This window comes from Lagenorhynchus albirostris, chromosome 9, assembly GCF_949774975.1.
Source record: "Lagenorhynchus albirostris chromosome 9, mLagAlb1.1, whole genome shotgun sequence".
NCBI lineage: Eukaryota > Metazoa > Chordata > Mammalia > Artiodactyla > Delphinidae > Lagenorhynchus > Lagenorhynchus albirostris.
Genome location: NC_083103.1, coordinates 47229068 through 47484826, shown reverse-complemented (window position 1 = coordinate 47484826; position 255759 = coordinate 47229068). Strand labels below are relative to the sequence as shown.

At 47.8% G+C, this 255759-nt stretch overlaps 4 protein-coding genes across 23 annotated transcripts in view; 2 read left to right on the top strand and 2 right to left on the bottom strand.

Moving 5' to 3' along the window:
- Positions 1-15647: 15647 nt before the first annotated feature.
- OLFML1 (olfactomedin like 1) lies at positions 15648-42714 on the top strand. Its single transcript, XM_060159778.1, has 3 exons — positions 15648-16882; positions 19101-19389; positions 40939-42714. Exons 1-3 carry the CDS (start codon positions 16757-16759, stop codon positions 41727-41729), a joined length of 1206 nt encoding a protein of 401 aa, XP_060015761.1. The 5' UTR covers positions 15648-16756; the 3' UTR covers positions 41730-42714.
- A 3022-nt stretch (positions 42715-45736) lies between these two features.
- On the top strand, positions 45737-204622 carry PPFIBP2 (PPFIA binding protein 2). 20 transcript variants are annotated; one of them, XM_060159765.1, is made up of 30 exons: positions 45737-45891; positions 79064-79161; positions 96392-96606; positions 128770-128862; positions 132735-132848; positions 144805-144936; positions 153237-153419; positions 156659-156751; positions 161568-161679; positions 164313-164374; positions 165475-165550; positions 166555-166658; positions 168542-168609; positions 170171-170228; positions 171143-171184; positions 175069-175207; positions 176361-176393; positions 176823-176964; positions 177637-177765; positions 184722-184872; positions 185155-185266; positions 185475-185563; positions 185876-185998; positions 187203-187328; positions 187979-188167; positions 189127-189303; positions 191463-191528; positions 192681-195541; positions 195654-195838; positions 202190-204622. In XM_060159765.1, exons 2-28 carry the CDS (start codon positions 79098-79100, stop codon positions 192747-192749), a joined length of 2961 nt encoding a protein of 986 aa, XP_060015748.1. In that variant the 5' UTR covers positions 45737-45891; positions 79064-79097; the 3' UTR covers positions 192750-195541; positions 195654-195838; positions 202190-204622. The 20 variants fall into 20 exon arrangements, with proteins under 20 accessions (XP_060015748.1, XP_060015749.1, XP_060015739.1 ...); XM_060159766.1 differs by lacking the exon at positions 45737-45891 and adding an exon at positions 64585-64604; XM_060159756.1 differs by lacking the exon at positions 45737-45891 and having other exon boundaries at positions 192681-193461; positions 193832-195541.
- Positions 202564-219166, bottom strand: LOC132526493 (NADH-cytochrome b5 reductase 2). The gene is given in 11 exon segments (XM_060160846.1): positions 202564-202848; positions 202851-202865; positions 203748-203847; positions 204977-205062; positions 205766-205849; positions 206468-206597; positions 206873-206979; positions 209720-209792; positions 210043-210123; positions 213926-213980; positions 219126-219166. Coding segments are annotated over 11 exon segments (927 nt in total). The 3' UTR covers positions 202564-202693.
- A 24846-nt stretch (positions 219167-244012) lies between these two features.
- Positions 244013-255759, bottom strand: part of OVCH2 (ovochymase 2) — a 17758-nt gene continuing 6011 nt past the window's right edge. The window contains 13 exon segments of the mRNA XM_060160845.1: positions 244013-244068; positions 244457-244537; positions 245773-245904; positions 246427-246520; positions 249384-249462; positions 249464-249512; positions 249887-250027; positions 250969-251075; positions 251077-251091; positions 251217-251307; positions 254124-254334; positions 254975-255126; positions 255353-255448. Of these exon segments, the coding sequence (XP_060016828.1) occupies positions 244013-244068; positions 244457-244537; positions 245773-245904; positions 246427-246520; positions 249384-249462; positions 249464-249512; positions 249887-250027; positions 250969-251075; positions 251077-251091; positions 251217-251307; positions 254124-254334; positions 254975-255126; positions 255353-255448 (1304 nt within the window).

Genomic DNA, 255759 nt, shown 5'->3' with positions numbered 1-255759 from the left:
AAAGCACTACAAAACTTAGTGGTTTAAATGGCAAGTTATCTCTCACGATTCTATGGGTTGGTGGTGTTTAGGTGATTGCTCTCTCTTGGAGTCTTACGGTTGCTATCAGATGGCAGCTTGAGGCTGGTATCATCTGAATATGGAACTGGGCAGGATATCTATGATGGACTCTTTGCATATACATCTGGCTCCTCTATTCGGATGACCAGAACAGCGGGAGGCTGATTGGGCGTCTCTCTACACATAGTCTCTCCACATGGTTAGCTTGTGCTTCCTCACAACATGGAGGTCTCAAGGCAGTCAGACTGCTTTCATAGTGGCTGGCTTCCCCCAGAGCTAACGTTGCAAGAGGTCCCAGTAGATGCTGCAAGGCTCTTCTAAATAACCTCAGAAGTAACAGAGTCATTCCCACCACAGACTGTTGGTCAAATGCAAGTCACAGGGCCAGCCTAGATTCAAGGGGAAGGGATTACACAAGAATGGAATACCAGAAAGTGTGGCTCATCTCATTGGGGCCACTTTGGAGATAGTGGGGATGGGAGTGGAGGGGGAGGTGTCACTGACTCAGAAGGCTTCCTGGATAGCTGTCACTTTAAAATCACATGCAATACTTAACATGCATGAGGGTGGAGTGAGGGGGGAATAATAAGGGGCAGAGGAGAAGGGCAAGGGTTATTCATGAACACTTAAATAGAGCATAAGCTGAAGAAAAGTGAATAGTTATGATCAAAACGGAACTTACAGTGTCACAAGAAACCCTGGAGGAAAATTATCATTCTAGTGACTGCTCAAAAGCTTGAGTTGAGTGCTTTTTACCCCCCTTATCTTTACTGCCAAAGTAAAAGTGCAAACAAGACATTCCCATGCTTGGGGACATACTTAGAAATGAAAATTCAAAGTAAGCAGAGGTTGTTTGTCCCTTTTCTGAAGACTTCGCTTCAGAAAGAATCACTGTAGTTAATTAAAAGAGAGATTTTATCAAATCTAGTTTAAGCATAGCTCTGCCAGTTGTCCCTTGGCATGAGGTCCTGGCATGGCTAGTGTTGCCATGGTGCTTCCTCCAGTCTGCCCCTCCCTCTCTTGCAGCAGTCCTGCCATATGGAATAGTCAGGGTCGGTCCACTGCTCTTCCCTCCACGCTGGCCTCCTCCAAATGCAGCCACCTTGCTAGAACTTTCAAAGCAAAGTTATAGAAAGTGATTTAATGAACTGAGAAAAGGACATAACCATGGATGCGCACATGGCCAAAAACAGTGTCTGCAGCCTGTATGTGGATCCTGAGAATTCTACAGGCCATGTGGCTGCCCATGGCCACCCATTTCACTGATGGCCACTGAGGGGTATTGAGAGTGTCCAGCCTGGGGGCGCCTTGGAATGGCCAGAGAGGATGGCCTCGCCTGTTTCTTTACTGTCCTGTTCTAGATCCCTGTGAAGAATCTCTCTCACACGTAGGATTCCTGAGCTGCTTGCTGACATGGAGCACAACCAGAGGCTGAGAGCGGCCAGTGAGACCTCTCTGAGGCTTGGGTTTTCTCACCGATGGGGTCTTCTGACTCTTCCCCCTCCAATCCTCTCTCAGGGCCAAAAAGAGGCCATAACCCTTCAATGTCCTTTAACAACCACCTGTGGGCACTTTCCGAACCACAGACCCAGTGACACCTGCCACAAAGGCGCTGCCTAGCACCTTACCTTCTCAGCCAGAGAGAAGTCATAGGCAGTGTTCAGAGAAACCCAGTGTGTCTCTGAGATGCCCGTTCCGTATGAGTGGAGCCCTTCCATTGTAGCACAAGCTATTCTACCTTCTCTCCAACTTCATATCACATAGGCTGACCTTCATGGAAGAAGTGAAATAGTAAAGCTCAGGAAAAGATAATAATCAGAAAAGTTGTCCCAGCAGTTAAGGAAATCCCGGAGAAGACCTGTAGGAGAACTCTGAGAAAAATAGGAAAAAGGAGGGTTGGCTGTTATTCTGGGAACTGTGGAAGACGAGCCCTGGTCCTCACCGCTAAGCCCAGATGTGAGGTACAGGAAGCTCTGGTCAGTGCCACGGACCTGCCTCCAGTGTTGATGATGTCAGATATAAAGCTCCCTTTGCTCAGTCTCCCAGGAGAACAGATCGAGGCTCTCCAGTGACTGTGGCGGAACCCACTTCTTCCTTCTTCCACTCAAGAGGCTTACATGTAGCTTGCTGCCTGGGCTCCCTGGGCATATGGGCTGCAAAGTTAAACCAGTAGTATGATCACTTCTGTCCCCTCGCTCCCTGGTGTCTTCTCACTGTGTCCAGGAGCTCCGGGCATGGGAAGGACTAAGAATCAAGATTGAAGATGCCCCCCAAGGCCTCAGAGGATCGAGAGCCAGCCCTGAAGTCCCGTAACTTTGGCTAAGTCTCAGTGGCATCAGGGTCCCCCATCTCATCCACAGGCCAGCTGATGATTCTCATGTACCTCCTCCTGGTAGGGAAGAGGAGAACAGGCCAAAGGGACCCGGGCCACAGAGGCTGTCCCCTTAACTCATTGCTACTGCCTCTCCAAACTCCATCATAAGGTAGATTTCCCTGGGAAATGGATAAGCATTGCCAGACAGTTTTTTTTTTAAGTATATTTATCAATATGAAGATTATTGATGATAACACCACATCTTATAGTTTACTATGCATGGTATCATTTTTTTAATCCATTTTCTTTATTTTTTGAAAATTCAACTTGTAATTCCAAGTGGTAAAGGTAGTTTAAAAGAAAAAAGTTAATATCTTCTTGGCTTGATACTAAATTTATTGTAGTTATTATTCCAATAACTATCCATTGCATTAAAGCTATTTCCAAACCAGCATTTGACATAGTAATACTGATGGTTTTTCCTATCAAGTAAACATCATCTTCAGGACACTGACTTTTTCACAATTTAGATAAAATCCTTTCTGCATGGCAGCAGTATCCAGATTTGACTCTTCAAGTTAAGACAATTTCTCTAATTCACCAAACTCAAAGCTTTCAGGTAATAATAAAATCATTTCTTCAAATACCTAAAGATATTTGTATCCACGGCCTCAGAGATGAACTTATGGACTATAGAAACTGGTGAATAAGTCTTCCAGAAACAAGTTTTACCTTCATCTCAAAAAAGTAATGATTCTTTAAATATATATTTTTCCTCAAGAAATTTTGTAACTAAATTTTTTTAAGTCTAAAATAGAGTTTTCCAACGATCCTTACCTTAAAAGTGCACTAGAAAGTACAAGATAAGGACTCAATAAAGAAAAGCATCGCCATAAACTGTACCTTTCTTAAAGGCAAACAAATGTGCTGTCCCTGCCTGTGTGTCTACAAACTCAGATGGCAACCCTGCTGAGGGCTCCTTGGGCCTGTTGGATCCAGAAAGGCTTACAGACTTTCTTACACAAGCAGCATTGTGTCCCAACATGATGGTCAGTATTTTAAAATTGTGTTTTCTGCATAGAAGGAGTGAATATATGAATGTTTTATTGAGAATAAGACCCAGGCAGTCCTGAGCTAAGTAAGCCCCCTGGAGAGAATAAGGTGTCTTGCCTTACTATATAAAATGAAAGAGGAACACTGAATACTCTTTTCCAAATCAGAACTCCTGGGGTTGAAAATACTTCAACCAAAGTAAATATTTTTCTCCTATATATAGATAGATAGATTTTATTTTGTTCTCTGCAAAGTTGTGTCACACTATCTTGAACAGCACTAACAGATTTTGCAATAACTGGATTTGTTTGAGGAAAATTAACAAGAGGGCATTTAAACTTTGCCTCCGGGTGTTTTCCACACTTGAAATCCACAGGAAGCTGCTTGCCTGATCCCGGCCCTGACCAGCGCCGTTAACCCCTGCTGGCCCTTTCACAGCTACTCCCTGGCCTGCTGACACGCCCCGGAGCACCCACTTAGCAGGGGCTTCTGGGTCAACAGAATGCCACTTGGTTTTGATTCTCCCCACTCTGAAACGTGTTTCTTTTTTTCCCAAAAAATTCAGAGCAAAGGAGAATGAATCCATGTCACCAAACAGAATAATAACAAGGACAACCAATGTGTGTGCTTGCAGGGGAGTGGGGGGGAAACTCTAGAGCCAGCCCAAATGCTGTATTCTTCATTTTTTTTCCCTACGTTTTAAAGTTTATTGATCTTGAACTTTTAGGGGACATAAAGATGGAATTTCAAAAAACATAAACAATGATCTCAAAGGAAATCCAAGGGGTTATATCCGTGACTTGAAAGAGTCCCATAAACCCAGAAAAGTTTAGTAAATTATTCAAACACTTATTCTGTCTGGTAGACCAAATATTGACATTTGGTTGAATGGCTCCATTATGTCAATGTTCGCAGCCCATGTAAAAGTAGCTGTTGGCAGGTGCCTTCTTAAAGGACTGTTCCTATGCGTGAAGCCTCAGTGGGACCTACTATCCCTCAGAGGGGCCCTTTCTGGCTTGGAAGAGCAGACTCAGGAAACCCCAGTGCAGTCTTCAGGTCTTCTGATGCTTCCATATGGAGGGGAAGTCCTTGTGGAGAAAGGCATTTATGTAAATGAAGGAAGGGGACTTCCCTGGTGGTCCAGTGGTTAAGTATCCGCCTTCCAATGCAGGGGACGGGGGCTCGATCCCTGGTCAGGGAACTAAGATCCCACACGCTGCGGGGCAACTAAGCCTGCGTGCTCTGGAGCCCGTGCACCACAACTAGAGAGCCCATGTGCTGCAACTACTGAGCCCATCCGCCACAGAGAGAAGCCCCGTGCGCCGCAACAATAGATCCTGCATGCCACAATGAAGATCCCGTGTGCCGCAACTAAGACCCGATGCAGCCAAATAAATAAATAAATATTTTTTTAAAGCTAAAAACTTTTTAAACTTTTCTTCATGAGGGAAGAACTCATGACCTTTGACTCCAGCGGACAAGGTAAAATCACTAGTTTGGAAAAGGCAGATTTCAGGCTTGAGGCTGTAATTATACAGGGGTTAAGGACTGGGAAGGAAGATTAACTAAAATTTACCCACGACTTGAAACTATTCTAGTGCATGATCGCACTGCTTTGGGTTCTAATCATAAAACATCTGCCTCGTTCTGGTAGACAGAAGCAGTGACAGAGACCAGCTGGCCCTAGAAGATGCAGAAGGAACTCAAACCAGTCCAAGTGCTGGTTGGAGACAGCCCTGCCCGCGGAGGGGCTGAGCATCTGCTCTTGCCACTGACCAACCCTGGAACCTCCAGCCCTCATCTTCCTGCTGTTCTCCCAGCCCTCAGGGGCCCTGCCCAAATCTTGTCAGTCGCTGGTACAAACAGATCGCACACATACCCGAGGGAGAACAGCGGTGCACCTGTGGTTGTACTCGGCTCCCACTCTTCTGGGCTTCAGAGGACTTCCTGGAAGAAGCAATCCCCAAAGGGCTCAAGCTCACAACAGAAACATGGCCACAAAGAAGCCTCGAATTTCCTGCCCTGCCCCAGCCTCTCACTGATCTTTACTTCATGGTGCTTGGTGTCCCCAGGCCACTGTACAGAGGCACACACAAGCACAAATGCAATTACTGTACAGGCGCAGCTCAGAAGAGGCTGGTGTGGGGCTTCATGTCCCTCCTAGGCAGGGGGAAATGACTGAGGAGAGCTGGGAGACCTGAGTTTGTGCATTTCTTTGCAGCAAGGAGCTCTCTGGGTCTTCCTGTGACCCTCAGTCATGGCAGCTCTCCCCTCTCATTTTATGCAAGATTCTACATCCATAAGGCAAGATTCTGCCTTTCCCTGCAGCCAGGAAAGGTGTCACTAGGGGTGACACCCACCCCTCCAGGGCCATGATATGTAGGTTCAAGAAAGGATCAAGTTAGAGACGACAGCATCACGTGCAGGGTTTGTCAGGGCTGTCATTTCTGCCACTCACATGTAGGGTTTTTAACTGGATTGCCAGCCTGAAGAAGGCTGAGCAAAGACGCAGCAGGACGCAGCGGAGAGTCACAGGCTGGGCTGGGGCCCAAGACCCCGCTCCTGCCTCTGAAGCGGCTCCCAGCTGCTTCTCACATGAAGAGTGTTGGCCCGTGCCTTCTGTGCTCCTTCCACCTCTGGGGTCTGCCTGTCCCTGGGTCTAAGGGAGGGAAGAGGGCAGCAGCAAAGAGAGCTCCCTGCAAGAAGGGCTTCTGGATGCAGTAGGTGTGAGATGAAGAAAAGGGGAAAAGACAGTCTGTGCTCCGTGCATAGTCAGGGGCAGGAAAGGGGGAGGGTGTTGAGAGGCTCCTTCCTGGGCTTACTTCCTCAAGTAACAGCCTATAATCCCTTGCCTCAGGCTGTGATAGAAATCTTGATCCTGGGAAGTTCGTGGATTTGTCCACAGCTCCAGTGGCTCAGCCCTGTGCTCCTGATAACATCAAGTCAGAGGTGTCTGGGGGCACGTATCTTCCTTCTCCAAACTGCGTTAGCACACGCAGGCCAGCGCTGCCCACCCACCAGGCCCATGTGTGCACTGGCTTGGGATGTGGATTTCTAGTGCCTTATGCTCTGCTGACTGCAAGAACGTTTTTGAAAACAAAACCACTGTCCATTCTATCCGTTTAGTCAATCTGGTTGAGAATATCAGTTTATTGTGAGGAGGGAGAAAAGCCAGAGGTTTGTGGACACTTTTTGTACGTGCCCACTCAAATATTTTTTGTAGATTCCCATTCAACTCTAAAAAGGAAAAGGGCTGTGACCCTCCCACAGTTGGAAAAGCCTCTGCCCTCTAGTGGCAAGAGGCTTAAACAAATATTTGCGTTGAATATTTGATTCAATGTTTGTGCCTGGAACACTGAACTGGTACCACCCAAGCAGGTGCTCTCTGGGGACAGCACGTAACCCCTTGGTTTTACTTCCTGGGGCTCTGTTCCCAGAGGGTTAAATGTTCATAGGTCCCAGAGGCCTCACTTACTTTCGAACCTGCTCAGTAGAGAGACCAAGAGTAGGGTCACTGGGGAAGACACAGAACCTAGGTGAGACCCAGCTTTCCCACATATGCTGACAGCCCCTGGCCCTGGGGTCCACTCAGGAGGGAGCCTGTGCAGGTGACGTCATCTCCCGGCCAGCATGTCTTCTCCAGCTGCAGCCACTTCTCTTACACCACCTGAAATCACTCATCCCATCCCATCTGTGGTGCCCATTAATCAGTCCCCTCCCCCCAGCTCTCCACCCTCCACTCCCAAACCTCCCCAAGGTGAGCGAACATCAGCAAGACTTTAGAAACTTCTGGCAGACATGAAGTTACCAGGGGCTTCCCTGTTGGCTCAGTGGTTAAGAATCCGCCTGCCAATGCAGGGGGACACAGGTCCGGGAAGATCCCACATGCCGCGGAGCAACTAAGCCCATGTGCCACAACTACTGAGCCTGCGCTGTAGAGCCCATGAGCCACAGCTACTGAGCCTGCGCGCCTAGAGCCCGTGCTCCGCAACAAGAGAAGCCACCGCAAGGAGAAGCCCGCACACCGCAGTGAGGAGTAGCCCCCGCTCGCCGCAACTAGAAAAAGCCCGCGCACAGTAACGAAGACCCAACGCAGCCAAAACTAAAAATAAATAAATTTATATACAAAAAAAAAGAAATGAAGTTACCAGGTGCTGCAGGAACAGAGACTCCGAATAGGCCACCTGAGCCCAACCAGCCACACCTGCCATGTCCAGTGTTTGACTGGTGCCAGTTAGGACCGGACACTGGCCTCCAGGGAGAATCAGTTCATAGGAAACTGCCCTGTGGGTTTCAAGAGCCAAATGAAAGTCATCACAATGAGAGGTTTTGAGAGTTCCTGGGACTCTGGTGCACATAGTTTTTATGTCAAAGAGCAGAGAGAGGCTGTGACTGTCCACAACGGGATGCCAGGTAGGTAGCTGTCCACCCTGGGGCCAGGCTTCCGGTGACAGGCAGGGAACAGCGGCACTGCCAGCGACCGGAGAGGAATCTGGCTGGAAGGCATTTCTAGTAAAGCACGGGGGGTGGGGGGAGGATGCCCAGAACTGAGAAGCCTGTGCTCTGAGTGGACTTAGGCCAGGAGTGAGGCGTCGGGGGGGGGGGGGGGTGGGTAGCAAGAGGTGAATGGGGTCAAGGGAGCATCTTGGGAAATTCTCACTCCTGTCAAACTGTGAAGTTACTGATAAAAGGAGAGGCTGGTGACGCAGCAGAGGGTGTGTGGGCTAGAGGCTAACTAAAGGTGTAGCTGACAATGGTTGGACATATCACAAGCATTTACAGATGACTGTCATTTTTTGTTACCTTTACGGGGCCTTCTTGGGGGTTCTCTCCCGACTTCCCATATTCTCACACAAATCTCTACAGAGTTTGAAGTGATCCCCCAAATATCTCATTATCCACTAGAAAAATACCAACTTTCTTCAATAACCTCTTACCCCAAAAGTCTCAGAACACTCTTCCTAATGTCTAATTTAAACCCCTTCTGCAAGATGTCTGTTCCTTTTTATTACATCCTGAAATGACCCTGTGGCCACTCCTTATGGCTTCACTTCCACCCCCTTCCTTTCCATATAATCCAAAAATTTGAAAGGATGAGAGTAGCAAATTAACAAAATTAATATATGGAGGGGAAAATGACAGAACTTAAGAAAGGAAGAAGCTGTTTCAAGTCACCTAAACACCTCACGTTTATATACAAACAACCCCCATCCTCACAACTGGATTCTCTTATCCTGCTCTCTAATTGTGTGTGTGTCTGTGTGACTTGTAAATTATAAGCTCCTTGAGGGCAGGAACATGTCCTCTTATTTTCACAGCACATTGGCTTCAATAAACATACATAGCCATCACTTGGCACTCTTATTATAAACTATTCTTACCATTCTTTTTTGGCACTAAAACCAGTCTCCTGTGGATTCTAGCTCTGGTTTTCTTACATACTGAAAGGTACTAACCCTGACTTTTTTAACAATTAATTTGGTATTTCAGGCGCCTCTTCTTCATTCAGTGCCCCTCCCCTACCCCAAGTGGTCTGAATTTTCAAGGTTTGACCATCGTGGCAATGTCCTCCTGGGACAGCCACCATGGAGGCTGAAGTGTTCAGATTTATCTTTTGCTCTCTCTGGGGTGGAACAGAGGTGGAAAGGAAGATGTTTTCCTCCTTGAAATGTAGAAAACCCTCTGGGATTTTATGCTCACTATTCAGGGAGTTCTTTACAGCCTAAGCGGAAACAAGACAAGCTTCAGACCCTGAAAAGTCCTACCTGATCTCTGCCTGTCAAAACTGGCAGAGCATCCTCGGGGCAACTTTGTGACAGAGACTGGAGGGGGGTGCAGATGATATTGGGGCTGCATTCAGAGATGGAGAGAACAGAGTGAGATTTCCAAGATTAGCCTATCTGAGCAGGTCCCAAAGGACTTTGCTGAGGTCACAGGGTGGGGTTCCCCTTACCCATTGCTAAGTTCCATGAACCTGGAGGACAGATTTCAGCAGCCAAGGTCTGGAAGGGTGCTGAAGATTGAGGTCAGAATAATGAGCCCCAGTCCAGTTCTAGATGCTGTTACGGAGCAGAAGCAGGATGAGTTATTGAAACGGATCATGAGCCCACGAGATGGGGAGACACAAAGCAGCTGAGGAGTATGATTAGGAGGCAGCCTCAAATGATTTCTGGAGCCTGAGTTTAAATAATCCCAGACCGTTTCACATGCTTTGAGGGTACCGGCATGAGAATGAGCCCATTTTTTTAAAAAAATGATTGGAGGACTTCCCTGGTGGCGCAGTGGTTAAGAATCTGCCTGCCAATGCAGGGGACACGGGTTCGAGCCCTGGTCCGGGAAGATCCCACATGCCATGGAGCAACTAAGCCCGTGCGCCACAACTACTGAAGCCTGCGCTCCTGGAGCCCGTGCTCCGCAACAAGAGAAGCCACTGCAATGAGAAGCCCACGCACCGCAATGAGAAGCCCACGCACCACAACAAAGAGTAGCCCCTGCTCGCTGCAACTAGAGAAAGCCTGCGCGTGGCAACGAAGACCCAATGCAACCAAAAATAAAATAAATAAACTTAAAAATATTAAAAAAGGATTGGGCAGAGACAGAGAGGGGAAGGGAAAGAGAGAAAATATAAAAAGCAGATCCAGGAACTAAAAATCCCTAGTTGTCCTTCCCTACTAAGTACTAAGGCAAATGCCTCAACATGCCTTAATAATCTCTGAGAGATCCATTATAGCTAATCTTCATAATGTCATCTGATGTCATTAAGAAAATAATAAATGGCTGCAAATAGATTTGAAAGGTAGTTGGGAAGATTTCCATGAAAATAAGGTTAAAAAATGTTTTGAAATTTTCTGGGTGAAAAGAAAATTTGTGCTTTCTGAAAATTGGTTTATGAAGAATGTCTCATTCTCCAGCAAGGATAGAGAAGTGAGGGATCATGTCCTCAGCACTGCATGGCTTGTAAAACTGATGTATCCAAGCACTCAGTCTTCATAGGCACGTGGGCTATGGTGACCCACAGTGAAATTATCTCACATTTGTCCAGCTTTCTAGGAGATGGAAGGCACTGAGCACTTCAAAATAATATAAGATTTGTGGTCAATGCTTAAACCCATTAAGTGGGCCTCTGTAATGGAGCTGAGGTCTGCACATCATACATGTGAATTGCCAAGTGTCTTTCCGAGAGCCGGTTAGGTGGTATGTCCTGGCTGCCAGGTGGGAGTGAGCATGATTTAGACAAGGGACCAGTTCCTGAGTCAGTTGTGAGCCCAGCCCAAGAGGAAAGCCCAGCCTTTCTTTCAAGAGTTAGTCTAAGCAAGGATGTGTGTCTAAACTCTAAGAGCTGAGTGGGAGACATACGGCAAACATCAACAGAGTAGCAGAAACTGGGTCCCGAAGAGGACCTTGCTGGCCACCAGGAGGGTACCTCACTCACCCCTATGTCTTGGCCCACCTTTCACTCCAACTGTAGATCTTCATTCAGATTTAACTTCCTTGCAAAGCCTTCCCTGAGCCTGAGGAATTTATTGGGGAGGAACTGGCAGACAGTCAAGGCTTCGAAACAGGGGAATTACGTAATGAGCTTTGCCAACTGGCTCCATCCCCCTGGCTGCAGTCTGAATGTTAAAACTAGAAGGGGGTCAGAATGGAGGCTGTTGAAAACAATGCAGAATCTGGCCGTGAACCCGACTCCCCCCTCTCTCTACCTCTCATTTGGTCAGTAAACGAGTTCCGTCAATTGTACATTCTAAATATTTCTCAAAGACGTCTGCAGTGCTGATCACCAATGACAATGTATGTTTTTTTTCCCCCACACCACCATTCTTCTTTACCAGCTGGGTGTCCTACGATTTAACTCAGTGCTGACACTGTCTACCTGGAGGTAGCACCAGATCCCACAGGTTCGGGGCTCAGTCCCACAGGACTGCCTCCACTTCAGATGCCAGTCCCCAGTCCACGTTGTCATGTCACCTGTGCTTCTGACCATCTGGCTATACGTCCGTGGTTCCCACAGTCCCCTTCTTGAGTTTGATTAACTTGCTGGAGCAGCTCACAGAACTCAGAGAAGCACTTTACTTACTAGATTACTGGTATATTATAAAAGGATCTAACTCAGGAGCAGTCAGATGGAAGAGATGCATAGGGCAAGGTGTAGGGAAAGGGCGTGGAGCTTCCATACTCTCTGGGAGCACCCTCTCCTGAATCTCTATGTGTTTATCAACCAGGAAGCTCTCCGAACTCTTTCTCCTTGTGGGTTTCTCTGGAGGCTTCATTACAGAGGCATGATTGATTAAATCATTGGCCACTGGTGACTAACCTCAACTTCCAGCCCCTCTTCCCTCCCCCAGGTCAGGGGGTGGAAAGGAAAGCTTCAACCCTTTCATCACAAGGTTGGCTCCACTGGCAACCAGCCCCCATCCTTAGGTGATTTCCAAAGGCACCTCATTAACAAAACAAAAGACACTTTAATGGCTCTCATCAAAGAAAACTCCAGGAACAGTGGTGGAAGACCAAATATGTTTCTTATTATCAATCACAATACCATGACATCCATTTCTCTCTCTCTCTGCTGACACTACTTTTGTTCTGGCCCTCATGATCTCTCCACGAATCACCATAACAGCATCCTCATCTCCCACCTTGAATTTAGTCTTGTTGCCTTTACCTGGCTTCCAGAGACATCTCTCTGGAACACAGACCTATTTCTGTAACTCATTTACTTGAAACTCTAATTGTCTCTCATTCTTCCTACCATAACATCTAAAATATTTGGTGTGTTCTACAAACTTGGCAAAGTCTGGCCTCTGCTTATCCTACTGAAGTGGATGCTGCGGCATGTTGGCCAAATCTACCCTTCAGGATAAGGAGACCCATTCCCTCAGTTGTGTGGGTGTTGCCGCTAACAGCTCAGAGCTGAGTCCTTCTCCAGGCCGTGTCCTCAGCCAGAGGAAGCTGCCCAACTCAAGGTTATATACGCTCCCTTCCCAGGAACAGCCCCCACCAAGGAGTGCTTGATGCAGGGCTGCCAAGGCATCGTCCCTTTGCCTCCATTCTGGACACGTCTGAAGGTCCCGCCTAGTTCCAGAACTCCTTGTGGGATTGGTTGATGCCTCTGTTGCAACTGCATTGCAGGTGAACTTCTCTCTTTGCTCACTCATGCTCCATTCATCCCCCCACAGGTATCGTTCCAGAGAGTATACCCCCAGAAATGTCTTGCTTTTGTAGGGGAGCAAAATTTCCCACCCCAAAATCTCTTTGTCATTTGGATTATTTCGAGCTGAAAACAATCAAGGCCCAAGACTCAGGAAGAAACTTTGACTTTCCCCCTAACTGCCTAAAAGAACATAGATAGAGGACCTCTTCCCTTTGGGAAGGGAGCCATCACTATAGATAACAAAGTATGAACCAGCTGTGACAGACAGAAAGGAACCTAGCAAAGTCTGTTAAAATTTCTCTGTGTCCCTCTGTCTCTACAGGAACCAGCAAACATTTGTTTACCAGACATTTGCTTTTCCATCTCCATGTGAATTGCCTTCCTCCCCTTTGAAGTCCCAAATCACTAACCCAACAGCTTCTTTTGTCTTTAGCTGAGGATGGTATTTAAGGTGAGGGCTTCAGCCATTCTGACGAGTTACTGTTTCCCTGGGTCTCTCCAATGCACACGTGTTTTTAAATGTTTGTTTGATTTTCTCTTGTTAATCTGCCTCATGTCGATTTAATTCTTAGACCAGCCAGAAGAACCTAGAAGGATAGAGAAAAATGTTTTCCTCCCCACAAGGGGTTGGCTGAGGTCACATTTTAAAGGGCTTTCCTTTTGGCATAAAAGCAGCCAATGTTTTATCTAAAGAGACAGGGAATTAGAGGCCGCTCCAGTCACTCAAGCAGGAAACAATGCAATTAGTTGTAAAAGGTTGGAAGATTGGAGGATGACATTAAGGCAAAGAGCTATTGGCGGTGGGGTGGGGGGGCAGGAGTGGTGAATAAAAGATAAAGGGAAGAATCTGGGGAAAAAAGAGAAGAGAAGAAAAAAACAGACGTCCTGTTCAGATCCAGATGATGAATTCTAGTATCCCAGATGGAATTCTGTTGACTTGGCCTCTGCCTCCTTAAGAAGACAAGGTCTCCTCCTCACAGACTTTCCTGGAGTTAGCCAGCACCCCTCAGTAAAGTGGAGGATGCAGGGAGCAGAGAAGGCTCTAGAAATCAGGGGGTCAGTTAGCATGGAGGCACAGCAGCAAAAGGACCACCAGTAATGAAGATAGTGAATTCCAAGAGGACCTGGAAAACTGGATGAGATCAGCCTCGGTGGGCTGATTAGGCTGGACATTCGCATGTCCAGTTCTGACTGGTCCTTTAGGGAAAAACACCAACTCGGGGCTGGGCTTACAGCTCAATGACTAGTGACTTAGGTCCAACCACATTGAGGACATAGTGGTAGCTGTCAAAGGGCTTAAGTTTCCTCTCTCAGGATACCTGGACTGGAAAGCAGATGGATCAGGCACTTGCAAAGGAGAAAAGGGGTCACTGTGCTTGGTCACTAGCCTCCTTAATGAGCTAGCTTATAGCAGTGGTCAAGACCAGAGGTTAAATGTAAGGAAGGGAAAAGAACCAAGCGGATGATTTTATCCCAATAGCAGGCTAAGGGGCACCAAGCCATCTTTTTCTTTCCATTGAGTAAGGCCTGCTCTGAATAAAGATGGCCACCATTGGCCACTGCATGTCAGTCAAAGCTGTGACTATCTCCGAAAGGAGTTTAACTTTCCTTTTTGAAACTTCTGGTCACAAGAACATGAGGGTTTCCACTCATGTTCCAGTCCTGCCCCATGGCTCATCAGTCCTAATGGGTTAGGGGAACCAGCTGTGGGCTTTGCTGCCTCTGGGGTCACAAGAGTAAGAGCTTGCCAACCAAGACCAGGTGTGGGCAGTTAGAGCGGAGAGACCAGGCTTGTGCCTGTGAACCAGGTAACTGAAGAGAGTGTGGGGGGCAGAGAGGGAGCGTCTGCCAGGACTGAACTGAAGGGCTCTGAGGCCAAGCTCTTTGGAGGCCCTTCCAGAGACATGGGGGCAACAGCAGCCTTGGAAACAGCCCAAGGACATGTGCTACAATGAGGCCTCCCACTTCGTTCTCACTGAGTCTCCAATAATTCTTTAGACGCCATTAGTATTGAATGTATATTTCATTGTAAAAACAATGTAAACCTGCTATAGAAAACCAAGAAAAAGATTACCCCAAGAAAACACTGCCTCCTAAAAGTTAATTGTGAGTTTCACTTCCACTGGATCTTATCCATCTTAGTTCACCATCTCCAAGTTAGGACTTAAGGAGTTCATCAGGAAAATCAACCAGGACTTCCCTGGCGGCGCAGTGATTAAGAAATCACCTGCCAATGGAGGGGACACGGGTTCGTATCCCTGGTCTGGGAAGATCCCACATGCCACGGAGCAACTAAGCCCGTGCGCCACAGCTGCTCAGCCCGCATGCCACAACTACTGAAGCCTGCAGGACTAGAGCCTGTGCTCCTCAACAAGAGAAGCCACCGCAGTGAGAAATCCGAGCACTGCAAGGAAGAGTAGCCCCCGCTCACCGCAACTAGAGAAAGCCCGCGCGCGGCAACAAAGTGAAGACCCAATGCAGCCAAATAAATAAATAAAATTTTAAAAGAAAATCAACCAGAGCACCTTTAGCATAACACTTTATTCCAAAATGCCAGGCATGAAAAGTTTCCCAAAGAGCATTCTCACTCAGGGAAGGAGGCTGAGTGGGGCAGTATTTTTCATGAGAATTTAAGAGGAGGGATCAGCAGAAGTTCACCTAGATTGGGGAATACCGTTGCCCCTTGATATCCGCGGGGAATTCGGTCCAGGACTGCCCCATCCCCATCCCCCCGCGTCCCGAAGATACCAAAATCCTGCGATGCTCACCTTCCTTATGTAAAATGGCTTAGTACACTTAGCCCTCCACATCCGCAGATACAGAGGGCTGAATGTCATCAAAGACAGTTCTTGGAAATAGGAGGAATTGTTCTTAAGGATGAGGAGCCATTGTCTGTGATGATACCAAGAGGGTGGGAAGGAACAGTTAGGGCCTGACCTCACTTGGAAGAGAGGTAGAGAGGAACAGCTAATGGGGACAAGGACATGCAAGGGCCACACTGGAAAATTCTTTTAGTGTCTCTTGCAGGGACCAAATACAAACCCAGGTCTTCTGACTCCTGGTCAGAGATCTTTCCACTTCTCGTAGATGCCCCAACCTTCTCCACTTTGGTAGGTGATTGAGAAAGAACCGTGAGTATCCTGGACCCAACCATGGAAGGAGAGGTTGAGATAAGTAGACCTGGACAGCAAAGGCGAAAAATTGGAAGATTTTACACTTGTGTCCTAGGGATGTGATTTAGCTTCAGCTGGACTGGGGCCTGCAGGAGTTGAGTCCTATGTATTGCTGGCCTGCAGCTGCAAGTGAAGGGAATTCTGCTACGGGAGACTGAGAAAACTCAAGGACCTCCGCGCTAAGGAGTTCCATTTCCTGATGGGCTGGCTCTGGAAATGCCCCTGTATCAGTAATTGTTTGGCTCTTAATGAAACTCTTCTGAGCGTGAATCTCAGATTTTTCAGCTGCCTCCCTGGGTGGCTAGGCCTGTGGCCCATTGGACCTCTCTCCCCAAGAGGCAATGGGCCCAGTGCCCAGGCTGCTCAGAGACCAGGTATATCAGAGCTTTCATTTTTCCTTGCTGTGCCTTTAAGAACTGCAGGAATGCAAAGAGTCTGGGGGAGGGGTGGGGTCTCCCAAAGGGATTTCCGGGAAAAAGGATCCCGGGAATCTGGGCCAGAAACTAAACTGAGAGTCCAACTCTGAGAAGCTGGGGGTGGTATGTGTGTTGGGTCAGGCCTGTGATTGGACTGCAGAGTTCTCTAGGGAGGAAGAAAACAAAAGTAAAAAGGAAAGAGCTGGGGAGAGGGGAGAGGCCCACCCCGGCCCCCATCCCACTCCTATGCACACTCACCCAGGCCTGGAAGAGGGGACAGCCACTAGCCTGCAGAGGGTCCGTGTGTGTCAAAGGTGATAGCGACAGATGCTGGGCCCAGGAAGACCTCTACCCCAAGTCGGCCTGCAGGGCCTCCGGAGACTGACTTGCCAACAGCTGGACTTGATCACCAGCTTGCTAAGCAAGATCACGCATCTGAGGGAGTAACTAGCAGACTTTGCTGTCTGGCTGTTTTTGGAGAATTTTTCTCAGCAGCGGCTAGAAAGCAGGAGACCACCCCCTGGACCCTTGAGCCTTCTTCGAGAAGCAACAGCAGAAGAGATTCCCACCCTGGGTGGTTTGCAGGACCATGCTGGCTCTTAGGCGAGCTTCTGCTTTCAGCGTTCTGATCCTCACGGCCTTTCTGCCCCTGCCGCAGTTCGCCCAGGACCCGGCCATGGTGCACTACATCTATCAGCGCTTTCAAGTGTTGGAGGTAGGTGGCATCTGTGCCCCTGATCTGGGGAACCTGCCTCCCGGAAGTCACTTTATCTTACCCACGCTTCGCTGCCTACTGTGATGCATTTTTCCAGATAGTGAATGATAAATAGATTGCTAAATGTACACTTAATATTTTTCATAGTCTAGTGGTTTCTCCCAGACCTTGAGCAGGGCTTTCCGCTATCCTCTGGTATGGCAGGTTTTCCTCATCTGTAAAATGGGGACGATAATAGAATTTACCTCTTACGGCTATTCTGAAGATTTAATAAATTAATTCCTACTTAGAACATTGCCTGGCATGGTGGTAAATGTCTAAAGTATTATTCAGTTGCTCAGTTTTTAAAATAGGAAAATTAAACATTTGGTCACGTTTTCTTCATGTTTTACTATATCAGGATGATCGCAGATTTTAGTTTTCTTTATGTCTTTTCATGGTGAGCCATTAGGTCATTGCAAAAAGTCATGATATTGGTGTCCTGAGAAGCTCTTAGCTTCTTTTGCTGAACTGGACTTGGTTTTAGAAATGAGCAGATTTCAGCAACGTTAAACAGAGAGAAAAGCGTTGGGGCCTTTTTCTCCAAGTGTTGCAGCTGCCACTTCATTAAAATTTGCAAAACCCAACATTTTTGCCGCAGGGACAGACTCCCAGGGCCAAATGTAACCCTCCGCAGTAACCTCTGACACACCCTGGCCATGACATTGGCTGTTTCATACTTCATGCCTTGCTTTCGTACAAGTTAACTTTTGATAAATTATTTATCTCCTCTCAAAGACACGCTTATCTCCAATTTTCTATTTTTTCCTGAAAACTCTTCAAGTCCGAACTATTTGGTTACAGTCAGGGTAAAACAGTTCCTCAGAGCAGGCTGCACACGTTTCCTAACGTCCGGCGGACTGAGGCCAGGAAGCCATGGAGGAAATGTTCCCAGGCCAGTGGCCTCTTGCTGCTGCCTCATTTGCTCTCTCCTCAGACACCTCCTGCCCAGTCTCACCTCCTTAAATGTGCCAGAATTACTCTCAACCGTGGTCCCTCTTCATTTACCACCAACCTGCCTTGGGGGTCAGCGCCAGTCACATCCCTGCAAGCTTTCCCAATACTCGAATCTGTCTGCAGACAAGGGTGTCGAGTATAGACTGATACTTTCATAGCTATGAATGTGGACTTAAGAAGATAGGGATATGATGTATATAAGGGATATGATGTATATAGGTCTTCCCGCCCCGATCGTGGTAACCTGGGCGGGAAGTTGAGTCCCCAGGTGCTCCACCAGGCCAAGGCAGACACGTAGCAGCAAAGTGAAGCCACTGAGGGATTTGTGTCAGAGGGGTAAGGAAAAAGAGGAAAGATTTAGACAGTTTCTCTCTCCTCCCTCTTTCCCTCTCACCCTTCCTGTTTCTCTCTCCCTCTCTATTTCTGTCTCTCTCTCCCTCCTGCCTTCCCTCCCTTCCTCTCGCACACTCTCTCTCCCGCCACCTTTCTCTCTCTCTTTCATTCATCAATGAACAGTCTTATATCTGCTGTTTGGAGTATATATTAATATTGTTACAACTTTTGTGGAGAGCATTTTGGTGAACCGCCAAATGGTCTTTAAGTCTACATGCTGTTTGACCCAGCAACCCCTCCCATTTCCATCCTTCATTTACTTAGCTTTCATTCAGCAAGTATTTATTGAGTACGACTGTGTGCCAGGCCCTGTGCAGGTGCTGGGGATGGAGCTCACATCTGGAAAGGTATCCTCAGAAAATAACCAGAGAAATACACAAATATGTAAAGACAAAGATTTTGTTTGAATGGCAGAACGTTGAAAACAACATAAGTGTCCATTAAAAAGAGTCTAATGGAAACAATAATGGGATGTCAATTCAATGGAATTGTGTCATTAAAATTATGGTATAGATATATATTAATTGGTATTGAAATATGTTCACAATATATCAGCAAGCTAAAAATATGTTATAAAACATACATGTAGCGAAATCACATTAAAAATATGTTTATATATGTATGACTACATGCATGGGAAAACTTTTAAAGATTTGTACACTAAAGTGTCAATAGTTCTTTGAATTAAGGAACTGTGGGTGATTTTTATTTCCCCCCCATTTGACTATCTGTATTTTAAAAGTCTTTTTCCTGTGAACGAGAGCTGTTGATATTACTTGGGCAACTTAAATAACTGGCAGTAATTTGGGAATTTATTTTCTGACTGAAGCAAGGACTGCAGAAATGTACCCAAGCAACGAGAGAATACATTGAAGATTTCCGAGAGTTCTCGAAAAACATATCCGTTATGCTGGGACGATGTCAGACGTACACAAGTGAGTACAAGAGTGCGGTCCATAACCTGGCCCTGAGAGTCGAACGTGCCCAGCGGGAGATCGACTACCTGGAGTACCTGCGGGAGGCTGAGGTGTGCACAGAATCAGAGGACAAGATGCTGACAGAAAAGCAAGTCCAAGGAGCTGAGGAGGAGAAAAGGATCCGGACACTGCTGAATGCAAGTAAGAGAACTGCGTCTTTTATTACCCCTTCTGGGGACTTTCACGCTCGGAGACAGCTCCCACACAGGTAGGGGGTCTGACCCAGTAAGGACTGGATATGTGCTCTTGTGGGCATGTGCTGGGAGAGAAACCTTATCGCGGCACAGGTGTCCAAAGGAAAATCCATTCTCAGAAAGCAGCTTTCCCTTTCCCAGAGAGTTCCTAAAGCCCCCGTAGAAGACCAGGGCTATGGTGTTAGAAGCCAGCCTAGGAAGGGCATCTCGAGATAGACCTTGGGTTGATAGAGGTGTGTGGTCCCCTGCCACGAAGAGTGGCAGGTTGGTGGATTCTCCCAGTGCTCTGGGAGTAGGGAGAGGCTGCAAATGTGCCCAGAAACATCGTGAAATTGGACAAGGCAACAGCCAACCCTCAGGGCCAGGAACTACAGTGAATTATTATTGTGTATTCTGTTGGGATGATGATATGTTCAAGGTATTTGTCTCCAATCTTGGGATCCATCAGAATCACTTCCAGGCCATTAAGAATAATGGTTAGAAGCTCAAATGATAATAGCAAGTATCAAGCAACAGAAACATAAATGAGAAGGAGAATTTCCATTTCATTAAAACAATGAGGGAGACAAGTCCCCCACCTCAGAGGCTGTATTCTGACATGGTTTCATTGCAAATAGGAAAACTTTATTTATATGCTAATTATGCCTGCCCCAAATGTAAGAAATTTCATCTGGTAAATAAGACATAAGCTGAATGCCGTTATTGGGCTAAGGGTTTCACATATCTTTTCTTTTTCTTTCTTTTTTTTTTAAAATTTATTTATCTTTGGCTGCATTGGGTCCTCATTGCTGCGCAGGCTTTCTCTAATTGCGGCAAGCGGCGGGTGTGGGGTGGGGGGCCACCACTCATTGCGGAGCGCGGGCTTCTCATTGTAGTGGCATCTCCCTTTGCGGAGCACGGGCTCTGGGCATGTGGGCCCCAGTATTCGTGGCATGCGGGCTCCAGAGCGCAGGCTCAGTAGTTGTGGTGCACAGGCCCACTTGCTCGGCGACATGTGGGACCTTCCCGGAGCAGGGATCGAACCCATATCCCCTGCATTGGCAGGTGGATTCCCAACAACTGTGCCACCAGAGAAGCCCCTCATATATCTTTTCAATGTAATCCTTGTAAAAACTCCATGGGTCTTCCAAAATCAGGTGACATTTGATCTGACTTTTGAACAAAGAAGTTAGAGAACGATGAGCAGAGGGCGCGTTAAGTGAGGGTGCAGCAGGTCAAAGGCAAGTAACACTTCCACGTGTAGATCCGCAGTGATGGCTGAATGGAAGCTGCGTGGGGCAGGTGAGTGCAGGGAAGCAAGGCTGAAGGGTTCAGTAGCACCCAGATAATGAAAGACCTTGTGTGCTAGGCTAAGGGGGTTGAACGTGACTGAAGAAACTGTTGAGCACCATTGAACGATTTTAAGCAGGGGCATGACATGCAGGAAGAGGACGAGACTAGAGAGAGAACACTAATCAGGGAAATACTGCAAAAAATTGGTCAATAAGTGATGGTGTCTGCATGAAGTGTCAGGGAGATGGAGAAGGACAGACGGATTTCAGAGTCACTGAGAATTGGAATACACGTGGCTTTGTGACAGATAATTGAATGTGAAAAATGAGTGAGGGGGTTGAGTCCACGATGCTTCCTGGGTCTTTGGCCTAGGCCATCGGGTGGCTGGTCTGAAGTACACTGCGAAAGGTAACCCAAGAGGCGTTGTGGAGCACTTACTACTGGACTGTTTTTGTTGTTTTTTTCGGAGCGCTTATTACTCTGAGATCTTCTAGTTCATTTATTTGCTCGATGCTCATTTTCTGCCTCCCCTTCTCGAGTGTCAGCTCTATGAGAGCCTGGATCCTGCCTTTCATGTTCGATGCTGCATCCCAGTGCCTAGAATTGTGTCTATGTTCAATAAATACTTGTTGGTGAATAACTAAGGGGACGAATGAATGAATGGATAGAGGGATTGTTAGCACAGACAGAGGGGTTATTAGGTTTTGGCAGAAAAGAGAAAATCTTATCTCTGAGTCAGAAGACAGAGAAGAGGGTCCCTTATCTATATTATGAAGCACTTGGTCAAGTTGGTCAAGTGAGTGGTCCTTTCTGGCCCTGTCTTGAGATGAACCTCCTCCTTCTGAGAGGGAGCAGCTGGGGGTAAGCATGGGACGAGGGACTGGGGAAAAGGGCAAGGATGAGCCAGTGGAAAAGGAACAGCTCCCTAAAAAGCTGATGGGGAGGATTGGGTGATAAATGTAGCCTGAGCTAGAATGTGCTCTCCCCAGGGGTGAGGGAGGACCCCAAGCCTGGACGATGGTGCTGGCTTGGATCTCTGAGACACTCTAAGCCCCTCAGGCCTTGAGGTTGCCCACTTCCACTCCAGCTAGAGCTCAGCAGAGGTCCTGAGTCTGGACTTTCTGCTATTTCAACCCTTGTCCTCTGCCTCATCTCTCAGACCCTGGAGGCCTAAAATATTCCCTCTCCCAGCTCCATGGTGAGTGAAAACTCTTTCGACTTTTCAGAGATGGCTGCTTCCATGCCTGTTGCCTCGGGAGCCCTCTTTTTTGTTGTTGTTTTTTGTTTTTTGCGGTACGCGGGCCTCTCACTGTTGTGGCCTCTCCCGTTGCGGAGCACAGGCTCCGGACGTGCAGGCTCAGCGGCCATGGCTCACGGGCCGAGCCACTCCACGGCATCTTCCCGGACCGGGCACGAACCTGTGTCCCCTGCATCGGCAGGCGGACTCTCAACCACTGCACCACCAGGGAAGCCCGGGAGCCCTCTTTTGATGATTTGTCAGTTTATGATTCAACAAGCACCTTTTGCCTCGACTCCTGGATGGGCCCTGTGCTCACAGCAGGGACAGAGGAAGCAGTGGAACATGTCTGCATCCTGCACTGGCTTTCTTACAGCTTCTCTGGCCTCTGGTTTTGCCTCCTCCTGCCGTGTGCTGTCTCGTAGGCCTTCCCACAACACACGTGGAGGTAGAGTGTGTTCGCCGTTTGGCACCAATTATCAACAGCCACAAAAAACCCCTTCAAATCTCAGCCTTTTATATGAGGAAGACCCTTCAGAAAGTGGCCTGAGCTGATCTCCATCTCCTCCCATAATTTACCCACATGCAGGAGCAATTAAAACAGATAAACAAATATATATATATGTATATATATTTTTCTACCCACCTTTTATGTCTCAAAAATTCTGTGGATTCTCTGTAAACACTTCTGCCCACCTCCCCAGCTCTCCCCTCCCCGCCCCACCAGACAGATTGGCCCCTAATGCACCTGGAGCACCTCACTCAATCTTCCAAGGCAGCACTAACTCTCAACCACGCATATCTGTGTGTGTCTGACTCCTCAGCCTGACCGTGAATACACTGACGTCTTCATTCCTGTACTCAGAGAGCCGGGGTCAGGGCAAAACCATCTGTGATGGCAGAGACCCCTCAGAGCTTGGTTAGGGAAAGACAGACCTGCAAACAATCACAACTGCGTGATTAGTGCCCTCTGACCTATTATTTCCAGAAGTTCTGTGCCCAAGGATGGACTTTGGAATGCCAGCGTATCCCCCTTCCACGCACTGTTTTGTATTTTACATACTGTGCCCATCCCCCATGGTTTCGGCCATGTATCTTAGTAACTATGCCTGTATTAGTTATTCTAATGCTGTGTAACACATCACCGCAGCTCTAGCAGTTTAAAATAATATACATGTATTATCTTAGAGTTTCTTTGGGTTCAGGCGTCCAGGCACAGCTTAGCTGGATGCTTCGTTCAACAGTCTCGTGAGGGTACAATCAAGGTGTTGGCTGGGCTCCATTCTCACCTGGAGCTCAGGGTCCTCTTTCAAGTTCATTGATGTTGGCAGAATTCACCTTCCTGTGGTTGTAGGGCGGAGGCCTCAGCTTCCAGAAGCCGCTCCTCTTCACAGGCAGCTCGCAATGTGCCTACTGCTCCCTCGGGGCCAGGAGGAGAGCGCCTCTCTTTGGGATGTGCTCAGTCTCTCTTTTAAGATTTAGGTCAAGCCCACCCATAATCATCTTCCTTTTGATTAACTCAAAATCAACTGATTTTGGACCTTAATTATATCTCCAAAATCTCTTTAGCTTTGTCTCATGATGTAACCTAGTCAAGGAGGGCAATCATATTCACAATCATATTGAGTGAGGCTGCAGCCCTCACTCAAGGGGAGGGGAGTATGTAGGGCATGACCATGGGGGTGGGAACCTTAGAATTCTGCCCATCCCAGCCAGTGCTGTTACCTGTACCCACCTTCTTCCCACAAGGCTCCCATCTTCCTATCTTCTAACCTTGGTTGCTGGGACTGTGCTGGCTGTGAAACTTTCACTAGAATCCTGAGGCCTCAAGTCAGCATCCTCGTGTGGGCAAATATGGGATTATGGGCTAGGGAGGGTCGCCAGAGGTCACATCAAGTGTTTCATTCATACATACGTGCCATCTTAGAGAGTGTTTTCAGAAAACCTAGAGAGAGAAGATAACATAACTTCCTTGGAGAATTCAACATTGTGTCTTAGGAGATTTCCAGAAAATTCTAACATCAGTCTAAATGGTTCTCGTTTATTCTAGGAATACTTATTGGGCAACTATAAAGGGCCAGATACTGGGGATAATAAATACGGTAGAGTTGCTCTGTAATTAAGCCATTTCCTATAGAGCTGTGCTCAAGTCTTCAGCCTTTATTGAGAGATGATCCACAAATGATGTTCACGTGAGGACCGCAATTCCAGGGATGTTTGGGCTAAGGTAAAATTCTTAGAATCTTAACTCTAACACATATAGACTCTCTCTCCTCCTTTCTCTCTCTCTCTCTCTCTCTCTCTCTTTCTCTGTCTCTCATGCGCACAATTTAGAATGCAGTGACTGAAAGATATTTGAATACAATCTAACTTATATTTTAAACTCATTCCAAGTCTTTGGTACTATAACTGTTATAAGTAAAAAGAAATTTTGCATTGCACTTGGCAACTTACGGCAAAGCACCACTGGCTCAGATACCCAGATTGAGAATTTATCCAACAGTCTTTGGCAGATTCTACAAGCTGTATTCATGGGTGGATCAGAAGAGTGTTAACCTCTTCTTAACTTGTAAATAGCTTGTAAAGAAAAATTCTCAAGGCAGTCAGAATACGACATTATAGCATTATTTTACTTCCTGTTTTAGTCCCGCTCCTTTATTTGCAAGGGTGCATGCAAATTACCTCCAGTAACCCTCTCCCTGCTGAAGTAAATAACTCATATCCTTTGTTAGATCATGTTTTAGAGGAGAAAGTCTATTGCTGCAAATTCAAATGCCTCTGGGGTCCATTCAGGTATAAATGTGCGTGCCTCATACTGAAAGCCATTAAAAACCAAACAAAATAAAAACAGGGCTTCCCTGGTGGCACAGTGGTTGGGAGTCTGCCTGCCGATGCAGGGGACACGGGTTTGTGCCCCAGTCCGGGAGGATCCCACATGCCGCGGAGCGGCTGGGCCCATGAGCCATGGCCGCTGAGCCTGCGCGTCCGGAGCCTATGCTCTGCAACGGGAGAGGCCACGGCAGTGAGAGGCCCGCGTACCGCAAAAATTAAATTAAATTAAATTAAATTAAATTAAATTATAATTAAAAAAAACAAACTAGCGTAAAACCCACTAGAAGACAAATAAAGCATATTTGTGAGCCAACTCTCAAGGTCCATTAGTTTGCGATGAGTGTAACAAAACATTAAGAGATGTATAACTCTAAATTGCAACAGAGGTATCTCCCACAAAGGAGGGCATTGAGGGTACACACAGGTGTAAGCGCAGGAGGGTATGAGAGTACTTGTGCACGCACACACATACACACACAGAGAAGTTACTGCATTCGCAGAGCAGCAGTGCCAAAGGTATATGTACAGCTTATCCTATGCTGCCTCTGGGACAGTGCCATAGGTCACTGTGCTGGGTTCAGAAAGGCCAACGGACATAGGCCCGTGGTCTATGAGGATACCTCCAGGACCATCACTACAGGTATTAATAGAAGATCCCAGAGTTGTTTTAGCTGATGGCTTTGGCTCCAGGTGTAGCGAACCTCCCCATTCATTCTCTCTCTGACTCATTCATTTGTTCATTCATTCAACAAATCTCTAGCTGAATTCCATATATACGTTGGCATTGTGCCAGGCATTAGAGATGGAACATTGAATAGGGTAACATTCTTGTCCTCAAAAAGCTTACAGCCAAGTGGGGAAACCTCCAAACAAACACAGAATAACAGGTAGTGTGATGCCTGTTCTGATGGAGGGTGTCACAGAAGCACAGGCGCAGGCATTCAGTAATTAAGTAAGGTCAAGGTTGCCATGGAGATGGGGATGGGGGAGACCGTGGAATCTGGAATGTGACCCTCAAGCCAAGTTTTAATGTTGGAAAAGAACTAATTACATGGAGAACAGAGTAAAGGGCACTTCAAGCAAATGACCAGCATGCGGATGTACAAAGGCCTAATCGGGCTTAGGGTTCAGTAGACCCAGGTGTAGGGAGGAGTGGAGAGGAGATGAAAGAACCAGACAAGACCTAAGCTCCTTTGTGCTGAGCCTCTTCGCTTTCTAGCTGTGGGGAATGCAAGTAATATGAATAACCGTAGCTAATAGTTATTGAGTGCTTATTATGTACCGGGTAATCTTTAAGTATTTTCTATGTCTTGTTGGATTATATCAGCTAATTCTCACAACAAACCTATGTGACAGGTATTATAATTAACCCCCATTTTATAGATGTGGAAATCAGGGCACTGAGTGAATAAGTCATCTGTCCAAGGTCTCACTGCTAACTGACGCCGGAGGAGGGTTCAAACCAAGGCAGGCCGACTCCTACATATACTAACCTTTCCCATCGTGCTGTTTTGCGTAATAGTGGTACGCAGGGGAGTGTCCGGGCTCGGACGGAGGTTTTGAGGAAGATCATCTGGCTCCAGTGTTCAGAATGGGCTGGCAGTGGGGGAGTTTGAGTGCTCATAGCAGGGAGAACCAGGGCCAGGCCGGCCATCTGCAGGGCTGTCACAGAGGCCCTCAGGTAGCAGCCCTCGGCTCTGAGACTAAATACCTGCGCCCAGAGGCATTATTATTGTGGAACATGCATGAAGACCATGTGAGGCCTCTTAGTTGTTATTTAATGATGATTCCTACTCACAAACAGATTGCTTTAAATCATTCTTTCAAATCCTGTCCAAGAAACATCAGTTCCCCACCGCTCTCCAACCCTTGGTTTTTAATTCCCTGCCTTTTCTTCATTTATTTTTAAATAATGAACTTCCTCTGCTTTCCCCCACTATTCTCTCAGTTAACAGAAGAGTCCCACACACACTCTCCTGTGCTAGAAATCTCAGGAGCATCCCTTTGGCCCTCATCTGATAAGTTGCTCAATAGATTCTTCCTTCTGAATGTCTCTCAAGTTTATTCTTTCCATCTACACTGCTCTCTCATCATCTCCAGTCTCGATGACTGCAGAAGACTCCTAACCGATCTTCCTTTTCCAGGGTTTCATCCTGTATTGCCACCAGGGTTATCTTGATAAAATTACTGCATCAGTGCTTATCATCTTGGATGGCAGCCACAACCTACAGGGTAAAGCAAACCCCATAAAATAACATAAAGAAAGCCCTTTACAACTGACCCCAACGTAGCTTTCTTCAAATAATTTGTTTTGTTATTCTCTCTGAAAGTAATACCTGCTGATTAAATAAAAACCATGAATATTGTACATACTATATCTATTGTATTTACTGTTATTGTAAAAGTAGATAGCAAGCCATATGAACAATTTTTTTAAAGTTTTCTTTAAGTTCTTTATTTTTTTATTGAAGTATAGTTGATTTACAGTGTTTCAGGTGTACAGCAAAGTGATTCAGATATATATCTGAAAAATATATATATATACTTTTTCAGATTCTTTTCCATTATAGGTTATTATGAGATATTGAATATAGTTCCCTGTGCTATACAGTAGGTCCTTGTTGTTTATCTATTTTATATGTAGTCGTGCGTACCTGTTAATCCCAAATTCCAAATTTATTCCTCCCCCCCTTTCCCCTTTGGTAACTGTAAGTTTTGAACACAGCAACTTTTAGCATTTCTCAACTTAGTCTTGTGCCACTACTGCCAGTTCCCATTCACCTGATGCTCTATGCTGTGTTGAATCTGCTATTCTGAAAACATAAAATATACTCCATGCATGTCTGCACTATTCATGCTGTGTTCCCCAAGTCTAACACAGTGCCTGGAACAGAGTAGGGATCAGTATTTTCTGACCTTGAGGAGTAGTTTCTTGGAAAGTGGAAGCAACTGTTTGCCAGGAATTCCATTACGCCTCTTGTATCTGATATGGTATCCAATGCCCATGACAACTCTGCTAGGTAGATAGTATTAGGACTTCTTTTCAGATGATGAAACTGTGTCTCAGAGTTTCATGTAGCCCGATCTTCCTCCCACTTTCCTGCTACGCTGAAGAGTAAGCACCACCCGCTAGACACACTAGATTCATCTCAGTCTCCCTATCTGCTCATGGTTCCCTTACCCGGACCCCACAGGAGGTGTCTGCCACAAGAATGCTGCATGACAAGCCACTTTGAAAGTTAGTGGGTTAAAACAATCATTGACTATTTCTCAGGAGTCCACAGGGCAGCTGGGAGTTCTGTTGGCCTGGACCAGGCTTAGCTATTCTCGGCAGGGCTCCCTAGTGCATCTACAATTAGTGACACGTTGCCCAGGAGATGGCTGGTTGAGGATGGCCTCAGTCGCAATGGCTTTATTCTTCTCCACATGGCATCTGATCTTGCAGGAGGCAAACCTGGGCTTGTTCTTGTGGTGGAGGCAGATGTCTGAGGGAGAGGGCACAAGCACACCAAGGTCTGGTCACTTTCACCACGTTGTTTTGGCCAAAGCAAGTTCAAGTCTGGCTCTGGAGCCCATCTTTCCATAGAACCTCTAGTAGCATCCATCTGAGGCTTTTGGTGTTGCTGCTTCTGGAAAGAGGCAGCAATCAAGATGTGTTTTTAGGGACTTCCCTGGCGGTCCAGTGGTTAAGACTCTGCCTTCCAATGCAGGGGGCGTGGGCTTGATCCCTGTTCAGGGAACTGAGATCCCACATGCCGTGTGGTGTGGCAAAGAAAAAAAAAAAAAGAAAAAGATGGGATTTTAAATATGCAAATCTCTATAAGAAAGCAGTGGATGGGGCATTAGTGTGATTGATGGTTTTGAGGGGAGACCAGAGAACCAGTGAGAGGGCTGCTGCAGAGTTCAGGATGAGGTGAGCAGCTGCTATACCCACACACGTTGAGAAAGGATAGAAAGAACGGTGGGATTGATTGCACGGGAAGAATCCATGGCGACACGCAAAATGATTCTGTTTTCTAACCAGGCACATGGGAGAATGGTAATACCACACCTAGACATTGAGAACATCTCCATCCTTTTTAGTTTGGGTAAGAATATTACAGGAAAAAATTAACCCAATATGCAAAAAACAAAACCCAGCTTAGTCTTTAAATAAAAGTTAAATAAAAGCAAGAAGTTCATAATTATAAACCTGGAATGCTTAAGATGTTGCAACAGTTAGATAAATAATGCAAAACAGAGGCTGTTTGATCAGAAGTTCCCTGGAGGACTGCCCAGTTCCGTACTTCACTTTACATGAGTATTTACCCGCCTGGATCCTCTAGGACCACAGCTCTCAAACTTTTATCTCAGGAACACTTTACTTTTAAAAAATTATTCAGGACCCCAAAGAGTTTTTGTTGATGTATATCTCTTAGCATCGTCATAATTAAAGTAGAGAAATAGTAATATGTGCCGGAGGCTGTTCTAGGACAGGATGTCCAGCAGTGAATATAACACATTGGATAAAGCCCTGCCGTCACAAGGCTTACATTCTATTGAGGGAAGTCAAACAATTAATACGTTAGCAAGGAAATTTATAATATGTCAGAAAGAAGATAAATACTGTGGAAGAAAAACAAGTAAGATGAGGTTATGGAAAGCTGTCCTCTTCTGAAAGGACACATCCTGGCTATGAACTCCAACTATAGGTAATTCCAGTGGAAGCAGTGGACTCGCGCCTACTCACAGGTCTTCCCAGCTTCCACGCACTCCATGCTGTTGAGCAGCACCCAGCCATGCAAGTCAACAGCCATGTTTTCTTTCTCACACTCTGCTGCTAATCACTAATAAAGGGAAGCTGGCCGGGCTCTGTGCTGGGTGCCATGAAATACTTTTAGTGTTGGGAACCTAGAAAGACCTTTGAGGTGGATTCACTAAAGAGTTCTGTGCGACTCACCAAAACATGTGGAGCGCGTATTGTATGCCAGGCCCTGTTTAAGCACTCACCCTGGGTTCTCAGCCCATCTGCAAAGCCAAATCCTCCCGTGGCTCACTGAGTACCACTTCATATAAGCTGGTCTTCCTGCCTTCCTGCTATCCAACCCCCCAGGCATTCAGACAGTGAAATGGCACCTGCTAATGTCCACACATACTTCTTGTTATTTGATTTCCAAGTTGGCCTAGCGTGAGTTGGGGTAGCAACTGACTAATACCGCATTATCTGAATCTAATTGATTCCTGAGTTTGAACAGTAAGCGTTTGAATAGTGAGGGAGATGTGTACTGTGTCTCAGGCACTGTGGATAAAAAGACAAGGCACAGCTTCTGTCTTAAGTGCTTGCAAGGAAGCAAAGTGAATGGGCGATTCCAATTCAGCCCGAAAACTGCCCCAGAAGAGGGCTGCACAGAAAGCTTTAGGTACACAAGGAGCAACTAGCTGCTATGCAAGAGTCAGAGACTTCTGTTTTGAAGGACAAGAGATGTATCTTAAGTTAGTGAAGATGAGCTAAGGAAAAGTAGGGGCAAAGTTTAAAACTTGTGAGAGGCCATGGCAAGTTCAGTGACTAGTAACTAGTCCATTGTGGTGGGCAAATGACAAAAGAGGTCAGATGAAGGACCTTGGGTACCATGCTGACATATCAGAAATATATCCTGTGAGGGGCTTCCCTGGTGGCGCAGTGGTTGAGAATCCGCCTGCCAATGCAGGGGACACAGGTTCGATCCCTGGTCCGGGAAGATCCCACATGCCGCGGAGCAACTAAGCCCATGCGCCACAACTACTGAGCCTGTGCTCTAGAGCCTGTGAGCCACAACTGCTGAGCCCGTGTGCCACAACTACCGAAGCCCGTGCCCCTAGAGCCTGTGCTCCACAACGAGAGAAGACACTGCAATGAGAAGCCTGTGCACTGCAATGAAGAGTAGACCCTGCTCGCCGCAACTAGAGAAAGCCCGCACGCAGCAACGCAGACCCAACACAGCCAAAAATAAATAAATAAAATAAATAAATTTATTAAATAAAAAAAAAAGAAATATATCCTGTGGGCAAAAAGCATAAATGCCCCTAGTTTCCAGAACACTTAAGTCCACATTGACAGTTTTATTGTAATAGCTTGAAGCTTCATAATTGACTACTCGTCTGAGAGCTGTCATCTTTGACATCCCCACGTACCTGTCACTTCAGAGGTATTGACAAATGTTTATTAACATGAATACAATTCAGATGGTTGAAGAAATCAAGATTTATAACAGAGAATTTCAAGAAGCAGTCAAAATATGCATGGCTTTACAGAAATTCTCTTCTTTTCAGTGAATTCATCACTTTTCTTCCCAGTTAAATCTGACCTTCCTTCCCTGTTGCTGTCTCATGCATTCTATCACCCCCAACTGTTGTAGGAAAATGGGGCGTGAGAGGATGGTCACGTCTGAGGTCTTGGGCAAGTCCATGGGACAGGCCGCCAAGTGAGGTTCCTTGGCTTCACACAGGGAAGAATTCAAGAGTGAGCCATAGTAAGGTGAAAGCAGGTGTATTGAGAAATATACATTCCATAGACAGAATGTGGTCTGTCTCGGAAGGTGAGTGCAGCCCCGAAATATGGGGTGGTTAGTTTTTACAGGCTGGGTAATTTCATAGGCTAATGAATGGGGGGATTTTTCCAATTATTTTGGGGAATGGTTGGAGATTTCCAGGAATTGGGCCATCACCCACCTTTTGGTCTTTTATGGTCGGCCTCAGAACTGTCATGGTGCCTGTGGGTGTCATTTAACATATGCTAATGTAGTACAATGAGCGTATCATGGGGCTCAAGGCCTACTGGACGTTGAATCTTCTGCCATCTTGGGCCTAGTTGGGTCTAACCAGTTTTTGTTGTATCCTCAGTGTCATACTTTTAAAGGTTGTGCCCCCCCCCCTTCCCTTCTGTCTCAAAACCTTGAGTCTGGTTTATCACTCCACTCCCACAACTGAATCAGTTACCTGACCTCTCTTTTTCTGTTTTTTGAGTCTGTGCCCATTTTTTCATTCCCATCACCATTTAGATTTTTCTCGTCTGGATTGTACTTACAGACTCTCCACCTGTCTCCCTCTATCCCCTCTCCCCCACCTCTACCCCCCCGTTCATTCTCTACTAATATGCAGACCACTGTTTTTAAAACATAACTCTGATTGAGTCATTCCCCTATGGAGGGACGAGTCTCAGCAAGTCTGGAGAGTAATCCTATTAAATAAGGGGGAAAATATTTAAAAGATTCAAATAAATGATATTTATATATGAATTCACTCTGAGGCCTTGGGCCAAATTCTATCCTAATTGCTTGTCTGCAAGTCTGCCTAAGGGCTAAACCACAGATTTTCATTCTCTGGTTTGCACAATGTCAGTGTCTCTGTTAAATAATTTGCATTTTGGCTGGACTCAAAAGTTTTCAATTTGTTTCCTATCCTTCCTCAACCTTTTACTCCTGTTAATTATCTCCTCTCAAGAGAAGCACAGCAGGGAGTTTTAACTTACCCTTTTACTCAGACACTGTGAGTATATTTTCCCCAAATTCCAAAAGAGGAGGAATTTATAAAAATTACAGAATATCCACCTGAATAAACTATACGACATCCAGGCTAAACCCCTCGTTCTGCAGCTGGAAAAGCTAAGGGTTGATTGACAAGGAACTTTCAGGGAGTCACAGAGGGAGGCAGAGATGGAGCTCGGACCACTCAGGTCTCTGACTCCCAGTCCCAGGTTCTGGCTACAAAGGGATAGGAGAAGCGGGACCTCACGGGGCTGGAAATTCTGTGTTCCCCCCCGGACTGTGTTTCCCTGATCAAAACCATCTAACACTCTTGTTTTGCTATTTCTTCAAGGATTCTGCATTAGAAAAGAGGAGTAGAAGGAGAAAGAAGAATGTTTGTATTAATTTCTCCTGTATTTTAAATGAACATTGTCTCACTGATGAGACATTGAATGCCTTGTTCTTAGCCATAGTTTCTCGTAGCTGGGCTGCAAGCCTGCTAACTTTCTTCCCAGGAGGATGGGCAGCCTGAGAGCTTCCCAGTCAGGACACATATCTTAGCACCCTGTGAACAGGCCCCAGGGAGTCCATTATCCTCATCTCTCCCTCTCTAGGCACACCCAGGCTCACCCCTTCCCACCATGTGCACACATCCATCCACCATGTTCCTGGGGCTGGCTGGGGGTGTCCTGGATGGCCCTGCCTTCCAGCTCAGATGAGCTCAGAGGCCCTCTTAGCTAGATGATCTATCCAGGTAACTTATCCAAACTTTTTTTTTTTTTTAAACTTGGAAAATGGAGATTAAAATATCTACCACTTAGGCTTATTATAAGACGTAGATAAATTAATGCAAATAAGTACCTATCACAGTACCAAGCATATTATATGTATTTGTAGGTATTTATTCATTTCTTGAGATTTTGGGCTTGTTCCTCAATAGGGAACAGCTTCTGAGCTTCTCTTGTGGCCCTTGGGACCCCCACTCTTTCCCATTAAATGTATCTGTGATCACATACAAGCTTAAATCCTTGTTCATTCATCCTCTGTGATCACCAGAGTATGTGGGAAGAGCAGAGCATTCACGTGAGACAGATTCGGCTGGTGAGACTGAGAAAAGGCATACCGAGCCCTAGCAGAGACGGATCTCGGTAAGCAGGGCAGTCCACTCTTCTCTTTTCTGCACCACGGCCCATAGCCCCCAAAGCTCAGCGTGGAGGGGGATCCTTCTGTGAGCTGCTCCTGAAATGCAGATGAGGGACCTTGAGTGCCATGCTGAGATATTTGAAACTTATTCTAAGGTTCCCAGCTGGCCCAGGCTCCTCTGCCTTTCCTAGGGGTTTGGCTTCTATAACCCAGGCCAACCAGAATGAAGTTGACCCAGAGGCCACAGGGAAGCAATCCCCCAGTCTGGCAAAGCGGGTCAGTAGGGTAACATGGTGGCAAATGATGGCCGAGAGATTTCCGTAATGATGTCAAAAACTCGGCCGCTGTACACCGGTGCCGAGTCAAATCTTGGGGACAGAGTTCTGGGTGAAGTAGAAAAGAATAGGTTTATTGCTTTGCCAGGCGAAGGGGACATGGTGGACTCATGCCCTGAAAAACTGTGTCTTAACGCGAGGAGTTTTATAGCAGTGGTTCAAGGGTGGGGTTGCTGACAAGGATCAGGGTGTGTGCGGGGCCTGCACTCCTTTAATCTGGCCTCAGGTGGTCTCCCGATGAGCTTCTCAAGGTTATCAAACTGTGACCTTCTCTTGAATGAAGAATGTAACATCTTCCATTTGTTGGGGGTTTTAGTTCTGCAGAAGAGCTCAAAGATACTGTTATGTGTATCCCTTGAGGTGGAACCAGGACCCTGCCCCAGAGGCTGCACTATTGTTTCTTGACTGCTCCTCCCTTGTCTCTGAGTCCCCTCCCTTCCCTGATTAGCAGCTGTTCGAATCTGGCCTTTGGAACTCAGGGAAAGTCATGGAGGCTGGAGTCTGTTCCCTACAAACAAGAGACCGGGGACACAGAAAGACTTCCGTGCCCAGGAGCCCCACAGGGTCCTGCTCATTTCAATAGCTTGCCCCCAAGTCTGACCCTGGCCATGCTGTGGGCCAGGCAAAGCCTCTGGGAGCAACCACTGATGACATGACTGCTGAAAGGACTGATTTCCCAGGACTTGGCTCTCCCCAGCCCCACTCCTGCCCTATGTTTCCTTGGTAACAATGTTGTGCCACATCTTTAAATGAAATAATGCATTTGAAAGTATCATAAACGCTTTAAGGTGCTTTACAAATTATAATTACTTAAGACAGATCTGTGATCAGAACTCTGGATGTGCAGCACCAGTTAAACCCTAGAAAAACATCTGCTTGAATGAACCTATTTTCCTTATTAATTCAATAGATATTTATTGAACCACAGAGCTCCCAGTAAGGCAGTAGAGTACAACAGTAAACAGGAAGACAAAGGCCCTGCTTTTGTGGAGCTTATAGTCTAATGGGAGAGAAGGACAATACACTAGTAAGTAAAACAGATAACATAATTACAGAACATGGTAAGTGATATAAAGAGAATAAGAGAGATGCTGCAGTAGATCATTTTAAATGTAGATACAGCGGTCACAGGTAGTCTCTTAAGGAGATAAGATTGAAACTGAGCTTTGAAGGACGCGTAGGAGCAGACCATGGGAGGATCAAGGAAGAGAACACTCCAGGCGGAAAGAATTGCAAGTGCAAGAGTCCTGAGGCAGAAGCAAACTTGACAGCTCCCAGAACAGCAAGAAAGCCAATGTAATCAGTGCACAGTGAGGCAAGATTGTGGGGCAGGGTTGGGGAGAAAGTGGAGGATCAAGTCCCAGAGACAGGGAGGGGCCAACGAGGTAGGCGCTTTGAGCCAAATTAGGATTTTATTCCAAGAGTGGTGGGAAAAAAGGGTTAGCAGGTTGGTCGCATAATTCATGTTTTTAAACAGATCACTCCTACTGCTTTGTGGAGAACATTCTATAGCAAAGCAAGAGTAAAATCAGAGAGACAAATTAGGGACTATTGTAGTAGTCCAGGCAAAAGGTGAGGGTTCACGGCGTGCAGGGGAAGAGGAGGCAGAGGGAGTGGGAAGAGGAGGATATATAAATATACTGAGCATTTTAATTTAAGTATAACGTCATAAGTTAAAGGTAAGTTTACTACCAGAACTTGCTAGTGTGGGGAGATGGAAGGAAATGAATCAAGAATGACTTCTAGAGAAGAAATTTGATTGATGGTTCTTGCTTGAAATGGGAAGAAGAGGGAGGAAGTTTGGGGGATAAAAGCAAGAGTTCTGCTTTGGACAGGTGAAGTTTGAAGATAGCCAATGAGGAACACTGACTAGATGAATGAGTTTGGGGCTAAGTAGACATCCAGATAGGATGTCTTTCCAGGTACAAGTTTGGATTTCATCCTTATTCAGAACTTACATGCTCTTCAGAGCCATTCTCTTCAGAGAATGAAGTGAGCTGGAAAGTGATCATAGATAGAGAAATGAAAAGGTCTGAGGATAGAACACTTTAAGATGGATGGTGATAAGGAAGCAGCCATGAATTCCAAGATTAAAACAATCCTGAACAATAGGACAGACAAAAGCAGGGGTGTTCCAGAATCACGAGGAGAAGGAGTTTCAGGGAGAGGTAGCAGTCAAGTAACCAAAGCTTACTGGGAAGTTGATTAGGATGAAGACCGAGAACTGACCCTTAGATTTTACAACATGGTGGTTGTTGGTGACCTTGGCAAAAACTGATCCAGTGGAGTGGGGCAGGGGAACTTAGACTTGTGGAGAGCTGGAGCTGATTAGAGTGGCTTAAGGGATAATTGGAGGTGAGAAACCTCCTCTCTCAAGGAGTTTTGTTATAAAGTGGAATAGAAAAATGGGGCCACACTGGATTCTAGCATGATCTTACAGCCTGCTTGTTTACAGAGGGGAACGATCCAGTTGGGAGGAAGAGACTATTGAGCAGGAGAGGGCGAGATAATTTCTGGTGCTGAGTCCTTGACTCGGTGAGAGGGATGAGATCCACTGCAAAAGTAAAGAGAGCAGGAGGGACGCAGGGAGTATGGGATCGGGCGCAACTGGTTAATAGACTGGGTGGTTGGAAACTCATTCATTCAGCAAATACTGGCCTGCTGTGTGGCAGATGCTATCCTAGGGGCAAGACATACAGCAGTGAATGAAACAGATAAGGCAAAGCTCATGCCCTCGTGGAGTTTATACTCTGTTGAGGGGAGTTGAGCAATAAACATGTTAACAGATGAATTTATAATATGTCAGATAGAAGGTAAGCGCTATGGAGAACAGTGAGCTAGGGTAAAGGGGATACGGAGAGCTGGAGGACGGGCCACCATTTTTAATAGGGTGGTCAGAGAAGACCTTTATGATCAGGAGAAGACATTTGGGAGCAGACCTAAAGGCAGCGAGGGAGGAAGTCTAGTAGATATCTTCAGGAAGATGGTTCCAAGCAGAGGGAACAAAATGTGACAAATTCCTGAGGCAGGAACGTGCTTGGCATAATTTGAGGAACCGCAGGGAGACCAGTGTAGCTGCACAAAATGATCAAAGTAGGGGAGTTGCAGGAGACAAGGCAGGGAAGCAGTGGGCAGACAGTCCCAGATGGCCCGGAAGGCAGAGATGTGAGCTTTACTCTGAGTCAGATGGGAAGTCCCTGGTGAGTTTTGAACAGACATGTGACATGATCTGACTTAATTTTTCAAAGATGCTTCGGCTGCTGTGAGGAATGGCCTCTGGGGTCAAGGATAGAAGTTTGGCCACCACGTAGAAGGCTATTGCAGTAATCCACACCAGCGATGATGTTGTTCTCCTATTGCTTCTGTTTTCTCAGTGAAATCAGAGGCAAGATCTGCCTAAGCGAGTGAGGAGGGTATGAGGGACCCTTGAGGAGAGAAGAGAAGCTGTGATCATTGTGGGTGGTGAATTGATTAAGGAACTGTGGTAGGATTGCTACCCAAACAGCTGGCAGTCACAAGCAGTTTGCCAGATGCTTGCTGACCTCAACCTCTGGGACTTCTCTGGCTGTGCATGTTTATGTGTTTGTTTGTTTTCATCGAAGTATAATTGATTGACAGTGTTGTGCCAGTCTCTGCTGTAAAGCAGAGTGACTCAGTTTTACCCATATATACATTCTTTATTTAATATTCTTTTCCATTATGGTTTATCCCAGGAGACTGGCTATAGTTCCCTGTGCTATGGCTGTGCCTCCTTCTTCCTTGTGTCCGCTTTCTCTCCCATCATCCTGCTTCTTGTCTTCTGACTCTAGTCGGCCTCCAGTTGGCCTGGAGAACCCATGCATTTATTAAGAACAAAATGACAACCCACTGGCCCTTCTAGCTTCTGATATCAAAGGTTTTAGAAGGATTTGAGGGAGACTCTCAGCGTGCTCAGTTCTTCTTGAGAGACTGTTATACACCCAACTATCACTCCACCACCTTACCCTACAGCAGTCAGGGAGGGAGGCCCAGAGAGTTCCCATGCTTTTATTAAGACTCTGCTCTCCCACCTGCGATACAGATTTGAGGGAGAAACACAAGGTTCTTCATGCTTCTAGTAAGGCCACCACTCCCTGCCTCTGTGACACTGCTCACCACTGCTCCCTGCCCTGTCTAACAGGGCAGTCCCAACAAGCAGCTCATAATTAAAACTGATGACCCACTTTTCCTGAAATGATGAGCAGCTCTCATCTCATCTTGACCCACATCCCTCTTTAACTTGGTCACCATGACAATCCCAAGACTCTAAGGTCTTCTTGAAGATAGCGTATGTAAGGACCATGTGGAAATGGCTTATACCACTTCTGTCTACATCCCGTTAGACAGGATATAGGTCAACGGGTACAGCTTACATACAAAGGAGACTGCTAACGTGTGACTAAGGAAGAGGAAAATGAAACGGCATTTGATGAACACAGACATTGTCTCTGTGGTGACACAAAGATCAAGGGGGAAGACATTTTCTCCCCCCTTGATCTTTACTGATCAATACTGCCATGCTACAGAAAGGTCAGGTAAGATACGGAAATAAAAGTCTGAGTTTTCAGTTAGGAAGTCCCTGGTCACATTTTAAAAGGTTGTTTCTGTGAAGTTATGGTGAAGTGAAAGAATGGGAGGTGAAGAAATGGATGCAGAGAGTATAAACTATCCTGTAGGAGAGTCTAGTTCTATAAAATTATAGAAAGGGTGAAGTAAGTAGAAAAGAGTGCCTAACTGTGGGAGAATTGATGTTTCCAAGCTAATAAAATAGTAGCGAAGGAGAAATCTGAGATAATAGAAAGGGGATCATTCATGGAGGAAATCTAGAAGAAGCCAGGAAAGGATGAGATGGGTGCAGATGGAAGTATTAGTCGTACACAGGAGGAATGACATGGCTTCTTTTAAGATGTGTGGGAGGGGGACTTCCTTGGTGGTGCAGTGGTTAAGAATCCGCCTGCCAATGTAGGGGACACAGGTTCAAGCCCTGGTCCGGGAAGATCCCATATGCTGTGGAGCAACCAAGCCCGTGTGCCACAGCTACTGAGCCCGCGAGCCACAAGTACTGAGGCCCGTGTGCCACAACTACTGAAGCCCACGCGCCTAGAGCCCGTGCTCCGCAACAAGAGAAGCCACCGCAATGAGAAGCCTGCACACCGCAACGAAAGAGTAGCTCCCACTCATTGCAACTAGAGAAAGCCCGCGTGCAGCAGCAAAGACCCAAGGCAGCCAAAAATAAATTAAAAATAAAAAAAGATGTGTGGGAGGGTAGAAAGGGCAGGAGTTGAAGAAAAGTCTATAAGTGAGGAACAGGAAGTGGAGGGAGTTCACATCTAATGGTATTTATTTTTGCAAAGGAGTTATTATGAGGCACTGATGAGCTAGTTTTGGGGCAGGAGGCAGGATTTAAGATAGGTGCCATGTGGAAGATGGGCTGAGCACAGAGAGTATAGTACAGTAGTTAGGGCTCAGCTGAGGTTGGAGATCCCTTAGTGTAATGACACCAATATGCACCATTTTGAGTTTTTCTCCACCAACACACAACTCTCAAGGGCAGGCAGAACTTTGAACTGATCCAGGATCAGGGTCAAAGAAGGAAGGGTTTTTGGTTTTGGGGGGTTTTAAATTAATTAATTAGGCTGTGTTGGGTCTTAGTTGCAGCATGCAGGACCTTCGTTGTGGCATTGCTTGCAGCGCGAGGGCTCTTTGTTGTGGCACGCCGGCTTCTCTCTAGTTGTGGCAGAGAGCGCGCAGGCTCTCTGGTTGTGGCACACGGGTTTAGTTGCCCCACGGCATGTGGGATCTTAGTTCCCCGACTAGGGATCGACCCCGCGTCCCCTGCATTGGAAGGCGGATTCTTAACCACTGGACCACCAGGGAAGTCCCAAGGAAGGGTTTTTGCATGAAGCTGAGAGAGTAATAGTCTAAGTAGCTGTGAGGAGCTAGAAAAATGTAGGCCCCTTCTTTTTACTTCATCTTCTTCCACCTAGTTTAGACCTTTATCATCCTGTTTGGATTATAAAAATACCCTCCGAATTGGTTTCCCTGATTTTAGTCTCTTCTCCCTGTATCCATCGTACACATGGCTGCCAGCTTAATTAATCTTATAGAACAACCTTGGCCATGTTTCAGTCTTGCTCAAAAACTTCAGTAGCTCCCTACCTCCCTACAGAATTAAATTCATGTTCCTTAGCTCCACCCTCAAGGTTCCAGGCACGGAGCTGGTTTCAATTTACTGCTTTGTTTTATGCATCTAGTTTTATACACAAAGTATTTGGCTGGTATTGGGTGAAACTCTATACTACTTTACTAACACTAATCTTGGAGGACTTTCCCCAGTGTGGTTTTGTTAACTGTTGGGAAAGTTTTTCCCACCCATCTCAGAATGTCCTTCGAGGTGTCTTTCAAGGGCTAATTCAAATGCAGATTCTCTCCTGTGTCACATGATATGTCTCTTCTTTGTCCTCCTTTTTGAAAAAAAATCATTTTAAGCTTTATATTCTGGATAGTCATGTACCTGTTAAGCCAGGACCATGCCTAATTTATCATTGCACCGCAGTCCATTGTAGCCCCAGCTCATAACACCTAGCTCAGTATCTTGTTTTTTGTAGGTATCCAAAGTCAGCTGACTAAAGGCACGCATGCATTCATGAATAAATGAGTGAAGGCATGAGTAGAACCCTTATAATGGTCTAGTAGGGTTAAGAACCAGAATCCTTCACTAGAAGGTCACCTCCTCAAGGTGTAGGGTTGATATTATAATTTTTATCTTTAGTACTTAGCACTGTTCTGGGAGAGTACTGTAAGCTAAGTATACGGCAGATACCCAGTAAAATCTTGGCAAACAGAATTGAATTAGGTCATTCCATACCCTAGTCATTCTCAGTGTGTCAACCTCAAGCGCTCTAGAGAGTTAACAGGGCCTCTGACACAGCAAATAGTTGGTTATATCCTGACTTGATTATCGTGACTAATGCGCTTATAACTGGACGGCAGCTCACTTAACAGAGACCCAATTATTCATTAAAGTCCTTGATTCATTGAATCCTACAATCAGTTATGATTGATCTCTGTGTGATCATTTTATTCTAGACACTGAAGGGAAAAAAAAAGCAATCTGTGAGAAAAGCAGACCTCTTGCGTTTATAAAGTAACCTTCCCCTTTTCTCCTGTTTGGCCAGGCTGTGACAACATGCTGATGGGCATAAAGTCTCTGAAAATAGTGAAGAAGACAATGGACACAGATGGCTCTTGGATGAAAGATGCTGTCAGAGACTCTCCAAAAGTGTATCTCTTAACTGGATCCAGAAACAACACTGTCTGGGAATTTGCCAGCATCCGGGCATTCATGGAAGATAGCACCAAGCCAGCCCCCCGGAAGCTGACCCTAACACATTCCTGGCAGGGGACAGGCCAAGTGATCTACAAAGGTTTCCTATTTTTTCACAGCCAAGGGACTCCCAATGAGATCATCAAATATAACCTGCAGAAGAGGACCGTGGAAGATAGGATGCTGCTCTCGGGAGGGGCAGGCAGAGCCCTGGCCTACCCGCGCTCCCCCTCGACTTACATTGACCTGGCTGCGGATGAGCACGGGCTCTGGGCCATCCACTCAGGGCCAAGCATCCACGGCCATTTGGTTCTCACGAAAATTGAGCCCGACACACTGGGAGTGGAACACTCATGGGACACTCCATGCAGAAGTCAGGATGCCGAAGCCTCCTTCCTCTTGTGTGGTGTCCTCTACGTGGTCTACAGCTCTGGTGGCCTCGGCCCGCATCACATCACTTGTGTCTATGATCCGCTGGGCGCTGTCATGGAGGAGGATCTGCCCAACGTGTTCTTCCCCAGGCGGTCGAGGAGTCACTCCATGATCCATTACAACCCTAGAGATAAGCAGCTCTATGCCTGGAATGATGGAAACCAGATCATTTACAAACTCCAGACAAAGAGAAAGCAGCCTCTGCAGTGATACGTTGCAGCCACGAGGGAGAGCGCCGGGGATGCTGCTCTCCGGGAGACAGAAGCCACAGCCCCTTTGCAACACAGAATCCCTCTAATCGCACACAGGGATAGGGGCTGGAAGCGGGAATGCGCACGCGTCCTTTTCCAGATGGTACTGCCTTCACTGTCTTCCAAGAGCATAGATGAGAGTCTGTCATTCAGGAATTTTCAACAACTTCCATTACGCATCCAAACCTCCTGGAGCTCAAGGCCTTCCACATTCCGATCCAGTTTACTTCTAGCCTTTTCTTTTACTAGCATTTACTCTAACTCTCCCCGCCCCCGCCCCCCAGCCATTAGAAATGTAAGCCACCCCCTAATACTCCTGGCTTCTCTCCCCTCTGGTCTTTGCTCAAATCTCTTTCCTCTTTCACAAATGCCTACTGATATTCTTCCATTATTCACTGCCCAAATAAAGTACTATTTCTTATTGATGTTTAATCTCGGTTTCCCCTGGTTCTGCCCCTCCACCAAGCCAGGTGGATGTAATAATAAAGTGAAAACATTACCATTTGAGTACCAGTTTCCAGTTACAAAGTGTCTGCACCCATGTTACAAGTCATCTCACCCTTAGGAGATAGTCAGGACAAGTCTTTATAGAGGAGGAGGGTTCAGGTGAGCCATTCAAAGTACCAAAGCTACAAAATGAAAGAGCTAGAAAATACTGCAAACCCCATAATCTTTCCGTTGTCCAAGGAAGCATCAAATATATATGTTTGTTCGCCCAACCTTCTCTAAGCAATACGTTAATCATCTCAACCTAAAAATAATGGTTCGCCCCTTTAGCTAGTCGCATGTCCACACAAGACCCTCCTATAGGCCTTTCAAAAGCTACTTCTTCTAGAAAACCATCCTAAGGGTGAGGACCCCACCTCTGTTCTTATCTTGCCTTTCCTTCCCTTGCTTTTCTCATCTTGCTTGAAATACAATAAAACTGACACTGAACAACTAAACCTCATCAGGCTCTATCTGCCTCCATGCCCTCCGCATAAGTGTTCCTGGGGGTGCTGCCTGTGCTTGGGTTTACTGTGAACAATCCCCAGCACACTGAGGCCCTCGGTAAGTATTCTGGAATCTGGATGGAAGCCAGATAGCAGGCAGGGGACTCCCTGCCACAGCAGGAGTGCCTTGTGGCACAGGGGACAGAGGGCAGCTGTGCCCATCCAGAGGGGCTTCTTCAAGCTCTTTCCCACGCGTTTGTCCACTGCAGCCTGGTTTGGGTCACAAGTGCAGGCTGTGGTGCCTGTCCGTGTCATGTGCTGAGGCCTCTGTCTTTCCAGGCTGGTCACATGAGAGGGTTTGCTCTGTGTGTTTGCAGCTGTTTCCCCTCCTCTGCCAAGCCCAGGCTGAGACCATAGGCAGTGAAGAGAGGTTTTTTGTTTTTTTTCCCCCATAGCATTTGAGTAAAGCTTTGGCAGAATGGAATTCCTCACTCCACGGACACAGTGCAGTTACCCACAGTTCTAACAGAGTTTTACAGAGAGCCCAAATCTGTTGTGGAATGAGGCAGGTATGAGTAATTAAACGTGGTGATATTACCCACTCCATGGGTTTGGGGACATTAGCTGCCCCATGGGTAAAATAACATTACCTATTTCACAGGAAAAAGGAATGCGGGCTGCCTCACAGAGGAGGGTAGCAGGGGAATTATCTTGGAGTGGAATTATGTGTAAGTCATGCACACACAGTTCCTCTGGAGGCGCACAGAGGCTGCCTGTAATGTGCTTGCTATCTGCCTTTCATCTGTGATACGCTTTGCTTTGACAGTTCTGCAGGGCACACCTGCCACTAACAACCAACCCGCTCTGGTGCCTTAAATTCCTGCAGCTAGAATCACTTCTTCAGGTCAAGACATTTTCTCCAGGAAGCCCCTGTTAACGGGCCACTTTGCTTCCTGGGAGCCAGGGCCGGACATGCAGGCCCTCAAATACTTCTTGGGCTTCTTTCAGATGAACTTTTCAGCTCTGGCTCTCTTCTTGGATTTTAGTGAGGATTGAAGTTCCTAAGACCTAGACCAGTGGTTCTTAAATCACCTGAGGAGCTTTTAAAAATCCTGATGCCAGGCCATACCCCCAGACCATTCAGTCAGAGCCTCTCGAGGTGGGACCAGACAGGACTATAACTTTCAAGCCCCCTTCCCTAAAGTGGTTCCGAAGTATGAATAAGCTGGAAAGCCAGTGACTTGCACCATTTTTTAAAAATTGAGGTATAGTTGACTTACAATGTTGTATTAGTTGCAGGTGTACAGCAAAGTGATGCATTTATATATGCGTATATATATTCTTTTTCAGATTTTTTTATTATACGTTATTACAAGATATTGAATATAGTTCCCTGTGCTATACAGTAGATCCTTGTTGTTTATCTGTTTTATATAGAGTTGTGTGTATCTGCTGATCCCAAACTCCTACTTTATCCCTCACCCCCCTTTCCCTTTCAGTAACCATAAGTTTGTTTTCAATGTCTGTGACTTACGCCATTTTTTAAAAGTGAGTTTTAAAAAGTAATTGTATAGTTCTAAAGAACAGACTAGCATTTTCTGGGGACTGTGGGTCCACGAGGGCAATAACATGTGGGATTTGGAAACACCCATGAACTCGTGTGAACTGTGGCAGCCTTCTCTACAAAGCCTCTGTGCTACTATTTTAAGGAAGTGAAAGAGAACTAAAGAGTGTCCTGTTGTAATACAACTCTTGTGGGCCCCAGCCTTCGTCTGCTGGCTTTGCCCTTGGCCTGCATCTGGCCAGGCTCCTGCAGTGACCAGAGTCTCATATTTGCCAGGGTGGCTTAAGTTTTGTTCACATGTACAAGCCTTCTGGGCACACTGGTAATTTCAGACCACCAGGATAGTGTGAAAAAATATGTGTCTTGAGGAGTTTGTCAACACTCCAGCCTGTAGACGTGTGGATAAAAATTGAGGTTAGAGCAGTAGTGACTCCTGCCTGAGCTGGGGACTATGCCAGAGTCCCTGGTGTGATGCCATCTGAGGCCCACAGGGATTTTCATCAACCGAACTGAGCAACCAATTCTTGGAGATCCAGGTAGGGCAACAACCTAGCAGTACAACCAAAGGGGATTCAGGCCCTACACTGGGGGCAGGCACTGGACTTGGTCCCCAGGGTCCCGTGCTGCCCCGATTCTACAATCCATTCCTGTGGTCAGACATCGCCAAAGCTTTTCTTGCGCCTGTGGAACCTCGTCTAAGCGCTGGGCACAGGGCAGCGCTGCTTGTCCCCAGCTGTTCACAAGAATGGGTGTCAGTGACTGGCGCCAACCACTAGAGGGACCTCCATCCCAGGTTGCGGGGTTCAAGTGCGGCCAGACCCTAGGGTAACTCAGTCTTCCGAACTGGGGGCGCTCATAGACAAGAAATGAGGCTGCTGTCAGGCCAACCTCAATTTGAACGCGATCCCAGGGGCCCAGATAGTCCGCACACCCAAAAGGTTGCTGCGCTGGGAGCGCCTCTAAAACGTTTTCTCTATGGCTTCTGTCTCTTCGCAATTCTCGACACAAGTTCCCTTTCTGCTTTTCTCTTTCATTCCCTACGGCCAAGGAGCGGTGCTGAAGGGCTGGACAAGCCCGGGGACAGGGAGCTGAGAACCGCCGGGCGACTCCCCGGGGCCGGAAGGGTGCTGGAGGGGGGAGGTGATCAAGAGCGGAGCGGGGCTCCACGGAGGGACGTGGCCTCCTGAGAGAGGCGGGGCTTGGGGGGGGAACGGTAAGCTCGGCCTAGGGGGCGGCGCCGGAGCTGGGGCGGGATGGGCGGGGGCTAAGCAGGTTCGAAGGCGCCGGGTTGATGAGGCCGGTCCCTGCGGAGCCAGAACCCTCGGCGGATGGGTCCCTGCGGGCAGCCAAGGAACCAAGAAGGAAGGGGCGTGGCAGGGGGGCGGTCCCGGGGGAAGGTGGGGCGGTGGCGAAGCGGGCGCTGCGGGACGAGCCTCCCGCGGGTCCCCGCCCCCGTCACGTGGGCTCCAGACCCGGCCGCTGCCGGTCGGTCCGCTGGTTGGTCGGTTAGTTGGTCGGTGGGTCGGTGGCCTAGAGCTCGGTTCTCGGCTCTCATGTTCGGAGGTGGGAGGGACACGGGAAACGCCCGCACACCTGAGCTGCCCGGAGAGGATCCCCGTACCCAGGTCAGTGGGTTCTCCCCACACCCCCAGGCCCTCTGCGCGGTCGGGACTGCGAGCCCGCGTAGGGGCATTGCCTGAGGAACTGAGAGCACTGGAGTGTGTCCCAGGCGCGAGGGCGGGGACCCTCCTCCCCTTCTCTGGCCAGAAGACTGGGAGGAGGGTATAACTCCTGTGGATTTGCTCCGAATCTCCACCCAGTCCTGTCCGGGGTCTGCGGACAGTCCGCGCCCCTACAGGTGCCCGGATGGCCCTGGAGATGCGCAAGGTGGCAGGTCACCTCAGTTCTATGTAGTATGTCAGAGCTCTGCTAAGTCAACTGGAGCAGCGGCCCAGTCTGGAGAGAGAGCCCAAGGTGGTAGGGAAGCTCACGGTCTATTTGCCCGAGCAAATGGGTGTTCCGCAGAGCGTGTGTTCAGCTGCAACGCCTTAGCTGAAACCAGCTATATACTGTAATTGCAAAAATGCAACATGCTTTTCCAAATCTCAAGCCACTGCGTCCCAGTAGACGGCAAGATGGGATAGTTCTGTTTGAAAGTGGGCTTCTCTCCCTCATGACATCCTGACTCCAGACCTGCAGTTGTTCCTCAGTTGAAAATAAGATTATATATTTAAAGACCAGAACTTCCGAAGTTTGCTTAAGATCAAAACGGGCGTTCTGGCCAGCATTTAATCCGCTTACAAAACAGATCCAGCGTATTATATTTTTACTTTTAGAGCAGCTGGATATTTGGTATAGATCCGTCTCCCTTTCCATATTTTGGTTTACTTCCTGTCTCTCTCCTTCCTCTCCCAGTTCCTTAATCGATTATAATACAAATTTTGTGTTGCAGTCTGTGAAGTTGAATGCCCAACAAAGGTAGTTGGCTGTACACAAAATTCATCTTCAGCATATCGTCTTTGATGATTATTTGTGTCATATGAAAAACACAAAATATTTGATTTAGAGATTATTTCTCCTTGGGGCTTGAGAGGCAGCCTGTTTGAAATCTGCTTAAATTCATATATAAACGACTTTGAAGTGGGAGAGCAGGGAGACTGGTGAACTTTTCACTTACTGCATTCATCCATAATTTTATTTAATACATTATTGTTATTATTCGAGATTCGGTGATGTGCCGGTTATTAGCTTATTGCTACTGTGGAGACAAACTGAGCATCATAGTCTCCTTTTTTTAAAAAAATTAATTAATTTTTGGCTGCATTGGGTCTTCGTTGCTGCATGCTGGCTTTCTCTAGTTGCTGTGAGCAGGGTCTACTCCTCTTTGCAGCACGCGGGCTTCTCACTGCTGTGGCGTCTCTTGTTGCAGAGCATGGGCTCTAGGCTCTCAGGCTTCAGTAGTTATGGCATGTGGGCTCCGTAGTTGTGGCACACGGTCTTAGTTGCTCCGTGGCATGTGGGGTCTTCCCGGACCAGGGTTCGAACCCGTGTCCCCTGCATTGGTAGGCAGATTCTTAACCACTGCGCCACCAGGGAAGTCCCCAGCATCATAGTCTCTTTACTGGGGTAGTTATGGCGGTTGCCCTGACTTTAAGACTAAGTAGAATGAGATGAATGCTATGAAGGAGGTAAGAGCAAAGAGTTGTGGGAATTTGTCTTTCATCTGAGTGCGGAAAATCTGGAATAATTTCACGAAAGGGGTGACGTGTGTGATGGACCTCGAAGAATTTCTTGTGGGTTTCTCCAGGCAGAGGTGAGCAGAGCGTGACCTGGGCTGCGAGAGCTACATAGGCCGGCAAGCACTTTGTAGCCATGAGAAGTGGCAAGTGGCCCAGCTTGGCTCCTGTGGCGAACGATAAACAATAAAGCTGGTGACAAGGAAGAAACCTATTCCCAGCGGGCCATGAAGGCCAGGTGGAGAAGTTTGGGCTTTGAAAGCTGGAGAACCAATAATGGGTTTTAAGCAGGAGATTGGCTGATGGTTCTGTGCGTTTAAAGTCGGGGACCTTGGCCCTTGACCCTCTCAACCTCCCAACCTCCCAACCTCCAGCCCAGAGAAAATCCAGTAAATATTTGTGAAAGGAATGGTCAAGCAACACTTTGTAGCAGTGCTTTTCAACCTTTAACAAGCTTAAGAGTCACCTGGGGATCTTTTTCAAATGCAAATTGTTATTCCTAGGTCAGAGGTGGGACCTGACATTCTACATTTCTTACAAGTCCTCAGTGGTTGCAGCCCCTTCACTATCGATAACTAGGATGAGAACAGTAGTTTGCAAACCTGGCTGTGCCTCAGAATTGCCTGGGAAGCTTTTAAATTAAGCTTAAGATTAAGTAGGTCTGGCCTGTTTTCACTAAGTGCCTCCGTGATTCTGTTGAAGGCCAGGTGGGAACTGCTGGGGTGGACTCTGGCCGGGCTGTGGGAAGCAGTGACCAGTGGGAAAAGGCCCTGGAGGTGGAGAGGCCAGTTAGGATGTGGAAGATCAATTAAGATAGAAGTGAGGAGGACCTGTGTTGCACCTCAGAGAGGGGACAGGTAGGAGAGACTAGAGAGAGAGAATCTATGGACTAGGGGGCCAGGCCGAGAGGTGGGGAGAGAGGAACAAGAATTGAGCTTTGGACAAGGAATGGCATGACCTTTAGACTATCACATTTGTGGTAATATTTGGAAGTTGTTTTTTACTTGGCCGTCAAAAACGTTTCCTTCCTGATATACAGATTTGTTCATGACACTCTTGCTTAAAAGCTTCTGGTGGATCCCCTTTTGCAAAACATGAGAAGGGAGAGCTATTATGAACTGTTGAGGCATTTAAACATTTATTAAGATCCCGGACTGTGCACCCTCATTCAAGAGGTGACAGTCGGGGGGGGCAGGGGGAAGATGTGACACTGTCGTCATTGGTGTGGGCACAACTAGGCTGAAACTCCTGGCAGCCTTGTGTTTTCCTGAGTCACTTTTTCCTGCTTCCTCCTTCCTCAGAGCAGTTCCACTTGATGTTTTCATGGCATCATTCTTTGGTTTCAACACTTGCTGACACATGTGTGTCTCAGTTTTTGCAGAATCCACAGCTGGTCTCAGAAAGGTGGGCTGTATCCTTTGTAGACTCTGAAAGCCAGGTCATGGGGATTTTCATGAGGGCCATTCTTATCTCTCTCACACTCAGTAAATAATCTTCTAGGAGATGCCGTCTTAGAGCGTCTGTTTACCTTTAGACCAGATTTCCTTAAGGCCTTGTGAGTTCCCAGGGGGCTGCCAACTCTCAGCTTTGTCTTTGGGAAATTTATGATTTCTGTTTAGTGCTCCTAGATAATCCTTACTTTGGTGCTCCTTGGTAATTCTTACTTTCATTTCCTATCTCTGTCACATACACATTTATGCACACTGAGAACCCAGCTTTCACTGTGCACAATGCTTTTTTTTTTTTAAGCTTTTGGGGGTAAGAGTTTTATTAATTAATTTATTTTTGGCTGTGTTGGGTCTTCGTTTCTGTGCGAGGGCTTTCTCTTGTTGTGGCAAGCGGGGGCCACTCTTCATCGCGGTGCGCGGGCCTCTCACTATCGTGGCCTCTCTTGTTGCGGAGCAGACTCCAGACGCACGGGCTCAGTAGTTGTGGCTCACGGGCCTAGTTGCTCCGCGGCATGTGGGATCCTCCCAGACCAGGGCTCGAACCCTTGTCCCCTGCATTAACAGGCAGATTCTCAACCACTGCGCCACCAGGGAAGCCCAAACTTCTTTTTTTTTTTTTTTTGCGGTACCCGGGCCTCTCACTGTTGTGGTCTCTCCCGTTGCGGAGCACAGGCTCCGGACGCACAGGCTCAGCGGCCATGGCTCACGGGCCCAGCCGCTCCGCGGCATGTGGGATCTTCCCGTGTGCACAGTGCTTTTAATCATCATGTTCCATGTTGTGTAATAACCTTGGCCTCTGTAACTCAGCTGTGGATGGAAGGTATAGGCAAGGTGGGATAGGATCGCCTCTCAAAGGGATAAGGTATAATATCCTTGTTTGGCGTTCAAGGCTCCTCCGCAGAAGCTGGCAATAATTTGACTTACCAGCTGCATCTCCACTGTTCCCCAAACTGAGTAGCTTAACAATTTCTATCCTTTGTGCCTCTCTGCCTTTGCATACGCTATTTCCTCTTCCTGGGAAGCCCTTTTGTCTCTGCTCTGCCAGATGAATGACCTCTTACTAATCCTTCAAAATGCAGATCAAAGCCTTGAAACACCTCTCCTCCCCCCACCCCCAAGTTATTTTTACTCTTCTCTCTAAATTGTACTAGTATAGCATCCAGTACAGATGTCTTCTATGGTTCTTAACACACTTCGCTTGCATGTCTCTGTCCACACCCCCTCCAAACCCTGAGCTGCCCTGGAGCTGCATCAGCCCTTGTGTTCGGCCCTACACTCAGCAGATGTTGAGGAAGAGTTTGTGGCAGGCAAGGGCCTTGAGCCCTCGAGTCTGTTCTGCAGTGTTGGCTTCAGTAAAAGGGTAGAAAGGGCAGGTTGTTTTGTGTTGGAGATGAGGGAAGGAGCAAGAGCAGAACCTGAAAGACTAGGACAAGCCTGATGTGTGGTCCACAGGGCTAGAGTCATAGGGTGGGGTGGGGAGGGGAACTGGGAGAAATGATGCTGGAGTCTCAGGCTGGGGAGAGATCCTGGAAGGTCTTGAAAGTTGAAGTTAAAGAATTAAAATGTAATACTGATGACCTTGCAGGTCTTTGAGTATGGAAGAGACAAGGTGAAGCCTGTGCTTTCAGGAGGATTCAAGGCTGAGAAGGGCAGCTTGGAGGGACAGGAAGGAACTTCTTATGAGAACGAGCTGTTGGAATAACCCACTGAGGTAGGTTAGGACCTAAATCAAGGCAATGGCGATAGGGATGTTGAGGAGGTGAGGAGCTTGCCAAGAAATCCTGCAGGATTTGGTGACCGATCAGATTTGAGGGAGAGGGAAAAGAGTCCAATTGGACACTGACATTTCGTGCTAGTTTGCTGGAGAAGAATGAGGCAATTGTCTGCAGCATGAGAGCATGGAGGAGCTTCTTGGAAAGGGGAAGGGAGATGAGGGTGGTCGATTCCTTTTGAAATCAGGAGGGAGCCTTGGGGAGTTTCTCGCATGCCCCTTATGTTTTTACCCATGAGGGTGGTGAGGCGCAAAGGAAGCTACCCAGGGTCACCCAGCTGCTGGTGGCAGAACTCAGGCCTTCTGGCCTTGAATTCTGCCTTTTGTAGCACAGTGGGTTTGGCCAGACGAGAGCTGCCGGAAGGTGCAGATGGAGACTCCATCAGGCAATGAAAAACAAGAAAGAGACCAGGTTTGGGGTGAATTCATTCTGCAGTACAGCTAAGGCTGGAGTCTTGTAGGTCAAAGACTCAGGAGGAAGTGTGTGCGGCAGCCAAAGCCACTGGGGGGTGTGAAGGCTCATGAGACCTTCTTTCTGTCCTGTGATCTACAGGGATGTGGGCTGGCGGGAAGTACGGAGTGCTTTTATGGTATCTACACTCTTATACTTGTTAGCGCTTACTGTGAGTACATTGTTCTTCTGGGAATGCAAACACCAATCTATCAGTTCCATGAGAAGATGTATTCCAGGGACCCAAACTCCCACCACCCCACTCCCTATCGTCAACAAACTTTAGGGATGCATCCAACCAGCTCTGAGAAGTTGCCAGTGTAGCGCTGGAGTGGGGGCAGTGGGGTATGCCTATCCGGGGAAGGCAATCAGCCGTGAGAACTTTTTCCAAGCCTGGGCCTGTGTGTAGGGCCAGTGTCAGGGATTTAGATGGTTGAGTGAGGGCCACAGCTGTCTGATAAGGAGGGAGGACCTTGTCTAGAGTCTGCACTGCTGCCGAGAGCCTCAGTGGCCCTGCGGCTGGGCTTCCGCCCCTCCTTACCTTTCGCTTCCACACCTCTCTGCCTGGCCACGCTCCTCAGCCTCCCAGGATGAGTCCTGCCTTTGCCATGGCACAGGGATTACCTCGTTTTGCTAAGGCAGAGCTCGGTTAATGCCTGTGAAACCTTTAGATTATTGCCTGGCATATGATAATTGCCAAATAAAGACAGACACAAGAAATGCTGGGATTCAACTTTCAGTCAAACTTGTTAAGCCTCTTGGTTCTTTTTTTTTTGGCCTCACTGCGCAGCGGTTTGCGGGATCTTAGTTCCCCAACCAGGGATCAAACCCATGCCCCCTGCAGTGGAAGCGTGGAGTCCTGACCACTGGACCGCCAGGGAGTTCCCAAGCCTCTTGGTTCTCTTTGAGTTACGTAGCTGGGTCTGGCAAGTTTCTACCTCATCTTGTTTTGAGTGTGAGTGTGTGTGTGTGTGTGTATGTGCGCGCGCGTGTGCGTGCGCGCGCACACATGTGCGCTTTACTGAGACCAAAGTGTGTGCAAGAGCCTGCTCACCCGTGGTAAAATATCACGGACAGCCGTAGGTTGCAGACAGGATATTTGAGTTGTACGTGTGTCAGGAATGACTTATGCAGAAGTAAGTGGGTGGTGGGCCTACTAACAAACCTCCAGGGAGAGGCTGTGGGGAACTGATCCTATCACGGTTGCTCCCCTGCCTACAGGTGCTGTGGTGTTCCCAGGAGCTGCACTCTGGGTACATCTGTTTCTTCCTGGAATGAGGGCAGGCATAGGGAAGGAGGTGACCCAAATCCCAGGGTTGCCCTGCCGGCTCAGGGACAGCCAACGCCTGCTGGTTGCTGGGCGTGTTTGGTGGGCATAGTCAGACCCCTGCCCTGAGTCCCAGGTAAAGAGATAAACCCACAGTGACTTGTGCGCGTGGTTGGAATGGCCCGCTCAGATGTGGCTGGGCCTCTTGACTGGGCAGGGACCACTCTGACCGAGAGGGCCACTTCTGTGACTGCACTGGGGTGTCCCGAGAGGTCTTCTTAGCAAACTTTTCCAAGCTTCCTTTGGCCAAAAGGCCCAGAGAGCCCACCAGAAGGAACTTCTTGGGTTGACAATATGTGTGTTTGTGCGTGTGTGTGTGTGTGAGAGAGAGAGAGAGAGAGAGAGAGAGAGAGTTGTGTAGAGGCCAAGGGATCTGCTGTAGGGACGAAGGGAACAGAGAAGGGCAGAGCACAGTTCAGGTTAGGAAGACCAAATACGGGTTACTTTTGTTCCTTGCATGCACACATAACAGCTCCTCTTTTTAGGGGTGACTGTTTCCTTCCCACAACACAAGGCTCTGTTCCCCTGAATCAGAGAGGTTTTCACATGTACGGCTGGCTTGACCCTGGACTGCTTTATGGATGAAACAAAGGTGTATGTTGACTGGCCCCAGAAAGCTGCCTCCAGAGGAAAGATGGAGAGGAACTTCTGGCTTTGGTGGGTTTTACAAAGGGCTTGTCTCATGAGGCAGGTAGTGTTATTCCCATTTATGGGAGGCAAACAGGTACCAGAGAAGGAAAGTGATTTTTTTTAAGGTTCCGGAGTATTCACTTTAATTTATTGTCCTGACTGGGCCACTTCTGAGAGTGAGAGGAGGAGACAGATGTTGAGCTGGATGGGACCCTGGGAGACAGGACTGCCTCGGGCATACTGGGATGTGCGGCATCGAACTCTAAATTCAGTAAGCAATGGGGGGGGGGCAGGGGAAGGCAATGGGGGAGAGGGGATTAGAGTAGGGCGAGGGGAGAAGTTAGAACTGGGATTTGTGTGAGAAAGGAGGAGTCTTCTAATTCGACATTTTACCAAAGCAAAGGAACAGTTCTTGGCTCCGACACCTGCCCTCGACTGCTTGTCATGAGAAAGTTTTATTACATAAGCTCTTCCTGCAGGCAGCCAAGACATCTGGTTCTTCCATGCAGCGCTGCTGTCCCGGTAACAGCAAGCACCACCGCCCTGCCCTGCGTGTCGGCTAGGTTTCTGCTGCGCGGCTCACTGGAGCTGCACAGAGCCTCTGGCAGGGGTGTTGTCCTGCTGGAGAACAGGGCACTGACTCCTCGCTCGCCCCCTGACTCCAGCACGGCAGGCGGTGGGTGCCCGCTACCGTGGGGACTGGGATGCCCTCATCTCCGAGGGCCCTGCCAGCTCACTCTTTCATTTAAATCCTGGCTCTCCTCAGACTTGCTTTTTCTCCTTTGAGCAAGTCTCTCCTTCTCTGAGCTTGAAGTTCCTCGCCTGTCGCACGGGAACAGTACTAGGCCCATCTCACCTGCTTGTTGTAAAGATTAAATGAGATGATGATGCGTATAAAGTGTTGGCTCCAGTGCTTGGGTGTCGTAAGTAGTAAGTGGTATTATTATCATCCTCTTCTCAGAAAGCCTGGCAAATGTAGTTTGTCAAGAGGAGTGATTTACACCAACCAGAGGGCTTATTCTGAAATTTCATGGGGGGAAGTAGCATTGTCTGGGCCTCCCCATGGTGGAGGTGAGCAGTCGGTCCAAGAGGCAGCAGTCCCCGGCAGGGTGAGGGAACAGGCTGATTCCAGATGGCCGGGACAAGGACAACAAAGGGAGAGCTCAGAGCCCAAACCAGCTCCATGGGACATGCTGGGGTAAGGTCAAAGTCCTGCCCTTAGGCCCCAAAAATCAATTCATGAGTTTTCTACCTGGCCACGTGGAAAAGCCCACAGAACTTGCCTTAGCCTGGCTGCATTAATAGAAGTCCTGACTTTAGACCTTGCTGGGGAGAGGGGTCATCCCACTTTTCCCTGCAGTGGCCAAACCTGGCCGCACCTGGAGGTGGTACCCTGGGCACCACACCTGGGGAGCAGGTGGAGGAGGGCCCGTTACTGCATCAAAGCTGGAGTCCCTGTCCTGTAAGCTCCGGGAGGTCCTGGGCAGACAGGAAGACACAGGGTTGGAACTGTGATTTCTAGGTGGGCACGGGGAGCTGCCATGTTGTGCCTTGGCTCAGAGGGCAGGACTGAGGGGCCTTGGTGGTAACGGGTACAGAGGATTAAAGAAGAGGCCAGTTTCAGTTTGGCATGATGTAAGAAATTCCACATAACTCAAGCTTCCCTCTAGGGCCGGGTGGCTGTTTTAGAGCGTGTTATTGGAGTCTACCTGAAGAGGGTATTGTGCAGACAGTCCTGACTAGAGAGGAATTTGTGAAATAACTGAGGAAGCAGACTTTGCCGAAAGGGTGTAGGTCTCACTAAAAGTACTGTAGGGTTTGGGGGGGGTGATTGGTGGCTTCTCAGCAGAGAGGTGACTGGCAGCAAATGTAGGGGGGAATGAAAGTGGAACGCTAGGGTAGGGCGGCCATGAAGCTGTGCAGAAGCTTCTCTATCCCAGGTCCTAGGCCAAAGTCCCACCCAGTACAGGCGTTGGGAGAGAGGAGAGACTCTGAGGAAGCGCCTTTGTGGGCGGAAACTTTGAGGTCATGACCCCAAAGCGATTGTACTGTGTGTATTCTCTGCTGATGCCTACCTTGGCCTGACCACCTGACTGGGGCATGAAGGCTTTTATGGACACATGGGCCCTCCCTTGAAGATCTCGAGAACACAGAGTCCTGGTACCTGCAGGACCAGGGCCATGCGGTCTGAGACAATGAGCTCACAACATCCAAGAGGTAATAGCGGGTGTAGGAGGGAGCGATCCGGGAGGGCGGTGGGCACAACACTGGGAATTCTGACCGACTGTCTGCAGCCCGGGTCACAGAACAAGCTTCCAGACCCGAGAGGGGACAGGGAAGGACTGTGGGCAGCAGGGCCTTATTCAAGTGAGCTGAGGTTTTGGGTGGGGTGAGTGCTGGAGGATGGAGAGTGCTGCGGTTAAGCAACGTGGATGCCTGACGGGCACACAGTCCTGGCTGGGGTGGCAGGGAGGAGAGCCCGCCAAGGCTGGTGGGAGGGAGGCCAGGGAAGCCCCTAAATGAGAATTGGCCCACTGGATCTAGGAAATTCTTTTAGCAGCAGAGGCGGGGCATAATTCCTAAGTATTCTGGAGTCAATAGACTTGTGACCTCATTTATTATTTCAGTCGCCATTATTTTTTTAATTTTTTTTTTTTTTAGCATCCTTCGTGCTAAGAACCGTTATGGTGGGAACACAAGATGAGTAAGACATGTCCCCTGCCTGGATGGAATTTAAGGAATGTACCCCTCATTCAAAATAGGCAGTAATAACTGCAGAGAAAACACAGTGAACGTTCAGAGAAGGGAGAGGTTGGGGCACCTGGCTTGCCGAGGAGGGGGCATTTGAGATATGTCTTGAAGGAAAGATGGACCAGAGACACCCTGTTCTATGGGGGTGAAGGAGGGCATTTCTAGCAGAGGGAACAGCAATGTACAAAGAAAGGCATGGGGTGGTAAGTTAAGGGGCACGGGTGGCAAACAGCCAGTGGTTTGGTTTGGCTAGAGCTGGAGGAGGAAGGGAGGCTAGACAGGGAACCAGGGACTGGAAATCATCATTTATTAAGCGTGCACCATGCGTCAGGCACTGAGCACAGACTCGTCGGTGCTCACTTACATCTCGCAGGAGCCTTTCAGGGCTTTAGCGGAGGAGGAAACTGACTCAGGATAAGTGACTTTCCCAAGGTTCCCTAGCTGGCGAGTGGTTGAAATAAAATCGATGCCCCATCTATCTGATCCCCAAACCCATGTTCCTTCCACTCTATCTTGCCGCCACCTTGACAGTCCAGATGATTCGGTCTTAAGTTTGCCACGAAGATCAGCTCTTCACGTTGAGGCAGGAAGATGGTCAGATGACATTAGCCTGTGAGAAGCACTTGGTGGACGTGGCCAGGTTGCCATGATGCACACCCGGCCCCAATGTGATATATACATGCATGCACACACACGTATTTATAAGTAAATCTCTAAAAAATAGTAGGAAGTTGCACAGTTGTTCATGGTGTCACAGAAACTGACGTTTCCTGAGCGCTATAGGCAATTGCTGACTTCCTGGCCGAATTCGTCTATTTTCTCTCCCACTCAAAGTATATTAGAATGGGGCAAGATAACAGAATCTTCTCTAATTTATACAAAATAATTCCTTTTTAAAAATTTTTTTATTTATTTATTTTTGGTTGCGTTGGGTCTTCGTTGCTGCACGCGGGCTTTCTCTAGTTGCAGCGAGCGGGGGCTACTCTTCTTTGCAGAGCATGCTCTCTAGGTGTGCGGATTCAGTAGCTGTGGTGCACGGGCTTAGTTGCTCCGCAGCATGTGGGATCTTCCTGGACCAGGGCTTGAACCCGTGTCCCCTGCATTGGCAGGCAGATTCTTATCCACTGCGCCACCAGGGAAGCCCCTAAAGATTCCTGACTTTAGCTACTTTATCATTAGTAACAAGTTCCTTACATCCCACCTGTTGGGACCCCCAGGGTGTCAGCTGTCGAGCGATGTTAAGCAAGATGGGGGATTGGGAGGGTGGGGGTGAGGATGAGAGAGAAACCTGGGCCATGACCCAGGTGGAGCTGTCAGGGTGGAGAGGAGGGGCTGACCTTTCTGGAAGTGTTTGCTGGGAGCCTGTCCGTGCAGGGGCGTGGAGTGGGTGCTGAGAGCCTGCGTGAAGGGAGAGCATTGTTTCCACGGTGTCATGTTCAGGGTCTGAGCAGGTGGGCGCTGCTGGTGGCTGCCTGCCAAAGCTGGGGTACTTTCTTATCCTGTGTCCTGTGGAGCCAGCCGGTCCTCATTGCTGACCAGGTCTGCACAGGGCCACTCCCTCTGTCCAGCTCGGCCTGCCTCCTGGAGCTCGGAACCCAGACCCAGCTCTGCCAGCCACACCTGGCTTTTGTCCTCAGGGTGGACCTAGGGTCTGTTCCCTGTTGGGAAGGTCTCCCTCAACCTAGGGAGGAAGCCCCGAGAAGACCACCTAGGGAGGCCAGGGTGCTGAGGAGAGTGTATCTGGGCTGCAGTGTCTTGGGATCTCGTGTTACAGGGCGCTTGGGGGACAGAGCTGTACCCCCATGTCCCGCCTTTGAAAACGTAAAGGGCTACTCCAGGGTCACAAATCCAGTCTTCACGTGTCGTGATTACTTACATTTGACAGGAAATTTTATTTTTTATCTTTTTCACCCCACCATGCAGCTTGCAGGATCCCAGTTCCCCGACCAGGGATTGAACCCGCGCCACATCAGTGAGAGCCCGGAATCCTAACCACTAGGCCACCAGGGCACTCCTGAAAGAGAATTTTAAATAAACCTGGTGACAGTCGAGTGAGGGATGGCAGTCGTGAGAGGGAGCCTGCAGGGTGCGTGAGAGACGCGTCTGTGGCATCACTGTCACACGCCCGTGCGGAGCCCATTCCTGAGTGACTTGGGGGTGCTCGCCTGTTTGGTTCTAGGTGTCTGAGAGTGAGACGCCCACCGGGCGCAATTGGGGGCCTCTCTGGGACACCAGTACCACTCGGCCGTCCTCTCTCAAGGCCACCTCTGAGTTACTAAGGGTTCTCCCGACGCCAGTGCCTGGGGTCTGGGCCTTCCTGCTCCACAGATGTGGTCAGAATTTGGCCCTTCATCCTCCCAAGCCCTGGAGCCCAGCTTCAGCTTTAGCCGCCATGTTTGGGGCCCCCAAATCCATCTCCACAGCTGTGACTTCTCTGCCAGGTACCTGCCTTCAGATGGCCCGAGAACATCATAAACTCTGCCTGCTCACCGCCCCTAAGCTGGGTGCCTGGTGGGACTGGCAGAATGACTGAGCGAGGCACCCAGGGGCTGTAAGAGCGCGCATGTCATCAATTCCCTTACCATTCTGCAAGGCCCTGCTAGAGAGACGCAGAAAGCACAGAGCAAGTGAGCTGCGTGGTACCCTAGGATTCCCCTAATTGCAGGCTGGCCTCAAGAGATCCGGCAATTTCTCAAAGGGAGCCAGTGTTGCATATTTTTTTCCTGATCCCAACATTTAGGCCCTGATAAGAGGTCCATCTTCTGGAATAGTGCAGTGGGGACATGGTCTCTGAGAAGGGTCAGGCACTGAACTGGGTGGTTGACTCTGCCCCCCTAACCCTCTGACCAGCCCTGTGTGAGGCAGGTGGTAATATCTTCATTACACAGTAACCTGAGAGGTTAATCTGTGTTACCCAAGGTCAGAAACTAATGCAGCTCTAAGCAGTAGAGTCAGGATTTAAACCCAAGTCGGTCTTGACTCCCAAGCCTGGACTCTCTCTGTTGTATCTTGCTCGTCTCCTTCTTCAGGGGAGTGAGGAAGGAGCTGCAAAGACTCAGGGGTCCCGGTTGGGCTGGGCTGTGGGCCTCTGGTGTAGGTACTGCCTTCCCCTTCTGTGGTCCTTTTGCATCACACAGGCTTCTACACCTTTCACTTTGAGACTAAGGAACTGTGCAGGTGTCTCCCATGGGAAAATAATGGCCCTGCTTTGTGGAAAAGACGAGGTGAGAACGATGGAAGAGAGGCCTCTAGGAGCTGTCGCAGTTGCTCCCACTCCCCTGGGGTCAGACTGACAGACTTCCGGGAGCCAGACCTCATGGATCCCCAGGGAGGCGAGACCTCTTGCAGTGCAGTCCCCAGCCGGCTTGTCTGTGGTCTGTGAGTATGTGTGCAGATGGGGGATTCCTGGATCACTTTTCTTAGGAAAGTCCCTGGGCCACTCTCTGGCCTAAGTACTCTTAGCGGAGGGAAGTGATCTGAGTGGCAAGTGTCTTGTGACTGGTGAGCTGAGGTTAGGGGACCGGCTTTGCCCCTCCCTCCCCCCATCATATGCTGGATTGTTGAATTGCCTTGAAGAGAAGAGGGCTGGGCCCAGGGCTCATGGCTCCTTGAATGCAGCGTGACAGCTGGTCAGGCTGCGGGGTCTTCAGGTTTCCTCCTTACAACATACCAACATCTGGTCTCACTAAATGGTCATGGTCCCCAGGCATGACCTGACTCGGAGCTGACTTACAAAGAAGATAGATAAAGGACTGTCAGGAACTGTCCTTACCTGGATGTTGTATAAGGTCTGGAGATGCAAAGCCATCTCCCTTAGACTGAGAGGGAAGAGGAACACCAGTGGATGAGAACAGAGACCCACGTCTCTGGAGAGGAGGCTGCCTTCTTCCCGTAGGTTTGTCCAGCATGTATCCGAGATCAGATGGGGGCATGTGTCAGTTTGCTACGGCTGCCATAACAAAAATACCACAGACTAGGTGGATTAAGCAAGAGAAATTTATCGTCTCACGATTCTGGAGGCTAGAAGTCCAAGATCAAGGAGTCGGCAAGGTTGGTTTCTTCAGAGGCCCCTCTCTTTGGCTGTGGACGGTCATCTCCTCCCTGTGTCTTCACGAGGTCTTCCCTCTGTACCTGTCTGTGTCTTTATAAGGATACCAGTCGAGTTGGATTAGGGCTCACCCTAATGGTGTCATTTTTAACTTAATTACGTCTTTAAAGATCTTATTTCTAAATACATTCACATTCTGAGGTACTGGGGGTTAGGACTTCAACATCTGAATTTGGGAGAGGGGGATACAATTCAGCTCCTAACAGGATGTTTCCAAAAGCCTCAGTGAACAAGACTCGGCGTCATGATGAGGCACGGAGAGGCATTCACTGCTGGTCCTGCCAGGGGAACCAGGAGAGGCAGGTAGACTCAGCCCAGCCAGTGGAGGAAGTTTGATTGGCTTTGTCCAAAGGCTCAGCCCAGAAAGCCCTATTCCCTGTAGTCTGGGCTCTCTGGCAGCAGTGGGTTCTGCCTGGTGTCTTCACCTGGCTTCCATGTGGCCCTCAGCCCTCCAGTGAAGACAGAGCTGCTAGTCTTCCACTAATACCCTCCAGCCAGGCCTGCAGAGGGAGCCCCCTTCTCCTCTGATAGAGGCAGGAGCCAGACTGTTGCCCATGCACACAGCCCATCTTTAAGGAAATTCTTTGGTCTCCTAATAATTTAAACTTTTTTTTTTTTTTTTTTTTTTTTTTTAGTGCAGAAGGAAAGCTATTGCATTGATTCAAAATTAAACTGTTTAACACTTGTTGAAATGAAGTTTCAAAATACAGAATAAATGTTGATTAATTCAATTAGTACTTACCAGGGGCCTGCGCTCCTCCCCAGGCAGCTTGGGAGGCTCGTAGGAGGTAGCTGGCTGCAGGCTAAAGTTATGCACGAGGCCCCTGAACACTCTAGATGATAGAGAAAACTTGCCAATTCAGATCCATTTTTTATTTTTCTTGTTGCTTAGCATTCTAAAATAATAGAATGAGGAGAAATGCCTGGTTTTATCATCCATTAGGGGAAGTTACATCTTCTCCCATCGATGCTTTGGGAATATAATTGCATTCATCAGTTAGCTCATGCCAGGCCCAAGCATGGTCAGGTTCCCCTTATGGCAGAGCTGCCTTCACCTCTGAGTATAAGACCACAAAGAGAGGGGGCCTCAGGTATGGAGAAAGTAAGAAAGTGGGTACTGGTTGCTGTTCTCTGAGCATGGACAAGTGAATAGCACATCCTCCTTGCTCTCAAGCATCTTAATTTGGAAGGGGAGACAGACGTATTGAGGAATCATATAAACAGAGCTGGAAAGGAGATGATGAACGTGAGTGCAAGTGTGGCAGGAGCAGAGCGGAGGCATCCACCACCTTTGGGCCCTGGGGGTAGCGGTGTCAGGAAAGGCTTCCTTGGGTTGGTGCATTTGGATAAGTTCTTAGAATGGGTGAGATTTGAAAATATAGGTGGAGAAAAGCATCCTAAAAAGAGAAATTAGAGAAAACAGGAAAAGTTTTCTGTATTTAGAGAGTAGCAAGTGGCTTGACCGAGAGCACGGTGAGTACCACGGGGAAGTGAATCTTTTTGGAGGACTTGGATGGCTGAGCTACAGAATGCAGCTTTGTTCCCGAAACAGTGAGGAACCACAGAGGCTTTGAGAGCAGAGGAGTAATGTCATGAGCTTTATGAAACATACCCTGCCTTCTCTGGGAAAGAAGCGTTGAAGAAGAGTCAGCTAGAAGTAGGAAGTCTAGGAGAGGCAGCTTTGGAAATCCAGGTGAGAGATGGTGAGGGTCTGGACGGTGGTGGGATGAGAGTTTGGTCAGATGTTAGGACCTTCAGGGAGTCTGAATGGCACCGCAGAAAGAGCACCGTCTGAGTCGTCAGGAACTTAGGTTCAAACCTCAGTTCTGGCGGTCCTCAGCAAGGGAAGGTAGAATCTGGTATTGCCCTCTGGAAAAGCCCAGATCCCTGAGTGGTGGATTTAAAAAAAACAAAACAAAACTTTTGTTATTAAAAAAAACTCAAACGTACAAAAAAGTAGAAGGAATAGTTTAATGAATCTCCTTATCCATCACCCAGCTTCAACAGTAACCCCTCGCTGGTTCTGTTTTTTTAGGGGGCGTTTTTTGAGGCGTTTTTAGGCGTTCTGTTTTTTTAGGAGGCGTTTTTAGGAGGCGTTTTTTCATCCCAAGATGAAGCTTGGGAAGTAGTCAAGCTGAGGTTGCATTGGAAGCATTTCTCTGAATCTGTCTACCGTCAGGTCGAGGTGGTAGAACGACTTGATGGTCATTTGTTCCTCCCTGGGGCTAAATTTGTGTGCACATGCGTGCCTGTTCTCTGCTGTGACAGAGACCGTGAGGGTAGCTGTCTTTGAAGGGTGTGTTCTGTCAGTGGGGCAGGGTTCTGTCTGCCACGGGGGGCAGGTGGGTGTGGATAGGGGAGAGGATAGAGGTGAGGATGGCGTGGGAGGCCAGCCTGCTGGGTCAGACACCCTCATCATCCATTCATCGGAGGCTGTTTGTGGCCTGGGGTCTGATTCACGCTGACCAGACTGACAAGGCTGGGCTATACACCAGACACCAATGGGCTCATTTGCTTTGGCAGGTGTCATCCAGGGGCTACAACAAATGCCTGCCTTCCTGGCGTGACCCTACCTGGGAAAGTGAATTACAGGGTCATCTGCAGGTGGCTGGGGAGCCAGGCTCCCAGACAGCACCATGTGGATGGTGGCGGGGTCACCCCAGGCTGCTCTGGGGCACCCTTGTTAGTGATCGCTACTCATCCCCCCAGAGATGTAGTATCAGTTAGTTGCCAGTGGGCCACACAGACCAACTCTGACCAGTCATCCTTCACTGAGGGTGACCCAGGTAGGCAGGGCGGGGGTGTGTGTGGTAAGTGTACCACTTAAATGCCTTCTGAGTTTGGCATCAACTGAAAAATAAGACCACGAGTCAGACAAGTGGAGACCAAGATATCAGCTCCAGGGCTAATAAAGGTGTTTAGAGAATGTGGCTAATAGGATTCCCAGTGGGTCCCTTTGCTGAGTCCACAGACCCACCTCTGTCTGGGACCCAGCTGGCTGCAGTCTTCCTCACGGGACAGGCCTCCTCCCTCTGGCGAGGCGGCCCTGAAAACAGAGGGAAGGATGGGGCTGGGCCCCTCGGCTCAGTTCCCTCTCTCATTCCCACCAATCAGATACTCAGCTTCCCCCCCAAAGCCACACCGTGAGAAGGTCCAGGAAGGAGAGACCGCCAGTGTCCTCCCCGTGGCTATCCCCGTGGCAACACGAAACAGAAACTAAATGAAGGCTTGAGCATGTGTTGTGGGTCTCAGCAGAAGTTCTCTTGCACAGGTAGGGGTGGGAATGCTGTCATAGAGGAAGGAGAATCATCTGGGCCTTGAAAAATTAGTTCTGATGGCCAGAGACTGGACCTTCAGCTTGAGGGGACAGCATGGAAAGGGCACGGCAAAATGAGAATGCTCTCCCGTGGCTGGAGTGTCAGGAACTCAGAAGGATGTGGTTGGAAGGGACCAGGCTTGGTGAGGTAGTACAGAGTGGTTAAGAACATGACCTTGGGGTCAGACTGCCTGGGTTCAGATGCCACCTCTGCTGCTCCCTGGATGTGTGGTTTGACCAGCTTAACCTCTCGAAGCTTCAGTTTCCTCGTCTGTAAAATGTGGACAGTAATGGTTATGACTGTTGAGATATGAGATGCGTATAAATGCTTAACTCAAAGCAGAGTGAGTGCTTTATACATGACAGCCGTTATTATTACTGTCACGTGTCCAGGATAATTTGTGGTTAGCCTTGGATGCCAGACTCCTGAGTTTGGACTGCTGTGGGAGAGGCCGGGTACCGTTCAGGGGAGAGGAGGCCCTCCAATACCTAGTTCTGGACACCTGAACCCATGCTGGGCCAGTTGGAGTGAGAAGGTTGAGATGGAGAAGCACGTCCCTGCACAGAGTGATGCCCAGGGATGTGGCCGCTGTTTGAAGGAGAGGGAGGGGGCAGGGAAGCGTCCCAGGGCAGTGCAGGGTGTACAGTTCCAGGAGGCTAGGAGCTTCCAAGCGAGGGCAGGGCCATGCTGAGAGTTTCTGAACATGCAGAATCTCAGGGGCGGCTAAGACGTAGCCATAAAGCTGATGAGTATTTGGGTGTTTGGGTCTGGAGTTTACAGGAGCGATCTAGTGTTATGAGTCATAAACATGGAAATGAAGTATGGATTCTCCAGGGAGAGACTGTAGAAGGAAACCAGAATCGGCCCCGGGGCAGTGAGTGGAGCTGAGATATAGGACATTTAGTGAAGGAAGGACCCAGAGAGCACTTTGTCCCAAATGCCAGAAGAGGAGAGTCTCGGGTTTGCCAAGGAAAGCGATCCCAGCTGACACTGACTGATTGCCGGTCTCATGTTACCTTCACAGCCGCTCTTGAGGAAGTACTTTTATTATTCTCATCTTATAGATGAGGGAGCGGAGGCGCTGAGGGTGAGCGTCCTGCCTTAGGACACGTGCATGGCGAGTGAGAGTCTGCAGCAGGGATTCTGAACCCAGGCAGTCCGGTTCTCCGGCTTGTGCTTTAACCTCACCCTGCACGTACCGCCTCTCAAGAAAATAACCAAAGTAGCTCGATGGACGAGAGAGCACATCAGGCACATAAGTGGAAATCTCATAGCGGTGGGCGTCGGAGAGAATGGGAGGTGAGCCCTTTGGCAGTGAAGCAGAGGAAGAGCATGAAATGGTAGCTGGGGGATGCGGGCCAGAGGACGTGTTCTAAGGTAGCAGAGGCTTTGATGTCCGTGGGGGCTGGGAGGAAGGAGCAGAAGAGGGGGAGATGTGGCTTCAGCCTAGAGAGGGAGTAATGGAGAGGTTCCGGCCTCAGTGATGATAGGTTAGGGGATCAAAGGGCGGAGGGGAGGTTTGAGGTGGAGAGAAAGGGAACTGAGGGATTCCGTTTCTCATCAAAGAAAGATGCACGGCCGTTTGCCGAGGAGTCTGAGAGGAAGGAAGTACGAGGCTACAGATCCGGGTGCACGAGGGTCTGATGGAGCTGTACGCATTGCTCAGCGTCTGTCCGCGAGCGCAGAAGGAAGAAGCACTGCTCCCCGGCTCACTCTGCCTCTCCGGTCCTGACTTGCCCTGCCCCTCCCTCAGTCGGGGAGGCGGGGAGGCAGAGCCAGCTGGGGAAGTGGCAGGAGAGAGGTAGGCGGAGTTTCAGGGGATGGTCCTGCATGCTGACTGCTGACGCAGTAGAAAGACCTCCATCTTCACTGTCCAGAATGTTGGGGTGGTGAAAGGGGATACTGCGTCAGAGGAGTGGGGGAGGGTGTTGGAGAGCTCCTGAGGTCGGGGGGGGGGGGGTGGTGGTGTGTGTGTGTGTGTGTGTGGACAGGCTGCCATAGCCTGGTTGTACTTGGGGAGGGGCACCCAGAGAGCCCTGCAGGTTCCTCTGAGAAGGATCCTTCCCTCAGGTCCTTGCCTGCTTCTGCACTATTGCTGGAGAAGAATGGGCAGCTCCCTTCAGTGGTTCCCCTTGCCTGACGGATAAAGGCCAAGCTCTAGAGGGTGAAATGCTGTGAGAGGACCTTCACAAGCTGGTCCCGGCCTCATCTGCTGCCACTCTTCCCCTGTTGTTCTCTGGCCACACAGAGCTACATGCATACCCCACCCTTCCCCATACCTTGGGGTATGCTCTTTACTCCTCTTGCAATGCATTTGCATTAGTGCCTGCTGCCCACCTGGAGAAATCTCACTTCCTCTGTGAAGCCTTCTGAGATTGCCCACACTGTGCTGGTGTCTCGTTCCTCCTGCTGCTGCTGTGCCCCGAGCCTGCCGAGCTTCCCTCTCCTGGGAGCACACCTCCTGGTTTGTTGTTGCCCTGTGTGTGTGTGTCTTTCTCCCTGGGAATCCCCAGGGCCTCTATGGTGCCAGGCACCCGAGAGCTTCCCCTGGGATGTTCAGCAGCTTGAACAAATGGATGACAAGGTGAACCTCGTTGTCCATAAGATGCTCAGGAAATGGTTGATTTTTGAAATTCAGCCTGTCTTTGAAACTAACTTCCATGTGATGTTTTCCAAGTTACTTGCCTGTTGATCTAGTCACATCAGAGAACTGACCCTCGCAGTTAATTGCCATCCGAATTTAATTTTAGAGAGAATGGGAATTTCAGGGAAATGATGTTTTTCTTCTCACAAAAGAATACCATGGCTGCTTTAAAATTAGACCATTAGGGGCTTCCCTGGTGGCACAGTGGCTGAGAGTCCACCTGCCAACGCAAGGGACGCAGGTTCGTGCCCCGGTCCGGGAAGATCCCACATGCCGCGGAGCGGCTAGGCCCGTGAGTCATGGCCGCTGAGCCTGCGCGTCCGGAGCCTGTGCTCCGCAACGGGAGAGGCCACAACAGTGAGAGGCCCGTGTACCGCAAAAAAAAAAGACCATTAATTTATGAATTTCTGAAGTCTACGTTGGCAAAAGCCAAAGTTTGTTGGCTTTGGCTCACAGATCCCAGATAGAGGCCCAATTCTACATGCAACCTTCACAGTCTAATCGACATGGATGAGAGATGAAAGATTTTTGGTCCTTGGTAGGTAAATAACATAGTCCTAAATTCATTTCCTTTTCCCCTCATAGCATCTACCACAGGGGTTCACAGATGATAGAGGGGCAAATAGTATTTGTTAAATAGATAAACCAATCTAAAAAAAATAATATATTGATTTTTGTGGGTTACGCATCTTTATGAGAATTGTTCTCCGTTCTGTGTATCTTTTTTCAGATAAGATACTGTCTTGTTAACAGTTGAAGTGGGGCAGCAGGCAGAGTCCCCATGAAGATACGCAGGGCAGCAATTAGCAGAGTCTCATGGCCCCACGTGTTTGAGCTCTTTTGGTTTGGACTTGGAAACCAGCTTCGTCGTCTCCCAGCTCTTTACTGCATCGAGCAAATCTGCAGGACAGGGCAGTGTGGCAGGGAGAGCAGGCGGAGACTTAGATGACAGACAGGCGGGACTCTGGGAACACTTCAGAGGCCGTGGGACCTCGGCACAGTCTTAATATCTTGTGTCTCAGCTGCCTCTTTTGTACATGGGGCTGATAATTGTACTATATCCCTCACAGGGCACTGTGTCACCAGGAAGATTAAGTGAGATAATGAAGGCAAAGGCTTTTTACTGGGGCTGCCGCGTCTGTTCACCCTCTGTGAACTTGCAGGCAGGCGGCTCTTACAGACAGGTGGAGACTGCGTGGCCCTGGAGGGAGCTGCTGTCATTCGATGGACCGCGGCCAGCCAGCTGTGGGGCTGGGGCAGGCCACCAGATCTCAGCTAGATCTTCCAGCGGGCGAGGTGTTTGTCGTCCGGCCTGGTCCTTCACATCCCAGCCTCAAAGGGGACTCCCTCATTTATGTTTGCTCCTCAGAGCAACTCGTTCTGAGACTCTCAGAAGGAAGGAAAAGAACCTCCCAGCCCAGGTTCTCTGGGCACCTACAGGGAGTCCCACCGCAGTGAAGACACGGATGTACTTGTCTTCGGCACAGTTTTGAGGGGCAAACTGGTGGGAGGACTGGTGATGAGCTGTGCCCCCGGACGCTGTCTGGCTCCCCATCTCACTCTTCCCAAAGGCACAGGTCCCTGCCTGGAGCCACTCCCCCCGCCCCCCATCCCTCTCCTTGTTGGAGCACCTGTATCCTTTGTCTTTTGAGACAAAATGTCCCTAAGAATACTTAGGGCAGCCCAACAGGGAGTGGCTGGGAATGCCCAGTGCACGCAGCTCACTCATCTGCCCAAACTGTTCCTTGGCAGGCAGGTCTATTTTAAGGCCCACGGCCTTGGTCACTGAGATTGTTGTGGCCTCTTTACCACAGTGATAAATCCTCGAATTGGGGGAAAAGACCAGCTTGGGGACAGAATGTCAAGAGCAGAAAATGGGAGGTGAGCACAGTCAGGAAGGGGAAGCAGATGTTTAAAAATCTTGAGCAAAGGCATTGAGAGAAACTCGACATCGCCTCTCCTGGCTCCTTCAGCCTAGAGGGTCAGCTGAGCTTTTTGGGTGTGGGTGTGACAACCTTGCACTCTCTCATACCGGTTTCCCGGCCAGAGCCCGTGTCCCTCCTTGTGGGCTGGGCTCGAGGTGTCTCATGCTCATGTCTTTGGGGTGGTGTTTCTCAGAAGAAGACTGCCCTTTCAGGGAAGAGGAGGATGCCACTCCTGTGTCTGGGGGAACAGCTAAGCCAGGAGGGGTCCAGCTCCCGGTGCCTAGAGGTGAGGTTCAGTACCTGGTGCTCACTGAATTCCTTAGAGAACGCTGTTCAGCTTTGGGACTGAGTCCCCTATTACATGTTGGTGGAAGAGCTGTTTGGGATCACGGAGCCCTGTTTAAAGGGCGGTGGTTTGGTGAGAAGGGCGAGTGCTTTTTAGGTAAGTGCTTAAATGGAAGCATCTGGGTTCAGGCGTGCCAAAGAAGGCTGCTGCAGGAGCGGTGACGTGGGACAGGAGCAGGGCTGGGCTTCAGATGGAAGGGCCAGAAAGCCGAAGCACTCCTTCCTGTGGGCTCAGGAGAGCCGGGCTCCAGCACAAGTGTTCTTAGGGCTCTTTTGGAACTCGCCCAACAGGGAGTGGCTGGGAATGCCCAGTGCACACAGCTCACTAATCTGGTCCAGCGGGAAGAAGACACTAAGCAAGAAATATTGCATCTGTCTCGTGTCGCCAGCCGGCGCCGCCAGCCTGCACCTAGGCTTAGGGCCCTTCAGGGATTCTGACTTATCTTGGCACCCACTGGGCTCAGCTTAACCGGCCCACTAATCAGAGCAGCTTGATCTGGGATGTTTAGGTGGGAATGAGAAGCCTTAGGTGTGAAAAACATTTCTGAAGCCAAGAGCTTTAAACGAATGCTTGTTATTAGGAGTTGCTGATACCACGATTCGACGGGGACAAGTTAAGTGTGCTTGTTCACCTTAAGTAGCATCCTTTTATTTTCTCCTGTGCAGTTTTTCTTAGGCTATTTAAGCTTCTATTCACTGACAAAAGAAACCGTCTCCACCTCTTCACTTTTATTAGACTCAGATATTCACGAAAGGCGGTCACCGGCTCTGACAGCTGCTTTCTCAGCAACCTGGCCCCTCTGCTCAGCTCTGACTCCCCTTCGCAGTGACAGGGTGTCTCTGTGTCTGGCTCCCCTGTCCTGACGGGAAGTTAATGCCCGTGGCCTTGTCCTTCGGTCCTGATACAGTGTTGGTGTCTATAGGCCCTGCCGTGGCCCTGAGGCCAGGTGTGCTGCTTTTCTTCACTGTCAGGCCCGTCCCCGTGGGATCAAAGACCTCAGGGCTGGACAGGACCTCAGTCGGGCCTCGGGGTCCGTGCAGACTTGCAGACTTGCCTGCCACCCCTAGGAGCCTCTCAGCTTCCAGTTAAGACCAGTGGCCTTTATTTCTTCCGTTTTCTCCCTTCTGGAATGGGAATGTCTATCCTGTCCCTGTCCTGATGTACTTTGGAAGCAGATAACTTGTTTCACTGGTCCACAGACGGAGAGGAATTTTGCCCCTGGTCAGCCTCCAGCTGTCTCCCCCATCCAACAAATGTGAGTGGACGACTTGCTCTGTGCCAGGTCCTGGGCGCAGCTCTGGGCTCGGAGGCATGGCCCTGCCCACGAGGAGCTACCACTCAGATAAAGGATCCCACACTTGTAGTGGCCCGTGCTCTAGAGAGCTCTGTGAGGGAGTCTGTCGTGAGCGTGGAGAAAGGGACCGAGTCCGGGCAGTCACTTCTATCTGGGGGAAGGAGAGGATCCCTGGAATCATGATGTTGGACTTGGGCCTTGAAAGAGGAGAGGGAATGGAGCAGGTGGGATGGGGGTCGTGGCCTAAAACATTGCATCCTAAGGGAGCCTTAGAGTAATAGTGCGGTAAAAATAGCTTGGCTGTTGTGTCTAATGGTTGGTGCTCAGGGCGGGGCCAGGTATGGAATTGTGACTGCCGTGGTTGTGAACTTGCACCCAGTTATGTGCAAAGGACTTCCACACGCATTATCTCATGGAATGTCCACAACCGCACAACATGTATATTTTCACCCGCATTTTATAACTAGGGAAATGGAGCTCAGTGATGTTAAGGAATTTGTCCAGGGGTGTAGCCTGTGATGGAAGAACATGGATCCAAACGGAAGCCTGGCTACAGAGCGCACGCTCTTGACTGTCTCTCAGGTCCTTAACTTCCTCTCTGGTGGTTTCCGGGGTGATAGGAAGCAGGTGAAAACTTGTACGGGCACTGGGCTGCTATGGCGAGGTTTGTGAAATAGACCCATGCTCCTGGCAGCAGTGCAGAGGATGGGAGTGAGGAGGTGGGGGCGAGGCTGCAGGCAGGAGAAGGAAGCCGTTGCAGCCGTTCTGATGGGAGATGATGTGGCCTGAAGCTGGGCGGGTGAAGATGAGGGGACAGATCTGAGAGGGGGTGAGGAAGGAGACTTTACTGGCCATGGTGACCAGCTGGATGTGGGTGAGAGAAGGGAAGGCCAGGGATGACCCCCAGGTTTCTGGCTTGGCGACTGTGGTGGCATCACTGAGGTGAGATGGGGAGCAGTCTGGGGAAGGCCATCAATTGGGGTCCACTGAAAGTGAGGGCATGGAGAGGGAGGGGGGTGTCAGGTTGTAGGAAGGGGGATGGGCCACCTGCCGCTACTCCTTCTCCAAGCCCCCACTATCTCCCAGGCTTTAGTTTCCCACTGTTTTGTTTGTTTGTTTGTTTGTTTGTTTTTGCGGTACACGGGCCTCTCACTGTTGCGGAGCACAGGCTCCGGACGCGCAGGCTCAGCGGCCATGGCTCACGGGGCCAGCCGCTGCGCAGCATGTGGAATCTTCCCGGACCGGGGCACGAACCCGCGTCCCCTGCATTGGCAGGCGGATTCTCAACCACTGAGCCACCAGGGAAGCCCCCCACTGTTTTATTTTATCAGTAATTAAAAGTTTCTTTGGGGCTTACAGAAGGGGGGATGCTCTCGGGGTCCCAGACCCGTGGAAGGCTCGCAGAGAAGATGGCTGTGCACAGTTGCTCTCACCCTTTCCCTGCAAGGTCAAAGAGATGCGGAGATCACATTTAGGTGTGCAAGGTCAAGCATGGTGTTGGGCTGAATCCTGCAGGCCTACAAGGCCTGTGCTTGCCCAGCTTCAAGACCAAAGAAATAGCCCAGAGTCAACAGCAGAGACATCGGTGGTTTAATGGACTGGGGAGCTCACATGTCTGAAGCAAGGTCCTGGAGCGACACCCCACCATGTGCAGCAGACGGCAGGCAGGACATGGTGGCAGTCTACGATCCTTGGGGAAGGGGAGATTGCCAGTTACGGGGGAAACTGACATCAGATGGGCTTATTAGTTACCAGGGAAACCAGTAGAGGGGCACGCCCCTCACCACGCCTTTGGCAAGCTGTCATTAGCGGGGGCCTGAGGCAAGTATGTAGGAAGGTCAGTCATGTGCCTAAGTTATGGGTAAAGCAGGCACTGGTTGGGCAGGGGATGTACAGAGAGCAAGAGAGCAGCCATCTTGAGTGGCCTAATCATACACATGGTTTTCTGGAAGAATTGGCTCGAAGAGAAAGTGGGAAGTTAGTAGGGAAAGCCTCTGGCATGGACATAAAAGCAGGAAAGCCACTGGTTCAGGCAGTTAACACCTATAATCTGTCCCCGGATGATAAGACATTTGGCTGGGATGGGGCAGAGGTTTGCCAAGGGATATGATGAGAGTTAGAGTTGCAGCTGAGAAGATTGAGTGGGCGCGGTAAGAAGCATAATTCTGCCCCGGCTGGTGTGAGCCCCCGAGACTCGTGACCAAGCAGAAGAGTGCCCAGCTGGGAGCTGCGTTTGCATTCCGTCAGCGGCTCAACTTCGGTCAGCCTCAGAATCGCCTGGCGCTCTTCTCCTTCGATGAGCCTGGGCCTCGTGCTCCATTGGCTCTCCAGGTGATTCTGACAAACTCCAAGACTCGAGGGGCACCGAGTAGGTGAGCCCCTCGTGCAGGTGAGTGAAGAGGCTGCCTGAGGTGGGCAACCAGTCAGGCCCTTGCAGTCGAGGGGGAGGTAAGGCAGGGGCAGGTGGGGCTGTGAAGCAGGTGAGATCACCTCCAGCGAGCCTTTGGGGAGAAGATGGCCTCTGGTCTGACTCGGTAGCACTCGGCGCCCCGATTTTGTCCTCTACACTGAACGCTTCATTGGTTTCTAGGGCACCCCTGTCTCGGTTCTCCTCTTCAGCCTCTTTCGTTGGTTCTCCTCCCTGACTGCGCGTTGGAGTGTTTCAAAGAGTCCTGGGGCCTCTTTTCCTTTTTTTTTTGGTCTTACACTACTTAACTTACTTCACACAGTTGTTTTAAATACCACCTTTATGCAAACGGCTCCCAGATTATCTCCAGCCCAGATTTCTCTCTGAATATCAGACTTGAATTTCCAAATGCCTACTCAGCGTATCTCTCTAGATATCCCGGGCATCTTAAACTGAATATTTCCAAAACCAACCTCCTGATTTTACCCATCCCTCCCTTCCCCACCCCCCACCCCCCGACTGTTGCTCCTGCAGTTCTCCCCACTCTCCCAGGGGCTCAGGGCAAAAGCCTTGTAATCATGTTTCACCCATCTCTCTCATGCCCACGCCCAATCTATCAGTAGAATTTACTGGCTTCGCCCTCATAGAACATCTACCATAATCATTGTGGTCCAAGCTGCCTTTATCTCTTGCCTGGTTTTCTTGTGTTCACTGCTGCACCGCCCCACCTTCCCCACCTGCAGTTCAAGCAGCAGCCAAAATGATCCTTTTAAAGGGTAAGTTAGACCCTTCTGTGCTCAAAACCCTCCACTGGGTTCCTGTCTCAGAAGAAATTTGGAAGGGAGGAAGAACAGTGCCCATCCTCAGGCACGTTGCTTAATCTGTTTGCTCCTCTGTAAAGGGGGAGAATAATTCCTAAGTGGCACGAGGGATTAAGTGAGATAATGTTGGATAAACTCTTAGTAGATAGCTAACAGACACCTGCCCAATAATACAGTAGCTGCGAGGAGAAAGGAGCGCATGTTAATCAAATCTCGACTCTGTGCCAGGCACACCACACATTTTATCTCTTTTAATCTTTTTGATTGTTTTTATTTTTATCACTACTATATATCTGCACAATTAAAGGCTCAAATAATTGTATATGATTTGTTAAAGTAGTCGTCTCCCCATCTACCCACCCCATTGCCCTTCCTCAGGTGCGGCCACTTCAAACTCTTAGTATTTTTGTCCATATGACTGGGAAAATGCTTGTTCTGCTACTTTATTACTTTTTTTCAGTTGTCGTTATCTAGTGACTTCTGAGTTCCCACCCTAGAAGATAAGGAATCAGCTCTCTCTCCAACCTTGTTCCCACCACTCACGAGGACTTTTCCATCTCCCCATCCTGCCAGTGCAATTTCTGTTAAATCCACACATTTGTGATGTTTTATTGTAAGGACGAAGATTATTTTTACTTTTTGGTTTCCTCAGAGTTCTTTTGTCATTTGCTTGGTTTGCTATTTTCTTATCATGGAATTAAACAAATTCTTCACCAACTGTTTAGATCTCTTAAGATGTTCAGAGGCATCAGGTGTTCTGTTAATTTCCTACTACTAAAGAAATCTCTCCCAGAGCCTTTGGAAGCCCTCCAACATGGACCAACTGCCCTTTTCTGCTTGCTGCATAGCTGTCGCCCCAGCATCACCCTTATGTCTCTTATCACATTCTCCATGTCCTTGTGGGTTTATGTCTTTCAAAATAAATTCCTCTTGTTTCAGTGGGTAGCTAAAGTAGATGTTTGACTTCAATCTCCTATATTTATCTGAGCTCTACCTCTTGTTTACTTTTGCCCATAATGAGATTGGTTTTATACTGATTTTACAGATGAGACAGTTGAGGCTCAGAGAGATTAAGTAATCTCTTTAAAGACCCACAGCCATTATGAAGCAGAGCCAGGTTTTAACTCAAGACAGTCTGGCTATAAACCCTATGTTCTTACTTGTCCTTTAAAAAGAAAGTTAATATTGGTCGATATGGGACGTGATTGAGAATGTAGGCACTGCCGTCAATTTTCTTTGTATGTCTTCCCCATCTTTATTATTGTTTTTGTAATGCTGAAAATGGCTTCTTGCTCTACTATCCCAAAGAGGTAAGTTTCCTATATCCTTTTTTTTTTTTTTTCCTATATCCTTTTAAGAGGCCATCTCCTCAGCTTAGGGATAAAAACAGGTATTCCTTTAAATAACCATTTGAAGAAGGAGCCCCTGTGGTTTATGGGTAACCAGTAATTTGTGGGGAAGAGTCTTCGGTTTGTTGTGATGTGGTGATACTTCTTTACCACCTGTTGACCATTTGGGGCCAGGAGAGGTCTGAGATGAGTCTGAGTTCGGTGGTGGTGGGTTCCTGGCTGAGGGCTCCTTCCCCAGGTCTTGCTTTCTACGCAGGAATGCGGGCACCCATCTGGCTGCAGCTGTGAGGAGTTGAGGTGCAGCCCCGGCAGGAGACCCTGGAGGGTACCAGGGACTCTAGATCTGTTCCTTATTCCTTCCTCCATCCAGGACAGTCCGAGCCTGCCCAAAACACTTGCATCCCTAACCACTTTTAGTGAGAGAAAAGTGTTTTATAAAATGGAATGGAAGCTTGCATTTCAGCATGGGTGGGACAAGTTAAGATTTAGTTGCCCAAGACTTACTTAGTCAGCCATTCCTGCCTCCTTCTGAGTCTCTGTTGCTGAGCATGGGGGTGGTTAATACCGTATCTAAGTTACTGCCTTGGAGTCCACCAGGTGATGGGTGACTAATTGTGGCTCACTTTCTAAACTTCACCTAACCGTGCCTCCTATTCAGATTCAAAGTGCCAAACCAGCCTCTGTATGAGGCAGATCATGTGACTCTGACACCTCTCACAGACACTGTCCTTCTAAAACGTGGCTGTTCGTTCCTCGCTGGCTGGTCTCACAGCTGCAGGGTTGTTTGCTCCCTGGCTGGTAGCAAAGAGGAGGGTCAAGCCCTGTGTTAGGGGGGCCCAGCATCAGGTACCTTCACAGGTGGGCAGATGACAGCCTCTAGAGAGGCCTGTGGGGGAGGGGAAGGATGCATGAGGAATGGACCACACCTTTTCTTTCCTTAAACAACATTCCCTACCTTATCTTTGCAGCTGGGGGTGAGCCAGTTTCTTGGTTTTAGAAGGCTACCTGCTGGTCAGGGTCAAATGCAGGGCTGTGTTAACAGTCCAAGTGTCCAGAGAGAATGAAAACCGCTTTCGGCCAATACAGCAACCGTCACTGGACTGAGCGTGTTAAGAGCGCCGCGTCCTCCTCTGCCTGCTCCTCTCCTTCCTGGGCTGGTGGGGCGCCCCCCTTCAAGTCTCTCAGCTCCTCTGCTGTCCAGCCTGGGTGGCTGCCGCAGCTCCCCTCTCATGGGTGAAGAACCTGGTTTCACCTCCATTCCCCACCACCTGCTTAGAGGCTGCCCTGCCTTTCGCGCGCCCCTTTGGAGTTTGCCCTGGATCCTGCTCTGTTTCCCAGCCCTTGGGTTACTGCCTCTTGCAGATGTGCCCCCCCAGCCTCTTCACCTTACTCTGCGGGGGGCCTCCTCGCACGCAGCTTCTGGTGCTTTGTGCCCTTAAGCCCCACATCCCAGATGAACCTAGGCTCCCTGGGAGGTGCTGTATCTCTGTGGGGATGAACAGATACACTGAGTGCAGCCGGATCACACGTTTGCCTCTGGGACCCACAGTTCCTTGAAAGCAGGAGTGCGTTACTGATGGGGAGCCCTAACCTTGTGAGGGAAGGAAATGGCTGTAGCTGCCAGCATGGGAATGGTCGGTGAATGGAATCGTGGCTTCCCTATTGCAGAGTGTCCGTGTTCACAGATGCGCCTGGAGGCCTAGCTCCTACGGCATATTTGGCCTTCAGCGGTCCCCCTTGTACCCCACACCACTGACCCCTCATAGCCGCTCTGCATCAGAGGCTGGCAGAGCCCGTTCTCCCTGCATCCTGCCGTCATCTCAGACCCAGAGCTGAGTTCATCAGCCACCCAAAGCAGGTTCTGGCTCCCGAGCGCTCGCAGTCTTACTGGCCCAGGTCCTGGGCCATAAAGATGATACACCTTTGACTCATATTTCCCTTCTCACCAGCTCCAACGGATCCACCCAACTTGCTATCTGCCAGGTACAAACTCATCCTCGGGCAGAGGGCCCATGGGTCATCTGTTATGGCCCTTCTGTTGCAGGGGGCCTAGCTGGGCCCTCTGGGCTCAGCACCTTCTGACTGCTCTCTTACCTTTCACCCAGGTACTAAGGCCCCCAATGGAGCCAGTTTGCTGAAATACGAGATCTTTCTTTTTAAAAATCTCTATCAAGTTTACATCTGAGGCCACTTGAGTTGCCAAGCACGGGTGTCCAGATCCCTGAAGCCGTGGGTGTAATTCCCAAGCTCCTCTCATTAATTGCCCTTATCACGCTGAAGTGAATTCCGTGGAGGGTTTTGACTCATGGTGAGCAGCCGGATGTTCCTGTATAATTTCGTCAACCATTCTGACATTTGCCAACTACATCCTGTCTTTACATGTTTTCCTGCCTTTCATGCACTGCCCCCTCTGCCTGGAATCGCCCTTGTCTACTGAGAAAGTTCCTACCCATCCTTTAAGGCCCAGGGAAACTACGTACCCGCCTCTATCCGCATACCTCACGCTGTGTCATAATTATTTGTTCATACTTCTGTCGTCTCCACTGGACTGCATGGTCCATGGGAGCAGGGATTAGGCCTGATTTATCAATATCCCCTCCAGTGTCCAGCACAACAGGGTTCAGGCCGTGTTGGCCACATGGATCCGTCTTTTATTCACAAGTATTTACTCATAAACTCCCTTGTGCCGGTCACTATGCTACGCACCGGGCACGTTGGGGTGAGCAAGGCCAGTTAGCAAGGAAATGTAGATGGACGAGATTCTTCGGAACCGCTGTGCTGTCAAGGGGCTGCTTTAGATGCAGCCGTGCAAGGAAGGCGTCTCTGAGAAGAGACTTCAGAGCTGAGGCCCGAAGGCTGAGGACTGATGAGCCGTCCAGAGAGCTGGGGACGTGAGCTCAGGACAGAGGGACGGCAGGTGCACACTTGCAGAGGAGGAAAGGGGGCTTGGAGTCCTGGGGGAGCGGACAGGGACGGAGGCTGCCGAAGCATGGGGATTGAGGGGGAGGGCCGTGTGGGGCTGGCCTGGCCGGATCCTGCCGAGCTGCTTCCGTTAGGTCACAGTATGGACTTTGGATTTTTTTTTGCTGGGAGCGGTTGGGAAGTCCTCAGAGGGTAGGACATGTTTGAGACTTTTAATACCCCATATGGCCAAGCAGATGTGCCTGTGCTGAATGCTGCCCCACTTCTGCTACCTCCCCTTGTCCTGCTGCCTCTTCTCCACCCACATCCCCTCCCCGGCTTGCTTCTATGCAGACCCTGAGATCTGCGCCCACACTTGCTCTGTAGCGGTCTGGGCTGCTCCTTTTTGCAGCCCTGCCTGGTTCCTGCCACAGCTCTGAGGAGCCAGTGAGGTTCCACCCCCCCGCGAAGCTCCTTTTCTCACTCCCCTGAGCTGATAGCCTGACGGTTCTTGCACTGCTGAGGCTCAGCGCCCATTTCTGACCATTTCTGGGCCTTTGCACCTGTGAGTCACGCCCTCCCCTTCCACACGCGTAGCTTATCTTTCTTTGCGTATCTCCTCCAAAGGACCAGCCTCTTGGGCTTCTTTGGGTTCTCCCTCCCTGAACCTACCCCATTTTAGTTTAAAGTCCCTCATCCGGTGAGCTATCCTGGCACAAATACATCCTGAGATTATCTCCTCACTTTAAAAAGCAAAAAAAAAAGGCTGAAGTTTATTGAGCCCTTACTAACATGCAAGACATGCATTTTCAGTGAAATATTAATTACTCATTTAACCATGACATCAGCCCTGTGAGTTAGGTGCTGTTATCATCCCTATTTTACAGATGAGGATACTGAGGTTTGGAGATCACACAGTAGATGGCAGAGCTGGCTTTGAACCCAGGGTATTTAACTGTTCCTACCTGGTGCTGTCCAGTATGGTTCTTTGTGGTCCTGACATTCTTATCCACAGCATCTCCAAAGCCACTTTCCAGTGGTTGCTCACTTTCTTCTCTTCACTCCAGAGGTCTAACTTCATGGGTAAGATGAGCAGCAGAACCCCTTGTTCCCTGACCTGTGCCACCCTTGGGTCCAGGAGCTCTGCCTCTTTCCTCCGTCGCACTTAGGCCTATTGGGCACACCTGCCTCCAGTTCACAGACGTGAGCTAAGCCTCTTCTTAGGATTACAAATGCTGTCGTGTCAGTCTCTCCCTGCCACCCAGGAAGGGGGCGGGAAGCAAGAAAAATGAGAAGAGGCTGTAAGAAGACAGCTGAGCTGAAAGGCCTTTCTAAGAGGCAGAGCTGCCCGGAGATGGGGCCAACTGCCGCCTCTGCCATTAGAAGGGAGACTCAGCGTTAGGGGAGTGGCTACACTGTACTTTTGGAGAAATTCTCCAGCCCTGGGAAGATGGGATTATGTACCTTGAATGGTGCTGGGTGGAGTAGAACTAAAATGGTAAGAGACAGTGCTCCTGGGTCCAGGGACAGTACTCTCCCCACAACAGCGCGCCTGCAGCCTTCCCAGATGGGGCCCGTTGGCCCACTTGAGAAGTGAAAGCGGCAGTTGAGGCCTCTCAGCCTGGGTCACACCTGCCCAAGGAGAGCATTGCAGGTGTGAGACAAATGCAGATAGAAGACCGCCAATGCCTGCTGCGACCCATGGCTGCAGGGCACAGCCCGGCTTTCTTTTCCCCAACCTTAGGGGAGCCTTGAGCCGCCCCCAGGGGTGGCTGGAGCTTCTGGGGCCGTGACTGTAATGATGGTAGGAGTGGCAATCGCTGTCTTGCTGCTGCAGGTCACTCCGGAGAGCCCTAGAGGCTTTTCATGACACAAGCACATGCTGAAGATTCATGGATTAAGAACACGTGTGCCTGGAGGGCGAAGCCATGGCGATGGCAGAAACCACACGTGGCTACCAAGATTCCTATGAGAGTGCGGTTGTGATGGTGGAATTGAGAGGGCTTGGCGGTCTTGGGTACGTAATGTGGAAGCCTGTAATTTTTCCTTTGTTCTGTATTTGAATTTTCAGTGAGAAGGAGGAGACTAAGCAGGGAAAAGGACTCATGGCTTCTGATGCGAGTCACGTGCTGGAAGCTGCCCTGGAGCAGATGGACGGGATCATTGCAGGTATGGTCAGGGGTCCTGGCAACCCACAGCTCATCCTCCGCACTGAGAAACCGTTTCCTCTCATTGGACTTTTTTTTGGGTGCAGAGAGAAGGCCCCTGTTGGATTTCTTTTATTTTACTGTGTTTGCCACCTCTTTTTTAACAGTGCAAACTTGGACTCTTTGATATCTGGTGTGAGTCTAGGGCTCTGTTGAGAGTACAGAGGCACCATCTTTTAGCATCTGTATAACTGTATCGCAGTTTGGATCCTGGCTGCAACAGGTGCAGTGAGATTGATTTTATTGTCAAGTTTTCAGAGCACATCATGGCTTATTACAGTCGAGCTGAAACTTGCAATCTCGCAGACTTTGCCCCGAACGCTGGTGTCAGCTCCCTTTCCCGGCTGGTCTCCAGTTTGTTTGAGAGTCAGGAAGCAGTTTTGTATTGATTCACCTAATCACCTGAAGAAGGTTCTATATGTTTTTTATCCATCGTAACTGTTTGGCTTCATGTTTGCCTTAGCCAGTTAGGATTATTCTCTAGACGAGATCCAGCAAAACTGGTTAATTGGAAAGGACTGCGAGTGGGCTGTTTGGGCTGATTAACTCCGTGATGGGGGCAACTGAAGCCCATACTGGTTAGAATAAGCCTGTCATTGTTGGAAATCTTTCTCTGCAGGCCCCAGGCCTTCTTTCTGTCCTTACCTGATACAGGTCAGTGGCCTTATTTGTTGACTGGGTGTGTTTCTTTGGGACTTTGCTCCTCATTGTATGGAGCTAGGGCTGCGGGAAGAAGGTTTGGGCTGAGTGTGGCTAGAGCCCAGGGCATGCACAGAGCACCGGGCATTGCCCCCTTGCCTTTCCTTCTGTCCTGCAGATACACCTGACACACTGAGGGCTCTGGGTGTTTGCACCTGGGATAGAGGACGTGTTCTACCTGTCATCTGTCAGGCTCTTAATTTCTCAGTGGACAGAAGGGTCCTTGGGAGGCCGTAACTAACATCCCACTTTTCAGAGGCTCCAGAGGTTGGAATGTCCTGCTCTAGATCAGGGTCCCTGAAGCCCTACTGAGAGGAAATGGCCAAGAGCATGGGTTTCCTAGCGGTCCTTTCAGAGAGTCGCATCTGGAAGCTTCCGGGGCCTCCTGTGCATTGAGATCAGAGCCACAGGGTCAGACTCTCAGACCATCTCAGGCTGTCAGCACTGCTGAGCCCCCAGCCAAGGGGCAAGGAAGAGACTTTGAGAGCCCCTGGAGTGAGCAGAGCTCTTGGATGGCTAGGACGGATAAATGGGACACCGCCTAAAGAAGGTAGCCTTGTGTGAGGTCAGTTCCTCCTCCTGCCTCCTAATTTCCCCACACAGGCATTCCTGAAATGACAAAATCTCTGGCAAAATCCCCTCTGTCTGTGGGAGAGGACTGCATGTCTGGATCCTCGGGGCCTTGGTTGGGGCTCTGCAGTGGGTGTGGAGGGTGGGCCCTGGTGTGGGTCGTGTGGATCCCGGAGCACCCATCCTTCTTCCCTTCCAGTACTACGTGCTCCCTCCTTCTCCCATTTCCTGGCAGGCTTCTTCTGGAAGGGTTCCCCGGACTTCTCTGGAACAGACATGAGGGTTTTGCAGCAAGGTGGTCTAAGATGTCCCAAGGCATCCTTTGTGGGTTAGTCGGGGGAGCATCTGTAGCCAGACTGCTTGGCTCAGATCCTAGCTCTGCATCAAGTTACCTGCATGAACCATGCCTCCGTTTCCTCACATTAAAATGGGAATAATAATAGAACCCACCTAAGAAGGTTGCTGTGCTTATACGTGTAAGGTGCTTAAAACAAAGCTTGGCATATAGTAAGACTATAAAATATTAGCTCTTGATAAATTAATGAGGGACAAAAAGTCTTTACCATGCTAAGTCTTCGCTAGGGACACAGCGGAGTTCTCATTTATTCAGGTCCTAATTTCACCCATCTGTGTTTTGTAGTTTTCATTGTCTAGCTAAGGCTTGTGCATGCCTCCTAGACTTGCCTGGGGTCTTCAAGATTAATGCATGGTCTCAGAGCAGTCTCTGCTCTGCTCTTGCCCCCTTGTAGCCTGCCTTCCACAGAGCAGCAGAATAATCAAATCACATCACTCTCCCCACAACTCTTCAATGGCTTCCCATCTCAGGATAAAAATCTGAAGTCCCGGGCTTCCCTGGTGGCGCAGTGGTTGAGAATCTGCCTGCTAATGCAGGGGACAAGGGTTCGAGCCCTGGTCTGGGAGGATCCCACATGCCGCGGAGCAACTAGGCCCGTGAGCCACAACTACTGAGCCTGTGCTCTGCAACAAGAGAGGCCACGATAGTGAGAGGCCCGCGCACCGCGATGAAGAGTGGCCCCCGCTCGCCGCAACTAGAGAAAGCCCTTGTACAGAAACGAAGACCCAACACAGCAAAAATAAATAAATTAATAAACTCCTACCCCCAACATCTGGAAAAAAAAATCTGAAGTCAACACTCTATATGATTTGGCCTTTGGCTGCCTTTGTGGCTGCACCCCCTACACTTTCCATCTGGCTCGTCTCCCTTTAGCACTGGCTCTCTCAGGGCCTTTGTGCTTGCTGTCCCCTCTGCTGGAATGTTCTCCTCCAAGTACACTCAGGTCAGATCTGTACTGAAATATCACCGTGTCTGAGGCCTTCCCTGACACTCTCTAATATAGCATCCCCACATCAGCCCCGTCCTTTTATCCTTTTTTTATTTCTTTATAGCACATATCACCATCTGACCCATTACGTTCATATTCGTCTCTTTTTTTATTATGTGCCTCATGCATCAGAATGTAAGCTCTATGATGACAGGGGCTTTGTTGCTGCATCTTCAGTGCAACGCAGAATAGGGGTTTAATAGATATTTGTCACGTGTACTTTATTTACTTTTGTGAATCAGCTCCCCTGTTCATTGATTAGGAGGCAGTTACTGGTTTCCGTGCCTGTGTTTTATCTGGCTGCATACTGAACTTCGCTGATTATTTTCTCTACTTGTACCTTTGTTTGGCTCATTCTTTTGGAACAATCACTAATTTTCTCCAAGAGTCAGTGGTTGGTACCTCCCGTGAGCCATCTCTTACGTAGTAATTGGCTCACACAGACGTTTGACGGGAGCTATTTGACAGAGAATGCAACACTGAGGTTATTAGCGAGTGTCTGGAGGGCATATGTGCTGTGCCATTTGCAATAAAAAGAATGATAATTACTGAATGCTTTTGTGTGGGATACTTTTCCTCAAGATTATTAAAACCATCCTCATTTTCAAGTTGGCTGGGCCAAATTGGGCCGCAGAGCTTAGGGATTTTTGTAATTAATTAATGTAGACTGCAGAGTTAGATGGGCTGTGGGGATTTGAATCCCAGCTCAGCCACTCACTGCTAGCTGTGGAATCTGCACGAATCGCTTAATCCCTCTCTGAGCCTCAGTTTCCTCATATATAAAACCGTGGCAATAACAGTACCCATCTCCTATTATTGGGAGGATTAAATGAAGGCAAATAAGGCACTTAGCACAATGCCTGGCACTTAGCAAGTGCTCACCTGGTCTAGGTTACTCTTGGTTTTGTTGATATTAGTACTGACATTAGTTTTGCTGCCCAAGCTATAGTGCTGGTAAATGACAGAACTAAAATTTGAGTCCAGGGCCATCTGAGCCTCTTCTGGGCTCCATTCATTCCCGGGTTGGTTTTATGGCGAAGTGTAGCCAAGCCGTGGGGTTCTGTGGGGCCATCTACAGGAGAAGAGAGTTAACTGGGTGGAGGGTCCGGTCCTGTTCTTGCCCATCCCCACACCCACCCCCGCCCCCTCCCCTTCTCTTGGCCACAGTGGCTTTGCTCTCTTCTCTTACACATTCGACTTCCAAGTGAGGGCTCCTTTGCTTAAGGGTGGAGCAGCTGAAAGAAAGTTTGAAGATTGTGGCAGCAAATCATGATACACAGATCCTGCAGAAGTGACGTTTTTGTGTTAACATTAAAATCGTCCTTTTTAAATTTCTATTCTCTCGTTCACTTGAAATGGAAGGATGTCAAGTAGCACCACCAACACTTTCAACACTGAGTTGCTTTTGCATCTGTTAAAGTACTCAAGCAAGTGCGCGAGGACTGTATTCTCTCACTTTATGAAAACACAATTACACTTATTTCAGTGGAAGAAATTTTTATGGGCTTCCTGCATGCCCGAAATAGCAAGCACTTATGCAGAAACAAGAGGGATTCCTACTAAAATAGACACAATTCCTTCAATAATGATTATTAATAATCATAACACTATATAACAAGGACTTTCCCTTTATTAATTACTCTATAGTATGATAGACTACTCTTCACTTTCCAAAACTCTTTCCTTAGGGCATGTGATACCGCTGTTGATGTAATTAAGCCTTTAATGCAAAAAAGGTGCCCCCGTCCTCCAATGAATGTAAACAGTGTAAATAGTGCAAGAGATTATCGCTCGTAGAGGCAACCGGGCCGGGAACACTTGGAGGACATCCTGATACACAAGTGCCAAGTACACCCCTGCAGGGCCACACATGGTGACCCTCATCATCTCAAGGCATTCATCTGCTCTGGAGGTATGAGAGAAGGAAATGCCTTCTAAGCAGAAGTAGGAAATGAAGCAGAAATGTGAAGTGAAACTCCTTGCTTAGACGGATTCTTGAAACCTGAATAAGCGTATCCCAGGTGTGACTGTACTTAATTAGAACCCAAGAATTTTATAGCAAAAAGTTGGGAAGAGGTGACTGTTAAAAAACCCAGGACTTTTGTCAAAATGATTTGTTTCTAATACAAAAGACCATTGTTGTAAGTTCCAGTATGATGTTAACCTTTGATCTGGTCTTCCTCCTGATTAGTCCCTGTGATTCAGCCTACAAATAACACCATAATTGAATTACACTGTTGATGATCGAAACTGGACACTATACCGCTTAATTACACCCCTCTGGATAGCCCAGAGCAACTGCCGCATAAGCTAATTTTGCATAGGGCTTCATCTGTGGGCTAATGGGGTCAGCGGCTGCGTCTGTAATAGGACCAGAGAACCCCTGGTCAGGACCCAGGGGACCACTTACTCCTCTTTGCTGGGGCAGGAGGTTACTCCTGCAGTTATCTATGAGCTATACGTATTGATGAGGAATAGTTAGGAGGAATGTGTTTTATAACAGTTAAACAAAGAGGTTGCTCTGCCCTGGCCTTTCTGCCAACTCTGATTAGTGTCTGCTTTTTTTTTTTTTTTTAAAGACTGTGAGGGCAGAGAAAGTTCTGATCAAGACTGTGATTATTCACTTTGGCCCATGAATGATTTCAGCTGTGGTGTTAAAGGCTGATGATTGAGTCCAAGCTCTGAACATTTAGCTGGTCTTGTTGTACCCTCTCCGAGGCGGATCAGCATAGAGTGGTCATTGGTAACAAAGCCACCTGTTTCCCAGTCAGGACTCAGGACCCAGTCAGGACTCAGTCCTCTGCTATGAAACTGACGTGAGGAGAGTCAGGGTGGAATTTTAGAGGTGCCTAGCGGGCTGAGATGTCAAAGACTGCCCTTTGTGTGAAGAGGTCGGAATGGCCCACAGTGGGGCTGCGAGCCCTATTCAACAGCCATCATCACTCCTTTATGGCTGTAGCCTCATTGGCTGTATGCCTCATGGCTCTGTAGCCTCATTTTCTAATCTCTGAAAGAGTGTGAGTAAAGTTGGAATTATCATTTGTTCCTTAAATCCTTGCTTATAGTTGTAATTATAGGAACTGACCTGTAAAACCATCTGGACCTTGTATTTTCTCATTGGAAGATTGTCTTTTTGTAACGGTTAGGGACAGTCAGGTTTTAATTTTTTCTCTGTTGAGTTTTGGCACATTATATTTTTCTAGATATTTGTGTATTTTACCAATGTTTTCCATTTTGTTAGCATATGGTTGCTTATTGTATTTTATCTCTTTAAGACCTGCTGCTTGTTATATCTGTTTTTTAATCCTAGTATTGCTTATTTGTGCCTTCTCTTTATTTTTTGATCAATCTTGCCAGAGACTTTTTTTTTACTACTTTTTTCAAAGAATTGACTTGTTTTTGCTGATCAGTCACCATAGTAGGTGTGTATATTATTTATTCTGTAAATAGTTAAATGTGTATATGTATCAGCCCAGGTTCTTCAGAGAAACAGAACCAATAGGGGGTGTGTGTGTGTATAGAGAGAGACACATAGAGCAAGAGACAGAGAGAGAGAGAGAGAGAGAGAGAGAGAGAGAGAGATTTATTTTAAGGAATTGGCTCACATGAATGTGGAAGCTGGCAAGTACGAAAATCTACAGGATAAGCCATCAGCCTGGAGTGCCAGCAAGGAGCCAGTGTTGCAGTTCAAATCCGAAAGCCATCTGTTGGAAGATCCCCACGAGCAAAGCTTCATCTGCTGCTCCCCATGGCTCGCGTTACTGCCTGAACACCCGCCCCCACTCCTGCCACCGCTGGTCTGTAGAAAAATTGCCTTCCGCAAAACCGACCCCTGGTGCCACAAAGGTTGGGGACCACTGTTCTAGAGAGGTCAGTCTTTTTCTATTAAGATCTTCCACTGATTGGGTGAGGCCCACCCACACTATGGAGGGCAGTCTGCTTTGGTCAAACTCTACTGATTTAAATGTTAATCTCATCAAAAAAATACCTTCACAGAAACATGTAGAATAATGTTGACTTAATATCTGAGTACCACGTCCTAGCCAAGTTGACACATACGATTAACCATCACAGTATGTATAGATATATAGGCATTATGTATCTATGCTTAATATATATACATATTTAACTTCTTTGAATATCTGTTCTTTATTGTTTATCATTTTCTGCTCTACTTACTTGAATGTATCTGTTCAACTTAACAAATCAACCAATAATATATAACAATATGTATTTAAACTTGATTGCTAACTTAATTCTGTTGTAGTTAAAGTGTTTTCTGATACTTACTCTCTGGAATTTATTGATACTTGCTTTGTAGCCTTGACGAGAACATTGCCAGTTTTCATTAATGTTCTTTGTGTGCTTGCAAGGTGTGTGCATTTTCCAGTTATTACGTGCCATGTTCTATAATTGTCCATTACATCCAACTTATTTGAATCTTCTCTACCAATACTGTTTTTTTTTTTTTGGTCTGCTTGATCTTACCAGTTTCTGAGAAATACTTATTAAAATCACTCTGCTAGATGGTGTATTTGATCCCCTATACTCGTGGACATTTTGCCTTCTCTTTTGAAGGTGTTTTAAAAATTTTTATTTATTTATTTTTAAAAATTGAAGTATATTTGATTTACAATGTTGTGTTGTTTCTGGTGTACAGCAAAGTGCTTCAGATATATATATATATATATATATATATATATATTCTTTTCCATTATAGGTTATTACAAGATATTGAATATAGTTCCCTGTGCTATACACTAGGTCCTTGCTGTTTATCTATTTTATATTTATATATAGTGGTGTGTATCTGTTAACCCAAACTCCTAATTTGTCCCTCCCCACAGCTTTCCCCTTTGGTAACCATAAATTTGTTTTCGATGTCTGTGAGTCTGTTTCTGTTTTGTAAATAAGTTTATTTGTATCATTATTTTAGATTCCACATATAAGTGATATCATATGGTATTTGTCTTTCTCTTTCCGACTTGCTTCACTTAGTATGATAATCTCCAGGTCCATCCATGTTGCTGCAAATGGCATTACTTCATTCTTTTTAATGGCTGAGTAATATTCCATTGTGTGTGTGTGTGTGTGTGTGTGTGTGTGTGTGTGTATATCATATCTTCTTTATGCATTCATCTATTGATGGATACTTAGGTTGCTTCCATGTTTGGTTATTGTAAATAGTGCTGCTGTGAACATTGGGGTGCCTGTATCTTTCTGAGTTACAGTTTTCATCTTTTCCAGATATATGCCCAGCTGTGGGATTGCTTGACCATACAGTAACTCTATTTTTAGTTTCTTAAGGAACCTCCATACTGCTCTCCATAGTGGCTGCACCAATTCACATTCCCACCAACAGTGTAGGAGGGTTCTCTTTTCTCCATACCCTCTCCAGCATTTATTATTTGTAGGCTTTTTGATGATGGCCATTCTGACTGTTGTGAGATGATACCTCATGTAATTTTGATTTGCATTTCTCTAATAATTAGTGGTGATATTGAGCATCTTTTCATGTGCCTGTTTGCCATCTGTCTTCCTTGGAGAAATGTCTATGTCTTTCGCCTTTTTTTAATTGGGTTGTTTGTTTTTTTGTTATTGAGTTGTGTGAGCTGTTTGTATATTTTGGAAATTAATCCATGGTCGGTAGCATCATTTGCAAATATTTTCTCCCATTCCATAGGTTGTCTTTTCATTTTGTTTATGGTTTCCTTTGCTGTGTGAAAAGCTTATAAGTTTGATTAGGTCCCATTTGTTTATCAACTATTTTATTTTTTGATTTCTACTTGTCCCACTCTTTCTACACTTCCCTTACCCCCTTTTTTTTTTTTTTTTTTGTGGTACACGGGCCTCCCACTGTTGTGGCCTCTCCCGTTGCGGAACACAGGCTCCGGACGCGCAGGCTCAGCGGCCATGGCTCACGGGCCCAGCCGTTCTGCAGCATGTGGGATCTTCCCGGACCTGGGCTCGAACCCGCGTCCCCTGCATCGGCAGGCGGACTCTCAACCACTGTGCCACCAGGGAAGCCCCCCTTACCCCTTTTTAATGTTTGAAAACATCAAATTGTTTATGTGTGTTCTTATTCCAGAATCAAGGCCAAATTTCCTTCTGAGGGGTGATTTTTTTCTAGTTGGTAGACTGAGGATATTGCCCTTTCGCATCCTGGCTTTATGCAGAGGTCTTCCATCTGACCTCTCCCTTTGCTCAGGCCCTAAGCTTTGTCTCCTGTCCTCAAGTGGCCCATTCAAGCTGAGGTGTTAAGCCACCAGGGAATTGGCCTGCAGGGCAAACACCAGCTCACATGCTCTCTTTCTCCTGAGCTACTGAGCTCTGAAAATTTCCTTCAGTTCAGTTGCTTTAAAAAGTGTATGTATGAAAAAAAAAAAAGTGTATGTATGTGTGTTTTTTAATTTGGGGTGTCTTTGGGATTTTTCTGAGCACAACTAGTCTGTTACCACCTGCCCTGTTGCAGCTATAATGCAGTTACCTTCCTTGCCTCATGGCCCCTTCCTCCATCTTCAAAGCCAGCAAGGTCAGGGCAAGTCCTCATGTCACATCTCTCTGACCCATTCTTCTGCCTCCCTTTTATGATTTAAGAGCTCATGTGATTAAAACTCCAGGATAATATCTCCATCTCATGATTCTTAATCACATCTGTAAAGTCCCTTTTGCCATATTAGGTAACAAACACATTCATAGTTTCCAGGGATTAGGATGTGGGCATCTTTGGGAGGGTCATTATTCTGTCTACCACAAAGATTAATAAATAACATTCCTTACAACACTGTAAATCAACTATACTTCAATAAAATATTTAAAAAGAATAACAGCCCATTATTCCCCTCCTAGTTTGGTTCCAGTCAAGGAACAGACAAAGGAGTCAGCCAGAAAGAGATCAAAATATCAGCTTTATCATGAGTTTCACTGATTAGGAAAGTTAGCTTGACCTGAAGCCACAGTCAGGAAGGACCTTGAATCCACTCATCCTACACACATACCCCAAACTGAACTCAATCCCAGGCCACAGACTTCCACCTTCTGGGGCAGAGCTTGTCTCAGAAAAAGCTTCCTCAGAAGCTAATGCTTGCATACGGGGACGGGCAGCTCCAGAGAGAATTCCATCTTTTAGTTCTGTCATCAGAAGAGGCCTTCCGCCATTGAGGAAAAATTGAGTAAGGGGAGGCAGGTAGAAACCACTCTCCCCTCCCACAGAAATATGGAGGCTGGAATAGTACCCATAATAGCGATTCTTGATTTTTTTTTTTTAATATTTATTTTTGCTGTGTTTGGTCTCCGTTTCTGTGCGAGGGCTTTCTCTAGTTGTGGCAAGCGGGGGCCACTCTTCATCGCGGTGCGCGGGCCTCTCACTGTCGTGGCCTCTCGTTGCAGAGCACAGGCTCCAGACGCGCAGGCTCAGTAGTTGTGGCGCACGGGCTTACTTGCTCCACGGCATGTGGTATCTTCCCGGACCAGGGCTCTAACCCATGTCCCCTACATTAGCAGGCGGACTCTCAACCACTGCGCCACCAGGGAAGCCCGCGATTCTTGATTTTTGTCGAGACTTTGTGTATGGCCTAGTCTATAGTCAGTTTTGAAAAAATGCTTTATATGTGCTTGAATACAATGTGCCACCTCTAGTTGTTTGGGGTATAGTTCTTTATGTGCCTTTTGCTGTTTTGATAATCACCACTTTATTTTTTAATTTTCTTTTTAGGTCTGCTTGACCCGTCATTTCCCAAAGGAGACGGTCTTTTTTACACACCATGGGATTTAGTTTTGTAAATTTGTGTTTAGGATTTGATATGTGAGTTCATCGGTGAGAATACTCATAATTTGCCTTTGTAGTACTCAGAACTTCTAAATTGTTCAGTTCCGGGGCACCTTTCACACTCTGGTCTATAGGATGTACTGGCAGGCTCTCCTTATCGAGACAGCTGGGAGCAGTCCATCCTTTTCTCTACTGAACACCAGTTAGGTTAGAATTATTCACTTCCTGAACGTTGGCTAGAGCTAACTTGTAAAAGCATTTGGCCTGGTATTTTCTCTGTGGAAAAATATTAAATTATGGCTCAATTATTTATAGGTCTATTCAGATGATTTTTTTGTTGTTTTTTATCATTTTATCCAGTGATTGTGTGTGTGTGTGCACAGCACAGGCTCTAGGCGTGCGGGCTTCAATAGTTGTGGCTCGCGGGCTCTAGAGCACAAGCTCAGTAGTTATGGTGCACAGGCTTAGCTGCTCCGCGGCATGTGGGATCTTCCCGGACCAGGGATTGAACCCGTGTCCCCTGCACTGGCAGGCGGATTCTTAACCACTGCGCCACCAGGGAAGCCCCGCCACCCCCTTTTTACAGACAGGAAATTGAAGCATAGAGAGCTTAACTAGAAAGCATAATTAGGAAAAAATACAAGATCCATCAGATCTCAAAATCTAAGTTCTTTCATCGTCCCATATTATATAAACTAGTCTTAGCTCTCAAAGGAAGGTGTTGAAACAAAGACCTTAGGTCTAAGTAGTTGTTAGAGAATGTACAGAACATATGGTCCAATGGTCTCCATTCTGGGTCTTCAGTGGAGGTGTCTGATGGTGCCCAGGAGGCTGCAGATCTGTGTCTTGAGGGTGAAGCTGCAGCTCCTCTGGGATTCAAAGGCTCTGCCTGGGTAACAACTTGCTATAAATATTCTTGTCTCATGCATTTTGTCATACTGTGTACCCCTGAAAAGCTTCAAGAAGAAATAGAAAATAGTCCTGGAGGCCAGAAAGTCTGAGATCAAGGTGCCAACAGGGTTGATTTCTGGTGCGACCTCTCTTCCCAGCTTGTGGGCTATCTTCTTCTCACTGTGTTCTCACATGGCCTTTCTTCTGCTGGTTTTGGAAGAGTCTTGCAGAGAGGCAGGAGGTGGCTGCAGCTGACCCTGGGAAACAGACCCTGGCTGCAGCCACTCTTGGGTGCTCCCCCCGCCCCCCCGGATGTGTTTTTCATCCCACTCCTTTTTGGTTGGTGCAGTTTTTCCTGCTTCATGAAGTAGATCCTTTAAAATCCCTTCAGGAATAGCCTGCCAGTAATAATTTGCACGAGTCATTATGTGAAAAATGACCTTATTTTAGTCTTAATCTTGAGTGGTAGTTTATCTTGTACCGGTTATAGGTTGGTAGCTACCTGTAGATATTCTTTTGTGGTCACCGGGACTTTGCTGATGAGAAGTCTCTTGACAGTCTGTCTTTTATCTCTGGTTGCTTTTAAATTTCCTCTGTCCTTGGTGTTCTTCAGTTTCACTGCGTTGTTTCTAGGATGGGTTTGTTTTGATGTATCGTTTTTGGGACTCAGTGTGTGTCTTTTAAACTGAGAAGACTCAAGATTTTATTTGTGACAAATCCATAGCCATTTTCTCTTTGTTGCTTCTGCTTCACTCTATATACTTCCTTCCACTTTCCATTCCAGTAATTTTCTTATCTGTTATTTAACCTGTGCACTTAATTTCTCACTTGAATAATTGCATTCTTCATTTTGGTTTCCACGTGGTTCTTTTTCAAATTGTTCTGTGCTTTTCTCGCTCCTTCTTATTCTTTCATTAAAGTTTCTATTTCTCTCATTTTTTTCCTTCAGTTATGTAAAACATATCATATATGTCCAAATAGATTCCCAAATAGACAAGTACTCATCATATTAATTTATTGATTAAGTTACTTGTATATTTATAAGCATTATGTAAAATAATTATGGATTTCTTATCTCACTGGCACATTTTTAATAATAATTTTATTCAAGCGTTTTACATTTATCTCCAACATACTGTGTTTATTATTATGAGAGCTGCTTGTTGAATAATTTTAGCATCCCAGAACAGTTGAAGAGCATGTGGGGATGTTGATAAAATGTAGAGGTGGGGTCCGAGAGTCTGCATTTCCACCAAGCTCCCAGGTAATGCTGGTGCAGCTGACATGCACAGCACTTTTGATGTGCAGAGTTTTAGAGCAGCGGTCCCCAACCTTTTTGGCACCAGGGACCGGTTTCGTGGAAGACAATTTTTCCATGGATGGTGGCAGTGGGGAGGGGTGGGGGGAGGTGTTGGTTTAGGCGGTAATGCGAGCGATGGGGAGTGATGGGGAGCGGCAGAAGAAGCTTCGCTCGCTCGCTCGCTCGCTCACCCGCCGCTCACCTCCTGCTGTGCAGTCCGGTTCCTAACAGGCCAGGGACCAGTACTGGTCTGCAGCGTGGGGGTTCGGGACCCCCATTTTCAGGCCCATCATCTTCACTTTTCAGTTGCTGTAAATACAGCACTTTAAAAATTCACATATGATGCTCTCAATAGATATTTCATCTTATGCCAGAGAACCCCCATCTGCATGATAAAGGATCTTTTTTTTTAACATCCACAAATAAAATATTTTATTTATTTTTCAACAAATGGTGTTGGAACAATTGAATAGCCATAGTTAAAAGAAAAAAGAACCCTGACCTAATCCTCATACTTTGTACAAAATTAACTCTGGATCAATCATAAATCAAAATGCAAAATATGAAGCTACAGAACATTTAGAATAAAGCATAGGAGAAAGTCTCTGTGACCTTGAGTAATACAAACAAGTGTGTATTAGAGGTAAACAATAACGAATTTATTACAGTTTGGATGTGCAGGGTAAGGTCATAAAATCCTGTTGTAATTGCCAGGGAAGAAGGGAAAGCTTCACAGTGGGTAGTGGTCAGTGGAGGAGAAGCAAGTGGAGGGTCCCTTTGGAAGGGACATTTTTTTTTTCTTGTGCCATTTTTCATTAAGTGTTTATTAGCCTTTGGGGGGCTCGTGATAATCTTAATTCAAATTTCATTGCATAATAAAGCGACAGGGACATCCTGCTCTCAGCATGACAGCCAAGGGAGCTCTACAGATCCGCTCAAATGTGAAGCTGGAGAAAATCAGTTTTTACAAAATGCAAAGAGCCTTTCTCTGGAAATGATCCTGAGCCATTTCACTGAAGAAACATTTATTCCATAGAATCTACCAGAACTTCGTAAGAACTATGAGCGTCTGTGGTCTTTGAACCAAGGTGTGTGCCCTCCCTCCCTGCTCTGGCTCAGCAGGGCAGAAGCCCACCCCAGGCTGGGGGAGCCACGCACACGGGGACCCCCGCTCCTGGCATCCAGCTGCTGGACTATCTTCCCGGGAGGGCAGCATGTCAGCGTTTCTCATCCTGCCCCCCAGAGATCTGTGTTTGGGGCTAAACACTGAGTGAATGTGGCTGAGAGGTGGGGGGGGTCCCTTCTCCGGCTCAGACCCCCTCGTGGGACCAGACTGCACACTGGGCTCAGAGCACTGAGAATGCTGGTTCCCTGTTACCCTTGCTGTGGCTTGTGGCAGGTGGAGTGGTCCGCACAGTAAAAGATCATTTTTTAGAAGTTTATCTTATATGTATATATTTCTAAATTGTTCAACATATATACTTTGTGTAAGTGAAGACAGGCTAAGTTATGCTGCAATAACAAACAGTCCCAGAATGTCAGCAGCTTGAAACAGCTCATACAGGTTCCCCCCGGGTCTACTTAGAGCTCTGGTCCACATCATCTTCCCTTTGGAACACGGGCTGATTCAGTCCCCACCGTTGCCAGAGACCAGAGCAAGTGAAAGAGATATGAGGAATTGTGCTCTGGTTCCTAAAGACTTCCTCCCAGAAGTGACACATATCACTTTTCATGTTTATTGCCCTGAGGAAGTCATGTGGCTGTGAGTAACTTCAAGGGGCAGAGTGTTATCCTACTATGAGCTTAAGTAGAGGAGAACCAAAACATTTCTGAATAACCCTAATTACTACTACACACATACTTAGTTGCTTTCGAAAGCGATCATTAAAAGGCTTTCAGTGAAATCCTATATTTGCATTTTATGTTGTCTTGCCTTCCCCTAACAATTACTGAATCTGTATTAAATTTTGGTTGTCCGTGCTTAAAATAAAAATTCTCAGGTTGTCCTCTCTAAACATCAAAATTTGACATTGATCAACGTTGATTTGCTAGTCAATGATTTCCACTTAGGCTGCACATTAGAATCACCTGGGGAGCTTTTTGTTATCCCAGGTCAGTCTCAGACCGATCAAATTAGAACCTCTGGAGGTTGGGACCCTGGCATCTGTAGTTTGTAAAACTCCCCAAGTGATTTCAGTCTGCATGTAAAATTGAAGTCCCCTGTGTTAATCTATCTTCCCTAAAGAGTGCTTTGTTGTTCGAGATAAAGTAATTGAGAGATTGCCCCCAAAGAGAAACTTTATTTGGGCTTGAACGTGAGGTGAGCTGCTGTTTTCTGAGACGTAATTTAGGGGTCAACACCTTGCCTTATGTTATTGTCTCTTTTGTATTGTTTTGTTAAACCCAGGTATGAAGGCATGCATTTTCTTATCTGTTGCATCTGATAGTCCGATTTTGATGTATTTTCCTCTGTGATTGTAGTTTTTCCATAGGAACTGATCATCTGTAGGGAATGTGTGTGAAGTATGGAACTGAGTCTTCTGGGTGACTGGTTTTTTGTTGTTGTTATTTCGGTCGCGCCACGAGGCTTGTGGGATCTTAGTTCCCCGAACCCAGGTCACAGCAGTGAAAGCTCTGAGTCCTAACCACTGGACCACCAGGGAATTCCCTGGGTGATTGTTGCCTTTGCTAATGCTGGGCCTTAGGAGTTTCACCATTCTGGACCATTTTCTGAGCCTGTGTGTTGATGAAATTGCAAAGAAATAGAAATTAAAGTCTTTTACGTGTGTATACATGTGGAAAAATAGACACAGATACACATGTACTCATACACGTTTACACACATACGCAGTATTTGAATAGTAAGGAAGAATCCCGAGGATTTAGGGCAGGGAGGGGCCCAGAGAATGGAAGGAACTTGTCGAAGGCCAAGGAGTGATATAAAGTGAATGAAAATCTCAGTCTTCCCACCTACTCCTGGCCTGACTTATCCTCCATTTATAAGTGTGTGTGTGTGTGTGTGTGTGTGTGTGTGTGTGTGTGTGTGTGTGTGTGTGTGTGTGTGTGTGTGTGTGTGTGTGTGTGTGTGTGTGTGTGTTGAAGTGTGTCCGGGATGCAGAGGGATTACTTAGCATTTGTTTGGAGACTGGGGGGTCTTGCCCTGCTTCTGTTCATTTTCTTTCCTGACGTTGTTGGCTGTGGCCTCTCCTAGTCAACTCTAAACTGTATTTGCAGGAGCCAGAAAGCGCTGAGCACACATCAGAGTGTGGGTAGTAGGGCCGTTTCCTAGTTCCCCGGAACCATGGACTTGTTTGTGGATCGTGAGCCGCGACTCCCTCTGTCCTGCCCTTTCAGAAAGCAAACCGGCAATCAAACAGTAATTGTTTCCTTCTGTGTGGATTTCTCATTCCAAAGACTGCCATGGCAAGTAGGAAGTCGGCTTTTAAAAGAGCAGAGGAACCTGGAATTAGACGTCAGGCCTGCAGTGCAACCGTGGATGTGGTAGCCCTACAGCCCACATTTTCCAGCAAGAGTCCTGACTTCAAATATTTTATTCTGTTGGTTTTATAAACAATCCAAATGCCCTAGAACTTCCACTACGAACCATATTTTCTAAAGTGTTTCTTACTGATGAAAGAAGCACAGAAATCCTTTGTTAGACTCTGTTGCCCCAGTTCTGGTTTGAAAAATATATCACTGTGCATATTATGCAAAGAAGACTTTTTTTTTTTAATGGTGGGGTTTAGAAAGGCAAAAACAGTCCTATTTGGGACATACCAGTTTAGAAAAAGACCCAGTATCCCAGATCTCTGGGGAAATCCAGGTACTCTTCCTCTTAGCTATTCATCCAAGCATATGTACAGACATTCAGTCCAGTTCCCCCTCACCATCTACTGGTCAGGGGGCATGATAACTATGCTAGCTAACTGTGACAGGGGCTCTGCCCTCAGAGACCTCACAGCCCATAAAGGGAGGTGAGATACACACAGTAATAGATACAAGTCAAAAGTATACCCTCTATATTCTATACCCTCTGAGTATGTCAGAGGGTATAGAATCTCCCAACTGGGAAGGTCTAGAAAGATTTCGATTCACTCAACCTCACCAGACCCCACACAGCACCCCTTCCTCTGCACCCTGTTGATCAGAGCGAGTCACTAGACCAGCCCGGAGTCAGCATCCCCCTCAGGAGGAGGGGAGTAGGATGCCCACTCGAGGATGGGATGGACTTTTGGTGGCCATCTGTGCAGTCTACCACATTAACGTAGAAGAGGACAAATTTATTAGTATCAGAGCTGAAGACTGGCATCTCACCATTTTAGCGCACATGTCCTTGGTCGTGGGTGAGGTCTAGCTGTGCTTCCGCAGTTGTCTGAAGTTGCGAGCTTCCCTAAGCCAGTCCCAGTGGGCACAGTCATGTGCCTCTCTCATGCCCAAGCCAGGATGAAAGGTGATTTCTGCAAAGTTCACGTTGTGAGTGATTCTGCTGAGGCAGAAGTGGTTCCTCTAGGCTTCTTATCCATCCCTTTCCTCTCCCCTTTCACTAACTTTGCTGTTTATCAGTTCCTTGCCCGTGGCATCCACCCTTCTTACCAAGGTTCCCGCCTCTCTCTTGTTCCAGGCACTAACACGGGGGGAGATATTAGCGATGGTGCCTGTGAGCCTGGACTGGCCTCCGCGGCTTCCTACATGAACCCCTTCCCGTTGCTCCGTCTCGTCGAGGACTTGAGGCTGGCCCTGGAGACGCTGGAGCATTCTCAGGAGAGAGCAGCCCTCCTGAGCCAGATCCCCGGCCCCACAGCTGCCTACCTAAAGGAGTGGTTCGAGGAGAGCTTGGTGAGTAGGCCCATGGCCTGGGTGGGGAACACGGTCACGGAGCCCCTGGCATGCCACCACCACCTGGGGCTGTTACTTCATCTGTGGACTGTCCAGTCTTTTCTTGCTTCCTGTCCAGATTTGGCCAACCCACAGTGGGTGGTGGTCCTTCCCAGCAGAAGGGTAGGGCCTGGTCAAGCAGCTTAAGCTCCACAGTCAGCCTGCCTGGGCCCCTCCCGTTGTTCTCCTGAGAAGGGGAAATCCAGGGCCAGAGAAGAGCGAACATGGAAGGTGTTTCCCCCCAGATAGTACATGCACAATTTGCTGTGTTATAATCCCTAGCTGGGATCTCTATTTTCAGCTGAACCCACCAATGCCCCTCGTTTCTTACAACAGACTAGAACCTTGTTTCCTCATCCATCCCGTTATTGCTGCCCCTACTCTTCAGACCACCCTGCCCTAGAAGTCCTTCCTGCCCCTAGAGTGGAACGCAGGTTTCCTGACTCTCCTTCTGCCCTCTCTAGATCAATCCTGCACACCTGCTGGTCTCTAAGGGAAGCAGATGAGTAACCAAAGCTGTAAATTTTGGGCTTTTTTTACCCATCTCCTTCCCTGTGGAGACCAGCCAGTCAGCTTTAAAAGACGAGTAATATCTGGGAATGGGTAAGGCAAGGAACCAGTCCATTCTGGAAATGAGCTGGATTGGCACCCAGTCCAGGGCTGGGAAGCCAGAGGGAGCGTGTGATCATTACCTAAGCTGAGTCTGAGGATGAAAGCTGGGATGCAGTCTTCTAAAGCTAGAATCCAGTGGCTCTGATTCAAACTTGGGAAGTATGCACAGAGATAGGATGACAGGAACAGGACCACTAAATTGGGAGGGGCAGGTTGACGTTGAAAACCACAGACGAAGGAGGTTGAGATCCTCTTTTCTGGAGGCCAAGTCATTTGTGATTAGACGGGTTATATCCCAGATGTCCTAGCTACTCCTGTTCAGGAGTCTGTCAATAGTCTTATCCCCATGCCTTCCTCTGAGCACCGAAGAATTCTTTATTATATTCATTATATGTGTTGTTCAACATTTTCATTACATAGGTTGTCTGCCTGGAGTTCTGTAGCATACCCATAGGTAGGGAGAATAACAGCCTTTCAAAGATGTCTACATCCTAATGGCCAGAACCTGTGAATAAGTTACTGTATGTGGCAAAGGGGAAGGAAGCAGGTGGAATTAAGGTTGCTAATCAGTTGAGTTTAAAATGGGGAGAGCAGCCTGGATTCTCCAGGTGAGCCCAGTGTAATCACTGGCGTCCTTATAAGTGGAAGGGGCGGCAGAAGACTCAGTGTCTGATGGATGTGGTGGGGGAAGGAGTTGCTCGCCGCCGCTGCTGGCTTTGAAGGCAGAAGGGCCAAGAACCGAAGGATGCAGGCAGCCACCAGGAGCTGGAAAACTGGGCTCTCCCCTGGAGCCTCCAGAAGGGAGAGCAGCCCTGCCAGCAGCTTGATTTTAGCTCAGTGAGATTCATTTCAGACTTCTGACCTCCAGAACTATAAGGTAATGACTTTGTGCTTTTGCAAGTCACTAAGTTTGTGGTAATTCGCTACAGTAGCAACCGATAATGCCCAGAGAGGAAGGTGAAGGTTGCTGGATGGGTCTCGGGTGGGCCTGTTACAGGTCAGGTTTGCAAGCTGGCTCCTCATTCCTCCCCCACATGAAGGCGGTTCTTGGGGGTCCTCTCAGCCTTTTGCCGATAATGGGACAGAAGTCCCCACCTGCTCCTCCGCTCATGCTTTTAACCAGATTGGGAGTTGCTGGGGGATGGCTTCGGTAGTTTAGTTCTCCTTCCCACAGCAGAAGGATCCCCCTTTGCTTCGCTAGAGAGGAACTCTCTGGCTGTTACCGTACTTGTAGCTTCATGATGTTGATCCCGGCTTCTCCCCTGTCATGTCTCAGCATCTTCTGCCCACCTCTCTTTGCAGCTGCGGCTTTCCAGCTCACTTTACACCTGGCATGGGCGCCCATCCCTCCCTGCAGTCCTGCTAAGTACTACTGACTCAGGCTGTAGTGTTTACAGAAAATTTTATGAAGCTTCAAGAAAATGATAGGTCCATAATTCCCCAGTCTGAAACCCTTGGGTCCACATGCATTTTAGAACTCAGAGCTTATTAAACTTTAGAAAGGTGAGACAGTGCATGTGTACTGTACAGTATGTACCATCCCTAGCAGATACAGGGCAGGAAACACATGAACATTTCTTCAGCAAAACTTGTGAATATCTGCATGAAGTGGGATAAAGAAAGACTACAAATACATAATTTACAGTGACTGTATTTTTACCTTGTATAGATGTGCTTGAATTTATGGAACCATTTCTCTAATGTTGAATTGAAATTACTTTTAATCTTTCACTAACGATACGGCATTGCTGCACAGACTGTCTAGAAATATTTGTTGTTATATCGAAATATTTTCGGATAGAATCGTGAAAGTAGAATAATAGAGTTAAAGCAGGGTTAACGGACAAAATACAGCATGCTCAGTTAAGTTGGAATTTTAGATAAACAATGAATTTTTAATAAGTATGTTTCATACAGTTTGCTAAGTCTGGCAACTCTGATCAAAGATATTAATCTTTAAGCCTTGTGACACATTTTTCCAAACCACTTTTCAAAAAGATTTTACTCATTTATATTTTCATTGGCAGGGTTTGAGGTATATCCTGATCAACAAGCACTAAGACTGAAAAAATAGCTTTACTAATTTCATAGGAAAAACGGCTTCATTTTATCTTTGCATTTCTTTGTTTAGTAGGAAGTCTAAATTTTTTTTATTAGCTAATTAGTATTCCGTATTGTCTCCAAACTTTTGGTCTCTTACCCCAATATGAAAAAAATTCCTTCTCCAAATACACATATTCGTATATGAAGAATTGTCCTAATATATGTAAATTATAAAACATAGTCCCAGATAGAAAATCCTTTTTAAAGGACAGGTTAAGGAAATAGCTCTAGAGACTTCCCTGGCAGTCCAGTGGTTAAGACTTCACCTTCCAGTGCATGGGGTGCAGGTTTGATCCCTGGTCTGGAAGCTAAGATCCCACATGCTTGGCAGCCAAAAAAACAAAACATAAAAACAGAAGCAATATTGTAACGAATTCAATGAAGACTTTAAAAATGGTCTACATCAAAAAAACTTTAAAAAAGAAAATAGCTCGAATATTTTCTTCACACACCTCCCCACCCCGACCCCTCCAGAGATCACCTTGAGTCCCTTGGATGTGCCTGCCCTAGTCTGGTCTGTTAATATTTTGTGTTCTCTCACCCCCACCCCTATTAGAATTTTAGTGTTTTTCTTATGTTTAAATGACTTTTTACTAGCCCTTTGCTTTGTGGCATTTCTTTTCCTCACTTGATTTTAAAACGTTGTTTATTTATGGTGGTTTTTTGAGGCAAAGACTTTAAAAGGATTGTAACTAATTTTATCGGTCTTTCCTGTTTGAATTTCTTTTCTTTTTAGAAAGGCCCTGCCTGACCTCGGATCGAATAATATTCACCTGTATTCTCTCTCAGTAGGTTTAGTTTGATTTGTATCACATGGTTTACTCGAATTCATCAATCTTTTTAGTGTGTGGCATGAAGTATGGATCTAACGTCTATAATTTACCAAAAGAGACTCTTAAAAAATATTTTTGATCCCAAAGTAGTCGATGTGGTGTTTGGTTTTTGCAAGATGCATGGCAGGAAACAGCTTGCATTTAGATTTGCGGATCTGTTTTGGGGGCTATTTAAAATGGTTGGGGGAATGCTTGCCTTGGAGAGATTTTTCTAAAAGTTGTTGCATTCATAAAACTTTTGGAGTAGTTATGGCCATCAGCAACCTATGAATGGTGTACTTTTAGGGAGGTCAGAAGTTCATATAAACATTCCAAGAAACCAGGGCTGGATGTTTAAGGTTTTGATTCTAGACAGAGACCACCTGTGTGTATTTTAGGTCTCAGAGACCTAAAGTCATTTTACAAGGCACACACATTCCATAGCAGGTCTTATCTGTGTGGAGATAGAAGCCAAGGCCGTGAAGAAACCCACTGCTCCTCTTCAGATTGGTTTTAGATTGCCTTAGGTTGGTACTTTTAGTTAGAAGATGTTGCTGTACAAGTTGTGGTCTATGGACCAGCAGTTTTGGTATCACTAGATAGCTTGTCTTCAAGAAAAAAAAAAGTTAGAATTTGCCCCATCCACTGAACCATTTCCAGGTGATTCATATTCACATTAAAGTTTGAAGCACTGCTTTAAACCAGAGACTCGCTTGAATTATTATCAAAAAAAAAAAAATCCCATGTGACTTAAAATTGGAGCTAACGAGGTAGCTCCAGGGCTCAGGCAGGTAGTCCTAATTCATGGTATCTGTACGTCCCTTGGGTGTTTGTGCTGTTCTCTTTCGTGGTAAACCTCAGTTACTGCTTTGTCATATGCTGGCCTGGCGTGATCCAACCCTGCCTTATGACACCTATCAGTTGGGATTCTTTCTCAGAAAGTGGCATAAGCAGTAAGGAGTTTTAAATGTCGCTAACGAGATGTCCAGAGGATGGGCGGTCCCAGGGTTAAATCAGTGACTCTGGGATGACCTCAAGGGCTCCAGCTTTTCTTATCTTTCTCCCCACCATCCTCAGGGTGTTGGTTCTTTCTCAGGTGTGTCCCCTAACAGTTGCAAGAAGGCTGCTGCAGCTCCGGGCAGCCTGTCCTCACACACACACAGCTGTGTCCAGAGGTAGAATATGTCCTCTTTTTATAAAACTGGGAAAGATTTCTCTGAACCCCCCCCAGCTTCTCATATGGTCCCAATGGTCAGGATTTGTTCGCATGCGCATACCCTAGCTGCCAGGGAGGCTGGGGAACCAGTGTTGGTGCTTTCACTGATCATAGTGGAAGGGGGGCGTCTGTCGGGAAGGAACCATGATGGAGGGGGGGAAATAAATGTCCCTTAGGAAGACAGCTCAGGGCGACTGCCACATGTCCTTTAGGTGTGATTTTATTCTTGTTGACTGACAAGTTCTTATTTGCTGTGTGTGTGTGTGTGTGTGTGTGTGTGTGTGTGTGTGTTAACCCCTGAAGGAAAGAATCTCATTGGCTTAACTCATAATTTTTGAGCCAGGCCCTCCAGGTCTATGAAGAAATGTTAATTGCAAAAGAAATAGAAATTGAAGATTTTCATTTATGCTCAGCTGTGGTTGGTTTTGGAAGATGCATTGCAGAAAACAGCTTGCATTTAGATTTGCAGATCTGTTTCGGGGTCTGTTTACAATGGTTGGGGGAATGCTTGCCTTGGAGAGATTTTTCTAAAGGTTGTTGCATCGGATTAGCTGCCCTTGGGTCAGGTCTCCACCCAAGGGCCAATAATTAGCTGGGGTGAGAGGGCAGGAATCGTGGTCTCCTGTTACTGTTCAACAGTAACTGTAACTGGGATATTCAGTCACAGATACTGGCAGCTGTAGCACACAGAAATAGGGGCTGCTGAAGAGGCCGCAGTGGATGTGGGGAAGCGGTTGGCGGTTCGAGCACATAGCGGACTAGTCCTGGGCCCCCGCCCTTATGTCTTGAACGGTGAGGGAGCTGTGGTCCTAGTGCACCGTGGTCAGAAAGCCCGTGTGTGGGCAGCTGTTTCTTTACAGTGGGGCTGGTTCCTCCTTGCTGGGTGCTGGCCGGGCTGGACACAGATTGGCCGGCAGCAGCAGGGATTCTCGGCCTGGGAATAGTTACAAACAAGCCAGGCTCATCCTAAAGACAAGTATCCGTGGAACAGAACTGCCCAGGATTCAGTGGTGCTAGGTGGTGGGCAAGTTTCCAGGGCTTTAGGGCCTAAAACAGGGTCCTCCCTTCCTTGGCCCCTAATAGAATGAGGAAAGGTGGGCTTCAGGCCTGCAAGGGTATGTGCGGGGCTCTCTAAGCTGGTCCCTCTGGGACTTCAATGAAGAAAGGAACAAAGGGCCTGGATTCCCCTGTTACCCAACCAGGTCTGTTTGCCTGATGCACAGCAGGCCAAATGCTGCGATGCTGTGGTTTACAGCCAAGAGTTTATTCACAAGGCAGCCAAGGGAGAAGACAGGAGAATGTCTCAGATCTGCCTCGCTGAAGGCGAGGGGGTTGGAGTGTTTATGGGATAAGAGGGTGGTCTTAGGGGAGAGGTGATTGGAAGTAGGGAAAAAGTGAGGAAATCGGTGTTCTGCGCAGGTTCATCTGGGTTAATGCTTCTGCATATTCCAGATGGAGGCCCGTAGCATCATCTGAGGGTGGAGTTTTCCAGTCCTTTGATGTCAAAAGGCCATTCATTAGACATCTGCGCAGGCCCAGTTTTAGGGTGATGCCATCCAGTCCCTGCCCGGCTCACACTGGGCAGGAGCTGACTCCAAGTTCCTATAAAACAGCTGGGCTGCATGAAGCTGGGCTGGTATGCAATTAAAGGGAGGAAAACAAAGAAAAAAACAAGTGAACTTAATGAAGGCAATTTACAAGCAAAGGGGTTTTAGCAAGCTGTTCTCTTATCTGTTGTTCTATAAGACAAGTTCAATCATTTCTATTATCAGCTTCTGTTAACTCTATGGGGCACAGTTTCAGTATCTGAACTCTGGGCTTAGCCTCAGAAAGTTGGTGGAGTGCCAAGGCGCTTCGGATGGGGCTCTTGTATAGGAAAGGTTCCTGGAGACCAAGGCGAGCTGGGATCACGGAGCCTGGCCTGCAGAGAAGCATCAGTGAGGCTGTCCTGTGATAGCAGAGGAGTGTGAGCCTCTTTCATGGTTGGCAGACGGGGCCGAGCTCAGGGTCAGGACTCGTAGAGGGTGAAGCTGAGGCCCAGGCTGGAAGGCTGCAGCATCTCTGCAGTGATGGGAATGGAGCTGAGTTCCAGAAAGGGGCCGCCTTGTTCCTCTCCCTGCAGCTGCCCCCTAGGCCTGTGGTGACCTGGGGGATGAAGCCCTCAGGGAGAGTGGAGTCCGTAAAGGGCTGGTCAGCCAGCTTCCAATGGGCCCTGCAGGGCTGGGGAAACAGCCAGCTAGCAGGGGAAGCGGGCGGGTGACCCAGGTTCCTGGGAGATGCCCAAGCGATACCAGAGCCGGCAGGGTCTGCAGATGGAGCAGCTCCGGGGCCTTCTCTAATAGTCGGGCGCAAACACTCGTCATTTGCAAGGCATCAGTCTGTTCCACTGTTTCATTACTTCGGATGTGGGTCAGGGAGATTTTTGGTGAAGACCTGAGGCTTCGGGGGCTGAAGGTGAAGTCTGAAGAAAGGCAGGTAAACCCAGCAGCCGCGGAGTGTGGGCACGTCAGGGCAGAGCCCGGGCTCCAGGGCGGGGGGCCTTGGCAGAGACGCTCCAGAGGGGCTGTTCTCTGTGCCGCCCTCTGGAAGCAGCGTTCGTGGAGTTGGTGTGGCCTCCCAGAGGGCCCATGCTCTCCTCAGCCAGGGTGCAGGTGTCCTGGTCAGCGTGCTTGGGCAGGTGGAGGGGAGCAAACCAGGGTGAGGCGGTGTGGGATGAGGCAAAAGGCCGGCTGTCTGCCACTCGCATGTGGCCACGGGTGAACCTCTCTTCCCTCCTCTGGGACTCAGTTTCCCTACTGGAAATGAGAGCTGGTCTGACAGTCCGTCTGCAGGATCCGGCCACGCATTCCAGTCCTGCAGTTTAAAGGCTATAGAGCGGCCCCCTGGTAGCCACCAGCCCCTGCCTTCCTCAGTCTAGACATTTAGGTTTGCAAAGGGGAGACAGGCTAGGGAGCCCCTCTAGGCACAACTGCCCCGTGTCGGGGCTCGGCCGAGGCCGCCGTCTCTGGTCATCTCCGGAGCCGTGAAATGGGAGGCCCTGAATCGGCAGCTTCCTCTGGGCCTGGCTGTAAGGGAAGTAAGGCCCCTCTAGGGTGTGTGCTGACCTGTGTCAGTCTGTCCGTCAGATGTTCGCGTGCTCTCAGCTACCTTCTTAACCAGTCTCTCCAGAAACAAAAAGACCAGCCCAGGAGGGTGCACGGCCACCCCAGTTGTCAGCGCAGCCGCCCTGTCACAGATGGCGGCTCCTTCAGCTCCCGGCGCCCCGACGTTCCCGCTAGGTTCAGCCTGCAGTCTTTCATTCCGGCCAGAGAAGCAAATCTGCTCACCGTATTAAAAAGCCAGAGGAGTTACAAAAAAAAAGGCGGGGGTGGGGGAGAAGCTGTTTTACGAATTATAAACCATGAGCTTGAGTTTCTTGTGCCCTGCGATTCGTCTCTGTTCCCCGCTCAGGGCCAGGAGCAAGAGATGGGTGGGGTATTTATGTGGCAAACATGTTCATTTTGAAAAGTCACAGACGGGAGTTTTATAGGAAAATCTTGGCTTTCTGGATGTTAGAAAAGGGGAAATTTGGTGATTGTTTTTCAAAAAAAGAAATAAGTGAAGCCTATGTGAGCCCATTTCCAGTGCGTGTTTCTTGCCCTCACCACTATAGGTGTGAACTTGAGAGCTCGAGAGTTGTAGGTGTCAGCGCGCTCTTTCCTGTGCTTCTCTCCCAAGGGACTCCTGCTAGGCTGGTGTGCTGGTTGTGGGGAGGCTCTTTGTCCCTGTGCAATACTGGAAGAAGCCACTAGGTGGGAGTCGGGGACAAATGCTGGAAAGTCTAAAAGCCCAAGGAAGAAGGTATGGGCTTTATGTGAGAAAATAGCTGCCTCCCCCGACCCCCTCCCAACGCTTAGAGGACATAAGTTCCTCTCATTAATGAAGCCGCTGGACAGTGTACCTGAGTCAGCTGGCAAAAAGAATTATTTTCCTTGGAACCCAGTGGATAAAGGGTAGGCCCGGGAGGCCTCCACTGTTTGTGGCTGGGGAAGGAGACCAGAGGGATGAGGGCCCGTCCTGGGAGCGTAGACTTGACCTTCTATTGTCAAAGACGAGAAGATCTCTCCAAACACTTTTTTTTTTTTTTTTTTTTTTGCGGTATGTGGGCCTCTCACTGTTGTGGCCTCTCCCGTTGCGGAGCACAGGCTCTGGACGCGCAGGCTCAGTGGCCATGGCTCACGGGCCCAGCCGCTCCGCGGCACGTGGGATCTTCCCAGACCGGGCACGAACCCGTGTCCCCTGCATCGGCAGGCGGACTCGCAACCACTGCGCCACCAGGGAAGCCCTCCAAACACCTTTTAATTCCAATGCCTTTTGCTGGTGCGCTATTAATTAGGGTGGCCTCCATTTCCTGACCCTGTGTCTGTCAGGCCCTGCCCTAGAGAAGTTTCCTGTACCTTGGGGGATTTTGAATATGTTTTTTTCCTGTCACAGCACCGCAGATTGGGGGCTTTCAGCCACTGCAAACTTAGCAGTTTTAATTTTCCTGGATTTTGGGTTTCTCTCCCTGCCGTCCAAGTAAATTGTACCTTACTAAATTCCAGAGATCTGGCTTCTTTCAGACTTGACTTGAGACTGTTTCAGTCCCTCAGAACCAATGTTTATAAATGATCAAGAATGTGCAAACACTGGTGAAGGAGCAGATAAATCCTTCCCCACTAAATCCCCTGCTTCAGGCCCAGGGGACGTGGTGGGCAATGTTGCCTGGTTAGCATGACCTGAGGTCTGAGCATGTGGACACCCCCCCAACCCTCTGCCCACAAAGAGGTCTTGCCAGCACACCACCGGGCCTCCTTCCCTTTCAGGCACCCGCTAGCAGGTAGGGAGGCTCCAGAGGAGTCCCACTTCCAGGCAGGACTGCTCAGTACACTGGGCTCCAAGACCTTCCGAAAGTAGTCTCCTAACCTCTTACTCCTCAGATATGGCCCCGAGACCAGCAAGATGAGCATCGCTTGGAAGCCTGTTCGCGATGCACAGTCTCGGGCCCCATTCCCAACCTGCTGGGTCCGAATCTGCATTTTCACAAGAAAGGCCTCTAGCCCTGGTGATGCACTAAAGATAGAGGAGCAGCATCCTCCCCCCGGGGTCAGCAGTCTATGGCCTGTACCTGGCCTGCTGCCTATTTCTTATTCCCTGTGAGCTAAGCATAATTTGTCTGTGTTTCAGTGATTGAGAAATCACAAGAAGACAATTTTTTGATGTGAACATGATATAAAACTTGAATCTTAGCGTTCACCAAAAAAAGTGGAGCCGGAACACAGCTACCCTCACTGCTTTCCACACTGGCCGTGGCCGCTTTTGCGCTGCAAATGGGAGTCGACTGTCACAAACCATATGGCCCACAAAGCCTAAATCATTTGCCATCTGGCCCTTTACGGGCAGTGTGCCGCCCCTTCTGCTAACTCGTTTTGGAGGTGGGTCTTCGTGCTTGGACACCCTGGGGACCTGGGCTGCGGTGGCCAGGATGCCTGTTTCACAAGCAGGACTTACTTGCCAGCCCCAAGGAGCAGTGACCTCAGGCTAGCTCTTCCCTCTCCTCCCCTTCCTCTTCCAAGAGGCAGGCCCAAGGTGCAGCGCACCTGTTGAAGGGCACAAGCCCGTCTGACTTACTAGGTCCGTCCTGACACCTGTCACCGTGCCCCAGAGGCCAAGGCTCAGGGCTGCACTGGAGCTCAGGATGCCAGTGAGAGGTGAGCGGAATAGCACGTGACCCCTTCTCGGTCCACAGTTGTGCCCAGTTAGATGCTGCTGACTCCTGGCCCCTGGCAGGAGGAGGAGAATCTCAGGAACTCCATCCCCAGTCATTCCCACGCATACATGGGATTCCGGCCAGATAAGTGACTTTCTTGGGTTCCCCTCCTGGACCCAGGGATAAGGAGGAGGGCAGTCTATATGAGTTCCCCTGGCCACTCTGGCCTCTTAGCTGTGCTTTTGCTCCCCAAATGCTCAGTTGCCTGCCCTTTGCCGTCAGCTGGCTGCCTCGTGTTCCAGACGGTAGTGAGTTGAGTCTGGTGGATGCGAGTTGCTTTGGGGAAGGCTCCGAGGGCCCCAGGGTCACTGTAATGACTCCTATTGATGTAGACTATGTGGTTCCTGAAAACGTCTCTCTTTAGTGATGGATCCAGGGAGTCCCTGAGCGTGTCTCTACCTCACAGGGCGGTGCTATAGGAGTAGGACCGCCCCCATCCTGCCTTAATAAGGGCAGCCTAAATCTTTCTGAGTAACTACTTAGACCAGATAAAATCCAGGCTTTCAATCTTTTGGGAGTCATGGATCATTTTGATGACTTGAGGAAAACTATTTCAGAGAAATAGTGCTTTATACCTACCAAATAGTGCTTTCTATACATTTTATGAACGTACTCAAGGGCCTGTCTGATCCTCCGAATCCCCTCTGTGGCCTACGGTGAGGAGCCCCCGGCTGGGATGGCCTTCGGAGTGAGGGGCTGCAGCCATGGCTTTGCTTCTAGGCCTTTGGAGTGCTATCTCGTGGATTCTGAGTTGAAGTGCAGTATACTTAGGGGTTTCAGAAAAAAAAAAGCCTGAGGTAAGAATTGCTACTTGAGGATACCGTAAAAATATGCCAAGAATTTAGCTGCAGCTTGTCTCGATTCCCTCCCTCCCTCCCTCCTTTCCCTTTCTCCCCTCCTCACTCCCCACCCCCATTCATCACACATGAGTTGAGCTAATAGATGAAGCTGGCTCTGTCTTGTCTTCTCTGAGTCGAGCATCTTTACCCTGGGGAAACTCGTTTTCTCCACATAGAGTTTCAGGTTTATCTTTCCAGTCTCACCATTTGAGCCTCACTCTTTCACGCGGAGAACGTTCAGGTTCTTACCGTGTGCTAGGAATCGTGCTAGGCGTGGAGATCAGAGCCGTGAATCAGGGCTCACACATGTGCTCCCGTCTGGTGAAGTGGCCAGACGTGTAAACAGGTGTGGTTCAGTGCCGCAGGGCAGGTGGTGACACGGGGGGGGGGGGGGGGGTGCCGGGAAGCCAGCTTCCCCAGAGGCAGGTCGGAGTCAGCGAGGCTGAGAGGCAGCCATGTTGCCGCCTGGTCGCCTCTTTTTCCTCCTCTCACACCAGAACCTACCAGCGGACACTGATCCCCCCGCCAAGGGTGGGCAGACCTCTCCCCATACAGCCCCCAGATCAGCTGTCTTGCCTCTTCCTCCCCAGAGCCCCAGGAACACCTTTTCACATAACGTGTGGAGGTTCTTCCCCCAGGGCAAGAAGTTGGTTTCAGTTGCCTTGGATGCTGGGCAGATGTGTGTTGACCAAATGAATTCTTCATTGGACTTTCCCAGGTTTTTAGACAGAAAAAAGTAAAATGGCCTACCCACCCCTGCAGCCTTAGAGACCTTGACTAACGCATCCTATTCTAGTTCTGGGCAGGGAACCTTGGCGGGTGAGGCCCGGGCTGCGCTCTGGAACTGGGCCAGAGGCCAGAAGAAGGCTCTAGAGCTCAGGGCATGGCAGCTGAGCCTGCTTTTCCTTTCTGGCCTCTGATCTGGGTGTGTCTCCAGGAATTTACTCCTCCCCTCGTGCCCGCTGCTGGCCACAGCCCTCCTCCTGCCGCCTCTGTGTTCTGTGTGGGCTGGGCCAGCCTGCCGGGGACTGTGTGTTTTCTGCCTTGTCCTCGGGCCCTGCTGCTGGGCTATGGACAGCGTAGATGCCGTGCTGAGCAGCATGCCAACACCCAGCAGAGCCCTCTCTTCAGGTGGGAGCTCCAGGAAACCCCCTGGTGACCCCCAAGGGCGCCGGGAAGGCCCACGCAGTCACAAGATGTGTGTCTGCAAGTCATTTCGGGCAGCAGAGCTCAGAGCCCTTGCGTGTAACCACAGTTCCCATTGCACCCACATCAAAGACTGCTTTCATAACCAGTCAGAGCCGAGGGCCACACGTTGAGGGCTGGGCAAGGGAGAAAAGCTGTTTTTAGGGGAGCTCTCAGAGGAGGCGGGAATGTGAGGAAGTGGGGGGCAGCCTGTGGGGAATGCTGGACAGACCACCCTGGCAAGCCAGCATGTGACCTGCCAGGAAGAAGGCAGATGCAGCTCCCCGTCTCCTCAGCCTGCTGCCTTCCCAAGGCTCCCACCCAGAGTGCTCCCTAGATCTCACGGACACACGTGAGGTGGCCTCACCTGGCTTGTGAAGCAGCTAGTCTGGGCTGGGGACAGCCAGCGAGGCGGGCGCTTGACAGAAGCTCTGCCCCGTCTGTTCCCGTGCAGAATGCGGCCCTGGGGAGCCCTGTGGTGATGGCTGGCAGCAGAGGTCTCCCAGGCTGCAGCACCGGACGGCACCCCCAGTGCCCAGGACGGCAAACCCCCAGCAGGGCCAAGAACCCAGACTGGAGCTGCTTCTGAATTTGTTCTTATTTGGAAACCACTGGCTTCCCTCAGGGCACAGCCCGACACCAGCCTGAAGGAAGAGGGGTAGGCGTGGGCTGCTGGGTGGGAGTCAGGCTGTGTGTGGGAACCAGCAGTTCCTCCAAGAGCAGCGCTTATTTTTAGTCTCTCCCCAGTCCCAAATAAACTGAGAGCAGCTGGGAGCCTGTGGGTAAATGCAGAGTGGAGCTGAGACAGGAAACCGGGGTCTCTCCCTAATGAGTTCCAGCCACTCCAGAAGGGGGAAGCCAGACGAGGAATTTTCTTCGGGACTGCTTCCCTCTGGCAGGCTCTGGTATTATCACCGAAAAGAATGTTCCCGTGTGTGTGTGTGTGTGTGTGTGTGTGTGTGTGTGTGTGTGTGTTTACAATTCCTGGCCAAGTCTGTCTCCCCCCCCCCCCCCCCCCGCCTTCTGCTAGGTTCCCCTGCTCTGCAGGCTCTGTGTCCCTGAGCTGGTGCCTGTGTGTGTCCGGGGGGGTGGGAGGTGGATACAGGAGCAGCACGGTCTGGTCTGAGCCACTGTGTCTCTGAAACTGTTTAGGGAAAGGCTGCCGGACGCAGGCCAGGGGACTTGGGGAAATTTGAACACAGCTTGACGTTCCTGAGAGGGAGGGGGCAGAAGCAAGGAAGAGGAGAGAATTTGGTCTCTGGCCAGAAAAAGGGCTTTTTCAACCAAGGAATCTAACTGCTGACATGGGTACCCAGCATGGATGGGGACATTGATGTTTACAAGCATTTCGCGTGGCTGAAGAGGGTAAGTGACTGGCTGCTTTGTCTGGGTCTCCGTGGAGATGAGTGAGGGGAGAGACACTGTGTGTGTGTGTGTGTGTGTGTGTGTGTGTGTGCGCGCGTGTGCGTGTGTGGAGGGGGAGGTGTTTGTCCGGCGAAGCCCTGTCGTGGCTAAGTTCTCCATGAGAATCTAATTATAGACACTAGGGGAGAAAACAGTCAGCTGTCTTTGTTTCTCCTCTGACATTCTAGTGAATGAGCCTCTGTGCAGAAAGGCAAGAATGAAGTGAGGAGAGTTCGTTATTTTAACTTGAGCACGTGAACGGTTGGAGGCTCCAGACACCGTGACCAGAAGAAGGTGCCCAGCACTTCTGGTGTGAGGATGCGGAGAGGCCGCTGCCTTTCAAACGCACTGGGTTCAGAAGTTGCTGGGCTTCTTCTCTGCTCGGAAGTCATCTGGTGTGGAGATTAGTCAGTGTGCTGTCAGCCAAAAGAGCTGCTGCGTTGCGGGGGGGGAGGCTCTCGGAAGTCCTCTTCTGCGTGTCTCTCAGAGGCCAAGGGCTGGCATTGCAAGTCGTTCCTGCCGACTCTGTAGGGGTTGAGCGTGAGAGTGTGGGGTGAGTGCTGGGGGCTGGAGTAGCGTCTGCACTCACAGAACCCAGGCTCACTCTTCTGTCACCATCTTTGAGCTGCAAGGATGGGTATCCATCTATTTTCACACTGAGGCTGAATGTTTTCAGAGGGAGGAAGGGCAAAAGCAGCTGACAGATAAGAGACCTGACCTTGTAACTGTAGAACAGAAGGGACAGGAAGTGTCCGGCTCAGAAGGTCCCCGACCCCAGCGCCCCAACCCTGGGCCTGCTTTGGCGTGTGCCCTCTGCACTTCTCACTCTGCAAATATTTATCAAGTTCTGGGTACTGGGTGTCCAGTGGTGAGCACAAAGTAGAACCAGTCTCTGCTCTTGTGGATCTCCCATCTACCACTTGGGAGATCCCAGTTAAATAGTCCCAGGAAATAAGCCTGAAATTTACAAGTTGATAAATACAGCCAAGAAGGGGAACTGTTGGTAGCCATCATCAAGGGCTGTTACTGATTGAGGAGGAGTAGTCAGGGGCCCTCTTTGAGGAAGTAACACTTCATTGAAAACTGAAGAAGTAGGAGTGAGTCAGGTGGAAAATTGGGTGAAGAACACGTCTGAGCGCGGTGATGGTTAGGAGCTAGGGGTGGGTTCCGGATCACACAGGACACGGAAGTCTACAGTAAGGGTTGTGGGTGACGTCGTTTGTATAATGGGAGACTTGTAGTAGGGAAGTGGCATGAGATACGTTGGGGGATCTAATTTGTATTTTATGAAAATTACTCTAGCTGTGATATGGTGTATGGTAAGCTGTGTCACGAAAAGTGAGGCAAATGAACCAAATTAGAGAGCTCGAGGGCTTGCTGGGATCAACTAGTACAAACCCCTCATTTAAAAAAGCCCAAGAGGGGGGCTTCCCTGGTGGCGCAGTGGTTGAGAGTCTGCCTGCCGATGCAGGGGACACGGGTTCATGCCCCGGTCCAGGAAGATCCCGCGTGCCGCGGAGCGGCTGGGCCCATGAGCCATGGCCACTGAGCCTGCGCGTCTGGAGCCTGTGCCCCGCAACGGGAAAGGCCACAACAGTGAGAGGCCCGTGTACCGCAAAAAAAGAAAAAAAGCCCAAGAAAGGCTAGGAACCTCGTGGCTATTAGTGTTATGGCTGTAAGTGGTGCAGCCCTGCTCTGTCTCCCAGTCCAGTTCTCTTTCCTCATTTCTATGGCCAAGTAGGTAGAAAATTATGGGTTTGGAATGCAGCAGAAATCCTGTTTGTGCTCAGCCCCATCCCAGCTTTGGGATGGGGGCATTGCAGTCACCAGAGAGCATGCTGAGGTGACCAGACATTTTGGTAAAGGTTCTCATCCATTGTCTTAAGAAATGAAAAAGCCTCATTGAAAAGGTTTTGGAGGAAATAGGTAAGTGCACTTCCTATCACTTACTCTTTATTTTCTTGTATCCAGCTGAAGCTTTTTAACCAGGAGGTCTTAACAGCCGCGATGTGCCTGGGATTGTAGGTGCCATGTCCCAGCCGCTGGGACAGATGTTGTACCTTTGTACCTTGTGCAGAAGTTCTGTCTGTGGAGGAATTAATTCTGCATGCGAGGCAATGTAAGGAGGTTCTTTCAGTCCTGAGACCCAGGCTGTGAGCTCTGACTCTTTTGGATGGTGGGAAGTCTGCTGGGCGAAGCTCTAAGTGAGGAGACTTCAAAGCCCCTGGGAAAGACTCATAGCAAAACATTTTTCTTCTACTTTTAAGGAGCATTAAACACACACACACACACAAAGTATTGGATATGTCATAGGCAGTATAATCAGTATCTTTCCTATTCTCTACCTGAAACACAACTGCCAGACTCTTCTTTTTAAAATCCCCTTTAAAAAAAAAAAATTCCGGGCTTCCCTGGTGGTACAGTGGTTGAGAGTCCGCCTGCTGATGCAGGGGACACGGGTTCGTGCCCCGGTCGGGGAAGATCCCACATGCTGCAGAGCGACTGGGCCATTGAGCCATGGCCGCTGAGCCTGTGCGTCTGGAGCCTGTGCTCCGCAACGGGAGAGGCCACAACAGTGAGAGGCCCGTGTACCACAAGTAAATAAATAAAAATCCCTTTTCATCCTTTGACCCTGGTCGTAAGCCCCAGGATTTGCCCTTAGTCTGGACGAGAAAGCCGAGGCTTTTCTGCCTGCTTGGCTTTTAAAACTTTTTTTTTTTTTTTTTTTTTTGCGGTACGCGGGCCTCTCACTGTCGTGGCCTCTCCCATCGCGGAGCACAGGCTCCGGACGCGCAGGCTCAGCGGCCATGGCTCACAGGCCCAGCCGCCCCGCGGCACGTGGGATCTTCACGGACCGGGGCACGAACCCGCATCCCCTGCATCGGCAGGCGGACTCAACCACTGCGCCACCAGGGAAGCCCTAAGACATTTTTTTAACCTGGCCTCCACTTGCCTTTTTAGTTTCATCATTTATATCTATTTATATTTATTTTAATTTCATCTCTTTATATCTGACGAGCTCCCACATGTAGTCCCTGCCTTTTCTGAGCTTCTACCTCCATGTCCTCCTCCTAATTCCCACCCACTTCATCTGACTCCATCCGGGCTCTCCTTTTCCATCAGTCCTTTGCTGACCTCCTCCCTGTATTGCATGCAGTGGACTCCAGCCTGGGTGCCCAGCGCTTTCCATCTGCCTGGCTCACCCACCCCCTTCCCACGTGCTTCCTCAGGCTGGGGTGGCTTGGAGAGCAGGTTTCTCTTAGCCCAGGTTTTTGAAGGTGGAAACATGCTGTTTCTTTCGTGTTCCCACACACGGGGTGGTTCCAGCAGAAGAGGTGCCTGGATGAGGTGTGACCTGGTAGGAGGCTGGGAGCCCTTGCCCTTGGACCAGTCCAAGAGGTCAATGCCTCGGAGCAAGACAGTCTTTGAATTTTGGGACAGTAAGGGGAGATGCCTATGGCTAAGAAGGCCCAAAGCTAGAGGGGAAGCGTTTGGTGAGAAAAGAGACATTGTCTCGTGGCCTTTGGAGGACGGGCTACTGCGTACTGTTTTAGCTAAGAACATGCAGTCGGAAGTAAAGCCTGGGTTGGGCTCTTGGCTTTGCCACACGTACTAGCTCTGTGATCGTAGGCATATTATCTCAAATCCTGGATTTCTTCATCTATAAAATAAGGAAGGTAATAGTGCCGGCCACATACAGGTTTTATGAGGATCAAGTAAGATAATGTATGTTAAACGCTTAGCAGAGAACCATGCACGTAAGGAACATTCCATAAAAGTTAACTGCTCTTGGGCATTACCAGGAAGGAGGATATTGAAAGAGGAACAGATGGGACCAGTTTGCTTCTCTCCTAGGAGTGCATCTTAGGCCATCATTCCTTCAGCTTAGGCCCCTTTCCACATTCCAGGTCAAGGTCTCAAAGCAAAGATCGGCAGGAGACAGCTGGGACCTGGCCCACCATAAGTAGCCAGAGGCCCCAGGGTCTGCTGAGAGAAGGCTGACCAGGGCTGGTCCTCCAGTGCCTTCCCCGACAGCCAGATCCCTGGGACAAGGTAATCTCCTACCACAAGCATCCAGAGGGTCTCCGCCCCTCAGCTCTTTGGTTCCTGACTGACTCTCAAACAGCTCACACCTGCCCTGCTTTGAGATCAGTGGCTCCAACCCACATAGTCCTGAAAGAACCTCTCAAAATAGCAACAAAGCAGGGTCTGTGGAGTCCACCCGCTGCCCTCTGAGCAGGAGTTTATTTTCCCAGGAACAGAAATCCCAGCACTGTCAGCATCTTCACACTGCTGCTGGCTTCTAGGACTCTGTGTCGGAGCCAAACTCCAAACCGAAGTCACAACCCCGTCCACCCCACCCCCAGCCCCTAAGAAAAAAAACGGAATCATCATGGCTCCCCCATGCAATTGGCTTGGGTTCTGTAGTACACAGTATGGGATGAACTCAAACTGCTAATGTGAGACTTATTCTGTGTCATCTGGTGCTCAAACGGTTGATCCAGTAGCCTGGCCACTTGGGCCAGGAGAGCTGCAGAGACATCCTGGCCCCAGACATTGACTTGCCTTGTACTCAAGTCAGAGTGCAGTTAAACTTGAAATAGGCAGCAGCTTCTGTGAAAGCTGTTCCCACTGGCTAAGAACGCGGATCCTGTATCCAACTCCTTGGGTTCATCTCAGCTCTGTGTGACCTTGGACAATTGATTTACTCTCCCTGGGGCTCAATTTTCTTGATTGTAAAATATGGATAAATAATTCAGTATATGTAAAGTGCTTAGAAAATGCTTCATGGATGTTATGGTGACGATGACCTCGGTCACAACTGACAGCCTCTGGTTACTCTAGAGCCATGCGCCCAAACTTGATTCTGGGCAGAGATTTTTCAAGACCAGGAGGAGGATGATAGTGGGTATGGTTACTCAAGGGTTCTAGCTGTCCCCATTTTCTTAAGGGTACATCCCATCTTTAGCCAATGCACCCAAAATGTCCACCCATCATACTCCCCAGCATAATTTAGGAGCTAGAATTTTGCCATCTGTGACTCCTGTCTGCCAGCTATTTGGAGAGGCCCTCACGCCTCTTTCCCAGCAGGGTTTAGCAAAGGGGCATCATACCAGGGTCATTTGCTGAAGAGCTTGGGCGGGCGCTCCAGAGCAGCACAGCCATTGGTAGTTCCATGAACTGGCATCGGCACTTGGGGGCGGGGGTGTCCCTTGACTCATCCCTGCATTCTTCCCTCCCCCGTCCCTGTATCAGCTCTTTCACACTTTTCCATTTGTCCCCAACCTTGAACTCCCCTCTCAACTGATGTCACTACCTACTTCATTGAAAAAAATTAGCCACACATAGATGAACTTCTCATCTTCCCTCCCCACCACCACAAAAGGTAACAGTGTTCACAGCCATCATTTTTCTTTTTTATTTAAAGGAATATGAAAAGCGTATTTTTTTTAAAATAAATTTATTTTTGGCTGCTTTGGGTCTTTGTTGCTGCACGTGGGCTTTCTCTAGTTGCGAGCGGGGGCTACTCTTCGCTGCAGTGTGTGGGTTTCTCATTGCGGTGGCTTCTTTTGCGGAGCAACAAAAAGGCTCTAGGCGCATGGGCTTCAGTAGTTGTGGCACACGGGCTCAGTAGTTGTGGCTCATGGGCTCTAGAGCACAGGGTCAGTAGTTGTGGCGCACAGGCTTAGTTGCTCCGCGGTATGTGGGATCTTCCCAGACCAGGGCTCGAACCCATGTCCCCTGCATTGGCAGGAGGATTCTTATCCACTGCGCCCCCAGGGAAGTCCCCACAGCCATCATTTTTCAGCTTCCTTTGGTTTCATGGGTCAGGAGTCCCTTCTCTCCACCAAGGCTATCCCAGTATCCTGTCCTCCTGATCCAGTGCTATTCCACGTCCCGTTGTTCTCCGATTGTTTCTTCTCTTTGCCCTGCCTCCTTGTCCCATGTCCTTGGCAGAAAATGCTTCTCCTTGATTCTTAGAGAAAACAAAACTGTCTCTGACCGTGTACTTTGTCTCTCCATGCTGCCTTATAGAACTTACCCTCCTTTCACCATCAGGAATCTTGAAATCAAGAGCAGGCTAAAAACAACATCTCTACTCCTTCCTGGTCACTCCCAAACCCACTTCACATTGGCTTTGTCCCTAAGAAAGCTTTCGAAGTCCTTCTATAATGTTCTTATTGCCTCTACTTCCCAAGCAACGTTTCCCATCCATTTTCCCTGGAATTCATTCCCATTTGGGCATCTTGTAGGTTTAATGAAATTCTTGTGACCAAAGGACCAGCTCCTCTCTTTGGCCCTTACCTAATCCCACATTTTCCACCTGTGGATCTTTCTCTTATGCTATTTGATTGATGAAATGCCTGGACCTTCTATCTCAGGAGCCAAGATGCATCAGGCCGTTTACTTCTAATGCCTCCAGCTGAGCTGAAACAGTCACAGTTGCTCCTCCATCCCCAACTCTGGCACCTGATGCTGCCCCTCTGTCTCCGACAGGTATTTTTAAGAATCATGAGTCAGTGTGTCTCTTGGAGTTGGCAAGATGAGGAAAGAGCACCACTCAAAGAGCCTCCTGTTTTTACTCTGCTCCTGGCTTTAATATGCTCCCTTCACAAGATACTAGCACACTTGTAAATACCACTTCTCCTACAGTCAAGTGCTGTAGGTTCCTTACACATCCAGCCACCTGATCAAGAGAATTCAGCAAGGACTAAGCTTATGCAAGGCTATGATCTTGGAACAAGATCTTGGTGAATCCAGTGCATTTCTCTCACCTCCAAATCCTGCTTCCCAGGATGATCAGTTAGGAACCTTCATGTTCATCACACCAGCCCCTTGGTTGGAAAGCTTATAGATAGACTGTCAAAATATTCTTTGTTTTCTGTGTTCTGGGAAACCAGAATATCTGAAGGGTGGCGATCGTGGCTTCATGGATAGCCTATCTGTATCAGGAGGACTCTTTCCAAAGATGCTGTTCTCTCTTCTTCTGGGGGAAGTCCTTCATAGCTTTCAAGACTCAGTCTTTCAAGTGGGGACTCCACTGTAAAGCCTCTCCTCTCCCTTGAAGGCATAATCGATTCGTCCCTCCCCTATGCCACTGCTGCTGGCTTACACACAACTAACTCTATTACTCAGCCATAAAAAGAAACGAAACTGAGCTATTTGTAATGAGGTGGATGGACCTAGAGTCTGTCATACAGAGTGAAGTAAGTCGGGAAGAGAAGGACAAATACCGTATGCTAACAAATATATATATGGAATTTAAGAAAAAAATGTCATGAAGAACCTAGGGGTAAGACAGGAGTGGAGACACAGACCTACTGGAGAATGGACTTGAGGATATGGGGATGGGGGGGTGAGCTGTGACAAAGCGAGAGAGAGGCATGGACGTATATACACTACCAAACGTAAAATAGATAGCTAGTGGGAAGCAGCCGCATAGCACAGGGAGATCAGCTCGGTGACCGCCTGGAGGGGTGGGATAGGAGGGTGGGAGGGAGGGAGACGCAAGAGGGAAGAGACATGGGAACATACGTACGTGTATAACTGATTCACTTTGTTATAAAGCAGAAACTAACACACCATTGTAAAGCAATTATACTCCAATAAAGATGTAAAGAAAACAAAACAAAACTATTACAGTACTTATCATGTCTCAGTGTAAGACTACAGAGCTCTTTCAAGGCAGGGACTGCCTAGCACAGGGAGTGGCACCTAGTAGGTGTTCAGGAATATTTAGTCACTGAATAGATAACTGAATGAAGCATGATTATGTGAACGTTGGTTGACCAAGCTATTTAATTTGCTATTCATGAAATTTGCTTTGCTCTTCCCTGATGGTGATCATTTGATAGTGACAACCCCACCAGTGACACTTAGCCTCCCCTTATATATAATTGCAAGTAAGAGAGGCGGAGGGCATAAGGAGGTCAAGGTCAGGATAGGATCTCTCTCTTGTTGGGCTCCTGGTAGCTAAGGACCTGACTGTACTCTACTCACGCTGCATTTTGAAGAAACTTCTTTAACTCTGCCAGAGGTAGTGGATGGGCTTGGCTATTCCTTGTTGGGGAAAAAGTGGTTTTATAATAACTGCCAGAAAGGCCTTAAATTCCTTAACCAAAACATCTAGGAGGAGTTTTCCTTTTTACAAGCACCTGCTTGCATTCATTCTGCTTGATTCCTTTGGTGATGGGTAACCTGAGCCATGTAATAGAAACTGTAGCTTCTATGATCCACTTCTTTTTTATTTTTTTGGTCCTTATTTTTTCAGGTCTACATTTTCCAAGTTTCTCAAAAGCTTGTTGTGTGAGTGGTGGTCCTGAGCTTGAAGTATAGCCTTAGTGACCTTGACATCTCCCCTGTGCTCGGCAGCCATGGCGCTCTTGAGGTGGGTTTTCTGGATTTGATATGATCCCCTTGACGGGGAGCTGACTTCCTAGGCTTTTCCCGCACTCCGTGCTCGCATACCGAATGACACCGCCACGCGACCTCTCCTCCGCACCACTTGTTTGTTCTGGAACCAGCTCTTTCCCCGTGTTCAGTGTAGTGCCATGCTGTCAGCAGGTCCCGCGGGACATTACCCTCACCCAGCATCCCCGAGAGTGTACCAGAGCACACCTGGGGGGCACGCAGAGGCCAGCAGAGGCCAGCCAGGCTGTGAAGGAGTCAGACTCCTGGGGATTCTGCACGGCCCCCATCCGTGCCACCAAGCACCCCCTCCAGAACTCTGCAGAGACCTAATGTGGCCGTCCCTTTGCCAAGCTCCAGTGGAAGGACCAGGCCAAGAGCGAGCAAGCATCGTGGAAGCTGACCAGCCACTAGAGTCAGAGGGTGATGGCTCTGAGGGGGCTGCTGGGGGCGGGGGCACAGCTCAGCTGGAAAGCTCATGTTTAACCTAAATGGGACCTGACTTTCAGATTGGAACAGAAAGAAAAATGCAAGTGTTTATGATTAGTCATTATTAGCTATTGAAATTTTCACTGTGCTCATTATAAACTGTGTTCCTGTAGATGCAACTCCAAACGTGGGCATCTTTTCAGAGACGATGGAAAGTGAACAGGTTCGAAGCTGTGCACCGCAGGCATGATTCCAGGGCTCTTAGCTAACAATGGGTTCTGTGTTGTCCCTTAGGCACTTTTCTTCTTTCCAGCCCGAAAGTATTTTGGTTATTGTTCCTTTGGGTTGTTTGTTCAGATCTTTAGATACTTCATAGGTGTCCTAATGAGAAATGTTGCCGCCTTTTGTTTTGCATAAAAAGAATGAGTTCATTAAAGCTGTCAGTGCAAGGGAAGAGCTGTGTCTTCACTGCATTTTGGTCTTTTAGTTTAAACAAAGCCATTTCAATGAGTTCCGTGTTTCCACGATCATTCAAAAACTGTTTATATTACATGGAGGAAATATTAGAGCATCCTGCTCTAAAGAGCTTTCTGCACTTTTGTTCCCACACGTCTTTGTTTTTAATGACCTAACTGATCATCTGTGTCACTCTGTGAGGTATGATCTCCTCTGTTTAAAGGATGGGAAGCTTGAGATGAGGTGACCTACTTGAGCTTGTGCATGGTCAATGCAGCCTCACCTCTTAATCGTTCCCAGCCATCATTCTGCGCAGGAGGTCCTACCTTGTAGAGGAGAAGGCTGCCGGAATTCTGTACATGAATATGGAAGCCCCCCCCAACAAAGTCCCCAGGGATCCCCTGCCTTGAAATCCAGCTGAGCAAAGGGTGGGAACAGGGAAGCTGCAGCTCTCAGACCTGGCATTTGTACAGCTATACAGGACGTGTTAATTCTTTCAACGTAGCTTCTTAAACAGTTGTCAGGTGTTTCTATGTTCTTATAGCCCTTCATTTATTCATTTCCCATCCACCGTTATATCTTTTAGCCCTACTTTAGCTTCCTGTTTATTTCTTGTTGTGTTTTAACCTATTTTTGTTTATTTCATCTCTCCCCACCCCACACACACACCCAGTTGATGCCATGGGCCTGTTGCATCTTGTATCATTCCCTGAATTAACCTTCTTGTTCTGCTTGGGAAATAAGAATGGAGGCCAACAGGTGGTGGATAGAAAGTCATCCATTTCACACACAAAGGAGAATGGGTTCCTTTTGTATCCGCATGCATCCCACACAGACACACCCTGTGCCACAAAGTAGATCCCTATTAGCCCTTGATGATGATCTTGGTTTTAACTATAGTTGGCTCAGAACTGACAATTCTGTCTTTAAATTTACCAGTTCAAGCAAATCAAGCAATGGTAGGTAGAATCCCTTTGTAATTCAGTACTATATCCAAATAGCAGGAATGCTGTCTTGTAAATCTGTTTCCAGAGGAGTAAATTTCAGTCAATTGACTGATCACCATTTGAGACAAATGCATTAGCCAGGACTTTTGGTTGCAAGTAACAGAAACTCGGTTTGAACCAGTGTAGGCCAAGAGGGGACCAACAGGAAGGGCAGGGATGTATCATTGCCTTTGGACAGCATGAACCAGGGGTGAGAATGCCACCAGTCGGTCTCTCTCTCGGCTTTCATTTGTGTTTCCATGTGTGTTGGCTTCATAGCTTACTCCTGCTGCAAACCAACTTCCTCCACCTGGAAGAAGACATGTCCACTGACAACCTTTGAACCTTGTAGCACAACTACTACCATTTTCTGTTCCCAAGTTTAAAAATGCAGAGGAAAGATTCCAACCATCTAAGCTTTGCATCAGGAGGTTGGAAGGGGTGAGAATATCTCTAAGGAGATGGCAGCCCTCACTCGTGCCACGTAGTTATAGCAAAGGTAATGACCCCAGCCTGTTCCTCTCTCTTAGCAAGAGAGCGAGAGGGAAATTGACTAGTCTGGGTTTTTTGCAGCTAATGATAAGGGTTTTGCCTGTGTGTCCGGTGGGTGGGGGGGAACCTTAAATATCCTCTGATAATCACATCCCTGATAAAAATGCAATGTCCCCCAAGATACGGAAAACCTATTTTATTTCTTGCGCCTGCTAGCATTCAGCTCGTGGTGCGTGAGGGACTTAACCAAGAGTAAACTCCTTATTCACTGACCCGTGGAAGAGGTGGAGGCAGGACTCAGATTAGTCTAGTGTCTTTGTGTAGCCCCAAATGCCCTTTATATAGAGACTCTGTCCATACTGGAATCTCGGTGGTCAGTCCTGTGCTTCCTGGACCCACACGGTCCTTTCTCCATCCTCCCACTTCTCTCCTAATCACTGAGTCTGATTAACTGTCATGGTCAACTCCATGACCCCCAACCGTGGGTCAGCCTGCACAGCTGCTACATCATCCTGAAGCCTCTCTCTTCCATTTAGAGATGGCTTAGAAGGTAGCCCCACTGTAGCCTGTTGATGGCTGGAGCTGTATATTAGGCCTGCCCGGTCTCAGCATCAACAGTATTTTGGGTCTTCTAGAAAGAGGGCCACAGTCTGTAAGAGTCAAGGTGCTGTGTTGTCTCTGTTCCAGGGGACTCTCAGCAACATCACCCCCAAGGCCTGGGGAAGACCTTTTTTTTTTTTTAATTGCAGTATAGTTGATTTATAATGTTGTGTTAGTTTCTGTTGTATAGCGAAGTGATTCAGTTATATGGATATAGACACATATTCTTTTTCAGATTCTTTTCCATTATAGGTTATTACAAGATGTTGAACATAGTTCCCTGTGCTATACAGTAGGACCTTGTTGTTTATCTATTTTATATACAGTACTGTGTATATGTTAATACCCAACTTCTCTTTTTTTTTAATTATTTTTGGCTGCTTTGGGTCTTCATTGCTGCACGCGGGCTTTCTCTAGTTGCGGTGAGCGGGGGCTACTCTTTGTTGCCGTGTGCAAGCTTCTCATTGCGGTGGCTTCTCTTGTTGCAGAGCATGGGCTCTAGGCACGCGGGCTTCAGTAGTTGTGGCACACCGGCTCAGTAGTTGTGGCTCGTGGGCTCTAGAGCGCAGGCTCAGTAGTTGTGGCGCACGGGCTTTGTTGCTCGACAACATGTGGGATCTTCCCGGACCAGGGCTCGAACCCGTGTCCCCTGCATTGGCAGGTGGATTCTTAACCACCGCACCACCAGGGAAGTCCCCCAACTTCTAATTTATCCCTCCCCCATACCCCCTTTCCCCTTCGGTAACCATAAGTTTGTTTTCTGTGTCTGTGAGTCTGTTTCTGTTTTGTGAGTAAGTTCGTTTGTGTCATATTTTAGATCCACATGTAAGTGACATCATATGATATTTGTCTTTCTCTGTCTGACTTACTTCACTTAGTATAATAATCTCTAGGTCTATCCGTGTTGCTGCAAATGGCATTATTTCATTCTTTTTTTTAATGGCCGAGTAATATACCATTGTATATATACACCACATCTTCTTTATCTATGGACATTTAGGTTGTTTCCATGTCTTGGCTATTGTAAATAGTGCTTCTATGAACATTGGTGTGCATGTATATTTTTGAATCAGAGTTTTCTCTGGATATATGCCCAGGAGTGGGATTGCTGGATCATGTGGTAACTCTATTTTTAGTTTTTTGTGTTTTTTTTTAAAGAAAGGTATTTTAAATTTATTTTTATTTTTATTTGGCTGCGTTGGGTCTCCGTTGCTGCGTGCAGGCTTTCTCTAGTTGCTGCGAGCAGGGCCTACTCTTCGTTGCAGTGCACGGGCTTCTCGTTGCGGTGGCTTCTCTTTGTTGCAGAGCATGGGCTCTAGGCACACGGGCTTCAGTAGTTGCAGCATGTGGGCTTCAGTAGTTGTGGCTCGCAGGCTCAGTAGTTGTGTCACACAGACTTAGTTGCTCCACGGCATGTGGGATCTTCCCAGACCAGGGCTTGAACCCGTGTCCCCTGCATTGGCAGGCGGATTCTTAACCACTGCGCCACCAGGGAAGTCCCTATTTTTAATTTGTTAAGGAACCTCCATACTGTTTTCCATAGTGGCTGCAGCAATTTATCTTCCCACCAACAGTATAGGTGGGTTCCTTTTTCTCCACAGCCTCTCTAGCATTTATTATTTGTGGACTTTTGCAGATGGTCATTCTGACCAGTGTGAAGTGGTACCTCACTGTAGTTTTGATTTGCATTTCTCTAATAGTTATCTTGAGCATCTGGGGAAGACCTTGATGTGACGTTTCTGAGCTGTGTTTTATATTTGCCTCCAAGAGATCTGGGTTTTAGAAGATGGATTCCTTTATTCAAGACTTTGTCCAGCCTCTTGAGGGTAAAATTTTGATAGAAGCAAAGGGGGTTTAACTTCAGTAGTCTTGGCTAAAGTTTCTGAGTTATTGACAATATACACACACAAAGAACTCCCTGTGCTGATTTAGTTCTGTGATATAAGAGAGAGGGAGTATGTTTCACTGTGGCGTTCTTCAATAAGCTCTGCGAGAGGACGTGGAAATGTCGATCTGTAGTTGCCATTTCACCTCCATAGGGTACGCAGATCCCTGGCCTTCACAGTATCTCTTGGTCCCACGCAATATTATATCAGGTAACTAACGTGAATTATAGTTTCAGGCATAGCGTTGATGATGGAAAGTTTGGATGAGAAGATTCATTTTTCCCTCTGTCACATTTGTAGAAATAACCATCAAAACAGAAGAGAAAAATTTGATCAAATGTATGTATATCACACCTTAGTACATCAGAAGTCCACTGTACAGGTCTAGCCTAGGGGCTTAACATCATTAGTTGAGTAAAAATGACCTCTTTTTAATTTATATTTATCAATGGGTTGAGCATCCTTAACAGGGTAGAACAGTATAGAACTCTCCTTCAGATCACTTGCCATCCCAGAGCGGGGAGGAATCGAAACTTAGCACGTAGCATCCTTCGGAATTCGGTGTGACTTTCTCCTCCTCCGTGGAATGCTGGCATGGTTCTCTCCATCTGACTTTATGCATGGAGAGCTGGGCAACTACTCTATCACCAAGTTACCTGATAGAGAATACGGACAAGACTTTTCAGAGACTCCCAAACCTGGAATCACTCAGGGACCCAGTTGATGATCTCAGTATTGATCCCAGACTTCTACTACAATTCCACTGTTAGAATTAAGGAAGCAGGTGTAGCCTGTGAGAAAGCAAGCTCTTCTGAAAGTCAGGCAAAACAGAGCTGTGTCCCGACTCTGTCTTTTTAAACATGTTTATCAATCATTTTCATAACCTTCTGGCCTTTTATGCCCTGATGATACAGCCATTTTATAATCCAAGAATGATGCCCAAAAGTGACTGAACCTGTTGCCCAATTACTGGAATAAGGAGTATGCGTTTATTCACTCAAAACTCAAATCCTCACCTTTGGCTAATAGATGTTGGCATTCAACAAGATGTTCTTCTTGGCCCTGTTCTCAGTTGCCTTCCAAGTTCTTCAAGCAGAGGTGGTGTTTTATCCTGGTCTGTGCCCAGCTAAGGCTTGAGTGCAGTTTTCTTGAGAGCTGTCCATCTTCTGTAGAATGTGAAAACACAGGACTCTGAACTTCACCAAAAGCAAGAGATAACGATGTGGCAGACTTCTTTCTGGGACATTGTTTCCATCTCACTTTTGTTTGATACCTTTCAAAAGCTTGCTAGAGAACAGCAGTGATTTTGGCCAACTGTATGAGAGGAAGATGCCCTGCTCGTCTACAATGGTGATTTGGGTCAAGGGAGGCACTTTTCTGCCACATGCAGCACAGCCACATGGGCCAGTGTGACTGCTGGGGAAGGATGTGCCCCTCAGGTCTGTTAGGGGAGGAAAAAAGCACCAAGAACTGTTCTAGCTACTCAAACGGTGCTTCTAGATTTTAAAATATATTTTAATTAAGTAAATAAACTTTTTTTTTTTTTTTTTTTTTGCGGTACACGGGCCTCTCACTGCTGTGGCCTCTCCCATTGTGGAGCGCAGGCTCAGCGGCCGTGGCTCACGGGCCCGGCCGCTCCGCGGCATGTGGGATCCTCCCGGACCGGGGCACGAACCCACGTCCCCTGCATCGGCAGGTGGACTCTCAACCACTGCGCCACCAGGGAAGCACAAACATTTTTATAAGAAGCTCAAATGTTATAGTTAAAGCCCCTCTTGACCAAACCTCCCACTCCCAACTTTTCGTAGCCCAGAAACTTCCCCAAAAGAGAGCACTGTTGAGGGTTGTTCCGTAGCCTTCCAGACACTGGATCTATTTACCTTCATAGATACATCAGTGCTTGCGGAGCTGGATGGTACTGTTCTCTAGTGTCACACCGCGTGATTCCCTGGATCTTGCTGCTTTCACTATGCAATATGTCTTGTATTTCTATGATGGTTCATAAAAATCCGCCTCATGTTAAAATGCTACAAATTGTCCATAATATGGGTGAGCCACAGTTTATCCACTCCTCTATTAATGGATGTTTAGGTTCAGACAGCATTTTTACACCTTATTTTAAGTGAACTTTCATACAATCACAATGTATAAAACAAAATTTATACTGATCTGTTCCTCAAGCTGTAACAGAGAGCCTACTGGTTTCGTACATGGTAACTTGGGCAAATAATCCATTTGTGCCTTGTTCGTATACTTTGTGTCTCAGTTCCTTTAAGTGTAAAATTAGAATAAAAATAGTACCTATCTAGTAGAGTTGTGGGAAGGATTAAATGAATTAATATACGTAAAGTGCTCTCGACAGTGCTTGGCACATGGTGAGCGCTGCCTAAGTGCCCACTTTGTGTCTAGAGCACGGTACTTGGACCACATTGTATTGGTCTCCATAGAATTGCTTTGGTTTTTGGCCCGCGTTATCCACTAACCTTTGACCTATTTTGAGAACATCACAGGAAAGCAGTGAGTTCTGCTGGGCTCTGTTTACTGTGAGGGTATCATCCCGAATGTTGTTTATCCCACTACGCAAAGTCTCTCTGTGGAAACAAGGGATGGTTCTCCCTTCCTTAGGAAGAGCTGTGCTTCTCCTAGGCAGTTAGCTTGACTTTGTCTTACTGATCTGTGCATCTTTTAACTCAGCTGTGCTTCCCTTTTTCCATTGGCTGCTAGAGTAGATTCAGTTTTTATTTTAATCTACTTCTAGCACGTGTTATAGACTCTATGGCACGTAAGTTAACTGAACTTACGATATCAACTTCCTTCCTTCCTGTTTTTTTTTTTTTTTTGGTCAACTAGCTGCCTCTCTGGGTGATTGCGTGGGTAGGTCTTTTATCGTACGAACACACTGCCCTCCATTTGACTGAGGCCCAGGTGGTGCGGTAGCTGGCCGGAGTCTTGTGGAAGGAGCCTTCCCTTCGCCTCCTGCTGGAGAAGTACCAGCTGCCAGCGGTGGGTGGCCCTCTGCATGTGCTGACTTTGGCACTGGCGCTGGATCCACACAGCTTCACTTGGGTGCCTGGGTCCTTTCTGTTCTCAGTCTCTCTCCTCTGAAAGTCACCATCATGTGAGTTCTTGGACAGAGAAGCAATTGACCTGCTGCTTAAGAGCTATTTCCTTTCTTTTCTTGTTAGGCTCTGAGAAATGTAGGTTCTAATTATATCTTTGGATACTAGTCAGTGTTTGACCGTGTGATGACTGGAATATTAATTAATGGAACAATAATAAACCACCATCAACACAAAGAAGCCATTAGTGATTGCTAAGGCCCTTTGTTTATGGTATGAAAGAGCTTCCCTAACACTGAACAAGACGCAGACTGGAGAGGGGCTAGACGAAAAGGCAGGGGAATGGCAGGGGTGCCCTGTCCGTCTGGCCTGTGCCTGGCACAGCTGCCCTGGGAAGTGGCCCCTGGGCTCACCCTCCCGCTGCACCATCAACAGACAGCCAGTGCTTCCCTCACAGGTGACGCTCCACGGCTGGAATGCAGATTTCTTGCTCCCTGTTTCTTTTTGGAACCAGGCCTGGCTCTGCCACCTGCCCTCACCTAGGCAGTGCACTGGGGAAGGGATGGGACGAGGGAAGGCAGGAGGTATCTTTTCCTAATGGGGCAGGTGGGGTGTGGTTGGAAAGCCCATTCTGAAGGTTGGAATGTGGCGAAATGGGCTCGGGAGAAGGGGACCACCTCTGGGCCCTTCTCTGTGCCTGGTCTCCTCTCTGACATTCTCCTTTTACAATCGTGACTTTCCTTTGGGATATAGGATACCCGCCTTACGAACATTGGAGCATTGACTCCTCTGGACCAGCCCAGGTGTCAAGGAGTGTCATTTCCCCGTTTAGCAATAAGATCTGCTTTTTCAGACCGCTGAGCCCCTGGATGGCCTACTGTGCGCCTCTGGTTTGGGCCCTTAAATTCCTCGTGGAAGAAGGGTGTAGTCATAGCACTGGGCCAGTTCAGTTCCATTAGCAGCTACCTCCCTCCTCCCTGCCTACAGCCAGGGCAGACACACCCAGGAAGTGACTGCAGCTCCTGTCTCTAGCTCAGGGCATTTTATAGCTTTGCCTCTCGACTGCCATCTCAAATCTCCCTTTCCTCTGTTTTCCATGGTTTCCGACTACTTGGTATTTCCTGTGTTTTCCCTCTGCTTGGCCCTTGAGATCCCTCTGGCTGTCATTTGGGTTCTTCTCAAGGCGTTTCATCTTAGCTTATTCCTCTCAGCTCTAACACTGCAGCAACTCCACGTGCCACCCTGGCTGCCAGAGCCCTTATTGAGGGGTGCGATCGGCCACTTCTGAAAGGGATGTGCGAGTAGATGAAGGGCCTTCCGTTTGGCATCCCTCATCCTCCAGGCTCCCTGCGATGTTCAGGATGGGCCTCTACGCCGTGAGGTGTGCCTCGGCTCTGGAGAACTTTGGCGTGAGAGTCAGGAGACAAGATCTGTGCTAGGAGTTGTTCCCATATAGTTCCTCAGTGCATGGTACCAGCTCCCTGGTCTCAAAGAGTAGACCCTTATTGCTACTGGTGCTTCTGGCCAGCTGTGCCTCCAGCTAAACCAGACCCAACACGCCCAGTCACGCCAAGCACCGCCGGGTCTGGAGTTCCACCAAGGCCTTTCTAGCCAAAGGTGAGGTCACCCAGGGGGTGGTTTTTGCCACCTCTTATGGCATGCCTATCAGTGGCATCTGATCTGGTCCTCCTTGTAGTAGTTTTGAAATCCTGTGGTTTCCTGTTTAGGTGGGTGGTTTTGCATAGATAATGAGCGAAACTGACCTCACCAATTGCATTACTTCATTTGGAAGTTGGTAAGATGTTTTTCCAGCCTTTTAAGTGTGTGTTTTTTTCCTCTTCCCTTTAGTCCCAGGTAAATCACCACAGTGCTGCTAGTAATGAAACGTACCAGGAACGCTTAGCACGTCTAGAAGGAGATAAGGAGTCCCTCATATTACAGGTGGGTCCTTTTTGGTGGGAACCAGCTTTTTCTGTTACCTCCAGCTCTGTAGCTGCCTTAAGTAGGAGGGAAGTCCAAAGGGTTTTCTCTGTTGGATGTTTCCTGCTCCCAAAGTGTATGTTTTTCAAAAGACTTTTCCTGAAACCAAGGAGAAAGTAACTGGGGGCACAGTTTAACTCTGGCCTTGGCTTTTGGGGGCTGTGAATGGATTCATTTATTTATCACGGACTACAAGAGTATCTGCATCTATACACTGGAAGCTCTGTGGCCAGGCTGATTAATGGGGCCCTGTCTTCCAGAAGTCTTGCAAAGGAGATGTGTCCTCATGTCACTAATACAGCAAAGCCTCTTAAAAAGCCCCAGGGTGGATGCTAACAGGATCAGGCCCAGTTCATCCGGAGCTGGATCGAGACTGATCACTTTGAGGCCAACCCCCCTGGAGCTGTTAACATGGGTTAATAAGCCTTTGATGACTCTCTTACTTTGAAGAAAGGAACTCCAAAACTTGTCAAAGACGTAGTTTCAGGTCTGAAAACTTGCATTGCATTCTGAAAAGTTGATCTTTCTCGTGGGATGCTTTTTGCTGAGGTAGGAGCCCTTTGCTGTGTTAGTTCTCAAACACATGAACCAAGCCTCAAGGTCTGGTATGCCTCAGACACTGTGATTGACAATTTAGAGAATAATAAGACTAATGTCCTAATCCCAGCTCCTTAAAAAGCTTGAAGGGTGGTGATTAAGACTGGTAAGTGGGATGGAAGCGAGGGGGCAGGGAGGGTTCTGGGATCCTCCTTAGACTATGGGCCTTAGCTTAGAGCACTAGAGTTAAGAGGCTGCAGTATGTTTGGCTTTTTTCCTTCTGTTTTACCTTATTTCTTTTATTCATTTCACTTCATTTTATGAATGTAGGTATAATATCTGATTATTTTAGAAACTTTGGAAAGTCAAAAAGAATTTAACATGTTAGCCCTTTCTTCCAGTCCTTTTCTTTTTTTCTGTCCTGCCCCTATTTTAAAAAATTAAGCTCAGACCAAATATACAATTACACAATTTTGTATCCTAGGTTTTTTTTTTTTCTTCACTTCATTGATTTGTTCATTAAAAACTATTTGCATGCCCACAACTCAGTGGATACTGGTTTTAGGTGCTGGGGTTGTAGCAGTGAAGAAAATAGACTAAGTCCCTGTTCTCAAGCTTCCATTCGTGTGTGTGTGTGTGTGCACACGCGTGTGTGTGTGCGCGCGCACGCGCGCACGTACATGTATGATAAACCAATTCACAAAATGTTTCCAGTGATGATAAATGCTATGGAAAAAAATAAAGCAGGATAGGACTGTGTGGTCAGGGAAGACCTCCCCGATAGGAGGAGACTTAAGGAGCTGGGGAGGGAGCCCCATAGAGACTGGGAGAAGCACGTGCCAGGCAGAGGAGGTGGCTGGTCCAGAGAGCACCTTGAGGTAGGCATGTGCTTGGCGTGTGGGAAGAACAGGAAGGGGCTGTGTGGTTGGAGCTGGTGACCCTGAGAAGCCTGGGAACTGCCTACTGAGAGGTAGCAGGGGCCAGGTTATATAGCACGTTACAGTGCAGACACTTTGCGGGATGTGTAATTGGAACCTCCATCCCAATGACACAACTGATGGAAGAGCGTCCAGTTTAGAATTTTGCCACAAACAGTGTCAAGCTACAGACGAATGAACCCGGAACCTTCATGGCTGAAATGAGACATTTCTATTTAGAGGGTTACAATTTAATAAAGAATTCCTGTGTGATAATCTCTCTGATATTGTAAAAATTCTGAATTCTTGAATAATCCTTAATGATTCTAGCACAACTGGAGAGCTGCTTGTCAGTAAAGTCAGAAGTGGATCCTAATGGTTTCTGTCCCTCCAGGAGCTTGTGGACAGACTCTCAGAGCTGCTCTTACGTGCTCACTGCTGTCTCTAGAGGCTCCACGGAGCAGGTTAGACAGATCCTCAGAGTGGGGGGGGCACTTACTTGATTAATTCACAAGACAGCTCAGCCAGACCGAATTCATTGGAGCCCTTGGCCCAGAATGTTCTCCTGGGTTTACTTGTGGAAGAACAAGGGAAATCACACAGGGCAAAATACTGTTTTCAGGATTAAACAATAAATAAAACCAAAATCTTGTATTTCTTCATTAGAATGTGACTTCTTAATGCAAGGATTTTCATCTTTTTCTTTTTCCCCCACTTCTGTATCCCCTCGGTTTTTAAAATTACGCCTAGCATGTGGTAGGGGCTCAGAAAATATTTTTTCTTGAATAAAGATCACATTTAGAACCTTTATACATTTTCTCCCAATTTTCTACACCTCTACATTCATAACCTAGACTGAGTATTCACGTTCATAAGGACCCCATAACCCGGTGTATCTCGAGTCTTAAGAGCAGCTGGGCTATGAGCTATAGAATGCCGGAGACCACGTTATTCGTCTGGGGTCTGGGTACCTATTCCGCTGGGTATCGCCAGCCCATGGCCCCAAGGCGTGGTGCAGACTCTCTAAGTGTTAATCATCCCAGTAAGATTAACCATGACACATCCCCAACAGAAACTCTGGAACCCAGGCAGCAAAGGCCACCCCTGGCATCCTACTCTTTTGAGATTAGAGTTAGTAGTTGAAAAGGCCAGGACGGCTGATCATGTTAGGCAGCGAGGATAAGACGCCCATTTTTGGATTATAATTGAAATGTTAGCACACCATGCGTCAGCTCCAGGAGTATGTTTCAATAATTCATTAATCACTTAGGAACATAAAAATGGAAAGCTTAAAGCAGCCATATTCATTAAGATTAGTGCCTCTGTAAAAGGGAGCTTTATAATTCATAACTTTATTTAAGCATGCATAAGTGAATTCACATTAACTCATGCTCCAGCTATCATTCCTTTACAGACTGAGAAATAATTTATGATCATCTATATGTAAATGGTGATGAGTCAACCATTGGTTAGAAACCAAAAGGCTATAAAGGATCTCAGTTTACCAGTCCTTGATTTCTTTATTTTGGGGGGGAGGTCACTCATGCTTTCTTCCTCTTCCTGCTCTGAGGCACCTTTTAATAATAATTATTTAATAGTAATACGGAAAAGGATTAATAATAATAAGGCAAAGGCTGTTTGCTGATAGAGGCTTTGAAAATCTTCTCAGTCTGTATTTAGGGTATAATTTAAATGATTTATCGTAAATGGATTTTTATTTGCTAACAATTCCAAGAGATAGTCTCGATGTTCTTCAGAAAGACGACTGTTTTCCTGCCACTGTATATGCAGCGTGGCTTGTGTATATTTATGACTTAGTCATGTTTTGGCCTGTGAAGCACAAAAACCTTCCCGCAGCCAAGTTTTGTCAGTGCTAATACATGCCCTTTACGTCCCACATTCCTTAATTGCTTCAGAACCCTCGCCTGATAGGTGAGCTGTCCTCACACCCTGATGAGAGGGGTAAGGTCATTGGCTACTCTGCACAGAAGTTTGGATTGCGCTTCCACATGAGGTGGCAGAAGCCCTGGCGAGCCAGCTGAGTTATTCCTTGAGGCCGGGCTGCCCAAGGGAGCTCTGTGAGAGGCACAAGGAGCCAGAGGCCAGCCCAGAGGCTGCTCTCGTGGCTGCTGGGTGTTTTTCTCCTGAGTCTGTCAAGAGCAGGAAATGTGACCAACCTGGTCCAGGTGGTGGCTGGGACTTCCCGGCCAGGTGAGAAAACAACCGGGGTTCCCTTCATCCAGGACACTTCCCCCACTTACCACCCACCAAAAATAGCAGCCACTCTTCTCCCATCAAGAATCAGTGGCGTGGCTTCACGGCTCCCCTCCAGCGGGGAGCCGGTCCCAGCCTCCACCCTTGCTTTATTTCCTGGGACAGGTGAGCGTCCTCACAGACCAAGTGGAAGCCCAAGGAGAGAAGATTCGGGACCTGGAAGTGTGTCTGGAAGGACACCAGGTGAAACTCAATGCTGCTGAAGAGATGCTTCAACAGGTAAGGGTGGGTGGGACCCAGGGCCTTGGGTCCTGCAGCCGCTCACGTGGGCAAGCCCCTTTCTGGGTCCACGTTACAGAGCTCGCTGCTTCCATTCCCGTCCTGCCTGGAGGGGAGGGTTGGCTGCTTAGCCTGTGGTGTTTACACAGCAGGTGAAACCGGAGGGGGAGGGCAGGGAAGGGCTGGCCTGGGAGGAATAACTTGTTGGGCTGGTTTGACAGATTCCCAGGGCACTTTCTCCTGGCCTGGTTCAGTGCAGAGCTCTCTGCTGGCCATGTCCCCCTCATCTTATCACACCAACCACACCGGACACACTTAACTGGCTAACTCCTCATAACCAAGTAACCCACGGTTCGGGCATGGCACTGTTGTCGCCTTTGCCCTGTAAGTGGCATCTGGGGTTTTCGAAAGCCGATTAACTTATTTTGTGCCTCTTTCCTTCCCTCACTCTTTCCCCTCTCACTCTGTGTGGCTTTCTTTGATAAAATCGATCACATATTACATAAATAATATTATTATTAAATAGTATTAAAATGAAAAAAATTAGCTGCTCTTCTACCATTCAGAAACGTCTCTTAAATGTCTTCTTGTTTCTCTTTGGGCCTTTTTGTTATATGTACATATAATATACAAAACACTATTTGCACCAGAGATATGATTTAGTCCTCAGCTTTTCTATGCTTAACGTCATAGAGTGAGTTTTTTTCCACTTTTAAATTTTGCTGTATCGTTGTCTTTACTATCGCTTAGACCTTTTTTACTTTTTTTTTTAGCAAAAGTATTATAATTGAACTGACTCTTCCTGAACAGTCTGACCCCATTGTAAATAACGAGCTGCAATTTTTAGGAAGCGGTGTTGAATTTTTATCAAAAGTCTTTTCAGAATCTGTTGAGATGCTAATTAGAAATTTTATTTTATGAACTCTAGTAGTATATCTAATTTCCTTAACTTGCATCATTTTTGCACTTCAGTTATTTTGAAAAATAAACCATGACTGAAGTTTGTGTATGCTTTGTAGGTCCTGGTATAGTACTTGGCACATAAAAGGTGCTCACTAATTATTTAAGGAATGAAAGTCCATTTCTTAAAATGAGTGGGTTCAATTAGAAGACTGCTTATAATCTCCCTCCCCCATCCCCCAAGCTCTAACCTTTTTTTTTTTTAATCGCTTTGGTCAGCATAAAATTCAAATTGTTTCTCCACAGCATAGTAATGAACAGAGGCTTTGAATATGACCTTTTGTCTTAGGGGTAAATATCTTAGTTTCTAGGTGTTTCTTAGCTTTGAGTGCATTTGAAGAACTTATTTTAAAATCAATATTTTTATGCAAATGTCTTTGTAGAAACTAGTTCTGACAGCTTGGAAGCTGTTATTAGTTTATCCTTTCATTGCTGATTAATAAGTTACCACATTCTTGGCCCCATTTGATTTTCTGTTTAAATGGTATGCCATTTCTCTTGCTTATCGTATTCCCTGGAAATCCGAGTAGCAACAGGAGTGAATCTTTCTTTTTATTTACTCTTAAAAGTTGAATCTTTCTTTTGAAGACCCAGGAAAGAAAATAGCCTGATGGAAAAATCTCAAATGGCACAAGAGCATTTTTACAAGAGTGCATGGGACAACCCACTAGATTATATTTTCAAGACAGCAAAAGATGCGGTTCTGGGGTGGGGACCAGGGAGGAAGATGATGGAGGTGCTGTAAAAAAAAAAAAAAACAAAAAAAAAACCCTAGACAGACCAAGAAAATTTGCCTGTGGAAGGGAACATGTCAGAAAAACGGCAGAAGGCTGATGTTTCAGGAAGGCAGTGCCTGGTGAGTAACCACACGATCGGAGGTCAGAAAATGGCCCCATCGTGGTGCCTGAGCTCTCTGAGGTTGTCTTATCCTTCTAAGCATTATCCCATAGACTGGATTTTGGACTTTTAAAAAAGTCTTAAGCTCAACTGCCCCTTATATCCTGTTTATTCTAAATCTTCTTTCTTGTGTGCTGTGGCCGAGGTAGCAGTCGTGTGGTTTGCATGTACCGTAGAGGTGAACGTGTGGGCTTGCTATCTTCTGGAGTGCAGTAGCTCTTATTTGCTACCACTGGGGTTGAAAGATCTTCCTGAACTTAACCAAGTTATTTTTATGCCCATAACTTTGACTGTATTCTCTCAGCCTTTCAAGGGTGAAATGAAAGGAGTGTGCAGTACTTTCCTGGAGAATTCTGAGTTCATGTCATAGGCATTTGAGGCTCCGCTCCCACTCATGTGTTCTCTGGGCTTGGTGGTGCCTGAACTGGAGATCATTGGGTTGCCAATTCTAAATGCCCCATTGAATGTTCTGCACATGGTAATGCTTTCCGGAAATCTGCTTGATACTGTTTGAAAAGACGCTTAATTCTTGCATCACAATGCTGATGTGATGCCATCTATATATAGCGTGGAGTACATACGTAAGTGTCCTCTGAACTGGGGATAGGCAGAGACTTGCCTGGTTAGACTGTGATATCCTGGGCCCCAGGGCTCATGGTAGGAGCAAGCATGACTCGTCCTTAAGGCAGAGAATGGAGGCAAACAATCGCCTCTTTCTTTCTTTCTTTTTTTTTTAAATTAATTTACTTTATTTTTGGCTCCGTCGGGTCTTTATTTTTGGCTCCGTCGGGTCTTTGTTGCTATGCACAGGCTTTCTCTAGTTGCGGCGAGTGGGGACTACTCTTGTTGCAGTGAGCGGGCTTCTCGTTGCAGAGGGTTCTCTTGCTGCAGAGCATGGGCTCTAGTAGTTGTGGCTCGTGGGCTCTAGAGCGCAGGCTCAGTAGTTGTGCACGGGCTTAGCTGCTCCGTGGCATGTGGGATCTTCACGGACCAGGGCTCAAACCCGTGTCCCCTGCCCTGGCAGGAGGACTCCCAACCACTGCGCCACCAGGGAAGTCCACAATTGCCTCTTTCTGCCAGCCCTGAGCCAAGCCTGGCCTCCTGTTAAAGGCCTGAGATGCTTTCACTGTCACAGCGTGGGGCCTCCTGAGTGCCTATTGACACTGCTTCCCGTGGGGAGGCAGCTCCTGCTAGCCCTTACACACGGAAAACCTCCTTTCTAAAGGAGCCAGCAATTCTAGCTGACCACCCATGGAGGCCCATTACTGCTTTTCACAAGAAGCTGGAAATCCAGATGTAAAAATTTAAAGATCAGTCTTTCTATTTTAAAAACATTGGCAACTAATTTAAATGAAAAAGAAGTATTGTGTGAACCACACAATATTTATTGTACCTTTAGGCCAAGCCTGGCCCACAGATCCAGTCTGCAACCTCTATTCCAGACTTCGCCCCCTTGGCTGGCTAGAAGACCTCTGGGGGGACTTAAGGAAACCCAGACCCAGCCAGTATCGTCCAAACCCTGTGCATCCACGGGTTCCAAACCCCACTGCGCTGTCTCTCCCGACAGCTGTTTTCCTGAGCAGTGTTCCCCACCCGACTCACGAGCCATGGACCCCTCAGCCTGGCTTGGCCTGGTCCCCTGCTAAGTGCTGATCTCTTAGCTCTCATCTGTTTTCTTCTACACATTAACCCATTTGGCCTCTAGAAAGGGAGAGCATGAAGATCCATGGGGTTAGACAGGCAAACCAGGACCAAACAGAATCAGCACAGAGGCAGGGCCACATGAGCCACGCATAGATTATAGACACATTTGAGGGCAAAATATTTCTTGTCTGCAGCCTGTTGCAGGACACAGGGTGGGAACGGGGTAGCTGCAAGCGTCTCTTGGAGCTGCCTGTGGAAACATCTACTCTGATATGGTCTCTGACTCACTGAGCGTATCTAGATTCCCCAGGGAGCCTTCCCCATTAGGAAGAGACATCTACCAGGAAGTGTACAAGTGGGTCTTCAAAGGCCCACAGCCTGAGTCCATTTTCACCTCCTCTTTTTTTTTTTTTTTGCGGTATGCGGGCCTCTCACTGTTGTGGCCTCTCCCGTGGCGGAGCACAGGCTCCGGACACACAGGCTCAGCGGCCATGGCTCACGGGCCCAGCCGCTCCACGGCACGTGGGATCTTCCCGGACTGGGGCACGAACCCCTGTCCCCTGCATCGGCAGGCGGACTCTCAACCACTGCGCCACCAGGGAAGCCCTTCATCTCCATTTTAAGCAGGTCAAGGCATTGCCCAGCTGCATCTTTGAGGGCTGCACACTGAACTATCCGAGCCCAGATCCCAGAATAACACCCCAGGAACACACGTGTGGACCAGCGCCCTCCCCATTGTGATTGGCCTAGACCATGTTGGCAAAAAAATCTATCACAGAGAGAGAGTTCCTTATGCTCTGTGATGTATTTGAAGTCCCTGGTGACTTTTTCTAAAGTGGCCTCCATGGGTTCTCTGGGGTTCTGTCGGTTCCTGCACAACAAGCTCCTCTGCCTCTGATCACTGACCCTTCTCCAGCGGGTGATGATTTCAGGGAGGGAAGCCAATGCTGTTCTGTGGAGAAGAGGCCTTATACAGAGCTGGCAGCCAAATGGAACACTTTCCAGAGGCTGGCCCTTGACAGGTGTGATCAGTGCCAAGAGCAGCAGCCATGTTTAGTGCCAGAAAGAAGACAGGGTAGCAAACCCAAGGGGGGAGGAAGAAAGGATGCAAAGCTCCTTGTGAGGACACAGCCCAGCTTTGGGGAAACATGGAAGGACACCAGGCTCTATCTCAGTCCTCCAACCTGACCCAGAGCCCCAGGTGTCAGGCAACCTCATTGTGTTGGCTGCCTTTTAGGTGAGGTGTGGAGAGAGACAAATTTAGGGGATTTGGAGTCCATGGACGTGACTTTCTGCAGATTCACCACTTGTGGCTGATCTGGGGAAGTCAGTGAACCTGTGTTCTTATTTATAGAGAACAGAGATGACAGTGTGGACTCTGCACTGCCCACCTCCTAGAGCTGTAGTACAGTTGTTCCGGTTTTGTTAAAGCTGGACTATTGGGCTTCCCTGGTGGTGCAGTGGTTGAGAGTCCGCCTGCTGATGCAGGGGACACGGGTTCGTGCCCCGGTCCGGGAAGATCCCACATGCCGCAGAGCGGCTGGGCCCGTGAGCCATGGCCGCTGAGCCTGCGCGTCCGGAGCCTGTACTCCGAAACGGGAGAGGCCTGCGCACCGTAAAAAAATATATATATATAAAACTGGACTATCACACAATGGCCAGGGGGTTACGGGACCCAGGACACAGGCCCAGTTCCTGCCCTTGAGTCGAGCGAGGGAACAGTGTGCCCAGGCGTGTGAACTCAGCAAAGCGTCGTCAGCACCCAGCTCATAAATTCCCAGAGAGCACCTTTAGGGAGGTGTTTCTACCTCAGGAAGGATATTAAACAGAGCTATGCACCTGACCCTGTGGGAGCACAAATCTGTCCAAGGAGACAGGACACTTGAGCGAAGAAAAAGGGGATTTGCCACTTATTCCCTAAAACTTGTGAGGCAGAGATAACCGCTTTCCTCAAGTTATCTCATTTGATGTTGGATCTCCAGACCATAGTGTGAGGTAGGTGCTTTACCCTTTTTTTTTTTTTTTTTTTTAAACAGATAAGGGGACTGAGGTTCAGAGAGATGATTTAGTTAGTGGGGCCTGAGACTGGACTCAAACCCAGGTTGACTACGAGCCCCTCTCCCTGAAAGAGGCTTCCCGGCAAGGCCTAGGCCTCTTACTTCAAAGGGCAGAGGGACATACTTTTCCTTTCAAGTCGTTCCATGGCCTGTTCTTTCATTCTGGTTTCAAGTTGCCAGTCTGGCTCCAGTCCCCTGTCATTGGTCAGAAACTCCCTGGGTCAGGTTCCACACTTAAAGTTGGAAGTAATCGCTTCAAGATGTGGCCCTTTAAGGAGAGCAAAGTTGAAAGGCAAATTCTCTTTATCAGCTCCAGTCAGACACTGAGCTTTGGGAAAAGGAAATGATGGTTTGCTCTGAGATGGAGGCTTTTTTCATCTCCCAGAAAGGAGATGTATTTGTCCTTCTGGAAGAGGTTACTGGTAGTGGTGAAGTGAGGGGGTGAGTGATAATTTTATTCATTGGTTTTCTTCATTACCCAGTTTCATGGTCCTGCCTAGTAAGAAACACAAACCACCATCCTCCCATACCACCCGGCTCATCCCTTGCCCTCTCTCATTTACACAGGCAGCCTTGAACCAATGAGGAGAGCAGACACTCCTGCTGCTTATGAAACCTCTGCCCCTTATCTCCAGCCCCCTGCCTCCCCATTCCCCCCCACCACCCCATTACAGTAGCTCTGTGATTCCAAGAGATCCCAGCAGGATCCCACCCTGCAGGTCTCAGTAAGGTGCCAAGCATTGCCTTCGTGCTCTGGACAAACAGGCTGGACCAGATCACTGCAGTCTTGGGGATGGGAGCTGAGGATCCAAGAATGTTACTCTTAAGGGGTAGACAGAATAAAAGATGCCAGCAGCGAAGACAAAGGAGAAAAAAGAAAGGTCAGGAAAATGGGACTTCCCAGGTGGTCCGGTGGCTAAGACTCCGTGCTCCCAATGCAGGGGGGCCGGGTTCGATCCCTGGTCGGGGAGCTAGATCCCGCATGCTGCAACTAAAGATCCCGCACACTGCAACTAAGACCCTGTGCAGCCAAAATAAAGACAGAAAGAAAGAGGTCAGGAAAATGGAAAGGGAGGCTGGGCTCACACTGATGAGGGGAGGCAGGGTGAGTCAGTGGGTTGAGAGCTGAGAGGTGAAAGTTGCCTCGGAAAGTGGGGACGCTGGTCCCAGAGGCAGGGCTGTTTCTGTGCTCTGGGGAAGGCAGAAGCTGGGTTGCAGACATGCAGACGTTTTCCTGAGTAAGCGACAGGAAGATGAGGAAGAAGAGGCAGCAAAGAGTGGATTATGCTTTTCAGAGCTTGGCTGTGAGGGGGAGAGGGGAGGGAGGAGAAAAAGCTGGCGTTCACGCTCACACCACACTCGGAGTGCGTTTGCCTAGCCTGAGCACTAGGGAGCTGATGGTGGTCCCTGGAGGGGAAGGAAGGTCAAGAGGGAAGGTTCTTTCCAATGTCAGAAATTTGATCATGTTTATAGCCTGAGGGATGGAAGCTGATGGTGAGGGAGAGATTAAATGCCTGTCAGAGCAGATGATTAATGGGCCTCCCCCAGAGTAGTGTAGACTTGGTGAGAACTTCCTCAAAGGCAGTACAGAGGGGAGGGAGGGCCCAGGTCCCTGTGAGCAGGCGGCGTTCTGCACTACCGGCTAGAGGGAGAAACAGGACCAGGACTCGGAGAACAAAGCCAAAAGCTACTGGTTAACCAGGGAGTTACCTGAATCTTCATTCAAGCTGCATGAGGATGGCATGGAAGACTGGTCAGCAACAGGAAGGTGGGTCAGGTGGAGCAACTCAGCAGCAAACTCTGGAATCTTTGTGTCCTTTAACATGTGCTTTTAATGTGCAACCTGGAAACTTATTGGGTTGGGAACAGTTTTTAAAGACAGAAGAACCTGACAGAGAAGTCGGCTGTGTGCAGTTATGTCAGACTAACCTCGGAAAGGAGGTGCGGGCTTGCCTTCTGTAAGACACGGATTCAGGAGAGAGGAATGAGAGACGATTCTGGGAAACTTTGAAATAGGAAGGATGTAAGTTCAGTGACTGATCAGATGATATCTTCAGTAAATAGGTTATTTAAGGAGAAGAAGGGGATAGGGTGGGGTTTAGGGCTCGAGGAGAATGGAAAAGATCTGGAACAATCTCTGAAAGGAACCAGCCAGAGATGAATATAAGTTTTGCCAGGCAGTGTTGGAACATCGGCTGTAATTAGATAGCGTAAATTTGTGTGGAAACCAATTGGCATCATTAAGTGACTTACTAGCAATTCTCAGGCCGTGGGGAGTGGAAACATAGACAGAAGTCTTTGAGGTTTGGCATGGAGTGGGTGCTGGTGAAGCGAGTACACTTCAGATCTAGGGGCAAGGATGAGTCAGGAAGAATTTTCTGATGCAGAAATGATACAACTGAAATGATAAGCCTTAAGGTACAGGGTGGGTAAGGAGGCAAATACTACTTAAAGGAAGTTGATAAACTAGGAAAATAGGGAGTTGTTAAGTAACTGGTAGCCACAGAAGAAGAAATTGAAGATGATTTGAGTGACTAAATGGGCCAGTTGAAAAGTCAGAGGATTGTGGCCAGAGGAGAGAATTTCAGAGTTGAAGATTTTAGAAGTGAAGGACACATGTTCCGGATCAAGATGAGGGTCAGGCTGTGGCCATACTACTGAGAAGCTGAACTGAGGTGGAAGCAAAGCCTGTTGGTGTCAAGGTCAAGAAATGTGAAACCAGGGTGAACCCTGAGTGAAAGATTGATTAACAAGGATAATCAATGGAAATGGGGGACTATCTTGGGGTCTGGGTATTTGGGGAAAACGTGACTTAACTGAATGGTGCTGCCTTAGAGGAGGAGGAGGGCAGAGGTAGGAGATCTGGAAGAAGCAGTGTTGAACTGGGAGAAAGGTGTTCTGTAAGTTGGGTTGCTGGAGCAGAACGGCCTCTACTTGAGAGGACTGGGAAGGACGTGTCATGTCATGCAAACGTCAGGGTTCGGTTTCTGCTGGAAGTAGAAAGAGCAGTTTAGAAATGTAGGGTATTTAAATCCTATTAAGACAACTAGGATAGAGGTCACAGTACATAATAGTGGCTGGAGGCCTTGCCGGGCCTGGAGATGGGGAAGTGGGGCTGGGCTGGGATAAGGCTGTCAAAGGCTGATTTTGAGTTCAGGGAGTAGGAGAGTACTTGTTGATGACAAGGACCAGGGGTGATGATAATGAAAGGGGGAAGCACATGCTAATAGAATCTAGGAGACAGTAAGGAGAAGTTTTGTTATCAGTGGACTGTGTGCAATTAAGCAGCCCCAGGCTTCTCATTAAAACTTTGGTGTGTCTAATTGAAATGTCCACTTGGAATGTTAGCGTGACCAATCAGAACCCTGGCATGACCAATTGGAGTGGCCATTGGAATTTTAATGCAACCAATTAGAATATTATCCTCATTAACTGGAACATTGGTATGACCAATTACAACCTGGCAGTTAAAACAGCCAGAGGGATTCTGGAAATCATGAAAGCAGAGTAGATTAGCTTTCAAGAGAGGCCTTCTGAGGCATTTTTACATCCCACCGAGGCAGCATCTTGAATGCTGGTCAGTAGACAACTGCATTAAATACCTTTTTAAGAGACTCAGGAGCTCAACAGGGGCTGTACTTTTAACTCTCCTATCCCTAGGCCTTGGCATCTGGTAGTTGAACAAATGATGGAAGTCTCATGGAAGAAGATTTTCTGAGTTCTTAGCACTCCAAAGCAATTGTTATTATCCCATGGACCTTGAGTTCTAGAATCGTCCCTTTTTCCCTTTGCACTGCTGGCTGGGAAGCTCACACACACGTTGTACTCCATCTCCAGCTGTGAATAGAACTTTAGGGTATGAGTTTTATGCCGACAGTCACTCTGGCTTCAACTTCTTTCCTTACCCGCTTTAATTTTTACGGTTTATTTATTTATTTATTTATTTTTCGGTACGTGGGCCTCTCACTGTTGTGGCCTCTCCCGTGGCGGAGCACAGGCTCCGGACGCGCAGGCTCAGCGGCCATGGCTCACGGGCCCAGCCGCTCCATGGCACGTGGGATCTTCCCAGACCGGGGCACGAACCCGTGTCCCCTGCATCGGCAGGCGGGCTCGCAACCACTGAGCCACCAGGGAAGCCCTATTTTTTAACTTGAGTTGTCTATTTTGCAAACTATCTCAAATCATTTCTGGAACAAAACAGCTAAATGAAAGGATGGAGAGAAAGACACAGAATGAGGTGGTGGAGGCAAAGGGGAAGGTGGGGAAGAGGGAGAAGGATGTTCATAACGAGCAGGCGGCATTAGGAAGGATTATATCTTAAGATACTCAAGACCCAGAAATCCCATCTTCCCCACCCAGGGAAGAACATTTTTGGGCCTTTTATGGCCTGCGTAGCCTTAGCACCAGGCCCTAGTAGACAGTATGTGTTCAACAAATTCTTAACAGTTTGAGCAGCTCTTTCCTGGGCTCAGTGAATATTTGTTGATCGGCTTTTTTCAACACTTTTTTTTTTTTTTTTTTTGCGGTATGTGGGCCTCTCACTGTTGTGGCCTCTCCCGTTGCGGAGCACAGGCTCCGGACACGCAGGCTCAGCGGCCATGGCTCACGGGCCTAGTCGCTCCGCGGCATGTGGGATCCTCCCAGACCGGGGCACGAACCCGTGTCCCCTGCATCGGCAGGTGGACTCTCAACCACTGCGCCACCAGGGAAGCCCCAGCATGTATTTTTTTATTTCCCTTGAAATTCGTGGACTTCTTTCTCTGTTTGGGAAACAATGTGATACATTAAACAGAAATGAGTTTTGAAGCCAAACAGACTTTGGTTTTAAAACTAACTCTGCTGTTGATTGGTGTGTGCCCTTGGCCAAGACAGGCCAGTCTCTGGGCCCGTTTCTTCATCTGTAAAATAGGGATAGTAATGTTGACTGCCAAATCCCTGGGAGGGTTTATTGAGAGGATGTATGTAAAGTACCCAACAGTGTCTAGCACAGAGGAGGCACTCAGCGCATCTATGTCCACCCACCCCCAGTCCCAACACTGGACATACTTAGCTGGCTAAGTCCTCCTGACCAAGCAGCCCGCAGTTCTGGCATGGCACTGCTGCTGCCTTTGCCCTGTAAGCCAGCTTCAAGTCTGGCTGGCCCAGGAAGAGCTGGGTGCCTCAGCCCAGTACTAAGCTCATTTTGCTGAATTCCTTGGCTTCTGGATGCTCTCCCTCAGGTTAGCAGACGGACAGTTTGTAGCCCACCTTTCTGAGGTACTGATGGCCTTTTGCCCAGGGAGTCATGTTTTCCAAGTTAAAATCTCTGACCCATGCGGTTTGGTTTTATGAGTTGAGGACAGTTCAGAACGTGAAATCATGGCTGTAGGGTCAGATTGTTGAGATGACTGTTCTTGTACTAGGGTTGGGTTGCCCAAGATGATAAGGAAATTTCAGACCATGGCAGGATGCTGTGTCCTTTCCATCAGCTCATTTGGCCGGTTACCCTCCTAGCATCATATCGTGGTCTCCTTGCCAGGACCTGTGTATCCAATGTCTCCAGGTGCCAAGATTTGGGATCTCATACAACATTGCCTTATGCCAATGGAGAAATGTTACCCCTGGACTTTGGGAAGTGCTCCTGGCTTTTGAGGTCCTTCATAATTCCTAGTAGTGCTGAGCAGGTGTTTCACTTATCACCTTTGTTTTGTCTTATTTATGCTTATTAAGTGTATATATTAATGGCAGGTTGTTGTCTGCTACTGTTTTAGGCTTGGCAGGACTACTAATAACCTCCCCAGTCCTCAAAATAAGCAAAGAACAATTTTCTTATTTACATTCTAGGAAAGATACATATCACATAAATAAGATTCTACTATAACCATTCAGTAAATACTCATTGAATATCTACTTTACGTCCTAGCTCCCTTCTAGGTTCCTTGCAGTAAGGTCTTCCAATGACATGTGTGGAAGACTGGGCTGAATATTGACTGAGCCCAGGAGGTGATATGGAAACTTTGGTTTTGAAAAATGTAATGTTAACCTAAGCTGGTCTTTTGTTTGTTTTGGTGGAGAGGATCTGCTGCTTTGCCTTAAAAATAGACATGGAGAAATTTCATTCGTTGAGCAGACGCATCCGTTTTTCTCTACCTGGAAAGAATGAATAATGGTTTCTATGGACAAATGTGCTGTTTGAGAAATGTAGCTCACATTGACTCCCAGAGCACAGTGGGTAGCATCGGGCCATGCTACGCTTGAGTGACCCAGCATCAGCCCAGGTCTGTCCCCTATAGGACTGTGGCTCAGATGTAGCGGTTTCATCGTACAATGTAGAGATTGCCTTATGTCCTATGGATGGAGGTAGAGTCGTTCTTATTGCCATGGAGGTTTATGATTTTGAGATCTGTTTTTGCCTGCAGGAGCTGCTAAGTCGTACATCTCTTGAGACTCAGAAGCTCGATCTGATGACTGAAGTGTCTGAGCTGAAGCTCAAGCTGGTGGGCATGGAGAAGGAGCAGAGAGAGCAGGAAGAGAAGCAGAAAAAAGCAGAGGTGAGTGTGATACGTCACCTTCTAGGGGTACCCATACTGTCCAAAGCTCAGATCAGGGGAAGCTAGCCTAATGTGGCTTCAGCCCATCTGGTCAACCCCAAGCCTGGCAGCCACTGGGTGCCAGAAACATCTATGCACCAGAGACACAATGATCTGTTAATACCAAGTTATCGGGTTTTGCTGTGGCTGCAGATTTCAGCAATGCCCAAACCACCCAGTTTGGGCTCTAAGGCTGTATCCTCCCTCAAGCTGCTGACAAGGATGGAAAGGGAAGCAGTAGTGGGGGAAGGATCAGACAAGACTTGGAGAGACCAAGATGTCTTCTGTGAGAGCCAAGGTAATGACCGCGTATTGGATGAAGTCAGCTGCTCAGTAAGCCAGCATCGTTGTCCATGGAGTCTAGAGACATTCTTTGATGTGCATTTCACAGACCCAGATGCAACCCTTAGATTATGTGTTTCTTTCCTCCTGATGGCTCCTATGGGTGAGCCCATGCACAGGCTTTCTCTTAGAATGTTTTCCTGTATCTCGTTTTTGCTTTTGTTTTCTCAGGCTCCATATGCCATTGACTAGAGCATGCCAGACTCTTTTTTTGGATAAATGTTTTGGATAAATTCTAGGCTCAGAGCTCAGAACAGTCCATTTTAACCTTAGATAGCCACCTTCCGTGTGCCTCTACCTACAAGTTCCCTGTATTTGTACACTGTGCATTGTGAGCTGTGGAAAGAATAGCCTTTAGGTTTAGAAACACCTTGGCTCAATTACGGACCTAAATGCTTAATAGCTCTTTGAACTTCAGCAAGTTAACTACTTAATCTCTCTGAACTTCAATTTCTTTATCTGTAAAATGGGTAACTGTGTGATGAAGTCGAAAAAAAAATCACCAAAGCTAAGTCTCTATCATAGGATCTGGCATCCTCTCTTCCATTCAGGCACCTCTAACATCTAAAGGTGGACATTGTTCCATTCAGTTAAGCACCAACACCATCATGCCCGGAAACCTGGCACATTTCTGTGTTTACTGGGTAAACACTGGTGATTGAGACACTTCCAATATGTGGGGCATATTCCTTGCATTGCTTTTGAGAACGTGCTCATTGGTAAGAAGTATAGTTGCCAAAAGAAAATTTATCTCCATTACGCTGAGGACACTATCTTCTAGTGATTAAGAATGCAGGCTTTTGAATCCGACCTCTTGGCTGGAATCCAAACTCAGCCACTCAGTAGGTTTGCGATCTTAGGCAAGTAATTTAACCTCCCAAACCTCTATTTCTTCTTCTGTAAAATGGAGATAGCGGTACTTCCTGTTTGCTCAGTTGTTCCGAGGAAGGAATGAGATAATGTATGTGTGTCGTCCTTAGCGTAGTGCTGGATAACTAGCTTTTATCAGTTACTTACTGATTGTGTTTTTAAGCATGCGAGAAATGTAAATGTCGACCTAGCTACATTATTGACTTCTAGTTCACGCAGAGTCAAAGCTTATCTGTGTGAAGTGTTAGTTAAATAGACTGTGCTTCTTAAATGTTCAGGGAGAAGCAATTAGATTTTCTACAGGTTTAGAATTATTTTACCAATGTTTCAAAATGTGTGATCACGTGGGGATATACATTCAGGCTTGGGGGCAGAATTGAATAAACTCTGTAAGAAGGCTTAGAGTGGTAGAGACAACTCAAAACCGAGGGAGGGAGGGAGGGGAGGGAGCGAGGGAAACAAGGAAAAGAAAGAAAGGAAAGAGGGAGAGGGTTATTAGGTCACACAACTGGAATAGTCTAGGGTTTAAAAAGCTGATATCACTAGATCCAGCTGGCTTTACCATGTCGTTAGAAATCAGGCTTAGTGTCTCATTTGGTTCTGTTTTAGCCTTATTCTCAGGAAGGCTCTCTGTATGTGGTGACAAAGATGGCCGTCAGCAGCTTTAGATCCTACTAGCCTGGCAACCTCGGCAGAGAGAGAGATTCTCTCTCTCTCAAAGATTCCAGCAAAACCCCAGGATTGCATATCAGTGGGCCAATTTGGGTCACGTGCCTGGTTCTGAACCAGTCACTGTAGGGGACATGGACCCACGCATGGGTGTGTGTGGGCATGAGAGTCAGTCCATGGTGGCAGAATGCTGAGTTAGTACCGAGCTGGAGCAGCTCAGTTCCTTTCTAGGGAAGGAAGGGGAGCTCCCACTTCTGGGCCAAGCACAGCTAAGGCAGTCATTCTCCTGTTTGCTTTATTTTTTCTTTTCTGAAGGATTATTTTTCAATCCGAATTTTTGCTTTTGTTTTCCATTAGACTATTCGTGCATGAGGCACCATAGACCCTGAGCTGCTGGCCTCAGTCCTACCCGATAACAGCCCTTCCCAGTTGCTAGTACAAACATTAGGTTTCCACGTGGAGGAGTTTTTCAGGCTGTTCAAACTTGTGATAATCAGGGAACAACGGCCATATGACCTGAAGCAACATTCTCATTCTTGTCATTAAACATAATCTTTACTGGTATGCTCAGACTCTCTACCACTGTTTGTAACTATCTGGGACACCCTAGGCTTACAACCATGGACAGGGCTGCTGAAGCTAGCTGCACTACTGTCATGTGCGTGGTGGAGCTGTTTATTTTGAGGGAGACGTTTGGCTAGCTGGGGTCATCAAGGTTGTAGTTGTATGAATAAAGGGAATGTTGCTTCCCATCCTACACTGCTGCTGTTTTTCCAGTGAATGTGCTTAGCCTAAAGTCTGATTGCTTGTGGTTTAAAAGAGGCAGGACTTTTCTGAGGTAGCCAGATCTGAAATAAACTTTCTCTGTGTGGCTCAGGCTTTATCCTAAGCAGGTATCCTGCCGCCCTGTAGTCAGCTGTGGAAGTGATTACAAATGTTTGTCTATAAACCCAAGGACTTTGAGGTGTAGGTTTCTTGTTAAATGGAGACAATCCTGATAGCCTCGCTCAGGAGTCCGTGGCGACCCTTATGAGACGTGGGTGAATACTGGATTTCCTGTTTACTGTACCTTTTCTCCTGAGCCTTTCGCAGTGGTCCTGGGTCATTTCAGGAGACCCAAGATTGGACCAATTGGGTTCACTCCTGAAAAGCAGGACTGCAGGAAAAGTAACCAACATGGAAAATAAATACCACAGTTAGGAGGGTGGCACATGAAGGAAAGAGATCCAGAGGCAAAGGAAAACCTCGGGGTGGCCCACCTATCAAAGGCATGTCCGTTGGAGAGATCTTCCTTGGAGAAGGGCATGTGGCTTCCCTAAGCACTGGGGGTGCAGGGAGGCCTGCAGCTAGATCCCTCTGTGAGATCCAAAGTGTTCTGCGTGTAGTAGCGGAGCAGCCTTTCTAGAGGGGAACAGGGATCCAGCATGTGCTTGGAAATGAAGTCAGCCCAATTGATCAGGGACATACATAAGCCTGAAGAGAACTGGAAACGAGCTCTAGGATTTCCTGGTAGAAAATGGAATGTCTTACAGCACAGGTGTCCTGCTTCCTTTCTTCCTATGGGTGGGACCTTGGAAGGGGAGGGATTCTGATTTCTGAACTGTTGCAATGGGAATGATGAACCTGGAGTACAGAGCAAAGGCTGGGAAGATTGTGTTTGCTCAGAGAACAGCTGGCCTGACTTAGGAGAGTTTTATTATTCTTGTTTTTATTTTGTTTACTCATTTTTGTTTGTACAGGAAATGTACTCCAACAATTCAGAAATTGAGAGTTCAAAAAGGTATATGCATCAAAACCTCTCCTTCCCCAGCCAGCAGTCAGACACCAATGTTGTCAGTTTGTTTTGTATCCTTCGGAGTTATCTTATGCATGGACAAGCAAATTTATATGGATAAATTCTTTCCCTCATATTTGCACAGATACACATTATTCTAGACCTTTCTTTTTTTTTAATTGAGCAGTCATAGAGCTTGTTTCATATCAAGTACGTTAAAAAAAAAACCTTTCTCATTCATGTTTATGTTTACATATTATGTTACGCTCTGACTATGCCCTCATTTATTTAACCAGTTCTCTCTCGGGTGGACATTTAAGTTGTTTCCAAGTGTTTGCCCTTACAAATAATGCTATTGTGAATAAATTCGTAAATGTGTGAGGATATTGAAGTGGAATGGAAGGGTCAAAGGGTACAACAGACTTGACATTTTGACAGATGTGGAGGTGGTATTCCCACCTGCTATGTGTCAGAGTGCCAGGACAGTATCAAACTGAGCATGAAGGAAGCGGGAGAGAAACAACTAAGTAAAGTTGTGAACAAGTTTAACAGGTAGGATGGGGTGGGAAAGACTATGATTATGGGAAGTGCCCAGTAGTTAGTTTCACATCGAAAAGAACCATCAAACAAACAAAAACTTTTTTTTTTTTTTTTTTTTTTTTTTTGTGGTACTCGGGCCTCTCACTGTTGGGGCCTCTCCCGTTTTGGAGCACAGGCTCCGGATGCGCAGGCTCAGCGGCCATGGCTCACGGGCCCAGCTGCTCCGCGGCACGTGGGATTTTCCCGGACCGGGGCACGAACCCGCGTTCCCTGCATCGGCAGGCGGACTCTCAACCACTGCGCCACCAGGGAAGCCCCGAAACAAAAACTTTGACGGTTGGCAAAGCAAGAGTAATAAAGTGAGTTGAGATTACAGAACGGGGATTAGAACCTCATAAATGTCACTTGGACTTTATGATGTGGGACCCAAGATTGAAAACACCACTACAAAAGGCTCGGCCCTATGGGAGAGAAAAGACCTATTAAGAGAGGAGAGGGGGGCTTCCCTGGTGGCACAGTGGTTGGGAGTCCACCTGCCGATTCAGGGGACACGGGTTCGTGCCCCGGTCCGGGGGGATCCCACATGCTGCGGAGCAACTAGACCCGTGAGCCATGGCCACTGAGCCTGCGCGTCCGGAGCCTGTGCTTCGCAACAAGAGAGGCCGCGGTAGCGAGAGGCCCGCGCACCGCAATGAAGAATGGCCCCCGCTTGCCGCAACTAGAGAAAGCCCTCGCACAGAAACGAAGACCCAACGCAGCCAAAATAAATACATAAATAAATAAATAAACTCCTACCCAACACCTAGGTATTGAAGGGTTGGTTTTTGTTTTTGCCTTCCACCCCCCCCCCCCATTTATAGTTTCTGCCCTGAATGTAGATAAAGAAACCAGGCAATCTGCCACTCTGGCTCTAATGCTGAAGCAAAGCTAGAAACTAGTTTATGAAGTGAAAGTGATGGGTCTCTTGAGAGAGTGGCCATTGTTATTTTGAGAGTTCATGACAGGGAGGGAGGGGAGAACGCGGCATAGCCAGACATGCACTGTGGACCTTGGAAATCATACCTTTGAAAGTTCAGAAATAGAAGCGATGACTCAAGGATATTGAACTACATAAAAAATACTTATTTCTGACTGTGCAACCTCACAAATAATATACCAATAAAAAGGAAAAGGTAGAGGTACCTTGAGAGGAACCAGTTTTCAAAGGGGCTTGTACAAAAGGTAGGAAGGACGGAGAAAAGTGCACCTGCACGAACAGCATCAGGAAGATCAAACCCCACTGAAAGGGACAGTTCTGAGGACAATGGGAAGATTTTCCTTTAAAGTTATGTTCTCAAGAAGATCAAAGAAAGAATGGGCTTGGTTCCACTGATACCTCTGACAGGTGCACAGAACTTAGGACAGCAGTCCCCAGGCTGCTTGTTTATAAGTGAATTTTAAGGAATCGGAGAAATCAAGTGGGTTGCTGAAAAACTGGAAGTAACCATTTTCTTCTCCTCCTCCTCCTTCTCTTTTTTCAAAATGGCAAAGAAAGTTAGAAGGGTTCTATAAAATTCAGTCTACTGAGTTCGAGGTCAACCCTATGATGGTTTGTGAGAAGACAAAGTAGGGATCTGTGTCCATTAAGAGTAAGTTACGTCTAATTGGCCTCATTGGTTTGGCCAGGAGTGCATCTTGTAGTGGTAGGCTGGGTAAATCCTCACTTCAGTGAGGCACTGCGAAAACATTGCTTGGGATAGTCTTGTGGATAAGATAGAGGAATATAGGATGAATGCTAAAACAGGCATATCGGTACCCAAGTGATAATGAATAATATCTTAAGACTACCTCTAGGAAGATTTTTTTTGGAGAGGGTCATGTCATCTGCCTTTAGTCCTCCTGCCTGGTGTGCATTTTTAGTCCATAATTTAGCTGCTGATATAGAAGGCCTTCAAGTTGTGATGACAGGAAGCCAAAGGAAAACTAAGTGGATCGGTTGACATTGGGATTCATGAAGACCTACACAGACTGGAGCGATCCATAAGTTGGCAGGAAAAGAGTAAAAGAGAGGCCAGGAGAACCTGAGTAGTGCAGAGCTGCCGAAGATAAGGAGTAAGACGAGGGAGCCACGCAGCCTGAGGACAGAGGATGCGTGTGTGGACCTGACCGCGAGGAGGGTGCTGACCCCTTTTGTGCTGGAGATAGAGCTCGAGCTCATCTGCCTGGAGAGTGGGGGTGGGGATGAGGTGATGAAAATCAGGGCCAGCGGGTCTAGACCCCTCACTTGAGAGAGACAACAATGAAGGGAACAGGAGAAGAGTGAGGGCCGTGACGTTCTTGAAACTTACATAAGAGAGAGAAGAGCGGGTGTGAAGACCGGCAGGGCCAGTGACCAGGAGAGACTAAAGGTTCTGGGAGAGTGGCCAGTAAGGGAAGCATGCTGGAGGGTGCAGAGCCACTGGGCTTTTGTTGTCAGCGATCAATGTCACATGGGCCTTAACTGTGTTGCATGACCTTGAGGTGTTTTCTGTTGCTCTCCCGGTTTCTCTCCTTCATTTCTTATGGCTCAAACACTTGGTGGCAAAAGGGAAGCAGTGGGAAAGTGAACTCACATTTATCGAAGGCCTCCGTGTGCAGGGCACCGTGTGAGGTGTTTACCAAAGTCAGATGAGCAGGTGAAGCCAACCCTCTGACGACTGACTCTGGGGAAAGACAACGTGGGGCTGTCTCTGGGCTAACTCAGGTGCGCTAGCTCCAGGAGAGAGTGGCTGGGAGGCCAGGAGCCCGCTTATGACGGCGATGCCTGCATCTGCAGCTCTCCCAGTTCAAGTGGCATCACTGGAGGGAGAGCGGGCTGGCGTAGGGGCCCTAGCAGTGCTCTCTCAGACCCAAGCTGCCATCCGGACCCTCAGTTTTCCTTCTACATTTCCTTCTACATTCTTCTTTTAGGAAACACTGTTTCTGTGGGGGATGGAAAACCTCTTTCTAGCATGCCTGGACAGTTCTCATGGCGCCAGGCGGCAAACCTCCCAGTAAGTACCAGGTGCCAGTGCTCAGCATGTCAGTAAAGGTGGGCAGAGACGGGCTAAACACTTTCAATGGCTGCCACCCACCCTAGGCTCTGTCGGGATCTGTTGCCAACTGTCTCCTTAACTCCATGCCCCGGCCCCGTCAGCTGCCCGCAGTCTTCCCCAGGCTCTTGGGTTTCTCGTTGCCATGAGTGGCACCATCCTCCACCCTGCCAGCCAGGCCCATGACTCCTCGTCCCCTTTACTTCCCCACACAGGCAAGGGATCTAGAACGCGCCTACTTCACGTCACTTAGACTCGTCCCATCTCTCTGTCTCGACCCAGGCGGAATTAGTCACTCACCGCTCCCGGGAAGCCCCATGGTCCTATTGGTGTAGCACTTACAGCCTGTTGTGACTGCTATTTGCGTGTTTCTCCTCACTCACCTGCGAGCGCCATTGCTCACTGTGGCCTTGGGTCTCTGTGGAGTGACGCTAGATGTCTGTGGAGTAGATAAAGGAAAGCCCAGCAGAGCTGCTAGTGCAAGGGATTCAGAACCGAGTAGGTATGAATTCCAAGGGTTGCAGTTATTTTCCAAAGTTGCCATAAAAGGTCAAAATGTTCTTGAGGCTACAGAGGAGTCAGGTCTGGTGTCGGGTGTGAGGGAGCGTTTAGGGCTGGGGACGTAGTAGCGTGCGTGCGCGCGTTGTGCGCCGTATGTCCCCTGTGCACAGGTGTTGGCACGTTTGGGGAGGGCGTCGGCGAGTGTAGAAGGGATGCATCCGTATGTGATCCCATCTCCGCTCTTGCTAGACTCTGCGCCTCAGACGCTGTCACGCAAGGACGGCCCCCAGTATGGTACGAAGGCCATACTGCAGACGGGCCCACGGATGGGGCAGGTCAGGGAAAATGCCACGTCTTTTGGTTCCTGTGAAGAGAGCATATGGTCACGGACAGCGACCGCTGTGTGCCCCCTGCCGTACACTTCCATCCTTCTGTTCTGCTCTCCTAAGGAGTTCCGTGTCTGAGCGCTGACTGACCCTGCGTGCTTTTCTTCTCCTCTCTCTTCCTTCCTACAGTCGGTTCTGAATGTGATCGGTGAGCTGCAGCAGCAGATGTGTAGGCTGCAGCTGGACATCCACAGGCAGATTCAAGAGCGCCTCTCACTCAGTAGGGACCACCCTGAGGAGGTGGCAGCCGACGACGGTGCGGCCCGGCCCCAGCCCTGCGGCCAGGAGTGTGCCCGTTGGGAGGGGTCACCTGTAGGAACCACACTTAAGTATATCAGAGCATGCGTGTGTGTGGCATCTCGCTGGCGGAGGGGCTGGGGCTTCTCCTACCTGGAACAGCGTGTGCTGGCTTAACATGGATCCGTGGTCACCTCTGGGCAGAGCTTGGGACTTGCTCCCCTCGGGATGTGAGCTGAGCTCCGTGACCCTCGCTGAACGGGGTCTGAGCCGGCGAGGCCAACCCTCTGACCGGTGGCAGTACTCGTCTCTCTCAGGGCTGGGAATGAGGTGTGTCAGGTGCCCTGCGTGACGGGGCGTCGGTGTAAAAGCAAGCTTCGGGTCCCCTGCCCAGGTACGACTCAGACACTGGTTCTCCCTCCTGGGCTGGGAGATTAAATGACGTTTCAGCTCCCATGATTTTTTTTTTTTTTTCATTTAAGAAAAAACAGCATCATAAAATAATCCTCTCAAGTTTATTTTTAAAGAGGTTTATCCCCGGTGAGAAAATAGAACACAAGTGTCCACAGGCTGTGACAACTCTCATCATCTGGATTTCCGGGAAAAGCTCTCCCGTGTGATCACATTTGAGGCCCCACGGGGTGTGTCTGCCTGGGATTCTGGACTTGGCCCCTTGCGCTGGTGTCGCCAGGTCCTTTGTGGTGGCATCTGCACAGAGATGAGCCTGTGCTTCCAAGGCCCGCTATCGAAGAGGCCTTGGAAGCCCAGGGGAAAGTCAAGGGCGTGGTAGCCATGTCTGTAGGAAGTTGCCATGATCCATACTCAACTATGGGACATGTTGGAAATCTCCACCCAGACTTGGGCATGAGGGGAGGGGGCCTCGGTGGGGAAAAAATTGAGAGTCAAGATATAGGTGTAGATTTGGAAAGGGAAGCCCTGAGAGGGGTGCTGGGCATGCCCCCTGGTGAGTGGGTTACCCCAGAAAGACTTGTAAAAGAAGTTACACTGTGCACCGGTGTTTATAGCCCACGATGGGCAACAAAGAGCTTAGAAGGAAGGGGATGTGCCGGAGAGGTCAGAGAGCCTGGAGGGCATCATGCTCTGGGTCCCCACAGTGGCAGCTCCTCAGCAGGAACCTGCACACTTTCAGTTCTGCCATCAGCAGGCCTGGCGTCCCCTCAGGCAGGGCCAGAAGTGTTCTCAGAAAATGATCCTGGATCTGCCACAAGTCACAACAGGCCTTAAAGTCTGATGTTGCAGATCACAGGGGCAGTAACCTTAGCTTGGAAGATACGTTTCGAAAAGGGCATCAACAAATGCTCACCTCCTTTATAAGAAAATCTTAGTGAATATCCCTGCACAATGCAAGTGTAAGCAATGTAACTTTCTGGTGGGTTGTCTCAGGATGCAAAGGCCCGTTAAATGATGGCTTGAATTGCAAGTGTTCGTTCATCAAGAAATAACGCACACCTAACTATGTGCCAGAGGTTAGCAGAGCTCACGGAGTGCACAGCGTAGGAGAACTAGCCATCAGCCACCACACCAGTAACTTTAATTGCAAATGATATAAGATTATACAGATGCCACAAGAGAGTATAGCAGAGGGACCTGATGAAGTGTAGAGGTTGGGATAGCTTTGCTCGCGGCGGCCTGAAGGATGGGCAGGGGTTAACCTGGCAGAAAGTTCCAGACAGAGGGAGGGAGAGGCATGTGTGAGGGCCCAAGTCAGAAAGAGGAACTAAAAAGTATCCAGCGTGGCTGGAGCGTAACTGGGGAGAGACAGTAGCACAAGAGGCAGGCAGGGTGCTGGGTTAGGCCGGGCCGTACTGGTCGTGGGTTAAAGTTCATGGGCTTGTGAGGAGCAGGGAAGGGCCAGGATCAGATCTGTGCTGTAATTGTATTGTTCCCCTGGATGCCATGGGGGTCGATGGCTTCAAGAAGGGCAAGATGACAGAAGACCAACCAGTGGAGAGGCTGTCCAGGCTCTCAGCAGTAACTGCTAGTGATGCTAGAGTTGAGATAAAGGAGAGATTCAGGTGATTTCCTTGAAGGTGGAATTTAGAAGGCTTGGGGGATGGGTTACGTATGTGGGGGGCGGGAAGACAGAGGGAGGTGCCAAGGATGGAGCCCGGGTTTCTGGCACAGGATGGAGATGCCATTTAGTGAGACAGGGATGTCTGTGAGGGGGAAGTAAGGGTTACACTTGGGTCATGACAGTCGTAAGATGCCTCTGTGCCATCCACGTGGAGATGTTGTGGGAAGTTTGTTATGTGAATCTGGAGTTCAGGAAGTCTATGGGAAGTAATCGCTTTTATGCTAATTTTTCTGATAGAAACCAGTCAGCAGGACCCTTTGTCCATTAAAGGAACCTAGGTTTGGGATAAGGGTGCTCAGCGGTGTCTTTACTAAAAGGGGTACTTTAGAAAGCAGGGGCCCTGGGGTCAGAAGATACAGCCCTGATTTCCAGGGCTGATTTCCTGATTTCCACAGCCCTGATTTCCCTGATTTCCTGATTTCCACCACCGGCAAGTTGTTTAAATGTCACTTCCCCACTCAGCAACCTTCAGAGGCTCCCTACTTTCTAAAGAATGGCATCAGATCGCCTCATATTCTCATCCCAAAGCCTTTACAGTAAGGCCCCACCGTTTCCCACTGAATGCTGCCCATCCTGTGCTCCAGCCCAGCAGGCTGTCTGCCCTCTCCCTGGACGCCGCCTCCCTCCCTCCTTTCTTCAAGCCAACCCCTCCTCTGAACTGGAACACCCAGACCCACATTTCACACTTAGCATTTGTCCTTTTAGCGTTTTGTTTCTTCCTCGTGGCTGTCACTTCCTCTGTGAAGCCTTGCAGGAACACCGGCCTCCTCCCCTGGGTCCCTCGACCCCCAGCACAGGCAGATGCTCCCTGTTAGCCTGCTTCCTGCTACTCTGTAACAAGCTGCCTCATCTCTGCATCTCTGTTTCTCTTGCTCCCGACTCCTGCCTGTCCTCCCCCCACACATACGCGCATGATTTGGGCACACCCCGCGGGGAGCACAGATGTCAGAAAGGAGCGGGGAGAACAAGTTCTGCAAAGAAGAAGCAAGTTTTCTCTTCCTTTTGTCTGGAGCTCCCTGGCCTTTGTTTTGTAACGGGCACATAGCTTTTCCTGAAACGAGGACCGTGTTTAAAGATTGGAGCCAGCCACGGCGTGGAGCCTGACGCGGTCGCTCCTGCCTTGGTATCCACTGTGCATGTGTTACCCAGGGTTGTAGCTCCCAGGAGCAATCCTGTTCTTTAACCATCAGAACTCTGTCTTTCTTCGTCACCCCCCTAGGAGTTACTGCAGGAGCTCCGGCACCTCAAAATCAAGGTGGAAGAGCTGGAAAATGAACGGAACCAGTATGAATGGAAACTGAAGGCCACCAAGGTAAAAGGCGGTTCTGATGTTTATGGAAAGGCTTTGAGGCCCAGTGGGGAGGGTCTGGGGTGTGCGGCAGTTCTGATGTTTATGGAGAAGCTTTGAGGCCCAGTGGGGAGGGTCTGGGGTGTGCCGTAGCCTAAGGCTGAGGAATGGGAATTGATCCCACTGTGTGTACACGCAACAGTGCCCAGATTGTGCGAGCAGACAGATTTAATCCAGGAGGGCTCTTTTCCTGGGGAAAGCCCATGAGATTATGAGCTGCTGAGGTCGCCAAGTCTCCTTCCTCTCTCTGTGTCCCATGGCACCACACCCCCCCCCCCCCCCCGCCCCAGGCTGACACTGGGCCAAGCAGGACCTCTACGAGTGAGTGATGAGTCCTAGGGCAGAAGAACGCCAACATTGTCTTAGCTGCATCATTTTAAATTTAGCAGCCCCTCTAATAATCAGTTTCTAGAAAGAGGTATGCTTTTATTTTTAGCAATTCCTGAAAATATATACTTGTCATATTTTTGTAACCAGATGATGTTTCTATTGAACTGGGGAGCTTGCTATCTAAAGGACACCCACGATACATTCTTTCGTGAAATAAATTTTAATCCCTCCCTCCTTTGTTTTCGCTAATAGTTTCCTCCTTCATTTCCTCTAATAGTTGGAATGGATTCAGCCCACACATTTATTGTTTTGGCCAGAACGTTGTATTTTAAAACGTCGAATTAGCTGTCACTTAGGCATTAGGAAATTTCACATATACAGTTAGACTTCCTTGCAGGCAGAGGAGTAACACTCTGGGGTTGGGGGCGGGAAGCTCTAAAACCCTGAAGCAGTTTTTCCGCCTGAGGAGCTGGCCAGGCTCCCTCTGGTGGGTGGGTGCACGCCTGCCTTTCCACTGAGAGCTCTGCAGCACCACCCACAGGTGTTACCAGATGGTCCTGTAGGCATCTTCATCTTTACTTCTTAGCGTTTTCTTAACATCTAGTTTGTACTTTGTTTTATTTTTTTCTATACCTTTAAATGATTCTAAAAACAATAATAACCGTTATAGATAATTTTAAACCACAAAAATTTAAAAGAATAAAAATCATTCGTAAACTGCCCAGGAGCTACCACTATTAATATTTCCTTCCAGGCATTTCTCTTTTTGGAGTCTCTCTCTCTTAATTTTGATGTTGATAATTTATACACAATTTTATACCATGCTATTAAAAGAAAACTCTGAACATGATGTTGATGTCTGTATAATATTCTATTGCATAAATGTAATTTTCTCAACTGTTTTACAGATGAGGAAACTGAGGCACAGAGTAGTTAGGCAACTTTCCCAAGATCTTACAGCTAGTCAGCTCCAGCGCTAGACAATCTGCTTGATCATCTACTGCTCTGTTCTTATCTACGTGTCCCCTTGTGTGCACTGTGCTTCACAACCCCCAGTTCTAGGAGCACCGTTTCTCTAAAAGCTCAGAACCTTCCATCCCCATGGTCCCCTCAAGCGAGTCCTGTCTTGGTGAAACCTTCGAAATTGTACACTCCACCTTCTATTATAAAACCAAACAGCTCGTTTGACTCACCTAAGCGCTTCGCCTTGGCATGTAGACCTTTGAGATACTGTGGATTATTAAAAACCACCACGTCTGGAGACCCCCCTGTGTGCCAGAATGTGTCCAGCCCTTTGTACACATTTTCTCATTTGGTCCATAACATAGCCCAGCGAGGTCTATTGATTTATTGTCCTCGTTTTCCTGGTGGGGAAACTGAGGCTCAGAGTGGCCAAGGGGAGGTTCTGATCTGGATCTGTGTCATTCCAAAACTCATGCCCTTTTCCCTCTGTCATCCTAATTCCCTGCAGTTGAAACCTGCCTTGTTTTTGAAAGTTCTCCCATTTTCTGTGTAAAGCTTCTCAGTCCGTCAGTGTGCTTCATCTTTCAGTGCAGCGGCGGTAGGGCGGGGTCCCTGGGTTTAATAAGGCCCAGGATCTGCAGGGAGGCAGAGCCCCCATCTCTACCTGGCTTTGTCCCAGACCTCTCACCACACAGCTCCAGCCTCAGTGGCCATGGCTGTAGCATACTTTTCCCCATGGTCAGGCGCACGGCCTCTGGGCTGTTGTAGACTTCCCAGCTTAGGGACAGATACCTTTCTAAGCGTAAGAGAGGACCTGTCATTTCTGGCCTATTCTGTGAAAATGGGCACATGGGAGGTTGGACCCAGCCACTTGGTCTGTAGAGTTGTAAATAAATGACTTCACCCGGAGGCAGGCCTCAGAGAAGAAGAGCCTGGGCTCTGCCTTGATAGCATCTCATCACTGGTGTCCACTGTGGGGCCCGCAGACAAGAATCAGGCATCCGGATTCCTAACAGAGACCAGCTCTCACCCTGTCCACAGGAAGGGGAGAAATGGGTGTGGAAGGTGCAAGAAAAGTTAAGAGAATATCTTCCAAGAATATTCTGGCCCTTGTAGAAATGAGAGGCATTTGGATTGAGTCCCAAGGCTAATATTTTCAGAAGGCACTGTCGCCATCAATCGTAAGCCCATGGGCTCCAAGGCCCTGGGTTAGCTGTGCAAAGCTGCCCATGGCCGCGAGTCTCTGCAAGCCGTTTGGTACAGCTGGACCCAGCTCTCTGTCCTCTGTGGGTGGAAACCAAGCAAAGGGACAGTGCTCTGTAGGGACTTTGGGTAAGGAAACCCACCCCTTTGCCACCTCTTTGTTTTTACATGGGCCCATTTTGGGGATGTTAGGGAAGGTTTGTCCAGAACCCCTTGAGGTGGGCTCAGGGAGCCCTCTCCCCATACGAGGAGCCCTCATCTGTGCTATTAACTCAGCCGCAGACAGCCTAGGCTGGGTGGAGCCTTGGCTTTCGAGCAGGCAGGGTTCACGTCCTGGCCTGGTCGCTGAATAGCTCTGTGACTTGGGAGTCGAATCCTTCCCTACTCCTGTTTTCTCCCCGGTGACGTGCAGGGGTACTGCTTCCTCCCGTGGTTTCCTGTGAGGATTGAGTGAGGGTTGATGTAAGAACGCAGTGAGCATGGGGCGATGGAGAGCAGGCTCTCAGCCCGTGTGTCCTGAAGCTGAACACAGGCCTGTTGGGTGGAAGGGCCACCAACAGGACCCGTGCTCATTTGATTACTTGACTTGTTCAAAAATGGCCTCGGGATAGGACGAGCCCATACCGTAACCTTGCAGAATAAAGGTGGGGCCCGATTGGGCTACCACATGGGGGGCGGGTGCCCAGAGTAGAAGCTTTTGCTGTGTGTGCCGTTGACTGGCTGGGAGTTAGTTCTCACCCCCTTTCTTAGTCTGTTTTGTTTTTTTTCTTTTTTATAGATTTTATTTTATTTATTTATATATTTATTTATTTTTGGCTGAGTTGGGTCTTCGTTGCTGCACGTGGGCTTTCTCTAGTTGCAGCAATGGGGGCCACTCTTCATTGCGGTGCGCAGGCTTCTCACTGGTGGCTTCTCTTGTTGTGGAGCACAGGCTGTAGGCAGACGGGCTTCAGTAGTTGTGGCACACGGGCTCAGCAGTTGTGGCGCATAGGCTCAGCAGTTGTGGCGCACGGGCTTCAGTAGTTATGGCGCACGGGCTCCAGAGTGCAGGCTCAGTAGTTGTGGCACACGGTCTTAGTTGCTCCGCGGCATGTGGGATCCTCCTGGACCAGAGATCGAACCCGTGTCCCCTACATTGGCAGGCGGACTCTTAACCACTGTGCCACCAGGGAAGCCCCTCTTGGTCTGGTTTGATGCTCAGAGACCTAGCTAGTTATCCATAAGGGAAGGAATAGGATGAGAGTATCAACAGAAGTGGCATTTATTGAGGACTCACTGTCTACTGAGCATGAGACTAAGTTGTTCATAACCCTTACTACATTTACTCCTTACTGCAGCCCCGTGTGCTAAATGCTGTTTTCCTGGTTTTATAGATGAACCAAGACTCAGAAATGTTAAACCACTTAACCAACTAGGAAATGAGAGAATCCAAGTTTAACTCCAAAGCCAGCGTGCCTCTCAGGACGGCACCTACCCAGTTCTGACCTTCTAATCAGGATGGGAGCACAGGGACCACCTGGCTTGCTGTTACGTGTGCAGTTTAATCTGCTAGTAGAGACTTGGGAACCACCCAGTGCTGCTGCCCACGTGAATGTGTGTGTGCGCCTGTGTTGATTTACAAAAGTACGTCACTCAGCACACCTGAATGCTGTATGCAATGCTTGTATGTAATTTCATTTGGGTGAAGGACCATAGATGTCTGAGGTTGGGCAGAGGCTGTGGCTATGCATTCAGGGTGGGAGAGTTTGAGGGAGGGAACTCTTGGCTCACTCATTGTCTACTAGTAGCGATTTGATTTCCACTCTATTTCCTGTATGGGGTGGAAAAACGAAAGATGAACGTACTTGTTACAGTGGTTTACGGACATGCTACTGCAGAATATCTTGGGAGAAGGAAGACCATGTCCAGAAAGAGAATATCCATCTTTGGACCAAGGGCAGCCCTCCCATTGAGCACGTTCCCACCTCCTCAGGCCTCTGACTTATTTTGGCTGCAGAAGGCATGGGAGGGAAAGAGCCTGGTCAGGCAGGAGGATGCAGGAGAAAGAGCAGGTGGATGGCCAGGGCCACGGGCATGTCCTCAGTGGCCAGGAAGAGCGCGTTCATTCCGCAGAGCTCCACCTTGTGGGGACGGCAGTGAACACCTCTCACTGCTCACCTCTGGCAGCTTTGCTCCTAACTTCCTAATGTGTCCTCGGACCCACTGGCCCTGGGCTCTGACTTGAGGTATTTTGTCATGGTCTGGTAGTCCCTCTGAGCTGGTAGGATGGCTTTTTCTCTTCCAGGCTGAGGTAGCCCAGCTGCAAGAGCAGGTAGCCCTGAAGGATGCAGAAATTGAGCGTCTGCACAGTCAGCTCTCCCGGACTGCAGTTCTGCACAACGACCATGCAGAGAAAGGTAACTGGGCTGACTGTGACCGAATGCAGTTTGCCCTTTGGCCCTGGGTCCTCTCTTATAAGTGGGCATGTGTGCCTCTGGGTGTGTGTACTGCTGTGTGAGGAGGCATGAAATGTGCACGTACGTGTGTGTGTGTGTTCGTGTGTGTGCACGCATGGGCCTATAAAGCCCAGCTCTGTTGTGGAATCATTACCATGAACCCCTCCCCTGTTCGGAGGACTCAATGGAATCATTACCATGAACCCCTCCCCTGTTCGGAGGACTCAGTGGAATCATTACCATGAACCCCGCCCCTGTTTGGAGAACTCAGTGGAATGATTACCATGAACCCCTCCCCTGTCCGGAGGACTCAGTGGAATCAATACCATGAACCCCTCCCCTGTTTGGAGGACTCAGTGGAATGATTACCGTGAACCCCTCCCCTGTCCGGAGGACTCAGCTCTGAAGGCTTTTCTCAGATGCACGCTGACCATTGAAGCTCTCTGTGCAGCTGCCTCTGGGGCTTTTACTCTTTCCCTTAATTGAAAGGACTTGTCTTTGTGTTATTACCAAAGAAGAGGCTTTAGCAATTCACTCAGTCGTTGAATGGAGCCCTGCCTGGTACTCACGTAAGAGCCTGAGGTTACAGAAACAGATGCAGTTATTCCCCATCCTTTGGATCTCAACTTAAACGTTACCTCTCAGGAAGACCTTTCCTGGCCACCCTACCTCAACTAGGTGCCCCCGTTTTTCTCAAGCTCAGCACTCTTTTTCTTTCATAGTACTTATTGTAATTGATCAGTGTTGTATTCTGTGAGGTCTTACATAGACTGTCATCCTCCTTCTGGGGCAGTGACTGTGTCTCTCTTATTTGAGACCATATCCACAGAGCTTCACATGGCATTCAGCCCATGGCTCCTAAGAAATATTTATTGAATAAGTGAAAGGATGGTGAATGGTCCCTGAGGAGTTCAAGTCTTGCTGATTAAAAATAGAGGCTAAATCCTCAAGTATTCTTAATGCGTATTTGATATTTACAGCTATTTGCCTTATACGCAAAATGATCACACACCCTCCGGCTTCTCCTCTGGCCCCCAGGCTGCAGAGCAGTGCTGGGGAGCCCTGTGAACTAGCCCCACTACAGTTGCAGCTGGGCCTCGGCACCAGCACCGCTTAGCTTGGATCCCTGGCGGGGGTGGGGAAGCTGTGCAGCCCTGAAACGATGGCTTAGGCGGGAGGAGGAAATTAGTGACCCATGTGCTCATCCCTCCCAGCCTTTCTCTTCTCAAGCCACTGAGTATGTCACCTACTTGCCATGGCTTAATGTGGAGACCGGAGACCCCTGAGATACTGTAGACTGTCTGTGATGCTAAACTTGCATAGAGAGCTCCCCAGGCCCTGACTTGTGGGCCAGGCAGGCTTCCCCTGCACTCCGTGCTTCCCCGCAGGCCTCGCCTTCCAGGCCCCACCGCATTCCATCCCCGGGCGCCTCCTGGAGCTGGTGCTCAGGGCCTTGCTCTGGCTGCGGCCTGCCCAAGGCATCGAGGTTTGCCAGCCTTCGTCTGGAGTTTACAGCCCTCCCCTCCACAGACTGGGTTGCCAAGCTGATCTTTAGCCGTCAAGAGCCTAAGATAGTGAACAGCACTCTGCACCTCCCTCTGAAGCTGAATCCCTACAACTAGTTACACAAAGTCCTAAATCCATTCTTCCTATTCTTGCCGGATGTAGCAAGCATCCCGAAAGGAGATGCGGTGACTATACGTATTTTTGTCCCGTTGTCTGCTGTAGTTCTCTTACGTAGACATCCCTATTCTCTGTAGTACCCAATTTGGGGACGGGTATAGGGCTTTGCGTGGAAAAACTAGCTATGTGTTAATTCTTAGACCTCCACATATTGGGCAGAAAGACCCCCAGCTCCTTTAGGCTTTAGCCTTTGACCTGGCTCTCCAGACTAGTTTGGGAAGAATTCGAGAGAGTCTCTTGGGGCCAAGGTGAGAGAAGGCAATGTGTTGTCCACCACAGACTTACAAAGATCCCTTGGCCCATAGAGAAATTCTGTAGGCTTATGATGAACTAAGAGTGCTTTCCTTAACAGTAGCGTTTGTTTTAACATACTTATAGATCCAGCTAGACACTGTTAGTTCCCACTGTGACCTTCTAAATTGAGCCAAGTACCTGACTCTTGTTTACATAATCGTTCTTGCCCTGTCTCTGTTCAGCTATAGGCTTCCTTTTTTTTCTCATTTTAAATTCTCTTCTGCTACAATCCATGGGACAGTGTGATTCTCTCTAAAACTAGTTAGCAGCAGCCCAGGTACATGCCTACTCAAGTCATAGAGGATAAATGTCTGTTTCCTTGTGGGATGTCAGTTGTGAAAGATTTGGGGGTTCCTCTGTGTCACCCTTGAATCAATGGCATTTTGTTTTTTCCCCACAAATGTCTCTAAAGAGAAGACAAAATAGTAGGTTCATTCATTTAATAGTCCAACAGATATGTAACGAGACTGACTCTATGCCAGACACCATCATGGGCTCTTTAAAGAAGTAGGGAGCCGCCTGTAACTTATTCATATGGAAAGTCTTAGCATCTTAGCAGGTGGGAATAGTTGTCTGCATTTACGTAAATAATTCCTCCTATACCTAAATTCTTTTAGACCAAGAAATCCAACGTCTGAAAATGGGGATGGAAACTTTGCTTGTTGCCAATGAAGATAAGGTAAGATGGCCACGGAGCGGCCCTGCCCTTTCCCTGCTGACATTCCTGGTTCTGTTTGGTCCTATTAGTCTCTGATATTTTGGACAGGGCTGTGACCATCAGACCACCGACTCAGGGAAGTGTCAGGAGAATGGCCTCTGCCTCCTAGACACGTGGCTCAGCCACCTGTTTTTGGCTTTGATGCCTGGGAGCTTTGCCTAAATGGCATCTCCCAAAGGCAGAATAAAGCCATTCCTGTTCATGCAGGTGTAGGGGAAAAAATACCACTGAGGTTACTGCCAATATCATAGCTGCTGCTCAGACTACTAGCAAAACTCAAGAACGGTTCACCAGTCTCCCACGTTCATGATCTGGTGATAGACCCATCGTAACTGGTGATGCATAATCATAAAATAGCCACCTCCGTAACTAGAGAGCACCTGTCTGGCGAAAACATCAGCTCTAAGGATCACAACCCTGCATATTACAGACGAGGAAACATACTCAAAGTGCTAATGTAGGTTTGCCCAAGGTCAGGTAACAGTAGATAGCAGAGCCAGGGTCATACCCAAGTCTATCTAGCTCTGAAATCTGTGTGGCCTCCCCAAGTCCCCAGCCTTTGCTGAAAGAAATGATCTCCTCTGGGAATTTCCTCTATTGCATAAGGAATCTCAGCCTCCTACGGAGCAAGTGAGAGTTTTGAGAGAAATACGACAGCTTTATTTTATTTTATTTATTTTTTTTTTTTTTCACGTAGCTCCAGAGGACAATACTCGGACCAGGAGGCAGATTTCAATGGCTATGTCAGGAGGGTAGGAAGACAATGAGTTTCCTGCTTCGGGAAATGTTTGAGCCCCTCGAAGGCTGTATCAAACAGGGAGTGTTCTATGACTAGAGATTGGACTCGTAGCCTTCAGGTAGAGGCAAGAGTGCTTACAGCTGCTCAGGAGGTAGACCACTGAGAACCCAGGGCCTGGACACTGTGTTTCCCTTTGGAATATTCTATGGCTTCCACATAGCATTTCTTCTCAGTGTGCCCAGAACATAGCCAGGGCCCCCAGATGAAATCGCCAGGTGCCAGTGGTGTTGTTTACATAGAAATCTGTCTTGTCCTGTGACAGGACCGTCGGATAGAGGAGCTTACTGGGCTGTTAAACCAGTACCGAAGGGTGAAGGAGATCGTGATGGCGACTCAAGGTAAGAGCAAGGGGGAGCTTTGCCATTTTCTCCCCCACATATCCCATCTCTATGGTGTTAAATCCAGGGGCAGACCTGCCAGAAGAGTCTTCATCTTCATTTGGAGAAATGCTCTGCTGGAGAACGGAGCCGGTTAGACTGCCCTGGGTGGGGGGACACTGGCAGCCGTTGCTTGCCAGAAGTTGTGGCAAATGGCAGAGTCAGTTCAGAGCTTCCAGGAGCTACCCAGATCGCCAAGGAAAGACAGCCTTCAACTCGAGCCATTGGCGATCCCTACCCTTGGAAGATCTACGCATCTGCCCGGGACACCTCTTAGAGGCAGTGAGGGCAGTCAAACCTGGATCCGAAGGCAGCTTAATACCCTCGTTGGGGATTAGAGCCTCCCCACCTCCTGGAGAATCTAAAAGCTTCCCCAGCAGACGCCAGGACACTTGGGGAGCCTTCTTTGAGTTGCCGGGTACCTGGGTTCCCATAGGAAGTCACAGGGCAGTGAGAGCTGTTTGTGTTGCCCTGAAGAATCTTCTGAATCACACTTTTAATGTCCCTTTATGTTTTTCTTTGTCCTTTTTTTTTATATAAATTTATTTATTTTTGGCTGCGTTGGGTCTTCGTTGCTGCACGTGGGCTTTCTCTAGTTGCGGCGAGCGGGGGCTACTCTTCATTGCGGTGCGCGGGCTTCTCATTGCGGTGGCTTCTCTTGTTGCAGAACACGGGCTCTAGGCACACAGGCTTCAGTAGTTGTGGCTCGCGGGCTCTAGAGCGCAGGCTCAGTAGTTGCGACACACAGGCTTAGTTGCTCCGCGGCACGTGGGATCTTCCCGGACCAGGGCTCGAACCCGTGTCCCCTGCATTGGCAGGCGGATTCCTAACCACTGTGCCACCAGGGAAGTCCCTCTTTGTCCTTCTTAATGAAGGAGAAACAACGTTAGGATTTTGTGGTACAATTATAGGTTTCTAAACAAGTCACGTGGTAGTAATTATCTCTTCTGCGTTAATGCTTCCAGGGCCTTCAGAAAGAACTCTCTCAATCAATGAGGAAGAACTGGAGGGAGGTTTCAGAAACTGGAACACTGCAAATAAAGGCCCTGAAGAACTTTTTAAACCAGAGGTACTGTGTTTCCGGTCATGATGTGGGGTTTCAGCAGGCCCCAGGAGCTTACCCTGGGCCTGGGGGAGGATCTAATCAGGTACCAGTCAGGTACGTCTCAGGTGTAAATCTTGACAGGTAGAAAAAATTAAATCAATGGAGTTAGCCCCCGAGGCCTTGGGAAGAGCACTGAGGCTGGGGAGCAGTCAGGGCCTGTGTTCCCGTTGGGAGGGACAGCATAGTGGATACTGGACTTCCCAGGATAGGAATTTTCTTTTTTAACTGGTTTCCTTGCTTATTTTTGCCTTTCCTCTCTGGACTATAAGCCTAGACCAAAGGTGTTCTTTGTTTTATTTACCACGGTCTCTCCAGGATCTGCAGTGATGCCTGGTACCCAGTAGGATTCAACAGATATTTGTTGAATGAATGAATGAATGCATATTGCTCATTCGGAGGGATAGCTGAACTTTTGAGGTGATACATTCCTATTTCACAGACAACGTCCCGCCCCTATAACCAGCATACAGATTTCCTTTTTTCTTGTTTAAAATTTGATCCAGTTCTATGAACCTCTCTGGACTTAGTCTAGATACACGTAGGCAAATTAACTCATAGATACAGATCTCAGATGAAGAAGGGGTTTCAGCCCAGGATCCAAAAGGTTCTGGAAACTCCAGAACAGTCACAATTAAAAGGATCTTAGCGGTCCAACTCAACCCTTTTAATTAAGGGAGGAGCAAAAGTGTCACCCAGTGGCCCAGTTATGTAGTCAGACCAGGCATCCCAGATTGCTGGCAATGATAGCAGTAACTGATGCCCAGTACCTCTGGGTGGTCCCTGTGATGAGCACTGCACGTGACTCACCTCATTTACTCCTCATGACCCCTTTGGGATTCTTCTTTTATTGTGTTGCAGCTGAGGCTCAGAGAAGCTAAGTAATCTGCTCTAGGTCACCCAGCAAGTAGATGGCAGAACTTGGACTTGAACACAAAAGCCCAGGCGTTTAACAACTTACATACTATGATGCCAGGGTTCTTTCTATGGTAGACCGAAAAGATACTGGGATCTAGAGAATAGAGGCAGCCCTTGCAGACAGGAAAGACATCAAATTGTGTCCTTATCTTCCACCAGATTAGCTCACGTTCATTCCACCCTTGATACTCTTGCCTTTCTGGCCTCCTTGCTAAGCTCATTCTCATTTCTCAAGATTCAGCTCAAGTGTTCTCCCCTCTGAAGCCTTCCTAACCTTCCCACCAACAAGAAGGGTCCTCTCCCTCCCCTTTATCCCCATATTATATTATAGGTGTTGGTATCAGAGGGACATGTTGCATTGCTCTTTCATCCTAATTAACTTACCTGACCCCCTGATGTGGGCAGTGCTCGCCCCACACCCAGCACAGGGCCTGGCAGGCAGTAGATGTTGCTCGTGTTTGTTGATTGACTATGAATTACAGTGTTGCTCATTGCCAGCAGAAATCGACTCCGGCCGACCTTTGCCAACAAGGAATGTTTTTAAGAGGGTGTGCAGTGGCTCACTGAATGAAAGGAAAAGCTGGAGAACCAAGCTCAGAAAAGGCAGGGGCAGCCAGGGATTCAGGTCTCAGGACTGACTTGTCAGGACTCTACTGCTAGAATGTGAACTTAGGCCCTGGAAGGAGAGGCAGGTTGGCCAAGGTTGTTCAGTATACCTTCCTCCTTGTCTACAGCCATACCACCCTGAACGCACCTGATCTTTTCCAGTATGTCTTCCTTTTTGGCATCTTAAAAAAGCAAGGCATTGGGATTGATGTAGCCACCAGGGGTGGAGATGTAACTCCCCAAGAGGAATTGTCCAAAAAAGGGGAAAGGATGGTGGGTAGTCTCCAAACAGTATCTGTCCAGTGACTCTTCCGTTTCCGGTGCAGGTATCTCCAAGAGGTAGCTCTCCCACGGCGGGACCACCCCCGCTACCGCAGAAATCACTGGAAACCAGGTAGGAGGCCCAAGCACCTCCGTGGAGCCACTGTGCTCTCAGGCCCCTCTCGGGGCTCCAGACGTGGCAGTGAGCACAGCCACCATGTCCTGAGCACACCTGTCCTCCCTTTTGGCCCCAGCAGTGGTCACAAGGGCCAAAATGCTGGAGCAGTCATGAACCTTGCCTACCTGCCCTGGCCACAGAGGGCCTTCCCTTCCCACAGGCTGAAGGTCCGGGTCGTTGTCACTGAGAAAAGACTTGGCCAGGGGTTGGGGCCTCAGAGAAGAGGTGGCTGCACCTCATCTGTGCCCCCTAGTGGTTCTTCAGAGCATCTCGTGAGGTGTGCCTGTCATTCCCGTCAGCCCCTCTGGAACGTCCTTCCTGCTCTCAGGGAATCTAGCCCTGTGACAATCCACATTCTCCAGGGAGGACCATTTCTCCTCGCAGGGAAGTTGGTCCAGTTGCTTTGGGGAAGCTTCACATAGCAATGAGCTTATCACAGGCTGGCCTGTGGGGTCACTTCGCTGCCCCCTGACTGATTCCCTCGAAAATGAACCTATCTCCAGTTCCCTACCTCAGCTCTTTAGAACACATTTCCAAGTTACGGGGATCTGGAGCTTTGCTGCCGAGAGCAGGCTGCCTTTCGGCCAAGGTATCTGGGGAAGACAGCCGCAAGCGTGGTGGGAGCTTCCCCAGAAGGGCACTGAGTCTTCAGAGGTCTGAAGCCTGTGCACTCTGACCCCCAGTTTCCAGAAAGCCATTGTTCCCTGAGCCTTTAGCCTCAGGGGAAAACGGCAGTGTCAAGGAGGGCCACTGGCCAGTCCTTAGTTTTGCAGAAGAAATTTGGTTGATGAGTTCACTCAGAAGTCGGCACTGAGTGACTCACACTGACCAGACTCACAAGAGACGAATGTACTAACAGATGCTGCTTTATTCATATGAACTGAGAAATATCACTGCCCAGGAGAATTGACACAAGGTAACCCTGTCGCCTCTTCTCTATCCAGTTGGTGCCCTTCTCTGCACAATAGCCCCGGAGAAAGCAAATTCCTCTGAGCAGACTGCTCAGGGCATACAGAGACAGAGCAGAGGGTTGAAGGATCCTAGCAGGTGACGCTTTGGAGCTGTGGCTGATGTGCTCATCTCCACTCCAAGGCGGCACCACCTCCCTCGCTGGATTACTGTCAGACTCACAGACAAGGCAGTATTGGCTTTGGACTCCACAGACGCTGGCCTTCTTTTATGACCACACAACAGCCAGCTCCCACCGATGCCACTGAATTGCGTGTATTCGGGGTTTTTGAGGAATGCCAAGGACTTTTGGTTTGGATTTCGGTGATGCTCTCATGCCCTCACCAAGACATTGTCAGACCAGGCCATCCCCAAAGCGGGCCATTCTCATCTTACGTGTAATGGTTATGATGAGAGGATGTTTTGTTTTGTTTTTTTTCCTGCCCTTGACCCTAAGCCCAAGATAGACTACCAGTTACACATTTGAAGTGTCCTCTGCGCGAATGATACCACGTACCTCCTTCTCCAGTTACTGTTTCCTTATTGACTTTCTTTTGTGTTTTTCCAGGGCTCAGAAAAAACTCTCCTGTAGTCTCGAAGACCTGAGAAGTGAATCCGTGGATAAGGTCAGCCCATCAGTCTATCCATAAAGATGTCTGAGTTATTTCTTTGTGCCCAGCACAGTGCTGGGATACACAGGCTGGGTGCTGTCCCTACCTCATGGAAGCTTTTATCAAGTTTGCTGGGCAGGCAGGAATTACAGGAACATTCTGAGAAAATGTTCAGGTGCAGTGCAGCCCAAGGCATCCTAGAGGCAGGGCAAGTCAGGACACGCTACCTAGAGCTGGTGAGAGAAGACGCTGAGGTGGGCATGGGCAGGGGAAACGGTGCGGAGTAGGAGGGAGTAAGGTCACAGCCACGAGTCAGATGGAGCCAGAGGACATCTCGAATCCGGGCCCTGTTTCTCCAGGGCACAGATTTTGAATGAGGACATAATGTGGATAAAGGAGACCTCGGGGGTGGGTTATGGGATAAAGTAGATTGGAGAGGAAGCTTTTTAAGGAGTCTAGAAAGGCATGAGGAGGGCTTTGTGGCCCCTGACCAGGTGGGTAACCCCCATACTGAAGGGGGGGGGTCACAGGCTCTTGAGCAGCAAGGTCATTGAAGATGCAGGGGTCCTGCCCTATAGACAACCTTCAGTGACCTTGCCACATAGATCCCTCGATGTCCAGCAGTACGCCAGACTCCCTGGTGATACAGTAGAAAACCAGGAAGGATGGAGCTGGCAGTGGCTTTGCTCCCACGATCACATGCCTCTCGCTCCCCCAGTCAGATTGCTGGCAGCTGCCCGGGGACATGTGTCCACGAGGTCGGACAGTGACCTGTGTTTCCTCCACGGATGGTGATGATCTGACATAAAGACGGGGAGGGAGGGGTGAGCCTGGCAGGTTCAGGCAGGCAGGTGGCCCTGAGTTGCTGTTGTGACTAACGCAGTTCTCCTTTTCTCCACATAACTGAAATCCTCCTTGCCATCCCATAGTGCGTCGGTGGGAACCAGCTGTCCCCAGTGGTAGAACCCAAGGTACATTAACCGCATGTCCCTTTCGTCTATGTGAGCTTGTGCTGTTTGCCAGAGGCTTTTCACTTAGCAAGTTACAGCTCTGGTAACCTTACGATATGTTAACCGTAAGGGGTATCAGGGTGACAGGAACGACGAAACTTCCTCTCCTGTTTTCTTTTTATGTGCACCCAGCTGGATCCTGTGCTTTCATCTCTATTATCTGTGGGATAGGATTTCTTATCATCTCGTCCATCTTATAGGCTCTGATAATTCCTCTTTGACAAGGCAAAGTAGATCTGATCTCTGGGAAGGGGGATATTATGATCTCAGCACACAAGTAGAGGAATATGACAGCTCTCATCCTTTCTGCGCTGATAAGTCATGATTTAAAAAACCCAGGAGCACTTCCCTGGTGGCACAGTGGTTAAGAATCTGCCTGCCAATGGAGGGGACACGGGTCCGAGAAGATCCCACATGCCGCGGAGCAGCTAAGTCCATGCGCCACAACTACTGAGCCTGCACTCTAGAGCCCGCGAGCCACAACTACTGAGCCCACGAGCCACGACTGCTGAGGCTCATGCGCCTAGAGCCAGCGCTCTGCAACAAGAGAAGCCACTGCAATGAGAAGCCCGTGCACCGCAACGAAGAGTAGCCCCCACTCGCCGCAACTAGAGAAAGCCCGCACCGCAGCAATGAAGACCCAACGCAGCCAAAGATAAATACATAAATAATTTAAACAAACAACCCAGGAGCACACAGCCTCAGGTGCAAGGATCCTTCTGTAGCGTCCCCTCACGTGGGTGTCTGGCCCTTGCTTTCTGTGACTGAGAGCTCATGACATTGTAAGACACCCGCTGTGTTCTCTTCCGGCTCTGTCTGTTAGATCCATCTCTGGGCTTCCCTAGAAGGAGCGTCCGCGGATCGGCTCTCGCTGTGGAGTCCGTGGAGTGAGTCAGTCTCCCCTGCTCCTCACAGCTCTAAAACTGGAGTCCCTCAGCCCCTCTCTGCGCTACCATCTTCTCATGTGCACAGGGCAGAAGCCCTTCAAGTTCCTATTCTGTCACCTTAGGACGAGCACTTGGTCCTCGCTGCGTGCTCTGCGTCACGCCCTGGGCCACACTTGAGCCTAATATTGTAGACGGGGTCTGCCGTGTGCACGCCTCGCTCCAGGGACTGAGGTGGTGGTTACTGCTGTCGCTCCAGACCCTGGGCAGAGGGTGATTCTCTGCGCCTCTGTTTAGTTCTGTCCTCGTGTGCTAGGCCAGAGGCAGGGATTGTTATTCTTTATTTAGAAACAATAAAACTGAGGTTCTGAGGGCCTCAAGAGAGTGAGGGTTTGGCCCGAGTCGGTCTGACTCACAGCCTGGGGTCTTCCCGCTCAGGTGTGCTACCTCTGTGCTGTTGTAGGGCAGCTGGGTCACCAGCCACATCTGCTCCTTGCCTGTGATTTCCATCCCCCACTCCTGTAACCAGGGTTAGTTATTCTTCTCAGAGACTGCAGGCGCAGAACCGACCTCAAGCATTTGTTTCCTGTGTCGTGTTCCGATGTTGCACCCCTTTCTCCAGCAATGAGTCCTTCCTTCCTGGCTTCTCTTCTTGGCCGAGCAGAGCTGAGAGAGGGCCCTTTCTGTTGCCCTTGGTTCTTTTCATCGTCTTTCTCACAGGTCTGGGCCGCCTTTGAAGCCCGCCTTACAGGAGGCTCTGCCCTCTTTATATCTCAGTTCCTCAGCGACCTCCCAAGGCAGCCCACATGGGAGGCCTTGGTTGTCTCTGCCCTGTCTTAGGGAGGCCTGTGTGATGATGCAACAGGATATCTGTTCCTGAGCCCTCCCCACTCCCACATCTCCTGTACAATATGGAGCTGGGAGACATGGCCTTCAGTTCTCGAAACTTTTTGAATTCTGCCTTCCCCACCACCGTTCCCGGGCCTGACTGTGCGTCAGAGTAATCTGAGATTCATTTTAAAAACACAGACTCCCGGGGTGCCCTGCCAGAGGGGCTGATTCATGGGTGCGGTTGGGACCTGGGAATTTATATTTACAAGTGTCCCAGGTGATTATGAAGCAGCCCTGGCATGGGCTAGTATTTGAAAACTGTTGGTCTTGACCACAGGTCTGATCAGGTTCAACCTGTACCTCATGGGTCATCATGAATTTAAAAATTGTGTGGTCTCCATCTTTTAAGGTTCCAATTATTTCCACTTTACCAGCCAGTTCCTTCAGAATCCTTTGAAAATTTAGCCCACTATTCTCGTATCTCTCCTTTCTGAGATGATTTATAGAGGATTAGTATTCAGTGTTCAATGACTGAATTGGATTTCAAACAATTTCCAGGACATGCCTTTATAAGCAAACTGAATTCAGAAATTTATTGGGCACTTGGCTTTTAACTAAATGAAACTTCAAAAGATGTCGCCGCTGGGGACTTCCCTGGTGGCGCAGTGGTTAAGAATCTGCCTGCTAATGGCAGGGGACACAGGTTAGAGGCCTGGTCCGGGAAGGTCCCACATGGCACGGAGCAACTAAGCCCATGTGCCACAGCTACTGCAGCCCGTGTGCCTAGAGCCTGTGCTCCGCAACAAAGAGAGGCCACCGCAATGAGAAGCCCATGCACCGCAACAAAGAGTAGCCCTCGCTCGCGGCAACTAGAGAAAGCCTGCACACAGCAATGAAGACCCAACACAGCCAAATAAATAAATTTATAACAAAACGAAAAAAAGATGTTACTATCACTGAAGTGTCCCATTACTTTACTGACTTGTCAGTTCTGAAATCGGTTTTGTCTTTCTTCTTTTCTACTTTTCTTCTGGGTCCGGTTAAGCGATCCACAGTTGATTACCTTGGTAACGTTGCTTTGATTTCTCTTTTCTTTTCACTCAAATGCATTCCGCTGTGTTTCCCTCAGGTTTGTGGATGTAGGGCGGCCCATTAAATCCTTCTTGACCAAACAAGCGCCATTCTTCTTCCCCTTTAAATCAACTTGTTTCTTTGCGACCCTTTCTGTGGCTGGGGTCCGAGCACGGGGCCCACTGCACTGGGGCTGAACCTCATGCAGACTGTGGTCCTAAGTTCCTGGGGAGCTCCGTGCTGGCATGTAGCCCTCTGGCCCGCTTCTGCTCACACCTCCCGAGTGTGTGCTTACCGTCTTGCTTCACCTTAACCTGGTATTTTTCAAAATAACTATCATCGTAATATATAAGTAATAGATAATATTATATATTCTAAACATACAATAAAGCAATAGGTATAGTTTTTTTTTTTTTTTTTTTTTTTGCGGTACGCGGGCCTCTCACTGTTGTGGCCTCTCCCGTTGCGGAGCACAGGCTCCAGACGCGCAGGCTCAGCGGCCATGGCTCATGGGCCCAGCCGCTCTGCGGCATGTGGGATCTTCCCGGACCGGGGCACGAAGCCGTGTCCCCTGCATCAGCAGGCGGACTCTCAACCACTGCGCCACCAGGGAAGCCCATAGGTTTTTTATTGGAATAATAAAAAACCTATGGAATAACCTATTTTATTGGAATTCTGGTCTGTGTATTCAAATAACCTATTTTATTGGAATTCTGGTCTGTGTATTCAAAGAGCTTGAAGGGTAGTTCACAGCTGTTGATTCCTTGAGCCTCTGAGCGCGAGGCCAAATGGCAAAGGCTTCCCTTTCTGCTTGGACTCGGCTGCAGTCAGCCCTGGATGTGGGCTCAACTCTGTCCCCATCTCACTGTGTGGCTTTGGGCAAGTTTCTTTCTTTCTCAGAGCTCTGATCCCATTTCCTGGCCTGGAATAAATAATCTTTTTGAGGGGTCTTCGAGTCGGCCTAAGTTTAAAAATGGCTCTTAGAGAACGGGGAGTTGTTTCTGCATCCAGAGATTTCCTAGCTGGGTTTGAGGCTCTCTCTCCCTCTCCTTCCAATAGGACGGCCCTTTCCTGGTGGAGCACAAGTACCCCACGTTACCTGGGAAGCTTTCAGGAGCCACGCCCAACGGAGAGGCTGCCGGATCTTCTCCCACTGCCTCCCCACATGACCCTGCAGGGAGCGGCCTGCTGAGGCTGAGTGAGTGTCCAGGCGCCAGGCCTGGCGGCCTCTGGAGCCTCGGCCTTGGCATTTCCACTGTTGCACGAGGTCCCTGCACCCCCCGCCACAGCCCACAATTGGAGAACGGGGGTGGGCACGGGTGGATGGGACAAGTCCTACCTCAGGGTGGTCCCGCGTCCAGAGGTGATTGCTGTCTGTCTGGGAACAAGGTTTCCTGCCAGAAACACGTCAGAGCCCAAGAGAACCAGGGTGTGTACCCACCTTCTTTCCACCTGCAATTACTCTACCCCCATTGCCCCTCCTCCTGTCTTCCTTCTCTCTCCACCTGCTCCTGGCCTTCCCGTCATTCCTCTTTCCCTCCCGCTTAGACACCCCCTCCCCCCTCCCTGGCCCTGCCCCCTCCTCCTCTGTTCTCCTGATCTCTTTCCTGTCTCCGCCTTCCTCTCTGCAGCCTCCCCATTACCCATAGGATGATATCACGTGCTCTTCCAAGGGAGAGCGTTTCCTTAGAGAAGTGGAATCTGGCCACTGGGCAAGGCTGTCAGTCCCCAGGTATCCTTCTGGTGCTTAGCATCTGAAATGGGGGTCTCTGCACAGTAGGCTGTATCGCCCCAATAGCAGCAGCAGATCAGAGGGGCCCAGAGAGGAACATTCTGGTCCCGACAGAGCCGTCCCTCCCCCGACTCTTCCTCCCCGGCGGAGGAGGGCTCGGCTTCCCCACTATGGGTTGGCTTCTGCCCTTGGCCAGTCCTGCCTTTGGCTGCAGGAACTCCAGATGAGTATGTCCTAGCGACACTCAGACTGTGGACTTCCTGCAGCTTCGGACCATTCTCGTCTGATCTAAGTGAGCTCTGGCACCCACACGGGAGCAGTGGGCGGCCCGGTGTATTCAGTCCCCGCTGCCCCCCGCCCCTCCCCGGCCAGGAAGCGACACCAGGAGCATTCAGTCCCCTCACATAGGGCTGCCTCTCGCCGCCGTGACCCTGTAGGTCAGGCGCAGTCACCATTCACCCCCATCCTTCCTCGTGGGATTAGTTTTCTTTCTGTTTGAGTTTTTCCCTCTTGCTTGATGACTCTTGTTTATTTCTTTGCTTCCCTATAACTCTGTTGGGCTGGACTTTGGCCTCTCTTGCTTCTTCGTGTGGCTTCTCTGCTTCTTGGTTGGCTGGAGATCGTGGCCGGAGTGTCAGTGCCCCCGTGCTAGGTACTGTACCCTTCCAGGTGAGGTGGGGAGTGAGGTTCCCTTATTTCCCTCCGGTGACACCCTCCCTTTCCGGAACATTCAGCCACGTCCCCCTCCTGCTTGTATTCCCGCATCTCCCTGGGGGAAAAGAGAGGAAGCTCCTTGCTGGAGTTAGCCTGCAAGTTTGGGGACCCCGAACTCTTAGAATTTGAAGACATTCGCTCACCCAGATTTGAAACCTTAAGCTCGCTAACTCCCCAGAGAGAAAACCTGGAGTGTGCCTGAGCCCCTGCTGGTCTCTGAGCTCTTGCTGTAAAGCTCTGTCCTAAAGGCAGAGCTGGGCAGACTTCCTGACTCCCACTGAAGGGCTGGCCCAGGCTCAGGGAAAAGGTTTACAGAGGTCACGTTCCTTCTTGTCATTCACATATCATTCCATTCTTTTGATCTCAGGAGACACGGAAAGTGGTTGGGATGACACTGCTGTGGTCAATGACCTCTCACCCACGTCCTCGGGCACCGAGTCCAGCCCCCAGTCTCCCCTGACACCAGATGGTAAACGGAGCCCCAAAGGCATCAAGAAATTCTGGGGAAAGTAAGTCGGTGATGACCGTAATTACATCGCTTGGAATTAATATTGTTCCTGAGTGGGCAAAACACCTCCATAACCCCCTGTATAATTAGATGCTGGGACAGCAGTGGGTACAGAGTGGTTATGTGTAGAGGAGACCTTGAATCACTTTTTAGGGCCCAGAGAAGGAGAACTATGAAAGGAGCCCATTAAATACAGCCGGTTGCCTTACGTGTCATTCACTTTAGGCATCCATCCGTCCCACAGACCCTAAGCACATCCTCTGAAGCTTACATATGTGCTTTGGAGAGGTACATGGGTGAGACCAGTTTCTTCCTCTGCAGGACTCAGTCTGTGTCTTAAGAAATCTTTGAGGACAGAAAGATGAGTCCTTTCTGGCCCTGCTGACTGAGTCTGTGAAATGAGACAGAAACTGGGGCCTCCTCTCAGGCAGCAACCTGCACTTTGACCCCCGGGGAGAGGGGTCCAATCCCAGAGGCAGGGTTAGAATTGAGGCTGGGTCTGGCCAAGGAGCTGTCACAGGTCTTGATGCTGGACCTCTGGGGAAGCACCGGGAGGCAGGGGTTCCATCCCAGAGCCCCGGTTATGGCTCGTGAGGCCCTGTGTGGGAGGCGTGCACTGACTACAGGCTTTCAGCCTGCCCTCTGACGTCTCCACGGATTCCTCTCCACACAGAATCCGAAGAACTCAGTCAGGAAATTTCAACACCGATGCCCCAGGGGTGGCCGAGTTTCGACGAGGTGGATTCCGGGCAACTGCAGGGCCAAGACTCTCTAGGACCAGAGACCCCAAGGGTCAGAAAAGGTAAGGCTCCCTCCAGTCCATCTCCAAGGAACTGTGTAAAATCCTGGCTACACTGGAGTGGGAAGGGGGGCTGGATGCCCCAGAGCCTCCAGAGATGGAAGGCAGGACCCCCTAGTGCAGAGCTTCTCGACCTTTCCCCTTTGACATGTGTGGACATTGCTCACGCTTATTTATAGGTGCACGGAGGTAAAGGCAGAGGCTGCCTACAGCCAGAGGTGCTGGGGCGGGAGGTGGCGCTCCGGCCCCCCTGAGAACCCCAGCAGCTCTGCACATCTGCAGCCCACTCTGGGCAGGGCCTTGGCGTGATAGGTTGAGAGGCTCTGCTGCTGGAGTTAGAGACCTGGGTTGGAATCTCTGCTTAACCACTTCCTAGCAGTGAGCCCTAAACCAGGTTCTGTAACTTCTCTATACCTCAGTTTTCTGATCTCTGAAGTGGGACGGGGGCGGGGGGGGGGTCAAAAACAAGTATTTGTGAAAGTTCTTGTGAGGATTATGTGAGCTTCTGCACATCTAACCCTGGTATCAGCTGTCTGCCATTCAAGCGTCACCTTCCCCGGGGAGACTGGGGAGAGAGCAGCACCTTCCCCCGGGGCGGGGTCCCCTCCTTCCACACAGACCTCTACAGAAGGGTGCCGGGGTGCCAGTCTGCCCTTTTCCCTCATGACACACTGTACCACACCTTCCTGAAGGCTTAACTGGAGGGAGTTGTAAAGGGATCAAAATGGGAAGTTTTGCATGACTGTTCCCATCACGCCGTAATGAAAAAGCATCAGTAATGAAACCTTCCCAGAGATCGCCCTGGTGGACCCCCTCCAGTCACCAGCTTTACCCCCCTTCCTCAGATCTCCCTGCTCTGAGAAGAGTGCCTCCCTTCCGACTTGCCCAAGTGAATCTTTACTCCTACGTCTTAGGGAAACCCTTTTCTGCACCCTCTGCTCCCGTCAGATCATCCCCACAATACATTGTCTCCAGCAGAGTATCTCCTAAAGTCTGAGTTGCTCAGCCAAGGTCAGGCTTCTGGGGGCTTCCTCAGGATTGGACTGTGACATTTTAAATCTAAACAAACAGTGAAAAGTAAGATTTAACCCTCTTAAATTTCATCCCCCTAAGACTGCCATATACCAGTGCCAAGTGCAGGTAATTACTGAGTAAGATGTGCACCACTCACATGTTAATTCTAGAAACCATACAGTCTAGATCCCAATGAAGGGGGAAGAATGCTTCCCTGGTGCAGCATATCGTTCACAGACCTGACCCCCGCCAAAGAAGGGAGCACACACGGATGCACCCCGCTTCCCCACTCAGCCCCCCTCAGGTCCCTAGGCTTGGCCAGGCGCTCCCAGGTACACACTCAGGACCTTTGGCGAGCATCCCCAGATCCATCCTCCAGGTGCCTTACAGAGAAACCTGAGGATGCGTAGCCTCCTGGTTCTGCTCCTCCAGGATCGTGGAGTGGTGTTTACGCTTCTAGTCACAAAAAATGCTCAGTAAACGTTAGCTTTTAGAGGCTGGAGAATCTAAGCACATGGTCTGAGAAGACAGAGACCAACTCGGAGACATTAGAAAATGAGCCAAAGGAAGCATATGCATGTGGTCCATGAAAAGAGAATTCTCATCTGCTTGGCAATCTTCTGGCCTCAGGCGTGAGTGTTTCTGATGGTTCTGAGATGAAGAAATAAAGCCACCAGAGCTTGAGTGATGGATTTTTGTTCCACTTCTGGCTTTCCTTTAGGAATGATTCTTTTTTTTTTTTTTTTTTTTTTTTCCTGCGGTACGCGGGCCTCTCACTGTTGTGGCCCCTCCCGTTGCGGAGTACAGGCTCCGGACGCGCAGGCTCAGCGGCCATGGCTCATGGGCCCAGCCACTCCGCGGCATGTGGTATCTTCCCGGACCGGGGCACGAACCCGCGTCCCCTGCATCGGCAGGCGGACTCTCAACCACTGCGCCACCAGGGAAGCCCTAGGAATGATTCTTGAAGGGGGGGGAATCACTGGTCAGGGTGTAAAACTTTTCTAAGACCCTCAGGTATTTTTCCTTAGGGCCCATCCACCATCTTACAAGTCCCTTTGGTATGGGGCAACCAGTGTAGGGAACCTTCTCTGCCGAAGGCGAAAACTGCAGTTCAGCCACAGGGTTGCTTTGTTTGGGTGTCTTTGTGCTTTGTAAACAGTAGCAATGGATGACAAGGAGAATGGGAATGAAGGCCTGATGGGACTGTATGTTTATCACCACTCTGCTTACGGTAACGAAAATGAGTTTGCTGGTGGGAAGGAAAGGCTTTTATTACTCTTAAACAGAAATGTGATCTAATTATATGCTAATGTCCTCTGGTATTTATAGTTTGTAGATATTTAGGTATAGCCTTAAAAAAAGTTTGTCACCAACGTTCCTATAGGAAGTCTGTTGTTACCGAAAATCTCCAGCCCCAATCCGTTTCTACCAGTGAAACAGTTGTTTTTTAATATAACACTTGATAATGACATTTCATAGGAACTCTCTCTCAGGTTATAAGAGTAAATTTTTTTATTTTTTCCCCATTTTGCTGATTTACGTTCTAGTCGGCACTGCTGTACAGTGAGTGCTTGTTGCACCTACAGCCTCGTCAGCATTGTTATTGCAGCTTTTGTTTAAAGTTCTAGTTTTATAGACCTCCAAAAATTACATTTTTATTATTTAGTTTACATGTTTGTTATCTTATTTCTTTTGTGAACTGTGTGCATTTTTGCCCATTTTTAGTTGTTACTATCTTTTATTTAATCTTTCTTATAGATTTCTATCTGTTCTCTACATATTAAGATACTAAGCCACATCTAAAAGTTGTAACAAATTATTTTTTAGGTTTGTTGCAGAATTTTACTTGGATATATGAGATTTTCAGGTTTGTGTATAATGAAGTTCATCAACTTTTCCTTTGTGATTTCTTTCATTATTTTGTTTTAAAATTTTTTGCTGATTGTTTAAAAAACTGGTTTTAAACTATGAGTTTAAAAAAGTGATTTTTTAAAACTTTACAAGTCATCTATTTGGGGATTTATTTTGGTGTGTGGTGAGAGAGGTTTTTTCCCCCCAAGAGAAAGCAGAGTGTAATGTTTAAGTCTTGAAAGCCACATGGCCGGATCCCATCCTTGTGGAGGCGTTTTCTGAGTTTGTCTACAGAGTGTATTGCCCTTAGGGACTCTAGCTTATGAGGGGTCTCTGATCAGACTGCTTCCCTGCTTCAGGCCCCATTTTACTGCCTTTCTCCCATATTCACTGTCAGTGTCAGGTTTATCATGAATGTAAGGAAGCTTAAGCTTCAACGTCAGTTACTTGCCTAGACCCCTTCCATGGTCCAGAGAGGGTCCAACCGATGTATTGACAAGGCCGTGTGTTTTGAAATATTTTCATAAGTAAGATATTTTAAACAGTTTTAAGACTGCTGACTCTTTACTCCAACTTACCCTTGGTCTAATACCTTTGCCTGATATCAGACGATGCTGGAATACCCATGGGCATTTTTGGGATCTGGCTGTGGGGAGGTTGAGTTGGGATCCATTTAGTTTGGGTTTAACGGGATTATGTTTATGTGGCTTGCAGTCACTTCCTGTCTGGTTTACTTAGGTTTAGTTAATTAGCTGCCCTACTATAAAAATGGCTTCCAATGTGCCAGTGTGCCCGGCATTACTGATGCAAAGATGCAAAGTCAGATCTTGTACCAAAATGAACTTGTCCTCTGGCATTTGGTTTCAGAAGTATGGGGTAGCGGAAAAAGAAAGAACATTTGAAATTTGAAAAACCAGAAGCCAGTCTGTGGAAATTCTTTCCAATCATCAGATTTGCCAAATCCCCAGCAGAAGATTCGGTTCTCTCAGATGCTTAGTCAAAACAGAAGTCCTCTCGTTTCAGAAATGCACTTACTAAGGAAATATATACAGTTGTAAGTGTTCTCCGTCTACCATGGGAAGGGCCTACTTGATAAATCTCACATCATCTTAACTGCAATTTGGAGGGATGTTTTGGAACATGTCAATAAAACAAGTGGTTTGGCTGTATATGAAAGGTACTTTCTCTGTCATCTGTAAATTACTTAATAGCATGCTCAGCTGTGGCCCTGGACAAGAGTATGGGAGACCCTGGCACTGACAGAACCCCAGGAGTTAGGGAAGCTGGGTCTGCTACTGTAGGAGCAGCACAGGCTTAGGAGAGCAGAGACCGCTCACAAAGGGGGAAATGGGAAGACGATCGAGGGTAGAGGAGCATCAGAGCTCTAGGGTGTTATGAAAAGGTCTATAGGACAGAGGCTTTCAAATTACAGTCTCAAAAACACTTATTTCCCCTCAGAACTGAAATATCCCTCTGATACATAGAATATTTGTTTCTTTCCAATTCCCAGAAACCAGAAAATAAATGAAATTGAAAACTAATAGGATATGAAATAAAGGTGATAAAATGAGCATTGAAATTGAGAAACTATTCCGATAATTTTTTTAAAAATCCCAGATGAAACCAAAAGCAATAATTCACTAAGAGCAACAGAGAAATTCCAAACAAAAATAGTAAATAGGTTCCTAGAGTGTTGTTCATATAAACTGAATTATATGAACACATTGGCAAAAGATGAAAATCTCTTGCTGATTTTACATGACACACTGACATTGACCAAGATGATGTTGCCTAATATGCAGCAGCCATAAGGACATTAAGTAAATGTTATCAATTCAAAGAACAGAATATTTAAGATTAGCACTAAAAAACTTGAACGCTATGGAATTTTACAGCTCGCATCTAAAAGACAATTGATAGAGGTTTTCCTAAATTTGATGCTTCTAAAAATGTATTTGACAATACCATTTATAAGTTGTGAAGCTAAAACTTAAAAAAACTATCAACATAACAAAAGAATATTGGTCAGTCATGCTAGAAGAAAGATGGAAAGCTTCTCACAGAAAATAGAGCCCCACCCCATCCACTCATTCAAACAACTGCAGATTGGATCTCCACCGGTTGAATCCGTGGATGCGGAACCCGCAAATACAGAGGGCTGAGTGAACTATGCCATCTTATATAAGGCACTTGAGCATCCCTGGATTTTGGTGTCTACGGGGATCCCGGAACTAATCCCCTGGCAGATACAGAGGGACATCTGTTATAGAGTTGTTGACATGTCATAAAGCAAAGAATACGCACCCCGAACGTGAAGGTCAAGTACTATAGAGGTATATCTAGGAGTTAATTAATAAAAATATTATTTTTCTGGATTTCATGATCTTTTTCAGTTTGATTAGATTTGTAATTTTTTGTGATTTGTTTTCTTATTCTAAATAGTCATTTTGTTCCTAATTCCATATTCAAACTGTGTACTTTTCTTAGCGGGGCCCCCAAATTTTGTAAGTTCCAGTTTTCACGAAACCTGGATCTGCACCTATTCATGATTCGTTAAAACCCAGGCTCCAGGCTGAGTGACCAGCACCTGCTCTAAGGTACACATCATCTCCAGCACTTGTTCTAGAATGGTGCTTTATGGTCATCCTGGCCCTTTAAAGAACACCCACCCTCACTTTAAGAAAATTTTTGATGCCTCATCTAGGCATTAAAAAAAAATTTTTTTTTAACCATTTTAGGAATACTTTCTTGGAAGGAATCTTTTAGAATAGCTAGTCTTCTATATTCCATGAATCCTCCTTTAAAAAATGAATATAGGGCTTCCCTGGTGGCGCAGTGGTTGAGAGTCCGCCTGCTGATGCAGGGGACACGGGTTTGTGCCCCGGTCCGGGAAGATCCCATGTGCCACGGAGTGCCTGGGCCCGTGAGCCATGGCCGCTGAGCCTGCACGTCCGGAGCCTGTGCTCCGCAATGGGAGAGGCCACGACAGTGAGAGGCCCACGTACCGGGAAAAAAAAGAAAAAAGAATATAAAGTTGCTTTGTCAACCTCCATGTCCCCCCTGCCCCTAGGAGTCAACTTGGATTTTGAGTGTACCATTACCTTTACACTTTAAATGAAATCGATGTCTTTAAGAACTGATGGCTTTGTAATACCCAGGCTTCCTGTCTAGGAAGATGATCTAGCTCTTCATTTATTCATGTCTTTTTTTATGCTGCTTAGTTGTGTGTCATAGTTACCACCTCCCCCCATCCCCACACACGGTTACACAGGACCCACACATTCCTTATAAAGACAGATCCCAGACATTTCATAATTTTGGTTGCTGTGAGTGGATTATTTGAACAAAAATGTTAGTATCTGTGCATTGATGGTATATAGAAAATTGTTGATTTGTGTATGTCATAAACATTAAGAGCGTGTGTATTTATAACCAGCCACCTTCCTGAGTTCTCTCTTGGGTTTTCTAGGCGGGCAATCATATCATTTGAAAAGAATGGCTTTCTTTTATTTCTACCTTTCTAATAGCTATATTTTTATTTTTGTCTCTTCTGATATTTGCTGCAACTCTCAGACTAGTGTTACTAATGTGATAAAAAATACTGTCTTTTATTAACTTTAATGTGAATGCCCCTAGTGTTTCATTAGTAAATAAGGCATTAACTGTTGTTGATTGGAGGAAGGTTTTCTGTTTTTCTTAATGTTAGATACGCTTTTCCTAGTTTTCTAAGCGTTTTCCTGAACACGGTATTAAGCCCTGTGTAAAACACGATTCAGGTGTGGATCTTCATCCAAATGGGCTTTGGCTCGCGTGCATGTGTATGTGGACTGATAGCACACGTGAGCACAGCTTCCTGAGGAGCATATAACTGCCCCAAGCTCCCGGCAGCTGCAGACTTGAGATTCAGACCAGGGGTTATCCTGGGAAACTCTAGAGTCTACCTCCGATGAGTGCACTGTCGTGGGATTTTGTTCAACTGGATCCCACGATGGGGGTTTTTGTTTAAACCTAGTCCCTTTTTGTGAGGCGCTGTTATGTTCAGCTGGAGCCCAGGCTCTCCCAATAACTGGGTCGTGCTGTTTCCTGCTTCCCAGTGATGCCAACGGCCCCTTCGCCCAGTGGAGCACAGAGCGTGTGTGTGCATGGCTGGAGGACTTTGGCCTGGCTCAGTACGTGATCTTTGCCAGGCAGTGGGTGACTTCTGGCCACACGTTACTGACAGCTACCCCTCAGGACATGGAAAAGGTAAGGGCTGAGCCCTGGGCTAGGAGGCTCCCATCTCTCCCCAAACCAGCACACAGGGAAGTGAGGCCCCCCACTCCTCCACAGCCCACCCACGCCCACACACAGGAGAGTTGACAAAGGAGGGCGAGATTCTCTCTGTCACTTCAGGTTGATCCCAGGGCGCTAGGCAGAGGTCCGCTTCCATGCTCCACCCAGGTGGAGTACCTCCACCGAGACATAGCATCCTCTGAGGGCCAGGCTGCCCGCCGAGATTTCACATCTGTCTTCATCTTTCACTTTCAGGAGCTGGGAATTAAGCACCCTCTTCATAGGAAAAAGCTGATTTTAGCAGTGAAAGCTATCAACACCAAGCAGGAGGAGAAGTCTGCACTACTGGACCACATCTGGGTGACACGTAAGGACAGGCATATGTGTGTTATGTTTCTGGCGGCCCCCTGGGAATGTGTGCCTCAAAGACAGCTGTGTCCTTGGGACAGGCAGACGGATTACTAAACTTTAGGGGAAATATAGCTGGAACTCAGAATGATAATGTGCTGCTGCCTTTTTTTTTTTGGCATCCACAGTCTTCCATTTTCACAAATTTCACTTCCCTGTTTCTGTAGGTTGGCTTGATGATATTGGCTTACCCCAGTACAAAGACCAGTTTCACGAATCCAGAGTCGACGGGCGAATGCTGCAGTACCTGACTGTGGTGAGGATCCTTCCTCCGGTGTTTCAGTTGTCCCTGTGAACACCCAACTCAACTCAGGTGTCCCCATGGCGGTATTTAAACTTGATTCCACACCTCCCTCATATCCCTCGGGTCTAAAACAGTGTCGTTTGTCACATAAGAGGTCCCAGTTAGCAGAGTACGAACCATTGCTCCAAGGAAAGCTGTTACGTGTCCACATGCATTCCTGACGTGTAGCAGACCACTTATCTGTGTATGGTCTGGGAAGGAGCCTCGGTGGGTGTGTGTCACTTTGGAAGCTCTGGTTCATCAACCCAAACTTTACTTTTCCAGAATGATCTACTTTTCCTAAAAGTCACCAGCCAACTACATCATCTCAGCATCAAATGTGCCATTCACGTGCTGCATGTCAACAAGTTCAACCCTCACTGCCTGCACCGGCGGCCAGCTAATGAGGTGAGGGCAGGACACTATATCTGTCCAGGTAGCCCTGAGCCGGGACACCTGTAAGATCGGGTGTGAGAAAACCAGAATGACATGGTCATAAAGTGGCTGCGTTTTGGCCCATGGTGCTGCGGATTCTTCCCTTTACTAGGGCTTCATGGTGTCCCAACACGCCTGTGGCCTGAACTCTGCGTCCCACAGCAGCCACTAGCCCTCCAACTCCTCCCTCCTTTTGGGAGACATATGCTATGGGCTGGAGGGCAGTAGCAGCAAGTCTTTCAAAGCCATCATAGTGATTAAAGGAGATGAGGAAATGGAGCAAAGGGGAGGGAAGGGCGAGACAAAATGGAAAGACGGTGTCAAAGGAGGCAGAGGAGAGAAGAAGAGGAACCCATAAGTAACCAGACATTTCAGAACAGATCTCCCTACTCGTTGGTAGAAAATTAACTGACCTCCAGGCCTAGGCGCACAGGGAATCCATGATCAGGTTTTGCTAGAGAAGAAATGGTGGAGGTAAACACAGCAACCCAAATCCTGGGGAATTCCCTGATAATGTTTCAGGAACCCCGGAGTTCTGGGTGGGCCCCAAAGCTACAGGATTGTCAGTCACACCCCGTCTCCTATGTTCATGGGAGCCAAGACTAACCCTGCTGTAAGAGTAACTCAGCTTTCCAGGGGATTAAAAATTCATATCTCTACTCTCCGTCCCCTCTTTTCTCCCTGTTACACAAACACATTTTGAACCTTCTATATGTTAGGCACACTGCTGGGCATTTTGAAGACCCAGGTGCCACTTGAGGGTACTCAGGTATAAGTATCTTAACATGTGTTCTCCCGAAACATTTGGCCACACCAGTGAGATCTCGATTCTATAAAACACTCGGCTCGTAACTGACAGTCCTCTTTAAAGTTCTGTTGAATCGCTGAATGAATAACTCCATGCTCTCATGTGTTAGTCCCAAAGTAACCAGAGTCAGGGAGTAACGGGATTCTGGAATCAGATATCTCAGTGCAGAAGTGCAAGTTCAATGAGAGCTTTATTTCTTGGAAACTGGGAGGGCTCTCAGGCAGCTGGCCTGGAGGCCTGGCTCTGTAGGCGTAAGGATTGTTTTCAGCAAGGCGTTCGGGGCCGGCTTACTCACAGGGACTGGCTCCACAGAGGACCCTGGTAGGACCTGTAGGCCTAACTTCTCCACTCTCCTTCTCTCTCTTACAGAGTAATCTTTCTCCTTCAGAAGTTGTGCAGTGGTCCAACCACAGGGTGATGGAATGGTTGCGGTCCGTGGACCTGGCGGAATATGCGCCCAACCTTCGTGGGAGTGGTGTCCACGGAGGTCTCATTGTGAGTGGCTCTTTGGGCTGGTCCACCTGCCTCGGGGACACCTGGGGTATTCAGAAACTGATGTCTTAAGGGCTAGACAGGCATCCCAGTAAGAAATGTTGATACTTCATCTGAACCCCTTGCATAAATTGAAGTCTCAAAGTAGAATCTGATCATTTGTGGCTGAGAATTAATAGATTTCATGCAAACAAGATGGCTTCTGGAAAGACTTCCCGAGCCACAGACCCAGAGGAGTCCAGGAAAAAGGGGCTGCGTGAGAACCGCCTGTTAACCAGGCAGCTCCAGCTGCTGCTGGAGGAACACAGGGCTTGGGAGGGAGGGGGAGGCCACCAAAATGTACCCTCCTGCTTGTCATGAGACGATCTGCATCCGCACTTATCTGTCAAGTGGCAAAGCCAGCAGGGAAAGGAGGAAGGGGTGGCCCAGTTGTCCTCCAGATAGACCCTGGGAGACAGCCTTATCTAAGAGGGCACAGCTCTCTGCTGGTTGGCCACAGAGCCCGGCCCTGGGCCAGGGAGACAGAGGGGAGGGGGACACAGGACAAGTGGGTGAGCCTCAGCCCCTGCCCGGGGCCCCCCGGGCTCCTGGGGGCCTGGTTCTCAGTGTCGCTCAGTGGTCGCCGCTGGGTGGCTTGTGTGGTTTCTTCTTAGATCCTGGAGCCGCGCTTCACTGGGGACACGCTGGCCATGCTTCTCAATATCCCCCCACAAAAGACACTCCTCAGGCGTCACCTGACCACCAAATTCAACGCCTTGATTGGCCCTGAGGCTGAGCAGGAGAAGCGAGAGAAGATGACTTTACCTGCTTACACGCCGCTGACCACCACAGCCAAAGTCCGGGTGAGTCGCCAGGCCCTTTCTGGGGTGGCCACAGGGGCCTGCCTTCTGGCCCTTGAGTTGTGTAGCAGCTGACCCAGTGCCTGGAGCCAAACCCAAGTGGGCTGCCTGGACAAGGAGGCTCTCTTGGCTTCTGCCTTGGTTTCTACCTTCGGTTTGATTTTGTTACTTTTGTTAGCCTAGTTCCCAGCCACTCTTGAGTCCAAGGGTGCGCAGGTTTCTTTACACAGAAATGACATACAGGCAGCATGGGGTCCTCTCTCCCGACACTGCCTTGACTCGCTGTGCAAAGCAGACAAGCTCCCGCGTGTGGGTTCCCTGTGGTCAGACCCATCTGCATTCCACATGCCACGTGGGGTCCTGGTCCAAGCTGTCTTGCCAACATAAGGAGTGTCCCTGTGGGTAGCCAGCCGTGGCCACCTTGTGCTGTGGAGGTGGCCAGCACACAGCCATCCAGAGGTCCCGAGGTCATCCAAGCACCAGCGCCGCTCACTGGGGCTCTGAATCCCACAAAGCCCGTTCCACCTGCCTGAGCTGTCCTGCCAACTCAGGACAAAGCTGGAGCAGGGAGGAAGGGCCGCCTAGGGCTGTCCGTGTGGCTTCCCAAGGTGCTGTGAACAGAAGGCAGGGGGTGCTCCACGTGTGATACCAAGTCCTCTGAGCACAGCCTCTGGGAACCCCCAGTTCCCCCGGGAATGTGAACATCACTAGTGGGACAGCAGGGCAGGAGTTTCAGGCACGGCATCCTGGAGGAGCGGCTCTACTTGCTCATGATGATTTATCTGTTGGCTTTTCCCCAGAAGGGCAATTGCTTACAGGAGCTCTATTTTGTTAAGAGTTTTTCTAGAAGCAGTTTGCCTTATTCCTTTCCTCGTCGGCCTGTTCTAAAATGCATCGTCAGTAGGAGCTGCACACTAGCTGGATCATCTCTTTCTCATAGTCTTGTATCTGCTGTGTTTTAGCCAAGGAAACTGGGATTTTCACATTTTGGAAACATAAGAAAAAAGAAGTTCGATGAATCGACAGACTACATTTGCCCAGTGGAGCCCAGCAACGGTGTCGGTGACAGTCACAGGGTCTGTATTGGCTACCAGGGCCTCAGCCCCCTCGATGCCCCTGAACTGGATGGACTGGACCAGGTGGGACAGATTAGCTGATGCCTTTGTCACCTGTACTGTCTGTGTGTGCTGAGAGCTCACAGTAACTCCGTGTGTGTCACCATGTAACTGCTCCTCACCCCCTGTGTATGTGCATGACTTGCAGAAAACCTTCCAGCCCTTGTGTACCCGTGGGCCAGTCTTGCTCCAAATCCTGAGGGTGGCCAGGTATGGCGCTGCATCTTTGCTAAGGGGCAGCCTTGGGGACTCGGGAGGAAAGACATAAAGATGCTTGTAGGTTTTCAGTAAGTCTGAATGTCCACCTTCAGCACCAGTGGCAATACCTGAGCTTGGACACAGGTCCAGAGACCACGGACAGTCCCGAGGCTGAGCTCTCGGGCCCCTCGGCTGTGCCCCCGTTGAGGGCAACCCCAAGTGCCTTAGGCCTGTGACCACAGTTTGGGCTGAGGCTGAAGGGACAGCAGCAGGGACTTCTGCCCCAGTGACAGTGGAACTGTTGCGCCTTCCTTCGGAGGCGGTCGCTTCTTTCTGGTAATAAAACCTATATTTATGTAGAAAACAAACTGCACAGCATCTTTGATCTTGTCAAGGGAAGTGAGTTGGGCGCAGCTAGAGATGGAATGCTGCTCACCGCGCAGTTCGAGAGCCAGCGCTGCTGAGCTGCGTCAGGCTTTGTGGGTGTCCTGGGTGAGGGGGCTGGAGCAAGGAGGGACCCCCATCCTTTGGAGGTCTGTGGTGTCGCTTCGGGCTCCACTGCCCGGTGTGAAGCTGGGAGGCACTTGGTGTCTCACGTCCTGACTGGAGGTCACATCTGTCGTGCAGACCCCGAAGTCGGTTTCCATTCCAGCGGGATGGGCCACCTAGTGAAGGGGGCGTGGGGAGACCAGGTGGCATTGCTGGAAAGGCCCTCTGTTCTTTCACGTGTTGTGCCGCTCTGCTGTGACTGACCCTGCTGGGCCCGTAACCCCGTGGGGGCTGGTCTGTGTTGGCAGAGCTGGAACAGACCTGTCCTCCTGATTTAGAGGCTGACTGACTGATAATGGGTCTTCCAGACGGGCCTGGCCTGGCCAAGGACTGGGGGAGGGACATACCTGCCAGTCTGGGCTCCTGCTCATGAGATCCCAGTTAGTCCCAGTGCAGCTTTTGGCTCTACTGGGTCCCCGGGCCTCGTCTGCAGAAGCACGACGGCAGCACCATAACGGTCTGGCGGATGGGGCAGGGCCTCATGACCCCAATCTGAACACTCTGATTCTGTCCCAGATGGAGGCGATGTGAAGATTTGCTTCTTAAACTACCATGAGTCTCAGGCCATGGCCTCCCGGCCTCCCCTGAAGTCCAGCCAGCAAGAGATAAGGGCACAGGCTTGCCAGCTGGCATGGCCAGAACCACTGAATGACAGGTGCTCCCCGGGGCTGATGCCTGGGCACTGCAGTTCAGAGCCACAGTCAGGGCGGGCTTTGTCCCTTGTTTCTTATCGTGTCCTGGTGGGAGAATCTCCGCACGTGCCTGCTTGCACACCTGCATGGAACTGTTATGTCACTAGTTCTCTGTGCAGCCTCAAGCAAGGCCTGTACCACTTTGTGGGCCCGTTTTCCCACCTATAAAATGATGGATTATACTCGATGCCCTCAAAGGGCAGATCTGCAATGTCCAAATAGGTCTGGGGAAGAAGGAGCAGGCCAGCATTTACCTGAGAAGGAGAGGAGGCAGGCTCCTAGGAGTGAGGACGCCCTGGCAGCTCCCTGAGGATGCCTAGCTATGCCTAGACTGGGGCATCAGTGTCTGGGGTCCTGCTGGTGCCAGAAATCTGCAGTGTGTTCAGCACCCTGACGGCCTTCATCCCTGCCACTCTCTGCTCCTGGAAGGAGCTGGAGCACTGAACCTGTGCTAAAGGGCCGCTCTGACAGGGCCCGTCTGTGCCCTTCTCCTGTGTCCCCTTAGTGCTGGCGCCGGGGTGGGGACAAAGGAGAGTGTGTGTGTGATGGTGTGGGACACTGGAGGCTCTGCCTTTCCCCAGGGACAGAAGCAGCACGTGCTCCACCCGTCACTCCTCAGGGCCTGGCCCACTCCTTGCCCGCTCGCCTGCGGAACACGCCTAAGCAGGATAGGACTTGCATGCCACCTCTGCGAATCACGAGCTCAGTCCACACGTGCTGACCAGGCTGCTGCCCACTTTACAGGTGACCCCTTCGGAAGGCACCCTGATGCAGATAGGGCTCCTCTCCCAAGACATTCACCGCCTCACGGTAGGACTCTGACCCTCTCTCCACAGTAGGACAGGTGCTGGGGAGGCCCCGGGAGTTTGGGGGTGGTGCTGGGCAGCCCCCGGGCCTACTCCAGAGCCTGTGGCGTCAGGGCCTCTGCTGGCGGAGAGCAGATGGTTCCGGGGGCTGGGGCTGGAGCCTGAACTGGGCGAGACGGAAAGCAGCCCAGAGGCCTTCTCTGTTGGCCTGCTGCCAGCCTTGAGCTGAAACCAGCTAAGGTGTGCTAGGTCTCAGGCCCTCTTCCCAGGCCCAAGGCTGGTGAGGAAACCAAGATGCTCAGCAGCTCTGGGTCACCCGCCTCGTCAGCCCAAAGCCCAGGCCTCGCCCCTGGCTTGGTGGCCACTGCTCTGCTCTCTCCATCCATGAGACACATACTTCCTATCATGCCTCTGGCTTCATGGACACCACAGGCACGTGAGCACATCCTGGCATGTCCAGTGGGGACAAGCCGTACCATATGAAGCAGCTTGGACCAGGGGAGAGGAGGCACTCTGGAGGGAGGCTGACCTGGTCCCTGTCTGGGACCTCAGGCAAGTCACTCTCTCTCCGAGCCCTGGCTTCCCTATCTGTCAAGCAGAGCTAATATCCTCCTTGCAAGGCTGCTAGGCAGCCCGGAGCTGGTGGTAAAAGGCCAGTCACAAAAAAGATTTACATTGTTGAGGCCCTGTGCCTTCCAGGGCCTCACAGTTCTTAGACAGCCCCAGCACTGAGCCCACCGGCCACAGCGTCCAGCCCGTTGAGGCCTTTGCTGATGTACTGAGGCAGGTTATGAAGGCTGTATCCCAGGGCAAGATGGTCAAGGAGGGGGCGGGTCTCCCCGAATCCAAATAAGATCACTGTTTTCAATTTGTTTTTTTCTTGGCTCACACACTGAAATGAATTCACCCAGCTTTGCGCTTATCACCTCTATAGGCCTTTGGTGGCCTTGAAATAGCAACTTCTAAAGGTAGGAGCAATTTATTGTTGACAGTGTTGTCTATTCTGAGCCAACACGTGGGGTGCCTGGGACACCATGAACTTACAGGGCGCTGGAGTCAGGGCCACACCCAGTGCCCCGCTGCTTCCCACATCGTGGCCGCAGGGCAGCCTTGACCAAAACGCTGTTGAACAGTGCCTTCGGCCGTGTCCTTTCAGACCATGCTCAGCCAGGACCAGCTGCTGACCGACTCCCGCCTGGCCGCTCCCAGCTCTGAGGACTGGTGATGACTGTCTTATCGCTGGCAGCCCAGAGAGGCACGTGTGACGGCCTGAGTCCGCTTCGATGGGGAGCTGACCCATGGCCACCCGTGGAGCCCAGCTGGGCTGCAGGGCATCTCCAACATGGGTGCTGATGGGACAAAGCGGGGCTGTGGAACAGATGTCCAGGAGGTGGCCCACATGTCTTCAACTGTGCGGTGCTCTTCGTTACAGCTTTTATACCTTTTGTACTTTTATACGTGGACTGCAGACCACTTTTGTGGGGAGGGCGATGAGACGCCAGCACAGACCCAATGACTCACGCCATCCCTGGTGACAGCTGGGGGTTCTTACACCCAAGGGGAAGGGCCGTGAGTCATAAAAGCTTTGCTGGAAAAATAATTCTGAATGTTCCGAGCAGGGCGAAATGGTAGGAAGCCCCCTCCTGGGCTGCTTCCATACAGAAATGCATATTCTATTTCCTTTCCCAGGAATCTGGCTGGAGTGACAGCAGGGAAGGAGTAACGGACTCCCTTCCTGCTGTCCTCAAGCCACCCTTGTCTGCAATGGTGTCTCAGGGCTGCGGGGCCTCCCAGCACCTGAGCACAGGTGTCTTCGAAGCCTTTCCCTTCTCAGCCTCAGAGGCAACTGTCTGATCAAACGGCAACCCCCTCTCCCAGCCACCCCGAGGAGGGCCCTCAGGCACCCAAATCAGCGTTTCCACCGCAACACATCTCAGGTATGCCCCACCTCAGGGAGAGGGACCTGCACACAGACCCCACACAGTCCCCTCCCAACCAGCCTTCCCCCTTAGCGATGGTCCTTCTTCCTCCCTGTGGTGGCCTCTGGCCTCATCTCTATCTAATTTCCATGGTGGGTCTCCTACTTGGTCCCTCACCCTTCCTTTCCAGTTAGTCCCCTCCAGGTGTTCTCCACCCCATCCCCAGAGGGACCTTCCCAAAGCACTGTTTCATCCTGTTCCCTGCTAAGAACTCAGTTCCACAACTACCACAGATTAGCGTTCAAAAGCCTGAGCTGAATCTTCGGCCTTCCACGCTCTAGCCTGTGCTCCTGCCTTTCCCTCCCCGTGGAATGTGCTTTTCTCCTAGTCTCTGTCACAAAGCTGAATCCTGCCTGCTGAGGTCCAGAACAGCCCCAGCCTCTTTCAGGAAGCCTTCGCTGGTGTTTGTTAGGGTTGGAGGTGTCTCTCTGTCCCACGGTGCTGACCTTGGGCCCGAGCACTTCCTGGCTCACCTTGAAGTAACGTGTCACCTTTCTCCCCTTCCACACCTATCCTCAACACAACCTCACCGAGCACCGCTATGGATGGGTTCCCGTACAGACAGGAGTAAGACCCAGTCCTAGCCCTCTGATGGCCCAGGAGATCCATGATGCTAAGTTCATCCGCTCATTCCCTCACATGTGCAGGTTGAGTACCTCCCATTCTGGGCTAAGGAGCACTGGGGCTACAGGCATGAATGTCAAGGTCCTTGCCTGAGGGTGGGGATGGTGCACTGTGGGAGTACAGATCTGTTTCAGACAAGAGTGTGCTGAACGATACAGATGCTCCAATAGGAGCGCCTACAGCCCCAAAGAGCAAACTGTCATTTTTAATGGAGGGCTGGGGACAAGGACTGAAAAGCCTCCAAGGAGAGGTGCTACTTGAATTTTGAAAGATGAATCCGCTTCCTCAAGTATGCCAGAGGGGAAAAGCACTCCAGGCAGAGGGACCTGAAACAACCCAGCACATCCAAGGAAGTACCCGAGGTCAATATGATGACAGCAGAATTTCCTGACCTCTGCACTGCTGTCATTTGGGGTTGGGTAAGTCATTGTGCTCGGGGCTGTCCTTGGCCTCTTAGCAGCATCCTTGGCCTCTCCCTCTACCCTCTAGGTGCCAATAGCACCCCTCTAGTTGGGACAACCAAAAATGTCTCCCCACAAAATCACCTCTAGCTGAGAACCAGTGGGCCAGAGAATGGGGTCAGAGTGGGAGGCCCAAGGAAGGAAGAATCGGGTGAGGTCACCTGGAGCCAGATCGAGAAAAAGGCTTTGTAAGCCAGGCTCCTGAAATTTATCTTGGGGACCCAGGGTGTCCGGATACGGACTAGTGAAAGCAGTGAGAGGTTTAAAGCAGGGGACAGGCATGGTTGTGATTGGTGTTTAAGAAAAACATCTGAGGGTAGGACCTTCGATGTGCAGTGCCCAGCATTGATTGCAGTGCCCAGCCTTTCTCTGAGTAGGAAACTCATTAGGATGAGCTCAACAGGTGGACAGACGAAGGCTAAGCTGCCGCCTCCCCCCGTCCACCTGAGAGACGTCCTGTGTTAGGCCACCCCATGGGCACTACACAGCTGTACTTCACAGAATTCTCTCAAGCCATGTTCCTTTCTCTCTCCTGTATCCCTTTGCCCCACCCTCTGACGCACATACACGTGTGTAAGAAATCCTGTGACACCAGTTTTTGCAAAAAGGGAACACCTTGGGGTTAAACTCAGGTTTGAAGCCCAGCCCTGCCGCCTAATGGCTGAATGACCTGGGGATAGTAATTTCATCTCTAAGCCTCAGTTTCCACATCTGTAACTTGGAGAACAAAATCCCCACAGAATTTCTGGTTCATTATCAGAATTATATAAAATGAAGAGCGGGTGGGGAGAGCAGCCAAGATGGCAGAGTAAAAAGACCCAGAGCTCACCTCCTCTCAGGAGCGCCCCAAAATCACAACTATCTGCAGAACAACCATCAATGAAAAAGACTGGAACCTACCAGAAAGGATCTTCTACAGCTAAAGACAGAAAGAAGGAACCACAACAAAACAGGTAGGAAGGGTGGGCTTGCAACATAATCAACTCCCATTTACACCCCCCCACCCCTGCTGAGGTGGGCAACTGAGGTGGGCAACCCGCAAACTGGAGAATAATTATATTACAGAGATTCTCCCACAGGAGCAAGAGCTCTGAGCCCATCAGGCTACCAAGCCCGGGGGTCTAGCACTGGGAAGATGAGCCCCACCAGAGCAATTGTTTTTGAAGGCCAGTGGGGCTTAATTGCAGGAGCCCCCTAGGACCAGGGGAAACAGAGACTCCACTCAAAGGGCACACAGCAAAAGTAATTTGGTAAGAGCTTGGGCCAGACCTACCTGCTGGTCTAGAAGGGGCTCCTAGGGGGTGGGGGCGGTCCACCCGGGGGACAGACACTGGTGGCAGCCATACTGGGGAGCATTCAGGAGGGTGAACATGGCTGATGTTGGCAGCTGACATCCTGGCTCATTAGCTCCAAGTCAGGCCCCGCCCAACAGCCTACTGGTGACAATGCCTGGGATACCTCAGGCCAAACTAACTAGGTGGGGACACAGCCTCACCCAGCAGCAGACAGGCTGCCTACAGACTAAAGAGCCCACAGCTGCCTCTGGGCTCACTACTGCTAGACACAGTGCTGCCCACCAGAGGGCCAAGACCCAGCTCCACTCACCACTGGACAGGCACGGGCCCCTCCTACGAGGAAGCCTGCACAAACCTCTAGATCAGCCTCAACCACCAGGCAGCAGACACCTGAAGCAGGAAAACTGGTTCCCCAACGCAGGCCAGACCCTACCCTGGGACCAGCTGGGCCCTGCCCACTAGCAGACCCATGCAACCTTCAGGACACACAAGACCCCATATCCAACTGTGTCAGGAACTGGTGCCCCTTCCACACATAAGCTCTGGGGTCCCTGGGCACTGCAGCTAGACCCCAGGAAACAGCTCTGCCTGCCAGTATCTGGCACTAACCCCAGCATCTGGCTTCACCTGCCAGTGGGTGGGCAGCAGCCCCAGAGTCTTTGGGACTCTGACTCACCCACCAGTGAGCCACTGCTAGCCCCAGAGGCCCCTAGGGTTTCACAACCAACCAGACTAGGGCTCAACCAAGCCTCCCAGACTGCCTACATGGTCAGTCTACCACAACAGAAGGACCCACACAGCCCTCTTAGGGGGGAACCCTAGAGCATATGGCTTGGGTGACAAGAGGGATGTGCACTGCTGGGACGCATAGGATGCCTCCTGCAGAGGGCCACTTCTCCAAGGTTGAGAAACATAACTTACCACATACATAAAAATACAAACAGCAACATAGACAAAATGAGGCAGTAGAGGAAGTCACCACTGCTGAACAGAAAAAAGGGAAAAGAATGAAAAGAGGATAGGATGTGCACTGCTGGGACAACATCAAGTGCACTAATATTTGCATTATAGGGGTTCCAAAAGGAGAAGAGAGAAAGGGTTTGAGAAAACATTTGAAGAGATAATAGCTGAAAACCTCCCTAACCTGGGAAAGGAAACAGTCACCCAAGTCCAGGAAGTGCAGAGTCCCATACAGGATTAACCCACAGAGAAACACACCAAGACACGAAGCAAAATGACAAAAATGAAAGCTAACTAAAAGCACCAAGGGAAAAGCAACAAATAACATATGAAGGAATGACTGTAAAACTATCAGCTAATTTTCAGCAGAAACTCTGCAGGTCAGAAGGGAGTAGCAAGATATAAAGTGTTGAAAGGGAAAAACACAACCAAGAATACTCTACCCACCAAGGCTCTCATTCAGATTTGAAGGAGAAATCAAAAACTTTATAGACAAGCAAAAGCTAAAAGAATTCAGCACCACCAAACTAGCTTTACAACAAGTGTTAAAGGGACTTCTCCAGGGAAAAAAGAAAAGGCCACTACAGGAAACATGAAAATTATGTAATGAAACAGCTCACCGGTAAAGGCAAACATACAGTAAAGGTAGGAAATCAGTCACACACACAGCTAGCAGGGAGGTTAAGAAACAAAAGTGGTAAAACCATCTGTATCCACAATACACAAGGGATAAACAAAACAATTAGATGTAAAATACGATCTCAGAGTAATTGTGAGGGTGGGGAGAGTACAACTGCAGCGTATTTAAAATGCATTTGAAAGTAAGATCAGCAACTTAAAACAATTATGTATACATATAGACTGCTATACAAAAACCTCAAGGTAACTGCAAACCAAAAATCTATAATAGAAATACACACAAAACAGAAAAAGGAATCCAAACATAACACTAGTCATCAAGTCACAAGAGAGCAAAAGAAGAAGGCAAAAAAAGACCTACAAAAATAAGTCCAAAACAATTAACAAAATGACAATGAGAACATTCATATCGATAATTACCTTAAATATAAATAGATTAAATGCTCCAACCAAAAGACACAGAGTGACTGAATGGACACAAAAACAAGATCCACACATTTGCTGCCTACAAGAGGCTCATTTCAGATCTAGAGACACATACAGGCTGAAAGGGAGTAGAGGGAAAAAGGTATTCCATGCAAATGGAAATCAAAATAAGGCTGGAGTAGCAGTATTTAGATCAGCCAAAATAGACTTTAAAGACTGTTAAAAGAGACAAGGACACCACATAATGATCAAGAGATCAATCCAAGAAGCAGATATAACAATTGTACGTATATATGCACCCAACATAGGAGCACCTCGATATATAAAGCAAATGCTAACAAACATAAAAGGAGAAATTGATAGTAACAATAATAACAGTGGACCTCAACACCCCACTTACATCAATGGACAGATCAGACAGAAAATAAGGAAACACAGGCCTTAAATAACACATTAGACCAAATGGACTTAATTTATATTTATAGAGCATTCCACCCGAAAGCAGCAGAATACACATTCTTTTCAAATGCACACGGAACATTCTCCAGAATAGATCACTTGCTGGGCCACAAAACAAGTCTCAGTAAATCTAAGAAAATTAAAATCATATCAAGCATCTTTTCCAACCACAAGGCTATGAGACTAGAAACAACTACAAGAAAAAAAACTGTAAAAATCAAACATGTGAAGGTTGTTACTAAACAACCAATGGATCAATGAAGAAATCACAGAATACCTGGAGACAAATGAAGATGAAATTCCAAACCTGTGAGATGCAGCAAAAGCAGTGCTAAGAGGGAAGTTTATAGTGATACAAGCTTACCTCAGGAAACAAGAAAAATCTCAGATAAACAACCTAACATTACACCTAAAGCAATCAGAGAAGAAGAAACAAAATCCAAAGTTAGTAGAAGGAAAGAAATCATAAAGATCAGAGCAGAAGTAAATAGAGACAAAACAGCAAAGATCAATGAAGTTAAAAGCTGGCTCTTTGAGAAGATAAACAAAATTGATAAACCTTTAGCCAGACTCATGAAGAAAAAAAGGGAGAGGACTCAAATCCATAAAATTAGATATGCTAAAAAGGAGAAGTTACAACTGACATCACAGAAATACAAAGGATCATAAGAGATTACTCTGAGCAATTATGTGCCAATAAAATGGACAAGCTAGAATAAATGGACAAAGTCTTAGAAAGGTACAACTCCCAAGACTGAACCAGGAAGAAATAGAAAATATGAACAGGCCAATTACCAGTACTGAAATAGAATCAGTAATTTTAAAACTCCCAAGAAACAAAAGTCCAGGACCAGATGGCTTCACAGGTGAATTCTATCAAACATTTAGAGAAGAGATAACACCTATCCTTCTGAAACTATTCTCCAAGAAACTGGAGAAAAAGGAACACTTCTGAACTCATTCTATGAGGCCACCATCACCCTGATACAAAAACCAGACAAAAAGATCACAAAAAAAATTATAAACCAATATTACTGATGAACATAGATGCAAAAATCCTCAACAAAATACTAGCAAACCTACTCCAACAATACATTAAAAGGATTGTATACCATAATCAAGGGGATTTATCTGAGGGCTGCAAGGATTTTTCAGTATCCACAAATCATTGTGATACACCACATTCACAGATTGAATAAAAACCATACAATCATCTCAACAGATGTAGAAAAAGCTTTTGATAAAATTCAACATCCATTTATGATAAAAAATTCTCCAGAAAGTGGGCATAGAAGGTACATGCCTCAACATAATAAAGGCCATATATGACAAACTCACAGCTAACATCATACTCAACAGTGAAAAGCTAAAAGCATTCCCTCTAAGATCAGGAACAAGACCAGGATGTCCACTCTCACCTCTTTTACTCAACATAGTTTTGGAAGTCCCGGCCACAGCAATCAGAGGAGAAAAGGAAATAAAAGGAATCCAAATTGGAAAGGAAGAAGTAAAACCGTCACTGTTTGCAGATGACATGATACTATACATAGAAAATACTAAAGGTGTCACCGGAAAACTACTAAAAGTCATCAATGAATTCAGCAAAGTTGTAGGATACGAAATTAATACACAGAAATCTGTTGCATTTCTATACATTAACAATGAAATATCAGAAAGAGAAATTAAGGAAATAATCCCATTCACCATTGCAACAAAATGAATGAAATAACCAGGAGTAAGCCCAGCTAAGGAAGCAAAAGACCTGTACTGTGAAAACTGATAGGAGGCTGATGAGAGAAATTGAGGATGACATAGATGGAAAGACATACCATGTTTTTGGATTGGAAGAATCAGTATTGTTTAAATGACCATACTACCTAAGGCAATCTACAGATTCAGTGCAATCCCTATCAGATTACTGATGGCATTTTTTCACAGAACTGGAACAAAAAATTTTAAATTCATCCAGAAACACAATAGAACCTGAATAGCCAAAACAATCTTGAAAAAGAAGAATGCAGCTGGAGGAATCACGCTCCTTGACTTCAGACCATACTACAAAGCTACAGTAATCAAAACAGTTTGATACTGGCAAAAAAAAAAATGATACATAGATCAGGATAGAAAGCCCATAAATAAACCCACATGCTTATGGTCAATTAATCTACGACAAAGGAGGCAAGAATAGACAATGAAGAAAAGACAGTCTCTTCAATAAATGGTGCTGGGAAAACTGGACACTGACATGTAAAAGAATGAAATTAGAATATTCTCTAACACTATATACAAAAGTAAACTCAAAACGGATTAAAGACCTAAATGTAAGATCAGATACTATAAAACTCCTAGAGGAAAACATAGGCAGGACAGTCTTTAACATAGATCACAACAATATTTTTTTGGATCCATCTCCTAGAGTAATGGAAACAAAAGCAAAAATAAACAAATGGGATCTAATTAAACCTGATAGCTTTTGCACAGCAAAGGAAACCATAAACAAAATAAAAAGACAACCTACAGAATGGGAGAAAATATTTGCAAATGGTGCAACTGACAAGACTTAATTTCCAAAATATACAAGTAGCTCATACAGCTCAATATCCAAAAAAAAAAAAATCAGAAAAATGGGCAGAAGACCTAAATAGACATTTCTCCAAAGAAGACATATAAAAGGCCAACAGGCCCATGAAAAGATGTTTGACATCACTAATTATTAGAGAAATGCAAATCAAAACTACAATGAGGTACCACCTCACACTGGTCAGAATGGCCATCATCAAAAAATCTACAAATAATAAATGCTGAAGAGGGTGTAGAGAAAAGGGAACCCTCCTACACTGTTGCTCGGAATGTAAATTGCTGCAGCCACTATGGAGAAGTGTATGGAGGTTCCTCAAAAAACTAAAAATAGGGTTGCCATATGTTCCCGCAATCCCACTCCTGGTCATATATTGGAGAAGACTCTAATTCAAAAGGATACACGCACCCCAGTGTTCATAGCACTATTTACACAAGGCAAACATGGAAGCAACCTAAATGTCCATCAACAGATGAATGGAATATTATGCAGCCATAAAAAATGATGAAATAATGCCATTTGCAGCAACATACTAAATGGAGAAAGAGAAATATCATATGACCTCACTTATATGTGCATTCTAGAAAAATGATATAAATGAACTTATTCACAAAACAGAAATAGACTCACAGACATAGAAAGCAAACTTATGGTTACCAAAGGGGAAAGGGAGGGAAGGGATAAATGTGGAATTTGGGATTAACAGATACACACCACTATATATAAAATAGCAAAGATCTACTGTATAGCATAGGGAGCTATATGCAATACCCTGTAAAAACCTATAATGGAAAAGAATCTGACAAAGAATATATATATACACACACACACAACTGAATCACTTTGCTGTACACCTGAAACATTATAAATCAACTATACTTCAAAAGCAGCAGTAATAAAAAAAATCAAGAGCATAAATGGTTTTATCCAGGCACAGATAACAAAGCAACAGCATGTCCTGACCACAAACAGATGGTGATAGTGAGCACTTATACCCTTTGCAATAAATATGAACGATTTAAGGAATAGCCTCAGGAACCTAATTGTGTTTGCAAGTTCAGAAGCTTCTGTACTAACCTCCCCTACCTGACCACACCAGAATTGGGCCTGGCATTTAGAGGATCCTTAACAAAGAAGCACCCCTTACCTCCATTTGTGGTGTACAGTGCAGGGAGTCCAGGATTCTTGGAGCCCACGTTGACTATTGCCCTGATGTGTATTTTTAACACCATTTCCATTTCAAGGGTCTCCTACAAGAGAAGAAAGAGTGCACATGGAGGGCGCCTGAGCCCTCTGATAGGTGTGACCTTAAAAACAACACTCTAGAAAGAGGGGTTGAAGAGAAATTGGGAGTTGACACGACCCCCCCTTGGATTCTCCTGGAGTTCTGCCCCAGTATTTTTGACCATTGTGACCCCCCCAAGGACACAAGATGCCAATTTACATGTGGGGCAGGTCAAGGCCTTCTACCTGTCTAGCAGGTCCCCCACAGAGCCACACTCAATGGCTATCTGCTTTGCACTGAATTTTATGTCACCAAACTATGGAAAAAGATACTGAAATGGAATTCCTTCAAGCCTCTTCAAGCAAGGAGGCCTCAGAAGCTACTTTAGAGAGGAGGGAGTGCCAGTGTACACAAAGACGCATTACGAGGGGCTTCTGAACACTTCCCAGTATAACATGGTGAAGCTGAGCTCACCGTGAAACATGAACGGGACCAGGCAAATTTGCTAAGAGCAAGGGAGGCATTAGTAGGTGAAAATCATGTCCTTGGTGTAACCCAGTTTCTCTAAGTTAGCGTGCACGGCTCTCTGGATCAGGGGTGGTGGGCCACACACCAGGATGAACGAGAACCTCCCGGGAGGAGGGAGACGCCCCTTGATCGTGTCCTCAGTAATGAAGACTGACTGTACTTCCAGCCTGAGATTAAGCAGAAAAAAGCTGTTGCGGGGGCCAGGTTGCGTCCCTGACCCCAGGCCCCCTGCCCGCCCTCCCTCAAGCCGGGAAGAGGAACACAAGGCTATTCGCCAAGGCTTAGACATCTGCACTACTGCTCTCCGCAGAAAGCTGGGAGTAGAGGACGTGGGGGGCCCAGAGAGCCCTTTTCAGTATTTACCCCAGACCCCAGGCTCACTGCTGGGGCTCTGAGTCCCTGGCTGGTGTCTGCCTGCTGTAAGCACCGGCACGGGTGAACGCCACTGTGAGACAGATGCACCGGGGTGCGGCGTGAATCGAGGCCGTGAGCAGGAGCTGTGCCGGGCAGAGGGTGCTGTGGTTGTTTGAGGACTGGCTCGTTTGCGTGGCGCCCTCTGCTGGGCAGTGAGCTGTACAACGAGGCAGGCACAGCTCAGCGCTGAGTGAGAGAGGCAGCCTGTCAGCGTGAGGGCTCTGCGGGGTGCAGCGTGTGCGGTGGCGGCCGGGGCTCAGCTTATGAGGACTGCTGTCCTAGGTGAGGTGCGGGGTGCAGGGTGAAAGGGTCAGTGGCCGTACAGGAGGCAGTGTGAGTGATGGCTCTGTGGGATGCCGTGTGGAGTGGGTGTTCAGGGTGGCCCGGGGCCTCAGGGTCCCCCCTGACGTTCAGAGTAGTGCGTGGAGTGCCGCTGAGATATCGGACACCTACCCTCTACCGCCCTTACAAGCAGGTCATCCCAAATCCTCTCTCCCTCAAATTCCTGCATTTCCCAAGTAGAGACATAGTCCAAGGCCTCAGCCACCCAGCCCAGAACCAACCAACCCAGGGACTGGCCCCTGACTGGTTCAAGGGTTGGAGCTGACCCACGGTGGGGACAACGGGGACCTTACCAACAGGAGGCCTGTCCAGGGTGTACCACAGGTTGAACTGCTTTGGGTGAGTTCTATCAACTTCTTCAAGCTCCTTTCTCACCAAGATCTCCTCCTGTGTCTAGAAAAGAAGCAACATGAGCCTCACCCCTCCAGGGCATCCTGCTTGTTCCCCAGACTCAGTACACAGGTCAGCACATTCCCGCCCAGCCACCCCACTCTAGCTGGAGTGCTCCCTGCAGACTCCGGGCCAAAGAGTTCTGCTGAGGCTCCGACACAACAAACGCCCTCTTGTGGAGGGAGGCGTTGGGTGACTGCCCTCCAGCTGGAAGGCTGTGTCTGAACACTGGGGGTCCCAGCCCAGTTCCTGCATCCACTCTGAGCGCCAGGCAAGGCAAACCAGACTGGCCCAGGATCTCCTGCAGGGAATGCGAGCGGCTAAGGCAGTGATATATGACACGATATATATAACCTATGGCACTGGAGAGCTACAGCAGAGGAAGACGGAGGCTGTAGCCTCTGCTGGGGAAAGTGCACAAAGCCAAAAGATCTGTTGCAGGCTCAGAGATGCTGCACACAAGAGCTGGACCGTAAAACTCGTCATGATCCTTGTCCCAACAATTCCACTTCTGCGATTCTGTTTAACAAAATAATCTAAGCCTAGGCACAATTATTCATCACTGTATCATTTATAACTGTGAAAACTGAAAACAACCTGAATGGAGGAGAAGATTTAGTAATGATGGTGAGACTTGATCTAGACTGATGAAAATATTTATAAAGAGTTTTAATGAGAAGAAAATGCCTGTGTGGTAATGTTGAGTAAAAAAACTAAAAATGAAAAACAATATATATATATAATTGTGAATATATAGCATGTATAGAGCAAACATAAAAAGAAGTAAATTATTTATATGCTTCCGTATTTTCTGAAATTTCCACTAAGGGCAAGGCATCTATGATTTTACATTGGGAAAAGCATAGAATTATATATTAAAGAAAGAAGGAAAGCTTAGTGCTTATGGTTGTTTGGGGAGACAGAGTTGAAAAACAAAAACAAACGGAAAAACAGGCCTGGACTCAGCTTCTATGGCTGCCAGCCTCCCTACTTGAGCCCAGTGAGCCCTCCCATAGCTGCAGGCGCCGGGGCAGCATGACTGTGGTGAGTGGGGAGGAGAAGAATGCAGAGGCCAGCTCAGCAAACAGTGGAACATTCCTTCCTCACTCAAGGCTGACTCAGCAGAACTGACCTGGTTGGCACAGACGAGGGACATCCTGGTCTTGTCACTGGGCTTCTTGGTGATGCAGCGGATGAGCTGCAGCATGGGCGTAACCCCTGGAACACAGCTGGCAGGAAGGCCGAGTTTCCCTCCCCCTCTGGTGCTCACCGTCCCTGGTCTGCAGCAGCTTCACAAGTTTCCTTGGCCCCGATTACTTCTCTCACTTCTGTCCCCAGAACTCAAAGGGCAGAACCACCCTTCATTTTGGTTTTCCCTTCTAATGCAACAATCCATCATTTTCACATGGCAGCACTGGCTTTGAAACGACTGCATTTCACGTCTAGCTCCCTAACTGTCCGACTAAGGTGAGTCAGGCACCTGTGTGAGCTCTTCAGTGTCATCTGTAAAACAGATATAATGACAAGTAAATGTGATATTTTAAAAAATGCCCGTTATGGTGCCTGGCACGTTGCAGTTCTCCTTACATGTTTGTTCTCGTCTTTCAGGCATTCATTTTCAAGGGATGGGGAGCATCAGGCTTGAACAGGATCCAGGAACCCTTGGGGCCTGTGTGGCCCTGCCCAGCCTGGCCCCCAGTCTCACCTTAGAGGCTCCAGGGGCTCGTGGGGCAGCCACCATGTTGGTTAAGGGGAGCAGGGCGTCCAGGGTCAGTGTCAAGACCTGTCACTGACCCTGCATCCCCATCTCAAAGATCCAGGGAAGGAATCTCTCACATCACCCCTTCTAGGACCAAATGACTCCAAAGTCAGAAAGGTCTCAGGGCTCACCCTGTGGATGAAGCCCCCAGTAGCCTCTTACCTGTGGCCCCAGCAATCATTCCCAGGTGATGGACCAGTTTATTTTCAAGCTCACTCGTTTTGTATGGTTTGAACGCAAACTTCCCTGAAAACACAGAGGATGCTTCTGATGTCTACGGCTCTTGACTGAGAGCCCGCAAAACATCACTGAGTTCCTTGGGCCTCCCAGGAAGCAAGTCCACCTAAGGGAGTGGCTATGCCATTTTAAACCAGAGGAGCAAGCCAGGGTGGCCTCCTTAGCCAGCCCTGGTCCACCGGAGCCCAAAGTGGGAGTAGAGCCTGGGCATCCTTGGGAGAATAACTGCACCTTTTCTTCTAGGGAAGAAGGCAGGCAGGCTGAAGTTGACATGGAGTGTCACACAGCACTCTCACCCACAGCAGCAAATGAGTAAGTGATGAGCGTGTGAGCACACGGATGAGTGTGCATTCCATCCACCCACCCACCCACCCTCCACTTCTCAGCAACGCCAAGTGCCTTTCGCGCGTCAGGCATCGTGCTGGAGATACAGTGATGAGGAAACACCAGATCACTCCCTCACCTTCATGAAGCTTATAATCTCATAAAGTGGGTGTGTGAATGAATGTATGAAGACGTCAAGGACAAGTCCATGTGACTCAAATCTGAGGAGCTTTCTAGAGCAATGGAACAACCATAGGTATCTTCTTCCTCCTAGCTGGAGGCCCAGTGTGAACCCCCCAGTACCTGACCCATGATAGAACAGGCGCCCGGATGGCCCTTGAAAAAGGATGGTGTCCCCAGTTTTCATGTTCTCCAAGTACTGAGTCCTCTTCCCCCCTTCTGGATGATTAGGGTGTACATTTTTGAAGTAGATCTGAAAAATAAGGCAGCATGGTTTTCACACCTTCAGCCCCGAGGCCACAGCCACACACAACTCAAGAATACATCTGCTACCAGAAACCAGGAAGAGCAAATCCTCTGCACGCACGGTTGCTCTAAAGCAACACCTTAAGACTTCACTAGGTCAACAGCTCCACTGTTAAATGACACCGCTGGGAAGCCCTGTCCAGGGCACGTGCCCCTTCTCCACCCACCACCCTGAACAAGCTTGTGACGGTGAGGCAGCTGGACACGGCAGGCATCATTTACCTTGATAATCAAGTCCACAAAGCCTAGATCCTCATCCCTGGACACAGGCGTGTAAGCCCTGACCACCAACACACCATCAATTCTGGCCAAGAGATTAACATAGCTACCTACAGAAAAGGCACCAAATGTTAAGCCTGAGCAGGGCCAGCCTAAACAGGACCAAGGATTTCTCTAAAGGACTGAGCTTTGGTGGCGGAGGGCATGCATAGCGCGACAGGGTGCATGGGAGGAGGGCCAAGCAGGGAAAGAGCCCAAGTCCAGGATGCCTAGATCCTAGGCCTGCCCTTATCACTCCATGTGCAAGCCTGGACAAGTCACTTCACCCCATATACCTGCCCTGACTCCATCACAGCGTAGCTGTGAGCTTCACACACAGGAAGCCTACTGTCGGTGCAGGCTTACCGTGTCAAAGTGCTCTGTGGGGCAGGAAGAGCTAATTAAGGGTGGAGGCTGAGCATTAAAAATTATAGAAAAGTGTTTCCTTTTTAAAGCAAAATATGTTGCCTTCGTAAAGTCATTTCTTCCTAAACTGTACGTATCACTGGGGTCTATGAATGAATCACAGCTCCCTCATCTGTATCCTGTCCCCTGGCCTGGAGCAGGCCTGGCCTCACAGGTATGCGGGGCTCCAGGATTTAGACATCCATGGACCATGAGTTCCAGCAGCAGCACTGTGTCTCCCTGGCCCATGGCTCTGCTGAAGGGCAGCAGTGAAGCTTTGAACCATGTAATTCTGTCCCCCCAGGGTAGACATGAACAGACCAGGGTGGCCAGAGACCTGTGGATCATGACTCCATGATCCAGTGTCACATGATGGGCTAGGCCACTCAGATTTCTGCTGCATCCAACATGGGAGACGTCAGTGACTAAGGCAATTAGTGGTGAGGGCAGAAGCTGCGATCAAGAGATGCCAAGGGGCTTCCCTGGTGGCACAGTGGTTGAGAGTCCGCCTGCCGATGCAGGGGACACGGGTTCGTGCCCCGGTCTGGGAGGATCCCACATGCCGCGGAGTGGCTGGGCCCGTGAGCCATGGCCGCTGAGCCTGCGCGTCCGGAGCCTGTGCTCCGCAACGGGAGAGGCCACAACAGTGAGAGGCCCGCGTAATGCAAAATAAATAAATAAATAAATAAAAGGGATGCCAAGAGACAAAGGCAAGAGGAAGTTCTGAGCCAGAGTATCTGAGGAGGTAGAAGCTGTGTGTGCACAGGACAGAGAGAGAGCATGTGCAGACAGAGCAGGGACCCAGGGAGAAGGGGGAGGAGAAGAGCAGGAGGGAGGGAAGGAGGAAAAGGAGGAGGGAGCACTGCAGGGGCAAAACCCAGTCTTTGAGGGGCCCCGAAGCCTGAGGTGCAAACGCTCTGGGTTAAGAAAGGACAGGCTTAGGATGGATAAACAAGGTCCTACTGTATAGCACAGGGAACTATATTGAATATCCTGTGATAAACCATAATGGGAAAGAATATGAAAAAGAATATATATATGTATAACTGTGTCACTTTGCTGTACAGCATAAATTAACACAACATTGTAAATCAACTGTACTTCCATAAATTTAAAAAAAAGAAAGGACAGGCTCAATGACTCTGGCTGTGCCCTGGCTGGGAACCAGGGGTCCCCAGGAATAAACACCTGTGGCAGCTTCCTGCCGAGAACTCATCTGATACTGGAAACCTTAGAAAGCCTCTTTCAGATGCAGCCAACCTGGGCCTGGCCTGGCAGCAACCTCAGAGGAAACGGGGCTGCCCGGCTGGTCCCGCAGACCGCATCTCTAACCAGCTTCATTTCAGCAGGGCTGGCAAGCATGAGCGATCTCCGAGCCTCCACAGATTCTCCCAGAAGCCTCTAAATTACCTTGTGCACTGACTGTGCACTGCCCACACCAGGGCTGAGAGAGTGGGTCATGACAGTTTCTAAGAAATTTTGTTTCTCAGAGGTTTTATTCTTCAGCCTTCTTGCCAATAGGGCTGGTCTCACCAGCCAGGCAGAGGGCTGGAAGGCAGGCTGACACCCAGCTCCCACGGATGAAGAGGGACAGAGGAAGCAGCAAGGAGGCTCAGGGGCCAGGCTGGCTGCCTAGTGGGTAATTTCATCACCTGAAGAGGTGACGTCAAGCTTCTGTCCCATGCACCCAGGACAAGTAGGCTGTGGATGAGGAACTCCACCAGGAAGGCCAGCAGCACAAAGTTTCAGGGCCTAGCAGAGCGCTAAGACCGACTCGGCCACCTGGTGGTGGTACAGGTTAGAAACGGGGTACCTCGGAACTCTAGGACTCCTAGGGCTCATATCCACAACGGGTCCCTCCTTTCGTGCATGAGTCTGAGGCCCCTGCTGAGAACCCACGTACTGGAGAGGAAGGGCACCAACCCCCTCCTGCCCCTCCAAACCTTCTGGGCCTTTCTCCTGACAGTAGGGGCACATCAATTCCTCCCGTCCATCCTAAGTGCACAGCACTTTACAGTTTCTGAACTTTCACATCCATCAGTCACTTAATTCTCACAACAATGCAAGTAGCAGACAGGCCTGGGAAACCCCATGTCATAGACAGTCTCAGAGAGGTTGACGGACTTGCTTAAGATTGCCCAGCAAGGAGCTGGCAATGGGATCTTAGACCTTCTGACTCTAGACTCAGTTCTTTTCAATGCTCATTAAGATACCGCTTTTGTGTCAGCCCCAACGGAACAATGAGAAAGGGAATGGACTGTCCCTAAGCCTATCTCCCTACCTCTTTTTGAGTTTATGTGGCTCAGGAAAGGTAGCACGGCAACCTCTACACCTCAGCTGAGTTTCTGATAGGAGCAGAGTGCCCACAAGGCCCAGGTCCTGGTGGTGACACCAAACTCCACTCACCTACAGGAAGCCCTAAGGCATGGTCCGGCGAGGGCAGTCCAAAGCGGAACCTCCGAGTGTTGTAGCTGATTTGCTAACAAAACAGAAAACAGAGGCAGGCTCTGTCAGCTTTCTGGAAGCTTTGCTGGGCAGCTCAGATGCCTGGGAAAGGAGCTCCCAGCACATAATACACAGACAGTGGCAGTGGGGAGCAAACTAGAAGCCATGGAACGCCCATCCCACTGCCCTGGCCTCCCCAGCCAACACATTCCCCACCGCTTTGTCCTCTCACATCACCCCCCCATCCTGCCCCTGACAGCAGAGGGGGAGGGCTGACCCATCACCTCTTTCTCAGTCAGGGGCAGCAGGAACTTGGCTTCAGGGTGCTGTAAGGTGATAGGACGCCTCTTCTTTACATTCTTGTTCTTCAGGGCCAACAGGAGCACAGATCCCAATAACAGTGATGGCGAGGAGCAGGGACGTGTCGTACCAGACACATGTGAGCAGGGCACCTCAGGTCCTGCCTGCCCCGGGCAGGGCAGCTCTCAGGCCCAGCAGCACCCGCTCCACACCAGGGGCATGTATGAAGCCGGACTGTGCCTAAAAGAAACTAGGCAGAGGTAAAGGTACTAAACTAGAAGGCAGGCTCAGCCTACGGTGGACCTGGAGGCTGGGAGGGGCCAGCCACAGATTAGACAGGAGGGATGCTTTAAACTCCCAGTCCGATGGCTCAGGAGTGCTAATGTCACCAGGCCTTTCCTGCCCATCTGCCTCTATCCTGGCTACAGCCAAGGGTGCAAGCCCTGGCAGTCCCCTCCTTCAGGTGGAAGGGGTGAGGATGCTGCTTCCAGTACACAATTTGGAATGAGGGCCCCAACCCCCAGGGACAGAGCTAGGGAGGGGGGATTAGCTGCTGAGCTAAGAGGGATTGGGCTTGCTTCCTCCACTCCCCTCTTCCAGGTCTGGCTAGGGGTGGGGTGAGTACCTCTGTTGCCAGAGCTGCTCCAGGTCTTTGCTCAAAACCCACCAACGCCCACTGTTAGCAGGAGTGAACATAAATTTTTAACTTGAAGGGTTCAGAGAAAAGAAAAGGAAGCTACACACACACACACACACACACACACACACACACACACACACACACACACACACACACACACACACACACACACACACACACACACACACACACACACACACACACACACACACACACACACACACACACGATGGAACCAGCTGGGACCAACAGGGCAATGAATCTGACTCCAACACACCCTGAGTCTCATCTTACTACATTAGCATATTAAATGACGCATCTATTGGTGGCCAGGACCTGACATTAAGGACCAAAAAAGGATAAAAAGGGGGTGGCACCCCAGTCCCTCAGAAAAAGCCCCGCCCCTTCCCCTGTAGACTATTGCATATGCCTCCACATAGCTCGCCTCACTCCTCCTCCCGTTGTCTTTACTCTTTAAACCCCTCCCACCAGCTGGGTGAGAATTTGATCTGTGAACTTAGTTCCCACCTCTCCATTCTTTGGCCACTGAATGAAGACTGTGCTGGGTCAATCGCAGCTTGGGTTTTGTTTTTTGCCTACTTGAACCCAAACAGAAAAAAACCCCTCCCTCGCCAAGGCAGAGAGCCTCCACTGGGCTAGGGCTGGAGCAGGGCCCATACGACTTAATTCGGTAACAAATTTTGGCGTCCAATGGGGGTTCCATTCCGTCTGGTAACTCAGGGCTTACTCGCCAACAAGGCAAGTTAAATAACTGGCCAGTTTGCTCCAATTCTGGATCCCTGAGCCAGTGAAGGCTACTAAATTAAGCCTGAGATCAAAAGGCAGCCAGAATCAAGCGGGGTGCTCCCCAGGTTAAGACCCCACCCCCACCCCAGCACATCTCCAAGGACACTTGCTACAGAATGGTGTAGTGTCCAGGCGATGCCCAACACAGGAGGCGCTGACCCCACTTCGGTCGATAAGGCCAATGGCGGTTGTAGGGGGTGGCTAATTAAGGGAAAGGATCCCGGCCACATGGTTGGAGCCAGACCTCTGCCGAGAAGACTGGACTGGACGGTTGGTTGTCTAAATTGAGCCAATGCTCTGATAACGGGGGAGGCGAGACTGGACAATTGTTTGCCTGAATGGACTGGACGGGAAGTCCTCCAGGCCACCACATGGTAAGAACATCTTTGTTTTGTGTGTGCAATGTAAGCCCTAGTCTCTTCTTGATAAGGGTGAAACTTCAATCTCTGTTCTATGTGGTCTTGTTTGCCCTGATGTTCTTGGAAATACTTACCACAACTGTGGGCATGGATCGAGCACTTAAAGGCCACTAGGGCGCTCTCCACTGGAAGACGCCTGTGAAAGGATAAGTCGGTGACGGACCAGGGTAGATGAGCAGTAGGTATCCTTCCAGCTGGAAGCAAATGTCCATGTAATTTGGCACACTGTAAAGCACACTCACAGCCCTGACCCCTGCAGCACTCCCGACTCTAGGATATAGTCAAAAACCAAAAGCACATCTTCTGTATTGGTTCGTCTTGCCCTAACTTGCCATCCTGGGGCAGGGTATATGGCTCTGTTGGGTAGGTCTCTCCCCATTACCCTCTATCACAGATCCCTAGGGATCCTTCCTCTGAGATAAAAACCCTTTAAAAATCTTATTTTTGCCAGATTTCCAGAAAATCACCGTCTAGCCAGAGAAGGAAGAAGAGGACACCCAAATCATCCAAAGTCCTTGGGTCCTTGCAGCTCAGAGTATAGAGAACTGCACGCATTCCAAATGGGCATTCGGCCGCCCTGCTCGATCGCCTGTAACCAAGCAGGGTCAAGCCCTTTTTGAACAAGCCTCCTTGACTGCCAGAGAGGCTCTCCGAGCAATTTATCTGATTAGAGAACGCTTATTTATAACCCATTCCTCCTTTACCCTATCTCCGAGGACTGCTCGCTGAAAGCACTCACCTACATTGGGTATCTCCTACAGTCTCACAGTAGGCCTGGAAACGTCTACTTGCTAACTTAGAGGGGACTTTATAACCAGGGCCCTCTTAGACAGCATCTCCCCTTCCAGCCCCTGTGAAGATTGGTTCAGATTTCAGTTAGAGTGCCTAGACAGCTTGGTGTGGGCCAGATCCTGTGGGATCTGTGTTGCTACCAACCCTAGGAAGAGGCCACTGGGAAGCTGGAAACAGAACAGAAATAAGGACTCCCCACTATGGGTAACCAAGCCTCTGTCCTGGCGAAATTGCTGCTAGGGTGCATTCTCCATAACGGGAAATTCTTCGAGTACTGCCCACTACCAAAGAGACGGCTTATTTCCTTTTGCAACACCATGTAGCCCCAATATAAACTGGCAGATGGAGAAAGCTGGTCAACTAATGGCTCGCTAGATTATAATACTATTTTTCAATTGGATCTCTATCGCCAGCATTTAAAAAAATGAGATGAGATCCCCAGGTACCATGTTTCATGGCACTTAGCCAAAACAAGGGCCTCCACAAAAAGTGCAAGGCTGGTTCAAATCTCATTCTCTCTCGGTTTTCCTTCCCCAGGAACTAGTCCAATGCACGCCCACAGAGTTCAGTACCAGAACTCTGAATCAGTAAGCTATTCCCCCTTTGGGAGGTCCCCAATGGAGAGGGGGGCGCTGACCACCATGTATGTACCCCTCTCTTTCTCAGATCTATACAACTAGAAGGATCAATCCCAGGGTTTATGGGAAGACCCCCGAGGGAATCCTTAATTTAGTCTGGGGAATATTCCACTCTCATTTCCCCACTTGGGTGGATGTCCAAACCCTCCTAAAATATCTTATTCTCTGGGGAAGAACAGGCACTGATTATAACTAATGCAAGGGAGAAAGTGGATAAGACCAATCAAAATTATGCAGGGCACACCGTATAATAGCTTGGAGCCCCAGCCATCCCCAACACGGACCCTGGGTGGGATCATCAGGAGGAAAACAGTTGGCAGAACCTCACACATTTCAGGGATTTGATTCTTAAGGGCTTAGTCAGCGGGGAAGAAACCCATAAGTTGAAGTAGGGTACAGGGAGTCATCCAGGGACCGGAGGAAAATCCCTCAGCCTTCCTTGAGTGCCTAAGGGAGTGTCTCCAAGTGTACGCAATTATAATCTGAAGCCGTTGGAAGGGCAGGCCACTCTTAAGTCCCAGAGGGCCCCAGACGTTGTGAGAAAATTACAAAAGTTGGGGAGAAGGCTCACCATGCCCACTTCCTGGCTGGTGGAATCAGCACTTCGGGTGTTCAGCAACCGGGATCTGGAGGCGAATGCAAAGGAAGATAAATGAGCAGAATGAACTGCCGGTATTCTGGCTTTAGCAATTCAGGGTCAATCGACCTCCCAGGAATGACGGCCCCCCAAGGGACCCTGTGACATCGATGAGTCGCCCTGCATTTCAAAGACCACGCCCACAGTGGAGAGAAGGGCTTAAAACCAATCAGAGTGCAAACTGCATGGAGGAGGGTCATTGGAAGGGAGAATGCCCCAATGTCTCGGAAGGAAACTATGTGGACCATTGTGTCCTGGCCCAACCTCACTGGTTGCGCACATAAAGAAGAAGAGAACTGAAGGGGCCTAGGTGCTCCTCAGAGCACCCTGGAAATTACCCCTGAGGAGCCTCAGCTGACCCTGACCATAGGGGGTAAAAAGGTTGACTTTTTAGTTGACACAGGGGCCACCTTCTTGGTCTTGAACACTCGACAAGGCAAAATGACCAAAGATAAATGTAAGATCATGGGGGTGGAAGGGAAGCCACAGGAGTGCAATTTTATAGAGACCTTTTAGTGCGCTTTGGAAGGAAAAATGTTATCTCACTCTTTCTTATATATCCCACAATGCCCAATTCCTCTAATAGAAAGAAACTTACTATATAAATTGGGAGCTACAAGTTACCTCAGAGACAAAAACCTTATCATTGAAATACCCAAGACCACCTTCTGTTCTGTAGCCCTAGCGCTACCGCCCTCTGACAATAATAATGGCCCAATTAACGTTGAGGGGATTAACCCCTCAGTATGGGCCCACGACAGAGCCCATACTGTTGGCAGAGCCAGGAGGGCACCACCAGTCATAGTCAAGCTGTGACCCAACTACAGTCACCCAAGTAAAAAGCAATACCCCTTAAACCAAAGAAGCCCTAGTGGGCATTAAGCCTATAATAGAAAGCTACTCAAACAAGGGCTTCTTAGATCCTGTCAGTCCCCTTGCAACACTCCTATTCTTCCGGTAAAAAAATCCAAAAAATGGGAAATACTGGCTAGTTCAGGACCTCCAAGCAGTAAAGGAAGCTACGAAGGAAATTCACTCCTGGTGCCCAACCTGTACACATTACTCTCTACCCCAAACCCTGAGAGGATCTGGTATTCACTGTTAGACTTAAAAGATGCCTTCTTTTGTGTGTCCTTAGCCCCAGTATCTCAATAGATTTTTGTATTTGAATGGCAGGATCCCTACAGCTCTAGAAAACAATCATTGTGCTGGAAGGTTCTGCCCCAGGGACTTAGAAACTGCCCCACCCTTTTCGTTAAGGTTTTAGCTAAAGATCTTAGTGATCTTGAGTTAGAAGAGCGAACTATACTTCAATATGTGGATGACATTCTAATCGCCAGCCCCACCAAAGAGCTTTCTGACCATAACACAGTTAGCACCTTATATCATCTGGCTGAGAGAGGATATAAAGTTTCAAAGCAAAAAGCCCGGATCTCCCTCCAGCGGGCAGAATACTTAGGATTTACAATAGAAAAGGGGCACGTGTTGCAGCAAAAATAGAAATGAGATTTTTCTGATAAACAAGGAAAATAAGCAACAGTGAACAGGCTGGGGAAACAGCATAAACAGGCCTGAAAGAGTTAAGCAATCTTGGTTATTCTTTAGCTGTTACTACAAACACCCACTTGTAGCTAGACTTGTCCTTCACAAAGCTAAACAAAGCTAATTACTCTCTGATTCCATATGAATTGTACCCTGCACCTGGCGTTTACTCTCTGCATTCTCTTGTAGCAAATTACCCCTTGTAGCTGTTTACATTTCAGAAAGAAGGTCTCAGGCCGATAACCCAGAGATGAATGGACCCAATTACCAGGCTGCCTGACAGCAGCAGTGACTGTTTTAAAATATTGCAAGAAGAAGAATGCAAGACCTTCACCACTTTGTTCCTTATCACTTATCCTGGACTGCAAGTTCCACCTATAAGACCCTCCGCAATTCCCCAAGACAGGGGGGCACAGTTCTTGAGGTGCTAGCCTACTGTGTCTTCCCTTCTTCCTGGCAAGAAAAATAAAGCCATCTCTCCCTTCCTCCAAAATCTCTGCCTCCGTATTTCTGTTCGGCATCGGTGCACAGGAAAGCTGAAATTTCGTCAACACACAGGGCACTATCTAAGGAGAAGAAGGAATTGGCTTGCCAGACGGCACCCCCTAGTATGAGAAAACAGCTCTGGGGGTTCCTAGGGATGGCCGGGTTCTGCTGTATAGGGATCGCCAACTTTGGCTTAGGTGCTAAGCCCTTGTATGAACAATTAAAGGGAAGGACCCTGACCCTTTTGAGTGGACCCCCAATTGTGACCGGGCATTCCTGGAACTGAAAAACCACCTCATAAGAGCCCCCGCATTAGCCTTACCCAACCTGAGCTGTCCCCTCCATCCATATATACTGAGAGAGGAGAAACTGCCCTGGGGGTGTTTACACAATAACTGGGACCTCTGACTCAGGTTGTAACCTATTTTTCTAAACAATTGGACCAAACCCCTAAAGGATGGCACCTATGCTTACAGGCTGTAGCTGCCACTGCTCAGCTTCTCAAAGAAGCTAACAACTTAACTTTTGGACAGCCCCTGACTATCTAGACCAGCGGTCCCCAACCTTTTTGGCACCAGGGACGGGTTTCATGGAAGACAGTTTTTCCACAGTCCGGCGGGTGGGGGTGGGGTGGTTTCAGGATGATTCGAGTGCATTATATTTATTGCGCACTTTATTTCTATTATTTTCACATTGTAATATATAATGAAACAATTATACAACTCACCATAACGCAGAATCAGTGGGAGCCCTGAGCCTGTTTCCCTGCAACTAGATGGTCCCATCTGGGGTGATGGGAGACAGTGCCATCGCAGCGTGTTGCTTGCGTCCAGTCTACTTGGTAATCTCGTTTTGGTTGCTGCCACTGCAGAAAACCCTGCTTCACAAAGACAGGATGTTGGAAATGCAAGCAGGCTTTTCAGTGCCTTTGTGGCAACCTCAGAATATTCCGCCTTGACTTTAATCCAGAATGTATGGAGATCTGAAGTTGTCTCAAACATACTTCTAAGGCCACCGTCATTTGCGATCTCAAGCAGTTGATCCTCTTCTAGCACGGACGAAGTCGATTCACCTGGCTTATTCACAAATGGGTCATGGATCCATTCCTTCCCAGTTCGGGGGTCTTCTGTGATTGGGAAGTAATGCTCAAACTCTTCTGAAAGCTGAGATAGGTGATCGTGCACCAGCTGAGAGAAAGAAGGCCCTGACTTAGTCTCTTTCAAAATCTCTGTTAATGTCTGAAACATGTCAAAAATCCCAATGTTCACTCGTCACCCCCATAATTCCAGTTTGGCTTTGAATGCAGCCACTTTATCTGCCGACTTCAACATGGTTGTCCTTCTCCCCTGAAGTGATGGATTGAGTTTGCTGAGCAGGTTGAATATGTCACACAAGTAAGCAAGTTTTGTGACCCATTCTGTGGCACCGAAATGTGCTGCCAGTGGTGACTGTTTTTCTAAAAGAAATCTCTGGAGTGGCTCTCTTAACTCAAAAACTCTGGCCAGTGATCTGCCTTTAGAAAGCCATGTCACTCCTGTGCATAAGAGAAGACGTGTGTGCTCTGCCTCCATCTCCTCACAGAGCTGTGCAATCAGACGTGAGTTAAGGGCGTGTACTTTAATGTGGGTGATAATCTTAATCACATCCTGCAAAACGTTGTTAAGTTCAGGAGACATTTTTCGGCTAGTCAGCATTTCTCTGTGGATGACACAGTGTGTAGACTTACATTCAGAAGTGACTACTTTGACCCGAGTAGTGAAACCAGAAAGCCGTCTAGTCATGGCAGCTGCTCCATCCGTGCATATACTGACACAAAATGACCAATTCAGTTTTCCTGATATGTAATCAAAGACTTGAACAGTTCTGCAGCTGTGGTATTGGTTGGCAACAAAAGTGCACACAACATATCCTCGTGCACATCCTCCTGAAAAATATATCGCACAAACACAAGCATTGCTGCCTTGCTGTCAACATCGGTAGATGAGTCAACCTGGATGACGTACATGGTGACTCATTAATCCTCTCTAAAAACTGTGCCTCAATATCTTCTGTTATTTCATCAACTCATCTAGTTATGGTGCTAGTGAAAGAGGAACACGTGCCACCATTTGAACTGCAGCCTCTCCTGAAAGTTCACAACGAATGGCCTTAGCAGCAGGCAGGATCAACTCTTCACCAATAGTAAAGGGCTTCTTAGGTGTATCAATGTGGTTGGCCACTAAGAACGATGCTCTCAGTGCAGACACATTTGATGAAGTGCTGGCCTTCAATAATTGCTTCTGTTCTTTGTGTTCACATTTTATTCTTTTGAAAAACTCCAAAGGCTTGTCTTTTCATGCAGGGTTCTTGGTCTCCATGTGGTGAAGCAGTTTTGGAGGTTTCATGGCTTCGTTGGATGGCCAGTCACCACATATTATATAAAGCGGTCTTGGAGAATGTGAATCACCTGTTGCAATGAACCCATAATTTAAGTAGAACTCTTGGTATTTTCTTTTAAGTGCAGCTGTCTTTTTGTTGGCCGTCTTAGAGTCTTCTGCTATCTCATTATTGGGTCTTTCCCCATTTTCAAAGAAGCTTTCCAGTGACATTTGTTTTTTACTCATTTTGGGTACTGTTAGCTTGTGGGCTTACCAAAACTGTGACTGAGACAAGTGCACAGTGTGGGAAAGAGGAGCAGACAGAAGTGGTAAACAAAATAATGGGCAGGCCACGTGCAGACTAAATTAAGTGTCGGATTCTGACTTAAAGCCTCCCACCAGATGCAGCTTAACTGTCACTTGACACTCACTGATAGGGTTTTGATATGAGTCTGCAAGCAAATAATTTACTATGGTCTCTGTGCAGTCAAACCTCTCTGCTAATGATAATCTGTATTTGCGGCCGCTCCCCAGTGCTAGCATCACCGCCTCAGCTCCACCTCATATCATCAGGCATTAGATTCTCATAAGGAGCGTGCAACCTAGATCCCTCTCACGCACAGTTCACAGTAGGGTTTGGTTCCTATGAGAATCTAGTGCCGCTGCTGGTCTGACAGGAGGCGGGACTCAGGCAGCAATGCGAGCGATGCGGAGCGGCTGTAAATACTGATGAAGCTTTGCTCGCGCACCTGTTGCTCACCTCCTGCCGTGTGGCCCGATTCTGGTCCATGGCCTGCGGGTTGGGGACCCCTGATCTAGACCTCCCATTGCCTCCGAGCCCTCATTAAGGAAAGCAGGGGCAGGTATCCCCTAGTTCTGAGGCAGGGGATAGATGGGCCCCAGGCTGAGCAGCTGAAATTTGTCTCCTGAGGACAGATGCTTCAAGATAAACACGATGGCAGGAGCAGAGAGGAGCTAAGCCCTGCTTGGGTAAAAAGATAAGGAGGTTACATACTTCTCATTCTTGAGGTCAAGAAGACCTCCCAAACTTCACATGAGCAGAAATGATGCTCAGGGGTCAGGGAAGGGAAGGGATGCTAACCCATAATATGTCCTGCCAACCTCCCAGAAACCCTCACACTGGACTCCATCTTGGCTAAAAGATGTGAGCACACATGGGGGAGAGCCTGAGTCAGATCAGATATGGGAAGGGAGCAAGATGACTGGCCAGAGGAAAACAAAGACCCATAAAACTGACGCTATATAAGCAATTTAAGACACCCCCAAAGCGTGACTCTCTCTCTCAACCCACCCGTGTGTCCTTTTCACATGTACTCTGCTTCTAATAAAAGCTTTACCCACTTCACTACCTTCCGTCTCTCTGCTAAATTCTTTTTTTAATTTACTTATTTTTTAATGTTTATTTTCTTATTAGTCATTCATTTTATACACATCAGTGTATACATGTCAGTCCCAATCTCCCAATTCATCACACCACAACCCCCACCCTCCAACTGCTTTCCCCCCTTGGTGTCCATACGTTTGTTCTCTACTTCTGTGTCTCAATTCCTGCCCTGCAAACCGGTTCATCTGTACCATTTTCTAGGTTCCACATATATGCTTTAATATATGATATTTGTTTTCCTCTTTCTGACTTACTTCACTCTGTATGACAGTCTCTAGATGCATCCATGTCTCTACAAATGACCCAATTTCGTTCCTTTTTATGGCTGAGTAATATTCCATTGTATATATGTACCACATCTTCTTTATCCATTCACCTGTCAATGGGCATTTAGGTTGCTTCCATGACCTGACTATTGTAAATAGTGCTGCAATGAACATTGGGGTGCATGTGTCTTTTTGAATTATGGTTTTCTCTGGGTATATGCCCAGTAGTGGGATTGCTGGGTCATATGGTAGTTCTATTTTTAGTTTTTTAAGGAACCTCCATACTGTTCCCCATAGTGGCTGTATCAATTTACATTCCCACCAACAGTGCAAGAGGGTTCCCTTTTCTCCACACCCTCTCCAGCATTTGTTGTTTGTAGATTTTCTGATGATGCCCATTCTAGCTGGCGGGAGGTGATACCTCATTGTAGTTTTGATTTGCATTTCTCTAATAATTAGTGATGTTGAGCATCTTTTCATGTGCTTCTTGGCCATCTGTATGTCTTCTTTGGAGAAATGTCTACTTAGGTCTTCTGCCCATTTTTGGATTGGGTTGTTTGTTTTTTTTAATATTGAGCTACGTGAGCTGTTTATATATTTTGGACATTAATCCTTTGTCTTTTCAATAAGTGGTGCTGGGAAAACTGGACAACTACATGTAAAATAATGAAATTAGAACACTCCCTAACACCATACACCAAAATAAAGTCAAAATGGATTAGAGACCTAAATGTAAGACTGGGCACTATAAAACTCTTAGAGGAAAACATAAGAAGAACACTTTTTTTTTTTTTTTTGCGGAACGCGGGCCTCTCACTGTTGTGACCTCTCCCGTTGCGGAGCACAGGCTCCGGACGCGCAGGCTCAGCAGCCATGGCTCACAGGCCCAGCCACTCCGCGGCATGTGGGATCTTCCCAGACCAGGGCACGAACCCGTGTCCCCCCCTGCATCGGCAGGTGGACTCTCAATCACTGTGCCACCAGGGAAGCCCCAGATTAAGCTTTTATATACAGAATGGATAAACAAGGTCCTACTGTACAGCACAGGGAACTATGTTCAATATCCTATGATAAACCATAATGGAAAAGAATATTAAAAAAAAGAATGTATATATATGTATAACTGAATCACTTTGCTGTACAGCAGAAATTAACACATCGTAAATCAACTATACTCCAATTAAAAAATAGAGAGAGAGGGACTTCCCTGGTGGCTCAGCAGATAAGACTCCACACACCCAATGCAGGAGGCCCAGGTTCAATCCCTGGTCAGGGAACTAGATCCCACATGCATGCCGCAACTAAGACTGCATGCCACAACTAAGGAGCCCACGTGCTGCAACTAAGATCTGGTGCAACCCAATAAATAAATAAATAAATATAAAAATAAATAAACAAATAAATGGGTAAACTTTAAAAAATATAGAGAGAGAGATAAAAAATAAAAAGTAAAAACATTTCAAGAAAAAAAAAAAGAATGGCTCGAGGAGTCCTATTCCTGTCGTCCCTCCCACACCCAGAGGAATCCTCCCTGAGCAGCTCTGTCTGCAGAGCTATGCCAACCCTGCTAGTCGAGTTCCCCCCCGGTGTTTACAGCAGTTGCTTCAACTCTTCCCAAACGGCATCTGTTGTGGCAGGGCTGGGGTACAGCCTCCAGAAGGTAGTATGTAATTGTGAGTTCACAGCTTGGGTGGTGGAGACAACAGGGAGTAACTAGGACAGCTGATGCCGCTTCCGGGGGAGAGTACCACCTGCACAGATGGGGTGTGGCTGCCTGCCTGGGGCTGGGAGCCTCAGACCTATATTAGGAGAAAGGCTGGCCTCCAGGAAGGGAGAATGGGAAAATGTCCCGAAGAAAGAAATGAAAGAAAACATGCCTGCCTCCTAGTTGAACACAGCCAGTGTTTGTGGGGGCAATTCCTGTTGTTTGTTTTTTAAAGCAATAACGAGTGAAGATGGAACAAACTGGGCTAAAGCCGCCATTCTGAGCATCATTATAAAACATTCTTTTTCATGGAACTGTAGGGTTTGCAAAGCATTTCCCATAGTGGGAGATATCCCTCTGAAATTGCTGTGATCCTTTTACAACCACTTTAGTTTGGAGAAAGAACCTCCGAGGGATTCCATGCCTTGTCCAAGGTCACAAAGCTAGGACACAAGCCCATGTTTCTGAATGTAGGTCTTTCCCCTACACCACGGCAACCTGTGATACAGTCAATGCATAAGAACATTTTTTTCGGGCTTCCCTGGTGGCGCAGTGGTTGAGAATCTGCCTGCCAATGCAGGGGACACGGGTTCAAGCCCTGGTCTGGGAAGATCCCACACGCCGCGGAGCAACTAGGCCCGTGAGCCACAACTACTGAGCCTGAGCGTCTGGATCCTGTGCTCCGCAACAAGAGAGGCCGCGACAGTGAGAGGCCCGCGCACCGCGATGAAGTGTGGCCCCCCGCTCGCCGCAACTAGAGAAAGCCCTCGCACAGAAACGAAGACCCAACACAGCCAAAAATAAATAAATAAAATTCAAAAACATTTTCTTCGTGATGCCACACAAACTTAAACTGAACTCCTGACTTCAAATTTAAAGAAGGCTTCCATTTTTCAGGTGCCAAAGCTGAGGCCCAGAGATGTCAAATGATGCTCTTGGAGAAAGGACTCTGATTGGGTCATTTGTGTTGAGACTTCAGTCTTTCGCAGCCTGCAGTTTAAGAGCAAGTATAACTTTCTTCCATGGTGGGAGAGAACTCAGAAAGTATAGAAATGTAGAAAGGCTCCTCTTTTCTCTGCCTTTCCTCCTCTTACTGTGTATCACCTGCTGTGTTCCCCTCTAAGTTCTCTTCCCCTCTTATCTGTTAAGGAATATTGCCCCAGCAATTCTTCCATCTTTTCCTCTCATTATCAGTTCCTTCTCTCTACTTGATAATTCCTGGCAGAGTACATGTGTTCTGTAATTTTTCTCATATTAAAAAAGTCATAAAACCTTCTCTTGACTTCCATATCCACATTTAGGTGCTACTCCATTTCCGTGTTCTCAGTTACAACAAAATTTCTTGAAAGAGTTACTTATACTTGCCATCTTCAATTCTGCCCATCAAATTCTCTCTTGAGTTTACTCCTGAAAAATTTTCACTCTCACCACTCCTTTAAAACTGCCCTTGTTGAGATTTCAATAAACCCACATTGCTAAATGTAATGGTCAGTTCTCTGTCAATTCCTTCTCATTTTCCCCCAAGCCCGTAAACGCTGAAGTGCTGCAGAACTCAAATCTCAGTTTCCTTGGTGATCTTGTCCTATGTCATGAGTTTAAATAACAACAATATGCTGATGGTTTACATATGCAGGCTGGATCTTCCCCCTGAACTCCATGTTCGTATATCCATCTGTCTACTTGGCATCTCCTCTTGAATGACCATAGGCAATTCAAACTTCACGTGATTAAATACAGACTCCCAATCTTCTCCCAGAATTCTTGTACCTTAGAGTCATCTAAAGAAGTCATCTCAGGAGGAGAACACCCGAGATCAATAGAGTCATATATAAATAGTTCAAATCCTTCCTATGCCACATTGGTTAATGTACATTGTTCAGAATTTTTCATTTCAGGAAATGGCGACATCGTACTTCCAGTTGCTCAGGCCAAAACCACTGGGGTAATTTTTTACTTCTCCTTTTCATACCTCACATTCAGTCTCTCTGGAAATCCTGTTGGCGTTTACTTTAATGTATATCCAGACTCTACTTCTCACCAGGCCCACTGCTACCACGCAGATGTCAGTTTCTTGCCTGATTATTGCAGTAGCCTCCCCACTGATCTTGCTTTGTCCCGTGCCCTCTCCCAACAGTCTAGTTTCAACATAGAAGCAAGAGTGAACTTGTTAAAATGGGCTTAACTGCTACTCCACTTGATGTCCTCTCATTCTACTTGGAGTAAGAGCCAATGTCTTTACACTAGCCCATAAGGTCCCACAGAAGCTGCCTTTCCCACCTAACTTCTCTGATCTCCCTGTGGTTATGCCTCTCCTAGCATACTGACCTTCCAGTGGGTTTTTATACATCTCAGACATGCTCCCACCTCAGGTTTTTAGCACTTGCCGTTCTCTTCCTAGAATGCTCTAATCCCCAGATATCTGCCTAGCCTTCACCCTTACCACCTTCAGGTCTTTCCTCAGATGTCTCTTCATCAGTTCTTCCCTGACAATAGATTTTTTCTAATTGTAAATATCCTTCTATTTAGCATTCACTATCCCTCATCCCTGATTTATTTTACTTGATATCATTTATTCTCAACTGCTATATTTTTTACTTCTTTGCTTATTATCTGCCTCCCCATCTCCATTAGACTTTTTTTTTTTTTTTTTTTTTTGCGGTACACAGGCCTCTCACTGTTGTGGCCTCTCCTGTTGTGGAGCACAGGTTCCGGACGCGCAGGCTCAGCGGCCATGGCTCACGGGCCCAGCCGCTCCGCAGCATGTGGGATCTTCCCGGACCAGGGCACGAACCCACGTCCCCTGCATCAGCAGACGGACTCTCAACCACTGCGCCACCAGGGAAGCCCCCCCATTAGATTTTTGTCCATTTTGCTCACTGAAGTATCCCTTGTGCCTAGATACCTGGTGCAGATAGAGCCCCTTACAAATGCCTGTTGATTAAATGAAGAGATAAGCCTAAGAAGAACCTAAAGAACACTCATACCCCATCAACCCAAAGAAAATCCTACTAAGCCCTTGGAATACATCCTTTTAGAGTTCTTATTCTGGATATTTATATTCTGAGTTGGACAGAAATTAGTGGCATAAAAGCAAGTCAGCCTCTCCCACCACTTAAATTAGGAAAAATAGACCAAAACTTTTTCAAGATGCAAAAAGAGATATAAAATGCTCCAGAGGGACTTCCCTGGTGGTGCAGTGGTTAAGACTCCATGCTCCCAATGCAGGGGGCCCAGGTTCTATCCCTGGTCAGGGAACAAGATCCCACATGCATGCCACAACTCAGAATTCGAATGCCACAACTAAGGAGCCCGCCTGCCGCAACTAAGACCTGGCACAACCAAATAAATAAATAAAATGCTCCAGAGTGTATTAAAGTTATCGATAAATAGCAACGGCTGGAAATACTCATTTTTGCCCATACTTATCATTTCAACTACATTATCATGTTCACAATCTTGTTCCAAGTCAATTTGATTTCACTCAAAGCAATTTGAAACCACAATCTTGTTGGAATGGGTTTCAGGATGCAACCACCTCAGATTAATATAGTCATATATCAATCGTTTAAATTTTCCCTGTTCCACTTTTGTTAATGTATATTGTTCCAAATGACTATTATTCTGAGAAAACTAGAATGCCTACTATGTGTGTTGACTGTATATAGGGGCAAACTCATGTGGCCCTAGAGCTCTTGAGGATGGCCTAGAATGGAAGCATAATGAGTGAGACTAGCTTTCTGTAATAGGTGGCGCTTTATTGACCATCCTTGAATGTCTACTACGTGCAGGCACTGGGCTAGCCTCATTACAAGCCAGGACATTCTTTATAAATAGATGATTGAGGATAATAGGGAACACCTGACTCTGATCACATTGTTTAGGGTGTACTGCACTGTGCATAGCACCATTGTCTTGTCTGTGGTTAAGAAAACTATGGTCTGAGCCATTATTATAGTCTATCCTGAAGACAGACAGTGTTAACATGAGATGGGTATTCATGGAGCCTGAAAGAAGGGAAATCAGAGAGCAGGTGTTTGCTACCCTGCCCAGCGTCATGAGCATTCTGCTTACTGGAACGGTGATGGGAGAATGCTTTGGTAGGTCTCTCCCACACCTGGATGAGATGCCCCTGAGGATGACGCCTGACCTTTGTTGGCCATCAGAAAAGTTTGGCAGCAGAAGTTGGGAGGGGTGGATGTACATATCCCATATCATATATTACATTCACTAGAAGTGAATTGCCCCGGTCCCACATTAATACACCCACCTCTGTGTTTATATATCCTCCCGTTGAGTCTGGGACTCATTTCCTGTGAGCCTCGTCACAGCGAGCATCTTGACACAGTTGAGTTTCTGGGCCGACAGGGCTGAGGACCTGGACTCTTAGGGCACCTCCAGGACTCTGCTTGAGGAGCCAGACCCCCTCCCTGAAACAGAAACAGTTTTTTCATTGGCTCTTAAATCAAGCTTCAACAGGCATTAGGACCTCATTTCTTGCTTCTTATTTTTTGACCTGTGCCCAGAATCTTAAGTGTAACATAGAAACTAACCCCAACAATTATGGTGTATGGACTAACTATAAGACATAGTTAATGTCCTTAAGTATGAGTGGGTTTCAGCTTGAGTCTGAGCTTCAGACTTTTCCAGGGATGTCTGAACTGGTGGGATGGAATTAGCAGAAGTCTATTTGCTTAGGGCTGAAGAGACTCCTGAGGAAGAATTTATATCGGGGGAAGAATGATCCAGTTATAAAGAGTCTGAGGAGATGAAGAAAGCTTAATCATCTCAAGGGGGCTATTCTGAGAACATCGTGGTGTCTTCCATTCTTTTTTCTTCCAATTAGAAAAAATGTAGTAAAATACACATAACATAAAACTTACCATCTTAACCATTTCAAGCGTACAGTTCAGTGCTGTTACATACATTTTTATTATTGTGCAACCATCCCCACCATCCATCGCCATAACTTTTCTTCATCTTGCAGAACTGAAACTCTAACTCCCCATTCCTTCCTCTCCCCAGCCCCAGCAAGCACCCTTCTACTTTCTGTCTTTATGATTTTGACTATTCTAAATATCTATTATAAGTAGAGTCAAACAGTTTTGTCTTTTTTGACTGGCTTATTTCACTTAGTATAATGTCCCATAGTTTCATCTATGTTGTAGCATATGCTAGAGTTTCCTTCCTTTTAAAGGATGAATAATATTCCATTGTATGCATATACGACATTTTACCTAACCATTCATCCATCAATGGACACTTGGGTTGCTTTCATGTTTTAGCTATTATGAATAACGCTGCTATGCCTATGGTTGTACAAATATCCCTTCATTGTCTCCCATTATTGACTCTGCTAGACGCATCCCAAAGAAAGCAAGGGTGAAGTCCTTAAACCAGAACTGAAAGAAGAATTTCACTCAAGTCCCTATTAAACAGTAGGATGCAAGCAGTGCTCATGGAGGGTGGCACAAAGCAGAGAGACGTTCTCCCTCCTTTCACCAAGGAAATGACACCACTGGGGCTCCACTAACTCAGTGGAGAAGAGTGGGGACACAGAGGAGTGTGGTGGCAGTGGCCCTGAGGGCTGGTAACTGAGCAGGGAAATGCAGTTCCTGGTAGATCTAGGTTGGGAGGTGGAAGAACCACACTGCCTGATGGGAGCAGACTTGTGATGATCCAGAAAAGGAAAGGATAGGAGGATATTTCTGCTGGGGTCCAGGAGGGTTGGGCACTTGTAACAGCTGATTATGCCAGAGCCTGCCCTCTGCAAACTGATAAGGACCCCTGATGAGAATTAAAGGTTTGTGGGTCATCAATCTTGATATGCAAGCTGTACATTAATCTTGTGATATATTTTGTCTGCTAACTTTAATGTATGTTAATAATAAGTCTGGTGAGAACTGAGGAGCAATAAAGAATGTATGATTCTTCCCTAAACAGGATGAACTAAATCTTTTGAAGCCATAGAATTGCCTGCCCTACCCCATACTGCAACCAGTAGTGATTCAATTCCAGAAGCAAGGAAAAAGGAAACCAAAGCCCTGAAAATATAAGGGGAGGATCCTTTTCCTTATCTGGAGTACAACGTTTCTGAAAATCCAAAGGAAGCTTTTTTAGAAAGGACTATTCAATTCTCAAAAGATGGTTCTTGAAATTATCTACAGGGGGTCTCTGAGGATCCTGAAGGTTCTAACCTCCCATGGTCACAGCAGCTCCACCAGGGGCCCTTTTGTCAAGCCACCAGGTGACAACCAGAATCTTTCCCACAGGCTGCCAGCTGCCCAGTCCCCCAGGAGTGCTGCCAGAGAGGAGAGAGATGGTGGGTGGAGAACTTACCCAGAAGGAATCCTTGCCTCCCCCAGAAGGGAAGCCAGCACCAGTGCTCTCCAGAGATCCGTGGAGCGAGGGACGCACAACACACCTGGCAGGCTTCAGAGGCAAGGATGGAGACATTAAGCTGCAGAAACTTGTTGGACATCTCTCCACCTTGAAGGCAAGGAATCGCTTTTGTTAAAGTCCATTAATGTCTAGGAAAAAAAGCAGAATATATTTTCAGGGGATATTTGTGCATTTTATCCATAAAGACAAAAGGAAAGAGGATTCTACTATATGGATTAGAAGGTATGTGATGTTTCTCGGCAAGCTGTCAAAGAAAATTATATTACCCGAAACATTTGTAAGAAGTGATGGCTATGAGAAAAAACAGTCCCCTGGAAGACTAACGCTGAGAAATAAACGGTTATTAGGGTCATGCTAGTGTATTAGTATCTACGTCCTTGACTCCTGCACCCAGAAGCAACAGCAGCCCAGAGACTAGCCACTGTACTTCGGGACCATCCTTCTGAAAAGGAAATCTATCTCTGCTGTTGCCTCTTTGTCACCTCCTGCTTATTCTCCTTCTTTAGCCATCAGACCATGGAATCCTGACTTACTGAGGTTACCCACAACATGCCAATGGCCAAATCAAAAGGCCTCTTTTCCCATTCTTATAGGACTAGATTTTGTGCAGCATTTCACATTATTGACTACCCTTCCTCTTGAAACCTAAGCTCTCTCCCCAGCTTCCATCCTCTGTCCTGCTTCTCCCCCTGCCCTTCTGCTCATTCCTTTCAACTTCTTTCCTCAGGTTCTCCTGTCCCTTTGCTCCTTTTCCTCCTAAAATAGCCTTTCTCAAGGCTGCAATCCTCACCCATACTTGCTACCTCTCAAATCACATCATCCTTGGCTGCTTTCTTAATCCCTGGACAACTGCAGCTGGACATCCCACAGGTACCTCCAAAACTACCAAACACAAACTTAATTCATCTTCACCCCTCACACCCTCCCTATATCTGCTACTGCTATGATATTCCCTTTCTGGGTCAAGAGTAAATGTAGAGGCAGTACAGTGTATTGGTTAGGAGCACCAAATTCTTCTAACTTCAGATAGTCCTGGGTTTGAATCCCTGTTAGGCCATGTATTTGGGCAAAGAAATTGATCACTGAGCTTCAATTTCTTCATCTGTAAAATTAGGGTTAATAATAGTACCAATTTCTCAGGTTTACTGAGAGGATTCACATAAAGGGTTTGCCCCAGAGTAAATAATAAATGCCAACTATTATAATGGTTAGCTTTTATCTATGCAATCACTTAAGTTCAGTACCTGGAAGTTGTGTGTGTGTGTGTGTGTGTGTGTATGTGTGTGTGTGTATGTGTGACATTTTCTTCCCATTCCTCCATTTTAAGCATTATTGGTCATCCAATCTTTTTTTTCTTTTTTTTTTTTATTGGTCATCAAATCTTATTGAGTCTGTAGAAACAATGTTTTTGGAAATTACTTTTTCCTCCTTGTCACTCTTGTAGTCCTCATCATATTTTATTTGGGCTCTTATATCTATGCATCTCCTCAACTGCCAGATTAATTTTTCTTTAGTACAGGTTTTCTTTTCTGCCTCCTCTGCACGCGAAGGGCAATAGTTCCCATCACCGGGCTATAAGATAAAAGTCTAACCTTAGTGTTACCGAACCCAGGTCTGGCTGCTCACCGCTTGAAAGCCAATTCTCGACGGACAAGTGTTGGTAGGAAAGGAAAGGTTGCTTTATTTCAGAGGCTGGCAACAGGGGGAGAGGGTGGACTCCTGTCAGAACCAACTCCCAATTGCTGCTCAGGGGACAGGGGCTTTTAAAGGGGAGTTTCAGGGTTGTAGGTGGAGGGAGGGAGCAGAACAGCGCAGTCAGCTCTGACAGGCATCCTCAAATCAGTAATGTGGTGGTCTGATCAGTGCCATCTTGGTTGTTTTAAGTACGTTAACCTTTAGTTCCAGGGTTTGTTCCCATTTCTCTGAGGTCAGTGCTCGGAATTGTGTGAAGCGGAGCAGCTTATGTCACGGCTTCAATTTGGTCATCATGTCGTCAACCTCCTTCACCTGGTGGGATCTTCGGTGTCTGCAAAACAGTTAACAGGATGTGGCTCAGAATATTATCTATAGCCCTTAAGGAGGAACTAAAGGTCCTTGACTATGCTTAATGATTAAACTATTATTATTTGGTCTCCTTTGCCTGTTTTCCTTTGTTTCTGCATTTTCTCACTTCTCTGATTAAACTTATTCTTTGTCTAAAGTTTTTCCACAGACAAAAGGCAGGCTGAGGACATACCGGGGGAGGCAAGGACCATAGGGTCCTGCTCTGTTTCATTAGCACCAAAATAAGACCCTTCACAACTGGGACTCAGGCTGTAATTTTAAATAAACTCCCCTCAATTCCCCCCGTCAAAGCACCCGCCACATAGAACTGCCACCTTTGCCCTGACTATCCCTCTGCTTAGCCTTTCGAATCCTTAGTTCATGCCAAACCCTCTGAATGGAATGCCTTCCCTTCTCTGTCTCCCTGAAAAACTTCCGATTCTTTTAAGGCCCAGCCTAAGTGCCTAATCCTTAGTTAAGCCTTCCGTCAGAGTCCTAGGAAGTCACTCCCTTCTCTGAACATACTGCTCCCATCTGTTACAGCGTTTATCACCTTGTTCTGGGGACGGTTACACACAGTTCATAAATTCTATGTTAGAAATCACAGATTGGGTTTTATTCGCTTCTGCATTCCCAGAGCCTAACTGAGAGTGTGGCAAGAAGATGGCGCGCAAAGAAGACTTGCACGTGACCATGTGAAAGAATGAATGACACAAGGGATCAGTCTCGGGGCAGGAAGGGTGGCTTCGCACCGGAGCGGTGCGGAATTAGTCCCAAAGTGGGGACAGTGCAGAGATGACTGTGCTTAAGCTGCGTCAAGCTCAGGCTCTGTCTCGGCAGTTGCGTGACTCTGTCACTTCGACTTCACAAGCCTCAGTTTCTTTTCTTTTCGTGAACGTGGGGTAAGTGTCCTCGCCTGTTCACACCACAGGGGCAGTGTGAGAACCACTGAGAGAGGTGTGTAAGTAAGGAGTCTGTGAAGGGCTGCAGGGATGGAAGTTTCCCAGGACCCTAGTGTGAGGGCTGATCGCAGACCTAGATGAGGGCGCCCATCCTGTGGCTGTGACCACGAAGGTGCCAATTCAAGTGAAGCGGGTCCACCAGTTGCGGCGTTGCCAAGTCATAATCCATAGTGGCACTGCAGGAGCTAGGGTGCTCATGAGGTGCATGATGGACCTTTTCTGATAAGACGAAAAGAGCGTAAAATAGACCCACTGAAGAAGGGAGGCTCGTGGAGCTTGGGTGCTTGAATTCTCCCCAGAAACAACTTGAAGTGGGGGTACCTGGTCACCATGTGGGATGGTGTGGGACCCCCCCTTGTACTGTAAGTGCCCGCATGGCTCCAGGTGGACGAGGGTGTGAGAGAGGGTTTCCTAAATGACTGTTGCTCATTCTACAGTCCTGCAGGGCTAGGAACGGGAAAAGCTGACCTATGGGCAACAGAAGGTTCCCAGGAGAAGAAGAGGACCTCCATTGTGAAGCTAGACACAATTGACAGACCTGGAGTTGGCTCTTCAATCCTCCCTATTTCTCTCTTTATAAAGGGAAAGAAAATCCAGTCCAAATCCTGTATTCTTCACCAGAAACATCTATGACCAAACCCAGGTCAGCACCATGGGAACCACATGATCTAGTGGGGCTGTGGCACTCAGAGCGAATGCTGGTGGCCAGGAGAGGAGGGAAGCTCTGAGGTCTCTTACCTGAGGGGAGCCTTTGGCCAAATCATAGATGTTTGCATTCACCAACCAGGCAACTAGAAAGTAAGAAGAAAAGAAATCGAAGGTATGGCCTCATTCAAAAATATGGGGTTGGGAAGTGGCTCTCCAAGGACCCCTGGAATCAGAGGGAAAGCAAGGCCGCCATCTTGACCATCACAGTGAAGGCAATAGCCGGCCCTTCCAGCAGCCCAGTGAGGCTCTAGAGAACGCTGTCTCTTCTATGTATGTAGATGTTCCTACGGCTCAGAAACATGACGCAGTCTGTCTGACACCACTTCATGAGTTAAGAGCTCTAAGAGGGGAGACCTTCAAGATGGAGGAGGAATAAGACGTGGAGATCACCTTCCTCCCCACAAATACATCAGAAATACATCTACACGTGGAACAACTCCTACAGAACACCTACTGAACGCTGGCAGAAGACCTCAGACCTCCCAAAAGGCAAGAAACTCCCCACGTACCTGGGTAGGGCAGAAGAAAAAAGAAAAAACAGAGACAAAAGAATAGGGACATGACCTGCCCATCTGGGAGGGAGCTGTGAAGGAGGAAAGGTTTCCACACCCTAGGAAGCCCCTTCATGGGCGGAGACTGTGGGTGGCAGAGGGGGGAAGCTTCGGAGCCGCAGAGGAGAGCGCAGCAACAGGGGTGCAGAGGGCAAAGTGGAGAGATTCCCGCACAGAGGATAGGTGCCGACTGGCACTCACCAGCCCAAGAGGCTTCTCTGCTCACCTGCTGGGACGGGTAGGGGCTGGGAACTGAGGCTCGGGCTTTGGTCGGATCCCAGGGAGAGGACTGGGGTTGGCGGCATGAACACAGCCTGAAGGGGGTTAGTGCGCCACAGCTAGCCGAGAGGGAGTCCGGGAAAAAGTCTGGAGCTGCTGAAGAGGCAAGAGACCATTGTTTCGGGGTGCGTGAGGAGAGGGGGTTCAGAGCACCGCCTAAATGAGCTCCAGAAACGGGCGTGAGCTGCGGCTATCAGCGCGGACCCCAGAGACGGGCATGAGACGCTAAGGCTGCTACTGCAGCCAACAAGAAGCCTGTGTGCGAGCACAGGTCACTATCCACGCCTCCCCTCCTGGGAGCCTGTGCAGCCCGCCACTGCCAGGGTCCCAGGATCCAGGGACAACTTCCCTGGGAGAACACAAGGGGTGCCTCAGGCTGGTGCAACGTCACGCCGGCCTCTGCCGACGCAGGCTCGCCCCGCACTCCGTACCCCTCCCTCCCCCCGGCCTGAGTGAGCCACAGCCCCCTAATCAGCTGCTACTTTAACCCCATCCTGTCTGGGCGTGAACAGACACCCTCAGGTGACCTACATGTAGAGGCGGGGCCAAATCCAAAGCTGAACCCTGGGAGCTGTGAGAACAAAGGAAATTTCTCCCAGCAGCCTCAGGAGCAGTGGATTAAATCTCCACCATCAACTTGATGTACCCTGCACCTGTGGAATACCTGAATAGACAATGAATCACCCCAAAACTGAGGCGGTGGACTTTGGGAGCAACTGCAGACTTGGGGTTTGCTTTCTGCACCTAATCTGTCTGGTTTTATGTTTAACTTAGTTTACTATTTAGAGCTTAATATCATTGGTAGATTTGTTTATTGATTTGGTTGCTCTCTTCCTTTTTCTCTATATATAGATACATATATTTTTTTCCTTTTTCTCTTTTGGTGAGTGTGTATGTGTTTGCTTCTTCATGTGATTTTGTCCGTACAGCTTTGCTTTTACCATTTGTCCTAGGGTTCTATCTGTCCTTTTTTGTTTTTGTATTTTAGTATAGTTTTTAGCGCTTTTTATCATTGGTGGCTTTGTTTTTTGGTTTGGTTGCTCTCTTCTTTCTTTCTTTTGATTACATTTTAATTTTTAACAATTTAAAAATTTTTTTCTTTTAATACCTTTTTATTTTATTTTATTTTGTTTTATTTTCCTTCCTTCCTCCCTCCCTCCCTCCCTCCCTCTCTCTCTGTTTCTTTCTCTCTTTCTTTCTTTCTTTCTTTCATTTTTTCTTCCTTTTCTTCTCAGCTGTGTGGCTGCCAGTGTCTTGGTGCTCTGGCTGCATGTCAGACCTCTGCCTCTGAGGTGGGAGAGCTGAGTTCAGGACACTGGTCCACCAGAGACCTCCCGGCTCCATGTAATAACAAACGGCAAGAGCTCTCCCAGAGATCTCCATCTCAACGCCAAGACTCAGCTCCATTCAATGGCCAGCATGCTCCAGTGCTGGATGCCCCATGCCAAACAACTAGCAAGACAGGACCACATTAGCAAAGAGGCTACCTAAAATCATAGTAAGTTCACAGACACCCCGAAACACACCACCAGACGAGGTCCTGCCCACCAGAAAGACAAGATCCAGCCTCATCCACCAGAACACAGGCACCAGTCCCCTCCACCAGGAAACCTCCACAACCCAATGAACCAACCTTAGTCACTGGGGGCAGACACCAAAAGCAACAGGAACTATGAACTGCAGCCTGTGAAAACGAGACCCCAAACAGTAAGTTAAGTGAAATGAGAAGACAGAGAAACAAACAGCAGATGAAGGAACAAGGTAAAAACCCACCAGACCAAACAAATGAAGAGGAAATAGGCAGTCTACCGGAAAAAGAATTCAGAGTAATGACAGTAAAGATGAACCAAAATCATGGAAATAGAATGGAGAAAATATAAGAAATGTTTAACATGGACCTAGAAGAACTAAAGAGCAAACAAACAATGATGAACAACACAATAAATGAAATTTAAAATTCTCTAGAAGGAATCAACAGCAGAATAACCAAGGCAGAAGAATGGATAAGTGACCTGCAAGATAAAAGAGTGGAAATAACTACCACAGAGCAGAATAAAGAAAAAAGAATGAAAAGAATTGAGGACAGTCTCAGAGACCTCTGGGATAACATTAAACGCACCAACATTCGAATTATAGGGGTCCCAGAAGAAGAAGAGAAAAAGAAAGGGACTGAGAAAATATTTGAAGAGATTATAGTTGAAAACTTCCCTAATAGGGTAAAGGAAATAGTCAATCAAGTCAGGCAAGCGCAGAGAAACCCATACAAGATAAATACAAGGAGAAACATGTCAAGACACATATTAATCAAACTATCAAAAATTAAATACAAAGAAAAAATATTAAAAGAAGCAAGGGAAAAACAACAAATAACATACAAGGGAATCCCCATAACGTTAACACCTGATCTTTCAGCAGAAACTCTGCAAGCCAGAAGGGACTGGCAGGACATATTTAAAGTGATTAAAGGGAAAAAACCTACAACCAAGATTACTCTACCCAGCAAGGATCTCACTCAGATTCGACGTAAAAAATTAAAAACTTTACAGACAAGCAAAAGCTAAGAGAACTCAGCACCACCAAACCAGCTTTACAACAAATGCTAAAGGAACTTCTCTAGGCAGGAAACACAAGAGAAGGAAAAGACCTACAATAATAAACCCAAAACAATTAAGAAAATGGTAATAGGAACATACATATCAATAATTACCTTAAATGTAAATGGATTAAATGCTCCAACCAAAAGACATAGACTGGCTGAATGGATACAAAAACAAGACCCGTATATATGCTGTCTACAAGAGACCCACTTCAGACCTAGGGACATGTACAGACTGAAAGGGAGGGGATGGAAAAAGATATTCCATGCAAACGGAAATCAAAAGAAAGCTGGAGTAGCAATTCTCATATCAGACAAAATAGACTTTAAAACAAAGACTATTACAAGAGACAAAGAAGGACACTACATGATGATCAAAGGATCAATCCAAGAAGAAGATATAACAATTGTAAATATTTATGCACCCAACATAGGAGCACCTCAATACATAAGGCAAATACTAACAGCCATAAAAGGGGAAATTGACAGTAACACAATCATAGTAGGGGACTTTAACACCCCACTTTCACCAATGCACAGATCATCCAAAATGAAAATATATAAGGAAACACAAGCTTTAAATGATACATTAAACAAGATGGACTTAATTGATACTGATGGGACATTCCATCCAGAAACAACAGAATACCCTTTCTTCTCAAGTGCTCATGCAACATTCTCCAGGATAGATCATATCTTGGGTCACAAATCAAGCCTTAGTAAATTTAAGAAAACTGAAATCATATCAAGTATCTTATCTGACCACAGCGCTATGAGACTAGATACCAATTACCAGAAAAAATCTGTAAAAAATACAAACACATGGACGCTAAACAATACACTACTAAATAACCAAGAGATCACTGAAGAAATCAAAGAGGAAATCAAAAAAGAACTATAAAAAAGTGACAATGAAAACACGACCACCCAAAACCTAAGGGATGCAGCAAAAGCAGTTCTAAGAGGGAAGTTTATAACAATACAATCGTACCTCAAAAAACAAGAAACATCTCATATAAACAACCTAAACTTACACCTAAAGCAATTAGAAAAAGAAGAACAAAAAACCCCAAAGTTAGCAGAAGGAAAGAAATCATAAAGATCAGATCAGAAATAAATGAAGGAAACAATAACAAAGATCAATAAAACTAAAAGCTGGTTCTTTGAGAAGATAAACAAAATTGATGAACCATTAGCCAGACTCATTAAGAAAGAAAGGGAGAAGACTCAAATCAATAGAATTAGAAATGAAAAAGGGGAAGTAACAACTTACACTGCAGAAATACAAAGGATAATGAGAGGTTACTACAATCAACTATATGTCAATAAAATGGGCAACCTGGAAGAAATGGACAAATTCTTACAAAAGCACAACCTTCTGAGACTGTACCAGGAAGAAATAGAAAATATAAACAGACCAATCACAAGCACTGAAATTGAAACTGTGATTAAAAATCTTCCAACAAACAAAAGCCCAGGACCAGATGGATTCACAGGTGAATTCTATCAAATATTTAGAGAAGAGCTAACACCTACCCTTCTCAAACACTTCCAAAATATAGCAGAGGGAGGAACACTCTCAAACTCATTCTACGAGGCCACCATCACCCTGATACCAAAACCAGAAAAAGATGTCACAAGAAAGAAAACTACAGGCCAACATCACTTATGAATATAAAATCCTCAACAAAATACTAGCAAACAGAATCCAACAGCACATTAAAAGGATCATACACCATGATCAAGTGGGGTTTATCCCAGGAATGCAAGATTCTTCAATATATGTAAATCAATCAATGTGATACACCATATTAACAAATTGAAGGAGAAAAACCATATGATCATCTCAACAGATGCAGTAAAAGTTTTTGACAAAATTCAACACCCACTTATGATAAAAACCCTCCATAAAGTAGGCACAGAGGGAACTTATCTCAATATAATAAAGGCTATATCTGACAAAGCCATAGCCAACATCATCCTCAATGGTGAAAAACTGAAATCATTTCCTCTAAGATCAGGAACAAGTCAAGGTTGTCCACTCTCACAACTATTATTCAACATAGTGTTGGAAGTTTCAGCCACAGCAATCAGACAAGAAAAGGAAATAAAAGGAATTCGAACCGGAAAAGAAGAAGTAAAGCTGTCACCGTTTGCAGATGACATGATACTATACATAGAGAATCCTAAAGATGTTACCAGAAAACTACTAGAGCTAATCAATGAATTTGGTAAAGTAGCAGGATACAAAATTAATGCACAGAAAACACTTGCATTCCTATACACTAATGATAAAAATCTGAAAGAGAAATTAAGGAAACACTCCCATTTACCATTGCAACAAAAAGAATAAAATACCTAGGAATAAACCTATCTAAGGAGACAAAAGACCTGTATGCAAAAAACTATAAGACACTGATGAAAGAAATTAAAGATGATACAGATAGATGGAGAGGTATACCATATTCATGGATTGGAAGAATCAACACTGTGAAAATGACTATACTACCGAAAGCAAACTACAGATTCAATGTAATCCCTATCAAAGTACCAATGGCATGTTTCACAAAACTAGCACAAAAAATTTCACAATTTGTATGGAAACACAAAAGACCCCGAATAGCCAAAGCAATCTTGCGAAAGAAAAACAGAGCTAGAGGAGTCAGGCTCCCTGGCTTCAGACTACACTACAAAGCTACAGTAATCAAGACAGTATGGTACTGGCACAAAAACAGAAATATAGATCAATGGAACAGGATAGAAAGCCCAGAGATAAACCCATGCATATATGGTCACCTTATTTTTGATAAAGGAGGCAAGAATATACAGTGGAGAAAAGACAGTCTCTTCAATAAGTGGTGCTGGGAAAACTGGACAGCTACATGTAAACAAATGAAATTAGAACACTCCCTAACACCATGCCCCAAAATAAACTCAAAATGGATTAAAGACCTAAATATAAGGCCAGACCCTATAAAATTCTTAGAGGAAAACATAGGCAGAACACTCTATGACATATATCACAGCAGGATCCTTTTTGACCCACCTCCTAGACAAATGGAAATAAAAACAAAAATAAATGGGACCTAATGAAACTTAAAAGCTTTTGCACAGCAAAGGAAAACATAAATAAGAAAAGACAACCCTCAGAATGGGAGAAAATATCTACAAATGAAGCAACTGACAACAGATTAATCTCCAAAATCTACAAGCAGCTCATGCAACTCAATATCAAAAAACAAACAAACCAATCCAAAAATGGGCAGAAGATCTAAATAGACATTTTTCTAAAGAAGATATACAGATTGCCAACAAACACATGAAAGGATGCTCAACATCACTAATCGTTAGAGAAATGCAAATCAAAGCTACAATGAGGTATCACCTCACACCAGTCAGAATGGCCACCATCAAAAAAATCTGCAAACAATAAATGCTGGAGAGGGTGTGGACAAAAGGGAACCCTCTTGCACTGTGGGTGAGAATGTAAATTGATACAGCCACTATGGAGAACAGTATGGAGGTTCCTTAAAAAACTAAAAATAGAACTACCATACAACCCAGAAATCCCACTACTGGGCATATACCCTGAGAAAACCATAATTCAAAAATTATGTACCACATAATGTACCACAATGTTCATTGCAGCTCTATTTACAAAAGCCAGGACATGGAAGCAACCTAAGTGTCCATCGACAGGTGAATAAAGATGTGGCACATATATACAATGGAATATTACTCAGCCACCAAAAGAAACAAAATTGAGTTATTTGTAGTGAGTTTGATGGACCTAGAGTCTGTCATACAGAGTGAAGTAAGTCAGAAAGAGAAAAACAAATACCGTATGCTAACACATATATATATATATATATATATAGAATCTAAAAAAAAAAAAAAAGGTTCTGAAGAACCTAGGGGCAGGACAGGAATAAAGACACAGACGTAGCGAATGGACTCGATGACACGGGGAGGGGGAAAGGTAAGCTGGGATGAAGTGAGAGAGTGGCACGGACATATATACACTACCAAAGGTAAAATCGATAGCTAGTGGGAAGCAGCCGCATAGCACAGGGAGATCAGCTCGGTGCTTTGTGACCGCCTAGAGGGGTGGGATAGGGAGGGTGGGAGAGAGACACAAGAGGGAGGAGATATGGGGATATATGTATATGTATAGCTGATTCACTTTGTTATAAGGCAGAAACTAACACACCATTGTAAAGAAATTATACTCCAATAAAGATGTTTAAAAAAATGGGGAAAAGTAAATCACAATTTAAAAAAAAGAGCTCTAAGGGGAACATAAACAAGTCTCGCAGTTGCATTCTAGTGTCAACATGGGTTATAGCTGTGCTTGTCCATCATCTGCAGGAAATATCTCAGAGTCACGGTCCCCAGTCCCTGGTCAGCCTGCCTGTCTGGGTCAGCTGAAGTGACTCAATAGGGTGTAGCCAGAAAAATAGGGCCATTACAAAAATTAACTGTTTTCTAAAATAAAAACTCTATAAAATGATGATACTAGCTAGTCTAATTTTTTTTAAGATTTTAAAAATATACAAAATTGGAAAAGTAGCAAAGATCACAAAAGTATATAAGGAAATGTTTTGCACAGCACAAAGCAATTAGTAGGAAAATCTGAGTGTTATAGCTATCACTAGGAGATTATAAATTGTCAAAATTGAGTGAAGGTGAAAATTTTAAACCTAAAAACCAGTAACAAGGAAAAAACTAAACAAGATGTTTAGTATATGTAATCACATGACATCATTAGTTATTATTCCCCCGTTATAAATTTATGCAAAGCATACAGAAGGAAAAAGAAAAGAAGGAAAGCTCTAAGAGAAAGTTGCTGAGAGTAGATCTTAAAAATTCTCATCACAAGGAAAACCAATTGTAACTGTGCGTGGTGGTGGAAGATGACTACGCTTATTGCAGCGATCATTTAGCAAAAATACAAATATCAAATCATTTTATTGTACACCTGAAACTAATATGTTACATGTCAATTATACCTCAATTTTAAAAAAAAAGGAGAGCTCTCGAGTTCTTTTCATGAAGAGCACTGATACCAAAGTCTGACGGAGGCAGACGACAAAAAGAAAACTATAGCCAGCGGTTCTCAAATTTTGGGTCTCAGGACATCTTTACACTTTGAAAAAAATCACTGAAAATCCTAAAGAGCTTTTGTTTATGTGAGTAATATTTACCAATACTTAACATACTAGAACTTAAAGCAAAAGTTTTTTAGATTATATATTAATTTATTTAAGATAACCATAATAAAACCATTAAGTTAATACATAATGACATGTATTCAAGTAACTACGTCTTCGAAAATAAAAACTTTAAATAAGACTGGCATTGTTTCACATTTTTTCAAAATCATTTAATGTCTGGCTAAACAGAAGACAGATGGGATTTCCTATCTGCCTTTTACACGCAATCTGTTGAGATATCACATGTTATATAGTCTCTGGAAAACTCTACTGCATACTGCTGAGTGAATGAGAGTAAAAGGGGATAATAATGTCTTAGTATTACTATGAAAATCGTTTTGATCTTTTAGGGGGTCTCCCCTAAAAGGATCTTGGAGATCCCCAGCGGTCTCCAGATCACATTTCGAGAACCTCCGCTATAAGTCAATTTCAGTCATGAATGTTGATGCAAAAATCTAAGTGAAATATTAGTAAAAGAGCCCAGCAGTACATTGAAAGACGAATGTACCATGTCTAAGTGGGATTCAGGGATGTAGGAATGTTAGGAAATCTATTAATACAGATTTAATATACTAATAAGTCAAAGGAGAGAATCAATCATTTCAACAGATGCTCAAAGTATTTCACAAAATTCAATATTCATTTCTGATTTAAAAATCCTAGGAACGAAGATATGATAAAATAAGTGTATCTCTATCCAACAACCAGCCTCATGTTTAATTAAAATATACTAGAAACTCAAGGTGAGGGGGTAGAAATTTCCTGAGCACTCAAGGAACTCACGTTCTCGCTGGGGAGGCGGATTGCCCATGATGGTGGTTGAATGGGGAAGCAGCAGCAGACCCTGATGGATGTCAGAGGTGGCAAATGAAGAATTAATGATCAGCCAACTTAAACCACGAGCTCTCACCATGTTCCACTCCCTGGGTGTACTTACATATTGGTGAAGCAATGAGCATGGGTGGCTACCCAGGTTTCCCAGAGATGCCTGGTGGCAATCTGCACACTGACCCGCTATGACCAAGAGCGACTGTTGGCCTCCTGCCTCCCACGGTCTGGCTGGAAAGGGATCTGGAAGTGGGAGGGGAAGTGGCTCCACAGAGCCCACCTGGAAGGGGGCCAAGAAGGCATATCTTCGTTACCCATGGGTCCTCCTCACCGTCAAGTCCAGGTCTGAGCATCTCCCTTGTGCTGGAAACTCTAATAGACACCTGGGAATAATGAGAAATGCTTATTGTATTCTAGAGAGATTTATATATATACATATAGAGAGAGAAAGAAATGGATGTTTCACCCAAGAGTAACACATCAAGCCCACCCTTGACTTCCCCCTCTTTTTTGCCTCAATTATCTACTCACCAAACACTTTAGATCCTATATTCACAAAATATCTTGCATCCATCTACCTTTGGGCTTGGGTCTTCAACATTGCTCACCTGGACTACTCTCCCTGGGGTTCAGCTTTCCCTGTCCTCCTCCCACTCCCAAATTAACCACCAAAGAGCACTTGTTTTGATCATGTCACTCCCCTAGCCAAAACCATCCCAGGGTTCCTCACAGTGTTGGGAATAACGTTGACATCGTATTTATCTTTGTGGGCCCCAGTCAAACACCGGTGTCCTCCATCATCTCAGAAGTTATTTCAGTATTTTCTTGTATTGTGTTTTTCTGTGCACATTTCCCCTTTTGTTGTCAATTTTATTAAAGTATAACATACACACAGAAAAATACTCAAGCAATAAAATACTTTGAATGTTTTTCCAAGAAGTACAACCAGAACCCAGATCAGACTAGCAGAATCTCAGAAGACACTTCAGGAGCCCAGTCCAGTCACTGCTCCTGCAAAGCGTAACTGCTATCCTGACATCTAACACCATATATTAGTCTTGAAGGCTCTTAGTTTTACATAAATCTACTCTCTATCTGTACATATAAGCTTCATTATTAGGATATAAATTCCTCGAATATAGGTTAGTACCTATCCTGTTCCTCTTTGTATCCTGCCTCCCCCACTCCCTGGTCTCTGGTACAGAGATTTGTCCAGAGAGGACACCAAATAAGTATCAAGCCAGTGTGATGGGTTGTCAACAACTGAGGAATATAGGTGAAGGATAAACAGGTGTTCATTGTATTCTTCTTCCATCTGTTCTGTAGATTTGCAAAATTTCAAAATAAAAAGCGAAGGAAGGACAAAATTACTTACTGAATGATTTAAGGAATCCAGGTTAGGTGTGCTACTTCAAACAGGACACATGTAAATTCCTGTTCTTGTCCTTAAGTTTTTATGTGTATTTGTATAAGGGAAGAAGGCCCTAAAGTAGGTGTGAGTTCAGGGAGAGGGAATCAGGAAAATTCCTCTTGTTGAGCTTTCACACCAGGAGCTATTTCTGGATTAGTTTGATTCATCAAATATTTATGTGGCATCGCCTGTGTTCTGGGCACTATGGTAGGTGCTGTGGGATAAAATGACCAATAAATCTAGCCAAGTGTTGTAATGAGACTCCTTGGCAGGTACTGAGAGAAACGGCTCTGCTGAATATATCGCCCCCTGGTGGCCAAGAACAGGAACCACCGCAGACACACTTTACAAAGTTTCTACCCAGGATATATACGCATCCTGAGGTCCAAGAAGCAACAACAAAAAGACTCAGACGGCTTCTATCCCTCCTCATTAAAAGGAATACTCCTCTTCTACGTTCTCTATTACTTTGTGTTCTACGTGTCAGATAATTTGTAAAACTAAAAAACTTTTTAAATAATTAAAAATTAGGTGCTTGATCTTTCTCTTGACAAACGATCAAAATGGCAAACTCTGAAAGCTTCCTTGTCAGTGGATGTCACGGAGGAAACAAGGAAAAGAGAAAGCCCAGCGCTCCTCAGTGCTCACCAATGTGAAGACACAGCGGTTCACTCACTTCTTTTCCAGCGGATGGCTCTTGGCAGACCACCATCTGGCATACTATTTAGCCATCCCTACTGAATGAATCACTCAAGATGGGAATTTTGATTCTGTGACTGAAAATATTTCGGGGTTGCTTTGAGCAAAAGGGACAGTGACCACATCCCATCCAGCTCTATGTGATGGCTTTCGTGATGCGGCAACTTGGCCAGGTTACAGCCCCCGGTTATTCAATCAAACGTTAGTCTAGATGTTGCTATGAAGGGATTTTGCAGATGTAATGAAAGTCCCTCATCACTGACTTTAGGTAAGGAAGATCATTCTGGATCATCTGGGTGGGCCTGACATCATTAGTTGGAAAGGCCTTGAAAGCTGTGTGGAAGCTTCCCCCAGAGAGAGAAGAAATTCTGCTTGTGGAGAATGGCCTCAGCCCATGCCTGTGGAATTCCAGGGTCCTGTGACCTTCCCTTTCTGCCTGCTTGCCTTATGGACTGACTTGCTTGGTCAGCTCCCACAATCGTGTAAGCCAATTCCTGGTGTATTAGCTTGCTAGGCAGGCTGTAACAAAATATCACAAACAGGGTGGCTTAGAAGACAAAAATGTATTGTGTCACAGTTCCGGAGCCTCGAGGTCCAGGGTCAAGGTGTTGGGCACGTCGATGCCTCCTGAGGGTGGTGATGGAGAATCCACTCCACGCCTCTCCTCTAGCTTCTGATGGTTTGCTGGCAATCTTTAGCATTCTTTGGTTCACACATGATGTATCACTCCCATCTCTGCCTTCATGTCCGTATGATGTTCTCCGTGTGTGCGTGTCTCTCTCTCCAAATTTCCCCTTTTATAAGGACACCAGTCGTACTGGATTAGGGCCCACACTAATGACAGCATTTTAACTTGCTTGCCTTTGTAAACACTCTATCTCCAAAGAAGGTCACAGAATGTGACCTTAGGTACTGAAGGTTAAAACCCCAATATATCTTTTTGGGGTTCTTGGTTGAACCGAGAGTAATAAAAATCTGTATACTTCTGGTAGTGACATTCTCCAAAACAGCTTACCAGAAGCACTGGATTCTTCAGGTAGTACATTCCACGTCTCCAGAAACACTGATTCATTCTCTAATCCGGAGATGTAAAAATCTGGGTATAAGCATGATATAGCTGCTCAGTTCACACAAACAAGGCCAATGTTTGGGATTTATCAGAAAATTATTATTTTTAGAATTCTGGGACATCTCAGCCAGTTAGACTCTATGGGTATTTGAACTGGAAAGTGGAGTATTTGAACTATAACCTGGCTTTCCCATTAGCAGCTGTTTACCGCCCAATAAGAATGAACAACTTGAGAAGCCAGTAACTGGCTTTGTAGGATTTGGACAGAGTGCTCATGGGGTGTGAGAGCTTGGAAGGAAGCTGTGTCTTCAAGTGTCTAGGGACTGGGGGTTGGTGAAGATACTTCACATTTCTGAGCCTCTCTCTGTGTCACACACACACACACACACACACACACACACACACACACACACACACACACACACACACACACACACACACACTTGTGGCCCAATACACATCATCTGATTTAAGCCTCACTACATCTTTACCGGGCATGTATTATTCTCCCGTTGTAAGACTGAGGAGGATGAATCCTAGATGACACTTAGATCACACTTCTAGTAAGGACAGGCCAAGATTCAGACATACAGCTGATCTTCATTCTTCACGGATTCTGTATTTTTGAATTCACCTACTCGCTAACACTTGTTAACTCAAAACCAATACTCATGGTGCTTTCACGGTCATTCATGGACATATGCAGAGCAGTGGAAAATTTGAGTCACCTGATCACGTGTCCTGGCTGAGGTCTCGTGAGGCCACACTCTGCCGTCTTGTTTCAGCTCTCATACTATAAACAAGCGTCCTTCCTGCGGTCTGTTAGCGCCCCTCTTTGTTTTGCTTTTTACATTTTGGGGCTTTTTGTTGGCGATTTTGCTGTTCGCAATGGCCCTAAACATAGTGCTGAAGTGCCATCTAGTGTTCCTAAGGGCAAAAAGCCTGGGCTGTGCCTTAGAGAGAAGATACACGTGATGGACCAGCTCCGTGCAGGCGTGAGTTATAGTGGTATTGACCATGAGTTCAGTGTAAATGAATCAGCAATGTATATTAAATAAGGTGACTTGAAACAGAAACCCACATAAAAGCAGAGGCTGAGAGGCCCCTAACTCTGTATTTCCCCAGGAGCAGTGGTTCAGGATTCATAGATTTAGTGAATCATGAGTTGATTATATCCATGCTGGTCTCTAAATGCTGCCCTTTTTACCACAGCAGGAGGATGAGACTTGAGACCTGAGGAGTTGGGGCCTCAATCTTCTTACCTGTTTGAGGAACGAAGGAGACTGTAGCCTGGAAGCCTCTGAAGGTCATGTTTTCATCGGACTGGAAGCTGACGGACATCACCCTGGAGATGCTCACCACAGGGGCGGGGACAACAAAGCCACACAGTCGAGCTGGTTCAAGCCCAGCCCCGGCATGACATGGTCAAGGGCCCAGGAGACAGACGTGGCACTGGATAGAAGAAAACAATTGTCCTTCAGGTAACTGTTAAGAAATAAACCTTTCCAGTGTATGTCACAATTCATTTCCAAAATAGAAAGGCAGAGTGCTCCTTTGTACTGTGTATTTAACCCCGTCAACATTTCAATTCTGTTTATCTCCCAAACACTCCCACTGGGAATGCCACTAAGGGAAGTTGTTCCAGCCACAGGGCTTATTTCAATGTCACTTTCCCCTCTGACCCCTAGTTCACTGTGAGCCTTCCACATTTTCTGATCAAATCGTTCTTCGATTCTCCCTGAAGCTCTTCCCGCCCCTGATGGTGGAGAAGGAGGAGAGGTGGTGAGAGCATAGGAAGTGATGGAGATGGTGCAGGGGAATGAAGGAACATTGAGCCACATTCCCTAAAAGGAGTCCCAAGAAGGACTGGGTCCAAATGCAAACCAGGGAAGCCGAGGCTCCCAGGGAACACAAACCTATTTCTTTCTTCCTTTCTACATCCCTGTGCATGCTCACATAGTCGGAAGTGCAATCTCCACTTTCTTCTGCTTCCAGGTTTTGAAAGGAAAGCTGAGAAGACTCCATGTTACATCCAGAGTAAACAATATGAACGCATTACCTCACTTTGATCAAGGAGAGGAATCTGGATTGTTCAACTCACTCTACAGCATCATGACCTTAGATGAGAAATGTAACGGGGCATTCATGAGCGGGTTACATGACTTAGGAAATGACGCTAAACCCCAGGCTCCCAAACCCTCTGAAACATCCAAGCACTCAATCACAGGCTGAAGAGAAGGGTGGGGAAACACGCAAATATTTGAGCTCCCCAGTTCCCTCCTTGGAGGGGCAAAGAAACAGCAAAGAACAACATTTGAGCAATCTGATAGCCCTGACTAATTGAGAGGAGCAGTGGGAGATAGAAATGATGAGGTAGCAGCTTAGATTGTTTATACACAAATGATGCGGATTCAATGGAGCCTGAGCACTTGGCAAAAGACACAGGCCTGCGCGGCTAGGACAGAAGTGGAGGGAAAGGATGATTCATGGTGAACGAGACATGGGGAGAAGGAGACGTGTCAGAAACAGGATCCGTTCAAACATTTCTTAAACCCCTACTGGGATACTTTCTGGAAATAGACCCTTTTTGGTTACTCTGACCATTGTGTCTTATGGAAAGGGTTTTAAGAAAAGGAGGAAAATTACATAAATCTTATTGTTTGTTTGTTTGTTTTGTGGTACGCGGGCCTCTCACTGTTGTGGCCTCTCCCGTTGTGGAGCACAGGCTCTGGACGCGCAGGCTCAGCGGCCGTGTCTCACGGGCCCAGACGCTCCGCGGCATGTGGGATCTTCCTGGACCAGGGCACGAACCCGTGTCCCCTGCATCGGCAGGCGGACTCTCAACCACTGCGTCACCAGGGAAGCCCCCATAAATCTTTTTTAAACCAGAAACTTCCATCACAGGGGATCTAGAATGCCTATAATAAATAACTTACAAGAAAACTTAAAATATTTCTAAAAGTCAGATATACCTGTTCCTTTAATATCAATAATATTTAGAATTTAAAATGTTTGAAGTTGGTAAACAGAACTTGTAGAGCAATAAAATTTATGAATAATAATAATAATAATTTTAAAAAGACCCTTTTCTCTTCGAGTCAAATGGTGTGCACATAGTTACGACTTGTCCTACCAACTTACAATTGACCGTCCCAGATGGGTCCTGCAGGCTGATGCTGTCACGGCCGAGTGTGAGTGCATCTTTTCACGGATGCACAGCACTCAGTGTATTTTATTGCATAGATGCTTTTGAATCACTTCTAGCTCTGATATGTTCAGATTTTCAACTAAATTTTGTCTTCTTCCTCCTTCCAGGCGTACGCTCATACTTAAGATTTTCTCCTCTGTCAGTAACACAGTTCCCTTTAATCCTGCTTCGTCCTGAACTGTCTGCCTTGACTCTGTTTGGGTTTCAGAAACTTTTAGAAAGACAACAGCTACACTTGTCTCACTTACTCCGTGTCTCCTTCTCCTGTGTGATCTTGTTTCTGCACCTAACATCTGATTTCACCTGACCTTTCAGATGACACCTCCCCCACCTCCTCTCTACTGTTCAATTGTCCATCCCAGCTCTTCTACCTTTTTATTGGGGGATGAGGTGGGGACTGTATAACGGGTGCTTAGTCCTCCCTCTCTTTATTTTTTAAAAAAGTTTTGTCTTTTTACTTTGTTAACATTTAAAAGCACATTTGAATAGAACAAAAGGTTTCAGAGCTGTACAATGGTTTCTCTGCAGAAGGAAGAGAGAAAGAAGGAAGGAGATCAAGATCTATCAAGAAAGAGAGAACGGAAGGAAGGAAGGAAGGAAGGAAGGGAGGGAGGAACGGAGGAAGGGAGGAAGGGAGGGAGGGAGGGAGGGAGGGGGTCCTCTTTCTCTTTAAACTCTAACTTGCTGTGGGAAATCCAACCTATTGGCCATACCTTTCTGTTTGTTTGTTTTGTTTTGTGTTTTGAATTAAAGGCTTCATTCTCTGGACTGTCATAACACTGCACCAATTTGGTTCTATTCCTGGGTCTCAGATCTCTTTTGGCCTCTTAAATATACAAGAACTTTGAGGTCTTGTTCACCCTTACTCCTTACCCGTTATTTTATAGTTTACTTTGTCTCCATATACTCTCTTGCTTTCAATTATTATTTTAAGAGAAAGACTTCTAAATAATGCCTAATTCCAACGTCACCCTGACTGCAGTGTCATCTACCTGAAGGCATTTCTGCAGATGGCCCACTAGTGTTAACTGAACAAACACACAAATGGCCACAAACACCGCGAATCAAAGGCTGAATACACTCTGTATCCTGACATTCAAAGCCCTCCATGCTTCCATCTCAGCCTCGCCTTCCACCACCCCTCCTGCTATACCTTATGCCAGTCCCTGAAACTGTTCTGCACTGCACTTTTGTTATCCACTCTCCACAAACTGTTTTGTTAGCAGTTTAATTAATAAGGAAGAAATGCTTGTTTCTAGAAAGGACTAGACACTGATGAAACAAGTTACCTGGTACAAAGATTAAGGCCACATTTCAACAAAATGTAAAGCACACAGTTGCCACCTAGCGGTAAGTGTGGGTAGTTACAGTAGATAATAGGCTAGTCTGTTAGTCAACCAGTATCAATAATATTTATCAAGAACCTTGTGTGCCAGGTGCTAGGTTCTATTCTAGGTACTAGGGATACAGCAGCAGATACACCAGATAAAACGTCTGCCCCCATGGTGTTTATGCGAGCGATTCTCTGGAGATCCTCAGCAAAGTAAGGGTACCTTACTTTGGGTAAGGGTACCCTTACCTTACCTTTAAGGGTACCCTTACCTCAGCAAAGTAAGGGTACCTTACAAAGTAAGGGTACCTTACTGACCCTTACAGGGTCAGTACCTTAACGAGGTGATGTTAGGGGGCTTGAAAAACCCAGCTGCAGCTGGCCATGTTGCTGTAGTCCTCAGGATAGTGAAGACTGTATGAGGCCTTCTTCAAAAAGGATAGTTAAGGAGCTGCAGCCTGACTCTGCAACACAAGGGAGAACGTCCAAACAATGGCATCACTGCGCACAGAGGGATCCTCTTTGTTTTCCCCCTTGTGTCTCCCACAAGTGATGCCTGAACTGACTCTTAAGGCAGAGCCATCAAGAAGGGGGAGGTCGCGCACTGGTTCCCAAGAACTCATCAGGCCCTCTCAGCTCACTTGGGTAGGCAACAAACACGCTTTAGCAGGACTGCAGAAGGAGCCCCTGCACCTGCATCTCACTTGCCTTGAGCTCCTCTCTGCTATGGAGCTCAGTGGGCCTTGGGTGGGGGCTCCCTACCCCTCATCTCATTCCTATGGGTCCTCAATTTCTGCAAAAGGAATGCATAGTGTGTGATAAGAGTAAACGGTTTTACCAGGAAGGTAGTTTGGTTTAAGAGCTTTATACGTGAGATTAAACCCAACAGCATAATCTGTGGCATCAGAGATGAACCTCAGCCTTATAGCGTTGGAGCCAACGAGAACCGATGAAGCCAGGCTGTTCCCACAGAATTTCCCTGCAACGTAAGAATGAAGCGTTTTGGTTCAGAGTCTAGAAAACAGCACCCATGAAAAGACTTATGGGGAACTGAACTTTCATGATAGTGCAGGCTTGTCTAAATCAGGGTTTCTCAACCTCAGCACTACTGACATTTTGAACTGGAACGTTCTTGGTGTTCAGGCTGTCCTGCACATTGTAGGATGTTTTGCAGCAATCCTGGCCTCTACCCACTGGATGCCAGTAACATTCCCTCTCGTTGCGATAACCAAAAATGCTTCTAAGACATTGCTAAGTGTCTCCTGGGGGAGGGAGGGGGTGGGCAAAATCACCTGCAGTTTAGAACCACAGAAACACTCCTGCATTTCTGTTTCTTGTATAAGTAACCTTTATCTCCTCCTTGTGGCTATCTGTTGGTATCCTCCTTCTGAACTGGACGAGGCGGGTAATGGTCATTTTCATACGTAGGAGAGCAGCATTCTGCCCGGGAGGCCTCAAGAGGCACTGCTATATGTCTACATTTTACTCCAGTCCATTTCTGTTTCTTGTATAAGTAACCTTTCTCTCCTCCTTGTGGCTATCTGTTGGTATCTTCCTTCTGAACTGGACGAGGCGGGTAATGGTCATTTCCATGCGTAGGAGAGCAGCATTCTGCCCGGGAGGCCCCAAGAGGCACTGCTGTATGTCTACATTTTACTCCTGATGGGCTCCAGGTCTGGCAAATGAGTCTAGGAAGCCTGTTTCCATGGGCAGCAGATGCTGTAAGTGAATTGCACTGTGGCCCTTACAGCCCTCACACAGGCTCAGATTTTGTTCCTTTCCACTGTCAATTCTAAGTCTCAAAATTGGAGACAGGAAGTGCGGTACTTATAGATGCCTCAGGGCCAGACATATTGTAACCAGGCCCCATTACGTCCTCCTAGCACTAGTGTCCATTTGACAATGTGAAAATCCACTCACCAATCAGTGTGTCTTCTAAAGAATGTATTGACAGGTAATTGTGGTGACAAGACTCTGCATCGAAGTGGGAAAAATTGAGGAGCACGTGCATTCCCTCTGGTACAAACGGTCCAGACACACAGTCTGAAGGTAGATACATTGAGAGGGTATTATTTCTAGATGGAAAGCGACTGTCACAGTCCAATGAGTGGGGCAGAGTCAAACTTGAGGTGGGAGTCAAGGGCAGGAGAGGCAGGGGGGCTACTCACTGCTTGCTCTCATAATACAGGAAGGGGCTTTCTGGGAAGTGCAGCTCCCCTTCTGATGCTCTGATCACACGGTCCTGCTCACTGCATGAGGCTGGGAGGGAAAGCCACGCGAATCAGCGCTAACAGTGATGGCTAGCCACAAGAGCCCTTTTCCCCCAGAACCTGTACAGACACTGCGGCCTCCTGGTTCTTCTTCACACACGCTTCCTTTCGTGGAGACACGAGATCTTTTGCTATCTTGGCTTCTATGATGCCTTACTTTTTGTTTCTTGTAGATCCTGCCTAACCTTGAGATTCTATGATTTCTTCTTCTTTACTCTTCCTTCTTTGACCCCATAATTCCACTCTATAGATGCAGGTATTTCCTAGGTTCTATTCTTAGTTTTCATTTCTCTCTACACGAGCCCTCTGATCCACTTCATTCACACCATCAGTTTCAACTGTTATCTCTACCTGAACTTCTGATTTTTCAACCATCTCCTAGATATCTCCCCTGAAACTTAACATGCTACAAAAGGACTTCCTCTCAGTCTGCAAAACTGCTTCCACTTCTGATTTGATTAGCTTATGTGCCCTTCTCTTAGCTTTCCATGCTCAGAACTTTGGTGTCATCCTTCATTCCTTCCCTCCCTCACCGCTCGTAACCTTAGTGACTATCCTGGCCTAATTCATCCTGTTTCTATGCCCTCCTTTTCATTCTCTGGCCATTGCCCTCGTTCAAGCATTATATTCTTGTCTCTTGAACTAATGCATAATCTCATAAGTCCACCTTGAATTATTGATATTTTCCTCTCCAATTTATCCCCTATGTGCCGTTCTTATAGCACTAAAGTATAGCTCTAATCTGTTTATCTAATTAGTCAACTTCCTATTACTCAATAAAGTCAAAATTTTCTTGAATGGTGTTCAAAGTTTCCATATTTTGTTCTCAGGTTACCCGTTTAATCTTCTCCCTCATAAAAACTCATCACATAGCCTACACTTCAACTGATTGACTTACTGGGTCTCTATTACATCCTAAATTTTCATATCTCCATATTTTAGTATCCATCTTCTGATAAGGATGATTCCTTAAGCTGGAATATTTTTCTTTACCTATATCCCATTTCCAACTGACAAAATCCTACTCATCCTTTGTTCTTTAAGGTTAAGCTTAAAAGATGTCTGTGCTCCAAAGTCTCCCTTGTATTTTTTCCCCCCAGCTAGAAGCAGCCACCCACTCCTCTGAGCTCTCAGGGTACTCTTTTTCCACTTTGCTCTTTGGAGATAGCCCCACAGACTCACAGAACCACTGAAGATTTGAGCTAAAGATGCCTTTGAGACCACCTGGTCCAAACTCTTTCCTTTTTGGATGAGGAAACTCAGGTTCAGAGGTAGGAAGGAGCCTGCCCAAAGTCACAGACTGACTTCATTTCAGACCTGCAATGTAACCCTGGGGGTGAGTCCCCTATTCTTTCAGGACAAGGTGTGTAGCTTCCGGACCACATCTGCCATGCCCCACCTCCTCCCTTGTGTCTTGGATCCAAATCTGGGATTTGCCAACTGTTTGCTGAATTGAACTGGAGCTCTGGATTGACAAGTGAACTCAGAGGGAATGTTGTGCTCCTGCTGGGTGAAGGGATGAATTCACCCTCCCTGGCTGGGGATGAATGGCTGTGTGCTCCTAGTGATGGTTTTATACCTAGTGATTATGGAGAGCTCTTGCAGAGGAAGACTTTTGATTATAAAGGAACCGATTTTCAGAAATCCTAGAGATTAATTCATGCTCCTGGAAGAACAGGCTACAAGAAATACCCATCTCTGGAGTGCTTTCTCAGCTTTCCTGGGAAAGAAAAAGAAAGATGCAATTCGAGGTTGTGATATCCTGAGCAATATTTCAAGAAGTTAGCATCTCCCTGGCTCAAAAGTGCAGAGGTTGTTAAGTCAATTTGCAACTAATGAAAATACAATCTGTGGAAAGAACAGAAGGGATAAATTGACAAAGCAGCAAAGTGGTCTTTGTGCTTTAAGAAGATGATTTCACTCTCTTTATTAAATGGACTGCTTAGCTTGGGGATTACACAAAGCAAGAAGAGGTCATCTGGTCTACCCCTCTAATTTTTCATGGAAAGGGAGGCTAGAGATGGAAATAACACACCCACAACTGCTGGACAGCTACAAGTTGAACTGAGGACTCCGAAACCTGCTAGTGTACCGTATACTTGAACACAAACCCAGGTTCTTCCTGAACTAATTTGAATTAACCCCTTTGGGAAAGAATAGAAGTCCTATTTTAGGCTGGAAGCCACCAGTTAAGAAAACAACTAAGTTGGATTTGGAGGCAAAAATGAAGTTTCAATTAACTCACTGGTGAATCTGGTAGAAGGATGTATATAGACACTGGCCTTTTCAGACTTATGGTACCTGGCTCTATGCCAGGCCTTCTCAACCACAACACTACTAACATATGGGACTAAATCATTCTTTGCTGTGGAGGAGGGCTGTCCCGTGCACTGTAGGATGTTTAGCAGCATCCAGAGCCCCTACCCCCTAGATGCCAGTGGCACCCCTGTCCCCTGTTGTGACAACCAGAAATGTCTCCAGACATTGTCCCGTGGGGCGCAAAATTTCCCCTCCTTGATAACCACTGATCCATGCTATAGCTTGCTGAATCTTGCTAGCGGAATTGAGAAGTGGTGAGACAGTTTCAATCAAAGGCAAATTTGACAAAGTCTAGGATGGATGTATTCACGTTTCATTGAATATTTGTACACTGTACCACACATCATAGTTTACCCTTGTTTTAGACTCAGTAAATACCACAGTCCTTATGTGAGACACTAAGAACAGAAGCAGAGGTTGTCTGCTCAGTGGTCCTGACTTGCGTAGCCTCTGCTGATGCTCTCTCTCTTTCCCTAGCTTCTTGACCTTATGTTCTGGCTTGGTTACCAATTTGGATGTGTTTGTGGATCCAGGGAAGCACTTTAGTAAGATCTGTGAAGATCCCAGGGGATCCTTGATCATCTTTCTGCAGGTTATTTCTCCAACCTCGACCACAGCCCAAACCCCAGGAAGTCACACCAGCCAGAGTCCAAGTCCCTTTCTTATTCCGGCACATGAGGGAACCTCCTGAGTCTCCCTGTAGGGAGAAAAGATCTCTGTTACTGTCATTGTCAGTGTCTGTGCCCCACAAAGGTGCTAGATGAGGATTAATGCATTTCTTCACTTCTAATACTTTGGACTCAGGGGCCTGGGAGAAGAGGCAAGCACAATTCACAGTCAATCATCAAATACCATTGGAGCCTACCAAGTCCACCTCCTTCTTCCCCATCCTAAGCTTTCATCAAATATCAGATTGTTTCCTTCTCCTGTCTCATCCTACAGACTCAGAAAAGTCTTGTCCAGTAGGCGAATCAACCTCAAGTTTGGTCAGCAGGAAGGATGGAGGGAAAGAGAAAGCTCCCATTATACACAAACTGGAAATCTCTAAGTAGGAAAGCATCACCTATCCTTCAGGGCCGGAGTACCCTAGTTCATTGTTGGCATCATCTCCATTATTTGGTCTTTTGGAAAGAGCAGAAGATCTCCTCTGAAAGCACAGTCTCTGCTAAAAACAGGTTGTTTAAACTGTCCTCTATTTTGACTTGACCTCCCTTTTCAGTCCTGATCCTTCTTTCCCGAGTCCAGGCTTGCCTACAGCCTTCTTTCAGCCCCTCATCTGATGACAAAGCTGAGGGAAGCCCTGCCTGGGACCTGTCAGCCCAACCATTCCTGCCTACCTGACATGCATCTCTTCCTCCATCTGGGAAGCCTGCGCAGAGAAAGGTCCGCCCACTAATGGGTTTCTGTAAGGTCAACAGAGCTGTAATACACTCATCCTGGGTCAAAATGGGCAGGTTCACTTCCTGCAAGACTTGTGGGATGACGCCATCTAGAAAACACAGAAATGAGAACCCCAGCAAGGCGCTCTTTCACCTTTTCTGCGTTGAAGATGCCCCATTCAGGCTTGTGTCTTTTGGAAAGACTTGAATTACGAAGTACAATGTGATAGTCTCTATTTTAAAAATGTCTACACAACTGTCTTTTAAAAATAGATTAAAAATTCTCTTTTTTGATGACCAACCAGAAACTTCTGGTACGAGCGTAGGAGTTCTTACCTTCATTCAAGCGGCCCCAGCCTGTGGTTGTACAAATAAATCCAGGCTCAAATTGTTCCCCTGGCTCTGGAAGACACATGGGTCCCACAGACTGGTCTGCAGAAAAGAGCAAGGCAGGGCTTGTTTCATTCATGGAGGAGAGGATACCATAAGCCACTCACCAACTGGCATCTAGGTGGTTCCCAAAGAACTTGTGGTATCTCTGTCTGGCACCTCCAGGGGTTACTTGTGAAACAAAGTAACGGACTCCACATGACCCTATATCTAAAGCCACAAGCCAAGAGGGTTTCAGGTAGGGGAGCCTCCAGCTCAAATTCCTGTCTCAAAGTACACGATTCAGAATATGCTGCATAACTTATGCTGTAGGGAATGTGCTACGGAACAGAAGTTCTGGAGCACATGGGGTA

What these genes read in the sequence shown, in the direction of transcription:
- OLFML1 (XM_060159778.1), top strand. Translation starts at nt 16,757, where the DNA reads ATGCTGGCTCTTAGGCGAGCTTCTGCTTTCAGCGTTCTGATCCTCACG. An exon ending in AGCGCTTTCAAGTGTTGGAG is followed by an intron (nt 16,883 to 19,100) that starts GTAGGTGGCATC and finishes TTCTGACTGAAG; the next exon opens with CAAGGACTGCAGAAATGTAC. An exon ending in CCGGACACTGCTGAATGCAA is followed by an intron (nt 19,390 to 40,938) that starts GTAAGAGAACTG and finishes CTGTTTGGCCAG; the next exon opens with GCTGTGACAACATGCTGATG.
- PPFIBP2 (XM_060159765.1), top strand. Translation starts at nt 79,098, where the DNA reads ATGGCTTCTGATGCGAGTCACGTGCTGGAAGCTGCCCTGGAGCAGATG. An exon ending in GATGGACGGGATCATTGCAG is followed by an intron (nt 79,162 to 96,391) that starts GTATGGTCAGGG and finishes CTCTTGTTCCAG; the next exon opens with GCACTAACACGGGGGGAGAT. An exon ending in CAGAAATCACTGGAAACCAG is followed by an intron (nt 168,610 to 170,170) that starts GTAGGAGGCCCA and finishes GTGTTTTTCCAG; the next exon opens with GGCTCAGAAAAAACTCTCCT.